Source organism: Myotis myotis, unplaced genomic scaffold (assembly GCF_014108235.1).
Source record: "Myotis myotis isolate mMyoMyo1 unplaced genomic scaffold, mMyoMyo1.p scaffold_m19_p_16, whole genome shotgun sequence".
NCBI classification, from domain to species: domain Eukaryota; kingdom Metazoa; phylum Chordata; class Mammalia; order Chiroptera; family Vespertilionidae; genus Myotis; species Myotis myotis.
The window spans coordinates 27,077,347-27,352,405 of NW_023416320.1; the positions used below are offsets into that span (position 1 = coordinate 27,077,347).

Sequence of the window (275,059 nt, forward strand, 5' to 3'; positions counted from 1 at the left end):
GACGCAGCCACACCATGCGCTTCTGTCGGCTTGCACCAGTTCTCCTTCTGGGCTGCTGCAGTTTCCTTCCTCTGTTGTGAAATTGGCTTGATAATTAAAATGATGTTTACCTTCAACACACCTTAGAAAAGTGCAAGAAAGGGTAGCTTTCAGTCTGCTTTCAGTTTGTCCAGATGTGCACATAAAGGCAAGCAAGCAAGCATACACTGTCATTTCCATTGTCTTCTTCCCGAAAGGAAGAGCAAAGGCTTCACTTATTGTCCAGGTTCTAGAAAAAAACAAACCAGCTAGTGGAAATGACATTTCACGACATCCTCCCACAATCAGTGACCGAAACAAGGCCATGATATTCAACTCCAGAAACCTGTTTGCATTCATGGAAATTTTTCAAAGAATCCATCTGTGTTTTATTCACCTAAATTAACGTGGCAACGGTAATGGCTGAGTGGTATTTGAAAAGCAGATATTGGCAGGTAACTAGGAAAACAAACACCCAGCTTGAAAATTTGGGTCATGAGGAAGTATAGGATTGATAATAACAAACCAGTGAGTGCTTCAAGATAATAGCTCTGAAATCTGATTCTAAACTGAATTGTGCATGAGAGTTGTGGAGGGCCATCCAGTCTTGGCAAGCCAAGCCTCTCTCTTATAGGGGGATGATCCCAAAACTTGTTTCTGGTGATTGAAGTAAGTAATTGAGCACCAACTATGTGTAAAGACCCATAATATGCCCTTTCCTCAAATTCATCATCTGATTTCCTCTTCATAACAACGCTATCAGTTAGACATTCTGAACACCATTTTATTGATGGAAAATTTTAGCTCCAAAAGGTGCTCTGCTCCAGGAAGTGCAATGTAAATTATCGTCCTCTTTTGGATGCATCTCACTAACCCATCTCATGGCTGTTGGGCCTCCTGCCTGTAGAAGGAAGAAAGCAATTCATTCCCTATATCGTGACTATTCAAAAAGGAGGCAGATTTAGTCCCAAAGTGTCCGTCCTGTTCCATTGCTCAACTTCTCTGCCAATCAACAGCTGAACACGACTATTCTTCACGGAGTCCCAGGGCCTTTGGGGCCACTGAAGCAATTCAGCAGCCTCACCTGCACATTGGAGCCCACACCCCTTCGGGGCCCCACCTCCACCAGAATCTGAGGGTCTGCAAGGAGGTGGGCCCTGGAATCCCCTCTCCTCTCCTTCTTTCCTGAGATGGCTTTCCTTTATTTTATTTTATTTTTTTTAAAGAATTCAACATTTTTATCTACTTACCAAAACTTGAAGCTGAACAGATGATTTATCAGGTGAAGTTATTAACCCAGTATACAACTGAATAAAATGCCATACAGATGTGGGAATGGGTCATTTTTCCCAGAGACAATTTAATGCTCTGGTGACTTCCTTGGATCCATTATGCTCTGGATGTTTGCTGAATAGCTGACTTATTCTTCTGGAGTTCTGTCCTTGACACGGGTTTCAAGGAAAACTGGCATTTAAGTCTTGATCACTGGGAAGTGGAAATGACCCTTTCCACTGGGTTGTCCTTGAAACTCTGGGTTAGAAGAGAACACCCTGGGTCTTCCTGGTTCTGAATAATATCACATGACTGATTAAATCTTTTTACTCCACATACCCAGAATCTATAGCCCTCTTCTTTTCCTTAGGTCCAGTTTTGAAATGATAACATTTCGTGGTCTCTCTCATTCCTTGGACCCCATTTACCTTCCAACCCATTGCAATCTGATTTCTCCTTATCTACTTCATTAAAACTGCTTTGGCCAAGGATAGCTACTTCAAACTTTCTAAGTCAAATAGATATTTTTATCCATTTTTAATCGACTACTTTAGAGAATATTGCTACGTTCTCCTTCTCTAAACTTTCTTTTTGTAAAAATCATAGTTTATTTTTTAATTACAGTGGACATACAATATTGTTTCAGGCGTTCACCCAGTGATCAGACATTATTTGCTTATTGATCATACTGATAACTTTCATCCCACATCTCCGCCCCTCTTACCAGTCTCAATGTGGCTTCCTCTTTATATGCTTAGTTTGGGGACTACCATTCAGCCATGTTTCAGGCAGTTCTGAATGATGGTTGTTCTGTAGTTTAGTTGTAATTTTGATGTGGTTGTGGGAGTATTAGCTATGCCGCCATCTTGACTAGAAGTCTCTCTCTCTCTCTCTCTCTCTCTCTCTCTCTCTCTCTCTCCCCCCCCTCCTTTCCTTTCCTAAAAGCTTTTCTCTGATTACAAAAGTAACTAATTCTCATTACATCCATGATCTAACCCAACAGAGATAAATGCTTTTGAACATGATCATCTATTTCTTAATATGTCTTTCCCCTGCACATTATTTCACTCCCTGTGTAAATTGTTCACACACAACTTGTGCATCTATAGTTTACCTGGGCCTGGGTCAAGGGCAGAGAGTCAGACATCCTCTATTTTCAAGGAGCTCACAGCTTTGGTGAAAGACAAGAAAAAACCCACAACAGAAACATAATTATAAATTGTCATCCAGTTACTGAAGGAACATAGAACTTGCTGGGAACCAGAATAGTGGGAGAATACTAATTAGACAGGGATCGGGAAGGCCTCTTGGAGAAATCAGCTGGTTTTAAGAAACCTAGTACCGAGGCAAGGCTAATAGAGCAGTTGTCACCAGGAGAGGTGCTCTGGGGGCTGGGTTGGGAAAGGAGGCCAATATGCAGCCCGGTCAGCTTTGGGACTGGACCCCAGTGGAGCAGGGTGCGCAGGACAGTCTAAGAGGGGAGTGACATGCCCAGACGCTGTGACTCTCAGAGGAATTGGAGAGGGAGCCAGGCAAGGCGAGTGGGGTGGGCATGGAGATCAAGAGAAGCCACTGATCCAGAATATGCTCTGCAAGATAAATTGGCAGGAATGTAGAAGTGTATATAAAGAAGGAAGCGTGAGTGCCAATACTCTTACTCAGCCTTAGTAAATCATCATTTTAAAAAATCACCATTAAAACTTGTTGAATTAATTAAACAAGGAAGCCATTACATTATGGTGGTTCTGATGCCTTGGCAGCCTGTGTAAACAAACCAAAACGTAAGCCTGTAAATGCTTCATGCTTAAAAAATCAAAAGCTAAGGCCCACCAATCACAAACAACCAACTAGGCTTGCCGTTATAGCCAATCAATATTTTCCTTTCTTTGCTTGCCATCTCTATTTAAGTCTTTCCAGGAGCTTCTATTGGCAGAGCACTCCTTCTGGTTGGGTGCTGTCCTGATTCCAATTGATTTTTGTTCAAATAAACTCTTAAAATGTTTAATATACCTCAGTTTCTCTTCTAACGAACCAAAGCACACACTGAGCTAGCCTTCGTGGCCTGTTTTAGAGAGTAGAGACTCTGGAGAACGTAAGCAATCACAAACTTTGAAGACGCTGAACATTGTCAGATGAGACACATCAGGTGAACACTCTTTGAAGTCGTGTTTATTTTCACCATGAAATTGATAACTTCCAAAAAGTACTGCTGTGAGCTGATACTCATCAAAATGGTTAACTATTATACAACTTTTGGTCTTGGGACTGTAACAGCTGTTCTACTTTTTGTGAGAAATTTTATGCATTGCATGAGCGTTATCAAAACTTAGTTACTTATCAAACATGTGGAAGCTAATTCAACTTTGACATTATTGCCCTTGTTTCAATTGACCCAAATAAAAGAATAGAATGTATAGATGTTCTTAGAGTTATAAAAAGTTATTTGTAAGGTTTCTTCCTTCCTAACGTAGGTTGCATAAGTAAAAGTAAATTATGATCATAGCATATCCAAATTTAAATACAATGTAAAATCTGGACTTGTTTGTCTACAAATATATGTATATAGGCATATATCAATTCACATAATTAACATTATAATCTGTGTTTTTATTCTTATTTTTGTACTTAGAATATCATGAAAAGTTGCCTTAGATCTTTAAGAATTCCTCAACAAATTTCCAGTGGCTGTGTAGTATGCTAGCTTATAAATGTCTCTTGACTGACATATTAATTGCTATTAATTGTTTGGACTTTTTCAATTGATTAGAATATCTATTCCATGAATAGCTTGATGACTTTCTATGAGCAGCATTTATTATTTCCTTCAAATAGATTCCTATAGTGACAGAATCGAAGGGTATATATGTTTCTAAAGATCTTCTAAAACAAAGTCCCTAATTACTCTTTGCCCCAACCAAAGTCAGTATTAGTTTACTTTTGTTTTCTCTTCTTTCCTTCACTTTCCTTCCATTCCTGAGAAAACTGAGGCATGTTCCTCATCCTGTGCCTTACAACTTTTTAAAATTAAATGGAACCCTGAATAGCATCATTTCTCCCCAGCATTATCGGTTACTTTCTATGCCAACAGCATCCCATCCACCTTGGTCACCCTTTTCGGTGGCCCCCACTGACAGCTACACTCAAACATGGTAAAGTCTGGCTACATTTTTTTTCATCTCTACACCAGCTTCTTTCCTGAGGTGATATCAACTATCTATGCTTCATGTGGTGCTGGGGTCCCACCCCAGCAGGTCCAGGGGTCCACAAAGGTGTGGACGGAGTCGGCGAAGAAGGAATGACACGGAGACAGCGTTCAGTTGATCAGCAGCCTAGCCAGGATCTCTAGCCAGGATCTCCAGCGAAGTTCTGGTTAGGATCTCCAGCCAGGTTCTGTGTCCATGTTCTCTTGCTAGGTTCTCCAGCCAGTTTCTCCAGGTTCTCCAGCCAGGTTCTGTAGCCATGTTCCCTTGCTAGGTTCTCCAGCCAGGTTTAATCACCAGGTTCTAGTCAGGTTCTCTTGCCATGTTCTATCCAGGTTCTGTAGCCAGGTTCTGTCTCTAGGTTCTTCAGCCAGGTTCTCTCGCTAGGTTCTGTCTCTAGGTTCTGTGGCCAGTTTCTGTCCAGGATCTTTTGCCATGTTCTCTCCAGCGAAGTTCTTCTGTCTCTAGGTTCTGTGTAAGTTCTGTGTCTAGGTTCTGTGTCTAGGTTCTGTGTCCTGTTGTCTTGTTACATCTGTATTTATACCAGTTGATTCCAATCCTATCAATTTCTATTCCAAAGGTTAGGGCGTTTCTTATCTCCATTCCAGGGAGTAAAGATTATGTAGCTTAAGCGTGATTGTTCGTAGTCAAAGTGATTAATTACCCGCCTGGCACTTAGTTAAGAGGTTTTATTCCCTCCCTTACTTCAGGGGAAAATCCCTACCTGGGGAAACAACCTTTCTCAGAGAGGTGACCTTGGTTAAAACACATAGTGCCAGGAAGGTAAGCAAACATATTAAGAACAGTATTCCATATATGCCAGGTCCCTTGAAACAGCAAGGATGGACCGGCTCCCAGCAATGTGGAATAAATTATGGCATGTCCTGAGGCAGGAATGGAAGGTGGTTTCCAAGGCTACTGAAAGCGCTCACTGTGTAGCCCAAACATTCCTCCAACTCTGTAGCTCATTGGGGCGTGGAGTGATGTAAACGGAGACAGTGATTGCTCGCTGAGACTGCAGGAGATTTTATCAGCACACGTCATCGCCACCCCCTGAGCATCAGGTAAATCCCAAACTAACTCTGACTGGGAAGAAGCCAGGTCCTTCCAAGGAGCACCCCCTACCCATGTCTGCTGTAGTTCTCAAAGCAGAACTGTACAGGAACAGAGGTTTCTGCCGCTGATCGGTCCAGGGGCCTTGTCTTGTCCTTGAATGTTCCAGATATTCCAACCTCACCTCACATTATCCTCAATGGCAGAAAAGGGGAACTTGGTCAGCTGTGGGAAATATATGCTGTTTCCTGGGAACAGTAGCTGACCGTGCGCCTGGAGGGAGCCAAGCTGTCTCACAGAGATATTCCACTGTCTCTTGCCTGGTTGTGACTCCAAATGGACAGAAAAGCACTCCCAACCTGAGAAAGACCTGGGTCACCCAGGGACAAGGGTCTGGGTCATATAACGAGTGCGGGACTGAGGCCAGCACAGGTGGCCCCTGGCTGTAAGGAGCACCTAGGATGGGGAATGGAGGAGGGAGGCGATGGATATCAAGTGTGCTCCAAGACCAGCCACAGCAGCAGGGGCGTCACCTGTCCCACTCACATACCTCTTTCAGTTTCCCCTCATCAAGGGAGATCTGGGAGAATTTTGCTCCCTATAGATACATGAGAAAATGAATATGAGTGGCCTGTGTCAGACCCAAAATGAAATGCCTGGTTCTCCTTCAGGGACGGCACACAGTCCAGCTTCAGGGAGTGTGGTGAGCAGACAGCATCTAGCTCGCTGTGTTAGGGCCTGGCTCAGCTGCAGAGAAACACAGACAGGCCAGGCAAGGCATCTGGGGCAATGTTTGCTTCAGACTCCCCGGTGGGTAGGCAGGGCTACGTGGGCCTGCACCATAGCTCACTTTCTCTCTCTACCTGAACTGCCTCCTTCTGCTTTCCTTCATAGCTGTTGATCCGTAATAAACTTATTTCACCCCAAGCTGCCTCAGCGAGTCCTCCTAGATGATCTAACGTACAACAGTGGGAAATTACCCAAACAGAAATGACACTCAATCTCCCAAAGAACCGAAATGAAGAAAGAAAGGGAGGGAGGGCTTTACTCCTCTGCGTGTCCCCACCTTCACACCACGGCTCTCAGTCTCCAAACCAGGTCCCTGCTCTACTTCTTGTCACAGCTGATTCTACTTTCCAATCCTATTGGCCACCTCCTGCTTTACATGTGCATCAATTCCTGTTTCTCCTGCTCTGAGGCCTCTCCCAACAGAGTGTCCTAAAAAGGTTCACTAGAGAAATACCAACTCATCAGAAAGGCCGATTGATTTAATCAACAAAATCGGGCAGAACCTTCCATGGGTCAGTCACCTGGAGAGGTGGGTTCTAGAATGAGTTAAGACAGTCCTGCCAGGAGGAGTTTGGGTATAGTCAGAACACACACACACAAAAAAAACACACACACACTCACAACATCAAAACCCCTGCCAACAGCTGAGTTAAGTTCCTGTAAGACTCTGCCTGGCAAAATCTTGGGTGGTAAGATATAAGTTTTCAAGAAAGGGAGGTAGGGAAAAAATTAAAATTGTGTAACATATACACATTTTATATATGGTAATGTAGGTTTTTGCCAACCTATGAAAACCTGAACTCCTGCCATCTGTTGAGCATATGCTAGCACTTCCATCAGCTATAGAACTATTCTTGCAGGTAAATTCAGCCAAGTCCAGAACACTGCAAACACCTGACTCCTTCACAGTTTCTCTGCCACTGGTTTTAACAGCCTCTGAATCAAATCTTCTTGGTTTGCAACTTCATTTCTTTTGCCCTTTAATTCTTCCTTGTTTCTTTCCCCCAGCCTCCAAAGTGACTGTCATTAGTCTGTGGCCCACCGCTCCCCACAATGCCCATGCAGAGTGTCCTGGGCAGCACAGACAGACTTCTGCACTGGCCGTGGACCCACAATGTCCAACAAGAAGAAGCAATGACTCGCCAGGGGGCTAGTGTGACCTGCACAAACAAAAGTCTCGGAAGCTTACAATTTGGCATACAAACACTTCAATCCTGTAAAACTCAGTAAAGTTGGGGGGACTAGCAAAGGTGCTTGCTGTCAATCACACCTCGGAACAGAGGTCATTGACCAGAATGGGCATGGCCACGGCAAAGGCAGGAAGATTTGGGGTACTTAATTCCCTGAACATAGAAACTCACTCTCTTGTGCTCTTATGCTCTTTTGGTTCCCCTTATGCTCTTGGTCCCCCTTGTGTTCTTGGGACTCTTTATTGCTCAGGGCTTGCTCTCCTGCATTCGCCCATGTGTCCGTGGCCATGTGGACCCCCCTCCCCCCCCCACACACACACAATAGACTAATGGACTATAACTAGCCTGATGCTGAACTGGACCGGATACTAACATGGAAAGAAAACTCTGGACACTGGCTTTGTTTCTGGCTCTACTGAAGCCCCATCTACACTTCTTCTCTGACTGGAATGGGACTTTGGAAACCCAGGATGCAATTACTCATCCCACCATGCAAGTCTCAGAAAATTCTTTTTCTCACGATATCATAAGGATTCCATCCGCAGCCCCTAGTGGGAAAAGACACCCCACTTCATCCGACATCAAAAGGGTGCCCCCAACTGTGAAGAGCTGTTTGGTCTGTGCCTTTGTTCTACACTTACCATTGCCTTTTTGGAGATCCTTAACTTTCCACATATCATTTCGGCCACTAGCCTCCAAAGGGGGGTGTGGTTTTCCTACAAGACACTATTGTGCCTTCTCACTTCCTTCATACGCCACTTGGACTTTGGCACCTGAGGTGGAGGTTTTTGAAGCTAGAGTCCCATCTCAGGAAGCCACTGCTGATGCTGGACCCAGCCTCAAATATCAGAACACAGGGCAGAGAAATGGCCCCCATAAATCAGCTGTTGACAAACTCCATGCCCACTTTATTCACGGTTGCTGGCCAGAGCAGGGCAATCCCAGGCTCACCCAGACGGAGTGGGCTGGGCACCCCCCAGCTGCTCTCCAAGTGCCAGTTTTAACACCTCCCTTGAACTCTAAGCAAGATACCCAGCCAGTTCTCAACTGGTGCTCATGAAAGGCCTCCTACCTACATTTTATTTTGGGAAATGAAGTAAATCTTGTTTAGGAAAAAAACTATGAATGTGCCTGGTATTTTGTGAGATAAACACAACATATTTTAGGTTCATGGGCATTAGGAAGTAAGTTCTAGCCTCTTGTTTGATTGTTTTCTGTTCGAGCTCAGCATGGCGCTTAGCATATGATAAATATTCATTCCTTGATAGTCATTTATATTTAGCAGCAACTTGGCAGGAAAAAAACAAGATACGCCAGAGTTTAGGAAACATTTCTTACTTTCAAAATTTAAACGCACCAATAAAAACTGCATAGTAACTGTATAATTTGAATATGTAGATTCACTCAGACATCTTCCTCTCAAAACAATTTTTATTAAAATGGAATTTAGTAAAAGGAGATCTTTATATGTAAATATGGCTCCAACATTTACATTCTATGAGAATGTTTTTTGAAGGACTGTTTTTCATTTAAACCCCCTGCCCCACCTCAGTGCCCCTGGGCATGCTGTCACAGCCCTGGGGGTGGGTGTCACCTTGCCCACAGTGGCACAAGACAAACATTTGAGAATAGTATTTAAAGCAGTAAGGAGGAGGGATTATGTTAAGAGCCTAATCCAGTAAAACATCTTGATGTTTGTGGATTATATTCACCTAACCTGAAATGTATGTCAAGTTCCTTCCCCAAAAGCCCGGGAATAGATTTCCCTCGGTACAAGTGCACCGTGTAAAAGACCAGAAGTCCAGAGTAGTGTTGCCAAATGCCAAGCCTCAGCCTCAGGGATGCCCAGCCGCTCGGCAGAAATCTGTATCCATGGTGTCCTTCCCTGGAGCTGCCTGTTTTCAGAACAAAGAAACTGGCTCTCTTGTGCTCTCCGTCCCCATTATGTTCTTGGAGCTCTTATTGCTCAGGGCACGTTGGCAGAAGGCCATGGCCGGCAGCATCACCTCCAGGGCTGCCAGGCATGGGAGGGCCGAAGTCATTTTCAGGATAAGCTTCAGGCATGGCTAGATCAACTCCCATCTTAGGGTCATTCTTCTTACACACCCAGCACTTCACTTTCTTAACCACTGGTTCCCGGACAACCCTTCCTGATAGAGAAACTCATGACAGAGAGTCCCTTGTGGAAAATCTTAAGGATCAGGCTGACAGCTTCTGGCCTCAGACTTGAAATCCGGTGGGCCTGTTCACCCAAGATAAGTACAGTGCATACTGAATAAATGTAGGACCAAGTGATGATTACAGATATGAATAGGAAATAATGATTTTGTCTGAATTACTGACAGCATGGCCTTCTTGAGGAGGACAGGTGAACACATCAGCTTTCACTTTAAGTAGTGGTTGTTCTGGTGACTTGTTCCTTTTTTTTTTAATATATTTTATTGATTTTTTACAGTGAGTAAGGGAGAGGGACAGAGAGTTAAAAACATCAATGAGAGAGAAACATTGATCAGCTGCCTCTGCACACCCCCTACTGGGGATGTGCCCGCAACCAAGGTACATGCCCTTGACCGGAATCAAACCTGGGACCCTTCAAGTCCGCAGGCCGAGGCTCTATCCACTAAGCCAAACCGGTTAGGGCTGGTGACTTGTTCCTTACGCTGTAATAGAGTAAATTACAATTCCAGGCCTTCCTTCCTATCTTCCAAAGGCTCTGTGTAGGTCACCCTTCCTGACATCCCAAAAGCTGGAGTCCTGCTTTATCCGATCATGGCACAGCAGACACGGGTGCTAGCCCAGGGTCCCCATCTGCCTCCTCACTTCTCCTTTTGTTCAGGGCAAGATGGTGGTTATAAAGTAAGCAAGGTCATTCCAGTTAATCTGCCATTGGCTGTGCACTGCTTTTGGCCATGAGAAGTGAGAGGACATCTACTCGAAAAAGCAACACATGAAGGAGTCCGTTGTAAGGCCTGGGGACTCAGGTCCATGGTAAGCAAATGGACAGCACAGGATGGAGCTGAGGGCGCCCCCTGGGGACAGATTCTCCCTCAACTTCTCACATGGAACTGGGTCGTTGATTTTAAGCTAGTTTGAGTCAAGTTTTCTATTGCTTGAGCCAAAAGCATCTTAAGGGACCCATCTATGCAAGGTCTATGTAAGATTGGACCTCATTACCCAACAATAAATACTTTTCAGCCAACATTGTTCAAGCAGCCCAAAAGTTCCCATCCTGTTCACCTTGGGCTTTCAGTTAGTGACCTGTACAATATGGAAGAGTCAACTATGAAAACCGAGGTTCTAATTGAATTTGGGGGTCCTTCATTCCATTTCCAGGTTCTAACACTGGTTATGGTCTGGTCAACACTTTAATCAACCTTTGGATGAGGACATAAAGGTTTAGGGTCAGGTGGTCAAACTGAGAGGAATTGCTGCTAAACTAAATAACAAGATTAAGGATTTGAAAAATATGGATGGAATTTACTTGCATATTAAAAGAATAATATGCCATGACTAAGTGAGATTTATTTATTCCAGAACTCCAAGGATATCTTAACCTTGAGAAATCCAAGGTTAATTTGAGGGTGACCTTAGATGATCACATCCATGGGTCAATTATGAGCTTCATGGAATATCCCAGTAGATGCCACGCAAGGGCATTGGCAAAATTCAACACCTACCACTGACCAGGGGGGAACTTGGAGTAAGCCAGGACAGAAGCGTTTCTCCTTAACACAGGGATCGTCTCAGACCAGCAGCTGAATCTTGCATGAGATCATTACACTGGGGGCGTCACCTTTAAGATTAAGACCCACAAAGTGTACTGTCTGAAGCAGTTCTGTCCTGGGAGTTCAGACCAGTACAATAAGTAATAAGGAGCTTATTATAGAGAGACTCAAGCACCTTCTCCTTTCACCCTGACAACTCCATGAAGCAGGTACAACATTTCTGTTTTACAGATAAACAAGCTGAAGCCTAAGAAAATTGCATAATATCTGACTGAGAGTGTGAGTCAGAGCTTACATTTAACCCAGCTCTCTCCATTACTAACATGGAACAGAAGGGACCTGCACAGCTATTGGAAAGAAGGAAATAATGTTCATTACTTGTATGATATGTGATTATATACCCAGAAGATAAATGAGACTGAAAGATTGTTAATAACTACATGGTAAAGTGACTAGACACAGGATAATGAGTTCTGTATATTTAGAAATAATGTCCCTATGTACTAGCAATCATGATTAGAAAGTATAATAAGAGAAAATCATTTTCACAACTCCTAAAGTAAAAGAACTGGTAGGAAAGAAAACTTTAACAAAATTTGTGGAAGCTACAATAACTTTAGACACATTGACTAAATGGAGAGAGATTCATTTTTTCAGATCAAAAAAAGTTAGTACTATAAGAGCCTTCTCACATTAATGTATAGATTAAAATAAATCACATCAAAATCTTGATGGAAACTTAAAGAAATAATTCAAACTTCACCTGGAAAAAATAAACTGGCAAAAAAATAGCCTAAAAAAGCATTTGGGCCCTAACCGGTTTGGCTCAGTGGATAGAACGTTGGCCTGTGGACTCAAGGGTCCCAGGTTCGATTCCAGTCAAGGGCATGTACCTTGGTTGCAGCACATACCCAGTAGGGGGTGTGCAGGAGGCAGCTGATTTATATTTCTCTCTCGTCGATGTTTCTAACTCTCTATGCCTCTCCCTTCCTCTCTGTAAAAAATCAATAAAATATTTTTTTTAAAAAAAAAAGCATTTGGGGGCGGGGGGGTGGGAGGGGAGTCAGACTCACCTACTAGTAGCAAATGTTACAGTGGATTTTCAAGTATCTATAATCAAGCCAGCGTGAACTTGAATAGAGACATAAGAGAGCCCTTAGTGCCATTTGTGCTACTTTTCCGTATCAAAATAAAGACTAATATTGTATCAGTATCAATCAACACCTGAGTCTATTGCACTGCAGAGACTAATTCATGTGTCTGAATGAAACACAACTCCACGGTCCCTGAGAGCAGTTACCATAGGAATTGGTCACTTGGGACAGCGTGATGGGCATGTGAAGCACCCACTTAGCGGCCAGGGCTCCTCCATTGCGTGGGAATGGGGAGAGCGCCTGGAGAGAGGGAGCTGGAAGTATTGCCACGGTGTATCCGATGAGGGAAAGGATAAAGCTCTGTATTCAGGAGTTAAATCAAAATCTCCACCTTCTCTTAAACCAGGGGAGACTGGGGGCCAGCCAGTCCTCTCCACAACCACTGCAAAGCCTCGGAAGCACTTAGGTCTCAGTAACGATTTAAAAACCTCAATTCAATGACTCAGATGGGGATACGCAGACAGACACGTAAACAGAAAGATGGATTGACCAGGGAATAAAGCTCCCTTGGTGGCAAGGAAGTTTTGAACTCTTTCTACTGTGTCCCTGCAAAATTCATTCTCTTTCCAAACCATCCTGAACCTTGCATTTGCAAGTGACAAAAATCTGGTTTTCCCCAGCCAAGTTTATTCCATGTTTCACCAGTCAAACCTGATCCAGCATCTTCTCATCGACCTAAGGTGCATTAATCCACACAAAAGGCACCGTGTGCGATTCTTCCGGTGTGGGTCCTGCTCCTTCAAAGGGATGCTCAGATTGACCAGAAGGGGGCAGTCTCTGCACAACCCGGCCAGCACTCGGAAAGGGTCGGTCTTGGCCACTGTGAATAGTGCTGCAATGAACACAGGGGTGCATATATCTTTGCGAATACATGTTTTCAAGTTATTCAGGTAGATAACCAGGAGAGGGATTGCTGGGTCATATGGCAACTCTATTCTTAATTTTATTTTGTCTTTTCTAGTGGGACTTTACTTCAGGATTAATGCCGCAACCCTTTAATACAGTTCCTCATGTTGTGGTGACCCCCAACCATAAAATTATTTTCGTTGCTACTTCATAACTGTAATTTTGTTTTTCTTTTTCATAACTGTAATTTTGCTACTGTTATGAATCATAATGTAAGTATCTGATATGCAGGATGTATTTTCATTGTTACAAATTGAACATAATTAAAGCATAGTGATTAATCACAAAAACAATATGTAATTATATATGTGTTTTCTGATGGTCTTAGGCAACCCCTGTGAAAGGGTCATTCAACGCCCAAAGGGGTCGCAACCCACAGGTTGAGAACCGCTGGTGTAAATGTACTATAGCTGTTCTATTCACTCATCTATTGATGGACACTTGGGCTGCTTCCAAATCTTGGCTATTGTAAATAATGTTGTAATGAACATAGAGGTGTACATATTCTTTCAAATTAGTGTTTTAGGTTTCTTTGAATAAATTCCCAGAAGTGGAATTGCTGGGTCATAGGGCAGTTCCATTTTTAAGTTTTTGAGGTGACTCCAAACTGCATTCCCACCAGCAGTGTACTAGGGTTCCTTTTCTGCACATCCTCACCAACACTTGTTTGTTGATTTATTGATAATAGGCATTCTGATAGGTGTGAGATGATATATCAATGTGGTTTTAATTTGCATTTCTCTGATGATTAGTGATACTTAGCATCTTTAGAATATGTCTACTGGCCATCGGTATGTCCTCTTCGGAGAAGTGTCTTTCAGGTCCTTGACCCATTTAATTGGATTGTTTGGGGTTTTTGGTGTCAAGTAGCATAAATTTTTCTAAATTTTGGATATTAATCCCTTAGCAGCTGTATCATCGAATATGTTCTCCCATTCAGTGAGCTGTCTTTTCATTTTGTTGGTTTCCTTTGTTATGCAAAAATATTTTATTTGGATGTAGTCCCATTTATTTTTTTTTTCTTTTGTTTCCTTTGCCTGAGGAGATACATCAGGGAAAATATTGCTACCAGAAATGTTCAAGATTTAACTATGTTTTCCTCTAAGATTTCTATTTTCTAGTCTAACACTTAAGTCTTTGATCCATTTTGAGTTTATTCTTTTATTGGGTGTAAGAAGGTAGTCTAGTGTCATTTATTTTTTTTTTTTGCATTTCTGTCCAATTTTCCCTACACCATCTGTTGAATAGACTGTCTTTACCCCACTGTATGTTTTTGCCTCCTTTGTCAAATATTAATTGGTTATAAAGGTATAGGTTTATTTCTGGGCTCTCTATTCTATTCCATTGATCTATATGTCTGTTTTTATGTCAGTACCATGCTGTTTTGATTACTATGGTCTTATCATATAGTTTGATATCAGGCAGCATGATTCCTCCAACTTTGTTCTTTCTCAAGATTGCTGTACTACTCGGGGTCTTTTTTGGTTCCATATAAATTTTTGGAATATTTGTTCTGGTTCTATGAACTATGCCATTGGCTTCTCAATAGGAATTACATTGAATCTATAGATTGCTTTGGGTAGTTTGGACATTTTAATGATATTAATTCATCATATCCATGAACAGTATGTGCTTCGTTATTTCTATCTTCTTCAATTTCTTTCTTTTTGTCTTAAAATTTTTGGAGTACAGGCCTTTTACATCCTTGGTTAAACGTATTCCTACGTATTTTATTCTTTTGAAGCAATTGTGAATGGGATTCAGGTTGTTGTTTGCCTTTCTGATAGTTCATTGGTATATAAAAATGCAACTGATTTCTGGATATTTATTTTGTATCCTGTTATTCTACTGAATTCATTTATTAGTTCTAGTATTTTTTGTTGGAATCTTTAGGGTTTTCAATATAGAGTATCATATCATCTGCAAATAATGATAGTTTTACTTCTTCCTTTCCAATTTGGATGCCTTTTATTTCTTCTTCTTGTCTGATTGCTGTGACTAGACTTCCAGTATTATGTTGAATAAGAGTGGTGAAAGCGGACATCCTTATCTTATTCCTGATCTTAAGAGGAACACTTGTAGTTTTTGCCCATTGAGGATGATGTTGGCTGTGGATTTGCCATATATGACCTTTATTATGGGAGATACATTCACTCTATTCCCACTTTGCTGAGAGTTACCATAAATAGGTACTGGATTTCATCAAATGCTTTTTCTGCATCTATTGATATGGTCTTGTGGTTTTTTTATCTTTCATTTTGTTTATATGGTGTGTCAATTTATTGAATTGCAGATATTTTAACAACCTTGCATCCCCAGAAAAAATCTCCCTTGATAATGGTGTATAATCTTTTTAATATATTGCTGGGTTCAGTTTGCTAATGTTTTGTTGAGGAATTGCATCTGTATTCAACAGGGATCTTGGCCTATAATTTTCTCTTTGTAATGTCTTTATCTGGTTTTGGAATTAGGATAATGCTGGCCTAGAAAATGAACTTGGAAGTCTTCCCTCCTCTTGAATTTTCGGGAATAGTTCAAAGATAGGTATTAGTTCTTCTTTGCATGTTTGGTAAAAATTCACCAGTAAAGCCATCCATTCCAGGGCTTTTATTTGTCTCCCCATTCTGGTTGCCTCTTTGTGTTTGTTTCTATGTAACAGGAAGATCTGTTGACTCCGTCTTGGTAAGAGTAGCCTTATGTAGAAGGTGACCTGTGGGACCCAGCGGTGCAGTCTCCCTGATCACTGAGCTGGGTACTCTAAGAATGTCCCTTGTTCATGTTTTGTGGGCCCTCCAGTAATTGAGTCTTGATTGCTATTGGCCCTTTTGTGCGTGGGATCAACCCTCAGGCTGGCTGCCAGTGAGGCTCAACACCCAACAGGCGTGCAAGCTGTTATGCCAGTGCGGATCACACGAAGCTGAATTTGCCTCAGCAGGTTTTGGTACCTGCCAATATCTCCCTGTGGATAAGCTGCTGGAGAAGCTTACTGAATCCTGCTCTTTCTGTCTGGAACTGGCCACTGGTTGTATTGGTTCTGGACCTCTTCACAAGGCTTCTGGTGCAGGCCAATGTCAGCTGCTATCTGTGACTGGCTCTGGGCAACCTGTTTGGAGCTACCAGTGACCACAGCTTATTAAAGTCCAAGTAAGAAAGAATAAAGAGAAAACCATATTTGGAGTCAGAAGCCTTTAATAACTATATTCATTTCCAGAGAATAATAAATATAGAAATACAAGCAATATATGTAACAGTAATCTTTTCCTTAGGTACAGAAAGCATTTACTTTTATACAGATTAATGGGCAAACACTTTTACTAGAAATCAGCAGTGGAAACAGCTACACAGCAGAAGAAAATTACAAATAAAATGAGTTATTTAACTACTGAAATTGACACTCCAGGTGTTCCGCCATCACAGGTGACATGGGAAGTTGGTTCAGCTTCGGGCAGCAGTACTCTGAGGTTGCTCAGATTGGAGCTGTTTACCAAGATATTCCCTAAAAAATAAAATAACAAGGTAAATTAGCATTTAAACGACAAAGAATCTCTTTCAAAATCAAAGTACAATATATACTGTCATATGCTTTAATATCTAAAAATTAATAAACTAGTCCTAGAAAACAAAACTTTTCCCAATTTCAAAAGTGCCTATACTGTATGAATTTCCAACCCTCTATTTAAAATACACAAGAAAGTCATTACACCCACGAACAAGTAATTCTGCTTTCGATTACAAGGCAATGTAATTACTCATGGGGGATGTCTACTTTACACTTTGGGGAAAGCCTTGTTTACCGGTGCTGCCTCTTCTGCAATCTAAGAAGTTGAAACAACCACTTAAGTATGATTCCATGCCCGTGGACTGATACATGAAAATCACACTCCCCGATGTCAGAAAATACAGGTACCTATATCTGGGGGTGAACACAAGAGCACATGAAAACAAACCCCCAAAAATAACATATAGAATCACCACACCTGGTAGAGCTGCTTGTTATGGAGCACACACTCTGCCCTGCACAGGCGCAAACCTGCCGAGATGGCTCATGGAACCCCAGAACAATCACAGAGCGGACACATACTATTCTCATTGTACAGACAGGGCACGATGCTCTGCTCCAGAAAATAAACTGCATATACACCCACAAAGTGTGCATGCTTCGCTCTCATTACATACAGATATCACTGTTAATTCCAGGACAGAAAACAATCTGTACCCTATTTTCTGCAAGTGACTTGCCCAATCTCTGATTTTTGAACTACCTCATAAGGATGAGAATATCGACATGTTTCCCCCTCTAATAAGAACAGAGCATGAGTTTTAGCAGAGAGAGAGGGATTGGCATTCCAGCGCCATCACTTCATTGGCTCTAGAAGTTGTGGGATGAAGACACTTCATGTTAACATGAAGCCAACCGAGGCACTGAGTGTGAAGGCAGCTGGTGCAGGGACGAGCAGTGGGCACATGGGGCCCATATCACCCCCTCTCCTCAACTGGTCTTTCAACCTCTCCTGGTCTGAGGACCTCCAGGAAACAACCTTTGGGTGCTACCAGCATCTACTAGTCAATGTGATCCTGCCTTTCTCTACAGAGGTACAGAGTAAGAGGAGAGGGATGATCTAAGTTGTTTTATTGCCCTACTTTCCCCTCAGATATCACAGCCTTAGCCGAAAGTTATCAAAGATGTGAAGCAAGATTAGAATAAAAGATGAACTAGAGTGGGCGAGGTGTCAGGGACCCCCCCCAGAAATGTACAAAAGTGAACTATGATTTAAAATACTGTGCGACTAACTGGAACTTCGTATGACATGGAAATGGCTGGTGATCTTTTAAAAAGCCTTACAGGAAAGTTCTTATCACTGACTTACCAATTTGGATATCACGTTAAATCATATAATATATTCTTATGTTAGCTAGGAGCTACCCTGACATAATTTAGACAATGGGGGTCTTATTTTCAACCAAAAATATATAAATAGTTCTAATTTATGCAAAGGCCAAAAGGAAAGCCAGCCTATAAGTTTTACTAGACAGGAAAAAGTAGGATTCTATAGTTATTATCAATGCTGCCATGTGGGGAAGCCTGCAGCTAGGAAATGCCTGTGACTGCACAGATTGTGTAGGGGGAAGGAGAATATAGTATTTATTATAAAACTTCTAGATCTTATACATTTTTCTACATATACCTAAGGAATTGAGCTGAAATTAGGAATGCTTCCTTTCAAGAGGACCTTTGTATATGCCAGTTTTGAATGCTGGACTACTTATTGTAAGGGCACAGGACATGCCACCCACATACGCCAGTTGGTGAATTGATCATTTTAAACCAAAGGCACCTGGAAAACAGCAAATGCAGGCGCAGGCTTTCTCTGAACTCCCCTCATCTGCAAAAGACAGGTGCTCCACAAAGGACCCAACTGTCATAACCCCTCCTCAGGAGCTTCTTCAACCAGAGAGGACTGACTCATCACAAGAAAAGAGACTGGAAGTCCCCACCACACCCATACAAACTTCGTCACCAACTGCCTCCCACCTATCACCATGTTTCCTAAAAATTATTTATTCTGCCCCCTTCTCTCTTTCCTATTAAGATGTAATTTAAGCCTAAATTCTAAATCTAGCTTTTTGAGTTACTCATTTTATTCCTGGGTATTTCCCACGTGTACAAGAGGTATACATTTTTCTCTTGTTTATCTGTCTTTTATTACAGGTGCCTCAGCTCAGAACTCAGAGGCATAGAGGAAAAATAATTTTTCTCCCATGTCAGAGTGATCTTAGGAAACATTTGAAAGATGTACTCAAAGGCACCATGCCACCCAAGGGCTGCATCTGCTCCATCTCTTCCAGAGACATGAAGGGTGGTTCATTTCCCATACCAGATTTAACTGATATTTCGCGGACAACCATGGACACTTGGAGGTAAGGAAGGTGGCTGACTTCTTCATAAAAGAGACATAGGGTCAAAGTAGAAGGATATTAAAACAGAGTGAAGGTGAGTTGTGCTGGCCGAGAATAGAAAAACAAGCCCAACCATGGCTTCTTCCCCACCCGTCTCCTGCTCCTTCGTCTTCCTGGTCAAGGTAATTATTATGGGTAATATGCCCTCGTTTCTTTGCTATATACAAGGCGGCCATGTGATATTCACTTCTTCGTGACCTAGTGCCTGGTGTGTAGGAACCAGGGCCTCCTTTCCTGTCTGCTCGGGATTATGCAATTTAGGGTTAAGGCAAAGGACATATATAGATGTAAATTGTTCAACTGAGAACTTGCACATCAAGGGCCCCAGATGGAACTTTGTGAGCCTAAGGTGAGGTATTGCAGGTCACAAAATGCCAGAAGTTTAACAGAAGAGCCCAGACAGGACTCCTGGACAAAAAGAATCAGATCTCCTCCTCAGGCTTTCTTGAAATTAGTATGTTTGCTATGGCATGTGGGTTGTTAAAATATCAGCAAGAGCTCAACTGCAAAAGATATTTATTACAGAAGGAGACCTAGCCTATACAAAGCTTTGGGGGAAATCTACTTCTTTGAACTTGGCTGGTAAAATGTTGTCAGTCAGCATTTCTGATGTCAAATGGCAACATGTATTCAATGAAAACATTCCCAAGATTCAAGGCTGCCTCTGAATTCTCTGTGGGAAGTCCTGACACCAAGTGCCTGGGGCTGGGAACACAGAACGGTTGCTGCATTCCACACTTTACACGCCATCATGACAACATGATTCCTGTCTATCCACATTTTACCCTCCATCTTGACAGCATCCCTGTAAGGTGGGTGTTACTGCCAGTTACAGGAAGAGAACGGAGCCTCGGAAAACTTCAATAACTTGCTCAGGTGCAAAGTGAGCAAAGGGCCTGGCACAGGTCTTATTCTCTTTCTGCTGTGAGGCTGCCTAGCCTCCAAGAAGAGCCTCGAAGGCGCAGGAAACAGACACTGCCTATCTAATAGAGTAGAAAATAATAAGCAGGTATGAGTAAGTTCTTCAGGTTAACATTACATTACTGTCGGGATAAAGGAAAAACTATTATAAATTTTATTTCAAAGGATTATAATGCATCTATAACAAAGAACTCAAGAAGAGCTATTTTAAATGAATCAATCCATTTACTCAGTATTCCTCTTTATACATGCAGATCAATACAACAATAAAAATTCAACTTATTCACTCATAAAGTGCCCAATTTATTCCAGCAATTTACAGAAGCTTGACATTAAGTCTCTGCTTCTACTACCTACAAAGCAAATTTGAGAAGTATAATATTTTCCCTTCTTTGACTTCATTCATAACTTAAAATCACTTGGGATTCCACTATCTCTGAAACTAAAAAAAAAAAAAAAAAAAAGGCAGTCTGAAAAATCCAACTACAAAACAGCTCACAAAGGAGATTATGTTGTATCCTAAGAAAAAGTTTACATGTGACTAAGAAATACCTATTTTATTCTCTTGCCAATGGCCATAAAATTCCATACTTCCACTTCTATTAAAATACTGACAAACTGCTTTCCAGTTCCTACCAGGTACCACTGAGAAAGCTAAGACTTGACAGAGGTGGTCTGAAGATGACATTAGGTGCCTGGGTTCTATTCTGCTAGAAGCAAGGACCCCAGGAAGCATTTACACCTGGCCTATATTAGCACCTATGACAACGAAAGGCCTTCAACACATTATATAGGGTGTCCCAAAATTCACGCAAGATTTGAATTTTGCGTGAGCATTAACAACAACAAAAAAAAATAAAAGCCTAATTTTACTTGGTTTATTGAATCAGATTCTAATATCTGTTGCCCTTTGATTTCAATCCCTTCAATTTGATAAGCATTACCAAGTACCAATTATGGCCCAGGAGCAGGGACAATGAAGACCAATGAAGACCACGGCTTTGTGTATGTGCCAGCAAAGCCGTGGAGGCCATTTACGCGATGTGCTATTCCATACATAACCCTATACTGTATACTTTATGAATCAATAAAAAATTTACAATTTTTAATTATAAACCTGTGTTTTCTATCAAAATTACTCCTTGCGTGAATTTTGGGACACACTATAATTAATTGCCAAACTTCACTATATTTATGGTTGTTTATAAGGTCAAAAATGATAATTCTTTCTTTAAAACTATGGTTGAAGACACTGTGTTACCCATTCAACATACAAACTTCACCTATATAATTGAAACACATGGTAACTTCAGCTATATAATTTAGTGCCAGAAACCACAGGGTAACTTCACCTACATAATTTAGTGGCAAGAAAAAAGTGAATTTTCTCCTGAAAATTCACCAACATATTAATCTACGAAAACTACAGTTCCCCTTTTTTCCTTTTTTCCTTGGCTGCCAAGAAGCTTAGTAGAAAATCTACTGTTACTATCAGTTTTGTATTATTTTCTCTAGTCTTTCAGTGTGTGCAAATTTTCATAACTAAAATTATAATGAACCTAGAATTCTATATCCCATGTCTTTTTGAGCTTATCATAATTATTAAAAGTACAACTGAGTCATAATTATCGTTCTCTTAACCTTTACTTATCATGTTTTGGAAAACAAGTAGGTGTAATATTAATCATTAATGAAATATTCCTCTGCATGTATAAAAACAATTCATCTTAGAAAATATGGACTTTACTGTAGTTTACAATACAGATTTCTATTTGGTAAAGAGCAAAAATAAAACAACTATTTTATACAGTCATTTATTTTTTATTTTTTTTTATTGATTTTTTACAGAGAGGAAGGGAGAGAGATAGATAGTTAGAAACATCGATGAGAGAGAAACATCGATCAGCTGCCTCCTGCACATCTCCCACTGGGGATGTGCCCGCAACCCTGGTACATGCCCTTGACCGGAATCGAACCTGGGACCTTTCAGTCCGCAGGCCGACGCTCTATCCACTGAGCCAAACCGGTTTTGGCAAGTCATATTTTTTTAATGCAAACTCACAGTAGTTACAGATTGAGTTATCCTTCCAACTGTTATCATGATTTTGAATATTATATACAAACAAATCAAATTTTGTTTTATGAACTGATTTTCCTACGTAATGACTGAATCATGTAAAAATCACAGTGCTCTCTCATCTGCATCTAATTTACAGAAACATTTAAATTCCAAAAGTAAGTACATGCAGTAACATCGTCTCCTCAATACTTTAATCTCAGCCTGGGAAAGCAGTGATCAACGTCACAACGTCACTATTTCTTAGTGCCTGCTATTGACTAAGCGCTGCAGCAGTAACTGCTTGATACACATGTTCTCAATTGCTCTTCACAAGAATATGCATAAACGGCACACAGGAGCCCCATTTTATAGATGAGGAACTGGAGTTTAATGATAAATGACATGTTGCAATGTTGGGACATCTAGTTAGTGGCAGGGAGGATATTTGTACTCAAATCTGCCTAATTCTAAAACTCAGAGTTTTAATCACTATGTAATACTCCTTCATAGTACATTCTATCTCTCACTGGCTGAAGATATATTGTTGTCCAGATATAAGAGAAAAGAGCTTAACAGCATCACAATGTGAGTCCTTAATTTATTTTCTCAAATATATTTTCATAATCACTAGCCACTTCATTTCTTTTTTAAAAAAACAAATGGTCACCTTCATTACTAGCCTATGATTTAAATAAACAAACCTCTTCAATTTCTGCACCCCAGGGTTCTTTCTCCTTGCAACATCGTTCTCTCCAATATCACTCACTCTAAAGCATGCTGACAGAGCTTTCATAGGAGCTCAAGTGTACATTTAAATGGCACCTCCTTTCTGTCACTGGGGAGAGATCCTGTAAGAGCTGAAGACCTGGACATCCCCACAGGGAGACCCTTTCCCATGGCGGCACCTTTTGTAAAAATTACTGTCTCCGAAGAGTCACTTAGTTAGCAATCCCCTAAGGCATTATCCTATCTATGCCTTAGGGCTGAAAACACAGAGACTAAATATCCTAAAGCCCTAGTATATTCATTTGGAAAATCTGTCTTTAACAGCTGCAGGACTGCCACTTCATTTTCTAACAATAGCTAAATTCAAAGGGGAACAGATTAGCAGTGCCCCTCAAGAGTGATCATGGAAACAAAAAAACAAAAACAAATAAGTCAGTGATTCTAAAAATATAGTCTATTTATGTGAGTTTTGGTCCTAAAGCGGAAGGGGGGGGGGGTGGTGTACATTTTAAAAACAATTGCATCAGAGTCTACTGAGACGTCTATAAAAGCAATTTAGGAAAAATTTGCAATAACAAAGTTATTTCTCCTATAGGAATTCTAGTAATCAAATCTTTTTAAAATAGCTATGAAATCTAAATATCAAACAGCCAAATCCAGAGTTTCTTTATCTCTTGCTATATTCAAAAATCATCCCGTACCTGTCACTACCAGCTTAATGATAGGTCAGCAGTGTCTTACACACGTTATCATTTTTCTAACATACAGTTCTGATATGTGAAATGGTGAGCCACTCAAAGCATCAGGGTAGGCAGCAAATGCCCCTTTCCTTTTATTTGTCTTTTATATTTGAAGACTTTAATTTTTAGAGCAGTTTAGGTTCACAAAATTGAGAGAAGGGTACAGAGGTTTCCTATATATATAGCAGCCCCCACACATGCATAGCCTCCCCTATTTATCAACATGCCCCACTACAGTGGTACATTTGTTATCAAAGGTGAACCTACACTGACACATCATAATTGTCCAAACCCATTTAGTTTTGCATTTTACATTTAGGTCGACGGTCCATTTGGAGTTACTAGGGTTCACTCTTGGTGGTGTTCAGTCTATGGAATTGGACAAATGTAAAATGACATCCATCCATCATTATAATATTATACAGAGTATTTTCACTGGCCTAAAAATCCTCTGTGCTCCACCTGTTCATCCCTCCCCCAACATCCCTTCCCAATTGGTTTTTTTTTTTTTTTTTAATATATATTTTATTGATTTCTTACAGAGAGGAAGGGAGAGAGAGAGAGCCAGAAACATCGATGAGAGAGAAACATCGATCAGCTGCCTCCTGCACATCTCCCACTGGGGATGTGCCCGCAACCCAGGCACATGCCCCCAACCGGAATCGAACCTGGGACCCTTCAGTCCGCAGGCCAATGCTCTATCCACTGAGCCAAACCAGTCTCGGCCCCAATTGTTTTTGTGTGTTTTTTTGTCTCCATAGTTTTGCCTTTTCCAGATGTCAGACAGTTGGAATCATACAGTAGGTAGCCTTTCGAGATTGGCTTCTTTCACTTAGTAGTATACATTTATGGTTCCTCCATGCCTTTTGATGTCTTGATAGCTCATTTCTTTGTAGCAAGGAATAATATTCCATTGTCTGGATGTACCACAGTTTGTTTATCCATTCAACTACTGAAGGGTATCTTGGTAGTTTCCAAGTTTGGCAATATGAATAAAGCTGGTATAAATAGCTTTGTGCAGGTTTTGTGTGGATGTAGGTTTTCAACTCCTATGGGTATATACCAAGGCACACAAATGCTGGGTCATATGGTAAGGGTATGCTTAGTTTTGTAAGAAACCACCAAACAGTCTTCACAGAATAGACATTTTTAAACTTCACAATTATTTCTTTCATGAATCAAACCTTTGGTGTATCTATCTAAGAAGACATACCATAACCAAGGCCATCCAGGTTTTTTCCTATATTACCTACTAGGAGTTTTATAGTTTTGCATTTTACATTTAGATCTACATTCCATTTGGAGTTATTTTTTGTGAATAATGTGAAGTCTGTGTCTGATTCATTTTTGCATGTGGCTGTCCAGTTGTTCTAGCACCATTTATTGAGTAAACTATCTTTGTTCCACTGTATTGCCTTTGTAATAAAATTGCCTTTGTCAAAGATCAGAAGGCTTTGTTTATGGGGTTCTATGTCTGGGCTTTCTATTCTGTTCCACTGATCTATTTGTCTATTCTTTCACCAATACCACACTATCTTGATTTCTGTAGCTTTGTAGTTCGTCTCAAATAAGGTAATATCAGCCCTCCAACTTTGTTCTTCTCTTTTAATGTTGAGTTGACTATGCTATGACTTTTACCTCTCCATATAAAGTTTAGGATCAATTTGTCATATTCACAACCTGCCAAAACTCACACAGCAAGATACAGACAATCTGAACAGGCAGATATTTTCTTTCAAGGAATCAGTCCATTTCATCTATGATATCATATTCATAGGCATAGTTAGTCATAGTATTTCTTTCCTATCCTTTCCATTTCCATGGGATTAGTAGTGATGTCCCCCCTTTCATGATTGATATTAGGAATTTGTGTCTTCTTTTTTTTCCCTTAGTTAGCCTGGCTTGAGGCTTATATTATTGACTTTTTCAAAGAACCAACTTTTGGTTTCATTGATGTTCTCTATTGATTTCCCATTTTCACTTTGATTTCTTATTTTCTTTTGCTTACGTGAATGTAATTTGCTCTTCTTTTTCTCATTTCCAACACTGAAAATTTAGAGTATTGATTTTCAGGCTTTCTTCTTTACTAATATATGCATCCAATGCTATAAATTTCCCTCTAAGCATTGCTTTCACCCTACCCCACAAAATGAAAAGTTGTGCTTTCATTTTCATTTAATTAAAATATTTTTTCTTGAAATTTCTTCTTTGACCCATGTGCTACTTAAAAGTGTATTCTTTAATCCCCGCATGTTTTGGGATTTTCCAGTTACCTTTCTGTATTTATTTCTAGTTTAATTTCATTGTGGTCTGAGAGTGACATTGTTGTCACTTATTTCACTAAAAATAAGTACCTTGTTAAGAACAACAAAGTGCCCTGGTATATTTCAAAATGGTTCCTTTTCCCTACAACCTGCCAGAAGCCGAAGAGATTTTTCTCCAATATTTATTGTGAGGACCTGGTTTGGCTTCTGGAGCTAAATCTCACTCTATGATGGAGACCCCCTATAACTTGGTCCCGTTGGAGTTTTTAAGTCTCAGATTTGTCCACACTGAGCCTCCTGAATTTTGTAAATTACAGTTCAGGTTTTCCTACCCAGGCACTAGTTCCCACATTAGTTTCTGCTTGTGAGTCTCTGCTCCAATAAACCTTGACTCCCTATATCCACCTGTCCGACTCTCTAATTTCATAGGACAGTGGTTTACCTTGTGTCTTCCCTCTCTTATGGATCCAAGAAGAGTTGTTGATTTTTCAGTCTGTTCAGCTTTTTACTTGTTACAATGGAGTAGTGACTTCCAAGCTCCTTATATGCAGAACTGGAAACCAGAAGTCCCTTCTTTTCTTTTAAATGCTGGTTCCTGATCAGCAAGTAGTTACAACCCAAAGCAATCTACAAGGCAGAGTATGACCCCTAAATGACTGCATTACATACAAATCTAGTTACACAAGTGCAATGTGGGAGAAATGCCTGTGTTGTCATAAGGACTTTTAAGAATAGAGTTTATTTTATACAGGAGGCCAGGTGCACGAATTTGTGACCAGTGGGGTCCGTCAGCCTGGACTGCGGGATCAGGCCGAAACCCGCTCTCCAACATTCCCCAAGGGGTCCCAGATTGCGAGAGGGCACAGGCCAGGCTGAGGGACCCTGTTGGTGCACGATCGGGGCCAGGGAGGGATGTGGGAGATTGGCTAGCCAGGGAGGGACTGCAGGAGGGCTCCAGGGCGTGTCCAGCCATCTCACTCAGTTCCAATCAGCCAGACCCCAACAACAAGCTAACCTACCGGTCAGATCATCTGTCTCCTGGTGGTCAGTGCATGCCATAGCAACTGGTCAACTGATATTATACAGGATTAGTTATGAAGATAGTATGTAAGCAAAACCCACATTTAAGGCTTATGATTGGCTCCTTTTTCTAGAATTATACTTAGAATATAAGACTCTTAAATGAGGGAGGAGAGGGTGTCTAATTTATCTTTCTCCAGTTTTTAGCTCAGTGCCTGGCATATTAGAGGAGCTTGATAACTGTCAAATGAAAAGTAGTTGAAGAGTCCTACAGGGAAGGAACCTGAGAAAGGATACATTTTTCTCCTATGGGGAAATGTACTGAAACACCAGGAGAAACAAAGGTACCAGCAGTTAAAGGTACCAGCTGTTATATTGTTAGCAGAAACTATCCTACCAATCATTTCTTCTCTTGAATAAACGTATTATCTATACTATACTAGATATACACTGGTTTTAATGCAAGTATATGTATCCCAGTCATGTGGCATTTAAAATATGCTAGGTAACAGCTTACTACAAACTTAAATAAATCCAAACAGATGGCAGTAGAACTCCGATTTTTTTTCAAATATTATAATTCTGAAAGTTCCTCAGTATCCAGCAGTCCTAACATAATTTCCACCTGACAGCTCATCTATTATCTGTGGCCTGTTTTTTCTAATTCTTATCTATGCAGATGACTAGAAAGGCTGAGATATCAGTCCAAAACTAACAAAATAAAGTTTAACGACAAACAACATAGAAAATCTTGAGCAACAAGAAAATAGCCAGCAAGGTCAAAGTAAATTATGAACAGATGATAATATTATTTATCCCACTGAGAGACTAATCATCCAAGACTAGTTTTAGTAAATAAACAGGAGAGTAAAAAACAACAAACAAACAGGTAGAATGAGATGATTTGCTTTTATATGGTCCTTTGGAAAGAGATCTATGTTTCAAATTAAATGTTGATGATGTATCTAAAAGCAAAATATATGAACAACTTGGTCTAAAAAGCACTCATCACTGACAAGAAATTATTTGTCAGTGGAGGGAAAACAAGGTAAAACTTTTAATTAGCAATACGTAGATTAAAACAAAACTGTTTTAAACATTTTAGACCACAACTTATACTCAAAACTATGCCAAAGATAATTCAAGTTAAAAAAAGCAACAAAAAAGTTACCTATTTTTCCACAAATGAGAACACTTTCAGTAACGGTTAATATTTTATTCTGTAGACAAACCTTTACATTTTCTTTTATATATAATAATCAATCTGTTTACTTACCTATGATTTCTATTTTTCTAATTTAACATGATTTTAAGACAAAATAATTTCTACTACAAATTTTCTCCAAATTGGAGGTTCAATTTCCTGTTCTAAAGTTTCAGGAAACTAAATGGTTCGTATTTGTCAAACATAAAAAGACTAATCTTAGCCCTGGCCTGTTTGGCTCAGTGGATAGAGCGTTGGCCTGCGGACTGAAGAGTTCTGGGTTCAATTCTGATCAAGAACACATGCCCGGGTTGCAGGCTTGATCCCCACAAGGGGGCGTGCAGGAGGCAGCCACTCAATGATTCTCATCATTGATGTTTCTCTACCTTCATCTCTGAAATCAATAAAAAAAAAAAAAGACTATTCTTATAGCTCCAACTTTTAAAAAGTATATATTTAATAATTTAAATCCAAGGTACTTAAATTTTTTTCTATAGAGATAATAAATCAACAAGGTTCAAGTAAACCATGCTACCAAATTCTGAGTAGATACTATTTTACCATGCTACCAAGAGGAACTTCAGTATATTATTTAAAGAACAGAGAGGCCCAAACAACTAACATATTCTGCTATCACCCAACATAAACTGTATACTAGAAATTCTAAAGCATTAAAAAAATGAGAGGTATGAGAAACATTACTTCAAAGAGACTACAAATGATAAAAAGATGTGATGATAAATAATAAAACAAATAATTCCAAATAAAGGTACTTGGGAAAGGAAAAAAAGATCTTAAAATTGCCAGGTCATATATCATTGCTTATAAAAAAAAACCCAAAAACTTTTAAATAGATATTTAAATGTTTTAAACTACTATATTTAATATAAGTTATAGGAATCATTTTCTTGACTTCACCATTAAATGGGCATAACAAGCAAAGTGATTAACTGATAGAGAAATCACCCACATCACTTAAAAAGCCAAGACACCAAAATAAAATAAGCAAATAGTGTTAATCTGTAAAATTTAAAGGCTATGAAGAAAGCTATATTTACCTTATCGAAATACTTATAAATCATATTCTGTCTACTCCTTAAAAAACAAATGAGGAAGATGCTTAAGTCTTAGGAGTCAGGCAAAGTTTTCCTTAGAAGTCATTTTCTTAACATCGATGAAATGTCACTTTCCTTGTCAGTGGCAACAGAATCATCACTCTAAAGTCAGGAAATGGAGGTGGAAAGGTACCTCTTTCCATCGACAAAGATCCAGGAGCAGTAGGCCATGATTAAATGAAGCAAAAAGAAGGGACAGCCAGGCAATCAACCTACTGGGGCCAATCCATTAGCTCCCAGTGCAGGAAAGGAGTGTCTGATTGCTGGGCAAGAGCTACATATAGCCTGCTTTTCTGCACAAAAGCCAGGGTGTGGTAGGAACAAAAGGGATTTTTTTAAAATTAAATAATTCAGCCAACTTCAGACGTGGTAGCTGAAATCAGACAGAAATGGCAAGAACTTAGGGTGAAGAAGAAAAAGAATAACCGGGACAGTAAGCAATAAACACTGACAATGAAAACAGAGACGAGACAGAAGATGGGCTAGCTGCACAGCAATGCCAGCTGAATACCAAAGCTAAGCCCGACAAGGATCTTATAAAGAACTTTGACCGTACATGGGGGAGGACTACCAGCAACTGTACACCCATTAGGCCCCCAAGTATGCCTCAGGGAACAGCATGGTAGAGAAATACCAAATTTGCTTAGAAGCAAAACAATGGCTAGCGGTAAGGAGTAAAATGGCCATGGAAAGCTGCTGCTGCTGTTGCCATTCAGAAAGACTTTTATTCATGATTATATTTTAACTATTTTCAACTATGCAAAACCCAATTCAGGTATCTGTACATCTAAGAAGCTGATCCTAATCAAACAAAACCACAACATGAACTTGATCCACAGATACTTATACCTTAGTCACATGCACCAATGTCTGAAACCTGAATTTGGTATTTTATTTATCAAAGATTCTATTATCCATCAGTGGTTTTATTTTCTTTACTATAGAAATGCTCATTATCCACCTCCTCCAATGTTTATTTAGGCTGGTACTCTACCATAATCTAAAGCAGTGGTTCTCAACCTTCCTAATGCCGTGACCCTTTAATACAGTTCATGTTGTGGTGACCCCCAATTTCATTGTTACAAATTGAACATAATCAAAGCATAGTGATTAATCACAAAAACAATATGTAATTATATATGTGTTTTCCAATGGTCTTAGGTGACCCCTGTGAAAGGGTGATTCGACCGCCAAAGAAGTCGCGACCCACAGGTTGAGAACCGCTTATCTAAGGTTTATGTTATGCTGGCATTTCCAAATCAATTGTAACCAAGTGATACACAGTGTCCAGAAAAATAAGTAGTACAACCTCAAAACATCTCTAACTAGCAAAGCAGAAGCAACTTTAGACTGGGAGACCTGGAGATGCTTGACTAATAGTGAGACAACAGCTTTAAGAATTCCTTTTAACTTGGAATTGGTTTTAATATATTTTTTTAAATCATGTTATATTTGTGTGTGGCTTTTTTTCGTTGGTAGTGGTAGGTTTTTTGTAACTGTTTAATAGCTTTTTAATTTATTATATTGTATTTTTTTTTTTATTAAATAATCAAGTCCTAGCCGGTTTGGCTCAGTGGATAGAGCATCGGACTGCAGACCAAAGGGTCCAAGGTTTGATTTTGGTCAAGGGCATGTACCTTGGTTGCAGGCTCCTCCCCTGGTTGGGGCTTGTGCAGGAGGCAACCAATTGATGTGTTTCTCTCACATTGATGTTTCCCTCTCTTCCACTCTCTCTAAAAATCAATGGAAAAATATCCTCAGGTGAGGATTTAAAAAAAAAAAAGGAAGTACTTTCACCATAGCTGGTTTGGCTTCGTGGACAGAGTGTCGGCCTGCAGACTGAAGAGTCCTGGGTTTGATTCCGGTCAAGAGCACGTGCCCGGGTTGTAGGCTCGGTCCCCATTAATGTTTTTATATCTCTCTACCTTTCCCTTCCTCTCTAAAATCAATAAAAATATATCTTAAAAATAATAATAATAATTAAAAAATATGCCCTTAAAGACATTTTCAAAGGTTCCATCACTAAAAATGTCATAAGAATAAAGTGGGAAATTCCAGGTACTCAAAGAGAGAATTCAATTTTCCAAATTAATTCTGGAAAATGTTAAATCTAGAAGTGATTTATATGTTTATTTAAAATCATATGGAGTATTTTAGCACTAAAAGGTTAAAACTTACATTAGCGTTTTTTTTCTTCAATTCAGTTCATAAGTAACTATTTTAATCACTGTATTTATGACTGTGTACTAACAGAGTAACTCAAATATCCTAAGCAGATATAACCTCAGAGAGCAAAGCAGTATCACGCATACCCTTGGCTTGGTGAGTTCTTCTGTTACATTATTTACCTACAGATAAAATATCTAAAGAGGGTAATACTCTTAGCACTTATTATTCTGCTTGAAATAAGGGTGAAAAAGAACCCAGAAACAAATAGCAAGTTCTACATGAGATCCTCTACCTACAAAATTCAGTGTTTCTTTCCTGAAGTCTTGAGCTGTCCATATGCACATATTGCTGCTTCTGAATTACAAGCTGATTACATATAAAATCATTCTGTAGGAGAAAAATGGTGACATTTTATGATGTTAAATTAGAAAGGCTAAACTGAGGGCATATATAAAAGTTCTCTAGAATAAGTTGTCATTGTATATATATTCTGCCCAACTTATGACTATAAAAATCCAGCACTGCGAAAGAACAAGGGGCATGCCAGGGATGCACAGCGAGTACGGGAGGATCAGAGACTGGCATGTCGTTTAGGAGGGCTGTGAGGAGGAACGACCTGCTCCAGGCCTCCTGGACTGAAGAGGCGCCAGTGTGTGCCAGTTGTCCCCTAGCAACTCTATTCTGCTCATCCCCATTATTCCCCAACCAAATCAGTTAGGGTTATTTGTAATCCATTATTCCATGCAAATGCAGATGTCAAGGAGAAGGGGAGAAACTGGCTACTCTATGAAGACTTGTAATTTATGGAAATAATTTTGAAATTAATCATAAACTCGTAAAAAAATATGTCCACATCATATATAATTACATTCCACGTTATGTAAACCAGAAATAAATCTATCTCTATATTATCAAGAAACATATTTAACTCCTTAAAAAATAATCAAAATCAACATTCAAAGACAGACTAGTTCTATTTTAAAATTATCCAATTTATACTTAAAATGTAATTCTAAACTTATACTTAAAACAAAAATATTCCCTGTAGTAAAAAATAAATGTTTACTTTATATCTAAAATTATAATGTATTCTAATAAACAGATACTTTAGAAATAATAGATCAGATATCTAAAAATCATTTATGATAGAAAAGTAAAAGAAAATCAAAAGAATGTGCTAGAAATCTTTTCAGCACAGCTTAGGAGCAAACTAATGACTACAGATAACGAGCAAAACTGCCATGGAAAGCTGCTGCTGTTGTCATTCAGGCAGACTTTTATTTTGCTTTTGTCCATGATTATATTTTAACAATTTTCAACTAAAATATTGTCACTCATAAAAATTAATTTTAATTTAAGTCCAAACAAACAAATGTTAAGAAGACACAAAGTCAACTGTGTTTTCATGTTTTTATTTGGTGTGAAACATCTTAGAACCATATTTTAGGTAATTAAAGCCTCTATGTTAGGTAAGTAAAAGGCAGTCTTTACCAGCATGATTCAATAAGGACAACTTGGTTACCTGCATAAAGATTTTTATTCAAAATCTTTTCACATTTGTAGATCACATTGCAGAAGATTTACCTTCCAAATGGCATTCTATTTGGTCTCTTATTGACTGAAGGTTAAATAAATTGCTGTTACTTGAGCAATTTTCATTCTCTGGCACAAAGAGCCAAAAAATTATACATGTCACAACAAAATCTACAGGTCACATGTGAATGCGAATCTTTCTTTATGTGAAAATTCCTTTCTAAAGAAAGTATAAGAAAACACTGACACCAAGCCTGTTGATTAAAGGGGGTCTATTATAACTAAAACATTAAGTTAAGATAGCTTGGCACATAATTAGCAGGTAAGGATATTCTCTTATTAGCTAGTCAATGATAAACAGTGAATAAACCAGTTTCTGGCTATAAAGATGTTTACTTTTCCTTTTGTACACGTACATCAAAAAATATACTATGAGACTAAATCAAGTTCCTAAATTCAGGGGGGGAAATAATCAAATTTTAAATGTTTCACCTTCAATATATGATCATATAAAAAAAAATTCTCAAAAATGTTTCTCTACTAGCAAAGGGAAAAGGTCAACATCCTATTTCATACCTATCTTTTCTTTCATATAAGAAATACACATTTTTTAAAAAGCTAAACCCAACAATAAATGCTCCAAGAGAAATTAAAACAAGAATTATACTTCAGCAACCCTAATTTCAACAAATAAAAGTGTTTTTCACAGAAACTTTAGAAAAACACCTGGCAAACATAAGCTCATTGGCTGCAACAGCCTTGAATGCCAACATTCTTTAAACTAATTTCATGCTGGAGACATAAACCAAGAGAGATAAAATTACTAAATAATTCATTTATGTTGAAAAATGTGCTTTGGTGCAAGGAACAACACTCAACCAACTGGAGAACATTATGCTAAGTGAAATAAGCCAGTCAGAGAAAGACAAGGACCACATGATCTCACTCATTTGTGAAATTTAATGAGCAAACTAAACTACCAAGGAAATAGAGACAGACTCATAGATAGAGAGCAGGCATACGCTGCGGGGGGAGGGCAGGAGGGACTCGAAGGCAGAGTGGAGGGATTGAGCAAAAAAGAAAAAAAGAGAGAGAACTCATGGACATGGACAACAGTGTGGGGATTGCAGGGTGAGGGGTGTGGAGGTGGAAGAGGACATAGAAGGGATAAATGGTGATGGAAAAAATAAAAAAGGAAAATGTGGCTTGGGTTGAAGCGAAAAAAAGTGGGGAAACCCAGTGGGTTATTCCATATTTTACTGACAGACTTGCAAGGATTTTCCTCCTGCTGAACAGATAAAAACTACTTTGAGTGCCTTCTGCTGATCCCATTCTTTTTGCATTGAGGTTATGAACAAAGTAAAAATGTTTTCAGCCCACCAAATGTTGCCAGCGCTAGCTCTGAAATCTATCCTAAATCCATCTACCTCCTTACTTTTATAGCTGTGGTCCAAGCTACCAACCATCTCTAGTCTAGACCACAATGAGAACTTACAGAAACAGTCTTCTTCCTTTTACACTTACCCCTGTGCAATCCATTCTCCACAGAGTAGCCTAAACAATCTTTTTAAAACACAAATCAATCCTTGTCATTTCCCTGTTTTAAAAAATTTCTCAATGGCTTTCATCTCATCTTATAAGAGTCAAATGCAGCCTATGCAATTGGATGTCTGCCAAACTCTCCTTGCCCACTTTTTTCACGCTGGCCTCATTCCATTCTTCAAGTTAGTGTTTCTCAACCTTGGCACCACCGGTACACTGGGCAAGACAGTTGTTCATTGTGGGAACTACCTGCATTGTAGGATGTTTAGCAGCATCCCTCGCCTCTACCCACTAGGTGCCTGTAGCACCATCACCCCCAGTTGTCACATAACAATATGTTTCCAGACATTTCTTTTAAAGAAGCCAAGCTCATTCCTGCTCCTGGTCTTTTACCCTCTCATTCCCTCTATGTGAAATAATTACCCCCAATACTTGAGCTCTATGACTGGTTCCTTTCATTCTTATCTCAACTTAGCTGTGCTGGTCTACTCAGAGAGGCCAGCTCTAATCATCCTACATAAAGTTGTGCCCACTTCCATCATAGCTACAGCCCAACACTTAATAGAGTACAGAGTAAGTGCTCAAAACATAGTCACTGAGAAAATACATAAATGTCAGTATTTATGAGAAAATGCTTAAGTGGTAAGATGATAATAGTTATGTATAATGCCACAACAGCACCTGGATATTCTCCTATACTGTATTTGCTTCATCTTTCAAATGTATACTAGTACAGTGGGGCCTTGACTTACGAGTGTCCCGACTAACAAGTTTTTCGAGATACAAGCCGTCTCTCGGCCGATTTTTTGCTTTGATTGCGAGCTAAAATTCGGGTTACGAGCCAGCTTTAGATACCCCACCGCTAGTTGGCGCAGCAAACGTCACAGTGAATGCCACAACATCAGCCCAGCATCACGTGTCTCACTCATTCACTTTAAGATTTGACATACGAGTAATTTGAGTTACGAGCTCCGTCACCGAACGAATTAAAGTCGTAAGTCAAGGCCCCACTGTACATCCTAATGCACCATTAATTCTTTCTGGTAATATTATTGTCAGTTATAGGGAATGTACATTTGCTCATTGTGCATTAACAAAAATAGTCCAAGGCCAGAGCATGCTTCCACAGAGTGGGAACAGAGAGGCATTTGAACTGTTCAGAAGATGTTATGCTGCTGAAAGCACTGAACATCCAACTTCCGGCTAAAAATAGCCATGACAAAGGATCCTGGTTTGTTCCATCATGTACATAAATGGCTCACCATTTTTATCTAAGCAGTCACTTTTTCATTTATCTTGTTTTAAGTGGACACACAAAGGTCAATACTTTCAATTTTTTTTTTAATGACAGAAAAACATGACTTCAGTTATTTCAAAAGCAAACAGCTATAATGAATAAAAAGGAAATGTGAGAGTTAAATCTTAATCACTTTGTGTTTTTGTGTGAACTAGTAAAATCCAGTCAGGTGAACCCTATGCTGAGTAATTAAACCTGGCAAAATTGTAGTCTCTGATCAGAATAGTTCAACTGGATTTCATTAATTCTATAAAGGTTGGTTCACTCATGTCACAGGGGGCCTTTTATTACTTCTGGAGATGTGTTTGATACCAGCACTTTGAATACATATACATTTCTTCGGAAAATTAATACAGTTTTTAAAAAATTATGTCATTGCTCTGAACTGCTAAAATATATTTCAAGATATTTAAAATAATAAACACACAATGCAGTGTACAGATGATGTGTTGTGGAACTGTGCACCTGACACCTGTATAATATTGTTAACCAGTGTCATCCCAATAAATTCAATAAAAAGGGAAAAAAAATTTTAAAAATTTAAATATAAATATCACTGATTTTAAAAACTATCATTCATCAGAACAATTACATAAGAACTTCTGGACAAGTGAGACCTCGCAGACCAGTGTGTGAGTAGGAGGAGAACCGGCACATACCAGTTGTGCACCATGAGTTTCTGCACAGCCAGGAGAGCGTTGTAGCGAACCTGCTGGTCTTCGTGGTGCATGTGGTTCATCACCAGCTGCTTCCCACCAAGCTGCTCAATGACCCTGCGGAATAGAAGCCACTTTGTGAAGAGATACTGCAATTACTTTCAAACTCATGCTGTTAGTCAGCAGAAAGCCCAAATCCCTAGGAAAGTTACAATACACATAAGTAAACCAACACATGCCTTTTTTCAATCATTTTCTCCAAATCATAGTTTTAAGGCATTCAAATATTTCTTTTGAATTTCTAAGAATAAATCTAATTGCTATTCTCCTTTCCCAATCCAGGCAAGTTTCACCTACCTGAATATCTCACATAATATTCCCGGTTATAGTTTTCTAGGTAGTTGAGTATCAACTTCTTTATTTTTAGTATTTCTGGCCTGCTTAAAATCAATATATTGAATATAATCTAATATCCATAATAATATCAATCAATATTAAGGTCACCAGTGGCTGTGCTGTGAGACAGATATGGGCTCAAGTACATATTCCAGGGAACACAGAGTTAAAAGCACCCAGTAGAAGCCATGTTAATTTCCTGAAAAGGACTACTGATTTTTAAGATATCTGCTCTTTCTTGTAACAATGGGATCTACCACATGACCTCCTGGGCAGTGAACCAGAGGAGGAAAATTCCTCTTGTCAAGAGCACCGTGATGACTGACAACCAGCATTGCTTTCTATCACTGCACCTGACACCCTAAAAACTCCAGTTACCACAGATGTAAAAGTGAAGTGATTATGGTTATTTCTTTCATGAATGGAAAGAGATTCTCTGTTCCTCTGCAAGGACGTGGCTGTGGATAGAGCTGTAGTGTCTCTTAACTCCAGCACAGCAGTGTGGAGTCTCCAGTCTGTAGTGCCCAGTGGGAGATATAACTATTACATAGCCAGTGACAAGTGACAGTAATAGGGCTTTGGTAGTTTAAGACAACCTCACAGACGGATGGATGGGGATCAAAGATGAGAGAGAGGCTTTTATGTTTATATCTTTTTATACCTTATTTTTTAAATCATCCTTTTTTAATGTACTGAATTGAGGGGGGGAAAGTACAGTATAATTATTACCAAACATTAATTGAGTGCTTGTTATGTGCCAGGTACTGTGCTTTAAAACATTACTTTAATACGTATATCAGCTCTGCTCTCTATCAGATATGTTACATTAGGGGAGCCATTTAACCATGTAAATGCCTTCTTGCCACATGAGAATAACAAGAATGCCTCCTTTATGGCGCTGCTGTGAAGACTAAGGACATAAAGCCCATGTCTACTGCCATGAGGAGGAGGAGGAGGAGGATACAGGGGCTGCTCCCCTTCAACCCAGTCCAAGTGACCTTCCAAAAATCTGCATTATCACTTGTTCTGCATAAAACGCTGGCTGACAAGGCCCTTCACAGTCTGACTTGGGACCTTCTCTCGCTTCATAGAGCCCGGGCCTACACCCTGGACTCTGTGCACTGACTCCACTGGCCCCCTTTCGGGTCCTCCAGCCACAGAGTTTTGGAAAACACTGTCTTCTGTTCCTGAAGCTGTCCCACTCCTCTTCATGTAGTTTTCAACTAGAGGCATGGAAAGATTATCGTCACTGGATAAATTTTAAAGGGACTATGAGGAATAAACACAAAGTCATTAAGTCACTCTAAATTTTTTTAATCCTCACCCGAGGATATGTTTTTATTGATTTTTAGAGAGAGAGGTAGAGAAAGGGAGAGAGAGAGAAACATCTATCAGTTGCTTCCCCGTACATGCCTGACTAGGGATCAAACCCATGACCTGGGTATGTGCCCTGACCGGGAATCGAGCTTTCGGTGCATAGGACAATGAACCAACTGAGCCACACTAGCCAGGGCCATAAAGTCATTCTTATTTCACCACAAACTGCTTATTCAACTGACCGTGTTCATGTGTATGAGCTACTTTGAGGGGTTGGCAGGACTGGCTTCTTACCTTTCCTCTTTAGCTTAACATCCCTGTCTCCCCCTGCCCTTGCTTACTCCTCCAGGGTGGACCTCTGTAATTGGGGAGTTTGGAAAAAGGAATCCACAGCACAGATACACCCCCTCCTTGCTCTTCCATGTCAGTCCAGTGTTCCCTGGGATTAATGGGTTAGTCCAATTCTGAGTTCAGTATTAGGAAGGCCATCTGTGTATTGTACATATACCACGTTTTTCAATATTGGCTTTATCAGTAAGATTTCTACTTTGGCCTCCATTTGTTATCTCCTTTGACATGTTTCTCAAATAATTTAGAATTTAGGCAGGCAGGCAGGAGGGGCATTATTTATTGGGCCCCTTCTGGACACCTCCAACACATGGAGATACAGTTGATTCTCATTATCCACAGTAGTTATATTCTATACAGTCATCACTAACAATGATTTAGTTAATACTAAAATCCTAGGGGAAATCCAAGGTTAGGTTCCTCCAAGCCTCTGGTCACAACACTGCCATTAACCTATCAATACATAACCTTGTTTTATGTGTGTCTGTGTAAAGACAACTTACTTTATATATTATTAATTCATTAGCACTGAACTCATAGCCAACAGCACCATAACTCATGCCTGAAGGAAGCTTATCTAATACACATATTTTCTCTGTAAGGCATATCACAGCCTTCTTCTGCTGAGGACTCTACACAGCACTTCAGCCCTTGGCTCAGAGTTAGTGAAACAGTGAAATCACCAACAAAGTGCACAAAAATACAAAAACCATGACACTAAACAGACCACATAAGGAATACTTGTTTACAGTACAAAGCTAAAACAAGAAGGCAGAGTATCGCCTTGTTTGCCTTCAGCTGGGAATGTGTGAATCAGGTGACTCAAATTTTGCTCTGTACACGTCCACCAACAATTGTGAAAGCATGAAGTATTGATTTGGGGGTTAGAAAAGAAATTTTAAAAAAGTAGGCAAATTCACAAATCTAGAATTCATAAATAATGAGGATCAACTGTATATGAATCAGTATAATCTCAGAAAGGTACCATTTTAGTGAAACTAAAAAACACAGAGATCACACACCATTGATGATGACGATGACAGCAATTTTTTTACTTGTTGGGCAAATGCTAAATGCTTCCTATATTTTCTCGCATGAAATCTTCACAACAAATGTACTGCCTATCCCTCTAGAAAGTCATGGTTTTTGACATTTTAAACCCTTGCCCCTTGTATCTGGTCATATTAACACCAGCCAAGAAAATTTTAAAAATTTGCTTTTAATAATTTATTACTATATTTATTTACTACACATTCATTTTTAAACTATACATATTACTGTCCTCCACCCAAGATTCCAGTGGGTGTCAAAGAGGAATAAACAATCTCCACTCCACTGAAACACATTGCTATAAAAATAAAGACATTCCCCCCTTCTAAATTTAAGATTCAAATGAACCACCAATTACTTTCAGATTATACAGATGTCCAAAATCATAAATGCTTGAAAAAGTGATGAAAAAGAATCTTTCCAGTTGGCAGATTAAGACAAGATATCATTAAAAAGGCCAGATATTTAGGTAATTTAATTTAGAGCTGCATTCTAGTACTTTAATAGCCACTGCCTAATAGAAAAAACCTTGCTAAACATATTTCAAAACAAATCAAGTCAATAACATGTTAAGCTTTAAAGACTTGTAATATTATAATACACTATTAACAAGCTCAACACTGGTAATAACATTTAAAGAATGTACCAGCTGGTGAAACAGAGAAACGTAATTTTAGAGTAAATTCTTCAGATATTCTAAAAAGCACAGCACTAATTTTTTTTGTTGTAAATGTCTTTTTCCCTATTAATATGGTTCTATAATATGATATAAAATATAGTTTAATATCAGGTAGGTAGCAAAATCTTGGCCATTTCTCATAGCAATATTTTTTCTTATACAGTGCCTTGGGCAAGGGAAGCAAAAGAAAAAATAAACAATTGAGACTACACCTAAAAAGTTTTGCACAATAAAGGAAACCATCAACAAAATGAAAATAAACCCACTGATGGGAGAACATATCTGCCAATGATACATCAGATAAGGGGTTAATATTCAAAATTTATAAAGAACTTATGCAAGTCAACACCAAAAGAAAAAAAAAAAGATCCAATTAAAAAATGGGCAAAGGACCTGAATAGACTTCTCTAAAGACGACATATGAAAAAATGCTCAATGTCACTAATTATCAATGAAATGCAAATATTAAATACAATGAGATATCACCTCACACCTGTCAGAATGGTTATCATCAATAAATCAACAAACGAAAGTGCTGGCAAGGATGTGCAGAAAAGAGAACCCTCGTGAACTACTGGGAATGCAGACTGTGCAGCCACTGTGGAAAACAATATGGAGTTTCCTCAAAAAATTAAAAATGGAAGTACATTTTAACCCAGCAATCTCACTTCTGGAAATATATCCTAAGAAAACTGAAACACCAATCAGAAAGAATATATGCACCCCTATGTTCACTGAGCATTATTTATAACCGGAGGCCTGGTGCACGAAATTTGTGCACTTGGGGGGGGGGGGCACCCTCAGCCCGGCCTGTGCCCTCTTGCAGTCCAGGAGCCCTCAGGGGATGTCTGACTGATGGCGGGGAGTGGGTCTAAGCCGTCAGTTGGACATCTGTAGCACTGCCATGGAGGTGGAAGAGGCTCCCGCCACCGCCACTGCGCTTGCCAGCTGTGAGCCTGGCTCAGGGCTTCTGGCTGAGCAGCACTCTCCCTGTGGGAGTGCACTGACCACCAGGGGGAAGCTCCTGCATCTGCCCCCAGCACATCATAGCAGCCAGTCGTTCAGCCGTTCGGTCAATTTGCATATTAGCCTTTTATTATAAAGGATAACCAAGATCTGGAAACAGTCCAAGTGTCCATCAGTAAATAAAAAGCTGTGGTGCATTTACATAGTGGAATACTACTACTTGGCCTTAATAATAGAAGAAAATCTTATAGCTTTTGCGACAACACGGATAAACCTGGAAATTATTATGCTAAGTAAAATAAGCCAGTCAGAGAATGACAAATACCATAAGATTTCACTTATATGTGGAATCTAATCAACAAAATAATTTAACAAACAAAATAGAAATAAAAGCATAGATAACAGACTGACAGCAAATTCTGCTTCAGGTGAACTGTCATAATTTTTTGGAATCCATCAATATAAGGCAGCCTGAGCTACAACAAATCAGATATTTTTAAAAAACAAGGTAAAGGTAAAAAATAATAGGCTGCATGGACACTTTGGGAGAAAAGGTAATTTCTCTGCTTGAAGGAATACCTCTCCATCTAGTCATTGACATGATGTTAGATGATCCTATATAATAAAAGCCTAATATGCAAATTGACCAAACAGCGGAACGACCGGTCGCTATGACACGCACTGACCACCAGGGGACAGACGCTCAATGCAGGAGCTGCCCCCAGCCCACAGGCCGCAGGCCAGCCAAGGCGGGTGCCAGCGGGGCTCCCAAATCACCCCGCTGGTCACCCCACAGATTGACTCTGATGGCTGGCCAGGCTTAGGGACACTACCCATGCATGAATTTCGTGCACTGGGCCTCCAGTGTTTAAATATTTATACACAATAAGGACAAAGCAGTCATGAAGTAATTATGGAATGTGAAAGTCTGCAACTACAATGGTGGCTCTGCCAATTTTCCCTCACATTCTAAGATGTTCTGGGTTTATGTGATAATTTTTTATGATAAACAAGATAAAGATGTCTTCCTTATATATAGCTTTAATGAATATAAAATATTAACATCAATAATAATAAAACTAGCTAATACTTATTGAGAACTTACTATGTACCAACAGCACTGTTCTAATCACTGTATTTAGATTAACTCATTTAATCTTCATATCACCCTCCTCAGAAAGGAATATGATTATCATCCCAATTTTATAAATTAGGAAACCAATTAGCAAGTGGAAAAGGAAAAATTCAAACCAAGGTACTTTTCCAAACAACACAAAACAGCCCTTTGTCCAATTTAATGCCTTATCCCTTCTATTGGCACCTTGATCTCTTATTTTTCAAAAGAAAAAAAATCCTATCTTTTCATTGTTAATGAAGCTAAGTGATTTTAAATTGAGGTCAGCCTCACCTCCTCTGTAAAACCTTACCTGTCTCCTCCCACATGAAATTTCTTTAATACTTTTAAATACATACATTAATTCCATTATCATACATCTCCTATAACTTTTCTTTCAGGTGTTATATTTCCTTTTATACTTTAAACCTGCTGAGTTCAAAGTTAGTATAAACAGTAATTGAAAAATAACCATAGCTCATAAAATAGCTATTGAATTAAATCATATAAACCAAAGAAAATCTTCAATATGAAATTTCTGTGATCTCTATTGGCTACTACACTATAGTAGTATACAGGTGTACTTATATTTTTATACTACCCATTTTAATTAGGTTTATCATAATTCCCAGTATTATGGTAATCTTGACTCCGTTAATTCCTCTGCTAAACTACCCTATTTTAGACAAGTACATTAGGATTCTATGTTGACTGTTTCTGAAAACCCAAAAGATATTAATGGCTTGTCTGTTACCGTTTGCCCCGTGGATAATGCCGCACATATTCCCCAACATCATGAGCAGCAACAGCTAAGACTTGTGGATCATCTGATACTTCCAGAAGTTTTGTCAAAATTCTGAAATAAATTTAATGCAAAAAGGTATCAATTTTTGATTCTTCTATAGAGCACAACAGAGCACAGGTATAACAAGGATATCTTCCCAAAAATAAACATTTTTTTCAAAATATGTATGAATCTATGAAGCTTGCTTACTAAGTTTCTGAAGCATCACTTAAGACTGTGGCTCAAGGTTTCTCTGCCTACCTTTTTCTATCACATGTCAACCTGTCAAATAGCTAAACTGTATAAACAACAGGAAGTGCTGATAAAGAACCTTTTGTCAATCCAGGAATCATTTCATTTTAAAGTAATTCCACACTTCTTCTAGGCTAAGTGGGCAATCTGCATTTCCAAAAACTGCATCTCCTCTCAGTTTTAATTTATATGGCTTTCTTAAATTACTTCCTTTATCTTTGTATGACCCTTTGTGATTTTTCCGAATAACCAGAAACAATGGCATGTGGCACTATAGTCTTATTCTATGCTAATGTGATGAGAAATTTGAAGTTGTTGCTTGTATTTAGTTTTCATTCCCTTAAAGTATCTGCATGGGGATGATTGACAGGAGGGTCATACTCATGCTGTCCTTCATACTAGCTGATAAAATAGGTACAGATGGAGAGGAGTAAGTAAGTCTTACTCCTTAAGAGTAAGAGAGGAGAAAGGAATGAGCATTTACTATACACATGCATGTTCCAAACTCTGTGTAAATCATATTCCTCACAGCAATCCACAAATGAGGAAATGAGAGCCAGAGAAGTTAGGTAATCTGCTAAGGACACAGCAAATGTTGAAACTGAGATGTGAACTATTACTTGCTGACTCTAGCCCACACAAAGCACAAGCACACCCTGGTGGCAGTTCATTCAGCCCAAGCACAGGAAAACCCACTGGGGAAAAGCAAGAAATACATTCAATCACCCACACATTTATATTTTTTAAATTTCAAACTATGTTCTTTTTAAAAGGCCAACTTGCAAATTATTCTGAAATTAAGTTTAATTCAACTGAAACAACTCAAATGATTTCAAAAGATTAAATTATTTCAATGACATTTTACTTTGACATTTTATTAAGAAATTACTTTATGAAACAGTAAGAAAATATTATTAATATGGGAGTCTTTAAAAGCATAACAGAATATTTGTTCTGAATACCTTAAACCAGAGGTAAGCAAATTAGAGCTGAAGTCCAAACTCAGCAGCCACCGTTTTTATAAATAAAGTTTTATGGGAACACAGCCACACTCGTTAGTTTGCTCACTGTCCATGTCTATTTTGGCATCAGGAGGACAGAGCTGAGTAGCTGGTGACAGAGTCTGATTTCCCAGTTAGTCTGGAAGAAGGTGTGGAATTATTTCATAATGATAACAGGTTCTTTGTCAGTGCTTCCTGTTATTTATAGAGTTAGCTATATGACAGGCTCAGGTGATGATAGAAAACGGTAGGCAGAGAAACCTTGAGCCAGTTTTAAAAAGCTGAATTACAGACCCAACCCTAGACTTACTTAGAATCTGCATTTTAATGAGATCTCCATAAACATTTAAAAGCATACTCTGAGAATCGTCAATAAACATGTCCAGGAAAATAAGTTAAAAAAAAAAAAAAGATTCTTGTGGTAAGCAAAGAGAAAGCTTTCTCTAATTTATCCCTGAACACAGCTGTTACATCAACAATGGAATCATCACAACCCAAATCTGTATCACCACATCGACCTCAAGCCAAGATTCTGTCAGTCACTCCAATGGGATCAACACAGCAATATATCACAGCTTTGGAATTAGGTCAAATGTGAATGTTGACTCTGATATTTTCTAGAAATGTAATCGTGAAAAGTGTCTATACAAATCCAAAATAGAATTCACATTATTATTCTAACTCATCACTCGCAATTTTTGCTCTTGTTCTCTTTCACAATATTTTTCCTCAATTTTACAAACTTGTTCCCTCAGCTTTTGTTTTTCTCTTAATTATAATCTATTTAAAAAGAAGAAGAAAAAAAGAAGATAAAAAATATGAATATGCCTAGCTGGCATGGCTTAGTGGTTGAGCATAAACTTATGAACCAGGAGGTCACAGTTCGATTCCTGGTCAGGGCACATGCCCAGGTTGTGGGCCTGATCCCCAGTGTGCCCGTGTAGGAGGCAGCTGATCAATGATTCTCTCTCATCACTGATGTTTCTATCTCTCTCTCCCTCTCCCTTCCTCTCTGAAATCAATAAAAATATATTTTTTAAAAATATGAACAATAAAATGGTAATAAATACACATCTATCAATAATTGAATCTAAAAATCAAAATAAACGAACAAGGAATCTAATGAACCAAATAAACTGATGAGTAAAATAGAACCAGAGGCATGGAAGCATGGAACAGACTGACAAATCTCAGAGGAAAGTGGGGAGGGAGGGGCGGGAAGAGATAAACCAAAGAATTTACATTCATATATGCATTACCTAAGGACACAGACAATAGAGTGATGAAGGCCTGGGCTGGGGTGGGAACCGGGTGGAGGGAACAATGGGAGGAAAAATGAGGGGGACCTCTGTAATACTCTCAACAATAAAAAAAAAAAATTAATTATACACTGCATGGTTTTTTTGTATTTCAGAATATTTCCTTATTCAAATTACATACTTATTTCAAAATTATAACAGACAAGATTAGAAAGCATTTTCTGAAAACTATTACACGCAAGAGTGATAAAGGCAAAAATTAACTTATATCACATACTTGCTAAGTTTGGAATTACCTGAAAAATAGGTTAGAGCCTGACATAGCGCAGTTCTCCACAGATAAAATGAAGTACTGTGTTTTTTAATAGCAGAATAAAATAAAGATTCCATCTGTACCTATTTTATCAGCTAGTTTGAAGGGCAGCATAAGTATGACCCTCCTATCAATCATCCCCATGCAGATACTTTAAGGGAATGAAAACTAAATACAAGCAACAACTTCAAATTTCTCATCACATTAGCATAGAATAAAACTATAGTGCCACATGCCATTGTTTCTGGTTATTCAGAAAAATCACAAAGGGTCATACAAAGATAAAGGAAGTAATTTAAGAAAGCCATATAAATTAAAACTAATGTTAGAAAACAAAACATGCACTTCAAAAGGCTCTTTAAGTTTGTCACAACAAAAATGCATGTAGTGCTTCAATAATACTTTGTAAAAAGCTCCTTCCATTTGAGCTCATTTTGTTGTTGAAAACTCAAAGTGGCATGCTGAAAGGATAATTCACTCCTTCTACCTATTCTCCATCAGTCCTCCAACATCTACCATTCATTCACTTTGGCTTGCCACACTTTAAGTAAAAATTTATTATTTGGAGTAATTCACAGAAAATAAAGTGTAAACAAAAGAAATACTCATAATATGCACATCCATAGAAACAGAAAGTAAATAAGTGGTTGCTTAGGGTTGAGTGGATGGGTTAATAGAGAGGTTAGAGCTAAAGAATATGAGGTTTCTTTTGAAGTGATGAAAATGTTCTAAAATTGATTGTGTTAATGATTATGTACATTGTGAATATACTAAAAACTACTGATTTCTATACTTCAAGTGTGTGAATTGTGTGGTATGTGACATATCCTATATAATAAAAGGGTAATATGCAAATTGACCCTAACAGCAGAATGACTAGGAATGACTGGTCACTATGACACACACTGACCACCAGGGGGCAGATGCTCAATGCAGGAGCTGCCCCCTGGTGGTCAGTGCGCTCCCACAGGAGGAGCTCTGCTCAGCCACAAGCCAGGCTGATGGCTGCCAGCACAGCGGTGGTGGCAGGAGCCTCTCCTGCCTCCTCAGCAGCACTAAGGATGTCCTACTGCAACTTAGGCCTGCTCCCTGCTGGCAAGTGGACATCCCCCGAGGGCTGCCGTGCTACCAGAGGGATGTCTGACTGCCAGCTTAGCCCTGATCTCCCAGGGAGCGGGCCTAAGCCAGCAGGTGGACATCTCTCGAGGGGTCCCAGACTGCGAGAGGGCACATGCCGGGCTAAGAGACCCCCCGAAGTGCACAAATTTTTGTGCACTGGGCCTCTAGTCTATATATATAAAACCCTAATATGCAAATAGACCAAACAGCGGAACAACCGAACTGGTTGCTATGATGTGTGCTGACCACCAGGGGGCACACACAGAACATGGCGGGTGTCGGCCATGGCAGGATGGTGGAGCAGTTGAGTGGGGGCACCAGACCAAGGCAGGGCACCGGTCGCTGTCATTAGGGCGAGCCTCTGGTGGTTACTGAAAATTCTTTGCTCCTGCGTGCTGCAGTCATGCCCAGCACTCGCACCTGCTGCTGGCACCCAGCACCAGTCCTAATCACTCAGTGCTATCAGCGGGTGCAGCAGCAGCTGCCAGCCCCAACTGCCCCTGAGGGCTTCTCTACCTCCCCCTGCTCCTGAGGGGCAATCAGGGCAGCAGCACTCCTGGCACCAGCTGGCAGCGTTGGCCCAGCTTGCACCCACTGCTGGCACTGGCCCCAATTGCTCCACACTGTCAGCAGGTGCAAGCAGGGCCGGCGCCATCTGTGCGTGGGAACGGCAGCAGCGGGAGCAGGGGCTGTTGGCTGACACGGGACCCAGGGGCCATGGCGGGAGGGGCCAGGTGGGGGCATGGAGGATGGGCCAAGACCTACCCCTATGCCCACCGCAGCCTCGCAGCCCAGAGTTCCTTTCAAGGTGCACAAATTCATGCACTGGATCCCCAGTATCTCAATAAAAAAGAAAGAGTGGGGGCAGGAAAAAAAGGCAAACACTTACACATCTTATTACAAGAAAGGGAACCCTCAAAGCTGTGGGGAAAATGTTACTTTCAATAAAAAGTGCTGGTTCAATCAGATATCCCTGTAATGAAAAAAAAAGAATCTTGACCCCTACTTTATACTTTACTCAAAAAGCAATTCCATATCAAATGGAAATCTAAATATGAGAGGTTAAACAACGAAGCTTCTATCAGATAACACAGAAATATATCTCCATGGAGAAACTAAGATGGCGGCATAGATAAACACCAGGAAATTGCTGCCTCCCACAACAACTTCAAAAAAAACAACATAAAGACAAAATGGACATCATCCAGAACTACAGGAAAGCTGGCTGAGTGGAAATTCTACAACTAGAAGGGAAAAAAAAGCACACTGAGAGCCAGAGGAGCTGCGGAAGTAAAGTGCAGAGGTATGGAGGCTCGCGCGCGCGCGGAAAGGGGCTGGCACCTGAGGACGCGGCTGTCTTTTTGAATCGGGAGGGAGTCACAAACTCCCAACTGCTCTGAACTCCGGTTCCGGGAAGTCTCTGGGGACCCAGGACTCATACGGGGAGAAACTGGACTGTCTGGCAGCGGGCAGAACTCGGAACTCGAGGGCGGCTTTCCCTCAGAGGTGCTTGCAGCAATTACCAGGACACTGAGACGCGGGGCCCCTTAGGGCAGGGCTGAGAATCCGCCATAGCTGCTTGCTCCGCCCTTTGATTCCCTGAGACCCCGCCCCACCCAGGCTGCTGCAGAGGCTTTTGCATATGAATGCCCCGGCCCTTTGCAACCTGAAAATTACCTAACTGCAGCTGGGCCAGACAGACCCAGAACTTCCAAGAGAAGGCCCAAGGCCCCACAGCGGCTTGCATTGCTTCACAGCTGGGCCTCATCTGGGCACCTCCAAACTCCAAAAAAGGAAGGGGAATCTGCAGTTCTCTTCGTAGCTCCTGCTGTGTAACCTCAGGCAGAGGCTAAATTAGCACCTCCTTAGATCCAAGAGCCAGTGTACCCAGTGGTCAGAGGGGGACCATCCAGATTACTACTCCTCAGATCCATAAGGGACACACTCAGGGTGCAGTCTCAGTGAGCACCAAAACCCCACTGAAGCAAGTCTTGCCCCAGAAGGGTGTCTTCAGCACAGAAGTTCTCCCACTGCAGACACAGCTGATTCTCACTGCCAATTGGCCTGGAGGTCATTTCCTCCCAGTGATCCTACAACAATCAAGGCATAATTACAATAAGACTGTGCAAAAAGCCCACAAGGGGGTACCCCAAGAGTGTCCACCTCAGGTAATTGGGGAGGCTGAGCCACTGGGCCCTACAGGACACCTAGCACACAAAACCACTCTACCAACACAGGGAAGCATAAAAAATGCGGAGACAAAGAAACAGGTCACAAATGACAGAAATGGAGGAAAGGAAATGACTGGATATAGAGTTCAAGGCCACTTTTATAAGGTTTTTCAAGAATTTTATGGAAACCGCCGATAAATATAGTGAGATCCTCGATAAATCTAGTGAGACTCTCAAGGATATGAAAAAGGACCAACTAGAAATTAAGCATACACTGACTGAAATAAAGAATAATATACAGAGATCCAACAGCAGACAAGAGGATCCCAAGAATCAAGTCAAAGATTTGAAATATGAAGAAACAAAAAAGACCCAACCGAAAAAGAAAAAAGAAAAAAGATTCCAAAAATATGAAGATAGTGTAAGGAGCCTCTGGGACAACTTCAAGCGTACCAACATCAGAATTATAGGGGTACCAGAAGAAGAGAGAGGGCAAGATATTGAAAACCTATTTGAAGAAATAATGACAGAAAACTTCCCCTACCTGGTGAAAGAAATGGACTTACAAGTCCAGGAAGCGCAGAGAACCCCAAACAAAAGGAATCCAAAGAGGACCACACCAAGACACATCATAATTAAAATGCCAAGAGCAAAAGATAAAGAGAGAATCTTAAAAGCAGCAAGAGAAAGACAGTCAGTTACCTACAAGGGAGTACCCATACGACTGTCAGCTGATTTCTCAACAGAAACCATGCAGGCCAGAAGAGAGTGGCAAGAAATATTCAAAGTGATGAATAGCAAGAACCTACAACCAAGATTACTTTATCCAGCAAAGCTATCATTCAGAATAGAAGGTCAGATAAAGAGCTTCACGGATAAGAAAAAGCTAAAGGAGTTCATCACCACCAAACCAGCATTATATGAAATGCTGAAAGGTATTCTTTAAGAAGAGGAAGAAGAAAAAGGAACTCTTACCATTTGTCACAGCATTGATGGAACTGGAGAGCGGATAAATACCACATGATCTCACTCATTTGTGGAATATAATGAACAACATAAACTGATGAACAAGGACTGATCCAGAGATGGAGAGGCACTGATTGGACTGTCGGGCTTTGGAGGGAAGGTAGGGGAGGGGAGGGGTAAGGGGGAAAGATCAACCAAAGGACTTATATGCAAGCATATAGGCCTAACCAATGGACACGGACAACGGGGGGGTGAGGGCATGAGCGGGGGGTGGGGAGGGAGAGGGGGAGAGGCGGGTAGAGGGTAACGTGGGGATAAGGACACATATGTAATATCTTAATCAATAAAAAATATATTAAAAAAAAAAAGAAATATATCTTCATGACCTTGGGTATGCAAAAACGTCTTAAACAGGACACAAAAAAATCACTAGCCATTAAGAAAAATATTAATAAATTGAACTACATTAAAACTAAAGAGTGAAATAGTATGTGACAAAGTAGGAAAAAATAGTTGTGATGAGTATATATATAAAGAACTCATGTTCAGAATACATATACACCTATAAAATAAAATAAAAAAAATACTTCAGATACTTCTCCTGGAAAAAGATATACAAACTCCCAATAAGCATATGAAAAGGTATTCAACCACATTAATAAGCAAGAAAATATAAATTAAAACTATAGAATACCTAAATTTAGTCTAACAGAAACATGTCTGTGAAGATGTAGAACAGGTATTAGAGTATAAACTGGAATTTAAAACTTACTTCAGGAGTTCATAATTCTTTTCATTTAACCTTACAGCATTTTCTCTCCAAAATTTTTCAGATTTGTGCACAGGACTCCATTCCAATCTTCCAGATTTAAGTTCTGAACTGTATTCATCAAATGAGCTATAAAAATTTTTAAAGAATTCAGAGTTTATATAAACCTCAGCGATCCTCCAAATTAAGCACAATAACATCTTCATTAATGATTTAACTACAAAGACTGACCATCCTTTGTAAATTAACAAAATTCCACTACACAAAGTTTAAAGAGCTTAAATAAGCTTCATAAATTATGTGAAATTTATTCAGAGTATTCAGGTGCAGTACTATAAAATTTGAATGCTCATCATGAGATATTAAAAGGAGTACTTGCTTTCAGAATCCCTACCCTAATATATCTTCTATATATATAAAAGCCTAAGTGACCGAAAGACCAGTCAACCAGTCGACCGGTCACTATGATATGCACTGACCACCAGGGGGCAGATGCTCAAAGCAGGAGCTGCCCCCTGGTGGTCAGTGCGCTGCTCAGCTGACCAACGGGCACCAGACGCCAGGCTCACGGCTGGCAAGCACAGCTGTGGCAACACAAGTCTCTCCTGAATCCATGGCAGCGCTACCAAGTGGTGGCAGCAGCAGGTGCATTGGGCCGGGATGAGGCTCCCAGCCCAAGCTTGGGCTCCTTCCTGGCCACCTGCCACTTCGCACAGTACTACATCCCTTGGGTGATGTCAGACTGCCAGTTTCAGCCTGATCCCCACCTGAAATCGGCAGTCCGACATCCCCCTAGGGGTCCCAGATTGCAAGAGGGCACAGGTCAGGCTGAGGGACCCCACCAGCCCACGAATCTGTGCACCAGGCCTCTAGTGTATACATAAATGTATATCAGTAAAATATCTGATAAGCTAGCAGAGTTTCTATCTTGCCACTTAAAATACTGTATCTGTGCCCTGTATCTGTGCACTAGAGGCCCAGTGCACAAATTCATGCACAGGTAGGGTCCCTAGCGGCTGCCAGCTGCCGGCTGCCAGTCAGGGACTCCCTTTCCCAGCTGTTGGCTGCCAGCCAGGGCCTTCCTTCATTCCGGCCACCCCGTGGTGGTCAGCATACGTCATAGCGAGCGATCAAACTCCCGGTCAGTTGAACCGGGACACTCATTCAGTTGGAACATCATCCCATATACCAAAAGGTTGTGAGTTTGATTCCGGATCAGGGCACATACCTAGGTTGTATGTTTGATCCCCAGTTGGGGTGTCTATGGGAGGCAACCAATGTTTCTCTCTCACATCGATGTTTCTCTCTTTCTCTCCCTTCCTTTCACACATATACATACATACTGTATTTGCCAGACCACTAGATTCATTAATACAAATTTATGTAAAAGTATGTGACTTTAACATAAAATAAAATAGCATATTCTGATATTATTATACTACAAATGTCATAAACTACTATATTGCATTACAAAAACAAAAACACCTATCTGTACAACTAGAGGCCCAGTGCACAAATTCATGCACAGGTAGGGTCCCTAGCGGCTGCCAGCTGCCGGCTGCCAGTCAGGGACACCCTTTCCCAGCTGTTGGCTGCCGGCCAGGGCCTTCCTTCATTCCGCGCCACCTCATGGTGGTCAGCATACGTCATAGCGAGCGATCGAACCCCCGGTCAGTTGAACTCCCGAGGGGACACTTTGCATTTTAGGCTTTTATGTATATAGATATGCTACAATGTGATTACCAACAATGAAGAGGTAATTCTTTGGTTGAATTATCCCATTTTAGATGAATTAAAAACAAAAGTCTCTGTAAATATTATAAACTGCAATGCACTTTGTAAACATCATTCACTATGTATCAAGATACTTCATTATTCAATTAGCCAGCAGACAAACACAGTAACGAGACATGCCTCCATTTTCAAGTAAAAACTTTTAAAAGAAGTGGACATTTAATACCCAATGGTGATTTAGTATAACCAGAATTTACTAAATTTATTAGAGTGTCCTGTTTGAATAAGAATGTAATCCCAGTCAGTATAAGAAGTAAACTAGTATTGTTAACAATAATGTCCTAAACCTATAAGAGCAAAAACAGAAAAAAATCTTTCAACTGAACCCATCATCCTATTAGCTTTATGTAAATAGTAAGTTTTAAAATTTCCAAATTCAACATGAAAAATCAATAAGTAATAATTAGTAATGATTGACCCATATAAGTGTCAAACACTGAACACATTTACAATTAAATCCATCACAATCCTTTCTCACAGCCTGCTCCTGAGCACACCACAACAAACTCTCCATTCACTGGCCACCAAGACCACTTAGGATACTAAGAAAGTATGTTTCTTAAGTATTTCTCTAGTTTCTAGTCGGTCACCTTCCCCCCAACCCCCTCCAATCAACCGATAGGTGCAGAAAGGACAGCAATAAAGAACTCTCTTGCTTGAACAATTGTCAGAAAAGTTTTGACATTCAGGCAAAGTCCCTAGTTTTTCTCCTATGATTTTTCTATTTTTAAGAGTATTTATGAAAACAGCAAAGTAATCTACCATTAGATATTTACCATTAGCAATGTACATTAAATAATTTATAAAGCTAATTATCACTAGCATTTACTTTTTAAAAGGATCGTAAAGGATTTTTATAAAGAACTGATGATAAACTTTTATAAATAATCATAATAGAATTTATAAAACTGCAAGCCTATTGCTAGCCTATTGCTATTACAATCAACTTGTTCATATTTGAAATTATAGAAAGACAAAAACCATTTGCCTCCCTCCACAAAACTCCATTACAAACCACTGATGTGGGTGATACCTCCTCTCCCATCTCTATAAAAGCATTTGGGCATTGGGATTATGGGCTGCATTGAATTACCTGGTAAATAGGTTTCTAGAAAAATTACTATACTGAAGGCATCTGCTGAACACTTGAAACCTCACAACAATCCTACAAGGTTAGAATTTTATTGCTAAATTTACCAAAAGGAAAACTGAGATGTTAAAATGTCAAGAATACTGCTCAAGGTTACATGTGGAAAAAGTAGCCAAACAATTCAGACTAGAGTCAGCCTGGCTCCCAAACCCAGTCCAACTACAGAAAAAGATGTATTTCTTAAGAGTAACTCTTTTAAAAATGTATCAATAATTAAAAAACAAACACCTGGATTAATGTGAAAGATCAACAAGATATTAAACAACAACAACAAAAAAAAAACAAGGTCTAGAAGGATACGTAAAACCCCGTTTGTGTGTCTGTCTCGGTGTGTGTGCGCATGTGCGGGGGTAAGGGGCGTGGGAATAGGCTGGGAAGATGGTGGGAGTGGCATGGAGTCCCTTCTGTACTGTGTAAGCATTTTCTTTTTGTTTACTTCATGTAAATCATTTGCATAATGTTTAAAATAAAAAAAATAAACCAATAGGAACTTCAGAAAAGCAGGAAAAACCTACTTTCCATATGTGGACAAAAATCCTCCATAAATTAACAAGCATCACTACTCTAAAAAATTCTAAACCAGGGAGATATTCTTCAAGGTTTGCATGATAGTGCCAACCACCTGTGGTAGTACAGTCAGTCCAATTTTAAAAAGAAAATGATGGAACTCTCCCCAAACAGCTCTGACCAACTGTTACCATGGTGATGAGTCAGTTTTTCCATATTCTCCAAATATTTAATAGAAGACATAATATTTTAGTGAAATCTTTTGAGTTTATATTTAGTAACAAATTTAAATTTCCTTAAAAATACTAATCAAGTAAAACAAAACCCAATATATCCAGTCTGTGAGAATTAAAAATAACATACCTAAGATCCTGAACACTTTCCCCAAGTTTTTCCAAAAGAAATTTTATATCTTCACTGATGTCTTCATCATCATACTTTTGCTGTTCCAAGTTCTCCAACTGTTTCAGAACTTTGCACTGGATCATAGCCAAAGCATATTCTTGGCGAGTTTCTCTTTCAGCTGATTTTTCTAAAAAGTTCTGGGTTAGACAAAGATATAATAAGAAGCTATATAATTTGTTATGTGATATTCTCAGACCTCTGCACATCCTTTTTAACACCCTCTCTCCTCCTCCTCCTTCTCCTATTGACAGGTTAACTATCACCTTTAAGTGGATGACTGTATCGCAAATCCTTACTTCTTTCCTAAGCATCTGTCCATATCAGAAATGTACTTCTGATTCCTTGCTTACTTACTTGGCTTACTAAACATTTGAAATGACTGACCCATATAAGTGTCAAACACTGAACATATTTACAATTAAATCCATCACAATCCTTTCTCACAGCCTGCTCCTGAGCACACCACAACGAACTCTCCATTCACTGGCCACCAAGACCACTTAGGATACTAAGAAAGAATGTTTCTTCAATATTTCTCTAGTTTCCAGTCAGTCAACCCTCCCGCCCCCCAGCTCCAATCAACTGATAGGTGCAGAAAGGACAGCAATAAAGAACTCTCTTGCTTGAACAATTGTCAGAAAAGTTTTGATATTCAGGCAAAGTCCCTAGTTTTTCTCCTATGATTTTTCTATTTTTAAGAGTATTTATGAAAACAGCAAAGTAATCTAGATATTTATAAAGATCAAGTGTTCACTGAATCAACCAATATTTTTAAGCAAAGAACATGTTCAGGCCTAGGGACAAGAAAGAACAAGCTCTCAAGAAAGCTACCCTTCACCAATTGGTAAATGCCTGCCATTTAAAAAAAAAAAAAAAGCCTGTAATAATTAATTCCAAGTCAACTGTACTAAAATTTGAAATTTACTTATTTTTGTAAGCAAGTTATATTTCTATTAATTATGCCAAATAAACACAGAAAGAGATTTAGCTTAGCATATGGAAATTAGTGTGACTAATCCCTAATGAAATTACAACAGCATTTTTCACATATATTTGAAAAAACAATCCTAAAATTTATATGGAACCACGAAGACCTCAAATAGCCAAAGCAATCTTGGGAAAGAACAAGGAAGCTAAAGGCATCATGCTTCCAGATTTCAAACTAAACTACAAAGCTATAGTAATCAAAACTGTATGGCAATGGCATAAAACAGTCTCATAGAGTAATGGAACAGAATAGAGCACCTAGAAATAAGCCCCCACATATAAAGTCAACTAATATTTGACAAAGGAGTCAAGGATACTCCATTGAAATAGTTCTTCAATCAAAGGCACTAGGAAAACTGGATAACCACATGCAAAAAAAAAAAAAAAATGAAAGTAGACCACTATATTACACAGCTCACAATAATTCACTTAAAATTGATTAGAAACATGAAACTGTCAAACTCCTAGAAGAAAACACAGAAAAGGCTCCTGGCACTAGTCTTGACAATTTTTTGTTTAGAATACCAAAGTCACAGCAACAAAAGCAAAAATCAGCAAATAGAACTACATCAAACTAAAAGCTTCTACACAGCAAAAGAATAAAGTGAAAAAGCATCCTACAAAATGGGAGAAAATATCTGCAAACCATATATCTGATAAGTGGGTTAATACCCAGAATGTATAAAGAACTCATACAACCCAACAGAAAAAAAAACAAGGCAACTAAAAAATGGGCAGAGGATCTGAATAGATATTTTTCCAAAGAAGGCATTCAGATGGCCAAAAGGCTCATTAAAAGGTGCTTGACACCATTAAGCACCACAGAAATGCAAATCAAAAGCACAATGAGGGCTCTAACTGGTTTGGCTCAGTGGATAGAGCACCAGCCTGTGGCCTGAAGGGTCCCAGGTTCGATTCTGGTCAAGGACACATGCCTGGGTTGCGGGCTTGATCCCCAATAGGGGACATGCAGGAGGCAGCCAATCAATGATTCTCTCTCATCATTGATATTTCTATCTCTCTTTCCCTCTCCCTTCCTCTCTGAAATCAATAAAGATTTTTTTTTTTTTAAGCACAATGCAGTATCACCTCACACCTGTCAGAATGGCTATCATCAGAAAGACAAGAGATAACGAGTGTTGGGGAAGATTTGGAGAAAAGGGAGTACCAATGCTCTGCTAATGGTAATGTAAACTGGTTACAGCCACTATGGAAAACAGTACAGGGGTTCCTCAAAAAATTAAAATAGATCTACCAGTTGATACAGCAATTCCACCTCTGAGTATTTACTTGAAGAAGAGAAAAACAGTAACTTGAAAAGATAATATGCACCCTATGTTCATTGCAGTATTATTCACAATCTAAGATATGAAAACAATCTAAGTATCCATGTATAAAGAAAATTACTCAGGCATAAAAATGCAAGAAATCTTGCCATTTGCAAAAACATGGATGGACCTTTAGGGCATTATTCTAAGTGAAATAAGTCAGGCAGAGAAAAACAAATACTGTATGATCTCACTTATATGTGGAACCTAAAAACAAAACAAAAAATTTTGAAAAATGAACCCATAGGTATAAAAAATAGATTGATAATTGCAAGAAGAAGGAAGTGATAAGTGAGTGAAATGGGTGAAGGTGGTCAAAAGGTACAAACTTCCAATTATAAAATAAATAAGTTCTGTGGATGTAATGTACAGCATGGTAACGATAGTCAATTATACTGTACTAGAGGCCCAATGCACAAAATTCATGCAAGAGGCTCGGCCCTCACAGCTTCGGCTTTGTCCGGAAGGTCGTCCAGAAGGATGTTCGGCTGTCTGGTCTAATTAGCATATTAATCTTTTATTATTAGGGATTGTATATTTGAATGTTGCTAAGAAGGGCAAAACTCCTTATTCTTACCCTCCACCTCTCTCATGTTACCTTTACTCTTGTATATTATGATCACTGCCTTGCATTATTGATCATGACATTATATATTTACATATTCTGTCTTCACTAAACAACAAGCCCTTATGTGTAAAACTGTATCTTGGGCATTTGTGTTTCTTAACAATTAGCATAATGGAGCTGGAATATAAATGGGATTCAAAACTTGTTTGTGAATTTAACTGAACTCTAGCAATAGAATGAAACTGTCAGAAGATCCTATTTCTAAAATTTCACCTTTATTAAATAAATGAGAATATGGATAATGAAACATTCAAGTAGAAGAAAAAATATGTTCACCTTAGCTACTAAAAGAATTCAGAGTCTCATTAATACAACCTACTCTGATTTAAGGATTGATTACTGCTTTATCTGGTCGAGACTGAAATTTACCTCATGTAGACAGTTTGTAAAGAAACTAATGGTAGAGCCAATACACTACGGCAGAAGAGTAGAGAGGTACCACATTTACCTATTTCTTAAGAATAAACCTCTCAAAAGCCACAGAACAATTTTTATATGAAAAATATTACATTTTATAAATAAGGATAGTCAAAAACAAATATAATAGATAGAACAACACTTGGTCAACAGATGACTGGCATTTATCATATCTAGACATTCACACTTTCATTTCACTTTCCACTCTTTCAATGAAATTTACACTGAACTTCACTCCTCAATGCCTTTAGTCACTCATTCAACCCTTGTTAGGCAACTAGGAAAAACATGGAGTTCGATGCTTTCACAGCTGGTATTTTCAGCAAAGAAAATAGAATTCCTTGTCATATGACTCATAATTCTCCTTTTCATGTTTTTTTTCTCCTTTTTTGAGGTTCCTGAGAAAATGCCCCAAGAAAAGAGAAAAGAAGATGCCAGAGTGGTTAAAGATGGTTTGGAGCCAGACATATCTCACTGAAATTCTAATTCTATCACTTAGTAACTAAGGAATTAATCTCCAAGTCTTGGTTTCTTCATGCATAAAATAAAAAATAGTAATAGCACGTATTGGATTATCATAAAGATTAAATTAGGCATTGCACAAAAATCACTCAATAAATTATAACATTTATTATTCTCAATATCAAAGACAGGTTAGCATAGTGGCTAAGAGCATGAGTCAGACTGCCTGAGTCTGAATTCCAGCTCTGCTGCTTTCTGGCTCGTTTGGCAAATTATGTGACCTCTTGTGGCCTCATGCCCATTGCATGGGGCTCTTGGGGAGACTGAATGCGTAACACATTTAAAGCAATTAAAACAGTGCCTGACACTGAATAAACTCTCAATAAACATTAGTTATTACTATTATTATTAACTACAAACATCTAGAAAAGCTATTACACATCTATTTTAAAAATTAAAATGTGACAAATGCTATGAATTAGCAATTTATAGGAGGAATATAAATGCCTGATAAAAATATTAAAAGATGTTCAGCTTCACTCATTATTTTTTTTTTAATTGATTTTTTACAGAGAGAAAGGGAGAGAGATAGAGAGTCAGAAACATCGATGAGAGAGAAACATCGATCAGCCGCCTTCCGCACATCTCCTACTGGGATGTGCCCGCAACCAAGGTACATGCCCTTGACCGGAACCGAACCCGGGACCCCTCAGTCCGCAGGCCGACGCTCCATCCACTGAGCCAAACCGGTTTCGGCCTCACTCATTATTAACAGATATTAATTTAAAACAATAGTATCATTTTTTCACCTAATTTTTGTAACAACTGAAAGATTATATGAAATGCAAGGAAAAGAATGGAAAAACATGCATTCCCAATACATAGTTGAAAAAAATGTAAATTTGCACATTTTTGAAGGTGATTTAATATTATCTATCAAAACTGTAGAAAAGTATACTCTTTGGCTCAGCAATTCCATCTCTAGAACTATATCCAACAGAAATGCTCATCAGGAGCTCCAGTGGCGCAATCGGGTAGCGCGCGGTACTTATACAGAAATGCTCATCAAAGCAGGCAAATATATGTAGAAAAACCCTACATGCCCATCAACAGAACACTGGTTAAATAAACTGCTTTACATCAACACAGCAGAATATAGCCATTAAAAAGAAAACTGAAGATCTACACATACTCATTAGATATTGTTAAGAGTAAAGTTATAGAACAGTATTTATCATGACATTTTTATTTTTAAATACAAAACAAAATTACACACCTGTTTATATATTTATTTCTACATGCTTAGAAAAATTAGGAAGATATTAGTGATATCAGTTAAAAACAGATTCTGAAGCAATAGCTTGGATTTGCATGTCTACCACATATTTTATAGTTGCCTCAGAAATACTGCTAGTCAGCAGATCCAAAATCTGAAATACAATTCCATACCACAATAAGGGTTCCATAAGAGAAAAGCCTCAATCATAGTCTCTTAGAAAACACTGCAACAACAACAAAGATTTCCTTTTTTTATTGAGTTTACTGGGGTGATATTGAGTGTACAACTCAACAAAACATCTGCACACTGTATCATGCATCCATTGCCCAAAGTAAAGTCTCTTTCTGTTCCCCTTCATTCCCCCTTTACCCTTTTCCACCTCCCACACCCCCTTCTCTCTGGTTAGGCAATCACTATACTGTTGTCTGTATCTATGTGTTATACATTTTTAAAAAGGGACTTCCTATATATAAATTCAATGCTATTACATTTTCTTACAAGCATTATATAACTCATACATTTCATCCATTTAAATGTTTTCCTCCCACCTGTCCCATTCCCCCATGGCATAAATACAAATTAGTGGGGGGAGGGGGATTTATTCTATGTCCACCAAGATACCATAGTTTCATAACTACATGAAGAACAAGTAAGTTTTTCCAACCTGCTAAAAGCCCTGGAACATACTCCACAGTGAAAATGCCACACACATACACACCATAAAAAAATGCCACCAAACACTTACACGGAATGCTGCAAGGATGATTCTTGTCACTTTCTCTTTGACAGATTCTTGCAGGATATCGGATAGAACAGGAATGATATTATAGCGCCGCAGGTGCTCACACATTTGAGGACTGAACGCCAGGAGCCATATTGAAAAAATCATTTGATACTGGAGTTGAAAGCCACATTTGTTGCTCAAAACTCCCATTATGCTGAAAAGGAACACACATTAAAACATTTAATATGACAGTGTAACAAGAAAGAAGAAATAATTGACTATTCTTTTTGTACTAATGGAACAAAATTATGTCCTCAGTCTCTTTTCTGCGAGCAATAACAAGCAAGCTTGATTCCTACTCAGAGAGGATCATTTGCAGCACAGCTTCAGTTAAGTCTCTCCAAAAGTTACAGGACTGCAGGGAAGCAATGAGAAAGGAAACACCAACCTGTAATACAACAGCAGGAAGGGTAAAAAGAATCTGACAGACATTTAAAAAGCTAAAATCAACAGGATTGGTGACACAATGGATGTACATCTTGGTGAAGTCAGATGTTATATCAAGATTTGAGTCTGGATGACCAAGAGGATCATGTATAGCTTTAAAAATATTTAGGAAACTCAGAAAGAAAAGAAGGAGTTAGCTTGGCAAAAAACCCACTATGAGTCTAAATTTGACATAGCCAGTCACTGAGTTGGGGGGTTAGAACTTCAGAAGCTTCTAGTTCAACCTCCTATTTTACTGACATGAAAATTTGGAAAGCTAAATGGAAATGAATGAGGTTACACCAAGAAAGACCACTAAGGTAATTTCCATGGGGAATGCCTCATTCTCACAAGGAGGAACAGAAACCATCAAATTAGGCCAATAAAGAACGACCAGAATGTACAACACAAAGAATGAGTTCTAATGTAAACGACTGACCATGGTTAATAAGAATAGGTCATTATTGGTTCACCAATTAAAATAAATGTAGCGAGCTAACACAAGATGTTAAAATAGGGAAAACTATGGAAGGACAGGTATATATGGAAACTCTCTGCACTTTCAATTTTTCTGTCAATCTAAAACTGCTCTAAAAAATAAAAGTCTATTAATATAAATAAATTGTAAATCTGATTTTATAATCTATTACTACTAACTTACTGGAAGGTTCATATTTGCACCATTTCTCCATTTCTGTGATTTGTAAGCAGTTATAAATTGCTGAATTGCCTTTCATTTTCTCATGCATGATTCCTCCCTTGCGTCTTTTCTATTTTGGTTATTTAAGACTTGCATTTATTTAATATTAATATCAGTATTTCAACAGCTGTAAAATCATGCAATTTTATTCTATTAACACCCTAATATCTGGTTTCCTTTTCTCTCTGATTCTTCCAGTTATTAAGGTAAGCCTTCTACACTTTGTGATACTGTGGCTGAGACTTTAAGCCACATTTCTTCTTTACCAGCTGGTTCTGCCAGTAGAAGGTGCTAAAGGCTGACTACAGGATGGAGGAAGAAGGGAGTGTCTCCTGTTGGCTTCCTATTCTTGTGAATATTACTCAGCAGCATTTCTTCACCCTGGTAGCAACTGTTCTTTCCCATGGCAGCAGCTGAATTCATTTAGCAACAGGTCGGGCAGAACAAGCCTCACTGCGCACCCTCAGAGACATCAGCAACAACTGTCTGGATCCCCGACCTATGAGTCCTCTGCTTTGAGCTCAGGGGAACAAGCCTCAGATGAGTAGTACATCCCCCTCTATGGTCAAATGGGAGCTTTATTTGCCCCTCCTTGAAACATGTAAATTCAGTTATTACAACCTCTTACCTTTGTTCCCCAGCTTTAGGCGTATCTGCACTTGCTACCTTTCTGACTCTTGAGAGTCCTTTTATGTGCTTGTTTTCAGAAACCTATTTAACAAATGTATACCTAGTTAACACTTCTTCATATTGAATTACCTCTATTAAAATAAAAATTTTTAAATGAACAGAGGGGTTAAGGAGAGCTCAGGGCCAACAATATACTGCCGCTGAAAGCAAGACAGAAAGGTTTTAAAGGAGGCATGGTCAACAAAGATGAGCACCGCAAAGAAGTTGAAGAGAGTTTAAAATTGTCTACAACATATATAATTCTGTTGAAAAGAGAAGTCTTCTATATCCAAACATTAACCACAAGAAATACCCTAATGAAGCAACATAAAGCTCTTGTTCACCAAAATAAGGAAGGGGTTCCTTTAGGAGCAAGAGCCCTGACTGAATACAGTGGAGCATGAAGGGCATACTAAGGAGATGCAAAGGACACAAAGGCCCAAAGAAACCTAAACATAGTAATTTAACAAATACGTGGCATCAGACAGAGGGAACCAGGGCAACTCTGTCTTCCTGGGAGGCTGGTACCACACCTTCCCAGTGAATGAGCGCTCCTATTGTTAGCAGCCCAGCCTGAGCAGTTGGCTCAGGACTCTGACTGCTGGGTTAGCAGCAAGGGGGAGTGGTGCAGGTCTGGGATTTTGGCCCACACTGTGGAGTATGGAACCCACGCAAAGCTGGATGAACCTGCTCCTGCAGAGGAGACTGCAGGCTGTACTCAACCCAAACCTGCAGCCAGCCCCCTTAGTGGGGATTTGAGTTGGAGTCTCTGGCAGAAAATGAGGAGTCTGGCTTTGAAGCACAGAGTAGTTTACCCTCATGGAGTGCCTGACTGCATAATCTCTAAGCAGGGCACCAACGAGCCTGAGCTAGACTAGCCTGGATCCATCCTATAGACTCTCTTCGGAAGGCTCAGGAGGAAGACCAGGCAACCTTAAGGGGGAAGCAGAGGAGCTGACAGGTGGAGACTGACCTCAGGGAGCCTCGGCCCAACCACAAATCTACCCCCAGCTCTAAGCTAAAAGAAGCCGACCCAAATTGGAAAGGAGGAAGTAAAGCTGTCATTATTTCCAGATGACATAATATTGTACATAGAAAACCCTAAAGACTCTACCAAAAAACTACTGGATATAATCAATCAATTCAGCAAAGTTGCAGGATACAATATCTCGAAATCAATGGCATTTTTATACACCAATAATGAACTCTCAGAAAGAGAAATTCAAAAATCAATCCCATTTACCAATGCAACAACAACAGAAAGATACCTTGAAGTGGGTGGAGGTGGGCAAAGGGGGGCAAAAGGCAAGACACCTGCAATAATGTCAACATTAAAAAATTTTAATATAAATAAATAAAAAGTCTTAACATAAATGACCAACAATAAAAAATGCTTAAATTGTGGGGGAGGGGATGAGGGGGGGAACTGTCATTTTGTGCCTTTTATTCTCTCTTACCAGTCTTCCAAAGGGGGAAAAAAATAATATCTACTTTTTGTTTAACAGAATTAAATTCAATTTATTTTGCTATTACCACGCAGGTCTTTGAAACCTAAGACACAGTATGGGAGATTAGTGCTTTTATGTTGTCTATAATTTGAAGATTTGCTCTATTTCATCATCCTAGACAATATTTGATAAATATTCATTTATTATTCCAAACTACTGCTAAAAACAATTAACAGCTAAAATTATAAGAAAACTGAAGAATGAAATTGCCTCAGAAAATAATATCAATGGTGAGATAAAAATTATCCATTCTAATGTATTGGCAAAATATTGCATCATTTTTTAAAAAAGATAAACAGACTTGCCGAAACCGGTTTGGCTCAGTGGATAGAGCGTCAGCCTGCGGACTGAAAGGTCCCAGGTTCGATTCCGGTCAAGGGCATGTACCTGGGTTGCGGGCACGGTCCCAGTGGGGGATGTGCAGGAGGCAGCTGATCGATGTTTCTCTCTCATCGATGTTTCTAACTCTCTCTCTCTTTCCCTTCCTCTCTGTGGAAAATCAATAAAATATATTTAAAAATAAAAATAAAAATAAAAATAAAAAGATAAACAGACTGAAAACATCATCATTTTTGTCTACCTTTATTAACATCATCGTCCTGTGACTGCTATCCTTAAAAAGGTCTGCCTACAAAACTAGCTGGCCCTTGGCTGGCTTCTGGGAACTTGATGGTAAACAGTTCCCTACATGACACAAAACTTCTCCTAAATGATAAGGGTGGCTCACTGTGCCTAAAATGTTTTCACTAACAACCTGTTTACTATAGGCTGACACAGCACCAGGATTGTTCAGTCAACTTTTCTTACTCTGAAGCCTTGTTCACTAAGCAACCTTCTGTTGATAAACTAGCTTCCTATATAGGTTTTTCCAACGTGTGACAGAAACAATGTCTTCACTAACTTAAAAGAGTATTTGGTTTAAGAACAGTGAGTTGTCTCACTATGAATAAATAAATTGGCATTCTGGTAGTAAAAGGATTTCATTTGTTTTTTGGGGGGGTGGGGGGTTTGAGGGGTTCTTTGTAAAAATACATTTGTTAAACCTGAGAAAGTTCCTAAAAGTTTCTGGACCTGCAAATGAGGACCCCACAAAAAAAATGGACTAACTGTATAGCATTACAAAGAATGGCTTAAATTCACTCTTTTCTGCATTTTCTTTTATTAGTGATTTTTGCCTGCGTTTACCACAAGATACCTTTATGATTGCTTTTCTATTCTGAGTACCTGGAATTTGTTCTATCAAGAGAAGGTTTTTAGGAGTCCTTAACCTCTTATAATAGCACAGACCAAGCAAGGGAAAGGCGAAACAATCCATCTGGTAGTTATTAGTTATTGATTTCTCTGAAGGTTAGCATAATTCACTGTTAAACAGACATAAAAAAAAGTTAAATACTTCTTTTGGATGATTAATACTATTAATTTCTTTGCAAATGTCAAGGATAGATGCTTTTAAATGTTATTCTACATTAAAAGTAAAAGAGCACTCACCAGTTTACCCCATCTGCTTCTACCCAGGCAAAGCGGTACTCATTGACCCGAAGCATCAGCTGCAGACACCCGGCAACACACTGCACATACTGAGAGCTCTACGCAAGGAGAAGTACAAGGTTTTAAGATTAAAAAGCATTGCAAGTCATGAGACCATGCACATACAAAAAGTCTGGATTTTGTTTTTACCAGAGTTTCTTACCATTAGAACATTCAAAATCCCCTAATATTTTTTCAAAAGTCAATCCACATTTTTGCATTTCTCTCTGCCTTTTAGAAATAAAGCTGATCTTCTCTGCCAAATTAAATCTACACAGGTCAAGACTACTTAACATACATAGTTAGAGAAATGGAGGAATATAGTAATTATATCTTTGATATGGTTTGATAATTACTTTGCAATGTTTCATTTCCCAAGAACAGAGGCAATATATGGAGAATACTACTCTTCATAATTAGAGAAAGACCAAAAAACAATAAAATTAAAAAGATAAAAGTGTATACTTTGAGACAGGCCCATATTTGAATGATCTTTGTCAAGTTACTGAACTTTTTTTTTTTTAATTCTCACCCGAGGATATTTTTCCATTGATTTTGAGAGTGGAAGAGAGAGGGGGAAAGACAGAGAGAAACACATCAATAGGTTGCCTCCTAAGGAGGAGCCTGCAACCGAGGTATGTGCCCTTGACTGGAATTGAACCTGGGACCCTTTGGTCCACAGGCCGACACCCTATCCACTGAGCCAAACCAGCTAGGGCTACTGAACCTTTTCAATACTCGGTTTCTTCATCCTTAAAGAGGATGCCTACTCCAAGCAACTGAGAAAGTATTGTTAGAACTAATAAAGTAATTCATTTAGCATACAGCTAGACATTTCATAGAAACTCAATAAACAAGAACCTTAAAAAAACTATACAGCATATAAAAAGTCTAATTAAACACGTGAAAAAGACTCTATAATTTTTAAAAGCTGTTAGTTCAAAAGCAATGTCTTAGAGAAATTGTGGTTAAATCTGAAACTACAAATGAACAGGTATAATATCCCCAGGAATATATAGGCTCCTCCATTTTAGCAAAGCTAGTAGTGACATCTGGCTTGGGCTCTACCCTACATATTTACCGTGAGCCTTACATCTATAAGAAATGAAGAGACAAGAGATAATTTCAGATTCTAGCTTTAAAGAACATGCTAATAAATAATTTTTAAAAAGAAGAAGAAAAGGAAGGAGAGACTCATGGATGTTGTATAAATTCACTAATACACCAGTTCACAGTGTTTTAACTTAAACAACGTTTGTTAAAACCCAACACTTCAAAGAAATTCCAGGCACTCAAATACAAAAAACATAATGATAAAAGTGTATTTGGCAGATTAATCAAAAGTTATCAGAAAAGGTTATCTTAAATTTTTACCTAGCAAGTAGTGAACATAGTTGCCCAAAAGTACAATATACCCAGTAATATAATTTGTCTGATAACCCAAGACATTAGCAGAAATCAATGACCAAAATAATAGTGCATCTTCAGTTCTAAAACAATGTTCCCTAATGGAAAAAAAAAAAATGTTTATCTTCCAAATAAGTAAGCAGGTAATCCTCTGTGAAAGAGGAATTCCACCTTTCTTATTTAGAGAAGCAGACTTAGCAAGGTTTCTACATATCCTCAATTAAAAGGCAACTTAAGGTATTCTCTCCTCTTCCATTTAGCAACAATTCCTCTCAACACAAAAACTTCTTGGTTCATTATATGTCTTTCTTTTCTGTGTCCGTTTACCATACTTTTTGAAATACATGACAGATTTCAAATACAGACTCTTCGTTGTTATGTATAGCTTCAGGATTCATATTATAAATGAACATATAAAAGACACTGGTTCTAAAACTATGATCTCTCCTATTATACATTATGAAGTAATCCAAATACCATTCTAGAAATTACTTTCAAAGGATATAGTGATGGCAACACTGTTAAATGACTGAATTATTGCCTTCAATTAAACTAAGTAAATTGTATCACTTCTTTGTCTCTCACTTATATTGTCCCAGTAATCTCATGTATAAACTATTCAATATTTTTAAAGAAAGTAATCAGCCTTCAATCAATCCAACCAGTCACCATCTCTAATACTACACAACGGTAATATGATACTGCTGCAGAAAATTGTATAATCATGCAAAGCCATCAAGCAATTCTGGTCTGTTCTGCCATTCCCCAGAGTCACTGCCACTTATTCATCACTATCCTTCTGTCCTAGTCTCTGCCCTCACTCTCAGCAGTAAGAGAAAAAATAGGGACCATTAGTAAGAGATTCACTCAGCTATCAACATCTCATTCTCCAAACTGAACTTCATTATACGCATTGTTACTTCTCTCTCACCTAGGAGAAGGTAGACATCTTCCTGTCCAAGAACCACTGCCCCAGCAAGGTCTGTATCCCATTCCTCCCACATATGAATGATCCATCATTCAGACCCCTCTCCTGAATCTTCACTCTCTCTGTTTGATTGGTTTCCTTTCCTCAGCTTCTAAATATACTCAATTCTTACCCATTTTTATACTCTCCTTAAATCTTGTACCAGCCCTAACCGGTTTGGCTCAGTGAATAGAGCATCGGCCTGCGGACACAGGGGTCCCAGGTTCGATTCCGGTCAGGGGCATGTACCTTGGTTGCGGGCACATCCCCAGTGGGGAGTGTGCAGGAGGCAGCTGATTGATATTTCTCTCTCATCGATATTTCTAATTCTCTATCCCTCTCCCTTCCTCTCTGTAAAAAATCAATAAAATATATTTTTTTAAAAAAATCTTGTACCAATTTCTGCATCTTTTTCTTCCCAATACATGAAGGTTTCTTGAAAGAATTATCACCTAATCTTTACCTGTCTTATATCTTATCACCCTACTTAACATGGTAAATGTTAGGATCACCATTGACCTAAACCTGAGAACCAGATTTCTATCTACAACTACTTACTGGAAAGCTCTTTCCCCATTCTCCTCTCAACTTGAATTGACTCTGCAATTCAAGTCCTGCTGCTGCAAGTCCTAAATCAAATGTTTTCATTCCTCCACCATGAAAGAAAGTTGCAGTGTCACAATGCTGAAGAACACAGGCTCTGGAACCAGCCTATCACACTCACCCACTTACAAGGTATGTATGAGCTTCCTACCTATAGAATGGGGATAACAGGGGCAAATCTCCTGGGGTGTAGGGATACTTTCATTTGTTAATGTATGAGTTAATATCATATGATATTCAACAATTGTTTGCTGCTGCATCTACTATTATATTCTGATTTCTCCAGGTGGAATTAATTCCTTTCATGATGTCACATAAATCTCTATTCTTGCCCTTGGTGTGTGAGTGAGTGAGTGTGTGTGTGTGTGTGTGTGTGTGCGATCCCCATTACACCAGAGAGCAAAAGAGGAGTCTTTTTTAATCTCAGCACGTTAGCACAGTCCCTGGTAAATAACAGCACTTTAAAAATGCTTGTTTGCTAAGTAAATAATTAAATATTTATTGTACTTGATCTTATTTTCTATTTTGCCATTTGGCTTTAGAAGGAAAAAAAGGAGAACCTAACATTTTAAAATACCGGAGGGGCAAAAGTAGATTTACAGTTGTGAGTACACAAAACACAAAGTTTATTTTATTCTTGCATTATTATTAATTACTAGAGGCCTGGTGCACAGATTCGTACACCGGTGGGGTCCCTCGGCCTGGCCTGCACCCTCTCACAATCCGGGAGCCCTCGGGGGATGTCGGAGAGCCGGTTTCAGACCCACCAGTGCACGGATCTGTGCACCAGGCCTCTAGTATGCATATAAGATCCTTAGTTAATCTCTTACCACCCTCCCCCGTCCCCCCTTCCCTCTGAGATTCATCAGTCTGTTCCATGTTTCCATGCCTGTGCATTGTGCGTCTGCCCCCTGGTGGTCATTGTGTGTCATAGCTACCGGTCAAATGGTCACTTAGGCTTTTATATATAGAGATTGTATTATTTTCCATATGAACAACTGTAAACCTACTTTTCCCGACCCTGTATATTTTCTCCAAGTGAAGTCATTTTTGTTTTCTGCCTAGCAAGATAATTTTTTTTAAAAAGACAAAACATAGAAACCCCCAAATTCCATATTATCATTTCTCTTAATCTGATTTCCATGGTAATTACATATAAATGTACTACTGTCCTCCATATTGTTCAATACAATATTGTTCATACTCTAAATTAATCATTTCTTGCTGTATTAATTTTCTTTTTGCTGGAATTTCCTATGCTATTCGCAGACATTAATTTGAAAAGTACTCTATGAAAGAGCTATAAATATTAATAGGAAATCCTGAAATCTCATAGGACTTCAAACACAGACAAACCAAACAAGAACTGAGAAGTAGAAAAACAGTCTAACTTACAGGACAACATCAAGAACCACCAAACTGCCCAGCCTATGTGGCTTAGTGGTTGAGCAATGACCCATAAATCCGGAGGCCAATGTTCGATCCCAATTGGGCATATGCCCGGGCTGCAGGCTTCATCCCTAGTGAGGATAGTGCAGGAGGCAGCCAATCAATGGTTCTCTCTCATCATTGATGTTTCTCTCTCTCTCCCCCTTTCCTTTCCCCTCTGAAATCAATAAAAAAAAAAATTTTTTTTTTTAAAAGAAACACCAAACTGATGAGGTAGTATTTGTGGTGATGAAATATTGCACCTTCCAAACACAAAGTCACTGTACATAGCAAGCACTCAATAAATATCTCTTGAATGAATGAACAAAAAGAAATAAAACAAAGTTCATATCTTACGCTAATACCAAAGGAATGGGGCTCTAATAGATACAGTTTGATAATTACAAGTTTGACAAAAAAATTTATACTGATAATAATCAATACTGCAGCAATATATACAACATAGTACTATTATCCTCTTTCTTTTTGAAGCCCCAAATAAATCTGTTTTATAATTATAAATCTTATATAATTGTTTAGTTTTTTTAATTTAAGTCATCTAAATTTAAGAATTTACATAAATTCTTATGTAATCAATTTTGGCTATACCTTATGCCATCCTGTTTTACTAGAATATATTTATGGTAGCCGAAACCGGTTTGGCTCAGTGGACAGAGCGTCGGCTTGCGGACTGAAGGGTCCCAGGTTCGATTCCGGTCAAGGGCATGTACCTGGGTTGTGGGCACATCCCCAGTGGGAGATGTGCAGGAGGCAGCTGATCGATGTTTCTCTCTCATCGATGTTTCTAACTCTCTATCTCTCTCCCTTCCTCTCTGTAAAAAAATCAATAAAATATATTTAAAAAAGAAAAAATATATATATTTATGGTAAAAGAGTTCATTCAGCCAGATAATAGTGTCCATTTAAATTGCTAAAGTAATTCACTTATCTGGTGGGGGGGAAAAACTACCTGTATTTGGACTGACTTAACAAAAATATATACACATACATAAAAATGTATTAGTTAACTATTTGCCTTGTTTCCCAACTACTACTTGCTTAAATGTCATTCAACCATAGTTTTTCTTTGATGTAAAATTTTTCTGTTTTTTTTAATAATCAAATTGAATCTTATAACCCTCAATAACCAAAACACTGTCTAAACAAGAAAAAAAAAGAATTTGTTTTTGTAAAAACAATTAACATGTATATGATATTTTTCAGCATACTTTCAAACAAATTAAAAACTAAAATTTTTAATAAAGAACAAAAGGGAAATATTATGATAACCCCCCTTTTTTTAGATGAGGAACCCCAAGCTTAAAAGGTGATGTAATTGGCTGAAATTAAAATAGTGAGCTAATCTTGCATGGGCAATAGGAGTCCACTCTCTTCCTGCTTGAGCAGGAGCTCTCCGGGTGGCGCCAGACATCCCGGGTTTGAGAACTGGCCACCACGTGCACCCTTTTCAGCAAACTCCAATGGTAGAAAAAAACTATTTCTATTTCTCAGTACATTTAAGAAAATATCATTTGGGTAAACTTTCCAGTGTTGCTGGAAATGCAAACTCTCTTATATTACAGTGGAATAACCACTTCATAGGGAAAATAGCAACTGACAGAATTCACCTTCCTGGTGAATATGGTCTCAGAGAACCGTATTCTACAGAATTACAAGGGAATTCAAGAATTAAGGAATTACAAAGTTGGCAGGCAACAAAAGATAAACATAAAAAAACTTCAGTGACTTTGTACCAAAGGAAAACTAACGTTACAAAAATGTTTCAATGCTCATCTCCATAATGCTGGGATTTAAGTACAAACTAAATAAGAAAGAGTAAAGATAATATTCACCTAAATTTTGGAATTGTGGGCACTTGAAGAAATAAGTCTACACTGCAGTAAAAGACATCTGTCCCATAGAGAATTAATATGTACAGTATAGTGGTACCAGTGAAGCTCAAAATTGAACTTTTAAAACACTTAATTTACTCAAATAAATTCCAATAGTGAGGCTGTGCAGAAAGGCATACCAGCTTGCCCAAGATCATTCAGCTAATGAGTGGCAAAAACCTCAAAGAAACGAATTGCTTACTGAGAGAATTACTTTTGAGGCGACTGAACTGGAGTTGGATCTTTAGGCATTCCCATCTCATAGCCTATTCAGATTTGTGAAAACATCCACATTACCTCTTAAAATCCCTTTAGTTTTCAGAGAGCATAGACAAGCAGTTCGGTAAACTGCATTATAACCCAGCAATTCCATTCTAGAACTAAGTGCTCCAGACTATCTACAAATATAAATATAAATATATATATATATATAAATATCCATAGCAAAATTATTCAGAATAGTCAAAAACTAGAAGTAACCCAAATATCCATCAATAGAGAATGGATATTTATATAGCAATAAAATAGTATATTTTACGAATATACAGTATATTCGTTCATTTAACAGATTACTACATACCAATAAAAAGAATGAATTGCTACTAAATGCAACATGAATGAATCTCATTGACACAATCCTGGGCAAGAGAACTCAAACACATAAGACTTCATACTGCATGTGATTCCACTTACATGAAATTAAGATCAGACAAAACAAACAAATAAAAAATTCCCAGATTCTTTCTAAAGCCTCCAAATTTCTGAGAGATCATAGTATTCCTCTTAAGGAAATTCCACTTATGTAATAAAAATATTTGTAATAATCCACTCATAACTTAAGTTTCCAGGACAATTTTAAAAGTTAAGACTGTTAGGTCATATTTCTTTCTCATTTTGCAGTGTAAACCTTTTTTAATTTGTTCTATACTGACATCAAGTGGCGATAACATGTAATGCAGTTTACCGAACTGCTTGTCTATGCTCTCTGAAAACTAAAGGGATTTTAAGAGGTAATGTGGATGTTTTCACAAATCTGAATAGGCTATGAGACGGGAATGCCTAAAGATCCAACTCCAGTTCAGTCGCCTCAAAAGTAATTCTCTCAGTAAGCAATTCGTTTCTTTGAGGTTTTTGCCACTCATTAGCTGAATGATCTTGGGCAAGCTGGTATGCCTTTCTGCACAGCCTCACCATTTATATCCATAAAACATGGCTAATATTAAAACCTATATCAAACAAGGAGTGTAAAATATTCAAGAAGATGTAAATGTAAAATAACTAAAACAATGTCAGTAAAAGCTCAGTAAGTATTAGCTACCAATTCAGATTTCCCTATTAAAATATAAATATCAAAGGAAGGCTAACACACTACCCTGAACTTACTGAAGTTCATAGCCATTTGAAACAATAAGAACCTTAGGTAAAAGATAAAGAGTATGTTCAGGTTTGAAAGGTACTAAAGGGAAGAAAGTGGGAAATCAAAGGCCAACTTTTCCTTTCTCACAATTACCCCTCATGCCAATTACATGTACATGATTGAGTCTACTAGATAAATCACTTTGACTAATGCACAGTCAATTCAATTAATCAGTTTTGTTTTTCCAATAATTGGATAGAAAAAGCAAAATCAGAATTTCATGTCACCAGAACTTGCATTTCATCATCTAAGCTTTAATAACTTACACTTTAACAACCACTCAAATTAGTTTATAAGGCATGATTCTAAAAACACCTTTTTAAAAATCTACCAGTAAGTCTAATGCATAAGTTAAACATTTTTTCAAATTACAACTGGTAGAAAATTCAAGTCGGTAAAATAAAGATTCCCAATTTAAACATCTACTAATGGCTGAATACCCACCACTTCCCACCACCTTGGCCCCAAGATAACTCATCTAGTCCTACACCTTGTTCTGACTTCATTTCAGAAGGCTAATGGCCATTTTCTGGCCTAACACTCTATTTGATAAGTCCTTCAACCCGTGCCCCAAGAGAAGCCTCATCTCTGACTTTGAAAGTGGTTTCTGCTGCCATCTATAATCTCAGAGAATACCTACAGGTATGTTCCATGCAAAATATGAAGTTACAGTAATTAATATGGACATTCAATGTCTTCTACAAAGCTTCATTTAGGTCTCTCACAGGCAGGCTGTAGACACTATCCTCTAACGATGCTTTCCAGGTTTTCAGAGATGTTACCAACAAATGAAGCTAGATGCACTTCACCTACATTTCTAACTTTTGTCCCCTTATTTTTCTCTCAACTGGTTCCAATCATTCCAGCCCTATTGTCCAAACTTACTGCCAGTTTTGGTGCTATTCTGAGTACAATAAAGTTAAACCAATCCCAAATGGGGAAAATAGCTATAATCCAAAAGGAACTTGAGAAACATGATTAGTTTTAACTTTTAAGTTTTGGCTCTACAAAAATATGGGGAGAGATTTATCCCACAAAGGGGGGAAAGGGGTTCTGCCCACCATGTAGCCCCATATAAAGCTTTGAGCAACACAGTGCAAGCAGCAAGTTTTAGTGCATAAGGTTATTGAACTGTTTTCAACTGCTTGACGCAATGTTCACGCATCTATTAGAAAGATATTAGTTTATCAGACAACTGAAGCTTGAAGAGAGTAATGTTATGAGTATTTGCTCCAGCTGCATATCTGAATTCACTCTTGCTTTGATTCTCAGGTCTGACACAAAGTGGCCCAAGAAGAGCAACAGGGAAGCACAAGTCTCATGTGTACCCACAGAACAGTGCTCACCAGAGACCATAAATATTTAAAATACAGTGTTTACAATACCATTAACCTAACTGGAGGTGACATCAAACCCATGAATTTACATTTGGGGCACTGGTAAACATCTTCAAAATTTTAAATGTTTATGACTCAAAATAACTTAGATTCAGGGCGTTAGGAGGCTAGTGAATTAAGAAGGAATGTACTTACATCACTTGAAGAGACTGTTCCTGTTTCAACAGCACCACCGCTACCACGCAGTTTCTATTACAAAATAAATAACTTATTACTTAGTTTTGTTTTTAATTTTATCCTAATTTATCAGTGTATGAAAGGGAGCTAAGCAAATTTTATAATTTTTTTCCTAATCCTACTTAATGGAGTATCAACTAATAAAAAGAATGGGGATGATATGAAATATTCTAAATATCATAATACTCATCCATATAATATCTTAGTCAATATATTATAAAATATGGAACAATAGTAAGCTGAATACTAAGCTCCAACTAAATTTCATGAATGAAGCTGGCACAAATTTCCAAGTCTCAGGATTTACTTACTAAATTGTTTATCCAATAAGATAACTGTCTTAAGCTGAGCTATCCACCCTATATTCTGTGCCAAGTTTTTGAAATAGGTACCTAATGATGGGAAGATACCACACAGAACTTAAAATTCAGTTATCACAACAATGCTAACAAGTTACAATGAAAATCAAAATCTTACATGTTATATAAAAATGACCAAAGAAATTTTAAGGTAGAAAGTTAAAGGCTGAATATGCAAAAGAAAAGTGATAATAAATTTCATAAGGGAAATTTTATTTTGTTTTGTGCAATAACTATTATCTACTAAGTGTCATACCCCCATAACCAAGTATAATACTCCTAAATGTTGCTATAAATCAAAGAATAAAATATCCAAATTTGCAACTAATCTGGACTTTTGAAAATTTATTTCTATTAGAATCATAAAATGTGGTCCCTTTTTGAGAGAGAAAACACATTGAAGAAAAAGAGACCTTCCAGATATAGTGTTATCAAATGACATTTAAGCAAGGTAGAAAATAAAATCCCAAATAATCCTATGTTTCTTTCTTTTAACAAGTCTATAATTTAAATCTGATAAAACACTATGGAAGAGGTGGCTGCCCACAGTAACAGAGAGAGTGCCATCCAGGGCCTAGCAGAAGCACTGACCAGACTCTGCAAAGCAAAGCTAGATTGGGCCTGGGAACCCTGAAGAGTCACTCTGTAAGCAGAAGGACTTGCAAAGCAGAAATGCCATACCGTAAACAAAGCCAAAGATTCAGTGATAAAAAGAGTACTCTAGAAAGATACTGAAAAGGTCTTTATAAGAGCATTTATCTAACACCAATTCTAATGAAAACAGTTCTAGACATTGAAATATTTGCTCCCACTAGTGATAACAGACATATTTCCCACATGCCCTGGCTGGGTGGCTCAGTTAGTTGGAGAATCATCCCAATATGCCAACCTTACAGGTTTGATCCCCAGTCAAGGCACATGCATGAGTCCATCTAGTCAACCAATGAGTCAAATCAATATGTCTGTCTGTCTGTCTGTCTGTCTCTCTCTCTCTCTCGCGCTCTCTCTCTCAAGGCACATGCATGAGTCCACCTAAGTCAACCAATGAGTCAAATCAATCTCTCTCTCTCTCTCTCTCTCTCTCTCTCTCTCTCTCTCTCTCTCCCTCTCCCTCTGTCTCCCTCTCTCTTTCTCAAATCAATATGCATTCCCCATGAACACAGACAATAGTTTGTTTGGTGAAGACCAAAGGAGAGGGAGACAGGGGTGGGTGGATGTGGGCAAAGGGTGGGGGAGTAGGAGACACCTGCAATTGTGTCAACATTGAAATTTTTTAATAAAAAAAAAGAAAAAGAAAAAGAATTAAAACTGGGGGGGAAAAACATTTAAAGAAGGAAATATTCCCTCCCCCCAGTTGCTCAACAAGATTACAATCATAGTTAATCATTCCAAAAATGACTAATCGTCTGAGACACAATATAAATGTTATTCCTATGAAGAAAAGTCTAAGATGAAACAACCCAAAATGTGTAGTGGCAAACTACACATTTTTTCCTGCCAATTCTCATTTTATGAATCCAGCTACAATAGAACCCCATTACCACTATACCATAAAGCTAACACTAAAGCAGAATGAAGTTTGCTCAAAGAAAAAGTAAATTCAAATACAAAAGAAAAATGGGGATGTACCTATTTAACTAAGTATTCTGATCCCAAATGAAATATATCGAAAAAAACTGTAAAATATTTTCGTGTTCTAAATATCTTGGTTTTTTAAATGCCTCACAAACTCACTAAAATCTATATTTGTGGCTCTTGTAAAAATACTTTAAAAACTAAGCCAAAAAGTGTTAATATTTATGCTACTGACAAAAAAAAATTAAAGACACTCCAAAATAGCCCTATCCAAATATAAAGCAATTTGGCTCCCCCCAAAAGGCAGGCAATAAGTAAAAAAATCAATCTAAGCCAAATATCCTGGTGTCTCCCTTATGCTTCAACTTAAAACCTATTAAAATAATAGTTGCTGAAATCTAAATGTCAACTTTCCAAAAATGTATTTCAAATAGACATTTATTTGAACTCTAACACTTACAACACAATAGCAACCAATATTGCTTCTCCTGTATTACTTCTCCTGGCCCATTCCTTCATGTAAACCAGCCCAACACCCAAATCTCATTCTCTTCTACCTTTTCTTCCCCAGAATACTCCTCCCCTCCTTCATTTCACTCCTTTTCTGATGACCATTCCCACCAAGTCTCCCCCTTGCCACCTAATACTGGAAGCCTAAAAGAAACACTCCACTGAGCCATCATAAGTATCTAGTCTTTTGCCCTGTTCTAGGGAACTATGAAGACAAAAACAGAAAAGTTGTCGTTTTCCCAGCCATTAAGCCAGCAAGCTATTTCCTCCATGGGAAGTAGAGCTAGAGAGGTCTGAAAGCAACAAGACAGCCAATAAGCAGGCTTCATATTTAACCTTAGACCTAAATGTCCAATCCCACAAGGGTACAGTGAAATCCTGAGGAGTCACTGTGAGGCTATCTCACAGCTGGGCCAGCAGCTCCATGCTATCCCAGGAGTGCCTAGAAACCTGAATTGGACTCTTGGCCAGGACTAGAATGAGAGGATTGACTAATGATGTATAAAGTGCTGAAACTCCCTGGTGGCACCCAAAGCCAATGTGTTTATTGGTATAACTACTTAGTCAGCCTGATTAAGTGACTAAAAGGGCATGAAAGATCCCCTAGAAATATCTGGAGAGCTCTCCCAAAATCAAGATTTCTCCCACAGTTGGTGGTCCAGAGGCCTAAGACAGAGGTGCGTGCTGCCCCTGAAGGTCTCTCAGCCCCAAAGTTTGCCTGCACTCTCTCCGTGACGCAGCTTCTTTCCCTGTCACATAAGCCTTACAGGAGTATGCTCTTTGGAGTTGTGTGAATCCTCTCAATCCTCCGACCTGTGTGATCTTGGCAGCCACCTAGAAAGAAGGTACTTCCATCTAGAATGGAAAATCCCAAGTGGCAGAAAGGACAGAAAGGATGGAGCTGAAGCCAGTCAAAGAAAGAAAAAGTGAAGCAGAGTACCATACCTAAGAGTAGGCATTATTTTAATATATGACTCTTTTTGTCATTTCCCATAATTACCATAAATAGCTTGAGAGAGCATGGATGTTACATTCCTTGCAAAGATACTAAAAGAAATGTCTTTTACCTGTGAACTCAGCTGCGTTTTTATCCAATTGAAATAGTAATTTAAGTCACTGCCTTCCATCAATTCTTTTCCCCAAGCTGCTAACTTGGCAATAATTCTTGCTGCCTAAAAAACAAGAAATACAGTTGAATACTATATTGATTCTAAAAATCACATCATATACCTTAAAAACCAGGCCTTGTAACCATTTTGCTGTATTTTTTTAACACTCAACTCCTCCAAAAATAGTTTATATTTCATTTTTAAAAATGTGTCTTTAAATATAGTTAAAATGTATTTTCAAATATTTCCAATAATGTGAACCAAAATTAAATTAAAATTTTCATGACATTCTCTATATTATTCTGAGTTTCAAAAGTAAGAATGGGATTCATTATAAGACGAGCAAAAATCCAAAGAACACAGAAATCCTTCTAGCAGCAGACTCTCACCAAATCACCGGCCAGTCCTGAGCAATCTAGAACAAACTGCCAGCCAGTACCTTAAAAGCCTCTTGTGAGTTCTCACACTTAAAATCTTTATCTTGGTATAAAACTTATCCTAGTATTAAACAGCCATCTCTCTTGATATACAAAAATATAGCCTGTTTTCCTCATTCAAAGATTTCTCAATTTTCTTCAAGCTATAAAACCAATCATGAATTTTTTTATTAAATAGGTATGATAAGTATATGTGTGTCAAATCATTATGTTGTACACTTAAATACCTTATAATTTTATTTGTCAACTAGAGGCCCGGTGCACAAAAATTTGTGCACTCGGGGGGAGGGGGAGGGGGGGTCCCTCAGCCCGGCCTGTGCACTCTCGAAGTCTGGGACCCCTCGGGAGATAATGACCTGCTGGCTTAGGCCTGCTCCTGGGTGGCAGAGGGCAGGCCCAATCCCTAGGTGCAGCCCCTGGTCGGGCTCAGAGCAGGGCCGATTGGGGAGTTGGGGCGCCGCCCTCTATCACCCACAGAGCAGGGCCGATCAGGGGGTTGGGGTGCCGCCACTCTCACACTCAGGGCAGGGCCGATGGGGAGGTTATGGCTCTACCCCGTCACACACAGAGCAGGGCCCATGGCGGGGGGGGGGGGGTTGGGGGGGGGGCGCCGCACCCTGTCACACACAGAGCAGGGCCGATCAGGGGGTTTGAGCGCTGCCCCCTGTCACGCTGATCCCGGTGCCGGGAGGCCTCGCTGCTCCGCTGATCCCGGTGCTGGGAGGCATATTGCCCTTTTACTATATAGGGTAGAGGCCTGGTGCATGGGTGGGGGCCGGCTGGTTTGCCCTGAAGGGTGTCCTGGATCAGGGTGGGGGTCCCCACTGGGTGCCTGGCCAGCCTGGTGAGGGGATGATGGCTGTTTGCAGCTGGTCACACATCCTTCAGGGTGGGGGTCCCCACTGGGGTGCCTGGCCAGCCTGTGTGAGGGGATGATAGCTGTTTGCAGCTGGTCACACACCCTTTAGGGTGGGGATCCCCACTGGGGTGCCTGGCCAGTCTGGGTGAGGAGCTGAGGGCTGTTTTCAGGCTGGGGGTGAATGAAGCTCCCAACCGCTCCTTTTTTCCTTTTTTTTTTCTTTTTTATTCTGGGCCAGCTTTAGCTTTGAGGCTTGGCTCCAGCTCTTAGGCCTCTGCTGCTGAAAGTAGGTTTCTGGCCTTTGCTTTCAATGTTGCGATCCTGCTGGCTGAAGCCGGGCAGGTTTCTGGGGTTTTGTTTAGCTTCTATATTTGTTACATAGTTGCTTAGAGTTGCAGTTCAGAGGCCTGCAGCAGCAGGCGGGGAACGTTGGAGTCCTCCGTCACTGAAGCAAGCAAGCCTCATGTTAGTTTCAAGCTGCCTGGCTGCCGGCTGCCATCTTGGCTGACAGTTAATTTGCATATTGCCCTGATTAGCCAATGGGAAGGGTAGCGGTTGTACGCCAACTACCATGTTTCTCTTTTATTAGATAGGATTATACCTGAATAACTACACAATAAATCTGAATATATATATATGTATATGAACAAACAAAATAGGCAGTATTTTGGCAAATCCAATAGGCAAATCCAATTTTATATTTTTTTAGAACTTTCTGAAAGCAAGTCATTGTTTCAAAACTCCAATTATTCAGCGATAATTGATCCTAGTAGAAAACAGAAGACTAAGGTTAGCTAACTCCCAAGTAATTCCTATACTGATGGATTGATATTTGTTCTCATACTTGGATACAGCTGAGCCAGGTGATAGAGGAACGCTTTTAAGGCAGCAGGTCAAATATTCAAGTGTCATGCCATATCTGGAATTCTACACCATGGAGGGCTAACAGGAGTACCTCAACTAATTCACTAAGTTGACATACTGACATTTTCATGTGCCTATCTAAGTAAATTTACAGATACATTACCTATTTTAAACTGACTTAACTTCCACAAAATAGATAAGTGGCTTGAAAAGGTTCCTGTAAGGAAACCAGGAGTTGAAAATATAATCAGCAATGTAAACACAATCAAAATGGCAAAGACAAAGGGACAAGAGACCTGAGGATGCCTGGCTGGCGTGGCTCAGTGGTTGAGCATCGATCTATGAACCCGGCGGTCACAGTTCGATTCCTGGTCAGGGCACATGCCCAAGTTTTGGGCTCGATCCCCAGTAGGAGGAGTGCAGGAGGCAGCCGATCAATGATTCTCTCTCATCATTGATGTTTCAATCTCTCTCCCTCTCTGAAATTAATAAAAAATGTATTAAAAAAGAGAGAGAAAGACCTAAGGGTTCTATTCCTGGCATAAAGCTCCTTCATCTGCATGTGATAAACCAATAACAATCTGACCCTCAAAATTGTAAAGATTACCCAAAAGTAATTAAAATCATAAAGAAATTGAAACATGGATTTGGCTACACAATTAATAATGATGAACTTTACCCTAACTTTAGATTTGGTCTTCAAAATATTTGTCAATTTTATTATAAAACCATCAATATTAGGAAGATTTTTAAACCAGTATCCAGATAGTGAAACAAGCCTCTACAACTTGAAAAAATAAAATACATTATTTTTTAAAATTATTATTTATAATGTAGTTTATTTCATGAGTCCCCCTTTTTTATTTCTCTTGTCATTGTTAAAATATATACAATATATGAGTACATTTGTACAGAAATGAATATGGATATATAAGAAGAGAGAGAGAATTCATATGCTCAATATTGTTTCACTGACAGTGTTTTTGACTTGGAAAACTTAAAGGCATCTAATAAGATGAGCAACCTCAGGAGCCCTCCCACCCCATGGCTCACTCCACACTGAGAATAGAAAGGCTTGGTCAAAGACTTATTCTCTCAAGCCTCCTCTCATACATCTCCACATACTCCTTAAATAATTCTTCAATGTTAAGTTTAAAAAAGCATTGTATTCAAAAATGTTACAAAGCAATTAAGTAATTGCTTAATTAAAATAAAAATTAAAGCTTTACACAGTGGCAGTATCGTAGCCAATGAGGTTTATCGAGGTGCGATTATTGCTAATTGAAAAAATAAAAAATTAATTAATTAAAATTAAACACAATAGCTGCTTCAAAGCAAAATTTAGTTTCTAAAGTAAAATTCAGTTAATCCTGTCATAGATGTCCAGAGGCATTTGCACATCAATTACAAGGCTATTATTCTGACTCATCATTACACTCTACAAAACTTTAACTGTATCAAAGCAAACCTATCTTTTACTTTCCCCTTATCCCCACATTATTAAACACCAATAAGAAAACACTGCTTTGCAAAGTTATCACACCAATTACTCCTCTAGGAACTGGGGGATTATCAAGTCATAAATGGCCCAGGTGTGTTTCTTCCCTAAACCAGACATTTGATCAATTCAAATTTACCATATGAACAGTAAAGAGATCCTGGCGATTCAACATTGGCAGAAAGTAGGACCAGGCAGTGTTCTTGCTCCGTTTAGCATAGTCAAAAAAAATGCTAACACGCTGATGATTTTCCTAAAAAAGAAAAGGAATGATGTCACTAATCAGAATGTATTTTCCTAAAGAATGTGGCAACCATGCACTACTACTCAACCTTTCATTTTATATCCCATCAATTCGTTTGTTTTCTTTTTCCAGTGTGTATAAGATTTGCCTCCCTGAGGTTATTATTATGGGGCGGGGGAATATTGCTGGGGGCAGGGGTATTTTAAAAATAAAATCACCTTTAATTATTCTGATTAGTTTAATTCAAATGAGTCAAGACAGCAGACCCCAGCCCTGCAAAGTGTAGCATTCTAAGTTACTTTCTTCTGAGCCTGCACTGCTGACCTGACTTCCCCACTGTTATCTAGACCCCTCTACCCTGCTTCCACACAAACAAAACAGGAAGAGGGCAGAAACATCACAAGTTAGCTGTAGATGAAAGGATCGGCAGGAAGAATCTCATGCTATGTACAAGCAGGCAAGGGAAATGGGGTATTAGAGAAATCTCAAATGTGCAAAGTTACTCTTAGAATATCATGATAGAAAAATCAGGGCACATAAAGAGAGCCAAAAAAAAACAGTATTTCACACTAGCAAGTGGATTTAGGAATTGAGAAACAATTATTTCTTAGTTCAAATCATGCAAACTCTACCTCTCCCCTAAATTTTCTCTGCATATTATTGGCTAAAATATACTTTCTGGTTCACTGAGTGTGGTTTCTAAGTAGCAATATTTGGTAAAAGCACAAATAACCACACAAACAATCATTTTAATTTTCAGATCAGTATTTAATTCTTTTTAAACACCCTAATTTTAATTTTGGTCTGTGCTAACAGTTACCCCATTTGAGGGACAGACTACCATTCCTTAAATAATAAACATTATAATCTAGAATAACAATGAAAATGGTTATGCTGATGACTTTATGAAAGGAATCAAAATTCAGGTCATCATTAACTCCATTGGTAGATAATTTCCAAAGTTAAAATTTTAATTGTGCGTGTAAATGAACAAAGTACCTTACATACATAAAGAGCAGAAAATATTTTATACATTTTAAATAACTTTAAAACCCATCTTCCTCTACCAGTCTTTTGTGGTCTCAATTCCTGCTTAAAAATGTACTGCCAGCCTGGCCAGTGTAGCTCAGTGGTTGAGTATTGACCTATGAACCAGGAAGACACGGGTAAGGGCACATGCCTGGGTTGCAGGCTTGACCCCCAGTAGGGGGCGTGCAACGGTTCTCTCTCATCATCGATGTTTCTATCCTTCACTCCTTCTCCCTTCCTCACTCTGAAATCAATAAAAACATTTTTTTTAAAAAAAGAAACACCACAATGTATTTCCAGCCATCACTGTCCCAGGAGCCCTAGTTACAAACCTTTAAGAAAATATGGATAAAGCCCTTCTTCTCCAAGTACACATTTTTGTATTTTAAAAAAAAAAAAGAGAATATAAGAAAATACACATGTACCTACCTATTTTTGCAAAAAGGAAACGCAGGAAAAATAAACCAGAAATCTAGGATATTGGTTACCCACAAGAGATAGGTGGGAATGGGGTACAAGGGATGGGATAGGGGTTGGTGATATTTCTGAGTATACTTTTCTGTATATAGTTTTTAACTTCTGGAAGCATATTAATGTTTTACATAATCAAAAAAATAGTAAAATAAAATAAACAAGGATGAGAAAAAAACTAGAGCAGAATACAAATGAATCCAAATGTATTTAAAGAAAAATAATTTAACCACTCTGAACAAAACTTGAGCACAATACTCTGACCTACATACCTGCAGTTTAAAGATAAAATACTGCAAACAAACACTGAACTCTAGAAAAAGATTTTGTTTTTCACAGCTATATAAGTAAAAAAAAAAATTACTTTCTTTATATTATTGGGTAGAATAAATGAGTTAATAGATGGAGGATAAGAGGATCTCACAATCTCACTGTCAGAAGAGATTACAAGTATGGGAAAAAGAGGCAAGAATGAAGTATTGAGATAAAATGAAATTGGACAGAGTGTGAACTCATGGCTTTTAATTTATAGACATGTGGATAAGCATAAAAATTGAGGATATTTTTGTGTGTGCGTTTGTGTGGTGTGTGTGCATTTGTGTGGTGTGTGTGTGTGTGTGTGTGTGTGTGTGACATAAATAAAACCAAGGTCTGCATACAAACTCACAGCCTCCTCATTCTAGGTATAGTCCCATATAATAATCTGGATAGCCAAGGCAGACCACAACATTCCCCATTTTTCTTAACTTTACTTTTTAAAGGAAAAAGTGCTCAGAGGACCAAGGTCATTCTCAGACAGGCCTGCTTCACCCAAGGTTGGATATCAATTCTCACATTATAAAATCACTTCACTCCCAATAGATGACATGATGGACCATAGGTAGGCAGCACCATTCTTCCTAACCTTTGTATTCTCAATCTGTTAGTACAGTGCTTGGCACATAGTAGGCCATCAAAATATGCTTTTCCTTGTAAACTGACAGAACAGCCCCTAAGCAGCTAGACTGACACTCTTCTTCAAGTTTCCTAAGACATGAAGACAGGCATTGGATTTTACAGCCAGACAGCCTGTTTCAAAAAGAACTACTCTATATGCCAATAATCTAAACCTAGATTATACTCTGGTGTAAAATACAAAATTGTGAATAAAGGAGGCTCTTCTGTGTTCAGGGACAGTAGGCAGTAAGTAAAAACTTTATCCAACTAGAAAAGTCTCAGACGATTAGCAAAACGTCTTCAAAGGGACCACGCTTTTGAGGGCAAGAACCTTGCCTATAATCAGCACTGAAGACCCAGGGCCTCACACTGGCCTGGAACATAGGGGCATCAAAATCTGCTGAATGACTGAAAGAGAAGGACCCATATCATCTGTAATTACTCAGACATCCAAAAAGCCTCAGGTGACTCACCAAACATTACTAGTGCTCACAAAGAACTCAGAGGTGTTGCGGGAGGAAAAATGCCTACGGATTACTTCCTGTACTGAAAAACAACAAAAATAGCCTGTATTTTTCATCTTTCCCATCTTTATCACTCTTAGCAAATTACAACTCATATAACGAAGAAAAATATATTATTACATTCTAAAAGAGAACCACTGTTGTAAGTGAAAGCTTACAAAAATGCTGTCACTGTGCAGTACACAAAAAGGTGAAGTCACCAAATGTATTAAGTAAAGACTATACTTACCTGCAACATATCATCGACCATAGTTAATATGTACTGAACTGTCTGTTCTTTGGAGATATGAGTCATCAGGTTTATAAATGTTTTAGCACACTAGAAAAAATGAAATCAATGTTAATTATTGTCTTCAACTACAAACACAACATATTAATGAAATTTCAGTATAACATGGGGTGGGCAAAAGAATGTTTATAGTTGTTTGTATGGTAAATAATAAAATAATACAAGAATAAACTCTGTGTTTCACATATTCACAACTGTAAACCTACTTTTGCCAACCCCCTGTATTTTGCTTGTCTAAATTAGGGTACAAAAGCTATTCACTAACAGATTTCAATTACAAAAGCTGTATACCTTTCATAAATATTATGATGAGTTATAGGAAACCCATACTATGAATTGCATCAGATTTTTACTCATTTCTAGTGATAAATTTCAAAATGTTTACCATTTTTAAATAGACAGGCCTAGCCACTATCAACTCTTGATTACCCAAGACAACATAAAGATTAAGTTATGTAGACAACTAAATATTATTATTTTGGTGTTTACTAGGAAGCAGAACAACAAAGGTGCTGGGAATTGGAAACAGAAGGCTTTGACCTGTCTCCATTCTTCAAGTTATCAACTATGTAACAATCTCTCTGGAATTCAACAAACACTGGTACCAACAGCCCTGGCCAATTTGGCTCAGTGGATAGAGTGTCAGCTTGCGGACTGAAGGGTCCAGGGCACACCCCACCTCGGTTGCAGGCTCCAGCCCTGGTTGGGGTGTGTGTGGGAGGCAACCAATCGATGTGTCTTTCTCACATTGATGTTTCTCTCTCTCCCTCTCCCTCTCCCTCTCCCTCTCCCTCTCTCTCTCTCTTCCCCTCTTTCTAAAAATCAATGGAAAAATATCCTCACATGAGGATTAACCAATAAATAAATAAATAAATAAATAAATAAATAAATAAAACTGGTACCAACAATAGGTTCCTTCCCAAACTTCTCAGAAATTTGCATAACAAATTGTTGTGAGAATCAGACTGAGTTGTATATGCACTCCTTCAGCCAATCAAGGTCCCGTATCAGAAAATCTGATGGATTGTGGAATTGTTTATTATTCTAGTGAGAATACAAAGTAAAAATTTTTTTCTACAAAAAAGTTCAGGAACTTTAAAAGTATCATATACTTTGAAACAGTAATTTCCCTTCTAGAAATCTATTCTAAAAATATTTTCAGAAATGCAGAAAATGATAAAAGAATAAACATATTCAATATAACACTTGTTCCAAAATTAACAAAGAAAACTGGAAGTTACTCAAAAACTTTTCCAATAAAAAAGGATCTGTAGTTAAAATACGATGTGTACCTTCAATGGAATATCACGTACTCATTAAAAAACATTTCTAGCCGAAACCGGTTTGGCTCAGTGGATAGAGCGTCGGCCTGCGGACTGAAAAGTCCCAGGTTCGATTCCGGTCAAGGGCATGTACCTGGGTTGTGGGCATATCCCCAGTAGGAGATGTGCAGGAGGCAGCTGATCGATGTTTCTCTCTCATCGATGTTTCTAACTCTCTATCTCTCTCCCTTCCTCTCTGTAAAAAATCAATAAAATATATTTTTAAAAAAAAAACATTTCTAGAATTTTTAATGGCATGGGGAAGTTTTCACGATATAATGTTTACATCAATCACCTGACTGCCTTCACTTTGAAGCATTTCTTGCTTCTCCTCAGGACTTCTTTTCATTTCAAACCTTTGAATGAATTCACAATCTTCAGCAGAAATCATCTGTCCCCTAGAAAGTAAGAACAAGTTGTTTTTGTTCAGTAAGAGTTGAATAGCCACTATGAGGAATTTCAGTCTTTCTCCTCTCTCCTTAGTAGTAAACATGAGGATTGACACGTGGGCCCTGCCATCAAAGAGACCTGAGTTCAAAGCCCAGCTCCACCACTTACCGATCACGATCACGTGCCCTCTCTGGGAGTGAGTTAATTTACCTGCAAAATGGCAACAATAACCACATGGCTTTTAAGGAGTTGAACTGCAGAAGAAATTACACAATTCACATGGGGTGGTTAGTACAATGCCTGGCCCATAGTAATAACTTAATAACATGCCACATCTTCGCACTAACCAAAGCCTTACCTTTAGTCCCCTCCCAAGCCAAACAATTTACTTGGCCTTCTAATTCATCAAGACTAAGGATACTTTATATACACTTCTATGATAATTTTCTCCAGCAGACTCAGGAAAATGTGATCCTCCTCCTCTGGGAAAAAAATAACTTTTCCATCCTGACCCTTGTCCTCCAGCAATCACCCTACACTATCCTGTGTCCTCCTACTTTCAGGAGTCCCTTCTTCAATGGACCTTTACTCTTCAAGGTGTGCATTGAAGTTTCTATCTCTCCCTTCCTCTCTGAAATCAATACAAACATATTTTTTAAAAATTTTGTGAAACAGTATGTTACTTACCAAATATGTTACTCTCATTTCCAAACACTCATCTCCACCACTTTCCAACAAGTACTCTGCTCATTCATGACTGAATCAGCCAATATTAACTGGCAGCCTACTATGTGCCTAATACCTTTAATAACAGGCAACATAGTAATAAATTAGACATCCCTCTTTGTGCTTGCATTCCAGTGGGGAAAATATACAAAGGCAGAAATAAATACTTTTTTTAAAAACACACACACACACACACACACACACACACAACCATAATGCCAGAATTGTAAACACTATGAAAAAAACTAAGGCTGGTAAGAAGCTAGAAAATAACATATTTTAGTTGCATTTCAGAGAAGGCCTTTCTGAAGTCACCGGCACAGACAACTGAACGAACTGACTTAATGAGCCAAGTAATCTTGGGAGGAACTTCAGAGAGACAGAGTGCCAGTCCAAAGAGCTTGGAGCAGCAATTAGCTTGCTGTGTGAAAAAGAGCAAGAACGGCAGGGAAAGCTAGAGGGTTTGAGCAGTGTGACCTGATCTCATTAATATTTTTGAAATGACTCTCAGCTCACACCTTTGTAAAGAACTGCTGCTTTGGGAGAACAGTTGAAGCAGAGCCACCCACCGGTGAACTCTAACAAGAGAGCACATGAGACGTGATGACAGCCTGCACGAGGGTGGCAGCAGTGGAACGAGAGAAAGATGGTCAGATCCGGGACGTGTTTTGGATGTACGACTAAATGAATTTGTTAATGTATGGGATGTGGGTTGTTAGGAAAACAGAAGAGTCAAGATGACTCCTAGGTTTTTGACCTACGAAACAGGTGAATGCAGATGCCGCAAACTGGCCAGCAGCAGCCTGCAGGGAGCCATGCCAAACTACCGACAGCCCCAAGCACTGCAAGTTCTTCCAAGTCTCAGCTTCCTGCCTGGGTTTCCTCCACAGCAGGCCCCAGCTCCTCTGCTTAGACAACTCCTACAAGTATCTTGATGTGTTCTGTAAAGACGTCACCACTGCTCCCAGGACATTATGTGCTCCCTCTTTTCTTGTGTGAGAAAACTTTATATCTCTCCACTTTAATGCTTACCACATTTATTATTTAATTTTTTAGTTAAAAGTTTGTTTCTTTATTAAACTTTAACATGAAGAGGAAGGACAATATTTTATGATTCTCATATTCTCAGGATATAGTTTTACTGGATTCCAGTTTGACTGGAATATAGCCACACCTATTCCTTTATCAGTCAAACCTCAGTTCTCAAACATCTCCCATCTCGAACAATTCAGTTCTCAACCAAGTTGTTCATGGAAAAATGTCCCGGTTGTTGAACAAAACTTCGGTTCTCAACCCACCAACCCTCCGGTGACAAAGAAGAGAATGCATGAATATGAGTCAGTTTACTGCTACACCTCATGTTGCTAAAATCTCAGGAAATTGTCCTGTGAATATTTTCATGGTTTTTTGCTTTTGTTGCTGTTTATTATTATTAAATATAGTAAATCACCATGGGTCCTAAGAAGGTTAAGTTACAGCAGCGAAGTGAAAAGGAAAGTTGAGAGAATGATAGAGCTTTAAAAAGAAGTAATTGTGCCCTAACCAGTTTGGCTCAGTGGATAGAGCATCGGCCTGCAGACTGAAGGGTCCCAGGTTCGATTCTGGTAAAGGGCATGTACCTTGGTTGCGGGCACATCCCCATGTGCAGGAGGCAGCTGATCGATGTTTCTAACTCTCTCTCCCTCTCCCTTCCTCTCTGTAAAAAATCAATAAAGTATAAAAAAAAAAAAAGAAGTAATTGCAAAATATGATAGAAGTATCTGGCTACTAAGTGATCTGGCTACTAAGTATGGCAAGGTAAGATCTATGATTAGCACAATTTTAAAACATAAAGAGGCCATCAAGAGTGCTGATTTTGCTAAGGGTGTGAAAGTGCTCACGAAACAACAATCACAGGCAATTTAAGAGGTATAAAAATTGTTGTTGATTTGGATAAATGAAAAGCCGTTAGCCAGTGATAGCATTTCGAAGGCAATGATATGTGAAAAGGCAAAGATGCTGCATACAGACCTCCTGAAAGACACCCCTGAAACGAGTGCTGAAAGTGATTGGTTTAAGGCCAATAAATGTAAGAAAAGAGGTGGCATTCATAGTGTAATGAAGCATGGGGAGGCTGCCAGTTCTAACAAAGTAGCTGCTGCTAATTTCGTGACAGAATTTCAAGAATACGTAGAGGCCGAGGGATCTGTTCCCCAACAGGTGTTCAACTGTGATGAGACAGGCCTCTTCTGGAAGAAAACACCAAAGAAGACCTATATCACACAGGAGGAGAAGTCACTGCCAGGACATACGCCAGTGAAGGACCGGCTGATGTTACTGTTGTGTGGGGATGCAAGTGGGGACTTCAAAAGGAAGCCTCTACTCGCTTACCATTCTGAACACCCGTGAGTTTTCAAGAAAATGATGTCATGAAGAACAAGTTGAACGTGATATGGAGGGCTAATAGCACAGCCTGCGTAAACAGGCAATTTTTTAGTGAGTGGATTCATGAAGTGTTTGCCCAAGTGTGAAGAAATTCCTCTGGGAAAAACAATTGCCATTCCAGGCACTTCTTGTAACGGACAATGCTCCTGCCCATTTCGAGGCTTGGAGGCCACGCTGGTGGAAGAGGACAGCTTCATGACTGTGCTAGTGGAGCAAGGGGACAAAAGAGAGAAAGAACCCAGAGGAACAGCTACCTGGCGTCTTTACGAAAGGGGACTTCCCTCCCAAACAGTAACACCCCTCCGTCCCTCCTCTCCACATTCAGTCATCAACAGCTCTCAGCATTAAAGGTAAGTTCCAGTGTGTATGTAAATTTTCATTTTTTACTGCACACTTCATTTCCTTATTGTTAAATTTTCATTTATATTTCATGTCCTTTTTGTTTTTAAAGTGTTTATTTATAGATTAAACAGTACATTAGACATGTACTATATATAAGAAAGGTTAAAACAGGGAATCATTGGGATCTGGAGATTAATTCAATTTACATTATTTCTAATGGGAAAAAATGATTCCATTTTCAAATAAATAGCTTCTCGAATAGCCTTCCAGAATGAATTAAGTTTGAGAATCGAGGTTCCACTGTCTGTACTGTCTAGGTGAATGATAAAGAAAAGGTTGAGCCCTAACCGGTTTGGCTCAGGGGATAGAGCGTCGGCCTGCAGACTGAAGGGTCCCAGGTTCGATTCCGGTCAAGGGCATGTACTTTGGTTGCGGGCACATCCCCAGTGGGGGCGTGCTGGAGGCAGCTGATCGATGTTTCTCTCTCATCGATGTTTCTAACTCTGTATCCCTCTCCCTTCCTCTCTGTAAAAAATCAATAAAATATATTAAAAAAAAAAAAAAGAAAAAAAAAAAGAAAAGGTTGAGTCAAATATAAATACATTTTTTAAACACTGTATCTTCATAATAACATGTTAATTTGTGAGGGATGAAGCATTATCATATTATTATGGCCTCCTGACTTTGGGGAACTCTTCCACAGGTTTTATTTTATCAGAATATAATATGATATAAGATTCACTGATAATTCATACGTGTGTCCAGCCCCTATCAATCTGTAAGCTTTCACACCCACTGGTGTCCCCACAACCAACAGCTTGACAGCAGGCACACAGCTAACATTTGGTGAACATTTGTGCGCAGACATACAGAGCAGAGGAGTTTTAGAAAAGAAATTCATGAGATGGACAACTGAATAACCGACAGAAAATAGGAAAAAGGGAGAATCCAACTTATAAAGTATGGAGGCCTTGGAACAAGAGGAACAGAAGGGAAAGCAATTTAAAATCTCCATGTAACAAAAAATGTTCCAAATTCCAACGCTACACAACTTCTGCCAGTCAGCCAGTGCTTTATGATCAATAGCAATATTATTCTATTTAGGTTATAAACAGAATCAGGCTTTATAAACATGAAACTCCTTGCGCTCTAGTCTAAACGTACTCTGAAATAAAATTAGGACACAGAGCTCACAATCCTAATTTTACAGGGGATTTAAACAATTACACAGATATAGATGAATAAAGGAAACATCAGGAAGTCCCTCCTCCCGCTGCCCTGGAGTCTGTAGGCCTACAATAACCCACTCCCTTCCAGGAAGCCAGAAGTCAGCCTGGATTCTTCTTCATCCTCACACATCAAATTAATCACAAAGACTTTCTCAAATCTATCTAATTCTATGCATACCAACAACCCGAATACTGCCACAGCGTCTCCCTAGCTCTGGGCTTATTATCCCCAAATCTATCCTCTACATTGTCAGTAGAAAAATCCAACCAAAAGGTAAATCTGATCGTCTAACTCCCACTTTACACACTTCAGTTGTTTCTAATAACTACAACAGTGATTTTATTTTTAATATATTTTTGTTGTTTATAGAATTACAGATATCTCCCGTTTCCCCCTCTCCTTTACCCCCTTCCTCCCAACCCCTACCCACCCTCACAGATCTTCACTGCCCTAATTGCCGTGTCCATGGGCTATGCATATAAGTATGTAAGTTCTTTGCTTTTTCTCCTCTCTCCCTCTAACCCCACATTGAGGTAAGTCAGTCTGTTCCATGACCCCATGCTTCCGGTCTTATTTTGTTGGTCAATTCATTTTGTTCATTCGATTCCACAAATAAGTCTATTAAGTGTGGTCTCAAAAGATGACTCTGAGACATACACTCCTACCTCCATTCAACCATCACTTTCATCTGCATCTGTTTTACATGCTGAGCTTCCTTACTGAACTTCACATCAACCATGGATTTCACAGCTTAAGAATCAGCTTGAAAAGCACTGACGGAATCAAGTCCAAACTCCTTCTGATAGCACACAGGACCCTCCCGATTGGCTCCTGCTGCGTCTCCAGCCTCAGCTCCCCCCATAGCCTGTTGCCAAAACATGAATTATTCCCCACCCAGAATGCTATTTTTAATTCCCTACCTTTGAAAATCCCCTTCAGGAAAACTTCCTAGAGGAAGGATTAGCTGTTCTTTTTCTGTGCACTCATCATTTTCTGTGCACCTTTCTATTCCCTGTGCACCTTTCTATTATTGCAATTAATATACTGAATTAAAATAATGTTTAAATATCTGACTTCCCTAGTAAATTATGAGTTTAGCCCCAAAGCCCAGAAAAAATGCCTCAAACTTGGCAGTCAGTGAATAAATATTTGATAAGTGATGAGATTAACAGAACTAAACGGATCATTTTTGTACACTGTATATCCTTTCAATAAAGCAAACTGCTAAATATACTAGTAAACCTAAAGATCCCTCACATTACTTTTCAAAATGTATATGCAAATCTAAATTGAATTTCCTAATAACTCACTGTTATAAATATATCAAAATAAACAGATATGAAGTAAAGTCAATATGATAAAATATGGTCAAGAATAAATGAACACTTATGTTACAGATAATTATAGGACAACACCATGATAAATCTTAATATACACAAGAAGGAAGGGGAGAAACTGAAATTTACTGAAATTTATTCAACATACTAACGCTTGTATTCTACTGTGCTAGTACTTTAAATACAGTATTTCAGAAAAATAAAAACTTGGGGTATATGTATCCCCATTTCACATTCACTTTAATGGACCTCAGAGAAGAGAGTTGCCTAAGACCACCAAACTAGCACACAGAACCAGAAGGCCAACCCAGGTCTTGAGCTCAAACATCTACGCTTTTTACTAGCTGTATGCGCTATTCTGCAACACCATCTGTCCCCACACTGATCACCAAGGCACCCTGAGCCCGCAGCAGGCTCTGCACGTTATCCTCTTCCTCCCTCCATAGTCCATTAATGCTCATCCCATGGTTTCTCGCTCACTGAAAAAGCACAACTTTCCAGAGGTCAAAGGTGCCCTAAGCCGCTCTGCTCCTCACTAGAGCCGCAAGCTCTAAGAAGGAAGTGTGTTTTCTTCCACATTTATTAGTATTTTTCCAATATTTCTCTCACAGAAGCATGACCATGAAAAAGCCTGATGCAAAAGCACATGATTACCCATGATTCACAGCAAGTCCGTACTTACTGAAGATAGGACAGCCAGTTCACTTTGTTCGCGCGAACTTCTGCAGCCTTGGCAGCGATAATGTTGGTTGGAACAGCAGCATCCACGGCACCACGGATATCCATTTTGGTCATCTAAATTTTATGATCTTGTAAGTTTTCCAACAGATCTTCAATTCTGATGTAAGGTAAAACCAGAATACCAGGTGTTATTATTTTTTTAACAAGCACTACAATTGTTAATACTGATATCATCATTATCACCTTAACCTCTCCAGGCATTCAGCACATATATTACATCATTGTTAATATTATTATACTTCAAATCTTGTCCACCAATTATAAGCTGCTCCATAAAAGCGTTCTCTACAGGTCTGTACTTTTCCAGGAAAGGTTTTTCTTAATTATTGGCATGATGTTGCGGTCAGATTTGTAACGTAACCATTCAGGAAACTGACATCAGAAATCATGCTTAAATAGAACAGGCATACAAAATAGGAAAGTATTTTAATTGTACACAATTGGGATCAACTTTCCTCCTCTGACAGAAAAAAAAAAAGAACCTGCAAAGTACAGCTAGGATCAATTATTTTATTTACATTTACTAAGCATCATTTTTTTGCAATGACATATGAAAACCCTGGAAGTCCTTTCTTAAATTCTCATTCGAATTAAAATAACCAACGTGGGAATGCAATTTCTTAGACGATAGCGCTTGATTTTTTTCAACCGAAGTTCCTGGTATTTTCAAAATCAACTTTAGGAGACATTTTTGGAACAAATACCAATTACATCTTAGGTACAGCCAACAATGGGAGTCTAGTCTGACGACAAGAACCTACGATCATGAGCCTTTTAAGTAATTCTCACACCCAGACGAACAGATACAGGTTTAAGCCTGATTTTATCACGACACAAAACACTGCGGTTCCTTTTCATAAAACGTAAGCTCGCGCTTACATACAGAGAAGCTACCAGGACCCCGATGCCCTCAGTCAGCCTGGAACTTAATCTCTACATCTGAGAGCTGCTGCCTAAACAAGCAGGAGCGGGGTGGCCTGGCCGGGCCCAGGCACAAACTGGCTCCTTCCGGCCCAACCTGCGGCCCTGGACCAGGCGGCCCCGGCCCGGCGGCCCGTCCAGGGGAGGCTGCAGGTGCCTCCGCGCGGCCATCTAAGCCGCCGGACAGCTCGGACCTCCAGCGGGGCAGGGCGGCGGCCCATCCCGGGGCGCGCATACCTCTCATCCGTCCTCCTCCCCGCCCCTGCCCGCCCCTCGGGTTCCCGGCCCCCGCGGGGAAGGCTCTGCGGGTTCCTAAACCCGGCGCAGGCCCGAAAGGAAAGAAGCCGGGACCCCGGGACCCCGTTACCGGAGGGGGCGAAGGGCCTGGGCGGCGGGACAGCAGCGCGCCCCGGGGTCTCTGGGGAAGCCGCGGGGTCGCCTCGCTTGGGCAGGTGTCCCCCGAAACAAGCGGAGTGCGGCCTTACTGCGCGAACCCTGGGGAGCCCACAACGCACCCGAAGGCGGCTGGAGGCGGCGGCGGTCCGGGTATCGGGGCCCCGCCGAGCTAGGGCGCCGAGTCGGAGCCTCTCCGGCGGGTCCCGAGGCCTGAGCGACGGCGGGAGACTCGGGCGCCGGGGAGTGAAGAGGTTCCACCGCCGGGGAGACGTTGAGCGCAGCGCAGGCAGAAGGCAGCCGGGCGGCGGCAGTCGAATGACAGGAGTGTCGGTCACGTGAGCAGAGGCATGTGACCGCCCGGAAGGCGGAAGCCGGGAGGGTCCAAACCAGCCGCCGAGGGGCGGGCGCTTAGGAGGGACTTGCTGCGTTCAGGTCGCTGGACGCGAAGGGTCTAAGACAGGCTACTCCCCCCATCCCCCGCCCCACCCCCGCCGCCAGCCCGACTGGCCTGTCCCGAGGGAGGGCGTGTGGGGGACCCGAAACCCAGCAGGCCGCTCCGGTGCCAGGGTACCCGCTGGAGCCCGAGAACCAGGCCAAAACTCGTTTATCCTTTTTTTAATATATATATTTTTTTAATTGATTTTAGAGAGGAAAGGAAGAGAGAGACGGAAACATCAATGATAAGAATCATTGATTGGCTGCCTTCTGCACGCCCCACATCCAGGACCAAGCCTGAAACCCATGCAGAGCCTTGACCTGGAATCCAACTGTGACCTCCTGGTGGCAAAACTCGTTTATCTTAACCGTCATTCTTTTCAAAAGTTTATAATTCAGTGCCTTTAAATAGATTGACTTTAATTTGGATTTAACAGGTCAATGAAGCAGGGTATTGTATATGAAACTGATGCTGAGACGTGGGTCATAAAAGTTATCTTGCCCTGGGGTTGCAGGTTTACTAGTAGCCAACAATGTATGTTCCATGCAATATTTGCAATTATACTAAAAAAATAATGCGTGTTGCCTGGCCAGTGTGGCTTAGTTGGTTGGGCGTCCTCTCGTGCATTGGGAGGTTGCCAGCTTGATATCCAGTCAAAGGCACACGCCCTTTTTGTGGATACCTGGTAGGGGGCATGCAGGAGGCAGCCAATGGATGTTGGCTCTCACATTGATGTTTCTCTCTCCCTCTCCCTTCTCTCTTTAAAAATCAATAAACTGCGCTAGCCAGTTTGGCTCACTGGATAAAGCGTCGGCCTGGGGACTGAAGAGTCCCGGGTTCGATTCCGGTCAAGGGCATGTACCTTAGTTGCAGACACATCCCCAGTAGGGGGTGTGCAGGAGGCAGCTGATGGATGATTCTCTCTCATCAATGTTTCTAACTCTCTATCCCTCTCACTTCCTCTCTGTAAAAAAATCAATAAAATATATTTTTAAAAATCAAACTATTTTTTAAAAAATAATGATGATGATAATTGTTTGTCTTCCTTTTGTTATATAATATGAGTTCTTTATATATTTTGGAAAGTAATCCCTTATCTGTTGTATCATTGGCAAATATGTTCTCCCATACAGTGGGCTCCCTTTTCATTTTGTTGGCAGTTTCTTCTGCTGTGCAGAAGATTTTTATTTTGATGTAGCCACATTTGTTTATTTTTTTTTCCTTTGTTTCCCTTTCCCTAAGAGATGTTTCAGCAAACATATTGCTATGAGAGATGTCTGAGGTTTTGCAGCCTATGCTTTCTTTTTGGAGTATTTTAAAGCTGAAATATGCCATTGGTATTTTAATAGGGATTGAGTTGAAGCTATAGATTGCTTTGGGTAGTATGGGCATCTTAATGGTGTTAATTTTTCCAATCCATGAACAAATTCTTCTATTTGTCTATATCTGCCTCTATTTCTTTTTTCTATGGCCTGTAGAGTACAGGTCTTTTATCTCCTTAGTTAAATTTATTGCAAGGTATCTTTTTTGTTCTTGTTGTTGTAATGATAAATGAGATTTTTTAGTTTCTCTTTCTGAGAGTTCATTATTGGTGTATAAAAATGTCATCCATCGATTGCTGGATGTTAATTTTTTATCCTGCTACTTTGCCGAATTTATTTATTAAATCTAGTAGTTTTTTGGTGGAGCCTTTAGGATTTTTTATGTACAAGATCATGTCATCTGCAAATAATGACAGTTTCACTTCCTCCTTTCCAATTTGGATGCCTTTTATTTTTTCTTCTTGTCTGGTCACTATGGCTAGAACTTCCAGTACTATGTTGAATAAGAGTGGTGAAAGTGGCCGATACCGGTTTGGCTCAGTGGATAGAGCGTCGGCCTGCGGACTGAAAGGTCCCACGTTCGATTCCGGTCAAGGGCATGTACCTGGGTGGCGGGCATATCCCCAGTAGGAGATGTGCAGGAGGCAGCTGATCAATGTTTCTCTCTCATCGATGTTTCTAACTCTCTATCTCTCTCCCTTCCTCTCTGTAAAAAATCAATAAAATATATTTTTTAAAAAAAAAGAGTGGTGAAAGTGGACATCCCTGTCTTGTTCCTGTTTTTAAGTGAAATGCTTTTGCCCATTGAGTACAAATACAAAATATGATGTTACAAGCCAAATTTTACCTTAAATCATTAGATGACTGGTTACCTCATAAGAAATTCATTTTAACTAATTCTACATGACAAATATAAAGAGTGATAATCTCTGGCCTTAAGTTTGGGTATGAGTTTAGCATACATTTCTAGCCACAAATCTAACTGGTACTAAAATGATGTTTTAAGAAACCTAAATAGTTTAGGGGGACCATCCGCCCCTCAATCGCATAGCCCAAGATTGCCAAGTACTATTCCTTACCACACACTACTAGTACAGAATTCTGCCAAGCAATCTATTTCCTTTATCATTATATACTAAGCAATATATCACTTGAATCATTTCAGTTTTTGATTTAGGGTTAAATTTTAATTAATAATACATTACTACCTGTAGAGGGCAGTGCTAGCATACCTAGACATTCAAAATAGGAGGCCCTACCTGAAATAGAACACTACAGATCAGCTGAATAAGCTGCTGATCCATAAAACAGATAATCCTTTTGCTTGGATTTGTGTAACTTTGCGGGGCAGTCCCCAGGGGACTGAGAGAGAGCTCAGCATTAGCCAAATGAAGAGAAATAGAGGGGACCTTGGCTGGTGTTGTTGAAATCAGGCTACAGGACTCATTTGGAGCCTTTATTGTAAAACCATGACCAGGCTTTCCCAAGATAACCAAGAATGCCTCCAGAAACATTTCCGCAAGCCATCCATGTGGAAGCAATTTCTGCCCCTGCAGAGGGCTGAGGCATATAATGCAAACATTCACCAAACCACAGAAAAAGAAGGGGCCACCGAGGCTGTGTATGATATCAAGGTAAGACAATCTCCTCAATCCATGATCCTTTCTTGACAAGGAAAGAGTTTATCGATAAGGAATATAAAATCTAAGCAAGTTTTAGAGCCATTGCTGACTTTATCTTATTGATGTTATATCAAAATTGTTTTCAGATTTTTCAAGAGAAACCCTAAGAACCTTGATGATAATTACCTGATCTGTGCCATTTTCTCCAACCTAAACAACTCCCCTTTACCAAGACAAATGACTCTTTATGTTTTGTTTGTTTCCGGAGATAATGTTTTTAAAAAGCAGAATACTTTGACAAATCTTTATGTCTATTGCTATTAACCATTGAATGTTTTTCTCTGATATAAAGGTTATATCTCATATAGTAATAAAAGAAAAATTATAAACTGCTTTCTACAAAAATTGCTAGAGAAAAAAATTAGTATACTAAAGAAGGAACAAAAGAACATTAAGGCCCTAGCTGGTTTGGCTCTTCGAATTGAACCATCTCCGGTTCGATTCTGGCCAAGGGCACATGCCTGGGTTACAGGATTGATCCCCAGTGGGGGGCATGCAGGAGGCAGCCGATCAATGATTCTCTCTCATTATTGATGTTTCTATCTCTCCCTCTCCCTTCCTCTCTGAAATCAATTTAAAAAATTAAAAAATAAAGTAAGGTATATGTTTCTAAAAAAAAGAGCATTAAGGAGCAAAGGAGTGTTTTTCTTAAAATCACAGTTTCAAAAAGAGAATTCCCGCCGAAACCGGTTTGGCTCAGTGGATAGAGCGTCGGCCTGCGGACTGAAGGGTCCCGGGTTCGATTCCGGTCAGGGGCATGTACCTGGGTTGCGGGCACATCTCCAGTGGGAGATGTGCAGGAGGCAGCTGATCGATGTTTCTCTCTCATCGATGTTTCTCTCTCTCTCCCTTCCTCTCTGTAAAAAATCAATAAAATATATTTAAAAAAAAAAAAGAGAATTCCCTAAGAATGAATTTCTACCACTAGATAACATTGTCCCCAAAAAGAGACAATTTTCCTGCTTATTGTGGTATGTATCTTTGCAGAAAGTACCGATTACTAGTAGGTCTGTAAATCCTCTTCACTATTAATGGAATTATCTCTTAAAAGGTTATTTAGTGTGGTGGGAGATGGGCATGTGTTAATGTCTAACAAATAATGAGCAGAGCTCAGAATTAAGTGCTGCAAAATCATACTACAGCAAATCTGTCCAAATAACTGTAACACTAAAAAACTTATCTGTCCCTGTATCATGGCTCATACTCTAATTAAAGAATCACTTATTTGCTAACTCTTTAATTCTCTGGATCTGCCCTTTTCCTTCCATGTTATTTTAATTTTCATAAGAAGAATAAAAGTTTTTTATAATCATTAGGAAGATTTTTCTCTAGAACTGTACTGACTTGTGCTTCTGAGCTTTCAGACATATGTGAACAAATAACATATGAATATCCACACACCCCTTTTGTCACCTAAGCACAAGGTCTTCAGGAAATAGAATGAAATGGGATATCCTGGGCAGAAGTTCTTAAGGTAGAATTTGGAGGCTACTCTGAGGAAACAGACAGCAACAGGATATATATGTTATGAGTGTGTGCATGTATACTAGTATGTAAAAATATGTGGACACATATAATTTCAAACTTCTAACTGTCTTGAGGGATTTGCTCAAGCGGAATCATAGGCAAATGGATTGGGAAAGTATTTAAGAATCAGCAGTATATATGTTCATCGCAGCACAATTTACAATAGCTAAGATTTGGAAACAACCTAAGTGCCCATCAGCAGATGAGTGGATTAAAAAACTGGTACATCTACACAGTGGAATACTACGCTGCTATAAAAAAGAAGGAACTTTTACCATTTGCAACAGCATGGAGAGCATTATGCTAAGCAAATTAAGCCAGTCGGAGAAAGATAAATATCACATGACTTCATTCACATGTGAGGTATAATGATCAACATAATTTGATGAACAAAAATAGATCCAGAGACAAATGGCAGGGGAGGTGGTGGGTTAGAGAGCAATCAAAGGACTTGTATGCATGCCTATTAGCATAATCAATGGATACAGACACTGGGGTGGTGGGGGCTTGCCTGGCGTGGGAATGGCTGGGAGGAGGGGGTCAATCGGGGAGAAAGGCGACTTATGTAAAACTTTATAGACGATAAATAAATAAATAAATAATTTTTAAAAAGAATCAGCAGTATGCCTTCCCACAGCGTCCTGGAACCAACCATACTGCTGGCACTAGCACTGGGCAATTTGAGCTGCCAGCTGACCTCATTACCCCAAGTAAACAGCTTCCAACCTGTACACCGCAAGCGGGAACAGTCAGGATGCTACTGGCCTCTCCACTCAGTTTTGCCTTTAAAAAATATTTTTATGCCTGGCTGGTTTTTACTCAGTGGATAGAGCGTCGGCCTATGGACCTAAGGGTCCCAGGTTTGATTCCCGTCAAGGGCACATGCCTGGGTTGCGGGCTCGGTCCAACGTGCAGGAGGCAGCCAATCAATGATTCCCTCTCATCATTGATGTTTGTATCTCTCTCTTCCTCTCCCTTCCTCTCTGAAATCAATAAAAATATATTTTAAAAAAATTAAATTAAATTAAAAATATATTTAAAAAAATAAAATAAAAAATATTTTTATGTTGCATCTGAGTTCTAGGTTTTGAGAAAGAGAAAAATATGCTCCTCCCTCTCTACACACATACAATATATTGGGAAAGACAAACATATTGACATTCTCATCACATCTTATTACCAAATTATCAGCATGACTCATATCAATATTAGAGGGTATCTATCATCATAATTACATTCTTTAAATCAGTAGGGCAGTACGAAATCAGGGATGAAATGTCAATATGGAGAAAGATCTAATGAAAGAGTAAACGAGGTGAAATTTAAAGCAGACTTGATATAATGTCTATGAAAATAGAGAAGTAGACAGGGAGAATATGGGCTAACATGCATCAAGATGTCCAGGCCCCAGTGATAAAACCCTCCAAAAATCCTTCACCTAAGCCTAACATCTAATACAAAAATTAAACCAAAATAGTTCATAAACTTAAATGTACAACTATATGTAAAACTATAAAACTTATGAAAAAAAATGATAGAAAATCTTTGTGACCTAAGGCTGGGCAGAGTTTTAGACATCAAAAGGAAAATCCATAACGGAAAAATTGGATTAATGAAAAATAAAAAATTTTGCTCTGCCAATGACCTTATCTAAGAGGATGGAAAGACAAGATACAGACTTCAAGATAATATTGACAAACCCCATAGCTGACAAAGAACTTATAACCAGAATATATAAAGACCTCTCAAAACTCAAGAGTTAAAAAACAAACAACAACCTAACTAAGAATATGGGCAAAAGACATGAACAGACATTTCCTTTAAGAGCATACAGAGATGGTAAATAAACACAGGAAAGAATAATTAACATCATTAGCCACTAGAAAAACACAAAACAACAGTGAAATATCAATATGTACCTATCAGAATGGCAAAAATGAAAAATAGTGACAAAGCAAATGCTGGAACTAGGAAACCAAAAATGTCGTGTGACTCACTTTATTGCCTGTAAACATGTCTTAGAGATAAATCCACACATCTCCTCTGTTTAGTCCCTATTTAGCAAAGCTCTGTGGGTGGGCCCCATAGCAACTAAAAGTTTAGAGTCACCAGACACGCCTCCCACCCCAGGGGACATAGGTGGACTGTGAAGCTTTTGTGTGACTCTTGTCTGCTCTCTTGAGTCAGGCCAGAGTGATCATCTGATAACCCAGACACACTGGCACATGAATATTTTTACCTATACGTCATCAGTAAAAGTTGCTAGAGGTTGTGCAAAAATAGTTGAGCAAACTAAGACCAAACGGGATGAATCAAACATTACTGGAAAGCAATGATGAAAGCATTTGGTATTACCAATTTCACACGCATCTTCCAATTCTACAACAAATCTGCTCTCTCCACATCTGCAAGTTGAATTTAGCCCCATTTATTTAAGACTTTCATCTGTGACCTTTTGCCCAGGAGGTCACATGTTGGCATGGGCATATTTTTTTGAAGTTGAAGAGTGAGCTTTATTCACATCAGCACCTTCCAAGGAGGATATGCACTTAATTATATAGACACTTCTGTTGCTGGCTTGAAAAATGAACATATGGCCCTAACCGGTTTGGCTCAGTGGATAGAGCATCGGCCTGCAGACTCAAGGGTCCCAGGTTCGATTCTGGTCAAGGGCATGTACCTTGGTTGCGGGCATATCCCCAGTAGGGGGCGTGCAGGAGGCAGCTGATCGATGTTTCTGTCTCATCAATGTTTCTAACTCTCTATCCCTCTCCCTTCCTCTCTGTAAAAAAATCAATAAAATATATTTTTAAAAAAAGAAAGAAAGAAAAATGAGCATATGATCAGCAAATAAAAGCCAGGTCCTACTCCTTCCTTTTTTCTTTTTATCTTTAAAAAACAAAAATAGCTGCAAGCTGACTATTTTTAACAACTTAATAGTGTCATTAAAGTCTATAAACTTCCTCTTTCCCTGAGCTGCAGCTTTAGAAAAGAAAGCCAGGCATCTTACATCATTTACTGGCTCCTGGAGGAGTCCAGGCTTTGGGGGCCAATCATTGTCCCTTGTGCATTCTTTACAACACTTGAGACAGGCAAGATGAAGATGTGCAGGGTGTGAGGGACAGGAAGCAAAGGAAGGTCTCCCAGGAACCATGCCCATTAGTCTGGGCCAAACTGGGATCTAAGAGAAGTCTTCCTCCCTCTCTCTGTCTCTTTCTCTCCCATCTCTCACCTTATCCACTTCCCCAACCTCCCCAGGCATCACCGAGGCACCTCATCTTCTCATTCTGGCCTGGTTTTTCCCATTAGGAAAAAAAATAAAGTTCAAAATTATTTGCACTTAGATGTAAAAGAATTAATAGTTTGTTCCTCACAAAATCTACAGAGAATGCTAACGTTAGATCCAAAGGAATAAACTCCCAGCAGTGTAATTTGGGACATTTGAGCAGGTGAGAGGCCTGGTGTTTAGGGCTGTTTCAGGCCCCTTCTCAGAAGCCACACTCAAGCCTGGTCCAAGTCCCAGCCCCATCTGGCACTGGCTTCTACTATGGATCACTGAGAAGCTGCAGCATTCCTGGCGTCCCCCTTCACCTCAAAGCCTCCTCTTTGTCCATGCAGCCTTGGCCAAAGGCCAGGTTATAACTCTCCTTGGCACAGCCATCAGAAACTGGCTGGTTGCTAGATAGATGAAATCACAAAGAGGAGGAAATCAGGGCAGCAAATGGCTCCCTACATTTTCCAATTCCGTCTCACTAAGTCAAGGTTCAGAGCTCACAGCCCTCCACCTCACACCCAGATGCAATAACCATCCTGAGGAGCCCAAGAGCAAGATGGGCTCTTCTTCCATAATACTTTTTAAAAATATTTTATTATTTTCTTAAATAATTCTTTATTGTTGAAAGTATTACATATGTCCCATGTCCCCTTTTTCCCCCCATTGACCCCCTCCAGCCTGCCCCGTCACCGATCCCCCCCCCCCAGCCCTCACTGCCCCATTGTCTGTGTCCATGGGCCATGCGTATATGCATACAAGGTCCTTGGTTGATTACCTCCCACCTACCCACCCTCCCCCACTGCCGGGGTCCAACCCCAGCAGGTCCAGGTGTTCCCAAAGGCGTAGACAGACTCGGCGAAGAAGGAATCACACAGAGGCAGCGTTCAGTTGATCAGCAGCCTAGCCAGGATCTCCAGCCAAGTTCTGGTCTGGATCTCCAGAGAGGTTCTGCTCAGGATCTCCAGAAAAGTTCTGGTTAGGATCTCCAGCCAGGTTCTGTGTCCAGGTTCTCCAGCCAGGTTCAGTCACCAGGTTCTAGTCAGGTTCTCTTGCCAATTTCTGTAGTCAGGTTCAGTCCAGGATCTTTTGCCATGTTCTCTCCAGCGAAGTTCTTCTGTCTGTAGGTTCTGTGTAGGTTCTGTCTTCTAAGTTCTGTGTGTAGGTTCTGTCTTCTAAGTTCTGTGTTCTAAGTTCTGTGTCTTGCTGTCTTGTTACATCTGTATTTATACCAGTTGATTCAATCCTATCAATCTCTATTACAAAGGTTAGGGCGTTTCTTATCTCCATTCCAGGGAGTAAAGATTATGTAGCTTAAGCATGATTGTTCATAGTTAAAGTGATTAATTACCCGCCTGGCACTTAGTTAAGAGGTTTTATTCCCTCCCTAACTTCAGGGGAAAATCCCTACCTGGGGAAACAATCTTTCTCAGAGACCTTGGTTAAAACACATAGTGCCAAGAAGGTGAGCAAACATATTAAGAACAGTATGCCATATATGCCAGGTCCCTTGAAACAGTAAGGATGGACCGGCTCCCGGCACCCCACCTTCCCTCCAAGATTCTGCACTCTGTTCCATGCTTCCATTTCTCTGGATCCACTCCATTCACCAGTTCATTTTGTTACTTAGATTCCACATATGAGCGAGATCATATGATACTTGTCTTTCTCTGACTAACACTTTCCCTAATACTTTTTACTTTTTTAAAATATACTTTTATTAAATCATTGATCAGCTGCCTCCTGCATGCCCCACACTAGGGATCAAGCCCAAAACCCAGGCATGTGTCCTGACCAGGAATCGAACTGTGACCTCCTGGTTCATAGGTCTCCAGAGGTCGACACTCAACCTCTGAGCCACACTGGCTGGGCTCCCTTATACTTTCTAGAAGCAAGACTGGAGGCAGTGATAGGGTAGGAGACGGTGACATCTGGTGGAAATTCAAGCACTGCAGGACTTCAAACTGGTAAAAACTTGAAACTCAATTGTAACTAACTGAAATCTGATGACTTGAAAACATCTTTTTTCAACCGAAAAAGTTCAGTAAGTGCCTCCTTTCAGTGTACCCAGATACAAATGGTCTCCGGGAAAAACTGCTTTTATAATTCAGGTCCAAGTTGGGTTTAATTCTCTGAGTTTGGTTTTATCATCTATAAAATCAAGACCATAATACATACCTGTCACATATAAATTTAGTTTGTTGTTGTTTTTAATCAGACACTTTGGATTTTTTTTAAAAAAAAAAAGTCAATCTGCACCCAGGGATCCAGGCTTCCCATTCATCCTGCGCTGCTGTCCTGGGGGACCCCTGGACCCCATGTGTTTGGTTGGCAGTCAGTTTATCCCACAACAGTTGTTAGCCTAGTTAATTTCTTTTTTTTTTTTTTAATATATTTTATTGATTCTTTACAGAGAGGAAGGGAGAGAGATAGAGAGTTAGAAACATCGATGAGAGAGAAACATCGATCAGCTGCCTCCTGCACATCTCCCACTGGGGATATGCCTGCAACCCAGGTACACGCCCTTGACCGGAATCGAACCTGGGACCCTTCAGTCCACAGGCCGACGCTCCATCCACTGAGCCAAACCGGTTTCGGCAGCCTAGTTAATTTCAACCTACAGGCAGGGCCTCAGGCCTACTGCGCACATGGGAAGAGCCCAGACAATATTGATTGGCCAATTGATTAGTAGATAGAAATGCATTATTTCCCTGCTTTACTCCCACCATGTGGGTGAAACCTTAAAGACATTAATTTTCCTCATGACCTCTTTAAGCTAAAGTTATTGTTAAGATCTTTCTTTAGCCAAATGTCTCCTGTGCCTTGAAGGGATTTCATGTTAGGAATCCTGAATGGCCCCTAAATGTGTACTTGCAAGGCGGTACCCAACTCCATCTTCCTCAAGAAAAACGCCCCTTTTAAAATGCCAAGCAAAGCGATTTAATTCAGTCAAGTCCAACTCAAAGAAATCAATGACTGCCAACAAGTTCACGGGGCAGCCGGGCCAGAGAGGGAGAAAGCTTTAGAATATCAGGGCCGGCACAGCCTCAGCGAGGCTCACACAAAGCCCGGTTTATTAGGAACCACTGGAAAAGCTACAAAGCCCATGCAGCCATCCTGAGCCCTGTCACAAATTGTCCAGTTTGGACAGAACAATGTCTTCCCTTGTCCTTGCCATTTTGTTTGTTTATTTTTGTGCCCCACCAGCATGAAATTGGTGTATCCGTCCCGGGGCTGATGGGAACAAATAGAGTGCAGGCTCTTCAAGAAAGCCCTGCCCACGTTCCCTTTTGCATCAGGCGGCTCTCAACACCCATTTTACAAACCCCAGTCCCATGAGGCTTGCACGTGGACTGTGGCAGGTTCTATCCCACAGTTTCTTTCTTTTTTTATATATATTTTATCATCTTTTAATTGTTCACTCCATTTACCAAAATAGATGCAGCCCCCTTTTAAGAGGGCGTGACTCATATGGGAATATTCAATGGGTATACAATGAGCCTGTATTTATGTTTTAATATTCATTTATGAAACACTATTTTGGCTTCCCAGTTTCTTATCTATTGGAATTTAAGAATAGATAAGGCCGAAACTGGTTTGGCTCAGTGGATAGAGCGTCGACCTGCAGACTGAAAGGTCCCAGGTTCGATTCCGGTCAAGGGCATGTACCTGGGTTGCGGGCACATCCCCTAGTGGGGGATGTGCAGGAGGCAGCTGATCGATGTTTCTCTCTCATCGATGTTTCTGGCTCTCTATCTCTCTCCTTTCCTCTCTGTAAAAAATCAATAAAATATATTTTTAAAAAAAGAATAGATAAGATACAGTGTTTAAAATAATGAGTTATGAAAAGTCTTTTTGTTATGGTCCAGCCAGCAAGGCTCAGTGGTTGAGCATCGACCTATGAACCAGGAGGACACGGTTCGATTCTCGGTCAGGGCACATACCCAGGTTGTGGGCTCAATACCCAGTGGGGGGCCTGCATGAGGTAGCCGATCAATGATGCTCTCTCATCAGTGATGTTTCTATCTCTCTCTCCCTTCACCTCTGAAATCAATAAAAAACATATATATTTTTAAATCTTTTTGTTATGGAAAATGTCAAATATACATAAAAGTGAAGAAAAATAGCATAATAAAACCTTCTGTATCCATTACCCAGCTTTAATAATTATCAACTCCAGATCATGTTCTTTCTAAGTTCGTTCATATAACAAAAATTGAGTACACACTGTGTCACAATACTGCTTCCGGCTTTTGAGAGACAGTTCTGAATAAGGCAAAGTTTTGATACTCACGGGGCTTAGAGTCTAATGAGGAATCAGATGCTACAATACAGTGTAGGAGTGTTAGGCTAAGAAAAAACACTCAGGCAGCTAAGCCAGCTTGGGAAAGGCTGCCAAAGGAAATGGCAGCCCAGCCAAGGCTTGAGGGCCAACTGGGAGATTGCCCTGGGAGAGAAGAGGAGAAGCAGATTGGGAAAGGGGTGTGCTTTGGGCAGAGGGAGCAGTTTTACACAAAGTGCCTAGAATGAGAATGAACAAGAGGATTTCAGGAACTGAATGAACCTTCATATGATTGGAGCTTTGAATCCAAAGGAATAGTGAGAAATGTGGGTAAGTAAACAGAGTGCAGATCAACAAATCAAGAAAAGGTCTTTATGCCATACTAAGTCCTGTAGAGAAATAAGGAGCCGATTCACAGAGGGAGAAAAGTAACATGATCACATTTGCCTTTTGGAAAGATCACTCCATCTGCAGAATGGGGAAAGATTGCAGTGGACATAGGTGCTGTGTAGGCTCACAGCAGGAAGTGTTTAAAGAGGCTGCTGTAATTTAATTAAGAGAGCTGGGGAAGTCACCATGAGGGTGTTGTTAAGTGCATGCTTGGGGAGGCAGGCTGTGTCTGGAGCTCTCTCTGGGGGGTTATCCTCTGCTGTAATAATCCCCTTCCTGATCTCTGGAGATACAGAATGTTACAGAAGAAAGAACACAGATTTGAAGGTCCTCAAACATACAAAAATAAAACTATCATATGACCCAGCAATTCTACATCTGGGTATTTAGCCAAAGAAAAAGAAAACCCTAATTTAAAAAGATGATATGAAAACCCTAATTTAAAAAGATATGAACCACTGTATTCACTGCAGCATTATTTACAATAGCCAAGATATGGAAGCAACCTAGGTGGCCATTGATAGGTGAATGGATAAAGAAGATGTAATATATATAAATTCTATATCTATATTCCATTATATATCCCATCTATATAATGGAATATTACTCAGCAATAAAAAAATAATGAAATATTGTCATTTGCAACAATATAGATGGACCTAGAGAGACAGAGAAACACAAACACTGTATATTTCACTCATATATGAAATCTAATAAATAATACAAATGAATAAACAAAACAACACAGAAAGATACTAATAAATACAGAAGACAAATTGATGGTTGCCAGAAAAGAAGGGGTGGAGGAATGAGTGGAAAATGTAAAAGGGAGGCCCTAGCTGGTTTGGCTCAGTGGATAGAGCATTGGCCTGTGGACTGAAGGGTCCCAGGTTCAATTCCAGTCAAGGGCACATGCCTGGGTTGCAGGCTTGATCCCCAATAGGGCGCATGCAGGAGGCAGTTGATCGATGATTATCTCTCATCATTGATGTTTCTGTCTCTCTCTCCCTTTCTCTTCCTATCTGAAATCAATTATATATATTTAAAAAAGAGAATATGTGAAGGGAAATAAGAGGTGCAAACTTTCGGTTATAAAAAATAAGCTATGGGGATGTAAAGTACAGCATAAGGATATAGTCAATAACACTGTAATAACTTTGCAAAGCTCACACCTTGAAGGGTTTTTAGTATCATATTAAATAACATAAATTTACCGTTGTAACTATTTTTAAGTGCATAATTCAGTAGCATTAAATACAGTCATAAGATTATATAATCATCACCACCATCTATTTCCACAACCTTTTCATTAATTCAAACATTCTGCATCTATTAAATAATAACTCCCCATTGTCCTCTCCTCCCAGCCTTCTACCTGTATGAATTTGCCTAATTTTGGTACCTTATATAAATAGAATTACAATATTTATTTTTTTCTGATTTAAAAAAAATAGTTTTGTTGTTGTTAATCCTTACATGAGGATATTTTTCCCAGTGATTTTGAGAAAGAGAGAGAGAAAGAGAGAGAGAGAGAAAGAGGGAGAAACATGGATCAGCACCAGGGATCGAGCCCTAGGCATATGCCCTGATTGGGAATCGAACTGGAGATCTTGGCCAGGGCCAATATTTGTTCTTTTGTGTCTAGCTTTTTTCACTTAGTATAATGTTTTCAAGGTTCGTTCATGTGGTAGTATGCATCAGAATTCCATTCCTTTTTATGGCTGATGATATTTGAGTTCATTAATTCATTTGTCCAAAAAAATATTTATTGAGCATTTTGTTTAGGATCAAGCACTGTTCTAGGCATTATTGATATAGCAATGAACAAAATTATACAAGTAAACAAGTGAATATATTGTATGTCAGATGGCAATAAGTGGAAAACCAATATTGTAGTGATAGCTGTATAGAAAAGGAGATCTTAGAGGTAGGGTGGGACCATTCACATAGTGCCTTGAGGGCTAGTGTAAGAACTTTGGATTTTACTCTGAAATAAGAAGCCAATAGAAAGTTTGAAGTTGTAGAGTGCCATCATCTGACCTACGTTTTGAAGGCTACGTCTGGCTTCAGTATTGAGACTGTACTACAAGGGAGAATGAGGCAAAGGAGAAGAAGTACCAGTTATGAGGCTATCCTAATAGTCCAGGTGAAAGATGATAAAACCTATAATAGAGTGTATTAGTCAAGGTTCTCCAGAGAACCAGAACAAATAGAATATACTGGAGGTTGGCAAGTCTGAAATCTATAAGGCAAGTCAGGAGGTTGAACACTCAGTTGGGGTTTCCATGTTTCAGTCTTGTCACCAAATACCTTTTGAGGGAGAGTCTATCCCATGCCTCTTCCTGGCTTTTGGTGTTGCTGGCAATCTTTGACATCCCTTTCCCTGTAGATGCACCACTGTGACCTCTGCCTCCACCTTCACATGTACATGTCTGTGTTTAAATTTCCCCCTTTTTTTAAGGACACCAGTCATGCTAGATTAGAGGCCCACTGTACTCCATTAAGGATGCTTCCTTTAAGAAATGGTACTATTTAGGAGTAAATGAAAACTTTCAATGTGCCTTTCAAGGGATGAGACTTTGTTTGTATTGACTTGGGGCATTGTGATTTTTCTGCTCTGCATGGTTCAATAGCCAACATGATTAATCAGGGAAGCGAACATTCCATCAGAATAAAGTATTCCCTAAGTCATTTGATCCCTAAGGACCAGTGCTTTCAGGGACACAGATTCCAAGATAATTCCTTTTTTTTTCCTTTTTTTATTTTTGTAGCTAATATCTTTGAAATCCTCAGACTGTCATCTAGAATCGAGAGGCCTAAAAGAAAGGAAAGATCAGCATCTAGGGCAGATGAAGGTCTTTCCTCAGATAAATTTGCTCAGGTAGGACTTTGTGGCTGCGTTAATACCGGGTAGCTCGGCCCTTGCTAGAAGGGCCAAAAGAAGTAAATGGATTGTCACACCCCCACTAATTAGAGCCAGAATAGGGGAGAGGCTGCTGATCTGGAGGGGAAAGATCAATCTAGGGAAGGGTGAAAGGAGAATGTCTCCTGAAGAGCAAAGGAGCCCGGGCTTTGGGTTTCTGGGACTGAGTCTGGGATTGTCATTCTGCCTGGACATTTCCTCCATCTCCCTCACTAGTGTCTCTGTCTTGAAGCGCGGGACTGAAACAAAATGCCTAATGAAGCATGGAACAAGGGGGGAGGGAGGAGTGTTTGCAAATGTCTTAGAAAGAAGGGCTGGGGCAAGAGGAGAAGAGAGAAGTCAGAATACAGCTTCACACATTTTCACAAAACCATTTGGAAACAGAGATGGAGACGCAAATTCAGGGACCCGCCAAAGGCCCAGGAAGGTTTTGTGGAGGCGGGCGTGTGTCGAAGAAGTGTACCTGCCGCTCACTTTCAGCGTTTTCTTCTTGTCCAAGCCCTTGTGTGATGGCCGGTCAGGAAGGTCATGGGGAGGCTCAGTCAAGCTCTGAGTCGCCGGGGAATGAGCTGATCCTCTCTAGACTTCCTTGGCTTAGAGTCGCCCGTTGCCCACCTCACTGAGGTTAGTGAGGCCGCGTGGCACAGCGCTCGAGCGAGGCACTCACAGCTACTGCCGCTGGCCTGCCACCCTCACATCAGCCACCCCAAATCCCGCAGGTGCGCACCAGGTTAGCCGCGACCCGCCCAGGTCCAGCGGCCCCAAAGCAGCCGAGCTCGTTTGGGGTCAGCTGACCCCCACCCCAAACCCCAGCCAAAGGGGCGAATCCCTTGTCCTCCTGAGATGAACGCTGGGCACCAAGGGAGGCTCTGAGACGTTTTTCGGAATCGCTCTTGTCCCGCCTCCAGAGCTCCCAGCAACAACCGCTAAAATAAAGGTGCCAAGCCAGAAAGTGGGGGAGGGGACGAGAAGAATGAAAATACTAGAAGAACGATCTCATTCTCCAGGAAAAAGTAATGAGGGGAAATCAAACAGTATGGACTTACTCGGAAATGCAAGCCGAGCTCCAATCTCTCCCAGGGCGCATACAAACGAACTAAAGACAAATCAGCCAACGCGCTAGGCAGCTTCCCAGAAAGGGCCTCATGAATGAGAATGGGTTGCTAGGTTTCCTCCCTCCCTCTTGACAATCGCTTCCCACAAAACTTCCACCAAGGAAAGAAAACATGGGGGACTTGGCGACTGCGGAGCGGTGGAACCGCGCCAAGACGTCTTCAGGACCCTGGAGAGCGGTCGCTGTGCCCTGCAGACCGCGCCACGCCACGTCACGCGCGCCTCTACCTTCGCGCGAGCCTAGCCTTCCTGTCACTTTTATTCCCTGCTTCCCTCCTCCACCTCCATTTTTCTTGGCAAGGGCCACTCCAGCTTTTCACAATCAGATTAAACTGCCTTTTTGTTTTGCTTGAGGAGGCTGTTTGGATTGGCTGAGCTAGATTCCGGTTTGAAACTTCACTAAATGTTAGTGGACCAAGAAGTCCTGAGAGCTTTTCAAAAATGAGAGCCTAGATAAGGCAGGCGACCTTAAAAAACCGCCGAGTTCAATCCCTTTGCTTTATAAATGAACCAGATAGTCTCAAAGAGTAAAGAGACTTTCCCAAGGTGAGCCTTGGTCAAGTTGGTTGCAAGTCTGAGTCCAGGACCCTGGACTTCTAACTTCTAAATTAACGCTTCCCTCTACTTTCCAAGGGGGGAGAAAAAGTAAAGATCTTATCTTCACCCTGGCCGCTTAGGTCTCCTGAGCAACAAGTGGAAGGTGGAAAGGCCTGTGTTCCAGAGAATAAGATGGACACACAAGTGTGTGAAGAGTACCTGCAGCGTGTACACCTAAGGGACCCAACACAGGTCTGGTCTGCCATCCCACCGACCCCACGCAGCACAACCAAAGTCAGTTCAGCCAGGCCCTTTCTCCCTCCAGCACGAGATGGGTCTGGAATCCCAGACACCTCTCCCAATGGATATTGGTAACCAGTTCCATCTCTGTACCTCTGGAGGGTAGAGTTCTACATGGTAAAGGACAGAGAAAGAGAGGGGATGAGAGATAGAAGAGCAAGAGTTGCAAACGTGAACTAGGAGATTTTCACCCAAATTCTAAAGAATCAAGAGATGTGCACACAGACCCTTCTATACACAGCGTTTCACATCTACCGAACCTTCTGAGAATGTTAATGATGCAGTAGATCTGGTAGAGTCCACGATTCTGCATTTTTAACGAGTCTGCATTTTTAACAAGTCCTTGTTAGCGAAGCTGCTCCTCCCAGGACCACACTTTGAATAGTGCAGAGTTAGAAAGAGGGGAGGAGGGAGAGAGGGAAGTGAAGAAAGAGGGAAGAAAGTGGGGAAAGGAAAGTAAGGGGAAAGACCTTTCCTTTTGCTCTCGCCAACCTTCTCTAGCATCCCCAAAGTAATCCTATATAATAAAGAGCTAATATACTAATTAGACCGAACAGCCGAGCGACCTACCAGACGTCCTTCCAGACGAAGCTGGGGTTGCGAGGGCCAAGCCCCTTGCACGAATTTCGTGCATTGGGCCTCTAATGCTGTAATAAATGGCACCCAGTGCACGTTTTCTCCAGTCTGTATTTGGCTGGGCCCATCAGTAACGGTGCGCTGGGTTTGTTTCCTTCCCCCACCTCTCGCCCTTCCCTTCTCCGGCCCTGCACAGGTCCCAGATTCATCCGCTGCCCCGAAGCTACTCAGCCTCCTTTCTAGCACGCTCTCCAACCTCGTGCGGCTCTTCTCTCATCTGCTCGGGAGACCCCCTCCTGAGGCTCTCCAGCGGCGCCCGGACTTCTCTCTCCTGCTTCCCTCCCTGCCAGCCGCTGGACTCGCACGCGGGCGCGCAGAGCGGCGGGGCCGCCTCTCGCTCCTGCTCGGGGCGGCTCTGACACTGCCTGGCCGACCCTCAGGGGGACGCTCGCCCCGGGAAGAGGATGCCAGCGCTGGGCAGCGCTCATCCATGCCCGTGAGTACCGCTGACTCCACCGTGCCCAACCCTGGCCTCCTCCCCAGCTCCTTCCTAACCCCCACTGAGCCATTCCACGCGGGTCCAACAGGGGCTCCGGCCAGGCCAGCAAGCAGAGACAGGCTGAGCACGTTCCAGGAAAAGTCGCCGGTGACTCGCCTGACACCCCTCCCTTCAGGAAACCCTCGGAGCTACTTTTTTCCTGGGCCATTTACTTCCAGGGTCCTTGGAAGCGGGAGGAAGCCCTGATCCTTCCTGAGGCTGCTTCTCAAACTCTGGTTCTCGGCGAGCCGCTCTCCTCCCCCTCCTCCCAGCCGCCCTCAAAGGGGCCTCCGCCCCCTTCTTGCAAGCCCACTCCCCTGCCCTCCGGCTGCTGCGGGTTGGAGAGGCCGGGGAGGAAATGACGTGAAGTTATTTTTGTGTCAGGTCAGCTTCCAGCTTCAGTTTAGCCCTTGGAGCTCGGGCGCACGGCCCCGGCAGCCCAACTGCATCTCGCTCCCGAGGGCAACCTGGGGACTATAGGGACGCTCGGCGATCCGTGCCCGCAGAGCTGGCCACAAGGTTCCTCCTCCGCTCTCGGGCCCTCACCCCTCTTTTATCCCGGATTCTCGAGTCCCCTGGGAACGGAGGGAGGCTGCGGAGGGTCTTGGCAGGATCCGGAGCCGGGAGATAGCCCTTCCTGCCGTCGTCCCCCCCCCCCCCCATAGGTGGGGCCTCTGGCTCCCGCTAGCCAAGAGTGGGCGAGGAGCCCCCTTCCCAGAGCGGGTGGGACAGCTAGAGACGGAGGTTGCACCGAGGTGGAGAGCTCCAAGGAGAACCCTGGGAAAGGGAGAAGGTAGGAGGCTGCCCTCCAGAGGCGGGGCAATCCACGGCAAGATTTTCCAGGGACTGAGCAATCCCTCCTTGTGCGGCGCATCCCCGACACACGCACCTCTCTGCCCTCTTCATTCACAAGGTTGGAGCACGCATTCCCGCACGCTGGGGTCTCGCCGGGCCTCTGCGCGACGAAGCGTAGGGATCACAGAGGGGGGCTCTGCTAATACCCTCGGCGCTCGCCTTGCTTCGCACCCACACTCTCATCACTTCCCAATACCTGGCTAAAGGACGGAGGCTACGGTCCGGGCGTGGATTGGGTCCCGCGTGGGGCCTGGGGCGACCCCCCGCCAGCCCACCGCAGCGGAGCGAGCGGCCGCCAGAGGGAGGTGGTGAGACCTGGGATTACCCGCTGGGGAAGGAGGCAGAGCCGAGAGAGGGAGAGGGAGGGAGAAGCGGGCGAGAGGAAAGACCCAGAGCCAGAGGAAGAGGAAAGCCGGAGAGAGCAGTCGCGAACGTGGAAAGGACATCGTTTGGTATTATTTAAATAAGAGTAATAGTAGTAGTAAGAATACGCCCGGCCGACCGAGGCGAGCCTGCCGGAGCTTCCCCTCGGGCTCTCCAGGCGGAAGGTGGAATCGTGAGTACCCAGCCTCCTAAACCTCCCGTCTACCTCTCGGGCTCGCCCTAAGACCTCGGGCCGGGAAGTGGCCCTGGCCAAGCCGGGCGCGCGGACCAACACCTGGAGCGCTCAGCCCCGCCACGTGGCGCGAGCGGGCGCGGGTCGGTCGCCTACTCCGCGGGTACAGCCGGGCTCAATAGTCAGCGCGTCTTGGGGAGGTGTGTGGCTTTAGGGTGTGCCGGTGTCTCGATGGGGGGAAGTCTAGCCACCAGAATCAAGTTCCATCGGGTCTGCCTGGGCGTAGGCAGTTTTCAGCCTCTGATGGCCCGGGGGTCAGTGAGTGGGTGCGGGGCGCGGCGCCTAGCCCTTGAGGCCTAAATGCATATGGGCACCCGCAGTGTCTTTGGGAAACTCCAGGCGGGTGGAAACGTGGGCGTTCTCCCCGGACAGCGAGGACTGGGAAGGGGCCGGGAGCCGGAGTCGGGCTGGTTGAGCGCAGGTGGAAGGGAAGAGGAGACACTCCCTGAATCGCAGAACCTCCCTTTAGGGGAAGAGCAACGCAGGCGCGGGACCCGAGGAGCAGGGCCAGGAAAGGGCCCCCGCACACGGACCCCGGTGGGTGTGACCCGGTGTCCGCATTGACGCTCTTGAACCCGCGCCTCGGCGTTTTAGGAGCGGGTGTCGCGGGTGTATTTCTTGAACAAACTCGGGTAACTGACTCTCTCCCGCACGCTTGGAGTTGCTCTTAGGAAGCTGGAACGAATCTGGGCGTCCAGGCTTGGAGACTGGAAGGGGTGGTGGAGGAGAGAGGGACCCAAGGAAAGGTCAGGGAGGAAGGTGGGCTTCTGGGGGTCGGTGTGCGGCGTGACTTCCCCGCCACTATTGCAGGGGGAGGGGCCTGGGAAGAGGCGGTGCGGCCGGCGGGGTGGGCGTTTGCCGCGGGAGGTCTGGGTGCCCGCGGTCCCCCCGTGTTTGGGGGAGTGGGCGGGGGAAGGGCCTCGGGGGAGGCGGCGCGAGGGTCAGGAGGAGAACCCAGGCGAGTAGCCAGGGCCCGGGAGCTACCCCAGCGGCGGGCGGGGCGCGGAGGAGAGGAATGCCCGCAGCTAGGAGAGGAGGCGTTGCCTGGGATCCCCGGGGTGCTGCTGCCGCAGCCGCGCCACCTGCGACCCACTGGGTGGAGGAGTGACCGCGAATACAGTTTCTATCCGGGAGAAGGAGAGCGTCTCCTCACATCCCTTGCTTCTCAGCTTCGGGCGGAGGCCAATTGCTCTGTGTCCACCCCCACCGCGGCTGGTGCGTCGGGTGGGAGGGACTCCTCTCGCCCACTGAGTAGCAGAAGCAGTCACTTGGCCACTGGGACTTGGCACTGCCGGGCGAGTGTGGCAAGCAGGGAGCTCCTGCGCCGTTTTCCAGTCGCCGTCCTGTGGTCAGCCCTCCTCCTGGGGGCACAGTCGTATATGGGGCCTTCATTTCACTTCTAGGGGTTCCAGATTGTGGAATTAACTAAATAACCGTCCGCGTTCACAAAACAGCCTGAATCCCTCCCAGGACTTGGTAAGGACGCGTGGAATAAAATGACTCTGTAAAGTCTTACTTTTTGCTCATAGCCTAATTTTATACGTGGCTTCATCCTGTTTATCTTCTGTTCATTAAGTGGCATCTTTGGTGTCACATATCAGCAACTCATATGAGAGGCAATACTGCCTAATGGGTAGGAGTCCTGGGCTGTGTGATTGGTTTCAAATTCCAGCCTAGCTGTGTGACCTTAGGCAAGTTACTTAACTTCCAGGGGCCTTGGTTTTGTCATCAGCAAACTGGGGATAATAAAAGTACCTACCTCATAGGGTAGCTGCCAGAATTCAGTAAATTAATATAGTAGAATTCTGGTATATATCAAACACAAGCTTTTATTACTGTTATTATGTTGATGCTAAATTAACCAAGTAAACTTCAAAATGTAAAACAGATAAGGGGAAAATGCATACAATGAAGTGGATGTCCATCATGAAAATTACTAGAAAAAACAGTAAATATTTTCTATGCCAGTATCTAAATTTAAAAACAATGCATTTCTACATCTTCCAGGCCCTTTTCTTTTAAATAGTTATGAAATATTTACATGCAAGATTTTAAACATCATTTTAAGAAAATTATCTCTAACCTTGAATATATTTCACTTTGTAAAAACAGATATGCATAAAAAATACACATTAGGACATGGTCTATATAAAAACCCAACATCTACATGAAAATATTGTAACTTCAGAGCTAGAAATGCTGACATCTCTAAGATCATTTCAAACATTTTAGCCCAAATGCCCTTGATATCAAGAATACTGCCTGGCCTGTATGGCTCAGAGGTTGAGCATAGACCTATTAACCAGGAGGTCATGGTTCCGTCCCAGGTCAGGGCACATTCCTGGGTTGCAGGCTGGATCCTCAATGTGAGGCAGCCAATCAATGATTCGCTCTCATCATTAATGTTTCCATCTCTCTTTCCCTCTCCCTTCCTCTCTGAAATCAATAAAACTCTATGTTTAAATAAAAGAATACCGAATGATAAAAGTCAGGTTACTAATTTCACCTCCTCCACTTTACACATGAGAAAACATTCAGAAAGGTCAAGGGCCCAGGCCAGAGATTTCCAGCTAAGTGGAGGCTGAAACAGCATTAGAATTAGGTCTTCTGAGTCACTCCCCAGGGCTCTTCGGCACCACACTGATGATTTCCTACAAACTGATGAACTTTTAGCAGATAGGAAATCAGAGGTATTATATATGGGAAAATATACAAATGTGTTATCTCCAACGTAAGTGAGACCAGGCAGTGATGTGGCTGCTGTTACTCCACAGCTTCCTCATGGTCCCTCACAGCAGAAGATGTGACCACATGACTTGCTTAAGGTAAGCTAAGGTCATAGATCAGGCTAGAGGCAGAGCCAGCATTAGAATTTAAGGTCTCACTGGACTATACATTTGGTTGCATATTCTCTTAATCCCTTGTAACAGTTTTACATTTGAAAAATCATTTTTGAGCTTTTCTTAAAATTTTAAAATCTCCTTCCTACCGGCTTAGAAGGTCTTTCCTGTAAAAGAGCTTTTTAGGAAAGGCCTTCAAAAATTATAAAGAAGAATATTTTATTATTCCAGATTTTGTGGACAAGCAAGAGTGACGTGAAAAAAACTTTCTTATTTTAGAGCAACAACCTGGTTACTGGTTTCATTCCAGGCACTTGAATAGCAGTTTCTGTAATCCTAGTGTTCTTTCATTCCTGCATGTGGCAGTGACATTCACCTAACACAGACAGATGCAGTGGCTTAAAGGTCCAAGCCCTCACATGGGCAGTTCAGGAATTCCATGGCAGAGCCTTTCAAGTGAGTATGTGGTTTTGCAAAGTTATTTATAGGAATGGTGTCTTCCAGAAAAGGCATTTCTAGGAACTGTGCCTGCATCCTTGAAGCAGGAAACCTTGATTTTTCTTTAGTGCATAAACTGGATGTCTTATCCTTGACTTTGTATCTCTGTATACCCACCACATGTTCCTAGACAGAAATGCAGGGCATTAAACGGGGAGTGATTTTCTAGCATGCTCCCAAGCCAGTTCATCAGAATTGAGTTTTAAAATTATGTGTGTTAAGTCAGGCCCCAAAATGATTATAATGTGAATCACTGTCCAGTTGGGAATATTGTGGATTGGTTTTCAGTGCACTACCAGGCAACTCACAATGTGAGCTTCTTTTCAAATACATACAGTGTCAGTCAGCAACTAATAGGGTTGACTCTGAGTCAGAGCTTAGCATTTAGTACAATAAGTGTGAGTCACTGACTACCCGGCACTATCTGAGATGGTTCCGGAATGTTACCTTGAGCAGCTCAAGAGTTTGGACAACACTGCATGGGGTGAGTCAGTTCATAGTATGATTGAGTAGGCTTTTGCAGCAGCCATTTACAATAAAGTTGGATGTGACTGAGTGCTAAAGATAATATTACATGATTATGCATGCATAGGACAACTTACCTTGATTCTAATCCAGTTGATTTGATTCTAGCTGTTTGCATTGGGAAATCATTTGTGAAATATGAGTAATATGCTCTGTTGCCCAGCTGTGATATTTTACTTGAGTTATCTCAATGCTTATTAAAGCCAGTTAAACTTTCTGGTTTTGGAATGCTCATTGTCTACTTAATATTTAATTTTACTCTGAATTGTAAAATCCTTTTTAAGTACTTCAGTATTTTAATGTTTGACAACAACATCTCATGCAAAGTTACCCAGCAGTTCGACTTCACAAGGTCCTGAGTTGAACAGCATACACCTAGTACAGCTAGTGACCTAGAGGAGAATACCTCGTTCTCTGGTTTGTCTCCATTTGTGCCTCTGTCACCTCTGACACTAAATGAACAGTATTTGCTCAAGAGCTTGTAGTTTGTACTGCTGTTCTAAGGCTACAACACCCAGCACTTCTAACCCTCCTAGGGCTGGATGGCTAAATCAGCATAGTCTTACATGGTTGCTCCATTTATGCAAGACAATGGAAAGAATGGTGCAACCTATGCCTCACCCCACCCTTTGTAAGACTTTCATTTCTCAGGGTGGGGCGATAATGCGATTTAAGGGAATATATTTCTTAATTTGTTGCTAATTAATGGTAAGAAGTTATTATCCTTGGAACCAAGATTAAACTACTGTTTAAAGGTACATTTTTCTCTATTTACCCTCTGATGGCCCCAAGAGAATCCCCGATGTGTGGACTTTAAATATGTCTTTTTGTGTTTCTACAACTATCCATTTCTAGTGATAACTAGATAGTAATTTATATATCTTCTGCTATAGATAAAGGCATAGTTACCTCTTTGCATTTAATGGGGGCTAAACATAAAGAGTTTTGTTCTTCCTGACAATGTAATTCCTGGAAAATTCAGATCATTGGGCCTGTTTAATAAATTAGAGTATCATAAAACTGAAATGAAGTTTCTACACAAGTTTGCTAACTTTCAGTGAGGAGCTGTAGGTGTTTTTTTATTCTGAATTGCTTTTGACTTTGCTTATTGGAGTTTTAACTTAGAGTAAAGTGTACAGATTAATAAACTTTACATAAGTAAACCCTATGTAACCATCCTTTAGATCAGGATTTCTGAACCTCAGATTTATTGACATGTTTGGATTGACTATCTCCTTGTTGTGGGGACTGTCCTGTGCACTGTAGGACGTTTAGCAGAATCCCTATCTTCTACCCACTAGATGCCAGTAGCACCCCTCCCTAGATGTGACAACCAAAAATGTCTCCAGACTTTGCCATATGTTTCCCAAGGGTTGGTGGGGAGGGGCCACAGGATCACTCACCACTGCTCTAGAACCAGATACAGGATATGTTTAGCCCATATCCATAAGATCCCCCTCTTGCTTCCTCCCACAGGTAACTCTTCTTTTAAGTTCTCAAACCATATTTCAGTTGGGCCAGTTTTTGAACCTGATATGGAATTATACAGTACATATTTTTTGCATTGGGTTCTTGAGCTCAGCATTATGCTTTTGAGATTACTCACTGTTGTTGCATGTATTGTGATTTTTCAACGCTGTCCAGTGTTCCCTTGTGTGAATACACACTGCTCATTTATCCATTGCACCACCGAAGAACATTTGAGTTGTTTCCAGTGTGGGCTACTATGAATAATGCTAATATAAACAGTCTTATTCATGTCTTTTGATAAACATACGCCCTTATTTCCATTGGATTCCCAGGTGTGAAATTACTGAGTAACAAATTCAGTATATGTTTATCTTTATTAGATATAGTCAGTTTCTCAGACTGTTTTTATACTCCTTGGGACCAAGATTAAATATATATATATATATAATCTTCATATCCTCATCAGCATTTAGAATTGTCAATTCATTTAGTTTTGGTCATTCTCTTGTCTGTGTAAAGGTACATCATTGTGGCTTTAATTTTTTTTTCTTTTTTTAAAAATATATTTTATTGATTTTTTACAGAGAGGAAGGGAGAGAGATAGTTAGAAACATCAATGAGAGAGAAACATCGATCAGCTGCCTCCTGCACACCTCCTTCTGAGGATGTGCCCGCAACCAAGGTACATGCCCTTGACTGGAATTGAACCTGGGACCCTTCAGTCCATAGTCCGACACTCTATCAACTGAGCTAAACCAGTTAGGGCTAATTTTTATTTCTAATGCTTACTAATGATGCTGAGCACCTTTTTTTGGCCATTTGTATATCTCCTATTATAAACTGCCCCTACATTTCTTTGGCCCATTTTCCCATTGTGTTGTCTGTCTTCTTATTGATTTATAAGAGTTCTTTATACATTTGGGATATAAGTTGTTGTCCAAAATCTGTAAGCATGTGTGTGTGTGTGTGTGTGTGTGTGTATGTGTGTTGCAAATCCCAATCTGTGCCTTGACTGTATGCTCTCATTCCATTATCTTCTGACTTCTATAGTTTCTATAGAATGTCATGCTTCTCTGAAAGTAACACGTCTTTCATCTGGCTGATTTAAAATTTTTTCCCTTTGTTTTTGGCTTGCCACAATTTGATTTAAATTTTATCTCTTGGTTTTTGGCTTGCCACAATTTGAATATAATGTGGCTAGGTGTGGTTTTACATTTGACCTTCTTTCTATTCACTGAGTTTCTTATGTCTGTGGATTGATATCTTTCATCAGTTATGGAAATTTTTCACTCAATATCTCTTCAGATATTGCTTCTTACTTGTTTTCTCTCTTTTTACAATATTTATATTGATTTCACAGAGAAAGGGAGAGGAGGAGAGAGATGAAATATCAATGATGAGAGAGATTCATTGATCAGCTGCCTCCTGTACACCCCCTACTAAGGATTGAGCAGCAACCTAGGCATATGCCCGACCTGGGAATCAAACCATGACCTTCTAGTTCCTAGGTCAATGCTCAACCACTGAGCCATGCCAGTTGGGCTGTCTTTTCTCTTTCTCTCCTGCTTCTGGAACTCAAATTATATATATACACTAGTGGCCCAGTGCACAAAATTTGTGCACGGGGGGCGGGGGGTGTCCCTCAGCCCGGCCTGCACCCTCTCCAATCTGGGACCCCTCGGGGGATGTCCGAAACCAGCAGTCGGACATCCCTCTCTCAATCTGGGACTGCTGGCTCCTAACCGCTCACCTGCCTGCCTGCCTGATTGCCCCTAACCACTCTGCCTGCTGGCCTGCTTGCCCCCAACTTCCCCCCCACCCAGTGTCCTGACCACCCCCAACAGCACCCCACCGGCCTGATCACCCACAACTGCCGTCCCATCCTGGCCTGATCACCCACAACTGCCCTCCCCTCTTGGCCCCTAACTGCCTCTACCTCAGCCCCACCACCATGGCTTTGTCCAGAAGAACATCCAGAAGATCTCCTGGAAGGTCTCCCAGTCTAATTAGCATATTACCCTTTTATTAGTATAGATAGAGGCCTGGTGCACAGGTGGGGGTGGCTGGTTTGCCCTGAAGGGTGTCCTGGATCAGGTGGGGGTTCCCTTAGGGGGTGGGGTGGTTTACAGGCTGGCCATGCCCCCATTGGGGTGGGAGTCCCCTCTGGGGGTGCATGGCCAGCCTGGGTGTGGGGCTGAGGACTGTTTGCAGTCTGGCTACGCCCCCCCCCCCCCAGTGGGGACCCTCTCCCCATGGGGATGTGGCCAGCTTGGGTGAGGGGCTGAAAGCCATTTTCAGACCCCTCCCTCAGTGGCCGGCCCTGGGCGACCCAAGGCTCCCACTTGCTCAGGCCTGCTCCGTGGCCTCTGCCCACAGGCCCCTCCTTCGGCGGCCAGCTCAGGAGGGCAGGAAGCTTGGCTTCCTCCATTGCCGGGGGTGACCCAAGCTCCAGCCATCTTTGTCCCGCTAATTTGCATATTCCCTCCTGATTGGCTGTGGGCATCGCGAAGGTACGGTCAATTTACACATTTGTCTCTTATTTGTGTAGATTAGACATTTTTTTTCATGTCTCTTATTTTATGTTCTGTTTTGTTCATTGTTTTGCTCCTCCTCTTCAATTTGAATACTTATCACATTTTTCTATCTCTTCATGCAGCTAGTAATTTTTATTGTATATAGACATTAAATATACAGAGATTTTGTAGGTTTAGATAATGTCTTCTATCAGCAAGGAATCTTCCTTGGAGGGATTTCCTCTGTGAGGATGAGGGGCTGATCACTTCACTCTTAACAGGTATTGAAATGGCTTCTATGGAGCTGGTTGCAGTTTTAGTAAGATTTAGGTAATCTCTGGTTATTTGCCATTTCTCATGTATTTTCTCCTGGGATTTAGAGCCTCATTGGTTTCTGTCTCTTCAGTCTTGAAAGAATGAGAGACTCAGTCCCACCTTTAAAAGTTTTGAGCTTTGCTTTCTTCCCCCACCTTCCCCAGGTGACTTCCATATCTGGTTAGTGTCTTAAGGAGGCCATCCATGCATTTGAGAAAGACCTGTTACTCATGGGGGATTTGTTCTCCCACATGAGACAATAGAGACTCTATGTCTTCAGCTCATGCCCAGAGTCAGCAATTGCCCTCAGGGATGAAAATACACAGTGATAGGTTGACTGCTCACTTTTTTTTTTTTCTTAGAGGAAGGGAGAGGGAGAGAGAGATAGAAACATCAATGATGAGAGAATAATTGATCGGCTGCCTCCTGCATGCCCCCCACTGGGGATCAAGCCAGCAACCCAGGCATATGCCCTAACCTGGAATCAAACTGTGACCTTCTGGTTCATAGGTTGACACTCAACCACTAAACCACACAACTGCAATTTGAAACATAAAGAGTTGCAAGGATTAGAACATTAGAACGATAGTTGCCGACCAGGCTGACTGCTCACTTTTGAAGAGCCCTCCCTCTCAGAAATTTCAGTCAACTTAATCCTTTTGCTTCCACAACTCTCTGATGTCTTTAGAAATATGATTTTAATTCTTTATCTTACCTTTTTAGTTGTTGTATGGTAACAGGGATGTGCCCTGACCTATCACCATTTTTCTTGATTTAAATATTTTTCTTCTATTTTTGGATCACATACTTATCTATCGTATCATTTGTTTCTAATGCAATTCAGAAAATGAACATTAAATATTTTTCCCTTACAATTATAAAATGTAATGTATGTTTCATGAGTTTCAAAATGTTAGTAGGAAACAAAGTATGTTCTAATCCTTGCAATTCTTTATGTTTCAAATGCAGTTGTGTGATGTAAGAAGCATGAGTATTGGAATGAAGGAGAACTTGGTTTGAATTTTGACTTACTAGTTTTGTGATGCTCTAATTCTTAATATATACAACAGGGGTAATTACACTTACTATAAAGTAAGAAATATATAGCAGAGAGTTCAAGAGAGTATTCAGTAAGTGGTACCTATTACCATTATTTTTCTGATATTGATCCATAGTTATCAGAGGCCTCTGAACATGGATAACTTGATTTTAAACTTGATTTTAAGCACTTATATTTTGATATATTCATATCTAGTATAAATCCTAAAATTTTTTCCATTCAAACAAGTCCTGGAAAAAGTTTTATAATATCAAAGGCCTATTCCTGTGACTTAATATCTATGACAATATTACTAAATAAGTGTATGAACTCATATATTGCAAAAATTTTTGTCTTCTAAATAAATAAATAAATAAATAAATAAAATTTAGTGGCAGAAAGAATTACATTTAAAGTAGTCTGCTCTCAGTAAAATCCACATCAAACTACTTGGTATTATATCTAGTAGGGTTTATTGTAACAGGTTGGCAACAAGAAAACAATATTAAGTAATATTAACAGTCCTCTCTGCGAAGAACAGCTGGCTGATCTTTGCAGAGGAGAGTCTGTGTTGGGGCTGTCATTGTAACATCATCTCCATGAATGATGTGAATACAATTAATTTTCACATTAAATTTTCTATTACTGAGCTGCTCTTTTGTTTTGACTTCTGCATTTGTTTCTTTAAAAAAGACCACGTTAACCTATTGAAACAATTAGATTTGCCTCTAAGTATAAGATGAAAATCGTCTTGGAGGCAATTTGGCGCTTTGGAGTGCATAGGCCTCTCCAGACCTAGGCACGTAGGACAGCACTACATGTGTGTGTCCCTGAGGCTGCAGACAGGCCTCCGTCTTCACTTCTTTAGTGCCATGGGTCAGCTCCACTGGTCTAATCTCCATATTCTGGGAAGACCACACTCCTTACAGTCTGTGGGCAGATTTAAGTCAAAGCACAAGAATTATGAGAGAGAACCAAGATGGCGGCATAGGTTAACACCGGAGTTTGCTGCCTCGAACAACCACTTCAAAAGTGAAACTAAAAGACTGAACGGACATCACCCAGAACCACAGGAACACTGGCTGAGTGGAAGTCCTACAACTAGGAGGAAAGAGAAACGCATACCGACACTCAGAGGAGGCGCAGTGCTGAAGTCAAATACTGAGGTGCGGAGTGCATGCAGAGGGGGCTGGCGGCGGAGGGCACAGTTGGCGTTTTCAATCGGGAGGGAGTTGCAGACTCTGAGCTCCAGATCCGGGCAAGTCTTTAGGGACCCAGACTCAAACGGGAGAAGCAGGACTGTCTGGCTTCGGTCGGAGCGAGTGCAGCTTTCTCTCCGAGGTTTGCAGCGGTTGCTGGGACTCAGAGAGGCAGAGCCCCTGGGGACAGGACTGAGAGCAGCCATAACTGCTCTCTCCGGCCCACCCTGTTGATCCCATGCGACCCACCTGCCCCGCCCAAACCCTGCGCAGAGCCATTTGCCGGATAGCCTCAGGCAAATGCCAGATTAGCACCTCCCTAGAGGACAGAAGTTCTCTCACTGCAGACACAGCTCATTCTCACAGTCACTTGGCCTGGAGGTCAAATCCCCCCTAGTATTAGCTACAACAATCAAGGCTTAACTACAAGACTGCGCACAAAGACCACTAGGGGGTGCACCAAGAAAGCATAACAAAATGCGGAGACAAAGAAACAGGACAAAATTGTCAATGAAAGATATAGAGTTCAGAACCACACTTTTAAGGTCTCTCAAGAACTGTTTAGAAGCCGCCGATAAACTTAATGAGATCTACAAGAAAACTAATGAGACCCTCAATGTTATATTGGGGAACCAACTAGAAATTAAGCATACACGGACTGATATAACGAATATTATACAGACTCCCAACAGCCAGAGGAGCGCAAGAATCAAGTCAATGATTTGAAATGCGAGGAAGCAAAAAACACCCAACCGGAAAAGCAAAATGAAAAAAGAATCCGAAAATACGAAGATAGTGTAAGGAGCCTCTGGGACAGCTTCAAACGTACCAACATCCGAATTATAGGGGTGCCAGAAGATGAGAGAGAGCAAGATATTGAAAACCTATTTGAAGAAATAATGACAGAAAACTTCCCCCACCTGGTGAAAGAAATAGACTTACAGGTCCAAGAAGCGCAGAGAACCCCAAACAAAAGGAATCCAAAGAGGACCACACCAAGACACATCATAATTAAAATGCCGAGAGCAAAAGATAAAGAGAGAATCTTAAAAACAGCAAGAGAAAGAAACTCAGTTACGTACAAGGGAATACCCATACGACTGTCAGCTGATTTCTCAACAGAAACTTTGCAGGCCAGAAGGGAGTGGCAAGAAATATTCAAAGTGATGAATTCCAAGAACCTACAACCAAGATTACTTTATCCAGCAAAGCTATCATTCAGAATTGAAGGTCAGATAAAGAGCTTCACAGATAAGGAAAAGCTAAAGGAGTTCATCACCACCAAACCAGGATTATATGAAATGCTGAAAGGTATCCTTTAAGAAGAGGAAGAGGAAGAAAAAGGTAAAGATACAAATTATGAACAACAAATATGCATCTATCAACAGTGAATCTAAGAATCAAGTGAATAAATAATCTGATGAACAGAATGAACTGGTGATTATAATAGAATCAGGGACATAGAAAGGGAATGGACTGACTATTCTTGGGGGGGAAAGGGGTGTGGGAGATTCGGGAAGAGACTGGACAAAAATTGTTCACCTATGGATGAGGACAGTGGGTGGGGAGTGAGGGCGGAGGGTGGGGCGGGAACTGGGAGGAGGGGAGTTATGAGGGGGGAAAGAGGAACAAATGTAATAATCTGAACAATAAAGATTTTTAAAAAAATTAAAAAAAAAGAATTATGAGATCTAGTTATGCAACAACGGAATTGATCAAATTCTCGCGAGAGCTAACTTTTTGCTAAAGAAATTAAGTCACTTCTAGCCCTTTAAATGACCTGTTGGGCTGTGCTGCTCTGTTGGTAAAATGAAATACTTATTAATAAAAACACCTGAACATCTCACCAGACGATGTCAAATAAATTTAGATAAAAGGAGGGTGATTGAAAGGGTACAAAACAGGTAAAACTATGCAAAATCGAATCAAGTGAAAAACTCAGCTTGGGCATGTAAAACAACTGTCAAAAACTAAACAAACCACTGTATTTCTTTCCCTTACCTCTTGTGATATGTTCGTAATGATGAAGGTGTTAAAATTGTAATAGTAATTTAGATAGAGTATATATTTGTCAAAATATATCAAGTTTATTTTGAGGATCAGGAGACTACATAAAGATTATATTTTAATTGAAACTGGTCCTCTATGAGCCATTTTATGTATCCCTGAGAATGGAAGTTTTAATCCCAGATCTCTGTATCTAACTGTCTTATGTTGTCTCACAAAAAAAAAGGGAGAGAAGTCTAGCCGGTTTTGCTCAGTGGTTAGAGCATCGGCCTGCGGACCAAAAGGTCAAGGGATTGATTCCAGTCAAGGGGGTGTACCATGGTTGCAGGCTCAATCCACCAGCCCAGTCGGGGCCGCGTATCCATGTGCTTCTTACATCGATGTTTCTCTGTCTGTCTTTCCCTTCCCCTTCCACTCTCTTTAAAAATCAATGGGAAAAAAATATCCTTGGTGAGGATTAATGAGAGAGAGAGAGAGAGAGAGGAAGAGAGAGAGCAATTATCAAATAGCTATAATTCCCTATAGATAGTCCAAAATGTAAAACCATTAAACATGTCAATTCTTTAAAAAAAATTTTTAATTTTAGGTCTGTTTGTTCAACATATCTAGCTATTTAATCTAGCTTTTTAGTACTTCATGCCGAGGGGGATGGGGTCTTAAAATGTAGTAGATATTTTGGCACAAACTGTAGAAAACGAAAACCTTGAGGAACAAAAATTCTCTCACACACACCCTAGGAACAAGCAGACAAAAACATCCCATCAGCTTAGCCCCCAGAGGCCTGTCTTGGGAATACTAAGGCAGTGCGGAAGCAAGGTGATGCACTGGAGTTTTTATTAGTCCATTTTAATTAGCAGCAGCCCTGCTGGGAAAAGGACTGCAGAGACATTCCCCCTGATGGGCATCCAAAAATAACCCAAATCTGTCTAGTCATGGCCTGTGCACAGCTGCGGTGTTAAGAGCAAGGGTGGTGGATGGATCCCAGCCTGGGCAGATTCAAGTCTGTTGGGGGGCATACTTTGAGACATTGGGCACATCACACAACCTGTAATATAGATAAAATGGAATCTTGAAATCTCCACAGAATAATTTCACAAGTTAAATCTGAGTAAGGTGTGAGTACTACTACGTCTGCCCATGTCGACAAAGGGGAGACTGAGCATTACTTGAAAAGCTGGAGAAAGAAGGCTCTGGTAAAAAGTAAATGTTAAGGGGGAAAAATAAAGGAAATGTTATTCTGGTGTCATGGATTGCCACTGAAGGCCACAGTGGACTAACAGAATCTGGGTTCTATTTTAAATCACTAACTATTTTAGTTTGTGGGACATATGGTCTCTATTGCAACTGCTCAAGGCTGCCACTATAGCAGAAAATCGGTGGGGGGTAGAGCAGAAGGGGATGGATTGGGGGCTTATTGTAGAAGCCCAGGCAAGGTGTCAAACTGAGCTGGAGGGCAGTGGAATTGGAGAGAAGTGGGCAGGCACGACCATGTCCACTCTGGAGATCTGGCAAGCTTGCTAATGAGTAAGATGCAGAGAGAGGAATCAGAGTGACTCCGAGGATGTGGGCACTGAGTATAGACTTGGAGATGACTGGAGAAGAAACAAAAGGGGAAGGAGAGGAGACTAGATCGAGAGTCTATTTTAGACCCTAAGGTCTGAGATGTCCACGAGAGCTCCAGTTGTGGCAGCAAGTAGGCAATTGGACTGGTGTGTTTTGAAACGAAGGGCTTGGCCTGGGCTAGAGGAAGAAATGTGAATTTGTTAGATTATGTATTTCTGAGATGTAGCTTGCTACACGGTGGTATACTAAATATTCATGAGGTGTGGTGGGAAATTCTTTATTATAATCAATGGGATATTACTGCCACCCTAGAAGGTGCACTTCCTTTACTAAAACTGTAAATAATCTACTAAAATGTTCTATGTATTTATTACAGACATCAGCAAACTAAGGCACATGAGCCAAATCCAGACCACGGCCTGTTTTTATATGGCCTGAGCACTAAGAATAGTTTTCACATTTTTAAACATTTTTATTTATTTATTTTATTTATAGAGACAGGGATTTATTTTGAGGAATTGGCTCACACAATTGTGGAAACTTGGCAAGTCCAAAATCTTGATGAGGTGGGCAAGCAGGCTGGGGATGCAGGGAAGAGCTGCAGTTTGAATCCAAAGGCAGGCAGACTGATGGCAGGATTCATCATTCTTGCCTGGAGTGTGTGTGTGTGTGTGTGTGTGTGTGTGTGTGTGTGTGTGTGTGTAGGGGAAGTGGGGTGCATTAGTAACTCAGGAACAGCCAAAGGAAGCCATACATGGGGCAAGGTCTGGGGGAGGGGCAGGGAGCTCCCATGCCATCTCTGGGGGCTCCATCCTCCCAGCACCTGGATATGTTCACCAACACAGAAGCTCAAGTTTTATATTTTTAAATTGTTGGGTGGGAAGTTTTAAAAGGAATAATATTTCATGATGCAGGATCATTTTACAAAACTAAAATTTCAGTGTCCATTAAGTTTCAGTGGAACCCAGCCACACTCACTCATTCTCATGATGTCTTGTGACTGCTTTTGCACTAATAGAGGCAGAGTTGAGTAGTTGCAATAGAGACCATATGGCCTGCAATGGCTACTTACTCTCTAGTCTTTTACAGAAAATCTTTTCCTACCTTTAAACTAGAACCTAAATGTAAGTGTGGAGTTTTACTAGGTTCTTATAGGGAGCAATCTATATGAAAGTAAGTATAAAGTTCAACCAATAACCGTGTGATTTCTTAGAGAAATAGTGTACTCCCAAGAAAAAAAGACAAACCAATAATCTAATTAAAGACAATCTACTATGGAAGATAAAATCCAAGTATCTAATTTTTTTTCTTTTTTTCAAATATTACTTCCTTTATTATTTTTTAAAAATATATTTTTATTGATTTCAGAGAGGAAAGGAGAGAGGGAAGAGAAAGATAGAAACATCAATGATGAGAGGGAATCATTGATCGACTGCCCACTGCACGCCCCCTACTGGGGATCCAGCCTGCAACTTGGGCATGTGCCCTTGATTGGAATTGAACCCGAGGCCCTTCAGTCCACAGGCTGACGCTCTATCCACTGAGCCTAAACCAGCCAGGGCTACTTCTTTTATTTAAAAAAAAATGTTTTTACTAGTAACTTTAAAAATTTTACTCTTACCCTACCCAACCCCCACCCCAACATGCTGCATGCTGCCATGCTGTGTACAATATGGGCTTACTACTATTCTAGTCACAGAGGGTGTGTTTTTTTTCTTTTTACTTTAATGTTTTAATTAAATCTACTAGGATGACATTGGTTAATAGGATCACATAGGTTTCAGGTGTGGATTTCTATGTTACAAGCTCTATGTATTGCACTGTGCGCCCACCACCCAAAGTCAAATCTTCCGTCACCAGTTTTAGGCTCCCTTCATCCCCCACCTCCCTACCTGCTTCCCTCTGGCAACCACCACCCTGCTGTTTATGTCCACAAATTTCAGTCTTATCTCCCACATATGAGTGAAATCATATGGTTCTTAGCTTGTTCTGCCTGATTTTGTTTAACTTAGCATAATATTCTCAAGGTTGTCTCAAATGGCAGTATTTCATCTTTTCTTAAGGCTGAGTAGTATTCCATTGTGTATATGTACCACAGCTTCTTTATCCAGTCCTGTATCAAAGGGCACCTTGATCCTCTCCATGTCTTGGCCACTGTGTATGATTCTGCAATGAACATGGGGGTACATATATCTTTGTAAAAACATGTTTTTTTGAGTTTTTTGGGTTCTTATAGGAGCAATACACCCAGGAGAGGAATTGCTGGGTCATATGGTACTCTATTTACAGTTTTTTTGAGGAATCTGTTTGCCATACCAACAATCTAATTTAAGGTTCCTTTTGTTTTCTACCATTTCAACATCCAGTTTTTCATACTAACAGGTGAACGTAATGACAGTCTACAAACCCCCAAAATGCTAATGAAGAAGGGCCAGAAGGAAAACATATGCACAGAGGTTTTTTATGTAAGAGAGCTCAGATGCTAGAGGCTTTCAGGGATTCACATTACAGCCTAAAAGCTTTGAATAGGATGGGAGCTTGCTATTTCATATCATTTATAACAGGATCATTATCATGGGATGAAAAATTCTAACTAATGATGGACATAAGGCAAAGTTTGAGTATTATCTGTTAAGGGATCATGGAGAATTTTCTATGGAGAAAAGGAAGTAGAATTTGTAAAAAAAAAAAAAAAAAGAGAGAGAGAGAGAGATATGTGGAGGGGAAATTTGCCCAGACAGATCTCTAAGGAGTAGAGAAGGCTAGTTAGTTACTTATGAACACATTGTACACTTTTATTATCCTTAATTTGCATAAACATATGTCATGACCCATCTGTTGCAATTGGTGGAAAAGAAGTTCTTCAACCCGCAAATATCTTGTTCCCAACACTAACAGAATGGGTTAGTAGAACCCCAGTAGATTGGACCAGAGTGGAAGGGGGCTTCTGCAGCACTGGGTGAGTTTCTACTCCAATTTGTGATCAAATAAGGATGCCTTGCCCATAAGAGTTTCTGTAGTTCCAGCTAATAATTTAGAGTAATGATAGGAAGCATCATCACAGATGTCACTCATTAGAGACAGTTAATGTAAAAATGAATGTTACATTTAAGAAACATAACCTTATGATAAGCACACTTAAAAAATATAATATCCATAGCCCTCGCTGGTGTGGCTCAGTTGGTTGGGCACTGTCCGGTGCACTGAAAGGTTGCAGGTTGAAATTCCCTGTCAGGGCACATGGCTGGGTTGTGGGCTCACTCCCCAGTAGGGAGCATGCAGGAGGCAGCCCATCAATATTTGGCTCTCACATCAATGTTTCTCTCTCCCTCTCCTTCCTCTCTCTTTAAAAGTCAATTTAAAAATTAAAGTATATAATATCCCTATAATATAATATCCCTATAATAACTGCAATACCTTTGTGATGTCCAACCAAATTTACAATATTCCAGCGTCATCTAATACTTAACTATATCAGTTTCCTCGGTTTGCTATAACAAAATACCACAGACTGAGTGGCTTAAACAACAAAAATTTTATTCTCTCACAGTCTGGAAGCTAGAAGTTAAAGATCAAGGTGTCAGTAGGTTTGCTTTCTTTTGAGGCCTCTCTCTTTAGCTTACTAATAGCTGTCTTCTCACTTTGTCCTCACATGGCCTTCCTTCTGTGCATGTATATATCCCTGGTGTCTTTGTGAATCCAAATTTCCAATCAGATCGGATTATGGCCCCACCCTTATGGCCTTATTTCAACTTAATCACCTGTTGAAAGATCCTATCCAACTATGGTCACATCCCAAAGTTTGGGGGTTAGCACTTGAACATATGAATTGGGTGGGACACAATTTACTCCATCACATGAGCCATATCACATTCTTTCTTTGTAGTCTCTTTATATCACTGCTTCTCCCACTTTGCACCTTCTTTTTCATGCACTAACTTGTGAAAAGAAACAAGATGCCTTGCCCTGGGGATTGTCCTACATGCTGAATTCATTTGCTTCTTCCTCTGGAGGCTAACTTGTTCCTCTATTCCCTAAGTTCCTGCAAACGAGCTGTTAGATTCAATAGCTCAAATGGACTTAGGTTCAGTGACTTGACCAGACCACCTCATGGGTGGCACTGGCACTTCCTACTCTGTCCCATTAGAGGGACACCATGTCTGCATGACCAGCTCACTTGTACTTTTGCTGAGAACATTATTCTGTAAAGGCTGTTGTGAACATTGGATAGGTCACTCATTTCCAATGTGGTTGCTAGGTACAAGGTATGTTTGAGCACATGCTGCAAAGGTCACAGGTGTTCTTACACCGGAGCCTCTGCTTGCCAGAAGATGTTCATAGTATCCACTCCAGGCCAGCCCTTGGAGCCCCAGCCCTCTTTATGGCTGGAATGCCTCCTGACATACCCCTCCCCTTGCACCACCAGGTGCCTCCTGCCTCCCTCTAGCTGCAACTTCCTTGACTGACCTGAAGAGCAGTGATGGTGGTGGTGGTGGTGATGGTGATATTGCATTGTTAACTTGGAGAATTGTTCTAGGTTGAGGAAACTGCCTAAATGCATCTGAGGATATCAGATGTTCCCAGACCCTTATCTTAGTATTGAAGCGCATTCAGAATTTACCTAGAAATGTGGTGGTGATTAGGGGAGCACAGCAGGGGCTTTATCCTTTCCTCCCTTGGGTGGATAAGTTCCCTGGGTCACTTCAGAATCAAAGAGGAAACTGATTTAATTTTTAATGCTCTATTGCTTCCAACCTTACTTCCGGCACTTTCATAAAAGTGTGGATTTGTAGAGGATTTAAATTAACTCCAAATTTCAGTTCACACTCTTAGGGTCGCTGTGAAGCATGCATAATGCATGATCTAGGCTCTATATTTATGTAGGTTTCAAAACTCAGAGTTCCTTCCAGAATGTTATCCTTTTTCTAGGGATCTGAGGCAGAGTGATGATATAGAGACTTCCTCCATGACTCCAGGCCCTGGAGAAAGGACAGGGGATAGGCATGAAAGACATCCTGGCAGATAGTCTTCCCATGGTTTGCCATGAGGTGGCAGTGGGAGGAATTGGGGGTAACTTCAGGCTTTCTTAGATAGCTGGATGGATAGTAACGCTGCTTCCCAAAATAGAAAAAGGGAGTGAATGGGTAGGCTTATTCAGGGAAATGGTAGTTCAATTTAGGGATGAACTTTTCCATGTTGCAAATATTTTGTCCTGGTCCCCCCCACCCCCCCATAATTTATAATGATTGCTCAGAAATTCTTGCTAGAGAGCCTATTCCTAGCTGTGAAACAGAAAAAAGCTGGCAGGGCGCCTCGTGCAAACCGTTAATGACTGCCTGACACATTTTTATTTGGAGATTCACTAAAGCAGCACCACAGACAAGATTTTAGTACTTTCCAAGGTGCCCCTGGGCTAAGTTGTCCTTGGGAATTCACATATCTGCCATAACCCTGAGAAATTCCCATGGTCTTCTGGCCTAAGGAAATCCCCTGATAGAGATTTCCAGCAGTAGTTGCAAAATGCTCCAGAGTGTTGATTGGTATTAAGAAAGAACAAGTCAAAACATGCATAACTTATTAATTTCCTTCAGGTCAGACTCTTTCCTTCTAATGTTTCCCAAAGGCACTTGTAAAAAATTATAGGGGGGAAAAACAGGACAAAAATGTTTGCAACGTGGAAAAATTCATGTCTAAAGTCAAGCTATCATTTCCCTGAAAAAGCCTAGCCATTCACTCCCTTTTGCTATTTTGCAATATGTTCATTCAGTAACAGCAGAAGAGAACAGAAAGACATTACTATTATAGTCTTAAAATCTTTGGTAGCTTACGTTACAAACTTGGCGACAGCTATATAAACAAAAGAGTAAAGATTTCCGCTCCAAGTCCCTGTAAGACAGATGGTAACATACTTAAGTAGTTTTTAAAGGGTAAAGGCGTGTGTGAGCATCCATCTGGAAGTAATTTTAATTCTAAAAAGCCCATTGTTATCATTAAACTTTCAGTTGACTTCCCCTACTAGAACAATGAACTAGCTTTTTCTTAAAATAGCCCCCAAATTATTCAGACAATAAAACCCCCAAACAGAAGTTTTTGAAAACTCAGAATTTTGCCCAGAGCCTCTTTGGAGATTGTGGGGCTTGGCCCTGCCCCTCTGTGTCCTCAATGAAGTGAAACCAGGTCGGTCTGTGTCCCGCTGCAATGCTGCAGAAGTTGTGAGAATGTGATGTCCAGAGGAGCCCAAAGCTTGTCCCCTGAGGCATCAAAGGGGGCCTGCCTCCCAGCTGTGAGTTAGGCAAATGTCTCTGCCTCCACCTTTGGCCAAGTGAGATGCACCAGCTCAAGGGTCCAAACTGCTCAGAGGCTGGGCTCTTTGGACAGGTGTTATGGACAGGTGTTGTGGACAGGTGTTGTAGACAGGTGTTGTGAGCATTGTTCTGGCTGTGGGTGAAGGGTCAGAAACACTCTGACAGGCCCTCTTGCTGTCCTGGAACTTACATCTCAGTATAATTAAAAGAGCTAATCCAGCGGAGTCACCCCTGATTTGGCAGGTACTAAAACAGATGACATTTGTCATACATAAATCTATAAATTCAATGTGTCCTAATCAAAATCCCAACGTAGTATTTTTTGGACCTTGACAAACTGATTCCAAAATTCAAATGGAAGAAAAACTAGACAAGGACAGCCAAAACCAATTTTTTTTCTAATTCACGAAAGGAACTCTACTTACCTAATATAAAAATATATAATCAAACTATAATAATTAAAACAAAGTCCAATAGCATATTAGAATAGGTAATACGAGGAAGAAATAAACCCAATGCTGGACTAGAAAAACAAACCCAGTCCGGCCATCATGGCCCAGTGGATGAGCGTTAACCTATGAACCAGGAGGTCACAGTTCAATTGGGTAACTTCTTCAAGGTTTCGCAGCTAGTGAAGATTGGAATATATCAGTGAGCCTCAGGACCAGGAGGCTTCCCCAGGACTTCCATCCTCCACCATGTTTATTTAAATTGTTATTATAGTTGACATACAACATTATATTAGTTTCAGGTATACAACATAGTAATTTGAAGTTTATATAGCATACAAAGTCATCATCATGTTATCTAGTAACCTTCTGTCACCACCATACAAAGTTATTACAATAACCCCACTAGCATGGCTCAGTGGTTGAGTGTCCACCTATGAACCAGGAGGTCATGGTTTGATTCCCCGTCATAGCACATGCCTAGGTTGTGGGCTCGATCCCCAGTAGGGGGCATGCAGGAGGCAGCCAATCAATGATTCTCTCTTCATCGTTGATTCTATCTCTCTCTCACTCCCCCTTCCTCTCTGAAATCAATAAAAATATATTTTTTAAAACCCACAAAGTTATTACAATGCTAGAAGCCTGGTGCATGAAATTCTTGCACTCCAGGGGGGTTCCTCAGCCTGGCCTGCACCCTCTCGCAGTCTGGGAGCCCTTGGGGGACATCCGACTGCCAGCTTAGGCAGTCGGACGTCCTTAGCCCTGCCGTGGAGGTGGGAGAGGTTCCTGCCACTGCCGCTGCACTCACCAGCCATGAGCCTGGCTTCTGGCTGAGCGGCGCTCTCCCTGTGAGAGAGCACACTGACCACCAGGGGGCAGCTTCTGCATTGAGCATCTGCCCCCCTGGTGGTCAATGCACCTCATAGTGACCAGTTGTTCCGCCGTTCAGTCTATTTGCATATAAGCCTTTTATTATATAGGATTATTGATTATATTCCCTGGGCTGTACTTTACATCTCTGTGACTTACTTACTTTATTTATTTATTTATTTATTTATTTATTTATTTACTCATTTATTTTATAACTCAGTGCAGCCACCCCCGCCGTGCTCCTCTCCTAAGGGTTGCTCTGCCTGCTGTGTTACTGTGCCTGACATTTTGGGTGTGGCTTCTTCCCATATCCATGCTCTGGCCTCATGGGCAACTGTAATTCAACTGCTCCCCATCGGTTCAACCCAAAGGGAATTCTGCAGCTGGGACATTACCTTATTGTCACTTTACTGCATGTCTTCAATGTCTATGATGCCAGTGTCTCCTTTACTCAACTGTGGGTGCCTTGGTGCACGGACCCTCCATTCATGATTTTATTCCTAAAATATATTACAGTGCATGGCAGATGCTAGACATTAAATGAACCTTTGGTAAATTAATTCTAAGCACCATATTTTACCAGATTTAGTGGAAATGACCTGGATATCGTCACATTGCATTTTCTCAATGATCCAAACAACTGAATCACCAAGCTTAAGTTGTGGTCACTCTGCCCACCCAAACCAATTTTCCTTTCATTGTTGCAGCTGATGGGCTCAGAACGGAGGGAGATGCAGAAGCGACAGATGTCTGCAGCCCAGGAGACATCAGACTCCCTCCTGGGCCAGCACGGAGTGGGGAACCGAGGATCCAACGCTTGCTGCTTCTGCTGGTGCTGCTGTTGTAGCTGTTCATGGTGAGGTTTGGGGCTTTGTCGTTAATGTGCTCCTGGTTGAGAAATGCTGCCTCTTGTGCCAGCTTGTGATTAATTCAATAGTGTTTTTTAAACCACTACCATATGTCTGACACCGATTTGGGTTCTGTGAAGGTCAACAACAAAAACAAGGAGGCTGCATCCTAGCTCTTGAGGGACCTATATTCAAATTCCTGAAATCAGGCTGATGTTGTTAAAACACTAAAGAAGAACCTAAGGAAGTTGATGATTGAATATTAATATTTGGGTAGAAACTAAGATGGGTCTTAAAGGTTAGGGCTTTAAGTACAAAGAGCCTAGATTTTATCATCTGCTGCTTTTGCCTTATTAATTTTTTTGTTTTTTAATTAAGTGTCAAAATATAGGCTAACTTACTGTTAAAAGGAAAAAAAAAACAATCATTGCTTAAAAAGATAGATATACAATTTGAAAATAAAACACCTTTGACCATTTCAGTAAATCAGTTAAAAGTCTAGAGAAATGTATATGGCTTATACCTTGAAATCATAGGAACATTAGATTGCATTTCTAAAATATTGGATAAGAAAAGTGTTTAGTGCCAGCTGTGTACATACCTTTAGGCAATTCAATGATCGCAAATTTATGTAGGCTTGACTACAAGTTGAACTAAGACTCACTGTCCAGTGAAGAAGAAAAATTAATATAGGGACTGATCAAGAATAGTGACAGAATTGGGGGTGGGGTGAAGATTGAAGATGAAATGTCCAGGAAAGTTAGGTCTGCTCCACTTCACTTGGGCTAGTGTTAATTTCTATGAAGTTCCAATCTGGTGGATGAGTTGCACCAAATGACACTCCAAGGACCAATGGAATCATGATGCTGGGTGGTGTGTCCATTTGGGACAGAGGCCTGACAGCAAGTGGGAATGTGGGGAGACAGGACTGACAAGAGCTAAGCAGTCTGACATTCAAGCCAAAACTTCATCCTCAAGTATAATCTAGAGGACCAGCAGGAAACTGGAGGAGTGGCACACGTGACTGTCTAGGTCAGTGGTCGGCAAACTCATTAGTCAACAGAGCCAAATATCAACAGTACAACGATTGAAATTTCTTTTGAGAGCCAAATTTTTTAAACTTAAACTATAAAGGTAGGTACATTGTTATTAACTTAGTTAGGGTACTCCTAAGGCTTAGGAAGAGCCACACTCAAGGGGCCAAAGAGTCGCATGTGGCTCGTGAGCCGCAGTTTGCCGACCACGGATCTAAGTGGAGAAAATACCCACGTAGGGAGGGTTATAATGCATTGAACAAAGAATGCAAATGAAGAATTTCAAGAGATAAATAAAAAAAAATGACTAAAAGAAAAATTAGCAAATGAAATAAAACAGGAAATATAAACCACTTGTGCTTCTACTAACAAGGGTCAGATATATGGAAGTTAAATATATACCCTTTAGCCCTGGCCGATGTGGCTCAGTTGGTTAAAGCATCATCCCATACACTGGAGATTAGAAGGTTAGATTCTCAGTCAGGGCACATACCCAGGTTGCAGGTTTGATCCCCAGTCTGGGTGCATATGGAAGGTAACTGATCGATGTTTCTCTCTCTCTTTCTCCCTAGAATCAATGAAAAACATATCCTTGGGTGAAAACAAACAAACAAAACAAACCTCTAAATATAAGAGCCTACCCTAGAAAAACCTCACACATGTGCAAAAGGAGACGAGTATGTAGCATTAGTCTGACCAAGAAAAATTGAAAATGTCTCTAAAGTTTATGAACATTGTGATATAGTTAAACAATGCAATACCGCACAGCATTTAAATTCATGTGCTAAAAATAAATACATACATAATAAATAAATAAATAAATAAATTCATGTTAGAGTGGGAAAAGGCAAACTGTAAAGCAGTGCATATTGCATAATAACATTTTTACAAAGTTGAAAATATCTTTGTGTATTTATGTTTATCCTATATAATAAAAACCTAATATGTTAAGTGTCTGGTCATTCAGTCAGCCGTTCAACCAATCAAAGTGTAATATGCTAATGATATGCTAAGGCCGCTTAACCACTCGCTATGATGTGCACTGACCACCAGGGGGCAGATGCTCCAACCAGTAGGTTAGCTTGCTGCTGAGGTCCAGCCAATCAAAATAGGCCAACATACCCTGAGCGAGATAGGCCGGACATGCCCTGAAGCACTCCCGGGGTCCTTTCCCGCCTGGCAATAATAACTTAACTCTGGTTTTAAAAACTGACACAAAATATGTTCTTCAGTTTTTTTAAAAAATACATTGTCTCCTTAAATATTTCTACTTTAAAAAAATGAGACATGGAAAAATGTCAAAGCTTAAATAAATATTGCTTATTTAGTTCACAAAGGAATTTCCAGTTCTTTTAGGAATATTGTATCAAATTCATCCTTCACTTTCTCTTTGCTTTTTCACACCTGCTGTGCAGTAATGTTTTCTGCTTATGAACGAAGCCTCAGAAGTCAATCAGTATTCATTCTCCCACAGAGAGAACACCACCCAGACGCCTCTCAAGTTTGTTTTTGTTTTGTTTTAAGAAACCATTATTCAGTGACAGTTTTTAGCCCTGGCATCATGAAAGCAACAAGTCGGACGAGTTTCTAATGACTTTGCATTTAAAGAAAAATAGAGCAACACACACACACAATCACTGAAAATTCTTAAGCAGATGTGCTGAAAATAGACTGAAAGGCTTACAAAATGGTGCAAAGAGAGTTAAGGAAAGATGTAATAAAAGGAATAGAAAAGATAATACAGTAGTGATAGAAAGATAAACTCAAAAGCAGTGATAAAAATCAATTTTTATATTAATGGGAAACTAAAAGCATTCCTGCTAAAATTAAAACCGAGGTGAGGCCTGACTGGCATGGTTCAGTGGTTGAGCATCGAACTATGAACCAGGAGGTCACGGTTCGAGCATATACCCAGGCTTTGAGCTGGATCCCCAGTGTGGGGTATGCAGGAGGCAGCCAATCAGTGACTCTCTCTCATCACTGAGACTTCTTTCTCTCCCTCTCCTTTCCTTTCTGAAATCAATAAAAATATATCACACACAAAAAAAACCCAGAAAACAAAAACAAGGTGAGGATGTCTATGATACCCCTACTCTTTAGTATTGTACTATAGGAATCATCAGCCAATGACATTAGACAAGAGAAAATGACTGGAAGCCTAAAAACTGGAAAATAAGAAGTAACTCCCTATTTGCAGATGATACGAGAATATACCTGGAAACCACAAGAGAACTATAGCTAAACTGATGCAAACAAAAAAGAATTCAATAAAGCGCTGGCTGGTGTGGCTCAGTTGGTTGGGCATTGTCCTGTGCACCTGGGTATGTGCCCTTACAGGGAATCGAACCCGCTACCCTTCGGTGCTTCAGCCCACTGAGCCACACCAGCCAGGGCTGGCTGGGCTTCTTTTTAGGGTGATGAAAATGTTCTAAAATTAGATATTAGTGATAGCTGTATAACCTTGTGATTATGCTAAAAACCACTTAATTGCACGCTTTAAATAATTAGCTTTGTGATATATAAATAATGGTTCAATAAAGCTATCAAGAAAGTAATAGCCTTCATATGTACAAATAATAATCAGTTAGGAGTTGAGATAGAACTGAAAATTCAATTACAATAATAACAAAAATACTTGGAATAAATTTACAAAGTTATGTACCAAATGTATATAAGGAAACTTAAACTCTCTTGAACAATACAATAGATTTTTATTTACTTTCCTGGTACTCTCTGATACTTTTGTAGGTGTGCCTATCAATATATAAAACCTGCATTTTGACTGCAAACAAAGTCTGGAGAGTATATACTTGTTTTCGAGGTGCAAGAAATGAAATAAATAAATAAAACTATTTGGAAAAAGGAGAAAAAGCAAAAGCAAAATATCCTGATGATCTCACCTTTTTATTATTTTTTAATGGGCATGTTTTTATGAAAATATTATTCTAAATGTAAATTCTCTCTTGATTAGTGTAGACCACAGTATTTTAAATGTAATTTATTTTTGCTAATACTTTATTGTCATATGGTTTTCTTAAGAAAGCCAATCAGGGTCACTGTTTTGAAGAAAAGAAAGAAGTTCCACTTGGTAATCGAGTTCTCTTTAGAATATCTTTAAAAAGCTTTCTTTGATAAAGAATGGTCTAAACTGACACGTTAATGTCTTATTTTGTGCAGTCTCACTGTTAGAAATCAAGAACAGGGACCCGGGAGGGCTTCCCATGAACTCAGAAGAGACGACCTTCCAACCTGGGAAGAAAGGTAAGATCTCATGTGTTCAGCTCACTAAGTTGACAGAAATGCCTACCTTATTATTTTTTTCCGCTATATGTTTTAATGAACACATAGTTTCTGTAACTGCAAGTCAGCAATATCAAGTCATAACTTGGCATCACATTTTCACTGCAGACTTCCTTTTAATTCATTGTGTGACAGGGAGAAAAATCAGTTCCATCATTAATCTAATACCTGCTAATCTCAAATATAAATTGATGCTTCTTGACAAAGCGTATGACGTTATTTGATTTTTATATAGTATGCTTTTAAAAGACTATAATAAAACATACACATTGGTTTTCAGGAAAGTTTTAAAAGTCCATCTTTTTCTTCACTATTAACTTATACTTCCATTAATGTATTGTTTTTAAAATTTCAGAAAATGCACATAAATTACTTTCCATAATGCCAGATTGTAATATTGTCTCTTTCCCACCTGTAGTATCAATTGATTTACTTTTACCTACATATTCTTAGACCTTTTCTTGGAATTTTGCCTACATAATTGCAAATACAAAACCAATATCCTAAAAGCACTGTTCAAATAGGTCTTGTTTTAAATGTTTATTTTTGAGATTTATTTATTTTGAGAGGAAAAAGGGAAGTAGCCTAAAAGGTTGGTTAAATATTTTTCTTCATTCTTTATCTTAGTTATTCTTACCTAGATTTTAAAAAGTCTGGGAAGCACATTAAAATCTTCCACAATTTATAAGTTTCTTAAAACAGCTTTTATCTTGTATATTCCAGTACCATGTATTCTGTACCAAAGCTTGAGGCTGTTACATCTGAAACCACAATGCCTACATCGAGTCCTGGCTATACCCCTCCCGCCAGTGGAACCTTGAGACCTTGGGCACTTAGTAGACACATTATGCCTCAGTTTCCTTATGTGTAAAGTGGGGGTGATAATAGTTCGTTGTTGCTAAGCCAAAGACGGGCTGTTGTATCTGTCTCTGTTTGTAAGAACACCCCTCATAACGGAGTACATCTATAAGGATCCTATTTTCAAATAAGGCTAGGACTTCAACATATCTTTTTTCAGGCATAAAATTCAACCCAATAACAACTTCCTACAAAATAACACTGGAGCCAGTTGGTTTCACAGATTAGTTCCACAAAACATTTCAGGACTTGATCATTCCAAGATTACACGAGTCTCGTATAATTACCCAAATGTCTAAGAGGCCAGTGTAACAGCGAAACCAAAATCAGATGAGGATAGTACAAGAATGGAAAATGAGAGCTGAATCCTGCCCAGGAACTCTGAGCTGGCCACGTACAGCAGCATGGGTGAATCTTAGACACTTAGTGTTGGGTGGAAAAAGCAAGCTGTAGGAGACATTTTTATAGACTTCAAAGAAAAGAAAAAACAAAAAAACTAGCTCAGCCTACATGGCTCAGTGGTTGACCTTTGAACAGGGAGGTCACCGTTCAATTCCCGGTCAGGGCTCCTGCCTGGGTTACAGGCTTAATCCCCAGTGTGGGGCTTGCAGGAGACAGCCAATCAATGATTCTCTCTCATCATTGATGTTTCCATCTCTCTTTCCCTCTCCCTTCCTCTTTGAAATCAATACAAATATATTTTTTTAACTAAAAAATACATTGTTCCAGGATACATACATACATAGAAATTAGGGGGAGAGGGTAATGGAAAAGAAATAATAAAGGTCATTGTTAAACAGATTGTTTTTTCTGACCTCAGTATAATGAAATGTAAGTAAAAAATCAACTAGAATAGGGAAAACCCAAAATCAAGAATAGAGGTTCCCTCAGACCTGGGGAGCCAGAGGGCAGTGTCTGAGTGTAGTGTCAAGGTAAGTGCAGCTCTCGGCGATGGCCTGGTTCTCAAGGTAAATGGTGAATTCATGGATGCTCATTTTCGTTGTCACCCTTCATAACCTGCAGTTATATAACTCATATTCTTTTCTCCTCTTTAAAATTCTCTTTTGAGTGTTAAAACATACTAAATAGGTACTGCCCCACTGCTATTCTGGAAGTCAGTGTGGTCAGGGCTGACTCGGGTCTGTCATGTGACTAGGGAGTTCTTGCTCAGATGATTATAGGATTTTTCTTTTCCTCTATAATTTAAAAACTTTTCCAGGACATGCTTAGATATAAACAAGTATGGGCTGAGCAGTTATTGTAGCAATTTGGCTCGCCAGCCTTTGGGCAGTAGCCATGCAATCCAGCTAAACAACATGAAAGTATCAAACTCATGTGTTTTTGCTAAAGGCTTAAGGAAACAAAAACAGCTCTTTCTCTTCCTGAAAGGTCCAAAGTGCACATTTTCATTCTCAGAGAGGAAAAAGATAGGTTTCCAGTGATGAAATCCAGATGAACTACCAGTAACATGGCTCCCTTTTGCCCTTTCTTCTGGTCTCTGCACAGCCCAACTCCTACTCTGGAAGAGGTCAGTGCCTGGGCGCAGTCCTTCGACAAGTTGATGCTCACCCCAGCAGGAAGGAATGCTTTCCGCGAATTCCTCCGGACAGAATTCAGTGAAGACAATATGCTTTTCTGGATGGCGTGTGAGGAACTGAAAAAAGAAGCTAATAAGAGCATTATTGAGGAAAAGGCAAGGACAATATATGAAGACTACATTTCTATTCTTTCTCCTAAAGAGGTATGTGCCTACCAAAAGGTTTTGTTCCAGGAGCCCATGGATAAAATGAACCCTTCTGTTTGGTCACCTGGCACAGTTACAGCTACTCCAAAACATAGGAAATGACTTTACCTCCTATCCCTAGTGCTGTTACCCTTGAACAACCCTGCTTTGTTTTTTTTTTTTAATGAATTTTATATATATAAAACTAGAGGTCCGGTGCATGAAATTCGTGCACAGGTAGGATCCCCAGGCCTGGCCGGCGATCAGGGCCGATCATGGCCTTCAGGCTGCCGGCCTGGGCCTTCTTTCCCCTGGCTGCCAGCTGCTGGCCAGGCCTTCCTTTGTTCCGTGCCACCCCCTGGTGGTCAGCACATGTCATAGCGGGCAGTCGAACTCCTGAGGGGACAATTTGCATACTAGCCTTTTATTATATAGGATTTTATTGATTTCAGAGAGGAAGGGAGAGAGAGAGAGAAACATCAATAATGAGAATCATCCATCGGCTGCCTCTTGCACACCCCACACAGGGGATCGAGCCCACAACCCAGGCATATGCCCTGACCTGGAATGGAACTGTGACCTTCTAGTTTATAGGTGGATGTTCAACCACTGAACCACATTGGCTGGGCAAGAATCCTGATTTTAAGTGTGCAGGTTTTTTTCCTAATAAATACAAGAGAGTACTGTAAATATATTTTCTCTTCCTTGTCATTTAATAAGATTTTCTTTTCTCTACCTTACTTTATTATGAGACTATCTATAATAATAAAAGCATAATATGCTAATTAAACCATACAGCCGAACGACATTCCAGACGGAGCCAGGGCTGTGAGGGCTGAGGTAAGCTGCCACAGCTGCGAGGGCCAAGCCCCTTGCACGAATTTCGTGCATTGGGCCTCTAGTCGTATATAAAACACATAACATATAAAATATGAGCTAATCAACTATTTATGTTACCAATAAGGCTTCCAGTTAACAGTAAGCTATTAGTAAAGTTTTGGGGAGTCAAGGGTTATACATGGATTTTCACCTGCATGGGGTCAGGGCCTCTACCCCTTGTATTGTTCAAGGGTCAAGTGTATTCTAATTCCTTTGACCATGGTCCCACAATGGGCTCCAAGTACACCCTGAAATCTGGGAAAGATTTTGTCCATTTTTCTGGAGAAAGTATCCATAACTTTCATCAGATTCTCCAAAAGGGGTAGTCTATGCATCTCACTATTAATACTGTTTAAAAATAGTATAAGCATTTCTTTAAATAAAAGTATCCCTTTATTCTGATTCAAAATCTTTTTTATAGTATCTTTATTTTAACTTATTTTTAAATTTTTATTGTTGAAAGTATTACAATGTCCCCTAATATCTTTATTTTATATGGTAGCATCACTAACATGATACTGATTCTTCCAAGGTTTTCCCCAGAGTGTCCTTTTTTAATATCAGAGAAATTATGAGTGAAATCAAGCAAGTTTTCATCTCTCAAGAGTTTTTGTTCTTTCAATTCCAAAATCTAGGTTAGGTTGATCTCAAAACTAAGTGCCTTGTGGTTCTAGTTATAAAATCATTCATTATTTCCAAATATGTGCTAAGAATATAAAGTTAATGAAACATTGCCTCTCCTGCCAGAGAACTCTCACATAAGGGGGCAGAGTGACTTGGAACCCTCCACCCTCACCCCCACCAATGCCTCAGGATCCTAATGGGCTGGTGCAGTGAGCAATCAACAGTGGGGTGGGACAGGAATGATGGAGACACGCTGAAGAGGGGAGGACCCAGAATCTGTTTTAAGGAGCCTTCTAGGAGCTTTTGAAGCCACTGAAATTTGAGAACCTCATTATGTGTTATTTCTCTTTGGCTCGCTCAATTTTGGGGTGACTTTGGGATTTTTTAAAGAATATATTTTGATTTTTTACAGAGAGGAAGGGAGAGGGATAGAGAGTTAGAAACATCGATGAGAGAGAAACATCAATCAGCTGCCTCCTGCACACTCCCCACTGGGGATGTGCCCGCAACCAAGGTACATGCCCTTGACCAGAATCAAACCCGGGACCCTTCAGTCCGTAGGCCAACGCTCTATCCCAGAGGTCCTCAAACTTTTTAAACAGGGGGCCAGTTTACTGTCCCTCAGACTGTTGGAAGGCCAGACTATAGCTTTAAAAAAAACTATGAACAAATTCCTATGCACACTGCACATATCTTATTTTGAAGTAAAAAAACAAAACGGAAACAAATACAATATTTGTATTTGCATGTGGCCCGCGGGCCGTAGTTTGAGGACCCCTGCTCTATTCACTGAGCAAAACCGGTCAGGCATGGGTTTGGGATTTTTAAAAACCAGAACAAGCTATGGGAATTTGGGATGGATTTCCAAAGAGAAACGTATCTAATACAACTCTTATTTGTTTCTGTTCACAGGTCAGCTTAGACTCCCGAGTCAGAGAAGTCATCAACAGGAACATGGTGGAGCCATCCCAACACATATTCGATGATGCACAACTTCAGATTTACACCTTAATGCACAGAGACTCATATCCCCGATTCATGAATTCTGCTGTCTATAAAGATTTGCTCCAGTCCTTATCTGAGAAATCCACTGAAACATAGGATGTTATCAACTATATTTATTATTAATAAAATAATAAAGACTCATGGACTATGTCTAGTACAGGGAATTTAGAGGTAGCAGCCAGGGTCTTCTGCTGGACTAATAAGGGGCTATTTTAATAACAGATGCTTTCTTCTGCAGAAGGCTACATGTTCAGTAGAAATTGCAGCCACTGTTAGTGCTACTTATGAAAAAATGGACATGGCTGTCTTAGAAAGATAGTATATTTACATTTACAATAACAGCGGCACGTTCTGAATGGCAAGGGATCCACTACAAGACTCCACCTACGTGGAGCATGGACACCCACTGGGGCACCAGGACTGCTTTTGTTCTGAGTGAGTTCAGTACCTGATTACTCTCTTCCCCAAGAAAAGACATTCAGATGTTTCTCAACTACCCCTTCAGTCCATCAAGCTCAGTTTTGGATATTTCACTTACCGGGGCCATTACAGGACCCAAATTCCCATTTCCTAAAGATGTGACCACTTGTAAAAAAATGGACTTCCCCTTAATCTGAGATTATATGTATGTAATACATAGATGTGTGTGTGTATCTATCCATGGTTAATGTGAAGCACAGTGCTCTGAAGTGCATCCATCTCAATGTTTGGTAAGAGAAGTAGTGCTTAGAAAATTATTTTGTTGAAAATTTACCATTATTTTATCAGAATCTGCCAACCTAACACATGAATTTTTACGTTCACAACTTGGTCATGTTCCTAACAAAACTTTCAAAGAAGCATATTTCCATTTTATTCTTGAAAGAAATGAGGGCATTTTCACTCTAAAAAATAAAGCACAAGAGTTCTACTTCAATCTTTACTTTTTCCACATGCAAATACTTGGGAAATAGAAGATTAAGTAGGGATACATGCAAGATATCTTTTAGCTCCCACACAAGGATTTTGTTTTTAAATCCCACTATTTTTATGATAGGCAAATGAAGTAACTTCATAGTTGACTGATAAAAATACTTGTCTGTAGACCTAAAAATCTTGAAGAAACCCATCACTAAAATGAATGGGAAAGACATCTAAAATGAGGTGACTGCGAAAGACACCCAAATCTGGAATGGTTTGAGTAGTGGATTAGAAATTAATTGGCAAGAGCCCATAGCACACTTCAGCCCTAAATGAGGTGCTTTAAAAAAAAAATGTTGATTTTTTTCCCCTCTTTTTTAGCAAGAGGGAGGGAGAAGGAGAAAGAGAAACATGAATGTGAGAGCAAAACATTGATCGACTGCCTCCTGTATAACCCTTACTGGGAATCAAGCCCACAACCCTGGCATGTGCCTGACCAGGAATCAGACCAGAAATCCAACCGGCAACTCTCCATGTATGGGATGACATCCAACTGAGTCACACGGGCCAGGGCATAGGATGCTCTTCTCTTGGTGATCTCCTGCACTTGGCTCTTCAGCCTGACGATTTCTGAATTACTCTGTTCAAACCCCAAACCTAACCCCCTCGCCCTTATTTTCTTGGTAAACCATCTTACCTCCTACTCTATTATGACAATTGTGTCCCTAACCCCCTTCAACCTCCTGTGTAACCTATAAATATGTATAGATCAGCATCTATTCCTGCCTCCTTCAGTCCCGTTCCAGAGAATAATGTGTTTTCTCCTTTTCAAGGCATCAACCCCTTACCTAGAAGTCTCACTTTTTTATTAGACAAAGAGGACATAATTGTGATTAAGGCATAACCCCTGCACTCTAATAGTTTTCATTCAGGTAAGGACAGACGTGCTCATGGCATCTAAAGTACTAACTTAGTAAGTGCCCTAACTGTATGTAGTAAGCATTCTAACAGTGAAGAACTGAGCTATGTAAGTCTTGAAGAGCTATGGAAAGATTTTTTGTGTTTTTTTTTTTAAACAGGAGTTACCTTTTATTTTTTTAAATACATTTTAAAAAATATATTTTTATTGATTTCAGAGAGGAAGGGAGAGGGAGAGAGATAGAAACATCAGTGATGAGACAGAATTATTGGTCGGCTATCTCCTGCACGCCCCCTACTGGGGATCGAGCCTGCAACCCGGGCATGTGCCCTTGACCAGAATCAAACCCAGGACCCTTCAATTCACAGGCCAACATTCTATCCACTGAGCCAAACTGGCTAGAACTATGGAAAAGTTTTAACGGAGGTGACACCAAAACTAAAACCAATAGAACCAAGGGTTCAGAAAAAGAGAAGAGAAACATCCTCTGTACTACTGTTCAACACTAGCTTTTTCTTAAAACCAGCAGGCATCACTTAATTAAAACTGTACTTTAAGAACACCTTACTAGTTGGGGGAGGAGGACTTTTTAAACAAAAGGAAAAGCAAGCTTCAATGTTAAGTAAAATGACAAAATGCGATACAATTTAATAACAAGAAACTTTATTTGAATTACAAATTTTAAAATGCATCACTTAATCTAAAAGTGGAACTATTTTAATGTTTTTTCTTTTTAAAACTCATTTTTTCAAAAATGCACTTTACTTTTCAAATGCTAAAACAAAAAGTTAATCTGTGAACTGACAAAGTAAAGATGGAATGATACCAGGGGCCAATTCTTATATATGAGGTCTTAACAAAGACCTTTAAATGTTGTCTTCGGTATTATATCAAATCGATTTCCAATAAGAAATGAGAAATGGGAGCAGAGGGGAGTGAAAGCATGTACTGAGGTCTTTCTGTAGGTGTCTGATAGAATATAGATTTAGCATGATAAGTTGTGGGCTTTGTTAACAGGGGCCTTTAAGATGTGCTAGAGCAAGCATACACTAAGGAACTTATGTGAAAATCAATTTTTCTTATTCCTAACGGAATAAATGGTAAACACTTAAACAAAAAGTAAAACCTAATTATAACATCTGTACTATAAAATGAGTTGCATTATAGCCCATATATTCAGTTTGTTCAACAGCCTCATTAATTAACAGAAAAGGTCAACTTATTAGACTCAGAACAAAAATATTTTCTATCAACCTCAAGATGGAAAGATTTATATAATCTTTATACTTAATCCTTGGCCAGTATAGATTTCCAAATCAAAATCTATGAGCTATTTTTAATAACTACACTATACTAAAACACTAACATTTCCTTCCCAGTATATCTTCCTATGAGGGGAAAATAGACACTTTCATTCTTTGCCATTGCAGTGTTCTGCAAAACTAAAATACTATAAATTCAAACAGGTACATAAAACAAAACTGAACTGATTCCAACAAAGCCAAGTCATGTTTCCAAAAGTAAAATCCACTAAGAACAAGTAATAAACATGTACAAGAAATTACAAGAAATAATGATCACGGTTAGTTACAAATGCAAAATAATATCTAATTATCCCAGACTTGTGAATATAATAATTAAAAACAATTTCATATGCTAGTTCAAACATTATGTACAATTTAGATAAGCTGGTCAAGTATACACCACATTTAATAAACTTACAATTATATTATCTTTCTCCTCCTTTAATATTTGCAGGTACATGCCAATAAAGAAAAAAATGTAATTTTCATTTATGTATTAACTGAGAAGAATAACATTTCTACTGTGTTTGTTTCAGACTGTAAAAAAGTTAAGGTAATTTTCCTTTAAGGAAAAAAAGGTAAAAATAAATTGCCAAAAATTTAATATCAATTACTTATAAAAATGAAAAAAAAATTGAAATAGATACCATATAATTATTATGTAGTCTCCCTACTGATCTGAAAGTACGGGCATTTAAGAAAGGATGATACTATGTCAAAAACAAAGACTAACCCAACGGATGCATTTTCTTTAAAAATCTGATTTGCAGAAAAACTACTTCCTTGGCCTAGTTTTAAAGCCAGTTACAAAATCCATTTTCTCAATGGTCCAGACATTTTCCCAATTCTTCCAACTCAACAGAACTGTCAAAAAAGAAGAAATATTTTGTAAGACCATTAAATAAGACAATAGGGTGTATCCCTTCTCCCATTTAACACAGCATACACTTTATATTGCTAAGAAAGAGATTTTTTTTAAAAGACGCCATATTTTTCAGATATAAATAATCACCTTTCTTAAGTGTTTGACTTCTCCAACTTAGAATTAGTAGAAATATATAACTAAAGTAGCATAAAATTTTTAAAAATCAAGAACCTCTCTTTTAGACACAGACAACAGTATGGTAGGTTCCAAAGAAGGGGGTTTGGAGGAGGATGTAAAGGGTACTGTGGGTCAAATATATGATGATAGAGGAGACTAGACTTTGGGTGGTGAGCACACCATACAGATGATGTATCATATATTACTAGAGGCCTGGTGCACGGATTTGTGCATTGGCCTCGCCTATACCCTCTCACAATCCAGGACCCCTTGGGGGATGTCGGACTGCTGGTTTTGGCCCAATCCCCACAGGCCAGGCCGAGGGACTCCACCGGTGCCCGAATCCATGCACCTGGCCTTTAGTATGCATATAAGAGCTTTGGTTAATCTCTTCTTCCCCTCCCCCATTCCCTCTGAGATTCATCAGTCGGTCCCATGTTTCCATGCCTGTGCGTTGAGTGTCTGCCCCCTGGTGGTCATTGCTCATCATAGCTACTGGTCGAACGGTTGAAAGGTTGCTTAGGCTTTTATACACACACACACACACACACACACACACACACACACACACACAGTGGGGGCTTGACTTATGAGTGTCCCGACTAACGAGTTTTTCGAGATACGAACTGTCTCTCGGCTGATTTTTTGCTTTGAGTTGCGAGCTAAAATTCGGGTTATGAGCCAGCTTCAGATACCCCACCGCTAGTTGGCGCAGCGAACGTCACAGTGAATTCCACAACATCAGCCCAGCATCATGTGTCTCACTTGTTCACAATTGATTTGACATACGAGTAATTTGAGTTACGAGCTCCATCACGGAACGAATTAAACTCGTAAGTCAAGGCCCCACTGTATATAGATACTGATTACTGTTACACCAATAAATTTAATTTTAAAAATAATAAAAGAACCTCTCTTCTTAATGTTTTCAGGTTAAAAACATTAATTCCAAGTTAGAACTTCTAGAGTAAGCCATCATAGCATCAGCTTTTATATTAAAATATACTTTGTTAAATCCAATAGGTACTATGTCAGAACTTATGCTGCAAACTGCCAGTATTCAAAACAAACCGTTATAAACCCAATATTACTACTACTAATAAAAATACTCCATCATACAAAATAAATCTAAGAGAGCTATCTGGAAAAGCCAGATTTGCTCAATAGGATTGGGAAAAAAAAAAGGGAATATCCCTCTTAGCTCTGCCAACTCAGGATAGGAGACACTATTTCAAACCATGAAGAAACTCTCAATACAAGTAACTTTCTCAGCTCAGAATTAAATCTTTGTATATAATAAAATGGGTATTGGTCTCAACCCCTAAAATAGTGTCTAGGGCCAAAGTCCCATTCCATATTTGTAGAGGATATTGCCCCACTGTCTGGCTTTTAATTCACTTCTGATTTTCAGAAAATGCTTTAACCTGAAAATGCTTTATGTGAATAATTAAAAAATAAACATTAGACTTAAATGTCTATGTAAGTATAACAACAACAAAAATCTTGTACCACTTCACAAAAATTAATACAAGTAGTCAGTATTTTTGGAACATCAACAATTATCAGGCACTTTAAATATATTACATTTACTCCTCACCACAACCTTTAATGTAGGTATTATTTACATTTAATATATGATAAAATATTAGTTCAGTAAGAGTAAGTGGCAAAGGAACTATAAACCTATTTGGCTCTAAAGATTATATTCCTACTACGTGAACCTTGCCAATCCCATACCCTAACATCTTCATGTCTACAATGATAAAATGATCTTAGGATGAATCTGCAATTCTTCTCCCAATTTTAAATTATATTATTGTGGCTCACAAAAATCACTCAAGCATGAATCATTTAAGTAACATAAACTTGCCGGTGTGGGGCTAATTCAAGAGTATATATGTGGGGCTAATTCAAGAGTAATATAAAGGCTTAGTGAAAACCCTACCAAACCATGACAGTGCTCATCTGTAATTCCTAAAATAACACTAAAACCATTAGACTGGATTTCAACTAAGTAATTTTTCCAGAAACAAAATCTATGAAGAGAAATAATACATATGAACAAATTTTCTGGAGTACAAAAGTGGAAGCAAATGAATTAGTATATACAGGACTAAGATACAGTAACCAAACATATAAAACTCAATCCTGTTACTCCTGAACCAAAACAAAATGAAGGTAGGAAAGTTAAGATTCTTTAATTCTAACAGAGTACAAAGTAGTATATTCCATTACAAATGGTTAGTCATAGACTCCCATAGTGCTAAACAGTGTGAGCATATGTATATATTTAGGTATCTACATAGGATTATGAAAAGACCTGAAGAAATTATTCTATTATACATGAGTAAAATATGAATCCAAGAAGGCGCCATACCTTCCATCGATTTCCACATTCATTGCAGACAACAAATGTTGTCATCGGTTCATCAGCACTACGAGTTTGTACCTGCAGCAAAATCAAGTGAAAAATATTACTTTTTACAATACTATTAAAAGTTTAACCTAAATAAGAACATTCTACATGGAAATATATAATAACCACAATGGTAAGACAAAAATCCTATATAATAAAAGGCTAATATGCAAATTGACCAAACGGCAGAACGACCCATCGCTATGACATGCATTGACCACCAGGGGCCAGACGCTCAATGCAGGAGCTGCCCCCTGGTGGTCAGTGTGCTCCCACAGGGGGAGGGCCACTCAGCCAGAACTGGGCTCATAGCTGGCAAGTGCAGTGGCAGTGGCGGGAGCCTCTCCTGCCTCCATAGCAGTGCTAAGGATGTCCAACTGCCAGCATAGGAGAGTGGGCCTAAGCTGTAAGTCAGACATCCTCCGAGGGCTCCCAGATTGCAAGAGGGCGCAGGCTGGGTTGAGGGACCCCCTCCCCCACGAGTGCATGAATTTCATGCACCAGGCCTCTAGTGTGTGTGTGTGAACATCTATGTGGCCACGGTCACCTATGTGGACCATTGAGGCATTGGATGGTAGAGCAGGATGGCTTGTTTGTGATAGGTCATAATGCCTGCTTTGATCACATGAGCCAGCAATCCCACTTCTGAATATATATATATTCTCAAAATTGAAAACAATGTCTCAAAGATGTTATTTGTACACTCATACAATGGATTATTATTCAGTCTTAAAAAGGAAGGAATTCTGGCACACGCTACAATATGGATAAACCTTTATGAACATTATGCTAAGTGAAATAAGCCAGTTGCAAAAATACAGATACTGTGTAACTCCATTTATTCCTTTGACTACCTAAAATAGTCAAATTCAGAAACTGGTGGTTGCCAGGAGCTGGGAAGAAGAGGGGAAGAGAAGTTGTTGCTATTTAATGGGTATAGAGGTTCAGTTTTGCAAGAGGAGCTTTATAGTAAGTTTTTAAGTTGTTTCTTTTACAATTAAAAATTTTGAATTTTTTAATTTAAAAATTAAAGAGATAACTCAGCAAAAATAAATAAGCCAATATGATTTTTTAAAGATTTTATCTACACAAGGTTAGAGACTTCCGACGTTACTGGAACTAAAGGTTTCAAAAATAGGAATCATTTCTTTTAAAGTATATACTTCTAAATGAATTTGGCAAAGCATTATTAAAGTTAAAAGTTATTCTTTAGTTTATATGGGGAAGAGGAAGATGGGTCAAGGCAAGAACTTAAATTCTAACAATACTGCATTTTGAATAGGTATATTTAATTTTAGTATGATAAAATCCCAGTATATCACCACTTCAAAGATCAGAAGCTCCATGAAACCAATTATAAACATGACTTTTAACTCAAAAGCCCAAAGATAAAGAATCAGTCTCAAAACAGCAGCATTTTGCCTATTTAAGGCCTTCAGATAAAAATGGTTTAAAAAATCCTTCTGGAATATTTTACATATCTACACTAATAAAAGAGAAACATGCAAATTGGTGTCACTCTGCCACACCCACCAGCCAATCGGAGTTAGTATGCAAATTAACCCAACAAAGATTGTGGTTAATTTGCATATGCAGGCGCCAAGCGAAGACTGAAGATGACTGAAGACTGAAGAGGCTTGGCTTCTCTGTAGCAGTCGGAGCGAAGGCCTGGGTCCCGAGTGCTGGAGGAAAACCAGTGCCAGCAGCCAGGGGAAGGAAGGCCTACTGCATGAATCTCTTCGTGCAATGAGCCTCTAGTACTTAATATTGCTCCATAGGGCCCTACAAGCTAATATAAGAACCTTTTGCTCTCTGGAAAAAATTTTGATCTCCTGGTGGGTATTTGTTAGCCAAGAGTCACACTTAACTCTTTTATGTTGGTTGTTTTGCCAACAAATTTGGAAATTTTCTATCTAAAGAGAGGATTTTTTTTTTTAATATATTTTATTGATTTTTCACAGAGAGGAAGGGAGAGAGACAGAGAGCTAGAAACATCGATGAGAGAGAAACATCGATCAGCTGCCTCCTGCACATCTCCCACTGGGGATATGCCCGCAACCCAGGAACACGCCCTTGACCGGAATCGAACCCGGGACCCCTCAGTCCGCAGGCCGACGCTCTATCCACTGAGCCAAACCGGCTTCGGCGAGAGAGGATTTTTTGACTCTAAGAAAATCATACTGACTTCATCTCTAAAGTAGGTTCTTTCTGTTAAAAGACACAATGTGTTTTTTTTTTTTATCATAGCTGTTTATAAGTTTCAAAGATTTAACTTTTAAATACCTTTCTATTTATACTTAATTTTACTATGTGGCATTTTTAGGATAGAATTTTTATTGCTGAGATTTTTTACTGATAAAAGAAAATAAAGCAATTTCAACTTAGAATTTTATGAGACCACTTTCATATGCTGATATATTTTAGTAACTATCGGTAGTAATACTTCTACAAAATAAAAATACTGAAATATCAGATGTACAACTATGACTAAATGAAACACTTCAAAAAGGTTAAGAACTCTGGATTGGTTAAATAACGTACATCTGAAAATAAAGTTTTATACACCTTTAAAATATAAAAAAGAGGCAGAAGCTTATAAAACATGCTACCAAAGTGTTTATAAAAACACTAAAGTAACATATTTATGTTTGCAAGTATATACATAAAACATGTAGAAAGCCTAACAAACTAGCCATCCTGGGGGTGGGGGGTGGGGTGGGGAGGGAACAACAACATTCTATTCATGTTAATCTTTTGTACCTTTTGGATTTTTAATGTTGCAAATATAGTATTTTTATATATATTAAAGTAAAGGTTCCTTCCTACAATTTATACAGAGTTTAGTAATGTTATTTTTTAAGTGCTTAATTTTCTGTCAAGCAGAATATTAAATTCCCTAAATATCTCCATTAACCTGAAATACAACAGTAAGTTATTCCTTCAGGGAAAAAAATTCTGAGTTAGCATAGTATAGATACAGCACAAAAACGTATTTGGCAAATGAAACTAAATGATAGTGATAAAATACCATTTTCACATATGCACATGTAACTGAAATAACTGTAGCATGGCTCTTTTTAGCTGTTCAAGAACAACACAACAAAGAACAAAAAGGAAAGTTAATCATATCATTTATGAATATAAAAGTGATCATGTTGCAAAAATGACTAAATATCTAGAAACCACTTTAGCTAAAAGTACTAAAAGTCTATGTAAGGGAGAATAAAGAACATTCTTTAAATTACTAGAGGCCCGGTGCATGAATTCGTGGCCAATCAGGCAGGCCCAGCCAGGGGGAGGGGACGTGGGAGGTTGGCCGGCTGGCCCCGCCCCTGGTTCGGGGGCGGGGGGGGGGGGCTGGTCAGGTGGGGGGCTCCCGGCCATGGGGAGGGGCCACAGGCAGTTGGCCAGCCCCGCCCTGCCCCGCCCCCTGGTTGAACTCCTGGTCCAGGGGACAATTTGCATATTGGCCTTTTATTATATAGGAAGGAGGAAAAGAGCCTACCAAATAAAAAGAATGATAGCCTGTTTACATTCTAACTAACACAGGTAATCAACTATTTATTAACCTTAGAGAAAGAACATGGCCATTTTACTAAATTCTATAATATTTTATAAATTTTACTTAATTGATATAGCTTTCACAGTAACAATTTCCATGAAAGTATAAACAGATCAACTTACTTACAACTAATTGGAATCTGTTAATATTAAGGAAGCATTCTTACCCTTAAGAGATCACATTACCTCTTGAAAAATATCAAAGTATACTGATAATTATTATCACTCCTTGTTTTGAAAAAAATTGCAAGAATTCTTAATATAAAAATAAGAATCTATAAGCAAGCACAAACCTGTGTGTAAGTACAATTCTTCTTTTTACATTTGCCACATGTGAATAAGTCAGTCTGGGTTCCGCCCGTCTTGGCCATCTGATGCTCTCTGATGGCTTCTTTGGTCAAGTTTTTCCTCATCTCTTTGAGCTCATCACTAGCCATTTCCTATTAGAAAGGTGGCATAATACTCAGTTATAGGTGTCTTCTAATATATCTTGAATGCTTTTTATGATCAATTAGCTTAATAATAGCTAAAATCAAACTTTTAAACTTTTAAAAGTGAAAAATTACTATTTTCCCTCAAAAGAGATGTTACAGAGTTTGCTTTCTTAGAAATGCCCAGGATAAGCCATCTTCTTGTGCCAGAACGCACAGAAGTTACCTAAGACTTTCAAGTCAAATAGACAGAGAAGCTAAAATGAAGGTGCTCCCGTTGGCCGAAGACAGGACAATTTCTCCAGCCATCAAAATAAATTACTGTAAAGAACCAATCCCGACTGGATAAAATCCCAAGAACATTATGATAGTTAAGAAAGGAGAGCACACAATCACATGTAAGAACAGCAACAAGAGCCCCCACTGGCAGTTACTAGGACACCGACTCCTCACTCTGATAACTGTTAACTAAAGGGAAAATCATGCACATTTACTCTGCCTTTCCTACCCAAACCAACCGAGACGAGCCCAAGTTTATAAGGGACAGTGCTTCTTTATCAAAGAAATCTAGCCAACAGAAATCACTATTTTGCAATTCTTAATAAAATCAACCAGTTCAGGCAAGGATCATCAGTGGATGATAACACATTAGATAAGTGGTTCCCAAACTTCTTTTGGCCATGCCCCACCTAAGCATCTCTAAAATCCTTAAACCTGCCCCCGGTGCATATAATTCTTATTATTCAAAAAGTGAACTCCTATTCACGTGGAAGAAGCTTAAAAGGCCATTAACCTGGTCTACACAAGCTTCCAAAGAACATGGCGTCCATGAAAGAGAAAAATAAAAGAACAAAAGAACAGTTGAAGTACTGAGGAAGAAATCACTAAGAAATTGTTAAAATAATAATAATATGAAGTGATATGAAAAAATAGCAAATAAAGTTTCAAAACATACTAGAGAACTGAAATGCATAAATATGTCACAATTTATATTTATATTTATATACTGTATATGAGGCCCCTAGAACAGCGATGGCGAACCTATGACACGCGTGTCAGAGGTGACACGCGAACTCATTTTTTTGGTTGATTTTTCTTTGTTAAATGGCATTTAAATATATAAAATAAATATCAGAAATATAAGTCTTTGTTTTACTATGGTTGCAAATATCAAAAAATTTCTATATGTGACACGGCACCAGAGTTAAGTTAGGGTTTCTCAAAATGCTGACATGCCGAGCTCAAAAGTTTCACCATCACTGCCCTTGAACCATAGAAATGCAAAAAATTCACTGTTAATAACTCATTCTCGAATTGCCCCCCTTAAAAATCAAATTGCCCCCTGTGGGGCGTGTGCCCCATGTTGGGAACCACTGCATTACATGAAAAGGCAAAGGAGACCTTTACAGTGAAGGAAACAGGCTGTTAGTACCCAAACTCATTGATGAATCTCAGAATGCTAAGAGCAGAGCAACGAGAAATTGTGTCTCCTGATGTGAAACAATATGAAGTAAAAAGCACCACTTATAGTCAAGCCTACAGAAGTAGCTTCCTGTTTAACAAAAAGTGTGACAGAAAAGTTAAATAACTTCATGAGGAAGAACAGAAAATTCATATTATGGGATACAGAAGAAATAAACTGGCTTTTTCAAAAGGTAAATGCCATGAAGAAAAAAGCAGGGGCAGGGGTAGAAGAAATTGTTTTAGATATACACACACACACACACAATCATAAACTAAAGGTAATGTGCAGACTTTGGATCCTAATACAGAAAAAATAGGATATGAACTAGGTATTAGGTAATACCAAAGAATTAGCAATAGCTTTGTTGGAAGTGGTGATGACATTATGTAAGAAAAATATCATATTTTTAAAGATACCTCTCAAATATATAGAGGTAAAAGAACATTAAAAAAAAGGATAGATGAAAAGGATGCAAATTCTTGAAAATACTTGAAGCCTGGATGAAAGATATATGGGATTTCATTACACTATGTTCTCTATTTTGTGAAAGTTTAAAATAACTTTTAATGAGTGTTTTTTAATACACTTAAAATATATAGCAATTTTTATTAGCTATATAGAAAAAAATTCATACTCTTGGATGCTTAATAATGAGATTATAGAAACACCACAGTTTTTATCTATGAATAACTATGTCTATAAATAGCCAACTACGAATTTCATTTTTCCCATCATTCTCTATAGAAATTTAAAGAAAAGTCAATAAGATGTCACCAATTTTGTAGGGCTTACCATAGAAAGAACTTAGTGATTTCAAAGTCTGTTTGCAATTAGAAATTCAACTTTCAATTCCACATGAATCCATAATAAATTATAACACTTTGTCTTCAGACAATAATTTAAGGCAAAATCATGGTACAGTTATGGAAGGGATAAAGTATTGATGCCAAGAGATTCAATGTCCTTAAGTATTTGTCTAATATATTGTATAAATAAGTTCATCAGAATAGCTAATGATGATTTATTGTACAGGTAGTATTCATGTAGCACTTTATGATTAAACAGACTTTACACTTGACATCATGGAAACATTATACACAGATATACTCACCTCTGCCGTCATTCTAGCAAATAAGTCAGGAGAGATATTGCCACACAGCACATTTTTCCTTAAATTTGGATTCTTTGCATCCTTAAGATTGGATATTCTACTTCGTACTCTGTTTTTGTATTTCATGTCTGTATTCCTTATTTCTTGATATATAGGTATAGACCGTTAAAGAAAAAAAGGTTAACTTACAAATGTAAAATTAATTTTTCCTATTTTTGCCAAAATTTCTGAAATTTTTAAGCAGTTTACAAAAGTCTGTTTCAATTTATATTTAGGTTAATAAAAAGGCTGTTTCGCCCTAGCCGGTTTGGCTCAGTGGATAGAGCGTCAGCCTGTGGACTCAAGGGTCCTGGGTTCGATTCCGGTCAAGGGCATGTACCTTGGTTGCGGGCACATCCCCAGTGGGGGGTGTGCAGGAGGCAGCTGATCCATGTTTCTCTCTCATCGATGTTTCTAACTCTCTGTCCCTTTCCCTTCCTCTCTGTAAAAAATCAATAAAATATATTTTTAAAAAAAGGCTGTTTCTACCAGATTCCTTGATTCGTAACTGACAAATAATAGTGATTATACCTTTAGGCTATGAATGAGGAATGCCTTCTTCTTAATGTTTATTGCCACAAGCACACAAATTGAAATTGTTTCAAAAAGAAACTCAAGTACTCAACCTTAGAAAAAGAGCTTGAACTTATACAAGTTTTAACTTGCCCAAATATGAATTCTACCAAGGATCCTAAAAGTCTTAAGCACTACAGTTCTCTTGAGGACCATATAAGAGACCATTCATGGTGGCCCTGAAGGTTCATTTCCTTCCCCCGCTTAGCAAAAAGCTAGGTCAGCAGATTCTTCTGAAAAGGAATAGGCCACAAGCCTTACCCGATTTGGCTTAAAGGATAGAGCGTCAGCCTGCGGACTGAAGGGTCCCGGGTTTCATTCGGGTCAAAGGCACGTGCCTCGGTTGCAGGCTCGATCCTGTGTGCAGGAGGCAATCAATCAATGTGCCACTCTCACGATGATGTTTCTCTCTCCCCCCTTCCACTCTCTCTAAAAATCAATGGAAAATCCTCGGGTGAGGATTTAAAAAAAGAAAGACTAGGCCACAGCAGAGGCTGAGCTTGAGGAGGTCCCTTTCTAGCGAGGCTACTTCCACCACACTGTACCTAGATGTCCCCTGCTCCCGCACTTACATGGAAAGCTCCTCTCCCAGAGCCCTTTCCATGGGAAAGTGAGCTCAGGAGACTGTGTGTGCTTTGCTGAGTTCCCCCAAAATGTGAAACCCCACTTCACACAGGTAGTGTGTGGTTTCCATGCCCTTTTGCACAGCTTCAATGGAGACGGTACATTCTCATTTGCATGGCAGAAAAATAAAAATGCTATCAATGCTATGTGCTTTACTTTTAAATGACAGGAAAACAAAAAGGATAAAAAGGACATGGATGACCCTCACCTTTGCGATCAGAACAATACAATCAAGATAGAAACTGAAGAACACAAGTAAAATAAAAATAGAAAATGTTATATAGAAAGAAAAATTTATAATTAATCTAACAGATTAAACAATTATGCATATAGCCACAAAGGATATCTTCCTCAATTTGAGATCCTAATTCTTCTTCATCAGCTCCAATAGCAATGTAGTCATCTAAAAAAGACACAAAGAATTATCAAGAATAAGTGACTGTAACATATTCTTAAAAAATCAATACAGAGTAAATTAAACTGCACTCCTATTTCTTCAACCCCATTTGCCATCTATAAAGAATCCTTTTAGCTCAGTGTCATTAGGATCTGGTCTCTTTACTATCTACTAGACGACTCCTCTGGATTCACCTAATGTCCACCATGCTCCTTATCCCACAGGAGTAGGGAAGTGATCTAGAAGGTAATTCCCCATTTCATAACTCCATTACAGTCTGGCTGGCTCCAGCAAAGAGTAGAAAAAGTTATAGAAAGAACTGTCTCATGTCCTGTGATTCAGGCTTCAATGCAAAGAAGCCATTCATTTAATCTGCCACGCACATATATGTTCACACTCAGAAGAATCCTATGCAAATATTAAAAAGAATAGGAGGAAATATAAAGAAAGTAGGAAGAAAAAAGAAAAAATATAAAAAAGATAATAAGGGAATCAATGTAGAAAGGGCAGAGTAAGGAGAAAAGTAGGTCATACTAACTATGGCTCAGTATAATAGAAAAAAAAGAATTTCTTTAAGATGATAAGTAAATATTCTTGTATATGACATTTTAAAGCCAAATTTTTACATAATAAAAATATCTTCAAACTAAATTAAATTAGAGCTCTCATATATATATATCAATATTAATTTACTTTAAAAAAGTAGAAAAAATTATGAATTCAAAACTTATATACTATATGTCATACTAACATTTAACAATGTCACCAAAATACAGTATCACTAACTGTCTATGGGGTGGGGGTGGGGGGAGAAAATAGTCTGCTGACTAAAATGTGGGGGGAAAATATTTGTAAAGTAAAGTTTCAATTACTATGAATCAGGAAACATCCATACATTAGAAGGAATCCATTTCTTGGAATTACAAAGTGATAGGGAAAGGCCTCAGTATGTCTATACCTACCTCTCTGCCTTCAGCAACCCCTATAACAACAACTACTCCAAGCTAAGCTGAGCAGCGGTGGCCAGCTATCAATGGGATGCTGCTGGTAAAACAGATATGGAGGTGCACATGGCATTGGTAGTGGCGATGATCAAAGGACTGAGCACTGAAATAACATATACTAAACTCACCTCCTGTTCGAAGAGCTGCAGCAAGCATCTCCCTACACTTTAACCGTACAGAGTCAGAAGTGCTTGGTGCCCGAGGAAATGATGACACGTAAGTATCTCGAGCATTCGTCTCATCCTTTCTGCTGCTTACACTGCCACTGGAGCTACTAAAATACACACACACACATAATAAATAAAAACAAAATACACACACACCAAAAAATATCAAATATAAAAAAAATTAGGGAAAACTCAAATTAACATCATTATTATCACTCTCTAAAAATAGTGTTTTTGCCTAAATAAATGAGATAGTGACTCTTGCATTAAAAAAAATTGCCTGCGTATCGATTAAAAAGTTAAAATTTTAGTAAAGATAAGAGAAGTCTCATGTCTTTTTTTAACCAACTAAACATTTGATCTTGATTCTTTTAAAAATTAAACAATATTTTAATATAGAAAATACACATTATAGTTCAATACAGTAAGTGAAAAACAAAGATCTTATTTATTAAGAAAGGGGTGAAGGGAATATGACAGCTCTCAACTTAAAAAAAGGGGGAGAGATGTTTAAAAAACCCTATTCCAATTAGATAACCAATGAGTTTTACATTTAAAACATCCCCTTCAGGATAAAAATCATGTATAGTGAGAAATAAGCTGCAAGAATATAAAAATGCCTCTTAATTTTTCCCCAGAATCACCACTTAATTAGGACAGTTTAATAATTTTCCAGACAACCTAATCATTTCAACTGCTATGATTAACTTATATTAGATTCTAACCAAAATACTTTTCTGACTGGTTTCAGTTAACTTTTATCACATTAGAGATTATTTGCCATAAACCTTTCTAAAGACTAAATTATTCACCCTCCATAGATCTAACTCCCTTCTCTATTGCAAGCAGATACCTCCTTGCCTTCTCTCCAAAACGTTTTCAAACTTCACAAGATCACTGTGGGCAAAAAGGCCATTTTGTGTATATTCTACATTTAGCTGTTTAGACATTTTCCTGTGAACAACTTGTTCAAGAACCAAACTATTCACAATGGGAGACATTCAAGAACCAAGGTTTGTCTGTACATTTTTATTTTATATTCAAGGCATTAAATCGGTGATTCTGAATGTCACCAAATTAGACAACTGGAAGCATATGTTAAAAAATTCATAAATTATGGCCTGTACTTTTAAAAAATATAAAGGTCATGAAAGACAACGACACACTGAGAATCACTCCAGATAAAGAAAACTAAAGAGATATGATAACTAAATGCAAAGTGTGATCCTGAATGGTATTTTGGAAAACCTTTTTCCCTTGCAATAAAAGACATTGTTGAAATATGAATAAGGTATTTGGATTAGAAAAAGGTATCAATGTTAATTTCTGTAATATATATAGCTTTATTGTGGTTATATGTGAGAAAATGTCCCTGATCTTAGAAAATACACATTGCTGTAGCTAGCATTTAGGGGCATAAAGAGCATATGCCTAAAAATGACTTATTTTATTTAAAATAACACCAGTTTGTGTGTGTGTGTGTTTGTGTATCATATGCATGTAAATATTGGGACAATTAGCAGTTCTCAATATTACTCTTACAATTTTCAAAAAGTTTAAAATTATCTCAAAACAATTAGAAAAACAAATAAGTTTTATTCACAACTGGTGTTTAACCCTGCCTTTAGCTTACCTCTTTTATTATCAAGTTTAAGTAGTATTAATATGTAAAATAACAGTGTATGGTATATATTTTTCTTGGCTACTAAAAAAAATAAGTACATTATCAATTTTGGGAAAATACTGAGAGATAAATGAAGTTAAAAAGGTAGCCTGAAATTTGAGTGCATCAGAATCATTTGAAAGGTTTGTTAAAAATATATTTCTAGCGCGGCTGGCGTTGCTCAGTGGTTGAACCAGGAAGTCATGGGTTCAATTCCCAGTCAGGGCACATACTCAGGTTGCAGGCTCCCTCCCCAGTAGGGTGCGTGTAGGAGGCAACTGATCAATGATTCTTTCTCATCATTGATGTTTCTATCTTTCTCTCCCTCTCCCTTCCTCTTTGAAATCAATAAAAATATATGTAAAAAGACACACAAAAAACCCACCCATATTTCTAGGTTCCACTTCCAGAATTTGCAATTCAGTAGTTCTAGGGCAGTGATGGTGAACCTTTTGAGCTCGGTGTGTCAGCATTTTGAAAAACCCTAACTTAACTCTGGTGCCGTGTCACATATAGAAATTTTTTGATATTTGCAACCATAGTAAAACAAAGACTTATATTTCTGATATTTATTTTATATATTTAAATGCCATTTAACAAAGAAAGATCAACCAAAAAAATGAGTTCGCCTGTCACCTCTGACACACGTGTCATAGGTTCGCCGTCACTGGTCTAGGGTAATGCCCAAGAATTTGCTTTGCTAAAGTTGCCAGGTCCCCTGCTCTTACAGGGATCACACTTTGAGAACCAATGCCTAAAAATCAATGTCAGGTGTGGAACTAAGTACAAGCTTTCCAAGAACAGAGGAACTGTTTTTAATCTACTAGGCATATCACGTTTTACATCAATGTGTTGGATGTCACAGTTCATTATCTCTGAGAAGAAAGAATAAATGCAAAGGGCTCCTAAGATCTGCAAAACAATATGAATCCTTCATTACTGAACTTCACATTTTCAATTCTTATGACAAATAGCTAAACTGGAAAGAGAAATAAAATCATAAAAAGGAAAATTAGATCCAAGAACAAAAAATTTAAAAATCTGAAACAGGAATGTGGTAAATAGAGGACGAAACCATTTGAATCCCTCATCAGTACCTTCATTGCCAATTCTAGTAGTACTACCCTAGAGATTCCATTCAATTAAACTTGTTGAGTACAATGTAAATAATTTCTTCTAGTTATGTAGGATCTTCTCTCTTTAAATTTCCAAGAAATTTTCTAAGAAACCTAAAAATATTTGGCTAATTCCAATAGATTAAAAAACAAAAGAGTACAGATACGGGGCCATAAGACCAAGGAGGTGGTACGGTCAAGTAAAACTATGACTTTCAACATAAATGAATTCTCATGTAACAAAATACCTTTCTTCTCTTGCTTCAGGACTATTCTGTGATGTAATTGTGGTATCTTTTTTCTTTTCTTCAGGATCTTTATCAGTTGATGGTCCATCTAAAAAATTATGAAATCCTTAAGTTGTTAGCATTTGTTAAAAAACAAAACAAAACTGAACTACTACATGTTATCAGGCTATTTATGAAACAAAAAAACTAAAATCCTAAGTTTTCAACAAGTAAATAAAATTTACTTAAGCTATTCTTTATAATATGTACTTGAGTATTTGTTATAATGAATGCTTGTCAGCATTCCCAAATAAACTCAATTTAGTGGAAACCATATATTTGTATGCCAATGGACCCTAAAAGAGAGGAAAAGTATACAGACAAAGGGGAGGAAAGAATATGAAAAAAAATAGCAGCACTGTCATAACAATGACAGCACAAAGAATATATAGCAATATTGTTTTAATAATTTTTCATGAAGGCAAAACAGTTAAGGTGGTACCCAAAATATGAATAAATTTTTCAGGGGTAGTAACAAAAACATTTTCACAGAAAGTCCTTCATGATTAGTAAAGCCTACCCAGCACTTCCTCAATCTTAAGTAATATGTAAGGTAATACGGAGTGCTCAGGCTTTAAGACTTAAGGAGGTGAACAATTACAACTGGGAAATAAAGCACATAAAATAGATTGGGCCAATGCAATATTTAAGCACTGAAAAGAAACACTCATGTTTAAATCAACCAAAAGAGCCTCAAAGCTGGGTTCAGAAAATGTTTGGATCTACTGAATAATTTTTTATCTCTACCTAAGTAATAAGAGATACACAAATAATTCAATTCTCCACATCTCTGTAGAGAATACAGAAGAACATACATTTGACTGTATATTAGCACCACCGAGGCAACCTTTAAGCATATCCTCATCATCCTCCCATCCCGAGCCATTCAACCCAAATCTCTGGCAGTGAGGCATGAGCATCAAAATTTTAAAGTTCCTCAGATGATTCTAATAGCTATTCTGGATGAGTAACTGAAAGAGTTTGGTCCAAATCTCAATTCTATAATTTATCTCGTAAAGGTTAGGGTTACCAAACCTGAAGTATAATTCAAATACCCTATGCTAAGTGTATGCTTTAGTTTTCACATACTCATTTTATTGCCCCGTTATTCTCTAAAATTCACCTAGAAAACCCCCAAACATAAAGATGCTCTAGTGTTATGAAGAAGAAAACAAAGATCAATAATGACATTAAAGAATACAGCAAAGATTAAGAAATATTTCAAAAGTAAAAGGTTAGATCCCTGGCGGGTTGCGCAATGGTTAGAGCACTGGCCCGCGAATTCCAGTCAAGAGCACATACCTGGGTTGCAGGATTAACTCCTGGCCAGTTGGGGCACATGCAGGAAGCAACCGATCAATGTGTCTCTTTCACATGGATGTTTCTCTCTCTCTTTCCCTTCCCTCTCTGCTCCCTCCCAGTCTCTCAAAAAAAAAAATCAATGAGAAAAAATATCCTCAGGTGAGGATTAAAAAAATTAATAATAGTGTAGAAAGCATTTGAAAGGTGTTATAACAATGCAATACTATCTACCAAGGATCCAAAGCTCTCAGAAGAGCAATAAAACTGATCGTGCAAACTGCTCCAGCACAGTATAAATTAGCACAGAAATCAGAAAGCAGAGCAGTAAGTGTGAACAGCCTTAAAAACATGCCCATTATCTGAATAGTGCTGTGGGTAATGCAGCACAGCCGCAGGGACGTGCTCCAGCTCTGGACTCAGACTTTCTGTGAACAGATCTGCCTACTGGACCCAATCCAACTGTGCATAAAGTGCTCAATCTCTCAGTGCCTCAATTTCCTCATCACAAAATGAGAATTATAATAGCACCTAGCACACTCGATTGTTGGGAGGATTCAATGCACTAATAAAGATCAACACTTGGCACATCTTAAGTATTCAAAACTGTGCAACCGAGTAACAGCAGCAGTAAACCTTCTAGAAATCTAATAACATCCTAAAGAAAAAGCTTTAGTCAGAAAGATATTCAAGACATTATTTATAATAGCCATGAAGTTAAAAACAACAAATCTAATAGGGAAGAGATTAAATTGTTGTATAGTCACACAATGGATTGATTATTTGGAAACCAATAAAAATGAGTTATGATTTTAAAAAATACAAAAATTTTTTTCATTAAAAATACAATATAGATACAATGGAACCTCAGTCCTGGAACTTAATTCATTCCGAAAGGCTGTTTAAAACCGAACCATTATTTCCCATTAAAAATAATGTAAATTGATTAATCCATTCTAGGCCCCCTGTTTTAACCTTTCTTATACACAATACATGTCTAATGTACTGTTTAATCTAAACACTTTTTTTAAAAAAGGATATGAAATATAAATGAAAATTTAATAAAAGGAAATAAAATATAGAGTAAAAATGAGAATTTAATCATTATAATAAGCAGCAGCAAAAGCCAAAAAGCACTAATATATTCACAGAATCTTATATGACATTTTGTTATACTAAGACCAGACAATTAAATATTATAGGCTTAACAATTTTTAGTTTCTAGTTACCATGTTCTTATAATATGTTTTTTGTTATTACTATTGTGGCCCTTGAAATTTTAAAAGGTTCGGTTTTTCTATTTTCTCTTCCATATAAAGCCAATAACTGATTAGAGAAATGACTAATTCCAGGGCTAGGACAAGGAAGATGGACAAGACCAATACATTTTGTGGTATCAAAATGTGAGAGTGAAAAAAAAAAATTGAAGGGGGCTTGTCAAAGGGACAATGGAGCCAATTTAAAGAACTGCCCACTGGTCAAATTTGGGACAATGTAAATACCAAAATAAAAATGAATAATGGATTATAATCCATTGTATGTCCATTATATAGAAAAGGAATCAAGTGTCCACACCAAGAATCCTATATAATAAAAGCATAATATGCTAAGTGTCTGACCGATCATGTGACTATTTGTTCGATGGTTCCACCAGTGGCTATGATGTGCACTGACCACCTGGGGGCAGACGCTCAGGCTGGTAGGTTAACTTGCTGCTGGGGTCCAGCTGATCGGGACTGGGCAAGACGGGCCAGACATGCCCTGGAGCCCTTCTGTGGTCCCTCCCCAGCTGGCCATCCTCCTGGGAGGATTGTGAGAGGGCGCAGGCCAGGCTGAGGGACCCAATCGGTACATGAATCCGTGCACCGGACCTCTAGTAGATAAATAACTGGGAGGTATAAAAGGAAGGTTCTTTCTTATAGCAGAATGATGATTTATAGATATTAAGGAAGTGACAGAGAAAATCACTATTTTGCAATTGTCACTATAACAAACGGTTTGGGGAGAAGAGTAGTGAGGTCTGATGAGGAGCAAGGTAGTTTCCAGATATTAAAGTATCTCCCACAGAATGCCTAGTAGATGCAAGAGGAAAAATAATAAATGATACAGTATACACCTTGACTGGGGAATCAAAATTTACATCATCAATGCCTCTGGGTCTCAAACCCCAAGAAGGATATAACCCACTTATGTAGCATTGTAACTATGGATGCACAGCCTGATCTAATCATGAGAAAACTGCAGCTAAACCCCAAATAAGTAACATGCATTAAAGCAAAGGGTATAGCATGCTTGTATTCTTCATGTCAATGTCATAAAAGATATAAAAGACATTGGGACAACTGACAAAAATAGAATATTCCCTGAAGATTAAAGTACTATTCTCATGTTACACTTCCTGAATTTCCTGTATTATGATTACATAAGAAAATAAACTTGTTATAAGGAAAAAGACATGTAAGTATTAAAGGATAAAGCATGATAGATGCAACATATTCGCCAAAGGTTCAGAAAAAATAATTTGTGTGTGAGTATATAGATAGAGAGAAAAAGAGACTATGACAAAACAAATATGACAAAAAGTTTTAAAGTATGGCAACCTTCTCTTTGGGGGGAAATTGTCTTCTTAGTTAAAGAGGCAATCTAGTTATAAATACTGAAAGACAAGAAAACTACTAGAAAATTCAAATGTTTAAATAAACCAGAACATCATAAATATACACAAGGGAAGATCAATTATACCTAATAACTTTTTCCAAGACTTGATGAGAGACTTTGCTAAAGATGTAACTTCTTCATCTGTACTCTGCTTGCGAATAGCATTTACTGACATTCCAATTCTTGTGGACTGCAAGGCAATGACAAAAAATTTGATATTGAAGACATTTGAGTAATTTATGACCATTACCTATTAAAAACTTATGACACGTAGCAGTTCATACCTGTAATAATTCCAGGGTCATGGGAATATTCTTTAGCTCCTTCAGCAAATCCAATGCTCCAGCCTATAAAGTAAATGATTTCATACTGAATTTCCCAGATAGTAAATCAAGAACTAGAAATTTAAATTTATGGTTTACTATCCACAACTCATTATAGCTCAGTTATTCATATGAGAAAGGTAAACACACACACATACATATGTATATTTGGGTACACACATGTGTATAATAGAGAGGAAGAGAAAAGGAGAGTTTTCCAAATATGGGCTGAAACTCAGTAAAGGATCACAAAATCCATTTACTGAGTTATGACCAGTACTTGTTAAATATTGTTTTGTGAAAGTTTATTTTCTTTGCTAAGTTTATCTTTATTGTTTAAACTATTACAGTTGTCCCTTTTTCCCACCATTGACCTCCCCCTTCCCACTCTCATGCCCACCCCAGGCTGTCACCCCACTATTGTCTGTGTCCATGGGTTATGCATATATGCATATGAGTTATTTGATTAATCTCTACCCGCCCTCACCCCGAACCCCTTCCCTCTGAGATCCATCAGCCTGTTTCGTTCTTCCATGTCTATTGTCCTATACTGTTTGTCAGTTTATTTTATTCATTAGATTCCACATACAAGTGAGATCATTTGATACTTGTCTTTCTCTGATTGACTTATTTCTAGGTCCCTCCATGCTGTCTCAAAGGGTAAGAGATGCCTCAACATCACTAATCATCAGAGAGACACAAATTAAAACAATAATTAGGTACCACCTCACTACTGAATGACTGACATCATTAAATCAACAAACAAGTGCTGGCGAGGATGTGAAGAAAAAGGAACCCTAGTACACTGCTGATGGGAATGCAGACTGGTACAGCCACTATGGAAATCAGAGTGGAGTTTCCTCAAAAATTAAATATGGAACTGCCATTTGACCCAGTGATCCCACTTTTAGGAATATAGCCTAAGAAGCTTGAAAAACCAACCAGAAAGGACATATGCACCCCTATGTTCATAGCAGCACTATTTACAATAGCTAAGATCTGGAAACAGCCCAAGTGCCCGGCAGTAGATGAGTGGATAAAAAGCTGTGGTACATTTACACAATGGAATACTATGCAGATGTAAAAAAAGAAAGTTTATTTTTTAATAGTATTTGTTTATATGTGTACCAAGTAGAAATGTAAAATAAATCTCTTACTGTGGTGCTGTAACACATCCCCAAATGTCCATGCAGGACACTTGCCTGATAAAGGAGCCAAGCCTGAGAAAGTGGGAATGGGGGTTAGAAGATGTTTAGCACCTTTAGCATTCACTCACACACAGGGAGTGGGAAAGGGCATCTTTACTAGAACTCTCATGATGTCTCCGTATCTCACTGGTCTGTTACAAGAACATTGCCAAAACACCGAAAGTTAAAAGAGGAAACGTATTTGCCAATGTCACCCCAATAAATGCAGTAAAAAATTTTTTAAAAAAATAGGAATAAAATTAGATGAGAAGCAAGAGCACAACTTACAGCTTGTGGCTAAATATTCTAACTTGATATATTTAATCTACCGTATTTCATCTAATCTAATACATTCAGTTCATACTGTATTCAGTATAATATTCACTTAATGTATAATATGTGGATACATCAATATTCTATCTATAATAATAAAAGCATAATATGCTAATTAGACCGGGCGTCCTGTGAGGGAAGCCCGGGTCCTGGGTGCCAGAGGGAAGCAGGTGCCGGTAGCTGGGGGGAAAAAGGTCTACTCTTGCACGAATTTCGTGCCTCAGGCCTCTAGTATACTAACAAAAAAAAACCCATTAACTATGATAGTGTTTTCTTACCACTTCTTTTTACTTTTGTTTATTGAAAGAATTCTTTTAGACTTGGAATTTTTATATTAGCCTTTCACATATATAAAGAGAAACATATAAGCAAAACAAATTGCCTTAGGTGCTTCTAAAACTACTTTGCATTCAGAGTCCAGTGCTTATGAATCACTTTATGACTCAGATTTTAATATATATTTTTTGCTTTTATGTTTTTATTAACATGACTTTAAAAAACAAGCATCCACACCAGTGAGGATGGGAGAAGGGAGGGGAGGATAGGGCAGGCGTGGGGAAGGAATTCTGCTCTATTGGTATCAGATTAATGTTTTTATCCCACAAAAAGTTGTATCAAAAATACCAGTAAGGCAGCATTTCATAAAAGAATCCATAAAAGAATCAAAAGCTCTTAGCTGGCTTTGTACTGTGTAGAGCTAGCTGTTTTTCACCCCCCCGCCCCCCTGTTTTTTAACCATTTGGTTCCTTGAAGTTCAAAGAGCACTTCACTAATGTCTTTTAGATTTTATTCCAAGCCCATGATGACACTTATTATGCAAATGTTGATGCTGTGTTTGATGTTCTTCTGCCTGTGAAAGTATATCCTAACATCCATCTGGCCAAAGTTACATGTTACTCATTTTGCTTTCTGAAATGTTTAAGTACGAAAACTAGGTACCCTGTGGATCAATGAAACACAGATACCCCAGGAAAACAGAAAGCCGCAGAGCATGTCACTCATTATGTACCCCACAGGAAGAAACAAGCATGGAATCTCATGGCATCATTATTATTTCTTAAATATAAAATCAAGTAAAGGCTTCCAGTTACATAATTCTTCCATTTAAAGTTGACAGATATTGGATTTGGCTGTGGGGAATAAAACAGTATTAACTTTTCTTCTAGCAATAAACAGATAACATCATTTTAATTTAACCCAGTACTTCACAAATAACAACTTAAGTTTAATAGAAACTATGATATAGGTTATTATAAAGGATTTTGATGATTCATTTCTGACTTTAAAATTCTACAAATTTTTTTTTTTAATTTAGAGGCAACTAAAAAAGAGGAACATTATAGTTGTTAAAGAAAGCTAACATTGACTTTCATCCTAGCCGGTTTGGTTCAGTGGATAGAGCGTTGGCCTGCGGGTGATTTGGGTTGGATTCCGGTCAAGGGCACATGCCCGGGTTGTGGGCTCAATTCCCAGTAGGAGGCAGCCGATCAAAGATTCTCTCTCATCATTGATGTTTCTATCTCTCTCTCCCTCTCCCTTCATCTCTAAAATCAATAAAAAAATGTTTTTTTAAAAAGCTAACATTGACTTTACATTTACCAAACATTTCTATAAGCATGGCATTCTTGTGAGTGAATAAGATTTTCAATTTCATATCTACAAATCCCAGAATCAAAAACCTTTGAAAACCAAAAAATATCTCATAGGTTTTCAATAAACTCATTTGACAGCAACATATAGTGTCAACAGATATAAAGCTATTTATGTTCTACTTATCCCACATAAACAGCATTTCATTATAGAAATGATAATGTCTGATTACTGGAAACTGCCCAGACCTCGATGAGGATATTATGCAATAATACATGTACAAAATTAGCTTTTATCAAATCTGAAAAATTTGGAATTCTCAAATATATCAAACACTAAAGATTTTAAGAGATTGTGGACCTGTATCCTATATATACCATGGACATTTTTCTTCTCCCCATGTCTCCATGCACTGTCTGATCCATTTCTGATTAAGGATGAATTAGGAAAAAGGATTTTTAAAAATCGCACTTCTGGGAATCCCTGAAAAAGCACAATCTCCCTCCTCAGGCTTCCATAATGCTGTCTGTCACATACAAAGGTGATTCCTACAATACATCAGCAATGTGTCATAAGGTTTAAGTTGTTTTCCAAGTAGAAGCAATAGCTTTGCATTAATTTCATCACACTCTCTCTTTTCACTCAGATCTCTTTGGTGACTGGTGTTAGAGATACAGACTATGGGAGGGAGAAAAAGCCAAATAATACTAGTGGGATAAAACTATGACCTTTATCATAATTATACTGTATTCTAACAAAATAAGATGACTATTTCAATTAAGCTTCTTTAAGAAATAAACAACTGTCCTAACCAGTTTGGCTCAGTGGATAGAGCGTCGGCCTGCGGGTTGAAGGGTCCCAGGTTCGATTCTGGTCAAGGGCATGTACCTTGGTTGCGGGCACATCCCCAGTGGGGGGTGTGCAGGAGGCAGCTGATCGATGTTTCTCTCTCATCAATGTTTCTAACTCTCTATCCCTCTCCCTTCTTCTCTGTAAAAAGTCAATAAAGTATATTAAAAAAAAAAAAAAAACTATGTTCAAAATGAAAGAAAAAGACAAAGAACAGATTACCATATATTAATTCAGTGACAAAAATTTGTGTTAGTATGTGCCAAGTATTGTGTTAAATATTTTGCATATATTATTTCATCTTCACAATAAACCCTACAGTACTTTTATTATCCCCATTTTACAGATGATGAAATTAAAGTCCAGATAAATTAAGAAGTCTGTACAAGGTCACATGATTACTAACTAGAAAAAGTGAGATCTATGTAGTTCTGTCAAATTATACTCTATTGCCTCTCAACAAATACTCAAGTTCTGCTCTGTGTTGGAAGATAAAACTGTGAGAAAGATAGAAACTCTTCTTGACTTTAGGAAATTTTAAAACAGAAATCTTTGAGCATCTTCTTCAAACCCTCAATTAGACAAAGAAACAACTCAGAAAAAGAAAGTGACTTGCCCAAGGTCATACTGATGGGTAATACAAAAGGACAAGAACTACTGTCTCCTGACCTTTATACCACTGCTCTTTCCCATTCCACAGGTCCACAGGTGAATAACTAGAGGTGAATAGCATAGCCTAGCTTTTCTTAATCATCACCTGCCTCTAAAGGTCAGGTCTAATTGATTGCAGCATCTCCTAGAGATAATGATGCAAGAGAAAGAAAGATTCTACCTTAACTTCCAGAGTCAAATTAAGTTCACAACTGGCTGAAAAATAAACAGCCGCTCTTACACTACTTTATTACATCATTAGTACTCCTATTTGTCAATGGAAGTAAGTACTTTTACAAAATATGGTATTCAAACTTGTACTGAGCATCCAGTATATACAAGACTACATAGGATACAAACATCCTTTTCCGGAGATGTTAAGGGAGCAAAATAGAATATACAGTTAACAACATGGGCTATATAAAAGACAGATCTTGATTCAAATCCACATAATATCATTTCCTAATTATAAGATCTTGGGAATGTTATTTGTCCTTTTTAGGCTTCAGTTTCCTATACGTAGGTGAGACAATACAATGACATCAAATAGTTAAAATGGTCATATGAGGTAATAAACACATATGAAGTATCAAAATAGAGTGCCTGACACACAGGAGATGGATGATAAGGAGTACAAAAATATAACAAGAATTATCTATTTCTACCATAATAATAATTCTCAAAGAACCATAAGCCAGCATTTTAAACAGTATTACTGAAGCTCAATCAACTCAAACACTTCTTAGTAAGAATTATGAGATTTCAAAATTTTAAAAATTAAGATGTTCTTCTTTTTTTTTTTTTAAAGGAAACACAATTATAGCCTGGCTAGTGTGGCTCAGTGGTTGAGCACTGACCCATGAACCAGTAGGTCACAGTTCAATTCCCAGTCAGGGCACATCCCCAGGTTGGGGCTCAATCTCCAGTAGGGGATGTGCAGCAGCAAGCAACTGATCAATGATTCTCTCATCATTGATGTTTCCATCTCTCTCCCCTTCTACCTTCTTCTCTTTGAAATCAATAAAAACATATTTTTAAAAAAGGAAACACAATTATAAATATTTGAGTTACTGTTCAACAATATCACTATAAACAGGAATTTTTATTTTACTATATGATCTCAAATTTGTAATTACTCCACACTGAAAGCACAAATGACAAAAGAAAAAATATATAAATTTGCCTTCAAAATTAAAAGTTTATCTCAAAAGATACTATCAAGAGAGTGAAAAAACAACCCACAGAACAATTCCATCTCTGATAAGGGTCTAGTATTCCGAATATAAAGAATTCTTACAACTCAATAATATAAATACACAATTAAAAAATAGGCAAAGGATTTGAGCAGACATTTCTCCAAAGATATGGCCAACAAACAATGAAAAATGTTCATCATCATTAGTGATCAGAAAAATGCAAATCAAAACCACAGTGAGATACTACTTTACAGTCACTACAATGATTACAATAAAAAAGACAGCTAATAACATGTATTGAAGATGTGGTGAAATTGGAACCCTCAATACACTGTTGGTGAGGACATAAAATGATACAGCAATTATGGAAAATATTCTAGCAGTTTCTCAAAAGGTTATCCATAGTTATATGACCCAACAATTCTACTCCTGGGTACATACAGAACAAAAATGAAAACTTATGTCCACACAAAAACCTGTACAAGAACGTTCTTAGCAGCATTACTCATAATAGTCAAAATGGAAAGAGCCTAAAATGTGATAAACCCACCAGTACACTGCAGTACTATTCAGCAATGCAAAGGAATGAAGTACTGATATATACTATTAACATGAATGAACCTTGAAAACACTAAATGAAGAAATCCAGTCACAGACCACATATTGTATGGTTTCATTTATGTGAAATGCCAGAACAGGTATCCATAGAGATAGAAGTAGATTAGTGGCTGGGAGGGTGGGGGAGATATGGTGACTATTTCATGGGTTACTTTATGGGTACTGGTTTCTTTACTGGAGCCATGAAAATGTTCCAAAATTAGACAGTGGTGATAGTTGCACAAACCTGTGAATATACTAAAATCCATTGAACTGTACACTTGAAAAGGGTGAATTTTACTTTATATCTCAATAAAACTGTTATAAAAATTGTGTAGTCATTCTAAATTTTGATTTATACTAATCACTCTAACCCTAATATGGAAACCAAAGATGCTTTTTTCAACCAGGTATGTTAAGACTTAGAAACCTACACATTTCAGGAATCTCAGCTCCTATGAAATTCTATCTAATTTCAATTTCTCTCCCTGCAACTTAATTCCACTCTGCCCTGAGCCTAAATTTTAAAATTAACCTAAACACAACTCAAAATCTCTCCATGAGCCCTAGCCGGTTTGGCTCAGTGGATAGAGCGTCGGCCTGCATACTCAAGGGTCCCAGGTTCGATTCCGGTCAAGGGCATGTACCTTGGTTGTGGGCACATCCCTAGTAGGGAGTATGCAGGAGGCAGCTGATCGATGTTTCTCTCTCATCGATGTTTCTAACTCTCTATCCCTATCCCTTCCTCTCTGTAAAAAATCAATAAAATATATTTAAAAAAAAAAATCTCTCCATGAACTTGAAAATTCTAAGTTCTTACCTGACTTCTTCTACAATGTAGTGCCATAAATCCCTTACAAAGACAATCCAAGTTTTTTAGCCATTACTGTATCTTAGGCACTAGTAAGAATTTTATAGTCATCTAATCTTCACTAAATTATCTCCAATTTACCATCAAGAAAAACATTTTAGAGATGTTAAGGAACTTACCTAAGATCACACAGCTAAAATTCAGAAGAACTAGAATTTGAACCCACATTAGAAATCAGACTTGCTTAATGGCATGAAGTCATAATTACAAGAAGAAAGCTAAGTAAAAAATAACCAATATGTGAAAATGTCAAAAATTTATGTGGTTCATCATGGCTTCAGGGGAGGGCACTTGTAAAATTGCTAATACTGTTTAAGATCAAGTACACCCATGGGGCAATATTCTGGGTAGTACAGGTCAAGATATTGATTAGGTATTTAGAGAAACCTGTCTGCCCCAGAAGAGTAAATACCCTTACTTCCCGGTCTTATATTCACTTAATTATACCCACTGTCAACCCCAAGAAAGACTATGCCTGTCCAGAGGACTCCTGTGGCTAACTGGGCCCAAATTCATAAAGAGTCTAACAGCCACTGTTTAGAGACTCCTCACACTCGCTATTCCTCAGGGAAAAGCCATAGACCGACCTGCCAAACCTCCTGCATTGTGTACCTGCCATCTGAGCAGACCCTTATAAACTACTGCTGTTGTATTTTAACTTATGGACTGAGACCTTCCCCATCCAATCAAAAGCTGGCAGCTATATCCTCCAGAATTACCAATCAGAACAGGGAGAACTGCCCTGACCAGTTTGGCTCAGTGGCTAGAGCGTCGGTCGGCCTGTGGACTGAAGAGTCCCAGGTTTGATTCCGGTCAAGGGCATGTACCTTGGTTGCGGGCACATCCCCAGTAGGAGGTGTGCAGGAGGCAGCTGATCCATGTTTCTCTCTCATCGATGTTTCTAACTCTCTATCCCTCTCCCTTCCTTACTGTAAAAAAAAAAATCAATAAAATATATTTTAAATAAATAAATAAATAAATAAATAAATAAATAAATAAATAAATAAATAAAAACAGGGAGAACTTGGGAGTCTTCATTTGCATGAAATTAGACCAATCAGGAACAGGGAGCAGGCATTTTTCTCTATGTAAGACAGCTTCCCCTTTGTCTCCAGGAGGGCATTTTCAGTTTCTACTGAAGACTGCATTTCCAGGGTTTTCAAACTGTGTCAACTGAGCTGTTTCACTGGAGCAGCTTCACTTGAATAAAGTTTCTCCCTTCACAGCACCACACATTGGGAATTCTGTTGGCATTGGATTGGTAGCAACAACCTTTGTGACACCATGCCAAGTTCAAAGAGAGATGCGGGAGTCTTCTAGAGAGGCACTGAAGCTAAACAGCGTAGTTCTGGCGTTGGAGCAAAACAGATTTCAATTCACATCTTCATTTGCCCACTATCTTAACTCTCTAAATATTTAGTTTTCCCATTTTTCTTTTATTTTTCAGTTAGCAGTCTTTTTAAAATTTTTATTAATTGATTTGAGAGAGAGAGGAAGGGAGATAGAGGAACATCAATTTGTTCTTCCACTTATTCATGCCTTCATTGGTTGGTTCTTGTATGTGCCCTGACTAGGGATCGAACCTGCAACCATGGCATATCAGGACAATGCCCTAACCTACTGGCCTACCCAGCCAGGGCTAGTTTCCTCATTTTTAAAATGGGGATAATCCTCATTTTGCAAAACTGAGGAATAAATGAGATATAGTAGGTAAGTGCTTAGTAGAATGCCTGGCTCAGAGTAATAGCTCAATAAATGATAGCTGTTTTTATTATTACTGAAGTGTAACATCGATAGTTTTATTAAAACAATATCCAGGCCTGACTGTTTTGGCTCAGTGGATAGAGCATCGGCCTGCGACTGAGGGATCCTGGGTTTGATTCCAGCCAAGGGCACATGCCCAGGCTGCAGGCTCGATCAATGATTACACTATTATCTTTCAAGCAAAACTTACTTTTTCATAATATAAAAATAGTTCACAGAGAAAAGCTGGAAACCACAAGAAAAGAAACAACCATAATCCAACAACCCCAGAACAACTTGTTAAATTATTGAACACTTGCTTTGGGAGCGTGGGTGGTAGTCAGTCTGACTATATCCTTTTTCTTTATTTTATTTGCCTAGTTGAGTTTCTGTAAAATATAAAAAAGGGAGAAAACAAAATGTAAAAGAGCTAGTCAATTTTGCCTTCCTTTAGGGGGCAAGTTTTCATACTGTTAAAGTTTTGAACTATTAGATAAATGAGATTTGAGGATTATCGGTAGAGTGTATCCTCATTTTCTCTCAGATCCATTAATAAAGATCTCAAAATGCATTTGTAACTTGAGAACTGCAGGTAAAACTATCGAGCCCTGGCCGGGTAGCTCAGTTGGTTAGAGAGTCCTCCCAATATGCCAAGGCTTCGGGTTTGGGTCACACACACACAGGAATCAATGAATGAATGAATGGGTAGGTGGAACAAAGGGGTCGATGTCTCTGTCTCTCTGTTTCTCTCTTCCCCCACTTCTTACATCTCTCTCTCTCTCTTTCTAAAATCAATCAATAAAAAATAATGCGTTAGGGTTCGTATCCCAGCGGTGCCTCCAAAAAAAAAAAAAATGCGTTAGATGATAAAAGGTTACACATTATTGCCCTAGTTAGAGAAAAAAAATACCCAACAAACTGCCTTTTTCCCTGGGACCTTCTACCTTGGGAGTCTGAGGAACTCCAGGAAAAGAGAAAAATTTTCCAGAAATGTTCAGCCTATGGAATAACCAGAACTCACAACTTGCAGCAGGGAATGAAAGGGAAATCAACAGGAAACATACATAGCAGAAGTCATGTCTAGCACAGAAAACAAACAGGAAATACTTTAAAAGGCCAAATTGCAAATACAGATTAACAGAGTACAAAATTAAATACTGGGTGATGCACCTGTTAAAGGAAAAGAGGAACAGACTATGAAGTCTCATGCATTCAGTGTAAACACTACTTCCTGCTCTGGCAGGCTGTCCGGTAGGAAGCCGGGATCCTGGCTACATCCAAACTACACAGCTACTCAGCTCTGACTCAGTTTCTTATTCTGTAAAAAAAAAAAAAAAAAAAAAAGATGCACTTTGCACATCTGTTTGGCAACTCTACAGGGCTGTACAAATCAGCATCCCTTTTCTACTTCGCGTCAGTGTGACATGGAATTTATCTCACCGATGGGAGTAAGTTATTTCAGGCATGCTGATCCTGCAAATGCGCTGAGCCTGGTGGAACCACAACTGTGGAAGTTTAGCAAGAAATCAGAGGACTCTGCAGACAGGTAGACAAAAAATGCAGAAAACTGGACGGCAGGCCTCAAACGAACCACAAGAGAACATGTTCGCAAATACACATGATCAATAACAAATAGGACAATGCCCCTGGTATTAACTGTGAAACACCTAGTTAACGCCCGGCAATGACATTTGTCCAAATCCATCTACCAGTGCAGCCCAGCTAATGCGCGTGCTTCAATCCTAGCTCGTCTGCACACACCACCACCCGGCAAGATCCACTTTTTAAAAAACGTTTAGCCACTGGGCCAGTCCACCGGCACCCTCGGCCTTTGTCATCGCGAAAGGAGCATGCATGCAGTCGAGATCCTGAAGTTTGCGTCCATCCTTCCTCAAAAATTAAGATGCCGGGATTTTACACTCTGTCAGCCTGACGTTTCTAAAGCGGATCACGGACCTCTCCGGGATGTTTGTTCTAGCTGTTGGCCAACCATCACGGAAAAGAGAATGAGTTCTTTTAAACAGTGAGGGCTGGCGATACTGTTCCAGTCTTAGGCTATCTCCGTGAGGATTTACTACCATGAAAATCTAAAACAAAAGGAGAGACGGCCTCGATGAGGTTTCCATCCGCGGTAGTAACAACGAGGGGCTTTGCAAGTAGCGAGAACCGGTCCCAAAGCCCGCAGCCGCGGGGCAGCGCGCGGGAGCTCCCCCAGGACGCAGCTCCCGGACGCGGGCGCCGTGCACGCCGGCTTCCCACGCCGGGAGGGCTGTCGTCGGGGGCCGGGAGCCTCCTCGGGCCGGCCGGGGACCCACCGCGTCCCGTCCCCGCGGCCTCCGCTCGCCGCCTGGCCTCCCTCCGACCTCCCTCCGGCCCGCGCCGCCCGCCGCGCTCACCGCGTTCTTCTTCTGCACCATCTTGTCCATCTTCTTGGCAATGCGGACCACCTCGTCCTCCATGGCTCGGGCAGGTCTTCCCCGTGCCCGGCCCGTTTGGGACCGGGAGCGGGCGGCACTGGAGTGGAGATCTCGGCGGGACGCGAGCTCGGGCGCTCGGCGAGCCCAACGCGGCAGGCCCGGCCTAGGCCCTTCCTCTAGACCCCGGCCGGCGGCGGCGGCGGCGGCGGCGGCTCCTCCCCCGCAGGCAGCGCCAATCGAGCCCCGCGCGCTCCGACCAGGCGCTACCAATCGACAGCCGGTCGATGCGGAGGGGCGGGCCCGGGCGCCTTGGGCGGGGCAGGGCGCCAGCTCGGCGGCAGCGTTTCCCGCCGGGCGGCCGGGAAAGCCCACGAGCTGCGAGGCGGGCTTTTGGCGCGCGCTCATCGGACCCGCCTCCGCGCAGAGGGAAGCTTCACCCGGGCCGGCCTCCCGGGCAGCCCGAACCTGCGGAACCTGCGGAGGCTCACGGAGCTCTGAACTGAGGTCGGTTTGCGGAATGCAACGTTGTCGTTTTCTAAAAGCAGTGAAACCCAAGCCTCCTCTCCGTGGTAGACCCTGGAAACAATGACCCCTCCCATAGCCCTAGAGCCGTTTATATATGGGTTTAATCCTCTTTTTTCCTTTGTACTTTTAAAAGGTTTTTTTTTTTATTGTTGATCGTATTACAAATATCTTCCATTTCCTCCCAGCCCTTACCCACCCCCACCCCCTACCAGTGATGGTGAACCTATGACACGCGTGTCAGAGGTGATACGCGAACCCATTTTTGGTTGATTTTTCATTGTTAAATGGCATTTAAATATATAAAATAAATACCAAAAATATAAATCTTTGTTTTACTATGGTTGCAAATATCAAAAAGTTTCTATACGTTACACGGCACCAGAGTTAAGTTAGGGTTTTTCAAAATGCTGACACGCCGAGCTCAAAAGGTTCGCCATCACTGCAGGCTAGGTCCGTGGTCGGCAAACGGCGGCTCGCGAGCCACATGCAGCTCTTTGGCCCCTTGAGTATGGCTCTTCCACAAAATACCACCTGCGGGCGCGCATGTACACTGCAATTGAAACTTCGTGGCCCATGCGCAGAAGTCGGTATTTTGTGGAAGAGCCACTCTCAAGGGGCCAAAGAGCTGCATGTGGCTCTCGAGCCGCAGTTTGCCGACCACTGGGCTAGGTCATCCCCTGGGGCTGGGGCTGGGGCTGGGGCTGGTAAAAGCCTGCCTGGTGCACAGCTCCGGTCCTTCCTGTGCACTCCCATGTCCAGGAGAGGCAACCACAAACTGGATCTCTTGCAGCTCCAACCTGATTGCCCAGGGGCACTCACAGGTAGTGTCTGACACAGGCCGGCCCCAGAAACACCTAGGATAGTTTCAGGGACCTTTTAAACAAAATGAAACACAACAACACCCGCATCATGGCGGTGGGAGAAGAAGAGGGAGAACTAGGGATGAAGAACCTATCTGAAGAAATAACAAAAAAATTCCACAATGTGGGGAAGAAAAAAGACACACAAGGCCGGGAAGAAATTCCCAAACAAGATGAACACAGAGGCCCACACCAAGACACATCATAATAAGACAGAGGCAATTAAATATATATTATTTATTTTTTATGATTTCATAGAGGGAGGGAAACATCAATGTTGAGAATCATTGACTGGCTGCCTCCTGCACGCCCCACCCTGGGAATGGAGACCCAAGCATGTGCACTGACCTAGAACCTAACTGTGATCTCCTTGTTCACAGACAGACACTTAACCACTGAGCCACTCTGGCGGGGCAAGAGGCAATCTTAACAGCCAGAGAAAGACAGTTATCTACAAAGGAGCTCCCATAAGACTGTCAGGTGATGTTTATCTCCACAGAAATATTTCAGGCCAGAAGGCATTAGTTTGAAATATTCAAAGTCATGAAAAGTGAGGACCTAGAACCAAGATTACTTTACCGAATGGTGCTATCATTTTAAAATTGAAGGAGAAGCTTTGCGCAGTGGCAGTATCTTAGCCAATGAGGTTTATCCAAGGCATGATTATTGCTAATTGAAAAAATAATAATTAAAATAAAATTGGAGACATAAAGATCTTGCCAGACAAGTAAAAGCTAAAGGATTTCATTACCACTAAGGTAGCACTACAAGAACTGTTATAAGATCTTCTTGAAGATGCAGGAGGAGAAAAGAAGAAAGAGAAGAGGAAAAGAAGGTAAAGAAAGCAGGTGGAAAAATAAAATGGCAAAATATATGTACCTATCAGTAATCACTTTAAATGTAAATGGCTTAAATGCACCAATCAAAAAAACATATATATAGTAGCTGAATGGATGAGAAAACAAGAACTATATATATACTGCCTATAACAGACCCACCTCAGAAGTCAAGATACACCCAGACTAAAAGTAAAGGGACAGAAAAAAGTATTTCATGCAAATGAAAAAAAGCTGGGGTAGCAAGTGTGGTGAGGTCCTGTGGTGGAGTGGGAACAGGGTAGTAGGGATAAAGGGCAGGGGAATCTGTAATACCCTCAACATAAAAATAAATTTGAAAAGACACGGAAAAATAAGTGTTGGCAAGAATGTGGAGAAATTGGAACCCTCATACACTGTGACTGAAAATGCAAAATGGTGCAGCCACTTTGGAAAACAGTCTGTTTTTTAAAAGGTTAAAGATATGATCTAGCAATTCTATTTATAAATACATTACCAAGAGAATGAAAACATGTTTACTTGGATGTGAATGTTCATTATAGCATCGTTAATGCCAAAAGTGGAAACAACCCAAATGATGACTAGATTTAAAAATGTGATCACTCCATACAATGAAATGCTATTCAGGAATAAACAGAAATGAAGTACTTATGATATATGCTACAGAATATATGTACCTTGAAAACATTTTGCTAAATAAAAAAGGCAGTCACATGACTCCATTGATATGAAATGTCCAGAACAGACAAATCTATAGAGACCAAGAGTACAGTAGTGGTTCCCTAGGGCTTGGAATGGTGGGGAAGTAGAAACTGGCACAGGATAGCTGTTAAAGGGCACAGGGCTACTATATAGGGTGATGAAAATGGATTGTGATGATGACTATAATTTTGAATATAGAAAAAGCCATGAATTGTACACTTTAAATGAGTGAACTACATGGTGTGTTCATTATATCTTAATAAAGCTGTTACCAAAAAAATATATATATGTATGTATATATATATATATGGTGACTGAAGATTTGACTTTGGATGGTGAACACAATGCAATGTACAGATTATGTATTATAGGGTTGTATACTTGAAACCTATGTAATTTTATTAACCATTATCAGCTCAATTAAGAAGTTGTGGTACATATATACAATGGAATATTACTCAGCCATAAAAAAGAATGAAATCGTACCATTTGCAACAACATGGTTGGACCTAGAGGCTTTTATAGTAGGTGAAAAAAAAAAAACACAAAATTTCATCTATTTGTGGAATATAAAAAACAAAATAAATGTACAAACAAAACAGAAATAAACTCGTAAGTACAGAGAACTAACATGGGTTGCCAGATGGGAGGGGGACTGGGAGACTGTGTGGGGAAAATTGGAGGGATTAAGAAATACAAATTTGCAGTTACAAAATAGTCATGGTGATATAAAGTACAGTTTAAGGAATATAGTCAAAGATGTTGTCATAACTATATGTATGATGTCAGGTGGATGCAAGACTTATTGGGGGCATCATTTCACAAGTTATATAAAGGTTTAACCATTAGGTTGTACACCTCAAACTAATATAGTATTGACTGTCAACTGTAATTGAAAAAGAAAAAATTTCTTTAAAAAGAGAAAAATATTTGGATAACTGATTTATGACACTAATTTAAAAAATCCCATGAATATTATATAAAAGGACGATAAAAGAAAACACCAAACAAAACTTCTTAAATAGTTTAGGAATACTAAAAAATAAGTAAGAATTTTTTTTAGCTTATTAAAATTGCATAGCAAGAGCTTTTCTCATGCTTGGTTCTATTCCATTTCTCTGTAAATTTTCTTGTGATTACATTGACATTTTCCTCCTTTTCATTATAGACAGTCATTCCAAAGCAAACCCAAATGTTAAAAGCAATCTTCAAAAAAGCAGTCACAGAAAAGTGAGAATTACATTTTATTTCACATTAATAGAAACAGTGGAAAAATTTACATTTTTCCCACATTACAGCACATTTCAACAGAATATCTCTTACTATAAATCATATCTTGCTGATCTGTATAACTGAAACAAATTTATATTTTTCAAGGTAAATCAAAATGACTTATTAAATGATTGTTTAAAAATTCTAAATCCAGACATAAACGTATGGCTTCATTATTAATATTCTACATAGTCCATTACTAAATTATAATAAAGATGCATTCCTAACATTGTTGTAGTCAGTTGGAATACAGAAGAAAAATTACAACAGTTCAGAAATACAAAGCGTACATTTTTGTTACACATTAAACTGTGTGGTAACCATATGCATTGAGTTCTGACTAACCTTCATTGCCGATAAATTTGTTTTCAAATAGTTTTTACCAATAATCTAAAAATTCCAACTATTTAAAATCAAGTAATTGCTACTTTTATATTTGCACAAAGGTTTTTTAAAAAATCATCTGATTAAAGTGAAAATTTCAAATAAATTCATTGGCAGATGAAAGTAAAGCAAATTTTTCTAATGGACTGTTCATTTCCTACAGTAGCTGACTTCAAACATATGTACAAAATATGCAAACTAAAATTCTCTGCTACAAGGAGAATCATCTTAGAGCAAATCATCTTAGAAGTACAGTTGTTAAGATCGGTCTTAAATCTTCCAGAACATACTGGACTATGACCTAATAATTATTTGAGTTAATTACAGAAAAATACAACCACAGAATTATTCCTTACCTAGACTGAAGATTCTATTAACTATATAGGTCTAACTTTGGACTAGGTACAGTTTGAAAAATAAGTAATGTAGGAAGTCTGAAGTGATGTTTGGTTCCTTTATATAAGTGTAAATACATTTTAAATACCATCATGTTTGTGATTCAGAATGTCAAATTACAGCATATACTGACAGCAGATGTCTATGGCAAGGAGGCAATATTTGGTCTGTTATGAAGGATAAAAGGAAAGAATACATTTCTTTTCTAGAGAGGAAAATAGAATATTAAGAAATTGTGCTCTGCCTGGGTAACTCAGTTGGTGAGAGCGTTGTCCCGATATGCCAAGGTTGTGGTTTCGATCCCATCAGGGCACATACAAGAATCAACCAATGAATGTATAAATAAATGGAACAACAAATCAATGTTTCTCTCTCTCTCTTTCTCCCTACCCCTCTCTCTCTAAATTCAATAAATAAATACAATTTTAAAGAAATTGTAATAGGGAAAGAAAAGCCTGGTCCCCAAAATAAAAGGGCCATTCATTGAAGAGAGCAATGTTACTCTTTATTGACACTTAGAAGCAATATCCCTATTATTAGGAATAATGTAGTTACACCTCATTCTTTTTATGTATTATAATCAAGTATATCTGAATACAAATATAAAAAATACACATACTGCATGGTGACTAAGTAATTTTGGAATAAGTCCACAGACTAAGTCACAGCATTCATAAATAGTTTATATCTTAACTGCTCATTTATCCCAGAACAAATTTTCATTAAGCAGACTAATAATTTTCAAATGATGTAACAGAAAAATCTGGATGTAGTATTTTATTATTTTGCCGAATTACATTTGGGGGGAAAGAAGCTAGCTGCTTCACCTATGCTAATGCTAGTATATTCTGGATCATGTTAACACAAATTCATATATTGAAACCTTCAAGATCATAAATTTTCCACAAGGAGATATTATTTAGACTGTGTCATTGGTGTGTAATTGCAAAAGATTTTAACATTGCAAACATTATAACTTTCAAGATCCGGCACAGGAAGAGGTTTATACTCGACTACAACGATGCTGGTGTGTACTTCTACACAAAGGCGCCTTAGTGATGTCAATCAACTGGAGGTAGGATTTTATCGATGAATTGCCTGATATCCACCATTTCCTGTTTGGAATAAAGTGATTTAATAAGCAATTACACAAATCAGAAATTAAATCCCCAGTGAACTACCACTAACTAAATCCGTGGGGTGTGTACCTAAGGTGAAACAACATTTTTACTACGACAATGAAATAAAAAGTTGTAACAGAAAGGAGGCTCCAGTAGAAATTTCAGATCATTTTCTGTGATTATTACTGTACATTCAATATGGCTCACATCTAGTATCTACTCCCTTGAAAATGGACTGCATTTTGCTATGCTTGAACAAATAAAACATGGGGTGCGGAAGGATGAAGGGGGCTTAGAAGTGACAATAATGAGAAGTATTAAGAAGTATACAATGACTGCCAACTACATATACGTGGAAAGCCTAGCTTTTAACATTTTCTCGTGAGAATGAAATGCTAAATCCACAGCATAAAATATTTTTGGCCTTGCATCAGGGTTTTGATATAATCAACCATTAGAAAGATAACAAGCACCTAAGATAAGCCTGGAAAGATATGAAAATTAATATAACCAAATATTTATGACAGCAAAACCTTTCCTAAAAGACCCCTGCATCTGTCTCACAGTTGTCTCACTTCCCCCAAACACATTTCATTTCCTCCAATCAACTCTAGTATTTCAAGGCTTAGCCCCCACAAGTCAGCAATGCAGAGAGCCTTCAACCTGATACTTTACTCAGAAAAAAAGCCACAGCACGGAAGTGATCTATTTTACAACACTCTAAAGTCCTTTGAAAGTTTCCTGTGACACCATCTCCTACTTTTCTACCTCCTCTCACTTTCTGCTCCTAGTTATTCATCCAGTGTCCTCCAATGTGATGGCATAAAAAATCATTTAAGGAGCTTTTATTTTTAAAAAAATCTCCATACAAACACAGATGCCTGAGTTCAACCCCAAACCCCCAATGTGCTGAATCAGAATCACTGCATTTGGAGTTTGGGGGTCTGTATGTTTATTAAGCTCTGGGGTCCTTGTGATACAAAGTGGTTGGAAAACCACTGCTCTAGACCCTCAGTCCCTTCTGGATGCTCAGAGCGCCACCTCCCTTTCTGGATTCAATACTTCACAACAGTTCCTTTTTTAAATTTTTTATTGATTCTATAAAAACAAAAGGTTATTTTAAAAGAACTTCTAGAAAATTGTGGGTATGACATCTGTTTGGTAACTCTACAGAAAGTCTATAGACCCACAAGTACAAAAGCAAGGAACCACTATGACAGTTTCAACTCTGTCCTTAATAATACCCTAGCATCTCAGGCCCCTTGTCTTTCTGGATAAATCATATTACTATCTGCTGTCTCTGCCCTAAAGCAAATGAGTTAGCCAGGTTGAGCAGTTAGTTGCAAAACCATGGTAACATAAACTGCCTCAACGTTTAGCCGCCAATTTTTGGTGTAGGCTTCCCTAAGCCTCTAAATCTATCCAGGCCTCCTTCGTTCTCATTAAGTGACCACATCTCCCCTATTTCACTGAAAAGATTGAGAGGATCTAATGTGAGCTCACAACTACTTTCTACCATACGTCAACAATCCATTCATGTTCATCCATCCTCTTCTATCTTGATTTCAAAGTGTTTTTCTCCTCTTTTAAGGCAACCACTACCCATTTCAGGACTTAATTATAAATTATATCGTCCCTCTAAGACTTCCCACTATCAGTTATCTTCTCTTTATGGCATTTTCTCCCTCTTTCCTCCCAACCTATCAGGGTCTCTTTCTCCCATCCTGTTAAATAAAGAAGCTTCCTACTTTTCCCATTTTACCAAAACCTTTTTTTAAAAAGGTTTATACATGTTGCCTCTACTTCCTCATTTCCCTACTTCACATAATCTATTGCAGTTTGGCTCTATCTCCCCAAACATCTGAGGTGCCTTCTTACTGGATAGTTTCTTCCTGGCCTATTTCTCCTTAATCAGTCTCTGAATCATCAGTTATTGTTCCCACCCACTCAAATTCTCTCTTCCTGTACTCTCACTCAACACTTAACTCCTTTGAACTCCCCCAAAGTTCTATCTCTTGGATTTTTTTCTCATGATATCGCCCCATGGTGATTCTTCACTGATCAATAATATTGATAATTATTCTAAACCTCGATTAAAGGCTTGAGCTTCAGACAAGTATTTCCAATATCCCATCCTGATATATTGTAATGGGAGCACACCAATTCCCTTATGGTCATTAAACTCAGTAAGTATATGGCCTTCCTGTTACCCTAAAACTGTTCCTTGTACTACATACTTTATGAGTGGCATCATCTTAATCATCTGAGCTAGAAATATAAGGCCTCATTGATACTTTCCTATTCCATAGAATTAATCACTAAATCCTAGTGGATTCTGCTTCACTTGTTTCCAGAATATACATTACATCTTGCTTTGATTTAAAAAAAAAAGTCAATGAACAAGTCCATTCTCAACACAACATAAAAGCTCTGTACAATCAAGTCTTTCCTCTCTCTCTCTATTCTGTGACACCTAGCTTTTCATAAGACTACAGCCTAATGGGACAGCTTGCTTCTCCTGTCCTACAGTCCTTTCTCTGCATACTTACTATCTAAATCCTACCCTGTGTTCAAAATCTAACTCTTTCATCATGACCCAGTGTCTCCTAAGATAAAATTAATCTCACTCTCCTCAGTTTTTCAAGTAACTTTTTAAAACTTCCAATAAAACACATATCACATCTGTTTTCTATAGTTACTTGGATATATATCCTTCTCCCCATATCCTTCTCCCCTATTAAATTTTTAATATTAATGAATCCTGTCTAAATTTTAATAAAAGGAAATGGTTTTTTCTGGTTTTAGAATTATGTACAATGCTTGCATGTAATAGGAAATCAGTGAGTGTTTGTTGAATTAAATTGAAGAAGCTTTGATCTAAGTCCTGCTAGCCTATGACTCAGAGTGAATTCATTAACTCCTTTAAAGCCCCAAATGGTCAAATATTATTTATCTTGAAATAGCACATGGAAAAAGAAGCAAATTACATCTCTATAATCACGGTTTCCAAACATTTACCTGTGGACATGAACTATGCATCATGCCTTCATAGACTTTGAAGGTTACATTGGCTGGATTTACCAATGTTTTTAGCTTTTCAGCAGTAAGAGAACCAAACATTAGAGGAACTAAAGGATCAGAATCTCCATGGCACTGAAGAATAGAAATATCTCTATTAACACCACTGATAGGACCCTGCAAAAACAACAAAACAAAATAAAACTAGTATTATTTATTCAAATATATAGAACATTAAACCAGGCATTTAAAACTATAAATAGATATGTGCATACAACATGTTATTACTTATTTTATAGGTTATATTTGACCATAGAAATAAAATTCCTGCCATCCTTATAATCTCCACATATCTTTATTTAAACTGTTATAGGACATATGGATTACCCGATCATATATTTTATGTTTTCCCAATAAATTGGTTCCTTGAAGCAGATTCTATTCTTTATCTGTTCACACTGTCCTGACATGAGAGGTATGTTTTAGCTGACCCATTTGTTCTCAGTTCTTATTTAATTGACTTAAGTAAGATGGTTAAATCCTGGCCAGGTAGCTCAGTTGGTTAGAGCATCATCCCAATATGCCAAGATTGCCGATTCGATCCCAGGCCAGAGCACACACAAGAATCAACCAATGAATGCATAAGTAAGTAGAACAACAAGTCAATGTTTCTATCTCTCCCAATAAATAAATAAAATAAACAAAGTTAATAAATAGCACTTACTATGTAACCAAAGAGTTACTACAGAATGACAGACCCTAGATTTAAAGACAAATTTGAAAATAAAGTCTACACCTCTCATGTATACTATATACTGCTCTACCCTGTTGGGTATTTAGAAATTATATTTTATTTTGCAAAATCTGCTATCAATGAGCATACTGAACATTCAAAAATATTTCTATATGTAAAAAATAGCCCTAATTTTTATATATCTTAAAATGTATCAACTACTTTAAATATAAGATTTATGACAACAGGACTTATTTCTTATTCCTTTCTATGTAATCCACAATGAAGACAATGTAGTGAACCCATAAAGCCTAGTAATACATCACAAAAGTCTAAGAAAATTCTGCCTGGCCAGCATGGCTCAGCAGTTGAACATTGACCTATGAACCAGGAGGTCACAGTTTGATTCCCAGTCAGGGCACATGCCCAGGTTGCAGCTCAATCCCCAGTAGGGGGTGTGCAGGAGGCAGTCAATCAAGGATTCTCCCTCATCATTGATGTTTCTATCTCTCTCCCTCTCCCTTCCTCTCTGAAATCAATAAAAATATATATTATTAAAAGTTTTCAAAAATTCTTTTTAAAAAAGTATGATAATATAAACTCTGAGTTTTGAGTGATGATGTATCAATGTAGGTTCATTGATTGTAATCAATGAGTTACTGTGCTGCAGAATGTCAACAGTGGGGGGGGGGGGAGAGGCTGTGCATGTATAGAGACAGTGGGTATATGGGAACTTTCTGTACTTTCCACTCCATTTTGCTGTGAACCTAACATTGCTCTAAAAAAATAAAGTTGATTAAAAAAAATGACCCTCTCCCCAACGCTATCTGCTGTCTCTTAGCTCAGTAATGTCATGTGGCAAGACGCAATCAGACTACCTGTGGAAATGAAGACCGAAGTGGAAGCCAGCAACTGAGCGCAGTGACACCTGCCAGTTTCTGCTGTGTGGTCAGAGCAGTGTATAAAGATAAAGCTCCTCCCTAGAAAGACAAGCAGGGAGAGTCAATGGAACAACACATCCTTTGTTAACAGCAACTTAAGAAGTTTCTTGTTATTAATAATGTCCATCAAAAAATCAAACTGGGTGGCTGATGTCAAATCAAATCAGGCAAACAAGTAGAAATACGTGCACACCCCACTGTGTCCTAAAGCACATGATTCTCTACACTGAAGACCACTGTGAGAACTTAGCAACCACCCAGTCAGTCAAGACACAGTTAATCCGAGTTAACTGCTGCACTTACAACTGCCTTAGAAGCATTATAGATTCATAGTTACTATTTTCTCCTCTGAAAAGTCTTCATATAAAATCAAATCTCGTCTTAAACTGGTATTATTTTCCAAAACAGTAATTCAAGATAATGAAGACTATGTAGCAGACACCTTTAGAGTATCAGCCTACCCAGCTCACACCACCCTGCATCCTGGGAACTGCATTCCCATCAGTCATCTAGATGCCATGTCACTTTGGCCACGCCCACGAGTCACTAGGCCACATGAAAACGTGAGATCCTTTCTCATCTGAGGTATTTATGTTCCTTCTCCCAAGATTCTGAAATTGGGACTCAGTGACTGTCAGTCTGTTTCTTTGTGTGGCTGGAAGTGAAATATGTAAACTCAAAAACTCCACAGTAATTGCAGGAGAATCTGCAGGGCTCAACCAATGGGAATCTGTGACAAAAAAGAGGGAAGAAATTCTCTTGTCTTCTACCTTACTGTTCCTATCAGTAGTCTCTCCTCCCAGACATGGGCTTTATACCTCTATTTAGAGTTTTGTTTAAAGAGCTATAGAGTGTTAACATTTCACATTCCAATCAGTTTACTTAATAAATCTATCTTCAAGACATCCTCTATACCAGTGGTTGCCAACCTTTCAGACCTCACGGACCACCAGTGGTCCACAGACCGCTGCATACAGTAAAGCTACTGCTGAAAAGAGAAAACTAGAAGAGCAAAAGAGTCTAAGTATTCCCTCAATTAATAGTTATTTCAAATCCATTCAAACTTAATCCAGCATTAAAGGTAAGTAGTATATCAGTTTCTATAACATCTTCTAAAAAGAGATGTTATAGAAAAGGATTGAAGCCACTGACTTCTAGATAAATATACTGATGGTACTGACATACCACCCAAACTTATCTTACCTGAGAAAAGCCTCCCAAAATAATTCTGTCTGAAGGAATGCCATTCTTCACCTCTTGGTCTATCAAAGTTTTTACTAAAAACAACATGAAAGTGATATTACTAATACTTTCAAAGTTAAGGTCATTGATACAATTTAAATAGAAAAAAATATTTAATGACAGTAAAATACAAAGTATATTAAAGGTCAAAACAAGTGAAAAAACTTGAAGCACTTTATTAAAATAGAAAATTAGAATGCATTTTCATGATAAAACTCAGATTTTGCATGTGGTGCTTACACTGTTAAATTGTTTCTTGTTACATAATTTGTAAAACAGTTATTTCTCTCATCAATATGTGAATATTCTTTTATGCATGGCCAATTCTGCTCATATACATTTTATATTTCTCTCTTCAAGGGACCATAGGCATTTGTACCTAAAAGTTATAATTTAAAATTTTAAGTAATTAAGCAGATTGCATGGTTTGTGATTTACAGTGTTTAAACAGTTCATTCTATTATTTGTTTTTAAAAAATAGAGTATTATATTTTTCTATAGCCAGTCAAAGAAACAAATGAGTTATTTTCTTTCTGCAAAATACATTTATGTTGCCACACATCATTAAATATATGATTTGATACCTCCTCAAATGTCCTTTATAATCAGTCCTGAATTTTGGGAATAACTGCACCTTTAACAAATTTATCTTCTTTCATTTTTTACATATATGTAGGACTTTCATTTTTTTAAGACTAAAATTTCCACCTTTACATTTCCTTTTTATTAAAAACACACACAAAAATATGCTTTTATTAGACCACTGCAAAAACCCAAATGCCCAAATTAAAAATTATTTTGTTTTTGTACATAGTTTAATTCATTAGAATTAGTATGAAAAGCTAGAGGTACCTTGACTAGGGCATGGGAGAATGGGCTAGAGAACAATAAAGAAGATTTAAGGAATGAAAGAACTGTGAAGAAGTCTGAGGGATTTATTTAGGGGGGAGACTGCACAGCCTTTGGCAGATGCACAAGTGGCAGAAACAGCCCATGTGTGAGGCGGGAAGGCTGTGGTTGGGGCTTGGTGAATGTTAGCTTCTAGCTAGTCAGGTGCTGTTGGGAGTATTCTCCCTCAGTTTCGCAAAGCTTTACATGCCATGGGTACACCAGCTGCTGAGATAAAGTTAACAAACTCCAATGGCAGCAGTCGGTTGTGGAGTAGTGGGTTCTAATTTCTGCAGCAGGGCCAGGGAATCACTGTGCTCCCTGGACCTAACCTGAGCACTCTTCTTTATTCTGTAGCACAGTCTCTCAGCTCTCAACTAGAGACTCCTTTCTTTTCCAGCTCTGAGCCTGAGCCTAATGCTCTCCAAAGTTATATTACCTCGGAGAGGAAAGAAATTGCAAGTATGGCCGAGGCCAGTGGTCGGCAAACTCATTAGTCAACAGAGCCAAATATCCACAGTACAATGATTGAAATTTCTTTTGAGAGCCAAATTTTTTAAACTTAAACTATATAGGTAGGTACATTGTTATTAACTTAATTAGGGTACGCCTAAGGCTTAGGAAGAGCCACACTCAAGGGGCCAAAGAGCTGCATGTGGCTCGGCAAACCGCCGCTCGCGAGCCACATGCGGCTCTTTGGCCCCTTCAGTGTGGCTCTTCCACAAAATACCGACTTCTGCGCATCGGCCACGAAGTTTCAATCGCACTGTATATGCGCGCCCACACGTGGTATTTTGTGGAAGAGCCACACTGAAGGGGCCAAAGAACCGCATGTGGCTCGCGAGCCACGGTCTGCCGACCACAGGTAGGCCAATTCTATCATGAGGACAGAACGTTTTTCCCTCTGGACTGACTAGGCCCACCTGTCTTCTCCACAAAGCCCAGCTCCTATCTTCCTCAGGGTCTCACAACTCATTCCCAAACCCAACACGTTTTTGTCATCTATTATTTTTTGACAAATACCTAGCTATAGGATTATAGCTTTTATCTTTTTTTCTTTCTTTTTAAATCCTCACCCGAGGATATTTTTTCCATTGATCTTTTTTTTTTTTTTTAATATATTTTTATTGATTCAGAGAGGAAGGGAGAGAGAGAATCATTGATCAGCTGCCTCCTGCACGCCCCACACTGGGGATCGAGCCCACAACCTGGGCATGTGCCCTGACCGGGAATCGAACTGTGACCTCCTGGTTCATGGGTCGATGCTCAACCACTGAGCCACACTAGCTGGGCAGTCCATGTTCTTTATGCTTTCACCAAAAAAAAAATCAAAATTAAGATGTTCATAAGGCAGCATGGAATACTAACCAGAGAACAGACTTTGGAGATTCTATAAAGTAGAGCTAATACTTATTTCATAGGAGTGTTAAATGAGATGATTTATAAGAATTATCTAACTTTTTTAATATTACCACACTAAAATTAACCAGTATATAATTTTCATTATATATACGATTACATCATTATATCATTATTTTCATCCTTATTTCAAGTCTCCTTAATGAAGATAACTGGCCACAGCTATTAAACCTTTTGTTATTTTCTCCATTTGATATATAAACCAAAGCAAAATTAATTATCCAATAGTTAAAGTTTAGTAACTGCCATTCCTCCCCGTCCGCCTCACCTTCACTGAGCATAGTTAAGTGACTCCATGTGGCCATCATAGCAAACAAGTTAGAGTGATCAGAAAGAAAGGAAATAGCACCACCTCCCAGTTCACATAATTGTGTAATATTTCATCAACATCAATAAAACTGGTCAGTCTACAAAAAATATAAGAATGCATTTGTTTATAAAACTACTCTGTACTTACCATATTCTGCTGCATGTTTAATTCCAGGTTCATCCTCCTGTGAATCTGGTGAAAGCCCAATAATATCAAACCTGGAAAATAAGGCAAAATCTTAAAAGAATATCTACTCATGGTAGGTATGTTTTACTAAACTTGTGGTAGTTGGGATAAAAAGGGCTGGCAAACATATTCTCTAGAACATGAAACTCAATTAAAATGTCTTCAGAGGTGAAACAATTAAATGCATGACTGACATTCTATATGTTCCTCTCATCCCAAGTAGATATAGATTCCAATGTTAAGTCACAGTGCTACATAATTTTAGGATAAGAATATCTAAGAGATAATCTAGTCCAATCTTGCACCCAGGCAGGAATCTCAACCCATACTCCTAAGAAGTTTGCAATAAATTTCAGCCACTCATTTCCTCTTCTATTGTATAAGTCAACCCCATGGAATAGAGCTACTTTATTATGTCACTCTTGCATGCACTACTCATACCTTTTGAACATAGTTATTTATACTGATCTTTATCCATACTCTGCAAAACTTTTTCATTACGTATTATAGACACTTCAAACCAGAGACCAAGAGAAGCTTTCCTTTGGCCCTTTCTAATTCTCTATCAGAGTATGTGCTTTTATTACGGTCTCTAGAGACATTAGGTAGAAATTCTGATTCTGGGCAGGAATTTTGCCAGAGAGAGAAGATTTAAAAAACCAGTGACCAAGGTGGGCAGGAACCTGTAAAAGTCGCCAAGGAATCTAAAGTTCATAAAAAAAAGGAAGAGCAGGGATAGGTTAGAGATGGGGGGGAACAAGCAGAGAGGACAGCAGACTGGCAGTCCTGATGAGGTCTAAGAAAAAATGGTGTGGAAACAGGGATAGCAAACTCAAGAGATGAGTAATTATTCTTAATATCAGGTTTGAATTAAGTGACTTCAGAGATGGCACAGTTCCAGATGACAAGGCCCAAGGATGACTGTGGATGACCAACGGTGAGAGAGGAAAATGTTACTGTAGAAGAGAAGAGCCAAGGAAGTAAGTAACAAGCCAGTCAAGGTTGTGAACGAGTCATTTACATTGGATCCTGTAGAAACTCAAAAGATAAAATGGTGGCGTGGAATAGAGTGGAAAGGAAAATACTAATCGGGTGTCAAAGTCATCATTTTTTAAAAGACCTGTGGCAGGAGTCTCAGAGAACTGCAGGAAACAAAATCAAAGTTTAGAAGTGGTTCAGAGGAATGAAGAACTGACTCTACCTACTATGGGGAATAGCAAAAATATCTTAAGAGGGCCCAAGAGGACATGGTTTCCTAAAAAAATTCATCAATCTTCCCCAAAAGGGAAGAAACAGAAGTTTAAAGAAGCTGTTGCTTAACCAGAGTAATGGCTACCTGGGGTCATTCAATGTTTGGTTACTAAAATCAACAGTTTGGTTACTGTTTATCAAGCAGTATTTCTATTCACCCAATTCTCTCCTGTTTCTCTACCTATTGGTGCAGTCTCTGAAGTTTACCCCTGAATCTAAACTATAAAAACTTAAATAATTAAATAAAGGTTGAATTTAAAGTGAATTAATTATATAACTTTGCCACTTAAATTAGCTAATTAAACATTGCTATACACAAAAGTACCTCTGATCAAGAAAACGAAATATAAATAAAAAGTTCTTATTGAGTAAGTAAGTTCTCACTTACCAAGAAGTCATGGCCATGTTCATATTTAATGTCACAGGCATTACTGGTCTACATGGAAAGAAAAAAAATAGCAAAATCAGAGCAACTTAACAAAGCATAAAACCTCATAAAATTCCATCAATTAAAGATAATTACTTGAGGCTTATGTAAAACTGCTACGATTTTAACGTCTGAGGTGTTTCACTGCGTCCCCAACTGTACAGTTTGGTTTTGCATATTCTTCGTGTGTGTTCTGAAAACAGAGCAGCAGCTGGAAAGATCTAAGTTTGACAAATAAAAAAACGTTTTCCTTTCTCAACACCCTCACTTAGTACTTTCAAACCAAACATGAGAAGGAAAACCAGTAACCAGGACAGTTGGAAATGAATATAATATGAAACTCTGGCTAAGGGGCTAAAGATATGAGCAATCTGTTGAACAGGTACTAGAGCATCAATTCCAATATGCTCAGATTACATTTTTTTTTTTGCTTGTTTTCTAGTTCTTAGCTATATATCTGCTTGTTTAAGAGATCATTAAATAAGAGAAATAAAAGTTTTGCCTAAGTGTTCTTTATACCCAATTTAAGTTTGTGATGAAAAACTTGCTGGACATCCTGAAGGTAACTAGGTACAAAAGAAAAGAAAAAGACATACACCAGGACTACATCTCACCACGATTTTCCTGAGTCATGAAACAAGTATACCTTAGAGCAGCAGTTCTCAACCTGTGGGTTGTGACCCCTTTGGGGGTCGAATGACCCTTTCACAGGGGTTGCCTAAGACCATCCTGCATATCAGATATTTACATTACAATTCATAACAGTAGCAACATTAGAGTTATGAAGTAGCAACGAAAATAATTTTATGGTTGGGTCACAACATGAGGAACTGTATTTAAAGGGCCAGAAGGTTGAGAACCACTGCCTTAGAGGTTATAAAATCTTAGGAAAATTTACTTGAGAAATAACACTTTCCTAGGTTGGGAAACAGCCTTAAACCAAATTCAATTCTGGGTCCAGCAACAACATAGCAAAAATTCCAATATAATCAACAGTTCTGTTTCTTGGAAACTGGACTGTTTTCTTACCTAATCTCAGGTATATTTCCTCTTTCCATTTCCACTTATATTTATCACCTCAACTGCTACTACTACTTCTGAGGATGAATTACTAAGCTACTGGCATGTATATAATCCCATTTGTCTTTTTTTTTTTTTTTCTTTGCAAGAGCCCCAGAGGCTAAAGTGAAGAGCCCAGAGAGTAGAGTCAAAAGCCATTTCCCATTTGTCTTCTTAGCAGCCTTTGATCTACAGACTTGCCCCACCAGTGTGGCTCAGTGGTTGAGCGTCGACCCATTAACCAGGAGGTCACCATTCCATTCCCAGTCAGGGCACATGCCCAGATTATGAATTTGATCAACTTTGCAACCTAAGTATGTGCCCTGACCAGGAATTAAAAACGCAACCTTTTTGGTGTACGGGACAATGCTCTATCCAAGCCAACCCAGCCGGGCATTCATTTTTATTTTTTTATTATTTTTAAATTTTATTTTTCAATTACAGTTTATATTCAATATTACTTTGTATTAAGTTCAGGTGTATTCTAATCGTTATTTTTAAACTGAATATTTAAAAGATAAAAATTAATTATATTCAAATGCTTTTCTAGAAAAGTAAAGCTATTATAATTATTCCTCTCTAGATTCTGAATCACAAGCCTAAAGATTAAAAATACTTACGCATGCGGGCAGATATATTTGATATGTGATCTTCTGATACGTGCAAAGGCTTCTTCCCATCCATGCCTGGTAGAGAAATTATTTTAACAATGCCATTAGATATTGTTTTTGTTAATGCCCAGTAAACTCGTATCAGAATAGTATTATTAACAAGTTTGTGAAAATAAATGTTAACCCCTTAAAATACCTTAAAAGTGTGGGCCATCGATGCTATTAAAATACCAGCACCAACCTAGAAACAGCCCAAAGACTACTGTTTCAACTTTATCTATGGATAAAGGTAATTTCTTGTGATGTCTGAAAAGAATTGTTTTCCTTCATGTATTTCCACAGGTCTTTAGAATTTACAAAATATATCTTTTATCTCTTTATAATGTGCCTAACAAATTAGGCAAGGCATAATTCACATTTTATATTTTTAAAAAACCTCATAGGAGTAAAGTAAATCAGCTGTCTGGTATCTCTTTATGGTTACTACACTATTAAAAATAAACGTAATTAGCTTTGCAAATAGTATACTTGCATTTTAATGTACAAAAGAAGCAATATTATGCAGCAATGATAAATACCTGGTTTATGAGCTGCCACTACCAGATTCTGGTCCCAGACCAGAACTTTACCACACTCTGTGCCACTCAGAGACCTTTCAACATGGTACTCCAAGCATTTAAAATACAAAACCTATCTCTGCCCCTGCAAAAGATAACAGTAAAGCACATTATAGAATGTGCCATCCATGCTCACTGCCAATACTAATTTTATGTATGCTGTTTCAATTTCTCTTTTTTGTTTTTGTTTATTGTGTTTTCTATTTTAGGCTTGGTGCCAATAATTGGGGGAAACTAAATAAGCCCTAAACATCATTTTATTTTTTTAGCTCATTACAGCTTTGAAAATGTGTAGTCACTAAAAATAACACTTATAAAACACAATTTCCCACCTGTTAGAGTCCAAACTGGAATAGTTTCAATTATGTACCTCAAAGCATTACTCCATATAATAAAACCTTGACTTAACGAGGCTGACATCCTCACACATTTATATTTTATAAAGTAAAGCCACTTTAAAAGTTTATTAGGATATAAAGACAAGTTAATGGTGACTACAGAAACAGAATAAAATAAAATTTTAAATTTTGTATGTTAATTTTAGAATTGTTCGTAAAACCTCAGCTATTTTTTCCACACCAAAAGGTTCTTAAGGATGACTTTTTAAATACTCATGCCATTACGTAGCTCTCATATGTATATACACATATATTTGGCTAAAAATAAAAAAGCTAGAGTCCAGTGTGGTAAAGTACATGAGCTTTAAGATATAGACTCTATAGTTCAAAGGTCTTCAGGTTTATTCACTAACTAGAAACCCAGTGCACAAAATTTCTGCCCGGTAGGGTCCCTAGGGGCTGATGGCCGGGGTCTCCCTTCATTCCGCACCACCCCCTGGTGGTAAGCTCACGTCATAGCAAGCGATCAAACTCCCGGTCAGTTGAACTCCCAAGGAGACACTTTGCATATTAGACTTTTATATAAATACTAGTGGCCCGGTGCATGAAATTCATGCACTGGGGGGGGGGGGGAATGTCCTTCAGCTCTCTCACAGTCTGGGAGCCCTCGGGGGATGTCTGACTGCTTAGGCCCGCTTCCTGTGGAGAGCCAGCCTAAGCCGTCAGTCGGACATCCTTAGCGCTGCTGCGGAGGTGGAAGAGGCTCCCGCCACAGCCAATGCTGCGCTCGCCAGCCGTGAGCCCAGCTTCTGGCTGAGCAGCGCTCCCCCTGTGGGAGCACACTGACCACCAGTGTGCGTTGAGCATATACCCCCTGGTGGTCAGTGTGCCTCATAATGTCAGGTCATTCCACAGTTCTGTTGATTTGTATATTTGCCTTTTATTATATAGGATACTAGAGGCCCAGTGCATGAATTTGTGCATGGGTGGGGTCCCTCGGCCTGACCAGTGAGTGATTGGGGCTGATTGGGGTGTCTTGCCCAGTCCCAATCGAGGCCACAGGAGGTTGGCTGGCAGGGGGAAGGGAGGGGGAGGGGCTGCGCGAGGTTGGCTGGCCAAAGGAGGTTGGCTGTGGGAGCACACTGACCACCAGGGGGCAGGCAGCTCCTGCGTTGAGTATCTGTCCCCTGGTGATCAGTGTGCATCTTAGCGACTGGTAGGCCAATTGTTCCGGTAACGGTCACTTAGGCTTTTATATATATAGAATATCACCACAATCAATTTTAGAGCATTTTTATCACATAAAAAAACAAACTTGTACCCCTTAACAGTCACTCCCCTTTTGCTCCCCTAATCTCCCTGCTCTAGTAGTAGGCTGGAACAGCAGCACACTAATCTACTTTCTGTCTCTATACATTTGCCTCCTCTGGACATTTCATATAGATGGAATCATGCTTTGTGACTGGTTTTCACTTAGCATATTGTTTTCATTCATCCACATTGTAAGAGTACTTAATTACTTTTTATGGCCAAATAAAATCCTGTTGTATGGCTATACCATTATTTAACTATTCATCAGCTGATGGACATTTGGGTTGTTTATACTGTTTTGCTATTATGACTATTGCTGAGGTGGACATTTGTGTACATGTTTTTGTGTAGATATGTTTTTAATTCTCTTGTAGATATGTTTTTAATACCCCCAACAGCTGCCTGTGGCAACCACAATTCTGTTTTCTTAGATTCCACATGTAAGTGAGATAATGTAGTATTTGTCTTTCCTGTCTTTTTCCAAATGGCAGGATTTCTTCCCATGCTGTTCCAAATGGCAGGATTTCCTTCTTTTTACGGCAGAATAATATTCCGTGTGTGTGCCATTCCTTTATTCCTTCATCCACTGATGGATAATTAGGTGGTTTCCATGTCTTGGTAATCTATATATAAAAGCCTAAGCGACTGTTCAGCCGTTCGACTGGTAACTATGACGCGCACAGACCACCAAGGGGCAGACGCTCAACACACAGTTAAGGAAACATGGAACAGACTGATGAGTCTCAGAGGAAAGGGGGGAGGCAGAGGGCAGGAAGAGATTAACCAAAGATCTTATATGCATACTGTAGGACCAGTGCATGGATTCATCCACTGGTGGGGTCCCTTGACCTGGCCTGTGGGGATTGGGCCAAATCTGTGCACTGGGCTTGCGACATCCCGCAAGGGGTCCCAGATTGTGAGAGGGCACAGGCCAGTATGCAAGGGTTCCCCTTTTCCATATCCTTACCAACACTTGTTGGTGGATCTGATTGGCATTCTGATAGGTGTGAGGTGATATCTCTTTGCAGTTTTAATTTGTAATTCTCTGATGATTACTGACATTGATCTTTTCATATGTCTATTGGCCATAGGTATGTTCTTTGGAGAAATACCATTCAGATCCTCTGCCCAATTTTTATTTGGATTGTTTTTTAGTGTTGAGTTATACGAGTACTTTAGAAATTTTGGATATTAAACCCTTATCAGCTGTATCATTGGTGAATATCTTCTTCCATTTGGGAGGTTGTCTTTCTATTTTGTTGATTGTTGGCTGTGTAAAACCTTTTTAGTTTGATGTAGTCCCATTTTTGTTTCCCTTGCCCTAGGTCAGTGGTCGGCAAACTTGCGGCTCGGCAAACCGCAGCTCGTGAGCCACATGCAGCTCTTTGGCCCCTTGAGTGTGGCGATATGTTGTGGAAGACCCACACTCAAGGGGCCAAAGAGCCGCAGTTTGCCGACCACGGCCCTAGGTGATATATAAAAAACAATATTGCTAAGAGAAATGTCTGAGGCTTTACTGCTTGTTTTCTTCTAGGAGTTTTATGGTATCAAGTCTTACATTTAAGTCTTTAATCCATTTTGAGTTTGTTCTTGTATAATAAATTCAACATGAATATCAAAATTTAGTGTAAAAAGGTAGTGTTTTTTTTCCCTCATGTATCTGTCCAATTTTCCCAACACCATTTACTGAATAGACTGTCTTTACCCCCTTGTATATTCTTGCCTCCTTTGTCAAATATTAATTGTCCATATAGGAATGGGTTTATTTCTGGGTTATCTATTCTGATCCATTGATCTATATGTCTGTTTTGATCCATTGATCTATATGTCTGTTTTTATGCCAGTACCATGCTGTTTTGATTACTATAGCCTCATAATATAGTTTCATATCAGGTAGTGTGATACCTCCAACTTTGTTTTTTCTCAAGAATGCAGTGGCTATTCGAGGTCTTTTGTGGTTCCATATAAATGTATGGATTATTTATTCTAATTCTGTGAAATATGCCAATTATATTTTGATAGGAACTACATTACATCTATAAATTGTTTTGGGTCATCTGGATATTTTAACAATGTTAACTCATCCTACACATGAGCAAGTGCACAGTATATGCTTTCAGTTATTTGTATCTTCTTCAATTGCTTTCTCAGTGTCATAAGTTTCTGAGTATAGATCTTTTACCTCCTTGGTTAAATGTATTCCTAAGTATTTTTTTTTTTAAATCCTCACTTGAGGATATTTTTTATTGATTTGAGAGAGAGAGGAAGGGGGAGGGAGAGGGAGAGAAACACCAATGTGCAAGAGAAACATCACTCGGCTGCCTCCCTTCAGCACCCCAACTTGGGATCAAACCCACAAACAAGCTATGTGCCCTAACCTGGAATTGAACCTGCAACCTTTTTGGTGTTTGGATGACGCTCAACTAACTGAGCCATCTGGCTGGACATTTTTAATTTTTTGATATAATTGTAAATGGGATTATTTTCTCAGTTTGCCTAATAGTTCATTATTAATAGACATTATAATAGACAATATAATAGACATTATAAAAATGTCACCAATTTCTGAATATTTATTTTGTATCCTGCTAATTTACTGAGTTTATTAGATCTAGTCGGTTTTCTGTGGAATCTTTAGGGTTCTCTATATAGTTTTGTCATCTGCAAATAAGGACAGTTTAACTTCTATTCCAATTTGAATGCCTTTTATCTCTTCTTGTCTGATTATTGTGGCGAGGACTTCCAGTACTATGTTGAATAAGAGTGGTGAAAGCAGACCTCCTACTCTTATTCCTGATCTTAAGGGAAATGCTTTTAGTTTGTCCCCTTTGAGTATGGTATTAGCTGTGGGTTCATCATACATGGCCTGGATTATGTGGAGGTATATTCTCTCTATTCCCACTATGCTGAGTTTTTATCATAAGTAGCTGTTGGGCTTTGTCCAATGTTTTTCTGCATCTACTGACATGATCATGTGGTTTATATCCTTCATTTTATGTTATGTTAATTGGTTTGCAGATACTTACCAACCTTACACCCCAGTAATAAATCTTATTTGATCATGGTGTGTGTTCTTTTTAATATATTGCTGGATTAGGTTTGCTAATATTTTGTTGAGGATTTTTGCATCTATGTTTATCAGGGATATAGGCCTATAATTTTTTTATTTGTAGTGTTTTTATCTAGTTGTGAAATTAGGATAATGCTGGCCTCATAAAATATGCTTGGGAGTCTTCCCACCTCTTGAATTTTTTTTTTGCAATAATTTGAGAAAGATAGGTGTTAGTTCTTGGAACATTTGGTAAAATTCACCTGTGAAGCCATCTGGTCCAGGACTTTTATTTGTTGGGAGATTTTTCTTTTTATTACCACTTTGATTTCATTAGTTGTAATCAGTGTATTCAGATTTTCTTGATTCCGTTTTAGAAGACTGTATGTTTCTAGGTGTTTATCCATTTCTTCCAGATTGTCCAATTTGTTGGCATATAGTTGTTTGTAATATTTTCTTACAATTCTTTGTATTTCTGTATTGCAGTTGTTACTTCATTTTTTTTAATTAAAAAGAAATATCTCAAACTAACAATTTAAAATTTACAACTTAAGGAAATAGAAAAAGAAAACAACAAAAACCTAAATCCGAAGCCAGCGGAAGGAAGGATATACTTTAAAATTAGGGCTGAGATAATAGAAAATAGAGAATAGGAAAACAATAGAGAAAATGAGTGAAACCAAAAGTTGGTTCTTCAAAAATATCAACAAAATTGACAAACTTTTAATTAGATGGACAAAATAATGAGAAGACTCAAGTTACTAAAGTCATTAATAACAGTGAGTACATTTTTACTGGTCAAGAGAAATAAAAATGATTATAAAAGGATATTATAACAACTGTGTGCCAAAGAATTGGATAATCCTAGATAAAACGGACAAAATCTAATAAACGCAAAACCTACTGAGACTAAATCATGAAAAAATATAAAATCTGAAGACCTATAACCATTAAGGAAATTGAATCAGTAATCAAAACTCTCCCCCAAAAGAAAGGGGACCTGATGGCTTCACTTGTGAATTCTACCAAACTTTAAAGAATACCATCCTTCTGAAACTTTTCCAAAAAAGTTTGAGAGGAAGGGACACTATCTAACTCATTCTTTGAGGCCAGCATTACTCTTGTACCAAAGCCAGACAAAGACATTACAAGGAAAGAAAATTACAGACCTTAAAAATGTGTGTCAGGAGAGAAAGTTGTGCAAATAATACAGAAAGAAGGAAAAGTGAGAAACCAGAAGGCCACAAAATGCAGTGAGAATACCTTAGTATAGTTGGTTGAACAATAACCCCAGAAACCTCAGAATATGATCTTATTCGGAAACAGGCTGTTTACACAGTTAATTTGATTAATATGAAATCATACAGAGGTAGGGTGGGCTCTAAATCTAGTAAACAGTGTCCTTATCAAGAAGAGAGAACACATGTGAACAGCATTTGAAAAGCTGATGTAAAGAGGGAGGCGGAAATTAGAAGTATGTTGCTACAAACCAAGAAATGCCAGAAGCGATCACAATGAAAAGGCAAAGGATTCTTCCTTAGAGTTCTCAGAGGGAGTGTATATAGTCCTTCTGATACTTTGACTTTGGACTTCTAGCCTCTTGAACTATCAGAATACATTCCTATTGTTTTAAGCCATCTATTTTGTAGTTATTTGTTATGGCCCCAGGCAGTGGCTGACTTTGCACCTGGGTGGGGGGGGCACCTGATGGACAGCTTCAGACCATACCAGATTACAATTCTCCATATCCACAAGTGACACACGCAAGGGGTAGACTTAGTGAGCACGAAGTCCCACTGAAGTAAGTTCTGCTCCACAGTGGTGTCTCCTGCACAGCAGCTCTTCCCCTGTAGGTGCAGATGGTCCTCACAGCAATTGGCCTGGAGGTCAACTCCTCCCAGTGACGCTAACAGCAATCAAGGCTCAACTACAACAAGACTGTGCACATAGCCCACACAGGGGCGCACCTAAGAGTGTCCAGTTCAGGTGACTGGGAAGGCTGAGCCACTGGGCCCTACAGGACACCTACTATACAAGGCCCCTCCAGGAGACATAGCAGCTCTACCTAATACATAAACAAACACAGGGAAGCAGTCAAAATACAGAGACAAAGAAACATTGTTACAAATGAAACAACTGAAGAAATCTCCAGAAAAAGAATTAAATGAAATGGAAGCAAGCAAACTATAGTGGAGCCTCGTTTCTCAAATTTAATTCGTTCCAGAAGGCTGTTCAAAAACCGAATCATTTTTTCCCATTAGAAACAATGTAAATTGAATTAATCTGTTCCAGACCCCCAAATGATTCCGTTTTAACCTTTCTTATGTATAGTTCATGTCTAATGTACTGTCTAACCTATAAACACTTTAAAAACAAAAAGGACATGAAATGTAAATGAAAATTTAACAAAAAGGAAAGAAACTGTACAATAAAAAAATGAAAATTTAATAACAACAATTAGCAACAACAAAAGCAGAAAAACACGAAAATATTCACAGTACAATATCCTGAGATTTTAACAGTGGTTAACTGATTCATACTCGCACATTCTCTTCTTTGTCGCCTGAGAGACTTGTGACTGATCATATAACTATCAGCATGAAAGGGTTGTCAGGTTGAGAAGCGAGTTGCTCGAGATGGGAGACATCCGAGAATCGAGGTTTGACTACTGGATAGAGATTTCAAAACAAAGGTTATAAGGTTGCTCAAGGATCTTGAGAGCTTCAAGGGACTTAGTGAGAATGTCAAAGACATGAAAAAGCATACACTAACTGAAATGAAGAATAATTTATAGAGATTCAACAGTAGAGTAGAAGATTCTGAGAATCAAATCCATGATTTAGAATATGAGGAAGCAAAAAACACCCAATCAGAAGAACACAAAGAAAAAAGAATCCAAAAATATGAAGATAATATAAAGATCCTCTGGGACAACTTCAAGGGTACCAACATTTGAGAGACAGCAAGATACTGAGAACCTATTTGAAGAAATAATGACAGAAAACTTCTCCTACCTGGCGAAAGAAATAGACTTCCAAGTCCAGGAAGCGCAGAGTCCCAAACAAGAGGAACCCAAAGAGGCCCACACCAAAACACATCATAGTTGAAATGCCAACGGTTAAAGACAAAGAGAGAATCTTTTTTTTTTTTAAATAGATATTTCATTGATTTTTTACAGAGAGGGAGAGGGATAGAGTTAGAAACATCAATGAGAGAGAAACATCGATCAGCTACCTCCTGAACAACCCCTACTGGGGATGTGCCCGCAACCAAGGTACATGCCCTTGACTGGAATTGAACCTGGGACCCTTCAGTCCACAGGCGGACACTCTATCCACTGAGCCAAACTGGTGAGGGCCAAAGAGAGAATCTTAAAAGCAGCAAGAGAAAAGCAGTTAATTACCTACAAGGGAGCACCCATACGACTGTCAGCTGATTTCTCAACAGAAACTTTGCAGGCGGGAAGGGAGTGGCAAGAAATATTCAAAGTGATGAATAGCAAGGACCTACAACCAAGATTACTCATTTAGAATTGAAGGTCAGATAAAGAGCTTCACAGACAAGAGAAAGTTAAAGGAGTTCATCACCACCAAACCAGTATTACATGAAATACTTTAAGAAGAGGAAAAAGAAGAAGAAAAATATCAAAAATATGAACAAAAAAAAAATATGAACAATAAATACATACCTATCAACAACTGAATCTAAAAATCAAAATAAACAAGGAATCTAATGCACAAAATAAACTGATAAATAAATCAGAACCAGAGACATGGAAACATGAAACAGACTGACAAATCTCTGGGGGAAGGGGTGGGAAGAGATTAACCAAAGATCTTATATGCATACTAGAGGCCTGATGCACAAAGATTCGTGCAAGAATGGGCCTTCCTTCCCCTGGCTGCCAGCACCGCCTTTGCTCTGGCCAGAACTGCCTTTCTGCCTCCCCACGCTGCCCAGAGGCCCTGAGCGGTTGGGGTGGTGCACAACACCTGCGTCCTGCCCCGCCCCTGGCCAATCAGCATCTGCATATGCAATCAACCTGGCAGCTTTGTTGTGTTAATTTGCATACTCACTCCTGATTGGCTGGTGGGTGCCATGAAGGTACAGTCAATTTGCATCTTTCTCTTTTATTAATGTAGATATGCGTTTTGTATGGACACAGACAATGAGGTGGTGAAGGTCTGGTAGAATGGGAACCAGTTGGAGAGGGACAATGGGGGGGGGGAGGAGGACATCTGTAATAATCTCAACAATAAACATATTCTTAAAAATGAGAGAGAATAATACACACCAAAAAAAAAAAAGTTGACATATTTTCAAAAGAAATTTTTTAAAAAATTCTCTACACCTCCTTTTAGTAAAATAAGTCTGTCATTTTCATAGGACTACCTGGTTGCCAGAACATAGTCCTACAACCTTTTCTGTTACTCCATACAAAGTATGTGTCATGTTACCTCTCCTTAGTAAGCATACATACAAGAATATTAGGCAGAGGGAAGGCAGGTGAGGATGGGGGGGAAGGGGAGAGATCAACCAAAGGACTTGTATGCATGCGTATAAGCATAACCAGTGGACACAGACACTAGGGGAGTGAGGGCATGAGTGGGGAGGTGGGGGACAATGGCAGATAAGGTCACATATGTAATACCTTAATAAAGAAAAATAAATAAAATAAATTTTTTTTAAAAGATTAGAAATAACATTTAAAATTTAATCTAAAAATAAAAAAGAAAAATTATGTTAACCCAACACCTCTCTGTAAAGATTTAAGTTTTAGCTACTTTATCAAAATTTATCTATTTTCAGTTTTTTGTGAATTCTACAATATTGTAACAACTTTACCTAAGTTTCACTGTTTAAATTAAAAACAAAATCTTTCAATGTAGAAAAGGCCTCAGTGAAAGATAAATCATTTATCTAAAGTTACCACAGCAAAATTTGTTTGCTAAGCCTCCAAATAAATCATTGCGTTGCCTCCCTGGCCCTTTACCTGATTTTTTTTCTCTTAAGGGAACATATAAGCTCTCATTCAGAATGCTGTAGACTGCACATTGCTATTGTCTCTCTTATCAAAATCAACCAGTTCTTCTCAACCTGCCCTGAAATGTTAACCCTCTGGAAAGCTCAAACATTCCATCCTTCTCTGCTACCCAATACCCACAGCAACTCAAGGAGGAGTTTGCAATTTTAATATGTTCCAAAAACAAGACTTGAAAAATGACACATTCGAGATGATGAAGGGAAATTTTGGAGGGTTTTCAAAAACGAGAAGACTGTGTCTTATTCCTGGGCTGTGAGAAATACAGTGCTACTAGCAATCTTCTTTTACACAATCTTAGAGTTCATAAATGTGAAACCTTTGCTCGCTTAGGGTGGATTGCATGACCCCCACTTTATTACTGTCGCTAAAATAATGGTACCTACCCCGTATCTCCCAATCCATGAAGGAAAATCACCTGCAGGAAAAGAGGAAAAATTAATCAGCAATGCCTAGGTCAATCCACACGCCATTGTTACACGCCGCCGCTTTGGTTAAGGAAGCCAGAATTACAGAACACCTCCTTCAGCAAGTGACTGCATCTCGACAGACCTCTCTCCCATGGCAAAAGGACTTCACTTCCCTCCTTGTCCTTCCTAAGATCATTCAAGTGGGACTTGAAAGAGGTCCCACCTTTTTAAGTGCAAATGATCACATTCTAAGACAAAGTCTCTTTCAAGTCAAACCATGAAAGGTCTCCTTTATACTGTAGAACTTTTCCATCACAAAAATCAACTTCCGGAGGTAAAAACAAGTTTGAGATCCTTAAGTACAGCTTCCTAAAAAACAGCACCTCTGATCTTGTAAGACAAGAAACCTCCGAACTTCTTTAATTTAGGATGAGAAAGCAAGGTTAAGAAAGCGAAGTCTTCCGCATCCACAAACAAGACAGAAACATGCCAAAAAGCCACCTCGAGTGGGAGCGCCTCTGCACTAACGCAGCTCATTCCCAGCGGGGCTGGCGGCCGGGGGTCCCGGGGTCCCGGGGTCCCGGGGTCCCGCGCGCCGCACGCGCTACGCAAGGCGGAGGGCTCGGGCTCGGGCTCGGGGCTGGGAAGGGGTGGCGGGCTGCCCCCCCGGCCCGGGCCGCGAACCCAGTGCTCTCCCCGCACAGCCGGGGCCCGGGACGTGCCGACCAAGCCACCTCCTCCCGTCAGGGCAGAGCGTCCCCACGCCGGGTCGCTAACCCGCCGGCGAGGTCACCGGGCAGAGGGGCGGCCACCGACCGCGGGCCGAGCGGGACCCTCCGAGCTCCGGCCGCCGCCACTCACCGCAGCGGTGGCCTTCCGGGCGGCGGGAGCCGAGGCAGACATGTTATTGCCGCACATTCACCGGCTCGGCTCCGCTCCACCGACGAAGCACGCGTCGGAAGCGGAATATAAAGCCAGCGCCCGGGAGCGGCCCAAGGGCGTGAGAGCGGCGAGTCCCGCCCGCCCCACCGAGCGCGCTCAGGCGCGTGCGCGCCCCCGAGGCGCCGCGCCGCCCTCCGCCAGCTCCGCGCCCCCGGGTCCGAGTGACCGGTCGTCCTGCCCCGCCCCCGCCCCCGCCGCTCTCTCCGCCTGGCGCGTCACAATGTCCTGCTTCTCTGTCCGCCCGATTGGCTGTGACGGAACCGGTGCCTGAACTGACCTTCTCAGCCCCCCACCCCCCTCCTCTCCCCGCGCGCACATGCTCTGTGCGGCCGGCCCCGGGGCGCTTCTTCCCGCGGGGCGTTCGGGACACCTCGGGGAAGACGCTCGCGGCCCCGGCTGGCAGCATGGTCCCTGGAGCCTGGCTTTGCCTTCCTCTCTTGGGGCGCTGTAGTGAACTGAAAAGCATGAACCCCAAAGGCACCCCGACCCCACCGCAGATACTCCTTTGTTTCCTAAAGCCAGGGCGCACTCATTTGTAAAAGTGAGATTGGTGGAACTTATGCTGTATTTCCAATGGGGGCTACACCATGTGCCGTTCTGAAGTTGACTGGCCGCCTCTTTTAAAAGCTGCAGCCCAGGCCAGTGCGGTTCAGTTGGTTGAGCACTGTCCTGTGCACCAAAAGATTGCCAGTTTGATTCCGGATCAGGGCACATTTCCAGGATGTGGGTTTGGTCTAGGTCCTTAGGCAAGCAATCCGTCTTTCTTTCTTTCTCTCTCTCTCTCTCTCTCTCTCTCTCTCTCTCTCTCTCCCTCCCTCCCTCCCTCCTCCTCTCCCTTCCGAGCTCTAAAAATCAAGAAAACCGGGGTTTTTTTTGCCCTGGCTGGTTTAGCCCAGTGGATAGAGCATTGGCCTGCGGATGGAAGGGTCTTGGGTTCTATTCCAGCCAAGGGCACATACCTGGGTTGCAGGCTCTATTCCCCCAGTGTGGTGCATGCTGGAGGCAGTCAATCAGTGATTCTCTCTTATCATTGACCTCTCTCTCTCTCTCTCTCTCTCTCTCTCTCTCTCTCTCTCTTCCTCTCTGAAATCAATAAAGATACATTTAAAAAACAAAAACAGCTACTCCTGTAAAAAAAAATAAGTACATAAAAACATTTTTTTAAAAAACTAACTGAAGCTGGAAAGGAAAACATTCAGTTGTCACTGAGAATGCAAAACTTATGGGTGGATAATGAGATAGTGCTTATTTAAGTGTGAGACTAGATGTCCCTTTTCTGCAGGGGTATCTCAATGCATATCAAATACATGGTAGGCTAGGATCTGAGATAGAAACACCCAAAGGCAAATGCTCTTGTTAGTGGAAGGAAGAGGGTCTCTTCCTGGTTGCTAGTGGGAGTGGAATTCTTGCGATATCCCAAGAAAAAGAATTTTCTGACACTCGTGGGAGAACAAGTGATTTTTATTTCCCTGAAATTAAATCCCTGAGTTTCCAAAGTCCCATTTCCCTCATAGAAGATTTAGAGCTTCGGTAGAGCTAACATCAGAGCCAGTGTCCAGAGTTTCCTTTCCACGTTGGAGCTGAGACCAGTCCATCATCAGACTAGTTTAGCTTGTGCTTCCTGCTGCAATCCATCAGTCCATTGCGTGTGAGGTCCACATTGCGTGGGCCATATGGGCAAATGTAAGGAATCTAAGAGCGAGCCAAGAGCACCAGAGCAACAAGAGAGCCAAGCGCACAGAGAGAGCCCGGAGAGTGAACTCCTTGTTTAGGAGGTTATGTCTTCCCAAGTTTTTGTGCACTTGCAGTGGCCACACTCATTCTGGCAAAATGATCTTTGTTCCCACGCGTGACTGACAGACAAGTACCTTCCCTATGTCACCCCAACTTTACTGGGCATGATGTAGTATAATATAGTATCTTCCCTTTGTTGGCTCCCTTCCCCCAGTGTTTTGCAAGGAATAGGCCCGTGGTTCCCCGGGGAGTGCAAAGTTGCAGCTTCCTGATGAAGCTGCCCATATGACATGCCCATAATGTCTGGCCTTCCCTTTGCTCCTTTCCCGTTATTAATAACTTGCTCATTATAATGGTATCACTCTGACCTTTAGGAGTTTACAATCCCCGGGAGAAAATTAAAGGATATATACAATCCTTAAGGTAGTACAGTGTAAGAGAGGAAAGGAAGCTGGTGAACATAAAAACAACACCACAAAAACCACTTCACTTTAATTCACATGATAACCAGAAAGCTGGAGGGTTGAGGGTGAGGGGAAGAGTGTCTCATTCATGTCGTATTCTTCTTGTCTTGGATTTGAGTGCTTAGATTTGAGAATTTTGTGGACTCTCAGAGATTTTAAGTTTATACTGATTTATCGACAATAATACTGTGACTCACATTTCACATCCAAGTGTATATTTAGACTTTTAAGTATTTGGTTGTGTTGACCCTCAGAATGAATGGTGGATAATGAGATAGTGCTGATTAGTAAGTGTGGGACTAGATGTCCCTTTTCTGCATATAGCACAGCTGTGATGTTCCCTGGCTGTGATGTCTCACAATTGAGTTGTTTGCACCAAAGTAAGTCTCTCTCCCCTCACCGCATCCCAAATTGGGGACTCCAGGCATTGAATTTTGGTGATGACAGTCTTCAGGTGACAGTTGTGATGTTAATAGAGAAAATAATATTTCTTTAGCTCTTACTATGAACACAGGACATTCCAAATCACTAGAATGTGAATTTTTCTATAATGTAATATCAGGAGCCACCAATTGGTTCTATCAATTAACTTCCATTAACGGGAAGTAGGACAGTTCAGGTTGAAGTATTTCAGTCATCCTCCCCTCTTTCCAAGTCCAAATACTACTATTCTTACAAGGTTTATCTAAACTCTACATTCTTTAAGCAACCTTAGTCTTCTAATTACAGTTGACCATTGAACAACACAGGTTTGATCTGGTGGGTGTACTTATCACAGATTTTTTTCCCAATAAACATAGTTTTGGCTCTCTGTGTTTCCAGGTTTAGCATCTGGGGATTCAACTAGCTAGGGATAGAAAATACTGTTCAGCAAACTACATATGAGGCGCCCTGACCTTATGCATTGATCTACACCATCCTATATAATAAAGAGGTAATTTGCAAATTGACCATCACGCCCTCACACAAGATGGCTGCCCCCATGTGGTCACAAGATGGCCACCACAAGATAGCCGGCAGGGGAGGGCAGTTGTGGGTGATCAGGCCAGCAGGAAAGGGCAGTTAGGGGCAACCAGGCCAGCAGGGTAAGGCAGTTGGGAGCAACTGGGCCTGCAGGGGAGGGAGGGCAATTGCGGGGGACCAGGCCTGCAGGGGAGAGCAGTTGGGGGCAACCAGGCCTGCAGGGGAGGGCAGTTGGGAGCGACTGGGCCGGCAGGGGAGGGCAGTTGGGGGCAACTGGGCCGGCAGGGGAGCAGTTAGGCATCAATCAGGCTGGCAGGGGAGTGGTTAGGGGGTGATCAGGCTGGCAGGCAGGCGAGTGGTTGGGAGCCAGCAGTCCCGGATTGTGAGAGGGATGTCCGACTGTTGGTTTAGGTCCACAGGGATCAAGAGTAAAACTGGCAGTCGGACATCCCCTGAGGGGTCCCAGATTGGAGAGGGTGCAAGCTGGGCTGAGGGACACCCCACCAGTGCACAAATTTCATGCACTGGGCCTCTAGTCTTTTTTTTTGTCCCCCATTCCCTCCCCTCTTTGCCCACCTCCACCCAGCATCAGCTTCCACCCCCTCCACTGACCTTGCCCACACCTGGGCTTCTAGTCTTATATAAAGAACTTGAGGGTTGGAATTTTGGTATCCACAGGGGTTCTGGAACTAATCCCCTTGGATACTGATGGATGAGGGACTTCGTTAAATTTGGGGGGAGTCAATTGTTATATGTGGATTTTCTACTGTGGGAGAGGGGGTGCCCCCAACCTCTGTGTTGTTTAAGGGTCAACTATAATTTATTTCTCTCTTTCCCAAGTAAGAGAATGAAATAAATATAATAATTGAAAAAATACGAAATTATCATTATTTAAAATGACTATACAAAGGGAAAGTTTAATCAAAGTAATTTTAAAATTACTAACAAGAAAATTCAGAAATATAGCCCATTACTAAATCAATATACAAAAAAGAATGTTTTTTTCTAGCTACAAACAAAAGTTGGTTAGACTATCTGATGGAAGAAAAAAATACTCACAGTAGAAATTTTAAAATATATATTTTGGCAAAACTTAAGAATGTACCAGATACATATCAGGAAAAGTATGAAGCTGCCAAGATAAAGAAAAGACAAATAATTGGATAGGAAGATGCAATATTATAAGGGTATCAGTTTCCTCAGAACTAATTGGCCAATACAATTTTCTCCCAATTAAAATCTCAATAACTTATACTTTCATAAAAAGTGCTTTGAAAATCCTAATAAGATTTTTTAATTTTATAAAATAACTCTGGTCCTAGCTGGTTTGGCTCAGTGGCTAGAGTATGGGCTTGCGGACTGAAAGGTCCTGGGCATATGCCCGGGTTGTGGGCTTGATCCCCAGTAGTGGACGTGCAGGAAGCAGCTGATCAATGATTGTCTCTCATCATTGATGTTTCTATCTCTCTCCCTCCCTCTCCCTTCATCTCTGAAGTAAATAAAAATATATTTTAAAAATAAAATAAAATAATTCTAAACTTTATAAACATGGGAGATTTAGAAGCTAAAAACCCTTTTCTTTTGTCTTGTCATTTCTCTGTAAATGTATTTCCCTTTGTTGAAATGGTACATAAGTCTCTATGTCTGACTTGCTTTTCATGTCATTTCTGTGAGGGCCTCCCATATGTATCTGAGTGAACTTTTTTCTCCTATTAATCTGTCTTGTGTCAGTTTAATTTGCAGGGCCCCAGTCACTGCACCTAAGAGAGCAGAGAAAAAAGATTTTTCCCTCCCATTGACATCATCTGGAATTACAAAAGTTAAAAGAATAAATTACCAATGCAAGAAAGGACAAGCAGAATATTTACTGAATGCCCTTAGTTACTTGGATTTATTTCTAAACAGATCTAAAGCGCAAAATAAAGAAATATATACATAGAAAATAAATAACCACACAGAATAAACAGGTACATGTTAAGGGTGGCATTTCAAATCAGTGGGAAAATGGTAATTTTCCAGCAACTGATATTGGAATAACTGGAGAATATTCAGATGGTTCCTCCATTTTTCCTCCCACCAAATTTTAGGTAATATCCAGAAATAGAAATTCAAATGATTAACACTTAAAAGGAAGTACCTAATTATCCAAATAATTAAAAAATGCAAGTTAAAACAATTTACTACTTTAGACCTGTGATAGACAGTTAGACAAACATGAGCAGCACAAAGATGATGGGCCAGGTACAGGGGTCACCAGAGTGGAAAGACCTGAATGCCTAGCAAGGGGCAGAAATGGGAAAACAAAGACCTTGACCCCAGGGTAACCTTTCCTCCCCTATCATATCACTGGTCACCAGTTTAAACCCTCTGACCTTTTCCTCCCTAAAGATAACATCTAAGCCTCAGTTGTTTTTCAGCTCTTAGCCCAAAAAAGGAGCAAAACCAGACAAGTGACTCAGTGGCTGATGCAGGACCAAGGGCATTGACTAATGACCCCCTGCCCTGGCACTGACCAATCACTGGAGAGCACGGCCCTAAAAGAGCACTCCTGGAAAGCTGATAAATATTCTATTGAGACCCTCCCCTGAAACTGCCCCTAAAATTTCTACCTGCAAGAGAGAGATAAATACCCTTAACACAGATAAGGACCCCGAGAGTGCTCTCCCCAAGGAGAGGACCCCGTTACTTTCCCTCCCCACTTCTTCCCTCTGGAGAGACCACAGGAGACTTGCAACCAGGGGAGCAATGGGCAGCAGCAGCTCATCCTGGGCTAACCCCTGGACCTGTCTCCAAGGCCCCCTTTTCTCTAACTGTCCAGTGAGCAAAGAAGCCCAGCCTAGGCTCTCCTGTTGTTTCTTCTACGTCCTTCCTTGTATCACTGTCCCGAGTGTGTTTTTGCTGTGGCCAATAAATTCTTGCTTGCTTTATTGTGCTTTGTCTCTTTTTTCCTCCCATTAATTTTATTTTTTTGAGAGAGACGCATGTTGCCGGTCACGCGCACTCTGTCTCCTGATTGAAATCTTTCCTTTAAGAAGATAAGAACCTAGGTCTCATCATCTCATCAGTATCAGGCACATGACATTGGACAGAACAAAACAAGGTTAAATTGCATACACTGCTAACGGGAGTACAAAACTGAATGACTCTGAAAGAACAATTGGGGAAGTTCTAGTAAAGTTGCAGGTTTGTGTAGCTATGACCCAACAACTCTTCTCTGGGGGTCTACTTTGGAAACCCTCCCATATGTGTGCACAGGGAAACATATAGGTATATTAACAGCAGCACTCTCTGTAAAGTGAAAAACCAAGAGAAACCTAAACATTCATCAACAGGAAAATGGATAAATTCACCGTGTCACAGTCATATGATGAGTTATTACACAAAGGTGAATATGGATAAACATATTACAAAAACACCTTTACAAGAAGTTTAAAAACATTGTTATATATTTTAGCTCTTTCTGCAGTTTTATTTAGGTATGTGACATACAATGAACGGCAAAGTGTAAAGTATACAATTTGTAAGTTTTGTTTTCCTATAGACTCCTAGAACTATCACCACTGTCAAAATAATGAACATCACACACACAAGTTTTCTTGGGCTCCTTTGTTGTCTATCCTTGCTTCTTTCCTCTGTGGGGAAGAGACACATCCTTAGGAAACCTCTGATTATTTTGTCATAATAGATTCATTTGTGTTTTCTAGCAGTTCTTTCATTCAGCATCATTGTTTAGAGATTCATCCATATTGTTGTATCAGTTGTTCATTCATTATTGCTAAGTAGCATTCCATTATGTATATTTTGTCGACCTGTTTACCTGCTCCTGGACTTTGTAGTTATCTCCAGTTTGGGGCTATTATGAAGAGAGCTACTATAGCGAAAGCTAGTATATCTGATCAAATCTTTTGTCTATGTTTTAAGTGGGCTGTCATTATTATTGAGTTATAAAAATTTTATATTTATTCTGAGTGCTTTGTCAAATACATATTTTGAGAACACTTTCTCCCCATCTGTGACTGGACTTTTTTTCCATTATCTTAAAGCTTTTAAAGAACAAATTTTTTAATTTTAATAAAGTCAAATGTATTGGTTTTTCTTTTTATAGTTTATATCTTTTATTTCAGTTTATGCTTTAAGAAATTTTTGTTTATCTCAACATAACTAATACTTTCTGCTAGGCTTTCTTATAAAATATTTATAATTTACAAAAAATAAAAAACAAAAATTTTTTAAAATAAAAAAATGAGCCCAGCCAGCATGGCTCAGTGGTTGAGCATCGACCTATGAACCAGGAGGTCTTGAGTTCGATTCCCGGTCAGGGCACATGCCTGGGTTGCAGGCTCAATCCCCAGTGTGGTGCAATCAGAAGGCAGCCAATCGATGATTCTCTCTCATCACTGATGTTTCTATCTCTCCCTCTCTGAAACCAATAAAAATATATATTAAAAAAAATAAAAAAAATTAAAAAATGAAAGATTTATAATTTTAGTTGTGTGAAAATGAATAAAGGAAAACTTGATTCAAAATGGAGTCAGGAATCACAAAAGGAGTGATTTCATGGACATACCATTCATGGCACCTAATTTAACACACCCCAGCAGGAAGAAGCTTTCTTTACATACAGCAGAAGGTAGAACAATGATTTTTTTTCTTTGCCCAACAACCACTCAGCCAATGAGGAACTGCCACAACCCCAAATTCTCACTGTCCTGCAATAAACTTCTTTTCAAAACTCCCTCTTTCAACTTCCTCCCTTCCTGTATCAAAATCACATTCACCTCCTTTGTTCTCTGGACTTGCCTATGGTTCACCATAGTTTGCATGTTCCAAATTGTAATTCCTCTGCTATACGGGAAACTCAAGTTCCCTGGCTAAACCACTTACTTTTTTGTTTTTAAAGGTTGGCAGCTTTTATATTTAAGATGTTTATTATGACCTATTTTGAACTAATTTTGCATATGGCATAAAATAATTGAGATGGATATCCAGTTTTATTTTGCATATGGCCATCCAATTTTCTATCACCATTTATTGAAAAGATTATCATTTCCTTTTGAATTTCCTTGGAATCTTTGTCAAAAATCAGTTGTCCACTGGATATCCACACACAAAAGAATGGAGGTGGACAGCTTTCTCACATCACATACAAAATTTACACACATGGATCAAAGACCTAAATATGAGTTAAAACTATAAATTCTTTGAAGAATAATACAAAGGTTTAAATCTTTGTGACCTTGGAATAGAGAATGGTTTCCCAGATCTTATTGATTTTTTACAGAGAGGATGGGAGAGGGATAGAGAGTTAGAAACATCAATGAGAAACATTGATCAGTTGCCTTCTGCACACCCCCTACTGGGGATGTGCCTGTAACCAAGGTTCATGCCCTTGACCGGAATCGAACCTGGGACCCTTCAGTCCGCAGGCCCACGCTCTATCCACTGAGCCAAACCGGTTAGGGTGGTTTCCCAGATTTAGATAGAAATTTCTCCAGAGGAGATATACAAATGGCCAACAAACATAAAAAAAAAACGCTTACCATATTAAGCAACTGTTGAAATTCAAATGAAAAACTAAATGAAATACCACTTCACATTTACTAGGATGACTATAATAAAAAAGATTGATAACAAATGTTGGCCAGGGGTATTAAGTTATAGGTTTGTTTGTTTTTTTCTTGTAATGTTTTTATCTGGTTTTGGTATCAGGATAGTGCTGGCTTGCCTGGCCAGAGTGGCTCAGTAGGTTCAGTGTTGTCCTGTGAGCGAAAAGGTTGCTGGTTTGATTCCTGGTCAGGGCACAAACCTGGATTGTGGTTTTGATCCCCGGTTGGGGCACTGGGGCACTGGGGCACTGGGGCATGTACGGGAAGCAACCAATAATGTTTCTCTCTCACATCGATGTCTAATCTACTTTCTGTCTGTATATATTTGCCTATTTTAGGAACTTCATGTAAGTGGACACATACAATATTTGTCCTTTTGTATTTGGCTTATTTCATTTAGCATGTTTTCAAGATTCATCCATATTATAGCTAGCATGTAGCAGATCTTCACTTCCTGTTAGGATTACATTTGTATTATACACTACATTTCGTTTATCCATTCATCTCTTGATGGACACTTGGGCTATTTCAACCTTTTGGTTTTTGTGAACAATGCTGCAATGAACACTGGCATACAATTCTTGAGTCCCTGCTTTTAATTCCTTTTGATATAAACCTTGAGCTTTCTTTTTTTTTTTTTTCTTTCTTTCTTTTTTTTTTTTATAGAGAGGAAAGGAGAGGGGATAGAGAGCTAGAAACATTGATGAAAGAGAAACATCGATCAGCTGCCTCCTGCACACTCCCCACTGGGGATGTGCCTGCAACGAAGGTACATGCCCTTGACCGGAATCGAACCCGGAAGGTACATGCCCTTGACCGGAATCGAACCCGGGACCCTTGAGTCCGCAGGCCGATGCTCTATCCACTGAACCAAACCAGTTAGGGCAAACCTTGAGCTTTCAATACTTGGTTATGATGTGTCGGTGTGTAGACTTCCTTTAATTTATCCCACTTAGATTTTATGAAACTTCTTGTATATGTAATGATTTCATCATATTTCAGAAGTTTTCAGCCAGTATATAGTCCATAGGTTTCTGCTTCTCTCTCTCTCCTTCTGTTACTTCTATTACACATGTTTTCGTGCCTAATAACATCCCTCAACTCTCTAAGGCTCTGTTCAGATTTATTCATTTTTTTTCTCTCCATTCCCCATATTTCATAATCTCTATCAATCTATATTTACTATTTTCTGATTCTTCCATCTTTCAGTTCAAATTTATTGTTGGGCTCCCCTTGTGAATGATTATCCAGCCATATCCTTGATGTTCTTTCCAGAACATGCTTTCTCAAATTTTTGAAATATGGATATGCTGAGAATTTTCCAAACTTTAGTTTTGGTTTCTTTTTCTAATCATTACCCAGTTCTGCAATTTCAGGAATTTTTTACAACAACACCCTACTTTCTGGTACCAAAACCTGTATTCTAGGGCTGCCATAACAAAGTACCACAGACTGGGTGGCTTAAACAACATAAATTATTTTTCCCACAATTCTGACAGTGAGAAGTCTGAGAACAGGATGTTTGGCAGGGTTGGTTTCTTCTGAGGCCTTTCGTCTTGGCTTCTGGATGACTATCTTCTTCCTGTGTTTTCACAATGTCTTTCCTTTATCCAGGTTTTTGTTCAAATATCATTTTTTTATCAGGACATGAGTAATTGTGCATTATGGCCCACCCAAATGCCCCCATTTTAACTTACCTTATGAAAGACACTTTCTCCAAATACAATTACATTATGAGGAACTGGGAGTTAAGATTTCAACATACGAATTTTGCAAGACACAATTCAGCCCATACATCCTTCTTGGCATGAAACCTTCATCCTATGAGCAAGCTGGGGTGTGTGCTCTCCGGGCCCAATATTTTCAACCTGGCACCAGCCATGGTATAGCTTCCACTCTAAGAGTAAGGGCGAATTGGGGTAAAAGGGCTTCAGCTCTTTTGGCTGCACTTGCCTGGAATAGAGCTTCTGTAACCCAACGCTGAGAGTATTAGAGATGCCAGTAGCCTACTCTCCCAGGGAAAAACTGTCACCCTAGTCTGGGAGCTAAGAGGAGGGAGGAAATCCCATCTTCTTATTCATAGCTGCCAAAAGTAGAGTTCTATCTTTCCAAGCTGGGGGAGGGCTGGTGGTGTTAGGAATGGGACATGGCTCAAATGGCACAGACTCTTGCTGTTCTTACCAAGACTTATTAGATTTTCTTGAATAAATGTTTCTTCATTTGCTCTATGTCAGAACAATTTACAAAGAAATTAAATATTAAAAAAGATTAATTTCACCATTGAAGTGATTGTTTCACTGGTGGAATGTTCTGCCAAATCCTTACACCACCATTCCAGAAGTCCTGTCTCTTGCTTCTTGAATCAGCTAGGATAGTTTGTGGCTTTCAAAGAATTTGCTTATTTTATTGAAGTTGCTGAATTTATTGGCGTAAATGTGTCCACTATATTTGTACATCTCTTTCAATGTTTGAAGGGTCTGTAGTGATGCTTCCTCTCTTTCCTGATATTAGCAGTTTGTTTTTTCTCTTTTTATCCTGGTTGGCCTTGCTTGATCTTTATCATTTAACTTGACCTCAAACCAAACATTTTTTTTGTTTAATAGATTTTCTCTTTTTTGTTATTTTCATTGTCATCTTTCCCCTTTTTCTGCTTATTTGGATTTATTTTGTTCTTTTTCTAGCTTCTTAGCTTTAACCATTGATTTGAGATTTTTCTCTTCCCCCCGCCCCAATATGAGTGTTTATGCTATAAATTTCCCTCTAAGACCTATTTAGCTCCATGCCACAAATTTTGATATGTCATGCTTTCATTTTTATTCTGTTTAAAATATTTTTAAAAATTTATTCTTTGATTTCTTGTTTGATCCATGAGCTATTTAGTAATATGTTTAGATCCCATGTATATGGGGATTTTTCAGATATCTTCCTGTTATTCTTTTTAAGTTTAATTCCATTGTGGTCAGACATTATAGTTTGTATGATTTGACATGGACAACAGTGTGGTAATTGGGGGGGGGGCGATAGGTGGAGGTGGAAGAGTGCATAGACGTTAAGTGGTGATGGAAAAAATAAAAAAAATTTAAACAAAGAAAGTTGAAAAATCCTATAAATCAGCGGTTCTCAACCTGTGGGTCGCGACCCCTTTGGGGGTCGAACGACCCTTTCACAGGGGTCGCCTAAGATCATCAGAAAACACATATATAATTACATATTGTTTTTGTGATTAATCACTATGCTTTAATTATGTTCAATTTGTAACAATGAAATTGGGGGTCACCACAACATGAGGAACTGTATTAAAGGGTCGCGGCATTAGGAAGGTTGAGAACCACTGCTATAAATGGATATTTAAAGTACTTACATTATTTAAATTGCATTGTTTACCATGAGAGAACTAAAATACTGGAATAGTTCAAATTATCTAAATCTTCATCTATCATAAGATAAATGAATAAATGTCAAAAATTGATAAAACAATTAGCCCCAGCCAGTGTGGCTCCGTTGGGTGGAGTGTTGTCTCATGCACCGAAGGGTCTCAGTTTCAGTTCCCAGACAGGGCCCATACCCAGGTTGAAGGTACAATACTGGCCTTCACAAAGGCCAATCTTTACCTTAAAAAGCCTGTCTATTTTATTGTCCTTTTGCATCTAAGATAACATACCCTTGGAATTCAGAGAAATGTTTTCAAGATGCCTCAGGGCCCAAGACCACAGAATCCTTCATTGTTATCTTGTTCCCGGAATACCTTGTCTACGCGCTGTAAATTAGCGTAAAAATTGTTAACTATCCATCAATGTAAAAGAAGTATGTATCTCTGTGTTTTACTCTTTATCCAAAGTCAGAGATTCCTCCCACTTTGCTTTCTCCTGCCTCCCTAATCTACCACCAATGAATTTTATGTAACCCTCCTTATGTTTCTTCCTTTGAGTCTAATGTATAAAATAAGCTGTAAAACTGCCATTCTCTGAGCATTTTCTCAATCCCTTGAAATATTGCTTCCTGGCAATAGTCATCAGTTTGGCTCAAACTTATACAGATTCTCTATAGGTTTGGATGTTTCTTCTGTCAACATTGCCCTCCAAAAATTTATTTCTCACTTTTATTATTTATGATCACTAATGGGGATCAACAAGAAAAACTCCCCAGAAGATGGTGAAATATAAAAAGAACAACAAAAAAGAAGAAAAAGGTGATCTTCTGTATTACCCTTACCTAAGACAAACATTGAGAAGCTGACATTTTTAAAGTAAAAATGTTAGGAATTTTGTGCCGCATATATTCAATTTTTATATTATAAAAAAATACTAATTTTATAATAGGAGGCAGTGGACGTTTGAATCCTGGCTCTGCTGATGGTTGTGAGGCTTTGGTCAAGCTACCCAACCAACCTTTCCAAGCCTTAAAGGGTATTAGCACCTACCTTTACTATTAGACTTGAGGCACCTCTCATGACACCACAGAAGTGTTACCAGATAGCCCTGAGTCAGTGGGAGAAGGCTGTTCCCAATCTCAATCCTTGTCTTCTCATATAAATGAATGTATACGAGAGATCTTGGCTGTGTTGTGAAAAACCAGTTTATTAAAGCATGCACCTTTATTGAAAAAACAATGCAAGCAAACCTATACACCTGGTTTATGAAGCACTAATTTGAAGAGCGAGCTGGGTGGGGGTCAGAGGCATTATATACCCTCCTGTCTATCTGTTAGGTTATTGCTTTTTCAGGGATATAGGTTTCAACATTCCTTTGCTGAATATTTTGGTACAGATTAATTCTCAAGGCCCTTTTTTACCTTGTGGCCTCCCAGAATTTGGGAGAAGCACCTGGCAACTTTATCTTGCCAAGCCTGAGACTGCTGGCTTCTCTGCTGAGGGAGTAAAACTGCCCTTTTTTCTTTTCTCCTTCCCCCTCCCTTTCTGCATTCTCTTGTTAGGGAGGTTTTTAACCATTTGCTCTCAGGTGTCCTTGGCTGGGGAAAATAATGGCTTGTTAGTTATAAATTGCTGCAAACTGCCCACACTGTCTGGCCTTGTTTTAACTCTCCCGTCTCAGCTTCTCTATCCCTCCTGCCCTGGAATCCTGTGACATTTACCAATGGTTGTGTAGTCAGATAATCGAATAAGACCAATTTAACACAGTGCCCTACATTTACTTACCAAGCCTCGGCATGCTCCTATCATTGTTAACAGTAAGGGAAGCCAGTATCCCCGTGTCTCAGTCAAAGCCATAGAAATGCATACGGAAGAGGACGCTTCGTTTGAATCTTACTCACAGGCTGGTATTAGCCAGGCATTTCATAGCCGGACCCTAATCTTTCATTTAAATTAAAAAACAACAACATTAAAAACATATAAAAATGACCCAAAATATTAAAACATACAATTGTCCGTACCTATTTGCACATATTCAGTTTTATTTTCTTATCTTACCATAAGCTCAAAGCTAATCATTTAGAAGAGCGTTATTTTATTCCAGGCTCCAGGTTGAGCTCAGAGAAGACTCCCTCCAAAAACTCCCTAACGACAGCGTATTTAGTGGGGGCGCAAGAGGACGTAGGTTAAAAGTCCGACCTCAGGGATCGAACTCTCAACTGAAGATCACATGGCCACACCGCTCCTCCTCCAGAAGCCGGACTCCAGGTTCCAGGCGCGACGGGGGCAGACCGCGCCGCGGACGCTGCAGTACGACAGGGGCGGGGCCGCGGCCGTAAAGCAGCGCCCTGCGATCACGTGGGCTCGGAGGCGGCGGAGGGCACCTGCGCTGGTTCCCGGCCGGCGGGTCATGGCGGCTCCCGCGCGAGGCGGTGGGGCCAGGGGTCTGGACTTGATCCGGGCCCTGCCCCGCGTGAGCCTGGCCAACCTAAGGCCGAATCCAGGCTCCAAGAAACCGGTAAATGGCTGGTGACGGTGCGGGGCAGCGCTGCGGCGGGGCGAGGCGAGCGGCCTTTCCCGCGGGCCGCGCCGGATGGAAGGCTCCTTTCCCGAAGGGCGGTGGGATGAGCACAGGGTTCCGAGCCCCTGGAGCCTTCTGTGCTCAGAGTCTTCCCACGTGGTCCCGACTCCTCATGAGGTTTACACTTAAAAGCATAATTAAGTGAATTAGGGAGGGGCGAAGTCGCAAGAACTGCACAAATGATGGCTTTTCTCAGAATTGGATTTAAAATGAAGTGCTGCCCTAACCGGTTTGGCTCAGTGGATAGAGCATCGGCCTGCGGACTCGAGGGTCCCAGGTTCGATTCCGGTCAAGGGCATGTACCCTGGTTGCGGGCACATCCCCAGTGGGGGATGTGCAGGAGGCAGCTGATCCATGTTTCTCTCTCATTGGTGTTTCTAACTCTCTATCCCTCTCCCTTCCTCTCTGTAAAAAATCAATAAAATATTTTAAAAAAATAAAATGAAGTGCTTTTCCAATATATTTTGGTCTTCATGGGAAAGATATGAATTGATTTGTCACATTAAATGCCTTTTTTTGAAAACCACTGAATACAGCTCTGAATAGTTCTTAGTTGACACTGTCATTTTGAAAACCAATCCTTGCTTTTGTGAGGTGCCAGGAAATAGTATTTTCTTTATCAGTTAATCTTTAAAATAATGTAGGTAACAATGATATATTTACAATTAATTGCAAGATGAATTTTCTTGATTTCCCTCTATCCTTGTTTGTTAGGGATGTTTAATTCTAGGCTTTTTTCAATGCCAGATTGTTACAGAATCCCTATCTCTTTTCCATCCTGGGGTCGTTGCCTTTGAAACACAACTTGGACTTTAGAAGAATCAGCTGCACTTCAGAGGCAAAGATACTGCTTTAGAGTTTGCAGACATTAGAGCAGCTAGAATTGTAGCTAGTACTGGTTGGTTGGATGAATAAATGGCATACAAAATATACAGTGAAAAGGTAAAATAGATGTTTAAAAATGCATTTGTGGATTATAAAACTCTTTTTTCATTTTAGGAAAGACGACCAAGAGGTCGGAGAAGAGGTAGAAAATGTGGCCGAGGCCATAAAGGAGAACGGCAGAGGGGAACCCGGCCCCGACTGGGCTTCGAGGGAGGCCAGACCCCGTTTTACATCCGAATCCCCAAATATGGGTTTAATGAAGGACATAGGTAAGGTTCCTTTGCTTTGTAAAATAAAAATCCCTAATTTACACTGAGAATCACCTAAAAAAAATAGCTTGGTAGAATTGTAAATTCACTTTGAAACCAACTTTTGCTACTGTTTCTCTGAACTATTTTTGGTAATGAAATTTAGCTGGATTAGTAGGAAAAAAAAAAACCAGATGTTGCACTCAGACCTGCAAAATGGAGATGATAATGCCTGCTTTTGTGGCTGTTCAGAGGCTTAGCAAAATATATATAAAAATGTGGCCCATAGTAGTCATCCAATAATTAATGCATAATTCAGATAATGGGTTACATTTTCCACAGTTATTTATTTGTGTAAATGAGTGAAATGTTTAGAGAGGTAAATTATTTTTAGTGAAACAAAGAAAGTACTGGTTCTGTTTCATTACCAAAAATCAAGCAATATTACATATTTTTGTTGTATTCAGGAGGGATTTATTTTGTTTAGCCATCTGAATTGACGGAGGAAAACACAGGACAGAGCTTTGAGTTGATATGGAGAACTTACAAAATATAAGTTTGACTGAGTTTTTCAACCTTTACTTTCTTGTTTTGTAGCTTCAGACGTCAATATCAACCTTTGAGCCTCAACAGACTGCAGTATCTTATTGATTTGGGTCGAGTTGATCCTACTCAACCTATTGACTTAACCCAGCTTGTCAATGGAAGAGGTGTGACCATTCAACCATTTAAAAGGGATTATGGTGTCCAGCTGGTAGAGGAGGTAAATCTAGATTCGATTTATTTTGGAGTTACGTAGAAGACTATCTCTGATTTCCATTTAATCAACACTTTGCCGTCTTTTTTTTTTTTTTTTTTATCTTTTTCAGTTGTCATAACCAGTAGGTAGTAGTGATTGTGTTTTAGAAAGCCAGCATTTTTTATTGAGGGACCCCTGTTCTTGGGATGTTCTTCTCCTGTGTATCCATCCATTCAGCTTGCTCTGTCACTTCTTTTTCTCTGTTCAGATGTCATCATACCAGGATGATCTTTCTTTCATGAGGGAGCACTCACACATCCCACCTCACCCCCTTGTACATTATTTATCAACTACTCCTGTTTCTTATACATATGTCAATAACATAGCTGTGTCCACTAGAGGGAAGCATATGTTTATGGAAAAACCTTTTAAGCTTCCTTTGAAAAGTAAACCTTATGGATAAAAGTATCCTATATAATAAAAGGCTAATATGCAAATCGACCAAATGGCAGAATGACCGGTCACTGTAATGTGCACTGACCACCAGGGGCAGACACTTAACACAGGAGCTGTCCCCTGGTGGTCAGTGCGCTCTCACAGGAGGAGCACTGTTCAGCCAGAAGCTGGGCTCATGGCTGGTGAGCGCAGCGGTGCTGGCAAGAGCCTCTCCCACCTCCGTGGCAGCACTAAGGCAGTTGGACATCCCCTGAGGGCTCCTGGACTGTGAGAGGGCGCAGGCGAGGCTGAGGCACCCCCCCCCCCCCATGCACAAATTTTGTTCACTGGGCCTCTAGTTCCAAATAAAATGATCTGAAAAGAGAATACCAAATACATAATTAAGCCTCAGTATTCTACTCTGAGTGTAATTAACCTGTGGAAAAATCCATGACCTCATTAGCCATTAAACTGCAAATCCCTGCAGCTTTTAAGCATGTGTCTATTAATCTAGCAGAAATAATTCTGAAAACTGCACTAGTGAAGTGGTTGAATAAGCACAATTACACATCATTTACAGCTTTGTAAATTGTTTGACCTTCAGATTTGCAATAAATAGTAGCTATTAAGACTCTTGTTATCCTTCAGCACAGTTTGGGAGTATATGTTCTAAAGCAGCAGTTGCCAACGTTTCGGACCTCATAGACCACCAGTGGTCCACGGACCAGTGGTTGGCAACCACTGCTCTAAAGCAGCAATTTTCAACCTTTTTCATCTCATGGGACACATAAACTAATTACTAAAATTATGTAGCACACTGAAAAATATATTTTTTGCCGCTCTGACACACACAGAAAATAGGTATAACTTTGTTTCATCCACAATGGACAGATAGTGTGTTGGCTGTTGTTATTTTTTAATTTAACAATCTAAAGGAAAAGAGGTCAGTGCCCCGACTAAATAGTTAGATATTGCACGTTTTAAAAATTCTTGAGGCATACTAGTGTGCCATAGCACATTGGTTGAAAATCACTGTTCTAAAGGAAAAGCAAGAAAACCCTAACTGATAACAAAGATATTCCTAAAAATGCTTTATATATCACTGAAAACAATGGAGCTAACCCCAATGCCCAAGGATAGGGAAATGGTTCAGCACTTATGGCATAGTAATTAAGAATCACAGATAATATGATAAAATGTTAATTTTACTGAGTCAAAGATGCCAGTGATTATACAAATGCAGACCGGAATTATACATGGAAAGAATGTGAGAAAATATGTCTTGAAATTGATGGAATATTTTTGAAATATATTAAACATTTATAATTAAGGAAAGGAACTTGATTGGGAGCCAGCTTATTTCAACCACGCCAAATTAGCTAAATATTTTTGTCACCACAAAAAGAAAGGTAATGCTACCATCTTTTTATTTTTGTCAGAATGTTTTGAAATGAAAGTAAAATATAGTACATCCTAACTAAAGTGACCCAAAACAGAGCTTTAAAGTTTCAGTACTGCATTTTTTATTGTTGACTGTTTTCAGGATAGACTATTATTATTATCAGTAAAATCGGTAGTGAATCAAAGTAAATTTCTGTTGTCCTCTTGCCTTTTTCCCTAGAAGGGGCTGACCCCTCCAAAGCTCAGATATGATTGTCAGATCTTTTGTTCTTTCGCTGGTTCCAGTCCACTCATCCCCCTCTTTAACCATCTCTTGGCCTCTTGCTTATTTAGGGATAAGGAAGTTAAGTTTTTATATCATACTAGTGGCCTGGTGCAGTATTCGTGCACATTTAAAGGAAATTAATTAGAAGGTGGCTGTTGGGGCAGGACGGGCGGGACCCGCCCTGGAGCCAACCTCCTGCAGTCCCTCCCTGGCCGGCCGCACCTGGGGTGGCACCGCGGCTCCAAGGGCGTCTGCGGAGTCCCTTCGGCAGGTGGGGTTCCTTGGCCTGGCCTGCAGGGATCAGGCTGGAACTCGCTCTCTGATCTCCCCCGAGGGGTCCTGGAGTGGGAGAGGACACTCTGCAAAGTTGCTGTCACTCGGCAGCTCCTGTGTTGAGCGTCTGTTCCCTGGTGGTCAGTGTGTGTCGTACCCACCGGTCAGCCGGTCGCTTAGCTTTTTTTATAGATAGATGGCATAGTGTGGTTCAGAACACAGACACTTGTGACTAAGCTCCCGGATTAACCCTAGCTTTGTGATCTTGGGCAAGTTACTTAACTTCTCTGCTTCAATGTGCCCATCTATGACATTGGTTTAGCAGTAATTCTGTCGTAGAGTTGTTATAATTTTTAATACAGTCTATAATTAATGAAGTACTGGGAATGAGTAGTTAAATTGGCATCTACTAAATACCTCAAATGAAAATACAGTCATCCCCACTTACAGGAAATAAAAATTGGTAAGATAAGATGATGTTGTTGATAGGATGTCAAAGCAGAGGTATTTAAAGTAGGAATGACTAAAAAAATAAAATTAAAAAATAAAGTAGGAAATGGCCTGGCGGGTGTGGCTCAGTTGGTTAAGTATCATCCCATGCACTGAGAGGTTACCGGTTCAATTCCTGGTCAGGACACATGCCTGGGTTGCAGGCTGGATCCTTGATGGGGGGCGTGCAGGAGGCAGCCCATCGATGTTTCTCTCCCTCTCGCTCTAAAATCAATAAAAACATATTTTTTAAAAAAAGTAGGAATGACTGTTACATTGTAGGCACTTTGGAGGAGAAAATACGGTAAAAAGGAAGCTTGCCATATTAACTTTTATTCAAAATATCCACTAACAGACTTTGTTTTGACATGTTATAGGGTGCTGACATCTTTAAGGCAAAAATTAATATCGAAGTACAGTTGGCTTCAGAACTAGCCATTGCTGCAATTGAAAAAAATGGTGGTGTTGTTACTACAGCCTTCTATGATCCAAGAAGTCTAGGTAAGTTTGTTCTGCAGTCATTTTCTTCTCTTCCTCTTTGTCTAATCCTGGCTGCCATATGAGGATTAAAAAAATCCTCATGGTTATTTGATTTGCAGTTCAGGCACATTGGATTTCTTATTAGTGGTGTGGCTAGTGGGGCTCCATCTTCTTTTAATTACTTGAGCCAGTATATCATAATGAGGTTTAGTTTTTGTTTTTAAACATGAGGCTTAAATATGATGTTGCCTATGTGTAAGAAATTCATTATTTGTTGATAACCCAGGAGTAACTTTGATTTTTAAGATGCAAACTTTTGAAAACGAAGTGTTTCAATTTGCTTACTACTTAAGACAAGCGTATTTATAAAACAAGTTCTTAGAATTAAGTCCTGATCCTAGTAATATTTAAAATTTAATAATGAAAATAATTATTAAAGATTATGCATATAACCAATATTTGCATTTTTCTTTTTTTTATTTAAAAATGTTTTTTAGACATTCTATGCAAACCTGTTCCATTCTTTCTGCGGGGACAACCCATCCCCAAAAGAATGCTTCCACCCGAAGCCTTGGTCCCGTATTACACTGATGCAAAGAATCGTGGTTACCTGGCGGATCCTGCCAAATTTCCCGAAGCAAGACTGGAACTTGCCAAGAAGTATGGTTATATTTTACCTGATATCACTAAAGATGAACTCTTCAAAATGCTTAGTACTCGAAAGGATCCAAGGCAGATTTTCTTTGGTCTTGCTCCTGGATGGGTGGTGAATATGGCAGATAAGAAAATTCTAAAACCTACAGATGAGAATCTGCTCAAGTATTATAGCTCATGAATTCCCTTCCAAGAAAGCAGAGTTGTAAGAGAGTACTGGAAAGGGGAATGAAACATACGTATTTCTCCTTGCATTTTCTTAATTTGTGATTCTCCAGATGCCCTTTTTTTTTTTTTTATTGTTTTTGGCGTGATCATACCCTTTTTTTTAAAATCTAAACTTAAAATGCTCTAAACTAGGACTGCAAAGAGGAACTGAAATGGCATGGGTTCTGTCTCAAAGGTACAAACGCCCTGGTGGTTTGCCAAAGGAAGATTCTAACATTTAGAATATTTCTAGATTTTTTTTCATGATCTTTTCATCTAGGCCTTACCTTATTATTATTGTAAATCAGAATGAACTTGCAAGTGGGATGGAATTGATTCTCAGACCTGCTCAGTCACGGTTAGAATTAGTGAGCTGGTGCCCCCTCTTAATCAGTAGCCCCAAAGAAGCCCTGCTACCCAGGGTTAAAATGGTAAGCCTCCAACTCAAGGAGATTACGGTGTGGGATGTGAGTTTAAGGTATAAGACTGGTGAATGGCTTCTAAGTAGTATGATATTTGCTATCAAAATTGAAACAAAAATTTCAAGTGAATTTTCTTAAGTGATGCATAGACAATTCAGGAATAAGTTACTAATGTTTTTTTCTTGAAGAAAGTAAGTGTTCTAATTCTTATTAATATGCATTTACTTATTTCATAAATATTGGAGATCCTTGTCTTTCAGTCATTTTAAATGATGTCGAAAAATTGTTCAGTGAGAATAAAAGCCATAAAAACAATTGGTAATGTGAAAATTAAGCACAGTTAATTAATGTGAAAGATTCAGCAGTCAGTAAGCTTATTTAGGTTTTCAAAGATATGCTATATCTACCACAGTAGAAGTGAAATGATTCCCAGCTCTATATTTTCTTAAAATAAAAAATTTAAAAATCTAAATGATGCAATATTTTGTTTTTTTAAATTATTTATGTCATATACTATTGACCTGAGAATCTCAGTTTTTATTCAAGATTATATAGTTTGGCTTGTTATTAAACTACTCCTTAATACAGAACTTGGGAGAATCACTATTAGGATCATCTTTCATGATAGCCAATTAGAAAATTTTAAAACATGTTTTTATTTTTCACAGACCCAAGTAACAGAGTTGGGGTGTTTGAATTAGTTTTGGCTCCATTGGTAGGAACCTCAAATCACAGTTGCTTGAATGAGATAAAGTACAGAGACCAGTTCAGGGCTGATGGCTGGCTCTGCTCCACAAAGTCTCAGAGCCCGTGGCTTCTCCCTGTTTAGCTTTCTCATCTCTAGAGTGAGATGCATATCTTCTTGATCCAAATAGAAATCAACAAGGAGTCAGCTTTTCCTAAGGAAGATGATAAAGATGCTAGCTTGGACTGAGGAAAAACATCAACATCAATCTATTTGCATAGAAATGAACTGCCTTAAATATAAACACATCTTGTTCTGTATTCCGGCATAAAGTAGCTTAACTGAAAACCCAGGTTTGGCTGCCTGCCACAATGAAAGCCTACTCGTGAAATAGGTGCTGGTGAGAAAGGAAAGAGGTTTATTCAAGTGACAGCAACCTGAGAAGATGGGGGACTCTTGTCCCAAAGTCCATCTCCCTACCTCAGTGCAGGCAGAGGTTTTTATAGGGAAGGAGCCAGAAAGCAGAAAAAGAATTCAAGGGGAGAGGGTCGAAAAGTTCTCTTATGCGCAGGCCAGCACAGTCTGTTCTGATAAGGATGGTGTAGTGTGCATCCTCCTGTTTTTTGTTTGGAGGTCAGCAAATCTTCCAGAGCTGGAAAGCCTGAAGGTCGGCATCTGTATCTTCTGAAGTTAGTCTCTAAGATTCTTATACAAACATGCTGTTTATAAGGTACATAAAAGAGTCAGCAGTTACAGAAATAATTTCAAAAGAATGGTGGGGTTGGTTACAGTCCCCCACTGTTACAGGTAAGTTATTGCCTTGGCTATTTTTGCTGCTGGAGGTTTTCCTTTTGTGATTCAGTTTACAATTGTCGTTTTGGAGGGGCTGGTATTGCCTCAACACGAAAGTTCTTAATTGGAAATGAGGGAGGACGTTAGGTCAAGATAGATTACACGGGCAATAGTCCTCCAGTCTCAGAATGTACTTTTGAGAGACCTTAGGTTGCCTTCCCCCTACCCCTCCAAGCAGAATGATTAAGCTACCCTGAGCAACAGTTAAAGACGGGAAAGGAGACAGGCAACACCAGAGTTGCTTAATTGCTGTCTTAGGTGGTCTATAGGTGCAAGGAAATTGTGATAGAATGATAAAGGGAAGAAGGAAAACAGGAAACAGATGTCTGGTGACTTGGAATGCTCGATAGCACTTACTCACTGAGCATGGGCTTAGTCACAAACAGCTGTATCCTGGTCTTAATATTATAATTGTGCAGGCAGTTCTTAGCCAAAAAGGCACATTCCACAGAATCTGTCCATTTTGGTTTATAAAGGCAATCCTTAAGTTGCTGTATAGCAGGGAGATTCAAGTTTGTTTTAATTATGTAACAACACTGGACCCTAAGGTGCTGCTTGTACTGCTGGTCATTTACAAGGATAACAAAGGCGAGAACACAAGGGTAGACAGTGGCTCTAATTTGTTCACATCACTTGAAAATCTAAGTATAAAAGCAAGAAACCTTCAATTTAGATCGAAGTCCTTTCCTGCTGTGTGGCTTCAGTCTGTTTTCAACGTACGTGGTCTGTTTGTGTCCAAAACCAGAAAAGTTTGAGCTGCTGATACACATTTAAAAAGATTCTTTAACACCTGAGAAATAATTACTAGGGATTTCCCGTTTATTGAGTTCCTGGGTTTATTTAATGTTACTCTATTCTTTGGAAAATGGAGTGACTATTCAATAGTAGAGAAAATATCAGATAACAGCAGTGCAACCAAATTTAGGTTGTGTCGGAGAACGTGTGCTCTCTAAAGTTAGTATAAATCCCAGAATGGCTGTGTCTCTAGATCAGCGGTTCTCAACCTGTGGGTCGCGACCCCTTTGGCGGTCAAACGACCCTTTCACAGGGGTCGCCTAAGACCATCCTGCATATCAGATATTTACATTACGATTCATAACAGTAGCAACATTACAGTGATGAAGTAGCAACGAAAATAATTTTATGGTTGGGTCACAACATGAGGAACTGTATTTAAAGAGCCAGAAGGTTGAGAACCACTGCTCTAGATGCTTTGCTGGAGAAACAGTATGATGGAAGTAGCTCAGCCTTATATGTCATAAACCTGGATTTTATCCAGGCTATGAAAGTAGGTGAATGACCTTGGGCATTTACCCACTGCGCTCAGTTGTCTCCTGTGAGGTGGGGATAATACCTGCGTCCTTCTGTAGCTGGGGACTCGGCGATGCCTGTGGAGAGGCATCAAGCGTAGAGAACCAGTGCAGAGCTGTCCAGAGTGGTTTACTTGGGCTTAGGCCAGTGATGGCGAACCTATGGCATGCGTGACACGCGAACTCATTTTTTTGGTTGATTTTTCTTTGTTAAATGGCATTTAAATGTGTAAAATAAATATCAAAAATATAAATCTTTGTTTTACTATGGTTGCAAATATCAAAAATTTTCTATATGTGACATGGCACCAGAGTTAAGTTAGGGTTTTTCAAAATGCTGACATGTCACCGAAACCGGTTTGGCTCAGTGGATAGAGCATCGGCCTGCGGACTGAAAGGTCCCAGGTTCGATTCCGGTCAAGGGCATGTACCTGGGTTGCGGGCATATCCCCAGTAGGAGATGTGCAGGAGGCAGCTGATCGATGTTTCTCTCTCATCGATGTTTCTAACTCTCTATCTCTCTCCCTTCCTCTCTGTAAAAAATCAATAAAATATATTAAAAAAAAAAAAATGCTGACATGTCGAGCTCAAAAGGTTCGCCATCACTGGCTTAGGTCCTAGTACTAGCCGTGTGATTTTGGCACATTATTTAAATTAGGGATAATCATAGATCCTAATGCATATGGTTTTGATGAGGATTGAAAAAAGTCAGGTTTTATAAGCACTCACCAGAACACCTGGCACATAACAGTGCCCGTGTAAATGTGTTTCTTTTTATTGTTGAATTGTAATAGCTTCTTACATGTTCAAGATACTAACCTTTACAACATATATGATTTGCAAGTGTTTCCTTACATTCTGTGGGTTGTCTTTTTCACTGTTTTTGATAATGTCCTTTGATGCAAGAAAGTTTTAATTTATATGGAACCCCAAAAGACCCTGAATAGCCACAGCAATCTTGAGAAAGGACAGAGTTGGAGATATCATATGCCCCAAAACAGCCAATCCAATTTCAAACTGTACTATAAAGCTGCAGTAACTAAAACAGTATGGTATTGGTATAAAAACATTAATTGATCAGTAGAATAAGACAGAACACCCAAAAAGAAATTTTTTAAAAAATATTTTATTGATTTTTTATAGAGAGGAAGGGAGAGGGATAGAGAGAAACATCGATGAGAAAGAAACATCGATCAGCTGCCTACTGCACACCCCCCACCGGGGATGTGCCCGCAACCAAGGTACATGCCTTCGACCGGAATCGAACCTGGGACTGTCTAGTCCCCAGGCTGACGCTCTATCCAGTGAGCCAAACCGGCTAGGGCTAGAAAGAAATTCTTGCTTACAATTAATCTACGATTAAGGAGACAATGATATACAATAGAGTAAAGGCAGTCTCTTTAATAAGTCCCTAGCCTCTTTGACTCAGTGGTTAGAGCATCATCTCATGGACTGAAGGGTCAGGTTTGATTCCAGTCAAGGGCATGTACCTCGATTGCAGGCTCAATCCCCAGCCCTGGTTAAGGCAACCAATTGATGTGACTTTATCACATCGATATTTCTCTCTCTGTATCTTTTCCACTCTCTAAAAAAATCAATGGAAAAATACTCTCCAATGAGGATTAACAACAAAAAAACAAAAAAAATGTGGTGATGGGAAACTGGACAGATAATGCAAAAAAAGAAATTACCCTCTTTCTTATACCATATACAAAGATAAACTCAAAGACTTAACTAAGACTTGAAATCATAAAACTCCTACAAGGAAAATATAAGCAATAAACTCTGGCATTGCTCTTAGAAATCTTTTTGGATGTATCTCCCTGGGTATGGGAAACAAAGGAAAAAGTACATAAATGGGACTACATTAAACTAAAAAGCTTCTGCATAGTGAAGAAAACCATCAACAAAATTAAAGACAACCTCCTATATGGGAGAAGATATTCTCAAATGATACTTCACATAAGGTGCTAATACCCAAAATATATAAGGAACTCATACAACCTAACACCCAAAAAACCACCAGTCCAATTTAAAAATTGGGCAGAAGAAAAGGACCTGAATAGATGTTTGTTTCTCCAAAGAGGACATACAGATGGCCAATAGATATATAAAAAGATGCTCAATATCACAAATCACGAGGGAAATGCAAATTAAACCATAAAGAAATATCACTTCACCCCTGTCAGAGTGGCTATTAAATAAAAAGTGCTGGTGATATGGAGAAAAGAGAACCCTCATACATTGGTTGGTAGGATTATGAATTGGTGCAACCGCCAAGAAAAACAGTGTAGAAATTCCGCAAAAAATTAAAAGTAGAGCTACCATGTGGCCTAGAATTTTCACTTCTGTGTATTTAAAAGTCAAAATGATATATGCACCCTAATGTTCATTGCGGTAATATTTACAATAGTCAAGGCATGTGCTCCCTAGCCATCTAAAATTAGGCAAGACCGCCACCTAGTGACCAAATGTGCAAATTTCTTAGGAAATTTCTAGGTTTGATCTTAGTCTGACTTAATTAGGGTTATTAATTATTCATGATTTATACATTCAACAAACATGAAGTGCTTATTACACCAGACACAATGCTGGGTAATGGCGATACTAAAGATCAGAAAGGCAGAGTTCTGCCCTACAGGTGCACACACGCAGCAGATGGAATCAGGTAACTAACTAAATAAAGGAATAATTAAATTACCCTGTGGTAAATACTGTATGTAACCTACTTCCAACACAGATCTACCTTTAATTTTAAAGGCATTGGAACAGGAGTTGAGCATGGCAAACCCAAGTCCTTCATTGGCTGTAGTTGGTGACAAAAAGAATAATAATAAAGGAAATCAAATCCAAAGAAGCAACATGACTTTTACATTTATTTTCACTTAACTCTCAGAAACACTATAAAGTTGTTTAGAAGTCAACTTTACTAAGTTTCTTAAACTTACATTTATAGTATCTCCTTGCATCTTAAGGGTAAAGCATATGTAAACAAACTCTTTTTGAAAGTATATATTATACATACACATTTGAAAGTTATCTGCAAACTGTTTAAGAAAGAGACGCCCCAAAAGCTAGTACACTCACAAGCTAGTGTTAACTGTGGTGGCAAAGTGGTCCACAGCTCAGCGTGGGCTTTTGGATAGATGGTCCTGTACTTCTGGAGCCAGCTGCTTTCCCAGGAGGGCTGTTAAAGCTCTAAGCATCAACAGCTTTCCCTGCACAATGGCAAGAACAGTAATACCTTCTTCATTGGGTTGTGGTGCTGAGTATGAGAGAAAGAGAATTCATTTAGCAAGTGCTGGGTGGAGTGAAGGTCCAATAAGCAAGAACACTCACTATTTTTTTTTATATATCTTTATTGATTTCAGAGAGGAAGGGAGAGGGAGAGAGAAATATCAATGGTGAGAGAGAATCATTTATCAGCTGCCTCCTGCATGTCCCCTACTGGGGATTGAGCCCACAACCCAGGCATGTGCCCTTGACCGGAATCGAACCCAGGACCCTTCAGTCCCCAGGCCAATGCTCTATCCACTGAGCCAAACCAGCTAGGGCAACACTCACTATTCTTATGAGGAAACTAGAGGTCCGGTGCACAGGATTCGTGCACTGATGAGGGGTGTGGCCTGTGTGGATCCACTGAAGAAGCACCGCTCATCCAGGTCAGCTGCGCGGCTGTGGACCTGCCCTTTGAGCAGCTGCTTCTGCTGTGGGAGTGCAGCTCATCCTGATCAGCCGAGTGGCGCTCCCACTGTGGGAGCACACTGACCACCAGGGGGCAGCTCCTGCATTGAGCGTCTGCCCCCTGGTGGTCAGTGTGCATCATAGCGACTGGTCATTCTGCCATTCGGTTGCTGGGCTTTTATTATATAGAATTGCATGGACCACTTCAGGAAAGAGTCTCTAATGACACAGACTTCTTTCCTTATGCATCAGGATCTTGGAGTAAACTTCTTGGGTTTGTATCCCTGCCACTGTTATGACCAAAGTCATTTCGTACCCACCTGCTTTCTCTCACCTGGAAGATTCATCTCTCCACTAGGGAGACAAAAATAGAACAGGGAAATGTTGCCCATAGAATTGCGTTAACAGTAAGGCAGTGGGCAAAAAAGTAAGTGGGCATATTTTTGGATGTTGCAGTTACAAAAGTTAAGGGCTGAGCATTAAAGGAAATTTATTTAGGGCAATTTGTTTTTCTGCAATTAGTCATTTAACATCATTCGTTTGTTTCAACTAAGATATTGCCCCTTGGAGAAAAGGAGTTTGACTTAAGAATTTTTAACATTTAAAAAGATCTATACATATAATTACAACTTACTAATTCTATTTGGACAACCGTACTTGTAGGTAAACTCATTGAAATTCCATGAACCCATGGATTTGGGAGTTTGTTAGTAATGCAGAATCAGCTTCTGAATAAGAATCTGCATTTTGACAAGAACCCCAGATAATTTCTGTGCACATTCAAGTTTGAAGCCTGAAGACAAGTTACAGTGCTTGTATACTGCAGTACCACACTCAGAACACTAAGAGGAGCCATTTCATCAATTTTCCTGTAGTACTTTTTAAGGGTGCATTTTGAAGCACCACTGTTAAATCATTTCTTTTGCAATCAAATTTTCTTTTTCATTGGAATAACATTTTCTTCGTTGAATGAAGAGAAAATAAAGGTAATACAAAAATGTTATGTATGATACACAAGTTGTAGTTAATGGTTGTGGAAAAGAAATGTTTTTAAATTTCTCTTTTAGAGCCTAAAACATGTTAGAAAGGCTAAAACAATTATTATTTTTAAAAGCCAGGTAAATATTTGAAAAATGATATGATATTTGTATTATAGGTTGGGATGGAGCTACAATAAAAATAATTAAATGGAAAATTTTTGCTTTAAACCATGGATGTGTGTGTGTGTAATTTTTTTAAATTTTATTTTAAGAAGTGCACTCATTAAAGACATATGAAAGAATATAAAAACAAGGATGGCGTCATTTCATAATGATATAAATAAACTACGCTGAACCTTAATCCATTAAACCTCATCATCAAAGACATCTAGTCAAGGCCATCTGCTAAGAATGAACTTCCTGCTCCTTTCCTTTAGAATAAACAAAGAAATGTATAAATTGAGACTTCAGGCTTACCAGCTACAGGGAACTCTAAGGCTCCGCCAAATGACAAAAGAGAGAACTTACAACATCTTGTTGCTCTTCATCTTGTTCCTGGGCCACACAGCCTTTTCCATGGGCCACACTTCTCTGGCTTCTCAAGTCTCCAATCTTTTTACGTAGTAGCTCCTTGTAGCACTTTTATCTTCTCCACCTCCAGGTTTTAGGATCTGGAGAGAGTTTTCCCAGTGTATGTTGGACCTAAATGTACTTGGAGAATTAAAGGAATCTTTTCTATGGCACCGGTTTATCAGCTCATGGTCCTCCATCACTTAGGTTTCGGTTGTAAGATGCACATGGCTATAGATGGATGAAACAACCCCACAGAGAAATGAGAAATTCAGAGAAATAGGTCATAGTGTACAGAATCTGCACAACTTTACCAGTGGCGAAATAATAATGAGAGAATTCAGTGTTGGTGAGAAGGTGTAGAACTGGGTTCTCTAGGACACCATTGTTGGGAATGTATTTTGGTTCAGCCTTTTAGAGTTCAGCTTGGTAGTAGTTGCCCAAATAAAAAATACTCATATTTTTTGGCTCAAAGCCATATTCTAAGCTAGAAGTGGTCTTCTAACCCTAGAAACCCGACAAACTGGCCTGCAAATGCAGAGAGAAGGCCAGTAGCCACATCGTTTCGTTTTCCTGTGTGCCTGCCACTTGGGTCTATGGTATTTATTCTCATAGATCAAACCAAAGAGAAAAAAACTTTGGTCCATGTAGCCAATGAGTTGTCGAATCAAGATTTCAAAATATTCTTCATATATCTCCATTAGAAATATTAAATTGCACCAAAAGCAAATGTGACGGAAAGGGACTGATAGTATTGAAAGGTTAAAAATGTCATAGTTTTTGGAAAGGATTGTGAAATAGAGGTTTTTCCAGTTGGGCAGAGTGCCCCGTCAGCCAGCTGGCCCACATGGCCTCCTGCCTGCTCTCTGGTTACTCCCGCAGGTGGGGCTGGAAGAGGGTGTCCTGGTCCTCGCTCCACCCCCTATTCTGGGAGCTCCTCCACAGCGAGAACCTTTCCTGTCTCCCACGGAGCTCTCACAGGGAGAGGAAGGTGTGTTCTCGGTGTCATGGTCCGAAATAGAATTCAGTGCTCCAGGTCCTATCATAACACAAAAGAAAACCAATGAGGCTGCTTGGGGTCCCCAAGTACACCACAAAGTAACTGAGCCAAGTTGAAGTAATCAGAGATTGAAAAACAGGGGGAAATGTTTTTAGACACTTGCACTGAGCCATAAAGAATGCCCCCAGTTGCTGCGACTCCTTTGGCTCATCTGAAGCCTAGTTGTTCGGTTATGTATGTTAAATGTCATCAGGATCTCAGGCTTCCAGGCAAAACTAAAGAAAAATCGTTTCCCTTATCCTTCTGGATACCCCCCTAAATTACAAATGTCTTTGCAAAGCCTGCAAATGGTAGAGTAGTTCAGCTCTTTTTACCTTGTTTTCCAGGTACCTGTTCAGTCTACAAAATGAATCTAAAAAGGCACAACTTTAGGAAATACATAATTTACTACAGTATTTCTTAAAAACAAAACCAAATAGCCTATATTGGTACGATAGTTCAGAGAACAGCAGCCACTGTGTGTTGACATGTGGACAACAATGACCCAGCTGACTAGCCAGTAGGGAGGGCTGGGCTCTGAATTGAGAAAGATCTGGAAGTATCGTAACTAATTTATTTTTTATGTATGAGTGACATGATAAAACCTGTATTTAACTAGATCTAATAAGGATTTTTTTATGGCATATAAAATAAAAAGTTGAAGTGATAGGACTGTGTCATAGTTTAATTGGCAGTGTTTTTTCTTTTCCTTTCCAAGTGGTCATAAAATATCTCTATCTTTCAACTGAGAACATTTTAGACTTGTTTTGAAATATGGCATTTAAAAAATATTTTTACTGATTTCAGAGAGGAAGGGAAAGGGAGAGAGAGAGAGAAACATCAATGATGAGAGAAAATTATTGATCGGCTGCCTCCTGCATGTCCCACATTGGGAATCTAGCCTGCAAACCCAGGTATGTGCCCTGACTGGGAATCGAACTGTGAACTCCTGGTTCATAGATCGATGTTCAACGACTGAGCCATGCTGGCTGGGCAAAATATGGCATTTTTAAAGGCTGATTTTTTTTTTTTTAAAGGAGGCAATCTTTTTTAAAAATATATATATTTTATTGATTTTTTTTACAGAGAGAAAGGGAGAAGGATAGAGAGTTAGAAATATCGATGAGAGAGAAACATTGATGAGCTGCCTCCTGCACACCCCCTACTGGGGATGTGCCCGCAACAAAGGTACATGCCCTTGACCGGAATTGAACCTGGGACCTTTCAGTCCGCAGGCCGATGCTCTATGAACAGAGCCAAACCGGTTAGGGCTTAAAGGTTGATTTTACAGATGAGGAATTGAAGCACAGAGAGGTTAAACAACTTGCTCAAGGTTGCACAGCTAGTTGGTGATAGGATATCAACCAAACAGGCTGTTTCGAGGGCATGTACTCCGAACTCCTGAGGCGTGTGCTCATTATCTACCTTGGTCTTCTTTGTGATTTTGGCTGGCCTTCTCTCTGCCTTGCCTTTGTTCCTGCCCATTTTCTGAACTCAGTTTCCAGCTTCCCCAGATAGCCTGAGAAGTTTAGTGCAGGCTGTTTGAATCAGCCAGGTCAGTTTCTTTTGCTGATGAAACCATCAAATGCTTGTTGCCATAGATTTCACCAGGAGCGACTGCCCATGAGGGGTCTTTGGTTGGTTGTGAATGAATGAGTTCTGTGGGCATGGGCGGTAAGAACCTGGCAGGGGCCAACATGGGATCCTATGCTTTCGTTTTCTTTTTCTCAAGCTCTGCAATCTTGATGACACCATTGGGCCTTCCATATTTGCCACTGAAATCCATGCCTTTTCTGTACCTTTTCCTCCAATGTATGTTGATACCATTTCCTTAAACAAGCGAGTGCTGCTGGGTAGTTAGTTGTAGAATTTAATGCCATCACAATACTTGGACTGGATTACTTGCCGTTAGAGCACTTTGAGTTTTCCTCTGTAGTAATTTAGACACTTCTAAGTTTATTGTTTATAATTATTTGTGTGATATCTGCCTTCTCCATTATGCTATGTTTATGGGGCAGGGATCTGGCTGTTTTATGGCTGGTCCTGGATAAGTGCTCAGAAATCATTGTAATGCCTTCACATTTTTAGAGCCTGGGGGCTCAGAGATCCTCTGATTATATCTTGTTTGCTTACAAATGAGGGAGCAGGCTGAGGTCTGGTGAGATGCTGTACCTTGGTCTTTGTCACAGAGGAGGGGCGATTGGCTCTGGGATCCAGATTACTTCACTCTCAGGTTTTAGTTCTGTCTTTCAGGCCTTGGTTTCTGTTTGGGTTCCATTGAATATATCCTTCCTGAATATTCTATAGAGAAGAAGTCAGTGCCAGTTTATTATACCCAAACAAATGTGTTTGTAAATGTTAATTTGTAATGGTTCAGGCATGGGTTAGGAGATTGACTGACTAGGAGGAAGCTAAACAATGGATGAAAGTCAAGGTTGAACCCAGAATCCTAGGAAAGGAGAAATAGTGGGTAACAAGAAAACGGAGCTGCAGCTCAAGAGTGGGGCCGCCCCCCAGAATGGGAGGGGTGGGCTTGTGAGAAGTGGGGAGACTGGCCTGCCTCTTTGCCCTCTTCCCCAAACCTTTTGAGACAGAGTTCTGCCTTGTCGGGGGCGGGGAGGGGGGGTGCTAGGCTGGTTACCGAGTGGAGGGCTCAAACATGAAGATATCTCTGAAGATTTAAGCTGCTGTTCCGATAAGAATGGAGTCTGAGATCCTGTCATGTGAGGGATTAATTCCCTTTTCTAGACCATTGCCCCTAGAGCAGGGGTGGGCAAACTTTTTGACTCGAGGGCCACAATGGGTTCTTAAACTGGACTGGGGGGGCCGGAACAAAAGCATGGATGGAGTGTTTGTGTGAACTAATATAAATTCAAAGTAAACATCATTACATAAAAGTGTACGGTCTTTTTTTTTTTTTTAGTTTTATTCATTTCAAACGGGCAGGATCCGGCCCGCAGGCCGTAGTTTGCCCACGGCTGCCCTAGGGTCACCACCCTTGGGCAATGTGCCCCACTGTAAATGATGACAGGCTTGACAAGAATGTCCTGGGATGCGGGGAGGGTGGCAGAGAGCCTGGGTCACCCACACCATAGTCTAGAAAGGAGTCACTGGCAAATCCTCAGATAGAGACAGTAGAAGTGACATCAGAGGCAAACTGTATTTTGCCTCAGAAAAGGTGTAAGAGGTGCCAACATGTAGCTACAAAGTTCTGCCTGTAATCCCTATTCATAGAGAAATGGATAGAGGCTAGAGATGGTTGAGGCGCTTCTCTTACACTTGGAGTCCTTCAGGAGAACTATGATTCCTCCAGCTCCATGAAGATAAAGGAACTGAACTGAAGAGGCTTAGAACTCTGCCGCTGTCCTACTGGCCTTCGGTGTGACCCTAAGGTAGATAGGGTCTGGGGGATGTGTGAGGACAGCTGCCCGCTCCACCTGCAACTCAACTCAGCTGCTATCACTTTTTTTTACAGAAAACCTGGTAAGGAGCCTAGGCCTCCTGCAGGGTCGTGTGTGTGTGTGTGTGTGTGTGTGTGTGTGTGTGTGTGTGTGCGAGAGAGAGAGAGAGAGAGAGAGAGAGAGAGAGAGAGAGAGAGAGAACGAGAGAGAGATCTTGAGTCACAAGAGCCTAGGAAAATGTGAGCCTAATCAAACAATTAGGTCATAATTTACAAAAAGGAGAGAGGAGCTTATTAACCACCCAAGGAGACTAAGCCTACTAATGAGAAACATTAACCAATGGAAACAAGGAACGTTGGGAGGTCAGAGCTATAAATTAGGTGGAAGGGGCAGCCAAGTGTATTGGCAAGAGTCCTTGCAAAGAACTTGGATTATTATTAACATCCTCAAAAAGAGTGGAAGCTCACCTTCAGCTTTTGATGGATTCATTCTCTATCATCCTAGCGAGTTAGCTCATCCATTATAGTTTTTCTTATTTACAAATAATACTAGCAGCTTCTAAGAATGAGATTTTGAGGGTGAGAATCCATCACATTATTGAGACATAAAGGCTAAGTTCAAGAGTCCGGTGCAATATTTGGAGGATAGAAGAGGAAAAGTCCAAGAAGTCTGGCTTGTGGTGCCGCCTCTTGCTGTTGGTAGGTGTCTGGGCACTGAAGAAGCAGGGGCCGAGTGTGCTGGCTGCCCCCTTCAGGCCCGGAGGATTGGATGCCTCTGCTGATGACCTAGCAGTCTGGCTTCTTAGTAACTTCTGAGTGGCTGCTGGAGAGGTAAAGCCTCCTGGAACATGACAACCTGAGGCTCCCAGGCCTCCTGTGGGACTTTTAGTCATTTTCCAGCTTCCTCCCCTCACTTAGGAGCTGTGAAATGGCTTGCCTACTCGCTTTATAAAACCCGCATGCTCTCTTAACATCTTTTTTTTTTTTTTAGGTAAGCGTTTGCTTTATTGGCTTTTATGATGATGTTAACACATTCAGATGCCAGATGCAAGGTCACTTTAAAAAAGGTAATCTCTTACAAATGGTTATATTTCTTTCTCTGGCTATTGGGTGTCAAGATGACAAGTGGCTCATAGGTGTGGGGTCTGTGTAGGAAGTCTCCGACATGGCCACACTGAGAATGCTTATTGTAGAAAGGGAACTTTTGCCCTGTGAAGTCACCTCCTCCGAGTCACCAGTAGCTTTCTGATATTCTATCACAGGAAATTCCTGGTGGTCCACAAAAGCAGTCTTCTGAGTGCAGCTGCAGAGAGAGAAAATAACGGCTGGATTTGACAGTAAGTCTGGGGACCCGTGTTCAGGGGTGGCCCAGCACCTGGGCTCAGTGAAATGCAAACTGGGAGACTCTGAACAATGTCAGAATAATCCAAGGGACAGAGGTCAGCTGACCGCTCATTGTAATGCATTTAATGCTGAGAAGAAGGTACTAGAGGATGTCTTTTGTAGCCCAACAAGGTAGTGAGGAATTATATTGACTTTGGTTTCTTTGAAGCTGTAGTAACTGCCCTACCACCCCATTTTTGCCCATCACCTGATGTTGATTGTCAAACCTCAGCTTGAAAGTTAAGGTAAGCCCTGGCTGGTGTGGCTCAGTTGGTTGGGCGTCGCCCATGCACTGAAAGGTTGCTGGTTCCATTCCCTGTCAGGGCACATGCCTGAGTTTCGGGCTTGATTCCTGGTAGGGGGTGTGCAGGAGGCAATGGGTGTATGTTTTACTTTCACATCCATGTTTCTCTCTCCCTTTCCCTTCTTTTCTCTCTAAAAAGAAAAAAAAATCTTAAGAGAAAGAAAATGTTTAGGTAAGACAGTGGCATGCTTGAAGCAGCAGGTTTTGAATGATAAACTGTCTTACATCAGTGATTTCAAAGCCTTTCCATGTCCCTGCCTAGGGGACGGAGCAGGCACCATCTGTTGCTCTGAATGGATGAGGAGCCTGAACCATGGGTCATGCCCAGGACTCATGAATGATTTGGTGCAAGTGTCCTTTTCTTGGAAGATCTCTGGCTCTGACTGTGGTGTAAGAATTAGAATGAGCAACACCGGCCTAAACTAACAAACAGTGCAGGTGAATTCGGGATTGACTTATCTAAGATCATTATGACTCTCCATTTGGGATTGTGTCTGGGCTTTTGAAGGCCACGTCAATAGCTATTTTTTTCTGAAGTCCCGTAGAACAATGTAAGTTTTGCATTAAATCCTTAATCTTCTGTACCAATGTGTTTTGAGTGCCTTCAACGTACCAAGTGGCTTGCTTGAATTGGTCCACCTGAAAGGCAAAAAACTCATTTGATGTTTTTGGACTGTTGCAATAGAATTGGCCTGAAGAATATTTAAATGTCTGCATTATTGTCTGTGCAGTAGGATGGAAGGCCAAGGGGTGGCATAAATTCATAGGAGCCAAGGCAATTATGAAGTCGGGAAGGACTGATTCAATAGTCTTTGTGGCCTTCTGTTGGCAGCCTGCAGTTTCTAGCCATACAACTGGCGGCTGCTACACACCTCCCACCAGCCACAACAATTCATGGAAATTAATAAATGCATTTATTGGGAGAGGTCATGGATAACACAGGAAAATCAGGCCCCCAGCTTCCCAGATAAATACTTTAGGATCGAGTTTCAATAGAAACCAGTAACCTCTTTCACAGCACTGAGTATTTATAGCAAACAGAAGTGGTTCAAGTTTGTAGATAGTTCAGCAAGGTTAAGTATGGTTCTTGTATTTGTTTAGTTAGCAAATGTGTTTAGAGGAGGTTTGTGTCACAGAGTACCAAGTAGAAATTTTGGAATATGAGAAGACTGAATTAATGAGTCTGATTGTCCTGTCAGACGGTGGTCATAAAAACACAATCATTTTTGCTTAAAATTGATATGCTGTCCGATGGGGGTAAGAATAGTCTTCAACAAATGGTGCTGGATGAAGTAGATATCCACATGCAAAAGGTTAAATTGAACCCCTTTATTATATCATATGCAAAAATAACTCAAAATAGATCATAGACCTATATGTAAGAGCTAAAACTATTAAGTTTTTAGAAGAAAACATAAGAGTAAATCTCTATGACCTTTAATTAGTCAAAGGTTGCTTAGATATGACACCAGAAGCCTAAGCAACCAAAGAAAAAAATAGATAAATTTTACTACATCAAAATTTGAACATTTTGTACTACAAATGATATATCAAGAAAATAAAAAGATGCCAGGCTGGTGTGCTCAGTGGTTGGGAATCAGCCCATGAACCAAGAGGTCACTGGTTTGATTCCCTGCAGGGGCACATGCCTAGGTTGTGGGCACAATCCCAAGTAGGGGTGTGCAGTAGGCAGCCAATTGATGTTTCCCTCTCATCGATGTTTTCATTTCTCTAACCTTCTCCCTTCCCCACTCTCTAACGTCAATAAAAATATATTAAAAAAAATAAAAATGGCAACTCACAGAATGGGTGAAAATTTTTGAAAATCACATATCTAATAAGAAACTGATGTCGAGAATATATAAAGAAATCTGACAAGTCAAAAACAAAAAGTCAAGTAACCCAATTTAAAAAATGGGCAAAGGATTTGAATGGATATTTTTCCAAATAAGCTTTACAGATGGCCTAATAAGCACATTAAAAGATGTTCACCTTCATTAGCTAGTAGAGAAAGGCAATTCAAAATCACAATGAAATACAACTTCAAGCCCACTAGGATAACTATATTAAAAAACAAAACAAAACAGTAACAAATGTTGGCCAGAATATGGAGACATTGGAACTCTCATGTATTGCAGGTGGGAATGTAAATTTGTGTAGCTGGTGTGAAAAGCAGTTTTGCAGCTTCTCAAAACATTAAACATAGAATTACCATATGAGCCAACAATTCCTGTCCTAGGTATATGCCCAAGAAAATTGAAAACATATGTCCTCACACATAAACTTGTACATAAATGTTCAAAGCACCATTATTCATAATAGAGCCCAAAACATGAAAACCACCCAAGTATCCATTATATAATGAATAGATAAACAAAATGTAATATAGTCCTATAATATTATTCAGCTATAAAATGGAAAAATGTACTGATACACGCATACCATGGATGAACCTTGAAAACATTGTGCTAAGTGAAAAAGCCAGATACAAAAGACCATATATTATGTGATTCCATTATATGGAGTGTCCAGAATGGGCAAGTCTATAGAGACAGAAAGTAGATAGTAGTTTTCTAGGACTGTAGGTAGGGAGGAGAGAGAAGGAGGGAGTTGGCTGAAGGACTGCTAATGAGTTTCTTATTTGGGATGATATTACTATCCTAAACTCAGATCATGGAGATGGTTGTACATGTCTGTATACATATAAAACCATTGAATTGTATTATGTTCTGCAGGTGAATCTTTTTTGTTAATCCTCACCCTGTGATATTTTTTTCCCATTGGTTTTTTTAGAGAGAGTGGAAGGGGCTGGGAGAGACAGAGAGAAAAAACATCGATGTGAGAGAGACACATTGATTGGTTGCCTCCCGACCCAGCCTGCAACCATTGCATGTGCCCTTCATTGGAACTGAACCCAGGACCCTTCAGTTCGTGAGCTGACACTCTATCCACTGAGCCAAACCAGCTAGGGCATACGCAGGTGGATTTTATGATATGTGAATTATATTTCAGTGACTCCTTAAAACTGACATGTAGGTAAGTAGGTGATAAGACATTATGATGTGGCTGCACTCTCTAGGCCTGCTACTCCCCATGATCCTCTTCTCCCCTCACCAGAACCTTGACCCAAAGGGAGGCCTTTTCCAGCTGGGCTGTGAGAAGGGAGGTAGCAGTGTGTCTCTACCGCCTCTTTCTAATTGTCTGAGTCCCAGAGAGAGAAAAGACCAAAAGAAAGCCGTCAGGCTGTTTTGGTTATTGAGGGGAAAAATATGGTCTATCTGTACTGACTAGTATACCTTTCTCTCCAGAGCTTTAAAACTGGTTTTTAGTTTCTCATAAAACCTTTTAAAAGTATAAATATTTACATGTTACAGATTGACACTATACTATATGAAAGTCTAATCCTTTTCTTTTGATATATTTATAGTATATGTATATTTGAATATTAACATTTTTGCTATTCAATTTTTTTTCTATTCCAGAGTCTTAGTCCCTTTTAGTATGATTTATCATGGTTTTTTGTTGTTGTTGTTAACCACAGCTGGTTATGGTGGTCATTAAATGTACCTGACAGGTTTTCTGCTTGCAAAGAATGTGGCTGGATATGGCTGCATTTGCTGAGCTCTGCTGTCTATCTATCCGTTGACATACTGCTCATGGCTGCTCCCAGCCAATGGCTGAGCACACCAGGGATTCCGAGGCCTGTTCCGGGGATGCCTGTGACAGATTACTTTGGCTCTAGGACTCCCTGTCAGCCTTAATGAAGCCTTTCCAGAACTACATTGCAGTCTCTCATCCTTCAATTGTCAAACCTTCCTTTCCTCACAAAGTGGGAGACCATGTGGCGAGGGACATTGCCCTTGACTGCTCCTGGAAGGTGAACTACACTGGACCCCTGACCTCTCTCGGGGCTGTTGGTGGTGCCTCACTGCTGTTGACACTTTTTCATGTTGTTCTAGTCTGATCAGCAACCCCTGCCTGAGCATTGTGGCTTGTGAAACTGATCCATGTCTTGTGTTTGGCTTTCTGGCCCATTTGCATTCTGACAATGGTGAGCTGCTTATTGCAAAAGGCTCTCAACAATGTGCTGCTAGTCAAGTGTCTGATGGAGTTTCTGTGCTTTCTGCCATTCACAGACTGCGTTGTTGACTATGGAAACAGCCTACTCAAAAAGTGACTGAAAAAAAATTCTGACTCTACTCCTTCACCTTTTCCTGGTCCACACTATTAGTGAGACAGTTTGGTCACTGAATTTGGAAGTCCCCAGAAAGGAATTACCTTCTCTCAGCAGCTTCTTGGGGAATGATTAGGACAAAAGAAGTGGGGGTGATCATCAAGAATTATGAAGGGGCCCTGGACAGCTTGGCTCAATGGATAGAGCGTTGGCCTGCGGACTGAAGGGTCCCAGGTTTGATTCCGGCCAAGGGCACATGCCTGGGTTGTGGGCTCAATCCCCCGTGGGGGGTGTGCAGGAGGCAGCCGATCAATGGTTCTCTCTCATCATTGATGTTTCTCTCTCTTTCTCCTTCTCCCTTCCTCTCTGAAATCAATAAAGAAATATATATTTTTTAAAAAAAGAATTGTGAAGGGTTAGCCTGCCATCATTTCAGTGATGCTGGCAGAAGACACAAGACTCCTGAGTCAGAGACAAGACACTTGGTCATTCAAGGCAGTAGCAGTAGCCAGAGTTCCCAAGCCCAGCTCCCACATGGTGATAGGATGAAGGGAAGGTTAAATCTGTGCATGCTATGGGTCGCATACAGGAAAGGAGCCCACATTTAAGGAGCCCAAATCTTTACTAGTGGACAATGAGCCTGCCTGATCTTTGTCCTAGAGGAAAACATTATTACACTGGCAAGTTAATAATGCCCTTTGTTCTGGAGGGAGACATTATGGTTATCTCCCAAGGCTGTAGGCTAGACAAACATTCTGGAAAAAAAGCGTCTAGAACAGAAAGAGCCAGTGCCTTTACTCACAAGGTGTGTAGAGACCCTGGGAAACTGTCTCCCAACAGTTATATGGACCTATTTTGAAAACTTGGGACCTGCCCTTATGATAAATGGACATGATGCTCCTTTCTGTTACCCAACAGCAGTTCTAGGCTGGCCTGTGGTAAGCTCTCCGGGGACACCCCAGGCAACAGGGAATTAAAACTTAATTCTTGTTCAGCTACCTGGATTTTCTTGTTGGGTTAATATGGCCCTAGGTCATAGAGATAGTGATCACATGGTTGAGTAAATGGCTTGCCAATCCTCCTACAGGGACCCACACAGGCCAAAGTGAGGGAATAGTGTTGCGATGGACTGAGTTGTGTCCCCCACACCAATTCATATGTTGAAGTACTAACCCCCTATGTATCTGTATTTGAAAATGGAGCCTTTAGGGAGATAATTAAGGTTAAATAAGGTTATAAGGGTAGGTCCTAATCAATAGGCCTGGTATACTTATAAGAAGAGAAAGAGATAGCAGATCTCCCTGCTTCCCCCAATTCAGAGGAAATGCCATGTAAAGACATATTGAGAAGGTGGCTGTCTGCAAGCCAGGAACCTTGGTTGCGGACTTCCCAGCTTCCAAAACAGTGAGAAAATAGGTGTCTATTATATAAACCCACCCTGTCCATAATATTTTGTTATGGCAACCTCAGCAGATTAATTCTATATACATTTTTTTAAAGTGCCCTTGTTCTTCTTATACGTTAAGAGAAAGGTCGTGGTGTACATAGGGGAATGTTTGGAAAAATGTGATCTCCCTGTTAAGTGTAGTGCCCACCTGACACATACATGTTATTACAATATTATTGACTCTATTCCCTATGCCTTGCTTTACATCCCCGTGAATAATTTTGTAACCACCAATTTGTGCTTTTTAATGCCTTCACCTCTTTCACTCAGAGGGTCTTTTTAATGTTATTTTATTATGGTAATATATACATAACATAAATTTTATCATTTCAACCACTTTTGAGTGTACAATTCAGAGGCATTCGATACAATCATGTTGTGAAGCCATCACCACTATCAATTTCCAGAACTTTTTCTTCATCCTACACAGAAACTATATATCCATTAAGCGATAATTCCCCATTCTCCCCTCTCCCAGTTCCTGGTAAACACCATTCTACTTTCTCTATTAATTTGCCTATTCTAGGGACCTTGTATAAGTGGAATCACATAATATATGTTCTTTTGTGTCTGGCTTATTTCATGTAGCATATGTTTTTAAGGTTCATCCATGTTGTAGCATGTGTCAGAATTTCATCCCATTTTAAGTCTGAACAATATTCCATTGTATGTATATATCATGCTTTGCTTATCCATTCATCCATCGATGCACATCTGGGTAGCTTCCACCTATGGGCTATAGCTTAGTGTTCTGAATCATAGTAACCTAACTTTGAGAACTGTCTCTGCACCTACAAACTTTTTGAACTTGTGTAACTTAATTTCTTTAAACTTTAGTTTCCTCATCCTTAAAAGGGGAATAATGATGATACCTGCATTGTAGAGTTATTGAGTTAAGTGATAAAATGTATTAACAGCACTCACTACAGAGCCTCAATAAATATTAGTTACCATAATCCATAGGAGAAAGAGTTTGGCTTTAGAATCAAATAGCCCTGTGTCCAAATCTCAGATGTCTTGCTGTTGGGTTGTTACTGAGGGAAGTTATTTGAGTTTCAGTTTCCCTATTTAGAATAGTAACATTCATTCTTTTGCACAACAAATGTTTATTGACACCTACTCTGAACTTACAGGCATTCTTCTGTAAGATGGGATCGGTGAACACCACAGAAAAATAAACCCATCCCCTCATGGAGCTTACATTCTAGTCACGTGAGAACTGAAACAGAATTAATTCCCAATTTGTGTGTGTGTGTGTGTGTGTGTGTGTGTGTGTGTGTGTGTGTATCAGGACTAATAGTTTATTTACCAAGTCCTATAGCGCCTCATCTCAGTTTTCCCACCAATCCTAAGCTGGCATGTTATAAACTGTCCAATTCTAGCCAATTTCCCACCTTGCAAAATCATTCTTAACATCATCTAGTGCAAGCCCTAAACTTCTGTAAACACTGTGCTCTAAGTTCTCATTTTTAGATAGTACTAAGATTCTGTCAAGATAGCTTTCTCTCTTACTGCAGTAAACCTAGTAAGGTTAGCTTTCCTTGATCGATAGTTTTTCTAGTAGTTGTCTGGGCAGTCAAGGGGGATACAAACAATAAACAGGGTAAGTGTCAAGTTGTTATAAAGAGATGAGGTGAGAGCTAACGGGAAGGGGGTTTTACAGGGCAGATTATTTGACTTCTTTGACTTTACTCTGAGTAAGAATGAGAAGCAATTGAAAGGTTTGGGCCGGAGAAGTGGCATGATCAGATGTATGATTTAATAGGTTAACTCTGGCACCAGCATTGAGAAATGCCTGAAGAGAGCAAGGAGGAAGCCAGGAGACTGGGGGTGTAGGAATGGACTTGTCAAGAGGTAGTTGGCCTCTCTGTTTTGAAGGTGGAATCAACAGACTTTGTTGATGGAATGGATGGGTATGTGAGACAGTAGCACACCTTCCTTGCAGGATATCATAAACTTTTAATGCCACGCTACTTGTGATTTGCCAACTAATAGTAAGAGCTCGGTAAAGAGTAAACTGCGGTTGTACACATTTATCTTCTGCCTGCAGCCGTGTTTTCCTGCCCCTGTCATTTGGTAAACTGAGGTGCCACTTTCCCAGGGAATCCTTCCCTGATGCTCTTGGTCAGGCTTAAGTGTCTTTTATGTGCCTCCACCACCCATCCTTCTTTGCACATACCCACTGCAACCTGAGCATGGTAGACTGGTACCGCTCTTACTTATTCCTGTCCCTCCGCAGACTGCCCTCTCCAGGAGGCTGGCTTCACCCCCTTGTTCATTATTGAATGCTCTGCACCCAGGACAAAGTCTGCAACACAGCTGGCATTCAGCCCACACTTGTTCCTTCTTATTAACAGCTTGATCATAATTTGTCATGGGAAAAAGGACAAGTTCCTTCATCTCAAGTATGGAGTTTGTGTTCATTCACTGGGATCCACTTACATTCATTCATTCATTTATTATTTTTTTAGCATTTAAAAAAAAAATCCTCACTCGAGGATATTTTCCATTGATTTTTACAGAAAGTGTGGAAGAGAGAGGGAAAGACAGGGAAACATCGATGTGAGAGAAACACATCGATTGGTTGCCTCTTGCACAAGCCTTGACTGGGGCCCGGGCAGGGGAAGAGCCTGCAATGTGCCCTTGACAAGAATAGAATCTGGGACCCTTTAGTCTGCAGGCCAACACTCTATCCACTGAGCCAAACTGGCTATGGCCCCACTTACATTTAAAAGCCAGGGAGAAATAGCTCTCAACCATAGTTGTGGGCAAAATTGCTAAGTAGCCAAAAACCCCTGGTTTTTTTGCCTTGATTTTGATTTTAAAAAATTTTTAGTTATAGTGTTATTTATCTTAACTACTGAGTGTTTTGGTGTCCTTGGGAAACTGCTATGTTTTCTGTGCCCTGGGAGATTGCCTCACCAACCTCACCCTTGCCCTGGCCCTGCTGGAGAGGCAAGTAGGTGAGATGTTGTGGGAGGTGGGTGTGGGGCATGACATTTTTTTGAGTTACATGAGGAGCTTTGAAGAGAAAGTCTTAAAGGCTCCAAGCTGGGTATATTAGTTATTAGGGGCTATTATAACAAAGACAAGTTCCACAGACTGGGTGCCTTAAACTATAGACATTTATTTTCTCACAGTCTGGAGGCGAAAAATCTGAGTTCAAGGTGCCTACTGCTCAGGCTCTTCTTGGCTTGTGGATAACTGTCTTTTCTCTGCATTCTCACATGGGAAGAGAGAGATCTCTGGTGTCACTTCTTCTTCATATAAGAATATTAGTTCTATAGGGTCAGGGCCCACCCTTGTGACCACATTTCCCCTTACTTACCTCCGTAAAGGCCATGTCTTGAAAAACAGTCACATTGAGGGTTAGGGCTTCAACATATGAATCTTGAGGGACACAACTGAGTCCATAACAGTGGGTACCCCTCTTCCATTCAGCTCATGCTGCCTGATGACAGCTTGGTATTAGAACACTGAGAATTAGGGTTTGGATTTTGGTTCTCTCTCTAATGAGCTTTGTGATCTTAGGGAATTACGTACTGCCTCTGAACCTCAGCCTCCCCATCTCTACAATAGGTCAGTAGTACACAGGGAGATGAAGAGGCTAATCTGAGATCATATAAAAATCTTGAACACGATTCTCAGTAAACTTTAGGCTCCCTCCCTTTCCCAAACTACTAGGAAACGAGGAAACAGAAACTAGCACTGGAATGACATTAAGCAGGCAGTTCAGCTCATGGACTTCAGGTAGCTGGAGAGCTAGAGTGGCTAGACAGAGACTGTCTACTATTCTTCTGCATTTCAGTGGCCACACACCATTGTCCTACACAATATTAGGTCTTCAAGCAGACATTGGGCAAGAGTCCCAGTCCTCACAGATATCTTTAGGTCAAACAGGAACCTTCCAGGGCTGTCAGACAGGAGGGAAAAGTGCTGAGTCATGGATTTGTTTCCTTCTGATTCTGTGGTTCTTATCATGTCCTTGAGGAAACATTAGCACGCCCAGCTATTAATAATGATGATGAAATGAAGTTTCTGACTAAATCCGGGGTGGAGGTGAGGGTCACCTGTCCGGCTAACCTATCCTGCTATCTCTGCAGGAAGGAAGGGACCTATCAGAGGGCAGGCTGTGAAGATAGGAATGTACACGCTGAGAATCCCTCAGCTTCACGCGATAGGGCAACCCAAGCCTCCTAAAGGTCGTGGTTGGGTGGGAGCTATGAATGTTGTCATTGGCAGAGTTTCCCAACCATTTCCAAAATCCCTTAGTAGGCAAAGAGTGCGATAAAGACACAGTACCCGAGGCCTTACAAAGAGTGGGACGACAGTCCTCATCCATTGCAGGATGAAGTATTTGTTTAAGTGAATAGAGGGCTATACTTACACCCTCAAAATAGATGAAATGTTTTCCCTGGGAATTTATATAAATTTTTATCCCCTTGTCCCCCTTTTATGAGCTGTGCTCCTGTACTCCTCCTGCTCTCCCCATGTCCCCTCAGGAGGCCCAACTAGTGTTGGCAAGAAGGAATAGTGTTCTGTTTGGTGCCTAGAACCTTCCAGAATTTATGGTTATCAGAGTGACTCACAAGAGAGACTTTCATATTCTTTTTTCTCCCAGAAGGTAAAGGACAATTATGACTACACCCCTCAGTGAATAAGCTATTTTATGCCATTGCCTGCATTACTGGGTTCAGAAGCTCATTCTTTTACCCACAACCTGAATGGAAAACTTCGTTCAGGTTATGGAATATACGTTATGCCTCCATTGCCCAACCCATTCAGACCTAATTGATATAAGGGAAAGTTTATTTCCACTGTTTTTGGTCTGTTTCCCTTATCAAATTCATACTTAAGAAGTTTTCACAATGGAATTTAATTCCCAGCATTTAAATCAAGTTGTTGATTAACTTGAGGAACCCAGGAAGAATTCCTGTTGCAATCTGATACCACAAACAGAGGGGTGAAGCTTACTAAAGCAATAAGCTTGAGTAAGTCACTCAATATCTACAGCTGTAATGTTCACTACAGTAGCCACGAGCCACATGTGGCTCTTTAAATTAAACACTTAGTATAAACGAAGAATTCAGTTCCTCAGCCACACTATTCACCTTTCATGTGCTCGACAGCTACCTGTGGCTTGTGGCTACTGGACTGGGCAGGAAGATACAGAACATTTCCATCGCTGTGGAAAGTTCTCCAGGACGGCACTGGTCTACAGGCTCAGCTTCATCACCTGACAGGGCAGTAACCTCAGATATCAGATGAGATGGTACACATGGGCACTTGTACACTCTGAGGTGCAGCGCAAGTCATTAGCCTTGACTTGGAATTTGGGTGGATGCAGAGTAGATTCCAGGTTTCCTAAAGGAAACTTTCGTGAAATAATCTGACCCCTTTGGCAGCTCTGTCTGATAGTTTTACAAGTCAGCCCCATTTCTCCCATTATAATCAGTGTGACGAGAATTCACCTTTTTTGGGCAGAAAGAGAAGGAAGTCCCTGTCCACTCCAACTCCTGATTTCCAGATGGTCCTCAAATGCTAGCTCTCCCCTGGACAAGCTCTCTAGGGCTTCTTTTGACCCAACTCGAAGCCTCATATTCTGTAGCAGCACAGTACCCGTGGGAGGGCATAAAACTATCCTCCCTCATCCCCCTGTCATACACAGACCCAACGCCTCTGCTCCCACATGCTTGTCTCAGGAATTACGCAGTAGAGATGTATACTGGAAGAGAAGGGGCTTTGATCTGAAATAGGATTGGGCTGGCTTTCACCCCTGTCACAAAGCTTTCATTGCCCCCATCCCACAGCGCTTCCTATTCTATATGTGATCTATCCTCCTTTTAGGAACTCTGACTTAGATATTTGATATTGTCTTAAATTCTTCCTCGTTGCTAAGCCCTCATAGCTGAAGAGTTGCCAAGCTCTGGTCATATTACTTTGTCTTTTCAGCCTATCCAGGGTAATCAGGTTCTATGGGAAAACTGGCTTTACTGTCCAAGCCAATAACATTGGTCTGAGACAGGAAGGCCGTGTACCTTTTTTTTCTAAAAGGAACTGTGTCTTTTCAGGAGAGAAGTCTACTAGGAAAGCTAAATTAAGATCAGAAGGCTACCTGGCAGATGGATGGGAACTGAAATTAAAGGTGCCATAGCAATGTCCCAGGACCTCCAGTCCCCTAGATGCTGTCTCCTGGCCTGGAAAGTCCCTATACCCCCCACTGCTGGAGGTTTGGTGTCTCTCCTTCTGCCCATGTCCCCAGTGCAGCTGCCCTCAGCCCCTCTCACTACGGCAATAGTAATGTGAAGACATTAAGAACACTTGGTAGACTCCAGGCTTTATTTTTTCCAATTAGTAACCGTGTCTGGTGAACTGAAAGTATATTATTACTCTTCTCACAATGCTCAACGTCATGAAAGGCCGGGTTTTCTCCTGGCCTGCACATCAGCCTCTCCTCCTGACTGAATACCACCACCATCCACCATTCTTCCCAGGCACTTTATGCACCTGTTAGCCAAGCTGCCAAGTAGAGCTGTCCCTCAGACAGAAATTTCCAGCAGAGGAGAAACGACCTTCTGTCGGATGTGAGGCACAGAATGTGGGCATGTGGAAAGACCTGCAAGGCTGTGGTTCTAGGCTGAGCTCCTGTGTTTTCACTCCCAGCCAGGCAACTTTCTGTGTTACTGCTTTTGTCTGAGAAAGGTAGGCAGAGATTTTTCAGACATTTGGATGTTGTAAGTGATTCTGTCCTTGTACTCAGGAATTTTGGATCTTCCATCCAGATTAGAGAAGAAAGAAGTGAACAAGAGAAAAAAGAAAATGTACCACGGAGGAGAATAAAAGAGAAAAGTGAGGTGGGAGTGCTTAGTGATGAGAAAATGGGAAAGAAAGACAAAGAAAATCATTGGCGAGAGGCTTAAGACGCAAGAAAGAAAGAACCACAAGCAACACTGAGAGTAGAAATTGCTCACTTGTAAAAAGAAAATAAAAAGGGTCCATGAACTCGAAACAAACAAAACAAAACGAGGGATAAACCAAAGGGAAGAGGAGAGTGGTATAAAAGAAGACTGAGCCCGGCTGGCGTGGCTCAGTGGTTGGGTGTTGACCTATGAACTAGGACTGTGGTTGGCAAACCTCGGCTCGCGAGCCACACGCGGCTCTTTGGCCCCTTGAGTGTGGGTCTTCCACAAAATACTGCCACACTCAAGGGGCCAAAGAGCTGCATGTGGCTCGCGAGCTGCGGTTTGCCGAGCCGCAAGTTTGCCGACCACTGAACTAGGGGGTCACACAGTTCAATTCCCAGTTCAATTCTGGGTCAGGGCACATGCCTGGGTTGCAGGCTCGACCCCCAGTAGGGGAGGCATACAGAAGGCAGGCGATCAATGATTCTCTCTCATCATTGATGTTTCTCTCTCTCTCCCGCTCCCTTCCTTTTTGAAAAAAAATACATATATATACACAAAAAAAGAAGATTGACATATATCAACCTGACTACTTAAATAATTTTTCCTAGTGCTTTTTAAGAATGATTTATCACCCAATAACTGGTAAAATTTTTATGATATTACAAACATAGTCAAATAGATTATCTCTAAGGGCCTCCGATGTCCAATATGTAAAATGGAGAGAATTCCCTGCCCGCACTCTCAGGTGCCAATAAAATGATACAAGGGAAAAGGAGACGCCAGCCACTTGCAAGCCTTTTCTGTTTAAGCAGTGTTCCTTATCAGTTGGCATGAAGAGGAGAATGTGGTTAAGGGAACTTCAGAAAAGGCAGTTTTGGGCACAAAATGGGGCATAGAAAGGTTCTTACAATGTCATCAGATTTATACTCATAAAATTTCAACATCTTGAGATAAAAGTCAGGGCATAGGGGGAACACCCTCGGGCCATTCCTGGGAGGTGGCTTGCATTCCTGACCTTTCTCTTGGCAGTTGGGTTGTGGATGGTACACTTTTAGCCCTAACTTCTCAGAAGCAAGCCTGCATTATCCATTAGGGCCTGTCCATCCAGTTCAAGTTCACAGTGATAAATCTTGAAGCCTCCAAGGGTCTCACAAAGGTGGGTGTGGTGTGCTGATAGCAGGCATGATTAAGTGCTTTCCTGTGTCAAATATAGCCGTAATATACTACAAACAGGCAGTTGCGTTTTATACAAACTGATCTGGCTGCTATCAGCTGCTCTGACATTTTATACTAATACTTAAAATAAATCTAGAAACAGGAAAGAAAGTACAGAATTATTGTTTTAAGCAGCCTGTGCAAGCTTATCTTCAAAGTGGCAGAGGTTCCATTGTATTTAGAGAAACTGCTCACTCCACTGGCATAAAGGTTAGTAGCAGGAACGCCACCACCGAGAGCCAGTTTCCCACGTGAGTGCTGGCTTCACAGCATCACACTCACTCCTGGCAAAGGACTCTGTCCCATCGTCATTGTCTGTGTGCTAAATCCCTTATAGGAGCAGTTTAGAATTTCTGCTTAAAATAAGCCTAACCATTATGATATTGAGAGTCAGTCTTGAAGTCTGAAAGCATTTCCCCATTGAAATGTTGGTTTTGACCTCCGTGTATGGTGGTTTTGCGTGTGTATGTATCACAGCTGAAACCAAAAGGAAGCTTGTGCTATTCTGGATTTTCTTCTTTGGAACGAGAATCTGAAGGAGAAGTGTCCCATGAAATAAAAACTGAATTCTTTAAAGGGAACATAGGAGTCATTTAGCTCATCCAGTAACTCTCAACTCTGGCAATGCAGAAGAATCACTTGGGGAGTTTTAAAAATATTGTTGCCAAAGTCCCATGACCTGAGTCCAATTTAATAATTCTGGAAATTTCTAGGGTTTTAACATCTCTCTAGGTGATTCTAATGGGTAGCAGGACGGAGAATCACTTATTTCAATGGCTCATTAGACAGATGTGGCATCTGAGGGCCAGAAAGGAGGGGCTTCTGGGGTCCCCCAGAAAGGTGTGAGGGCACCCCCAGGCTGGGACACTGTGCTCCATTTGGCAGTCTTTGTTCACACTGTAACTTATTGGTGCCCTTAACTGAAATTAATCTTAAGAATGACTTGAATGCTAAATACTTAAATGTGCAATCATGGAGCTCAGTTTCTTTCTCATAGCTTTATTTCATAATTCAAAGTACTCTTTTTTCTGTGGTCATAATCAAAGGATTTTATTTTTATTTTGTAATTTCTGGAAATTTCTTTTCTTGGTTCCTCCTTTCTCTCTCAAAACAGCTTTGCATGGATTCAAGAATGACTTTAGAAGACCGATGCTTATGAAAGCTTATTACTCTTTCTGTGCAAATGCCCTTGTTTTTGGTGGGCATTTTCAAAATCATTTTGTACCAAGTGTACAATACGTGCAATAGATGATTATGGAGATTATACAGGATTTTCTAGCATAAACCTATTTTAAATATCCTATTTTTCTATTCACATAAAAAGTAAAAAGGAACTAGCCATCTTAATATTTTGGCATCCAAATGATGTCCCTGAGATTATGCTTGCAGTGTTATAAAAAGGCATGGTGAGCTCATGTGCTCCGCTTTTAGGTTTGGAAAAGATGGTCACTTTATAGATACTTGCATGATGCTGATGGGAGCTGGTCATGGCCCTGAGACATAGGTGTGGCCACTGCTAGACTGGAGATGGCAACCCCTGCTCTTCTGGTCGTCTCCCCACCATGAGGAGCAGGTGACTCTGAGGCCAGGGTGACAGCACAGAGCAGAGGCCCCAAAGCTACTGGTCTGATTGGCTTGTTCCTGCTAGCACAGCTTGAAAAGTAGCAGGAGAGGTCTACGAGGGTGCTTTGGACAGTAAGGACCCACTCCTCATGTTTCATCCCCTTTGGTCATATAGCTGTCCCCATTCCCTGACTCTTCCCATATGACTTCCTCTGCTAGCTCAGCCCCACCTTCTGTGTGCTCAGGATCCTGACTGTATCTGGAATTCGGCCTGGCCAGTCACCACCATCCCCTGTCTGGCTTTTACAGCAGCCTCTTCCCTGTCTTTTCTGCTTCTCTGTTCTTGTCTTCTCATTTCTTATTTACCTGCAGCATCTGGTCATGCTCCTCTCATAATAAAAACAAACAGAAAATTCACTGAAGGCCTCACTATCTCCTCCATATATCGTCATCCCTGCCCTCTCCTAGTTTCAATGCCAGCCCTATCCTCATCCCTTGCCTTTCTCTGGGCCCACTCTCTGCAATCCAGGCCACAGGGTGTCAAGCGTGGCTGCACTCGAATCACAGAGGTCTGTGTCCTGACCCCAGTGATACTGTTCATTAATTTGGGGTACAACATGAACATGGGGACTTTCCTAAGTTCCCCGGGTGATTCTAATAGGCAGCCAAGTTGAAGAACATCTTCTCAGTGTTTGTGAGCTACTTGAGTGTTCTCTCCTCTCTTGGCCTTTGCACAGGCAGCTGCCTTGGCCTAAATGTTCTGTCCCACCCACTTCTTTTGGTTACCTGGTCATAGCTTACTTGCAAGAGGAGGCCATGGGACAGTTCAGTGTCAGCTGAAGGGCAGGGTGGCCAACAGGAGAGTCAAGGGAGATTCCACACTTAGAGGGTCAGCAAATCATCATTTTGTAAGAATATGAGAAGAAGGGCGTTCCATGGAGAAGGGCCCTCCCTCGTGGAAAATGGGCTTTGTCTTTAATTTCTGGCTGCCTATGGTTTCAGGCCTTGCTCTCTAATACAAAGGAAGATTGGAAATGAGATACTTTGGGGTCTTTGGAGGCCATTCCATTCCTGAATTTAAGTGTCCTCTACAAATTCTTTGCATAGCTTGCTTGCATACACGTACACGCAACTTTCTCCCACATCTACATATCACAGAGAGGTGGGGCCCTCAGGCCTCCAGGATTGCTTTGCCTAATCCGGGGTGAGAGGAGTGGAGGCAGGGTGGGGTTGTTAAAATATCTTCAGAAACTGGACGAATCACAATGATCACTCCCTAAAGATAGGAACACTGTTGGCTTTGATCACCCATTCTATTCCACAACAAATAGAGAGCGATTCTGTTGATTAAAGCAGCTTGAAACTGATCATTTCCTTCAATCACCTAATTCTATTTCATATCTCCCTTCCCCCACAAGCATCTTTGACATTTTCTTCTGATTCGCAGAAGAATAAGAACTTATAGATTTTCTCTTACAGGACCATAAAGGATGTTTAAACAAAAACCCAAGTTCACGTAAGTGAAGGAGGCTTTTAGGACAGTCCATGTCCCATCTGTGTAGGACACACCGATTGCTTTGTGCAATCCCTGATGTTCACAGACGAAATGCAGTTCAAATCATGATGAATTTTAGATTACATGAATAATAGCAAAGGCCACGCAGTCTGGATTCATTCTCATCCCCGCTCCACTATTTACTAGTATATGACCCTGAGAATATTCCTCACATTTCTGTACCCCAGTTTCCTCATCTCAGAAATTGATATGTTAATAGTACCTACCCCAAAGGTTGGTGTGAGGTCTAACCCACTGATTCCTTTTGAAGAGTTTACTTGGCACTTGGTGATAAATGTTAATTAAATAAATGTAACTTTTAAAAAGTGGCTAGGATTTTTTTTTTCCTGGCGGAGTCTTCATTTTGGTATGAATAGCATCACTTTCTTTAAATAGATTAGATGAATAGTTCCCATAAGTTAAAGATGATACAAGAAAGAAAACCCCCCTGTCCAATTTAAGTCCCAGTGTTAAAACAGACTCTCTGTGCCTGACCAACAAAGTCCTCAGAACGTGCATTTTAGGCCTAGAAGTGACATCACAGGTCTCATTTCCTCATGAAAATATAAACTTCAAATTATACAGAGGCCCAGTGACTCTCGGGTGCAGAGCTGGTTTAGTGGCAGAGCTGTGACAATCTTTTTGGCCACCATATGTCCCCAGGACACCAGGTGCCCAAATTGCATTGGGCATGACTTTTTGGATCACACCAGACCAGGTGCTAATTTATCCCTTCTTGCGACTTACCATCTCACAGTGCCTAAAGTAACTGGATGTCAGAAACATTTCTCCCTTCTGAAAGGCCAAATTCTGAACAAAAACACAGGAGAACTTTTTCATAAGGACACTTTTGCTGCATTATATCTTAACAGCTCCCCCTGAAGATCTTGGGTGTAACGTGAAAAGGTTGAGGATGACCCCTGACAGTGTAAGGATTGACCAATGCGTTAGAAATGAAAGTATTGCACAATTATTTCCAAAGAATGGACCTGCAAGTTTTAAAAGACATATTTAACCAGCTATTCAAGGTTCTTACTTGAAAAGAGAGAAACACTGAGGTTTTTACCTTGTAGCTTCAGGTATTGTGGATAGTGATGTCTCTTGTTTGCTGAGATGATAAAAGGGCTTGTAATGAAATCAGCACTAAGCAAGCAGCATGATTAGAGCTGGATAACATCTAAAACTACTAGGAGAATATTCCCACAAGAAGAAAAGAATTCACCAAAAGAAGGCATTGGGTAACTTTAAGACATTTAAGGTTAATGATACACACACACACACACACACACACACACACACACCAGTATATGCCCTCCCCCCGCTCACCCACCCCATATTTTTCTTCTCTTTAATCAACTCACAACTCACAAATAAGAAGTGCTGGCAGAGGACAAACACATAACTGAACTGGGTCACGCTGAGGTTTTTAACACATTCTCAGACCAGGGTAGGTTTTAATCCCACTTGTCTTTAATCACATCATCACACTGACAGTCTCCTGGTACGTGAAATCTTTGGGTCTAGCAACCAGGAGCCTCATGTGTATTCCAAACTTCACCTGTGAGGTGAATACAGCTCAGGTGGCCTCACTGAACAAACCAGGCACTTTCTCAGTCAGAATTTCCCCAAATGCCTGTGAGGTTGCATCAGTCTCATGCTCCAGAAGCAGAAGGGAGTGCCTGGGTGGTGCAGTGATGACATTGTTCAGCGATAGGCTTTGATGAGAGGGCCCCTAGCAATCTGTCTGGGTTTACGGGATTGCTTTGCTCTGACACCACCTGTAGAGCCAGAACAATGCTTAATAAAGCTTAGACCTGCCACCTTACACTGGACAGAATGTAAACAGATAACCTTTGGGAAGATCCTTCACCCGAGTCCCTCAGTACCTGCAAAGTCACTGTAAGATTAGAAAATGTAATTACATCTGATAAAGTGATCACCAAGACATTGTTTGAAGAGAGGACTTTATCAGCTCCATTGTGTGAAGGTTAATGGAGGCCAGGATCTCTGGCCACTGGTCTCTCACCTCGAACAAAATAAATTCTGATTATATTACAATGTTTAGAAAGTAGCTCAATAGCCCTTAGAGTTCCAACACTTAATGGTTTACTTCAGGTGGTATAAGCTAGCCATGGAGCCCCACAAATCTGAACCCACATGATGGTGAGATCTGTGTACTGATGCGACACCCAGTAGACTGGCTCTAGGTCCTCTAGTGTCCTGTCTATGCTTCTCCTACCTGCATAGAGCACCAGCCTCATTATATTATCTTTCTCTGACTCCTTCACCAAGATGGAAAGACCCTTAGAAGACAGGCACTCACTTATTTTGCATTCCCAGAGCCTAGCACAGATTTTGTTTTATAAGAGTCACTCCCCACATGATTACTGACCTGCTCAGAGAAATCTTTGGTTTTCCCCTAGGTAAATATTGGAACGGTGGGTGAGGGTGGAGTGGACCAGGAGCCTTCCTCACTCCCCCAATTTCAGCCCCTGAAAATGGGTTGAATATTTACAAGCTCTGGAGGGGGAGGAAAAGGTGGTGAGGGTAGAAGCAGAAGAGAAAATCCCTATAGTGAAAGGACATTGTTTACTCCATTTTTGAACCAGATGGGATCATCTTATCCAAATGCCTCATTTAACAAACAGATAGGGAAACAGAGCTTGAATAAACCACATGGAAGGATTATAACTTAAGTTATTATTTTTCTATAACATCAGGACAAGTTTCCATGTGACATTCAGTCACCCATGCCACCCAAGTATTCACTGAGGCTGCTGAGAGAGGGTAGTGCTTACCCAGAGAGCACTGTATTCTTCTACAATCAGAGAGAAAAAAAGGCTAGTGCTTTAGTTTAGTAAATTAGGGGATTGGGTATAGATCTAAAAATTGGGACCTAAAGAATCTTAAAAACACATAACATAGCTAGACACATAAAAAAGACATTTTAAGTTAAGAAGAACATAACATGATTCAGAAAATGTCTCCTAAGTCTTGTTTATCCAAAATTAGGTTTGATCAAATAACAGGAGAATGTGTATTATGGTTTGATTTCCAACAAGTCCATACAAGTCCCCACCTCAGCTTACTTCCACATTTTCCACAGAGCTTAGACCTGGTGGGCTCTCTACTGGGCCTGAGGAAGTTACTAGTAGGTACCCCAACACCCCGACCCCAGGAGGAAAGGAAGAAATACAACCTCTGGAAACAGGGAAAGCAGTTCTCAACTAGTCAGTGTAAAAAAAGGGGGGGGGATTTGCTAAGAAGAGGTTCACCTGTTACTAATGTCACCTGAGAGAAGTATGCCATGAGCGCAAGCTTAAGTATTATTATTCTCTAAAGCAGCAGTTCTCAACCTGTGGGTCGTGACCCCTTTGGCGGCCGAACGACCCTTTCACAGGGGTCGCCTAAGACCATCCTGCATATCAGATATTTACATTACGATTCATAACAGTAGCAACATGACAGTTATGAAGTAGCAACGAAAATAATTTTATGGTTGGGTCACAACATGAGAAACTGTATTTAAAGGGCCAGAAGGTTGAGAACCACTGCTCTAAAGCTTTGAAAATCAACACAAAATACAAACAACTTACTTTTATACCACACTTGAACCGGCCACATATTTGTTCCTCAACAGTGTCCTATAGACAGAGGAAGGGACACAATGGAGAGGCTGAGCAGTTCACCCGGTCACCCAGGGAAGGGGAGGGTCAGAGCTGGGATGCTTTTCTTCCAGTTACACTTAACAGGCTCCCCGACCAGATATAGGAATACATTTTAGACTCCGCAGCTCATCCCTTTTCAAAGGAATCAGCCTATGAGACCCAAGACCCAGCCTCTTCTTTCTGTGTACTCCCAGGCCCAGCCGGCATCCTTGCCTCAGAGCCTTGTACCAAGCTCAATCTGTACCAAGACCCTCTGACGCAGACAGGAAGGAAAAGGCAAAGAACACGACCACAGAACACCTTGGTAACAACAGCATTTTCCCTTAGAAACATTTGGGTTTTCATTTGTATACTGCTCTATAGAAACCGTCAACAAGTAATATAAAACCTCCCCATTATTAGGAGTTATCACCTTCTTGATCTAGCAGGTATTGAATATGAAATAGATGACTTCCAGGCAATTCCCCATCGTCTCAATGCCTCTTTATCAGCCATTTCCAGTTGGCTGGTTGTTCAGTTCTTGTGCACTTGGTGGCAACACAAAGACACCACGTGCTGGAGAAAGCTGTGTGCAGGAAGAATGCTTTGTAGCCATATTCTTGTTTTAGCCCGGGGATTTAAAAATCCACTTAGTATTAATGCCCATTCCAGGATTATTTAAAGCAGACAGTCTCTTGCAGTTGAAGCTGATCTTTAAGTTCCCTTGAAAATGAAAATACCAAACCGTCCACCGATTTGTATAAAATCCTTAAGAACACCTTCCAAGGGTGAAGCATCCTTGTCGTTCCAAAGGTGACTGCAGATTTGCAGGAGGCTCTGGGTTGGCAATTTCAGTGACCGTTTCCCCCATGTCCTCTCTCTGGAAACACATGCTACAGTCTTTACACTGAATAACAATCCGAGCAAGGCGGAGAGCTTTTAGGTGCCCTCACACCAGGCCCAGGAGCCTGTGAACCATCCACTCACACAGCCAGCCGGGTGGCAGCCCAGGCAGCGAGAGCAGAACATCCTCGGGGGTACAGTCCTGGACTGAAAATGAGGGAAGAGATCTGGAAAACTGGGATTTAACCAACTGGCCTTTGCATCTGCCACAATGGGATATTGTTAGGCCTGGGCTCCATGAAACAATAGACTTCGATAGGACATAATGCCCATTCAGAGGGACAGCTTTACATCCTACCTCTGCAAGCACCCTGCGCTCCCTTTCCGTTTGCTCTTGGGGCACACAATGTATGTGTAACAGATTACTTGTCCTGTTCTCTTCCTGTTCTCCCTCCCCCATTCCCTGACTTCTGCTCCAGACTTCAGTAAGTCCAGGGTGGTTTTTATCTCTTGAAATGCTGCGTGATTTGTCACGGGACTCCCCTGCTGAGATACCCATATTGCTCTTCCTGGCCATTTAAAAATGAGATGAGTGCATTGCCCGAATGGATGCGAAGGGCAGGTCTGTTTGAATGTATTTGTACCCAAATTTCTCCAAGACTGAAATCAGTCCCCAGATCAAATTCCTGGCTGCATGAGATAAAGAATCTTCTATTTGTTAACAAAAGGCCATTCTCATTTTTATCGGGGACTGCATTGCAAATATAAAACATCAAAGTCTTCATAATTTTCCCGAAGAATATAATCTGGTAAAGAGAAAAATGAAAATTTTTCTCATGTAGAGGCTTGTTGTAGCATAAACCTGAAGATAATACTCATATTCAATATTATAAACCTTTTACAAGGTGGTCTATTCTGAAGCTATTTTATAGGATAATGCCACCTAAAGAAGTAGAATATGAATAGTTTTGATCTTAACAGAAACTATGGGAAACCATGTCTGAACAAAGATTACAAAGTAATAGCAAAGATAGTTGTAGTAAGAAGGAGAATTATGGCTCTTAAAAATTTTTATTTTTTAACATTTGAAATCAATTTATCAAGAACAATGGTTCCAGTAATCACAGGGCAATTTCTGTGGAAATGACAATTTGATCTGGAGCATAGTTGATTGCACAGGGCTACTTTGCCTTACTATTACAAGTGACATTTGCCTGTGGCCTATTCTTAGTGGTGGCCAGAAGGGCAACACCCTGACTTTGAGGAAATCACCAAGGATGGCTAGAATGCACAGTGAGGGGTCCTGACTAGGATTACCTTTTTTCTGCAAAGTTGTTATAAAGGGAAAAGGAGAAAATTAACAGGAATCAGGCTATTCTAGATAATGCACTCCAAGCATTATCTCCATTTTAAGTATTAGATATTCACTTTAGAGAAGGGGAAATGGGTTCAGATGTCAATTAAATCACTCAAGATCACTTGGTGAGAAAATAAACTTGACAAGGATTTGAGTCCAAGTCTAGCTCCAAAGGCCTTTTCCTCCCACTATACCATCATGTTGTCCAAAATATGTTTAGTAGGAGCACACCTTCCTATTTCCCAGATGGAATTCAACTCCATTAGACCAGAGAGGAGTACTTTAAGCTGTGTCCCCTGGCTGGTAGGGCTGGGCCAGCCTGGGTGATGAGCAAGGGTGCTTTCCATGTTTATTCTCATTTAATCTTCACAGCACAGCTATCCCCATTTTACAGTGGAAACTGGAACATCTTGCGCTGGGTCACACAGCTTATAAATGACAGAGCCAAGATTCGAATGTCTGACCCCTGAATACCATAGGTGCTAAAAAATACACTACAAAATATATTTTCTGCATTTCTTGGACCTACGGCAAGTCAGAGGAGAAAGATATAATCAAGAAATAAAAAGAGTTAATTCACTTGTTAGCTGTGCTTCACCAAAGAAGGTATTGAAGGGTGAATTCTCTGCAGGAAGTTTCTGAAGCTTATCAGGGAGAGAAGCAAATTGTGGTTTTCCTTGTGATTTATATTTATCTATCTCCAGCTCTCCTAGTAACTACGAAAAATGCAATTTTCTTATTCCCATCCTTATGTAGCTCTTACCCTTTAATGCAAAATGCTTTGTTTTACTTTTAAATGGAAAGAACCTGAGGTTTATGGCAGAGGGTAGGAGCCTTTTTGCCTTTATATATGACTCAGTATAGAAACATGCACACACACACACACACACACACACACACACACACACACACTCACACACACACACACACACACACACACACACACAAAGTAAACCAAAAGCTTCATGAGATATAATTTATCTTTATCCACTGCAATATGTTGTTGTTGTTGTGAGTCCTCACCTGAGGATATTTTTTTTCCCACTGATTTTGAGAGAGTGTGGAAGAGATGGAGGGAGGTGGAGAGAAACATGGAGGTGAGAGAGACACATTGATTGGCTGTCTCCCATATATGGCCCAAAGAGGGCCAGAATGGAACCTGCAACCCAGGTATGTGCCCTTGACTGGGAATTCAACCCATAACACTTTGCTTTTTCTGGTCTACATTCTAACTACTGAGACACACTGGCCTGGGCTCCAATATGTTTTTTTAAATTAAAAAAAATTCTGATTACAACTCTCTAAATTAGGTATAGGACAATAGATTGGAACACTTAGGTAGGAACCCTAAATTCAGATTCTTACAGAGAGTTTTAGAATTGGGATTGAGACATGTATCTCTAGAACGACCCTTTCCTGGCTATCCAGTTGGTAAAGAGGGATTCAACTCTAGAGATGTTCTACCATAACTTATGTCTGTACAGAAGTTGGCTGAGGATCCCCTCCAGCCACTGAGTATTGGCTTCTTTCTTTTCTCTTTCCATCAAATATTTAATGAATAACAGCTGGTCTTTACTAAACTTATTAAATATCCTATTTAATAAAGAGGGATATGCTAATTGACCCTCACACTGTTGCAAAAGATGGGCGTCCACAGCCAATAAGGAGGAAATATGCTAATTGACTGCCATGCCCTCAAAGATGGCGGTGCCCACAGCCACAAAATGGCAGTGCCCAGCCCCCTGAGCTGCACTGGGGTGGCAGGTGCCGGGCCTGGCCACTCCACATGCCTGTCTCCGGAGTCCCCCAGGCCCTCAGCCCCCCAGTTGCCCAGGGCCGGCCCAAGACGCAGGCAAGCCTCAGATGTTGGCTGCCCAGCCGCCCAGTGCTGGCCCGAGGCTCAGATAACCAGGGCCAGCCAAGCCTTGTGCTGTCAGCAGTGGCAGCAGCAGAAGTGTGATGGGGGCATCGTCTTCCCCTGATCGCCAGGTCGCCTCCTCCCCCTGAGGGCTCCTGAACTGTGAGAGGGGGCAGGCTGGCTGTGGGACCCCCACTCCAGTGCATGAATTTTCATGCACCAGGCCTCTAGTAGGGTATAAGGATCCTGGTAAAACTCTGGGAAGGTACAAGTCCTATGTTCAGGGAAATGGGGAAATGAGAACATGTGGAAACATGTGCCCAGAGTTATGATTAGCTGCACACTCACCTCTCTGGCTTGCTGCAAAGAAGGAAGGTGGAAGCATCCCCCTTGGATGGAAATAGGAAGTGTTTATTACATCAACGGGTGCTTTACATCCCCAAAGGGCACCATTTACCTTGTCATTAGAGTCCATGCTCACTCGAAAAGATATCTTACACTGTAGGAACACATAAAACATGTAATAAATAATGAGTTAATTTGTTGACCATGCAATGATAGGAGTGCAAATAGTATTGAATAATAAACAATATGTAAGGCTTAGGAATATGTAAGATGCTTCTGTCCAAGCCATAAATATAGGGAGAATTTCAGACCTGGAAGGTCTAAGATCACCTGGTTCCAAACCCTTGTGTTAGGTATGAGAAACTGAAAGTTGGGGGAGTAACCTCTCCAAGGTGCTGTATTGGTGAAGCCTTTCGCTTTACCTATGCTGCCTCTCCTGATTCTGCATTATATCCCTTTAAGGCAGTGGTTCTCAACCTGTGGGTCGCGACCCCTTTGGGAGTCGAACGACCCTTTCACAGGGGTTGCCTAAGACCATCGGAAAACACATATATAATTACATATTGTTTTTGTGATTAATCACTATGCTTTAATTATGTTCAATTTGTAACAATGAAAATACATCCTGCATATCAGATATTTACATTATGATTCATAACAGTAGCAAAATTACAGTTATGAAGTAGCAATGAAAATAATTTTATGGTTGGGGGTCACCACAACATGAGGAACTGTATTAAAGGGTTGCGGCATTAGGAAGGTTGAGAACCACTGCCTTAAGGGGTCCCTCCATGCTGTCTCAGAGGATAAGAGATCCTTCTTTTTTATAAATGTATAGTATTCCCTTGAGTAAATGTACCACAGTTTTTTTTTAATCCATTTATCTATTGATGGACACTTGGGCTGTTTCCAGATCTTAGCTATTGTAAATAGTGCTGCTATGAATATAACGGTGCAAATATTCTTTCTGATTGGTATTTCGGGTTTCCTAGGTTATATTCCTAGAAGTGGAATCACTGTGTCAAATGGCAGTTCCATTTTTTATTTTTTAAAATATATTTTATTGATTTTAGAGAGGAAGGGAGAGGGAGAGAGAGATAGAAACATCAATGATGAGAGAGAATCTTTGATTGGCTGCCTCCTGCACGCTCCCTACTGCGGATCGAGCCTGAAACCCAAGCATGTGCCCTTGGCCGGAATCAAACCTGGGACCCGTCAGTCTGTAGGCCGATGCTCTATCCATTGAGCCAAACCAGCTAGGGCCCATTTTAAATTTTTTTAGGAGACTCCACACTGTTTTCCATAATGGCTGCACCAGTCTGCCTTCCCACCAGCAGTGTACTAGGGTTCCCTTTTCTCCACATCCTTGCCAGCACTTGCTGTTTGTTGATTTATTGATGGTAGTCATTCTGACAGTTGTGAGGTGGTACCTCGTCATTTTAATTTGCATCTCTCTGATGATTAGTGACACTGAGCATTTTTTCATATGTCTCTTGGCCACCTGCATATCTTCTTTGGAGAAGTATCTATTCAGGTCCTCTGCCCATTTTTTAATTGAACTGTTTGTTGTCCTTTCGTTGAGTTGTATGAGTTCTTTATATATTTTGGGAATTAACCCCTTATCAGATGTATCATTGGCAAATATGTTCTCCCATACAGTGGGTTCCCTTTTCACTTTTATGTTGGTTTCTTTTGCTGTGCAGAAGTTTTTTAGTTTGATGTAGTCACATTTGTTTATTTTTTTCCTTTGTTTCTCTTGCCCTAGGCAATATGATGGTGAAAATTCTGCTATGTGAGATGTCTGAGATTTTGCTGCATATATTTTCTTCTAAGATTTTATGACTTACATTTAAGTCTTTTATTCTTGTGTATGGTGTAAGTTGATGGTCATTTCATTTTTTTTGCATGTACCTGTCCAATTTTCCCAGTAACATTTATTGAAGAGACTGTCTTTACTCTTTTGTATGCTCCTGCCTCCTTTGTCAAATATTAATTGACCATAAAGGTACGGGTTGATCTCTGGACTCTCTGTTCTATTCCAATCTATATACCTGTTCTTGTGCTAATACCAGGCTGTTTTTATTACAACAGCTTTGTAGTATAACTTGATCTCTGGTATTGTGATCCCTCCAACTTTGTTCTTCTTTCTCAAGATTGCTGTGCTATTCGGTTCCATATAATTTGTGGAGTATTTATTCTAGATCTGTGAAATATGCTGTTGGTATTTTAATAGGGATTGAGTTGAATCTATAGATTATTTTGGGTAGTATGGACATTTTAATAATGTTAATTCCTCCAGCCCATGAACTATTGCCAATCTCTCCCTTAAAGTCCTCCAAAAGTTCTTTTTATATATTTAAGTGCTCCTGTATTGGATGTATATATGTTTATCAGGGTTATATCCTTTTGTTGAATCAATGCCTTCAGTATTATGTAGTGACCTGTATTGTCTCTTGTGATGGCCTTC

At 40.0% G+C, this 275,059-nt stretch overlaps 5 protein-coding genes, 1 long non-coding RNA gene and 2 pseudogenes across 20 annotated transcripts; 4 read left to right on the forward strand and 4 right to left on the reverse strand.

The window, feature by feature from the left end:
* Nucleotides 1-16,478: 16,478 nt before the first annotated feature.
* ATP6V1H (ATPase H+ transporting V1 subunit H) lies at nt 16,479-95,665 on the reverse strand. Of its 8 annotated transcripts, XR_004972477.1 has the most exons (15): nt 95,527-95,665; nt 94,032-94,187; nt 87,196-87,298; nt 85,519-85,608; nt 82,225-82,338; nt 78,386-78,490; nt 74,833-74,886; nt 65,548-65,645; nt 60,718-60,910; nt 54,830-55,008; nt 51,019-51,144; nt 43,136-43,237; nt 36,515-36,628; nt 31,780-31,870; nt 16,479-16,803 (listed from the first exon to the last, which is right to left on the reverse strand). XR_004972477.1 is itself a non-coding variant. In XM_036338212.1 (14 exons), the coding sequence occupies exons 2-14, from the start codon at nt 94,142-94,144 to the stop codon at nt 16,743-16,745; spliced, it is 1,452 nt and encodes a 483-aa protein (XP_036194105.1). In that variant the 5' UTR covers nt 94,145-94,187; nt 95,527-95,665; the 3' UTR covers nt 16,479-16,742. The 8 variants fall into 8 exon arrangements, 7 of the variants coding, with proteins under 7 accessions (XP_036194105.1, XP_036194108.1, XP_036194106.1 ...); XM_036338212.1 differs by lacking the exon at nt 31,780-31,870; XM_036338215.1 differs by lacking the exons at nt 31,780-31,870; nt 82,225-82,338.
* On the forward strand, nt 81,809-81,978 carry LOC118671058 (annotated as a pseudogene).
* Nucleotides 95,666-114,720: 19,055 nt separating the features above from the next.
* On the forward strand, nt 114,721-147,735 carry RGS20 (regulator of G protein signaling 20). Of its 2 annotated transcripts, none has more exons than XM_036338222.1 (5): nt 114,721-114,823; nt 138,076-138,224; nt 142,428-142,511; nt 144,915-145,149; nt 147,547-147,735. In XM_036338222.1, exons 2-5 carry the CDS (start codon nt 138,079-138,081, stop codon nt 147,733-147,735), a joined length of 654 nt encoding a protein of 217 aa, XP_036194115.1. In that variant the 5' UTR covers nt 114,721-114,823; nt 138,076-138,078. The 2 variants fall into 2 exon arrangements, with proteins under 2 accessions (XP_036194115.1, XP_036194114.1); XM_036338221.1 differs by lacking the exon at nt 114,721-114,823 and adding an exon at nt 115,210-115,715.
* Nucleotides 147,736-150,099: 2,364 nt separating this feature from the next.
* Nucleotides 150,100-182,589, reverse strand: TCEA1 (transcription elongation factor A1). Of its 5 annotated transcripts, XM_036338227.1 has the most exons (12): nt 182,351-182,588; nt 181,395-181,490; nt 181,125-181,272; nt 170,899-170,961; nt 170,699-170,804; nt 166,619-166,706; nt 163,554-163,699; nt 162,371-162,427; nt 160,789-160,943; nt 158,075-158,221; nt 154,182-154,253; nt 150,100-151,626 (listed from the first exon to the last, which is right to left on the reverse strand). In XM_036338227.1, the coding sequence occupies exons 4-12, from the start codon at nt 170,917-170,919 to the stop codon at nt 151,618-151,620; spliced, it is 801 nt and encodes a 266-aa protein (XP_036194120.1). In that variant the 5' UTR covers nt 170,920-170,961; nt 181,125-181,272; nt 181,395-181,490; nt 182,351-182,588; the 3' UTR covers nt 150,100-151,617. The 5 variants fall into 5 exon arrangements, with proteins under 5 accessions (XP_036194120.1, XP_036194119.1, XP_036194116.1 ...); XM_036338226.1 differs by lacking the exons at nt 181,125-181,272; nt 181,395-181,490 and adding an exon at nt 180,275-180,343; XM_036338223.1 differs by lacking the exons at nt 181,125-181,272; nt 181,395-181,490.
* Nucleotides 182,590-184,368: 1,779 nt separating this feature from the next.
* Nucleotides 184,369-184,453, forward strand: LOC118671057 (annotated as a pseudogene).
* A 2,069-nt stretch (nt 184,454-186,522) lies between these two features.
* LYPLA1 (lysophospholipase 1) lies at nt 186,523-212,424 on the reverse strand. 3 transcript variants are annotated; one of them, XM_036338231.1, is made up of 10 exons: nt 212,180-212,198; nt 211,295-211,326; nt 200,562-200,627; nt 198,979-199,103; nt 198,844-198,891; nt 197,166-197,236; nt 194,363-194,436; nt 193,097-193,198; nt 191,486-191,662; nt 186,523-188,461 (listed from the first exon to the last, which is right to left on the reverse strand). In XM_036338231.1, exons 5-10 carry the CDS (start codon nt 198,882-198,884, stop codon nt 188,408-188,410), a joined length of 519 nt encoding a protein of 172 aa, XP_036194124.1. In that variant the 5' UTR covers nt 198,885-198,891; nt 198,979-199,103; nt 200,562-200,627; nt 211,295-211,326; nt 212,180-212,198; the 3' UTR covers nt 186,523-188,407. The 3 variants fall into 3 exon arrangements, with proteins under 3 accessions (XP_036194124.1, XP_036194123.1, XP_036194125.1); XM_036338230.1 differs by lacking the exon at nt 198,979-199,103 and having other exon boundaries at nt 212,180-212,424; XM_036338232.1 differs by lacking the exon at nt 212,180-212,198 and having other exon boundaries at nt 198,979-199,075; nt 211,295-211,332.
* Nucleotides 212,425-225,453: 13,029 nt separating this feature from the next.
* On the reverse strand, nt 225,454-226,762 carry LOC118670829. Its single transcript, XR_004972478.1, has 3 exons — nt 226,419-226,762; nt 226,183-226,338; nt 225,454-225,583 (listed from the first exon to the last, which is right to left on the reverse strand). It is a non-coding gene; the product is annotated as an uncharacterized LOC118670829 (long non-coding RNA).
* Nucleotides 226,745-233,948, forward strand: MRPL15 (mitochondrial ribosomal protein L15). Its single transcript, XM_036338233.1, has 5 exons — nt 226,745-226,915; nt 227,978-228,132; nt 228,709-228,874; nt 232,091-232,214; nt 232,691-233,948. The coding sequence occupies exons 1-5, from the start codon at nt 226,808-226,810 to the stop codon at nt 233,026-233,028; spliced, it is 891 nt and encodes a 296-aa protein (XP_036194126.1). The 5' UTR covers nt 226,745-226,807; the 3' UTR covers nt 233,029-233,948.
* Nucleotides 233,949-275,059: the final 41,111 nt, after the last annotated feature.

Coding starts and splice junctions, on each gene's coding strand:
- ATP6V1H (XM_036338212.1), bottom strand. CDS start 94,144: ATGACCAAAATGGATATCCGTGGTGCCGTGGATGCTGCTGTTCCAACC. Junction 87,299..94,031: donor AACTGGCTGTCCTATCTTCA/GTAAGTACGGAC, acceptor CTTACTTTCTAG/GGGACAGATGATTTCTGCTG. Junction 36,629..43,135: donor CATTATCCACGGGGCAAACG/GTAACAGACAAG, acceptor TCTATTCCGCAG/GGTCATTGAGCAGCTTGGTG.
- RGS20 (XM_036338222.1), top strand. CDS start 138,079: ATGGGCTCAGAACGGAGGGAGATGCAGAAGCGACAGATGTCTGCAGCC. Junction 138,225..142,427: donor TGCTGTTGTAGCTGTTCATG/GTGAGGTTTGGG, acceptor TATTTTGTGCAG/TCTCACTGTTAGAAATCAAG. Junction 142,512..144,914: donor CTTCCAACCTGGGAAGAAAG/GTAAGATCTCAT, acceptor GTCTCTGCACAG/CCCAACTCCTACTCTGGAAG.
- TCEA1 (XM_036338223.1), bottom strand. CDS start 182,413: ATGGAGGACGAGGTGGTCCGCATTGCCAAGAAGATGGACAAGATGGTG. Junction 162,428..163,553: donor TGCAGCTCTTCGAACAGGAG/GTGAGTTTAGTA, acceptor TGTCTTTTTTAG/ATGACTACATTGCTATTGGA. Junction 160,944..162,370: donor AGGATCTCAAATTGAGGAAG/ATATCCTTTGTG, acceptor AACGGTCTATAC/CTATATATCAAGAAATAAGG.
- LYPLA1 (XM_036338230.1), bottom strand. CDS start 212,236: ATGTGCGGCAATAACATGTCTGCCTCGGCTCCCGCCGCCCGGAAGGCC. Junction 200,628..211,294: donor CATGGATTGGGAGATACGGG/GTAGGTACCATT, acceptor TTTCTCTACCAG/GCATGGATGGGAAGAAGCCT. Junction 188,462..191,485: donor TGCATAGTTCATGTCCACAG/GTAAATGTTTGG, acceptor TATTCCAAACAG/GAAATGGTGGATATCAGGCA.
- MRPL15 (XM_036338233.1), top strand. CDS start 226,808: ATGGCGGCTCCCGCGCGAGGCGGTGGGGCCAGGGGTCTGGACTTGATC. Junction 228,133..228,708: donor GGGTTTAATGAAGGACATAG/GTAAGGTTCCTT, acceptor CTTGTTTTGTAG/CTTCAGACGTCAATATCAAC. Junction 228,875..232,090: donor GTGTCCAGCTGGTAGAGGAG/GTAAATCTAGAT, acceptor GACATGTTATAG/GGTGCTGACATCTTTAAGGC.